At 41.3% G+C, this 288,358-nt stretch overlaps 1 protein-coding gene and 1 non-coding gene across 10 annotated transcripts; one reads left to right on the top strand and one right to left on the bottom strand.

Annotated features, from left to right (window-relative positions):
- Positions 1-136,101: 136,101 nt before the first annotated feature.
- LOC126281953 (myrosinase 1-like) lies at positions 136,102-287,772 on the top strand. 9 transcript variants are annotated; one of them, XM_049981322.1, is made up of 12 exons: positions 136,102-136,303; positions 141,185-141,318; positions 146,528-146,662; positions 149,209-149,331; positions 153,619-153,802; positions 159,851-159,945; positions 160,053-160,153; positions 272,580-272,626; positions 277,582-277,724; positions 281,417-281,554; positions 283,808-283,914; positions 287,556-287,772. In XM_049981322.1, the coding sequence occupies exons 1-12, from the start codon at positions 136,141-136,143 to the stop codon at positions 287,704-287,706; spliced, it is 1,521 nt and encodes a 506-aa protein (XP_049837279.1). In that variant the 5' UTR covers positions 136,102-136,140; the 3' UTR covers positions 287,707-287,772. The 9 variants fall into 9 exon arrangements, with proteins under 9 accessions (XP_049837279.1, XP_049837282.1, XP_049837281.1 ...); XM_049981325.1 differs by lacking the exons at positions 141,185-141,318; positions 146,528-146,662; positions 149,209-149,331; ... (1 more) ...; positions 159,851-159,945; positions 160,053-160,153 and adding exons at positions 250,342-250,475; positions 254,605-254,739; positions 257,044-257,166; positions 266,196-266,379; positions 272,277-272,371 and having other exon boundaries at positions 272,479-272,626; XM_049981324.1 differs by lacking the exon at positions 160,053-160,153 and having other exon boundaries at positions 272,479-272,626.
- On the bottom strand, positions 231,291-231,365 carry Trnal-caa (transfer RNA leucine (anticodon CAA)). Its single transcript has one exon. It is a non-coding gene; the product is annotated as a tRNA-Leu (tRNA).
- Positions 287,773-288,358: the final 586 nt, after the last annotated feature.

Genomic DNA, 288,358 nt, shown 5'->3' with positions numbered 1-288,358 from the left:
TGGCGCTGTGACGCAGTGTAGCCACCTTTCAATATACCATAGAAATATCATATTTATGAAATAAATTTCTTGGGGTGTTTATGTGGGTATAAACCCCTAATTGTATTTGATAGGATGTTTGGTAGTAAGTAGCTTCTTTCATGACGAACGTATAAAATTTTGTACTGGCCTGTATACTTCGGCAGCCACTTCTTGTTCTTCTTTTTCAACAAGGACGGTTTGAAATGAGCTTTTAGTAACACTCTGCCCCCAATTGGGTACGTCTGTACCTTACAAAATATTTTATATTATTTATTTTTTCTGGCCTTGTTCTGACAGGTATTATTATTCATCACTTGTGCATCCAGCATTAACCCCAAACTACCTGCTGAGTGCCTACAGGTAACAAAGAACTGCTATATAGAGATAAGAATGTTTCCACTATTCCCCGTTCTAGCACTTTCTTGATTTCTCTGCTTATGGCCTTTCTCTTGGCCCAGGGAAAACTGTAGGTTGTTTGACAATACGTTTCATTAGACTTAACCTGCATGGGACACACGTATCCTTTTACTATACCTGGTTATTGTGCAAGGACAAGTAGTCATCTATACGAGAGATTGCATAGCTGGTTTCTCTACTGATAACTTAAGTAATCTACGGTCTTGCCTGGTAATATTGTCAGGAGACCTTGCTCGTTGTTGTCAACACTAGCACACTTGGTTACATCAGCTTCAGCGGTTGAACTACCACTTGTCACTGGAGGATCAATACCTACTAACTTGATTTTCACTCGTTGGCAAAATTTGCCACGGTGGGCTTTCATTTTGAACAGATACAGAATTATATATTTTTTTCATCACCTGTAATGTAGCATTTGCCTACCGAGAAATCGATTTTTGCATCCTTCTGATGCAGAAATCCCACACCAATAATACAGCTGACTGACAAATTCTCAGCCACCAGGAACGTGCAGTAAAATGTTCCATTTCTTGTCAGTATTTCCAACCAGTCTACCAACTAATATTATTTGACCTGGTGCCTATCGCACCAATAATTCTACAATCTGGACTGGTAATGGGTGCATCCTTTTCGCATATTTGTTTAAACAAATAATTCGAAACGTTCGCTGATGCACCGCTGTCAATTATTACTACTATAGGTACTTTACCCACTTCAAATGGAGCCTGTACCACTTTTTTGTTTTCCTTTGTGCAGGAATTTTACTGAGAGAACAATTCATCACGTATATCAACATCGTTATTATACCGGATCATATTGATCTGCTTTTGCGTATTGGCCCCTACACTATTCCCGACCACTGTTCGAGAGCTCGATGTGATCGAAATTAGTTTGTTGGCAGTCTATTTGAAGGTTCATTACTTTCAATCATTTCAGATAGCCTCAAGGATTGGTTTTATACCCGTTAGTTTGTTATTCTGATTACTTTGGTTTGGGTTGTTATTGTGCACTGAATACTGTTTCCCACAATTTTGTCGTGCATTATTCGATTAGCAATTTGCTTGTTCGTTATTTGGCCAAGTTTGTGGCATTATATTTTTACCTGTGATTGTCACTCCGATAACTAGGATTAAACCCATTATCATACCTTCTTTTCTTTTGAACGTTCTGTCTGGTGCTACCTCCGTGTGCATGGTTATCCCTATGACCGCGCTGTGGTGCATTTCGGTTACTTCCATTCCCAGTAACGTTACCGTTACTGCTTCATTTTCGGTTGTGGCGCCCGCTGCCACTGTTATTGTGCTACGCATTGCCCTTACTATTAGCACGCCCGTCGTGTCCTCGTGTAACGAGTCTGTCGAGTCGACAACAGACATGAACTGCCAATATAATTTTCAGGAGCATGCGATAGCTTCTCTCCCAAATTTGAAGGTAATTTTGACTTTAAAATTCGTATAACATTCGTATAACATCATTCCAGTATTTAGTCTTATTCATACATTTCTCAAAAGTACTTCCGTAGGGGACTTTGTTTACTGTTGTAAACTTAAGGTGAGTACACTTCATTTCTGAATCTCTCTTGCGGTCCTGGAGACCAGTGCTTTGATAAAAATGCTGTTTCAGATTGTTTTCAAATTCCGTGCACCTTCGGCTTGTACATGTGGGTGTCTGTCCAGGATCTGGGCCGAATCCCTCTGAAACTCTTTATGAAAACAACGGAGTATTGATTCCCTCTCTTCTCTGGCATGCACAGCTGAAACTAGCAATGCTTGAAGGAACACTCTTGCAGCAGCAACATGTTTATCAAAGAATTTGCCGCCGCCGTATTACGTTATTGAAACCTCTCATTCGTGTAAATGTTATACGGTATTTCTTTGTACAACACATCCGACTGTGGAGATGGTAAATGCATATGCGGCCACTGTTGCTGGGCCTCCCCCGGCATTATTGCACGCAGCTGGGAGTTCGTGGTGCAGATAGCCCGCGTGTTCTTCCACGGCATGCTCCCACTTAGGTACTTCACGTTTAGCATTGTCTTAATTTGTTTTAATCCTATTTTTTCATCAATATTCTCCTCGCTGTGCTGAGATAACGCTTCAGCGCTAGAATTTTTAATTACGGTGTGTAATTCAGTCGTCAGCGGTCTCTTAACCTGCGAATCCTGGTGCTAGAGATTCGTGTGACATTGTTCTGGATATCTTGTGCGAAAATTACCTTGATAAGATAGACAGAGAACCAACTCGTGAGCGTAACGTCTTAGACCTCCTGGAAACGATCAGACCTGAACTTACCGAATCAGTTAACGTACAGGAAGGTGTCAGTCATCATAAGGCTCTGACACCATCTATGACGACGGGTCCTACAAGGAAATATTAAGAAAGGTAGCAAGATATATTTGCTCAGCAAGGGTGACAGGATACAAATTTCAGAATATGTCAGCAGTCAGCATCGAATATTCGGTGATGAGGACGAAGGTGTGGAGAACAAACGGAAAAAAAGTTGAAAGGCATCGTCCAATATGCCCTGGACAAGTATGTTCCGAGTAAGGTTTTAAGGGATTTTACAGCTGTGTTAGAAAAGCGCTACGTAAACACAGAGCACATCATCTCAATTCAAGAGAAGTGAAAATTCAGCTGACAAACAAAAATTGAACGAAGCGAAAATGACCGTAAGGAGAGCAACGAGAGAAGCGTTCGGTGGTTTTGAAACTAAGACCTTGTCAACTGACCTGAATAGAAACCCTAAGAGATTTTTGTCGTATGTAAAATCAGTAAGTCGACCAAAATCATCTATTCATTCTCTCAGCGACCACACCGGCACCGAAACGGAAGATAACAGAGAGAAGGCCAATACTGAAATCAGTCTTCCGAAGATGTTTCACCGCGGAAGACAGTGAAAGTGTCCCTCCTCTCATTCGTCGTACGAACGTCGAAATGGCAGATATTGAGATAACTGATCTCGGAATTGAAAAGCAGCTACAATAGCTTAGTAGTGGAAAGGCGTCAGGACCAGATGAGATACATATAAGATTCTATAAAAATTATGCGAAAGAGCTTGCTATCCTTCTAGTAGTAATTTATCGTAGATCGCTTGAGCAACGAAAGGTACCTATCAACTGGAAAAAGTTCAGGTCAATCCCGTTTATAAGAAATGACGTAAGAGAGATCAACACAATTATAGACCTATATTGTTGAAGTCAATATGTTGCGGAATTATTGAACATGTTTTATGCCCAATAACTATGATGTTTTTGGAAAATGAACAGCTCCTCTATAAAAATCAACATGGATTTCGCAAACAGAGATCCCGCGAAACTCAGCTCGCTCTGTTTCGCCATGAGATCCACAGCGCAGCGGACATCGGCGCTCAGGTTGATGCCGTCTTCCTTGATTCCAGTAAGGCATTTGACACCCTCCCGCACTACCGTTTGGTGGAAAAAATACGAGCTTACGGAGTATCGGAGCAGACTTGCTATTGGATTCAAGACTTTCTGGCAGATAGAACTCAACACGTCGCCCTTACCGGAACCAAATCGACAGATGTAAAGTATATCCGGAGTACCACAGGGAAGTGTGCTGGAACCGTTGCTGTTTACAATGTATATAAATGATCTAGTAGAAAGCATCGGATGATGCAGTTGTCTACGCCAAAGTAGTAACGCCAGAAGACAGTAAGAATTTGCAGAACGACCTGGAGAGCATTGAGGAATGATGCAGGCTCTGGCAGCGGATCCTGAACGTAAATAAATGAAACGTATCGCGCATACATAGGAAAAGAAATCCACTACTGTACAGCTACTCTATTATGACAAACAGCTGGAGATAGCGTCTGCCGTAAAACATCTATGCGTAACTATCCAGAGCGACCTTAAGTGGAATGACCACAGAAAACGGATAGTGGGAAAAGCAGATAACAGACTCAGATTCATCGGAAGAATCTTAAGGAAATGTCAGTCATCCACGAAAGAAGTGGCTTATAAGGCGCTTGTTCCCCCGATTCTCGAGTATTGTTCATCTATCTATGATCCCTATCAAGTAGAACTGTTAGAGGAGATAGAGAAGATCCAACGAAGAGCGGCGCGTTTCGTCACGGGAACGTTTAGCTGGCGGGAGAGCGTTAAGGAGATGCTAAACAAACTCCACTGGCAGACGTTACAGGGGAGGCGTTGTGCATTACGGAGAGGTTTACTATTTAAATTTCGGGACAGCACTTTTCAGAAGGAGTCGCACAAATTATTATATCCCCCCACATACATCTCGCGTATTGATCACGAGGAAAAAAATTAGAGAAATTAGAGGCAATACAGAGGCTTACCGACAATCATCTTTCCCACGCACTATTCGCGAGTGGAACAGGGTTGGAGGGATCAGATAGTGGTACCGAAAGTACCCTCCGTCACACACCGTTAGGTGGCTTGCGGAGTATGATGTAGATGCAACCAGCTCACGAAGTCGCTATTAATTCTGTCACTTCGTGCTGTTAAGCACTCGGTAGCCTGTTTGTCTTTTCCATGCAACCAGGTAACAAACTCTTCATTCCGCTGGTCACTTTGCAATGCATTCAACAGCCTTAAAGATTCGGGCATGCTTTTACATGCAAGTTGTAACTCTGCAGAGTTATTAGTAACAGTTTCTATCTTCGAATTTATTTTTGTTATTTCAGCAGACTCTCTTCTGCTACCCACCGAAAATCTCCACTAACTTTTCCTCTAACCGTTCGCTTATTCGCACACAGCCTGCTCATTGTCGATGCGTTCAAAATTAACATTCATCTGGTTTTTCATTTTCGCCACTTATTTGTTCCTTATGTTGATTTGAAAATAGGTTAAAATTTTCATTCATTTTGTCCTGAGTACGCGTACTAGTTTTTGCGGTCTAATCTCGCGCAAGGTGAATGAAATTTTCATCGATTTTCGCGTTTTTTTCACAGGTTGTTCGAAATTTTGCTGTATAATATCTGTTAGTCCCTTATACAGATCGGCAAGATGACAAGATACAGGAGGGGTAACTCAACCTTGCCTTTTAATACATCAGGCATATCAACATTGCTTGCGGCAGAACTTGTAGCAGCTCATTCAACGTCCGGAATTTCCCGATCGTCAGTATTGAATTCTGAATCGTCTACAGTCTCCTCACCCCCTACTGTCTTTCCTGTTTTTCCCATATCCATGAGTTATACAGACAAAAATCGTAAACACAAAAAATACACTTTCTTACAAACATTTATCCTTCACCCGAAAATAACTTTCAGACATAATAATTACCAACGAAGCTAAATAATACAACAACGCGTACCCATTAAGCGAATACACTAATAAATTCCGCCATCTTGTGACGCGTAATTTTCATTCATAAATATCGAAAAGTCTCACGAAGTAATATTATAAGTTCACACAGGAAAGGAGTTTAGTCCCATCTACTTTCTAGCGCAAAGTACAAGATTTGACCTTGAACCGTTTTCCCTTACCGTACAGCTGCGATCTTTTATCGCATTATGGTTTTTATTATTTTTCGTTTCTTGGTTCACTCTCTTGATCTTTCTCTATTGCAGACATTAGTTATGTATTGCCTACATGGAACAGAAAATACTTGTAATTACAATCATGAAACTCTAACAATTGTTACACAATAAAATTTCGTTTATTATTTATTCCTTGGCAGTCTTCGTCTAAGGTCGTCAATTTAACGCCACCTTTTACATCAATTAATATGGAAGGCAGTTTCAGGTTGTGAACTATATTTTATATTAAAATGAAAAGTAATGGCGGCAACGTGAAAGGAAACTGGGGCTTTTTCATTAAATGACTGACTTCATTTAGAAATTTTACGAAACTTGAAGCAATTTCTTCTGAAAGTAGCAACGGTCTACAGTTTTGGTTTGGAGAGCAAATCTTGTGGTAAACTTTTTAGTGACCATGAATTTCAATATGTTTCCTTGCCGATATTAGTAGTAAATTGACTGTAGGAGTTCGTAAAATTAAAATGATTCTAGGTTACGTCGTTATTTCACTAACAAAGGACTACGGTGCATGGAATGTCGCACTCAAAGTGTAATAACCAAAAGAAATGCTTCCATACTTAGGAAAACATATAAAGGAAAGACAGATTTGTAAATGAATATGTTTAAACTTTTACAGTATATTCTAAAAAAAGAGAAATCAACTAACTCTATTCCACGTAGCAAACATTTGATGTCTAATACTTAAAACAAAAGATCCTCTTCATGAAACGCGCGATGCTGAAATGCAAGCACTTGATTTTCTGTTTACTAGTAAGTTCCAGTTGCAGATGATTAGACAGCAGTCCAAGAAGGATCTCCGATGAGCATTTCATCATATCTGCACAATAAATTGCACAACATGAATCAAGCTAACCAAGAGAGAGAAACACAGAGGTAAAAAGAAAAGAGCAAAAGCGAGCGGTGCCCTTGTTTCACTGCTATTTATTTTAATTACGCAATATTATCTTTGTATGATTATCGATGTATTATCCAGAGATGTCTGGCGTAGTTACTTTACTCTGGGCAGATTTCGTATAAGAGCTTGTTACGTTATGCCGGGACAGGGTGGAAATCTTTCACATATCCCGTGCATGAGTGTAACCACTGTCAGTGCTGCACTCTGTTGCTGCTGAATGAATTGTTTCGTCTGCGCGACGCACTTCATTGATTTGGGTCGTAACCTCATTCCGCCATTCTAGAATTTCATCTATTAAACACGTTTTATGGCATCTAATTCTGAACGTTTCCAACCATTTTGTAAATTCGTCGACGATCCTTTCTCCATGTTCGTCTAATCGTTCATTCAAAAGTGCCTCGGGATCTATGGTAAAATTTTCGATCCGTTGGGTTAACTGCTGCACTGTGCCCTCAATATTTTAGTTTTTTTTGTGCAGTCGTCAGGGATAGCACATATTTGGATAATTGTGCAACAGCTTCCGGAATGTCCTTGTACGCCTCTCTCAAGTTTGAAATTTTTGAGACCAATAGTAGACAAACTACTGTTTAGCGTAGTGGTTAATTCCTTGTCCTGGTTTTGCTACGTAGTGTTCTCTTGGGTTGTGATCTCTGTAGCAAATTCTTTGTTCCTCTGAACTAGAGTACTATTTATTTGCGCGGCGAGCTCTTTATCGCGCTTGTTACGTCAGTCAGTTAATTGCTGATCACTCACGCTCCTCATAGAAGAAATTTTACTTAACAACTCAGCAAAAAGATCTACTATCGGAGGAATCTGAGAAACGGTACCGTGAGATGGTGATTGCACGTTCGAATCTATTTCCGAAATAAGTGTGTCAACTTCCGACATTGTCGGATGATCGGTGTTATTGGCGCCATCAACATTTGCCTCAACACCATAATTATTTTCCGAATCGTTGCTTTCCAGTTTTCCTGTCTTGGTCATAACACCTAAGAGAATTATAATTTGAAACTAAGTAATTTTGCAACATAGAAAAAATGACCTATATAATTAAAAGAGAATAGCACCATTGCAACAGGAAGATGATAAGATGGACGCTCAATTTCAAATCAGCACACGAGCACTACGTCCTATCTTGCGTGAACATAGCGCAAAGGCAGCTACATAGCTCCAAATTCTCACAACAATGACTGATACATCTACAAGTCTGCAATCTACGTAAAACTAATAAAACTAAATTTGACCATGAATCAACCAAACTATATTTGCAGATTGTAAAAAGCAGAAACAATAGGTGAAATAATGTTAACCACACCTTCTTTTTCTTTCTGATATCTGCTTTCTCTTGTTAAGGTTGTGGATGAGTTCATAAACAGTTACTGTGAATTGCATAATCAAACACACACCTTTATTTTTCTAAGAACCACTTATTTACACAAAAGATCACAATTAAACAATACGGCTGAAGGCCTAGTTAAAGAAAACTTGAGATGCTTTCTGGGCTGAAGCCCCAAAACCACATAGCAAACACAAGGACTTCTGAAGGCTTGCCTTAGAAATCAAAAGCAATTACAAACAGAAGATAAAAAAAGAAACAAGCAACGAAAACAATTAACGGCCAAAGACCTATACTACACGCCTAAAGGACAACTATAATTAAGGCACATTAATAAACAATTTTTTAAGCAAGAAAATTTCCTTTCAAATTACAACAGAACGGCCGAAACCTGATTAACTGATTGTACGGCTGGAGGCCAGAAACAAATTTGAAACTACAGCTGAAGGCCTGAACAACAAGTCAGATAAATAATTCAGAATAAACCATTTGTTTCTTATTTAAAAAAATTTCCTTTAGAGAATGCACACAGTTGAAGGCCTTGTTAAGGGGTTCACGCAAATCCTCGGCTTTAGCCCACACATAACACGTGGAATAACTAACGGTTTAGGGCCTGGATTACATACAATTTCAGATAAAACAATTTCTAGGAATAAAATTTATTTCTAAAACAATGAATGTTCAAAATTTTAATTTAACATGGCTAAAGGCCTTTATGTAAAATTTAAAAAAACTGAATTAATTCACGGCCAAAGGCCTCGCACAATACTTCAACTAAAATGAAAATCACAAACAGAACAAGTGGTGCTCAGAAGTGTGCCAAGGGTCGGCCTGGGAAGGTAGCTCATAGCGTGAGGTGAGGTGAGACAGGCAGCCAAGAGTTGAAGTTAGCAACCCCAACTAGGGATGGCCGACGGACCTATCAACCATTTAACCAATTTCCATTCATCCGACCAATGGTATGATGATGGAGAATATCAGCTGAGGACGAGAATACGAACAGCACTACGCCTCCAGAAAGTGGTGTCTAAAAACAGTCAGGGGAACAATGACCCCGCCAAGCAAATATAAACCAAACAACTTAAAGGGCTGTCGAACTATGCACCGTGCTGGACAGCAACAACATGACGAGGAAAAGGCACACTGCCTACAAACCACGCTAACGACCAGGGCAGGTAACTGGAGCGTTAACGGCCACATGGCATAAAATACCGCTGGCGCTCTTCACTGATAAGTAACAGTCAAATTAATAGTTAATCACAACATAGGAAGACAGCTGCAAGGTTTCGCCAACCCAACACATGATACAATGCTGCTAGCCCGATGGCCAAGGGGGCAACAACCCGCAAATGAACGTTGAGTTTCCATAGCAGATTAATTGACCAGTCAGCTTCAGCTTCCAGCTCTCGCAGCGATCCAACAGCCTGTGCACACCGCCAGCAGCCCCGGCCTGGCCTCTCGCCGCGAAATCTTGCTTGCTGCTCCATCCCAACTGACACACAGCGTTACAATAACTAGTCAGTCAGAACCACAAGGTACATACGGTTCTGTGGAAACACTTCCACAAACAACTCGAATGATACTAAAACCAGTCACTGAGTAACAACAGGACAAATCACGAGTCGATACACACAGAGAACCCAGAAGCGGTCGGCGACCAAGTACACGTCACCCGATGAGACCACCAACCGAACGACCAACCAACGGTCATCCCCGCTCAAGTCTCCTTCTGTCGGACAGTGCATGTGTGTCCCCAGCGGTCAGGCGAGTTCTCACTGGAGCTCCATCCCGACTCAACTCACCGCACACCACGACGCGGAAATACTAGCGCTCGCTCCAATGATAGTACGACAGTGCTCTTATCGATAGTGCTGCTGCTGCCACTCATGGGCAGGCAAGCCAGCAACTTAGTGACACCAGTAAATTGAATAAGAAACGGGACTGTGGTACCACAAAGACAAGGTGTCAAGTAATAAATGGCACAAACACGAGTCGAGCACGGCTCTCCCACAAACTGCAATTTTTGTCTTACGGTTGGCATTTAGTTTTGTGGTGGCAGGCATGAACTTCCAATTTTACTCCAAAAATGGTGTTGATCCGTGAAACAGAAAAATCCAAAAATTAGTTACAAGCACACAAATTTTGTTCAAGCCACTCCTTGGCTGCGCCGAATATAGGGTCTCTTTTACTGATTTATTACAATTTATATATTTTGAAAATATTAGTATGAATTTGAACTAAAGAAACCTTCACACATGAAGTGAATCGGTTCGACGTGGAACACCATAATTTAATGTAATGCTTCCCTGGAGCCTCTACTTTGGCAGAATAAAACATGAAACAGATAACTTTTCATAACTGTTTTACCCTCTTGTTTATTTGTGATGATTTCTGACTCTATCATTGCATCAGATCAACGAGGCTGTTGCTTGGCGGCATTACTAGGCGGCTAAAGACCGATATGAAACAGTAGGCCTTTCACGCGTAAACATAGCATGGATCGCAAATAGAAAAGATGGGAAAATTGAGCTGAGACGTATGGATTTGAAATAATGGATTAAGCGACAAACTAACACCGATAGGGTTTGTTCATCATGTAGCGGCACCACCGTTTAAGGTGGGAAACTGTTAATTTTGGTGCAATATTTCTGAGTGCAAAAGTTACAGCCAGGTGCAGGCCTGTTGACTGTAAGTTACGCTACCAGCGTCTATGGAGTAAAATGGAGGCCACAGGGCTGAATACCCGCCAAAAAGAGTAAACACAATGGTGTATAAATAGGCGCCGGTTCACCAACAAGGCATTCAAGTGTGACAGCTGTCCTGGATGGCGGGGCATGTCACACCACTGGCTACACGCAGCAGCAGCTAGGGTGCTAGCATTCCAGTCCATGGCAGGTCACTGGTTTCACTCTTTGAGGCTAATGCGGGATTCGAATCCAGCCAGCGGCGGGCCACACCACGGCTCGCTACTGAGGGCAGACTTGCAGACTTGTTGGCTCCCAACACGTGCCGGAGGCATCCCGAGGCGGGGGCCGCAGATTCGGAAGCTGGATCGTCGGCGCCTGCTGTCACCATGAACTTAGCCACACCAGCGAGGAATCACGCCGTGGGCCACCCTGGAACTCCCCGTGACTGACGCTAAGACAACAGGGACGGAGAGCGTGGAGTCGGCTGCTGGCAGCTCCTGACATTGTGACAACTCCGCGGCTGTACAAGGCCGACACACAGCAGAGTGTTGCATGCGTCGCTGAGGCAGCCATTCCGCACCAAGCCATTTCGCAGTCAGGGAAGTGCTCTCCCTAGCATTGTGGGACCCGGTGACGCAGGCAGAGAGGAATGGGGGCAGCAGATAATATGCAGTTGAGAGGTGAATTAACAGCTAGAAGTGAGTGGGAAACTGCATGGGATCAGTCGTTTTTGCCTAGGGTGCTGCAGCAGGAGATTGATCCAGCTGCCACGAGTATGATTATTTTGTTTTCTCAAGGCATCTGAGGATGTACATTCGTTTATGGATTAGATTAACGGGGAAAGCAAAGACATATGTAAGGTGTTCTGAGGCCTTAAGATAGGCGGGGCAGTTTAAGAAGTTGAAGGAGGGGCTTTTACGTAGGTACGAGGAACAGAATAGCGCTCGGTACTTCAGGGAGAGGTTGAGTACAATGACGAAGATGCAGGGAGAGACGGTAGAGAAGTTTGCGGACAGAATAAGAGAAATTAATGAGTACACTTACGAGATGGATGAGAGCGATGAAGCAAATGGTGTTCTGTTGCAGGAGGCCGAGCAGAGGGCACTTGATGCATTTTTGAGTGGTTTACCAGCCCATAGTCACGGAGAGTGCGTGAGAGATTTGTATTTGGCCATTCAGCTGGTAATTCAGCATGAGGAAATAGACGCGGAAATGGGGTACGTGATAGACAAGCAGTGTTTACAGCGGTTATGAAATATTATAAGTGTGGTCATACAAGACACGTGCAGAGGGTATATACCCAGTCACCTAGGAATAGAAGAAGAGGTGGAAATCAGCACCATGGACGATGGGGAATTGGAGTAGTAGATGTGGACAATCGTTAAACGGCAGAGGGGGCCCCAAGACCCACCTAAGGGAACTCTCGTTTAATTTCAGTGCTACAAATACTTATGCAGAGGTGGAATGTTTACTGGTAGGATCCATAGGAACTAAGAAGCTTGAGATTTTGCTGGATACAGGGGCGCAAGTGTCCGTGGCTACAAAGAGATTAATGTGATGAAGGAAGTTAGGCCCACCACGTTATAGGTTGCTTGGAGTGGGGGATAAGGAGGTTACACCTTTGGGGTCAGTCACAGTTGTCTTTCGCGTAGGGAGTGTCCGATTTGATGCATGCGTGGAGGTGGTACCATGGTTAAGCGAGGACTACGACGTGATCCTAGGAGTAGATTTCTTGCATCAACATCATGCCCAAATCGACTTTGGACAACGAACTGTGGAACTTGGTGAAATCTTATTTCCGCTAGGGGAAACTGTTGCCGATGCAGAGCTGTCACGAGGGGCGTTGAACGTAATGAACAAACCAATTGAACCGTGTAAATTAGCATTAAGGCTTAATTCACCTGAGTGTGTCTAGTGCCACCGGGAAGTTGCTTTGGGTATGTGTAGAGTGAAATCTACCTGTGGGTACGGTATGTGTTATTGAACCATTGGAGGATAATGTATTTTTGGATCCATTAGGTTGTTTTGTTATACGTAGTATTGTACGCATACAAGAGGGAAATGAGGGGTGAGTAGTCCCTGTGAACGTGGATAATTTAGCGCTGTAGACGCGAAATTGAGAAAAGGAGTTTTAGTAGCGAATTTGAATGTACCAGATGACGAAGACTGGTGCTCTAGAGGTAGGCGTAGTGATCAACCACTAACTGCTGATACAACTGCATTGCGTAACATAGTTAAGCATTTGAAATGAGGACAAAAAGAACTAGTGGAAGAATTGTTGTGAAAATTTAAGTATTTGCTTTTTCCGCAAGGGCCATTACAAGTGAAACGTCCCCTTAGAAAAATTGTGCAAGACTGTGCTTAAGCTCACACACAACATTTTTTAGCGCAACGCAATCTGACTTTCAATAATCCCTACAAAAGAATGGCCCTATACCTTTCACAAATCACTTACCTCACAAACATCTTCGTTACTCGAACTACTGCTATAAAGCGAGCGCCACTAATGCCAGCTAAATAAAAGATTCAAACTACTGAAGGCACTAACTACTGATAAGCACAGTTAGCAACTGAAAGATTTTAATAGAGGACAAACAATGTATTTACCTCAATAGTGTTCAAAAGTCATATTGTATATAGCAGTTCATGACATCCAGTCTTACAAATTTCGAAACTCCGCCTTCTCTCTACCCACATCCAGCAATGCTGGCGGCTCACCTCCAACTGCGCAACGCTACGTGCTGTTAACAGCCAACTGCCCAACACTACAATTGCAGACAACAATGCAAACCAGCCACAGACTGCACACAGCACAGCCAGTGATTTTCATACAGAGCGCTACGTGGCGGCGGCGTTATCAATATAAGATCCTAAACAGCCTACTTACATAGCCCTCATGCTCCCCACAAAATTTTTTACATATTGTTCTGGGCAGTGGCCAATAATGATACACTTATTGATAATGTTGGTCAAAAGCTAAAATTTTCTTACAGTCCATAAAGACAGTCCTGATCGTTCATCACAGTACAATTGCAGTGTTTTTCCTAAAGTCTGAGCAGCCATCTGTTGCGACTGTGCAGGTGCACAATCACCATCGAAGAGTCTTGCGGACAATATAGCAAGTCCCTAAATCAGCACTTGTGCATTCACAAAGGTTTTGGAATTGTCCTTAGAACCAGCAATGCTGTTAACCAGGCCCTTGCTGAATTATCAGCACATGTGCAAACACTATCAGTCACTACTTCCACATATTGTCCATATACTATGACCAACAGAAACGTGTGCAGTGAAATGTAACTTACAAGTAACTTAATTTGATGAACTGGCGTCAATTAAAATTTTATAACATAAAAATACAATAACAACGGTACAAAATACATCATTAAAGAACATAACAATACAGATAACATTTGTAGTAATTAAGGCTTTACAAAAGAATCGAAATAACATATACATCAGTGTTACAGGAATTATGACATAAGTACATACATAAAAGATCAGAATAACTTTTGAAACATCAACTTCACACATGAGCATTAAAATAAAACAGAATAAATAATGTGTAAGCATCTTTACAAGGTAAATAACATATTATCAGAAAAATTCTACAACATAAATCTTATTATCTAAACACATACAGACAGGAAAAAGACAAATGCACAAGGATACATAAACACATAGCGGAATAATACAAAAGGAAAGACAGGGTTCGTTTTCAGGGTAACATTTGGTACTGCAGTCCAACCCAAAAGTTTATTCTGTAGATCTTTCCTCTTATTTCAACATTTGTTTCCACCAAAAAAATCCTATCCAAGCATGCTTTCTGTATTCTGTTCACATTCTCTTTCAAAAATAGTTTTTCTCCACTGTACACTACATTTTTTTGGCCAAACCATTTTCTTATAGCTTCTCAGTGCATTTCTTTCCATTCATCACAAGTCGTTCTCTTATATAGCCTACCCCATCTTAAGCTAACTTAAATCTACTGAGCTCAGATGCTGAACTAAGGGACGAGGCAATGCAGCAACACAAAACAATTAACACAAACAGCAATGACCAAAAAAATGGAAATTGGCAAAGCAATTGCAATATTACAACTAATACAAGGCACTGTGCAGCAAACAAGAAAAATAAATTCCTGGTAAAACTGCCTGAACAGAGTAATACAAAGTCAAATTCAGTAACACTATGCCTGGCAAACAGCAGAAGGAAATGTAGTAACTTATATCTAAATATGACAAAGGTAAAGCAGAAAAAGTATTACAGTAAAAATGGTCATGTTTAATACCTATATCACATCTTAACACTAGGGTGATGCACCACGAGAACTTACGCTAGCAGATAAGTTATCAAATTGTAAAAAAATTATTTATGCAGTTCCTGTGAAGGGAAATGTCTATTTATGTTCCCTCATTTTCTTGGAAGTAGATTATAAAATTAATTTTTTTACTGGATCTGTAGGCATAAAATAACTATATATCTATTAAATTTTATTTTAACCAATGCTGCAGTGCAAATAGAAACTAGATATTAAACAAAATAGGCAAAGCAAGGCGTGAAACGTCATTCGCTAGCCATAACGCATTTCATAATGCAGTAAACAATCTTCCAACTAACAAGACAATAGACATGAAATTTTTCTCATCATTTCATTTCAGTAAATATCATAAATTAAGAACTCTACAGTGTAATCATGTTTTCAAGTTTGAGGGTGTCGTATTTACGATGCTTTCTACAAAGGAATGTCAATAGCAAGGGGCACACACTAATGGCTTGTTTTTTTGGTGGCTGTCGCGCAGCTGCGTGCCCACGACGAATTACGTGCAGGTGGTCACTTAGCTTTCTTACCGAAATATTTACGACGCCAGTGTCCGCTACTGTGGCAGTCTCATATAAAAAATTTCACAGGTCAGGAATTTGCGTTACCAATATGTAGAAACAAAATCCTAATGATATAACAGTGTCCAAAAACGTTCCGTCGGCATTGTAAAACATTCACGCATTTACATACATTTCATAACTCTTAAAGTGCGATTCTTGGATTCCAACCACCTTCTTCACAAACCAGAGTCCCTAACCACTACGCATTATTCCTTGCTTTATTACACATATACATATTCGTAGACACTTCTTCAATATTTGATCATAATAAATATGTAGCATAATCAAATTCCTCATATAGCATCAGCTTATTGATCATAAACATACCGCAACAGCGTAATACACATCGTCATCATAGCATCATAAAACCTCAGCCGAATCTCAAAAACGTCGTAGCTTTCTGCAATAATTTCAAAACCTACAAAAAATCTCTGCTCATTTAAAAAGTGTCATCTACCTCAAACGTACTTTAAAAATCATGATCCCATACCAAATACATCATTCAAAGCTCTCATAGTATCACAAAGGTTTCGAAAACATATGAACATTTCACAAAGTACAGACAAAATACAATTTCATAAGTGTGAAGTTTTCCAACTGTGTAATTTTGTAAACCTCTGTCACTGATGTAATAAAAAGATGTTTGTTTCTCTGTCAAATAAGCAGATAGCTGTGTAATTCTGTCTTAGAGAAATATGGTACCGATGTGTAAAATTGTATAAGCAAATACAATATTAGCTAAGGCTCCTTGTGCTTGCCAAACACACGATACACAAAATAAGCGTGTACCCCCCTGAGGATTAATGTAATTATACTCTCAGGTGTTACAGATTACAGCAATGGAATGAAATGTATCATGGAAAACCTTTGTATCACTGTACTTCAAATATCTTTAAAAATAAATGTTTTAAGTACAAAATTAATCACTCAAATACATGTACTGTAGCGCTAAACTGTGCGTCTTGTAAGATAATCTCTGTGGAAGTGTTGTAGTTATCGTCCTCCGAAAGCTAAGTTCTGCAGAAGTCAATGTACTTACCTCATGATAAACAAAAGTGAAATGCTTTGCATATAGATATCTCAGTTATTACGCTTATTGCCTTGATGAAGAAAGTACTGTGCTGTAACGTATGTTGTGCTACAGGAAAGGCTGTCTCCTTGTAGCTATACCACAAACGTTACTACTAAAACATGTTTTACGTTCCAGAAGAATTCAGAAAAACTGTGCAGATATAAAATCGATAAACCGCAAAAGCAACATTGTAAATTGTCACTCATTAGTAGCGTCGTGATAAAATTGTGTAGCTGTCACATAAAATAATCACCGTGTCATCTGGTATCTCACAGAAAGTACTTTAAATCTTGAAAGTATTTTCAAGTAAACCAATATTTAGCATTAAAATCTCATTAGCAGTGCTGGTAAATGTTCTAAGTATGTGAGCCTTATAGTCATTACGTAATCGTACAACTAACAAGCAAGAATGTACACACACAATAACACTGTGTCATCTGTTCACAATAACAATGCATTTGTAATTTCTGTTTAAATAAGTTCTCTTGGTTCTTGACTAGGTATTTAACTTCAAACATTGTTGCATGTTAACAGATTCTAAGTCTGACGAAGCATACTAGTAATGTAAAGTGAAAAGTTATATGGCAAAGGCAAAGTTAAAAAGCAGATTATCTTTCAATAAACGGTGTTACATGTGAAATGTGGTGTAAACCTTCTTCCTAGTACGCAGAGTTTCAACTTCAACGCAATTATCATGTGGTATACGTTGGATTCTGTAAGGTCCATTGTAAACTAGAAAGAATTTGTGACTCAAGTGTTTCTTCTTATGTGACAATGAAAGAGCTGTAATGAGAACTTTCTGACCAATATATAATTTCTTTGCATTTGCTTTACCGGGTAATTTTCTCCTTTTGCCTGCAGCAGAATTTATATTTTGAAGAGCCAAATCAATTATGTCTTTGTGTCGAAGTTTACGTGTATTCGGAAAAGGTACAAGCTCTCTGATTCTGTTCGGTGGTTCTTTATTCTTCAGTACAAGAATAGGTGGTAAAGCAGTGGAGTCATGAGGCATTTCATTCAGCACGTTTTGAAATAAGTGTAAATATCTGTCCCAATGCTAATGCTTTCTGTGACAATAAAGTCTGCAAAGCTAATTGATTTCTTACATAATCCGTTCAGACGGGTTACAATGTGGTGAGTACAATGAAATAAAAACAGATTTGATTTTATGGTTACGAAGCATGCGTGACCAAACAGCAAATCTGAATTGCGGTCCGTTATCTGAAATGACTTTACTAATGTGTCCAACTTCACGTAAGAAATTTTTAACAAAGGCGTTGGATACAGACCGTCCAGTGGCTTTATGTAACGGAGTGAAAGAAACAAATTTTGAAGTAAGTTCAACAGCGACTAGAACGTACGAAAATCCATTAGATGTTCTGACAAGCGGTCCCAAAAGATCAACAGCAGCAAATTCTTTTAATTTAGAAGGAATGATAGGAAACAACGGAGCACGATGTGAGACAGTAGATGGTTTCGCCTTTTGACAAAGTTTACAAATAGACAAGACTCTTCGAATTCTCTTTTCCATATTGTTAAAATAACAAGTCGTACGAAGAATATGATAACATTTTCATGGACCGAAATGTGCATGGCTGAAATGCATGTACCAAGTGAGCTTATTAACAAAATCGTCAGGAATGCAAAGTACCCATAGCTTGTCATCATCAGTGGAGCGTTTGAACAGTATGTTGTTTCTAACTAGATAATAATGCCGAATTTGTGTGTGTGTCTTTTCATGCCATTTACTTTTGATGTCTTTCCAAATCGGATCTTTATCTTGTTCATGAGCAATGTCCTTTAAAGATGTGGTGATGAAGTTTTCAAAGGCGACTTTCTGAATGTAAAGAATACTGAAATTTTTCTCGAGGTTGCCTTCTGTGTTACTTTTCTGAAGCCCAGCCGGTGCGCGTGACAGTGTGTCCGCAACAATGTTCTCCTTGCCGGGAATATAGACTATTGTGAAGTGGAATTCTTGCAGAAACAATGCCCAACGTTTTAACCTGTCATGATTTAATTTTGAAGACATAATAAATTGCAATGCACGATGATCACTATATACTTTTACGTGCTTACCAGAAAGAAAGAAACGGAATTTGTTAAATGACCAAACGATAGCTAAGACTTCTAATCCAGTAACGGAATAACTTTTTTCAGATTTTGTTTAGCACTCGGCTAGCAAAAGCAATGGTTTTCTGAACGGTAGTGTCATTTTCTATGGCTTCTTGAAATAAATGGGCACCAAGACCGACTTTAGAAGAATCTGTGCTAAGGCAGAAATCTTGTGACAGATCTGGATGAGCTAGTATTGGCGCGTTAAGTAACGATTCTTTCAAAGGATTGAATTCCAACTGTGCTTGTTCGTCCCAGTTCCAAATAGTATTTTTTCCAGTGAGAGAAGAAATTTTTGGTGTAATTAGAATTTGCATATTCAGAAACCGACGGTAAAAATTTACGAGACCTAGAAAACTACGGATTTGTTTTTTTGTGGATGGACCTGGAATGGCTCTGGTGGCTTCTAACTTTTCAGGATCCGGCTGAATGTCTTCAGAAGAAATAATATGTCCCAAAAACTTCACCTTTGTCCTACCGAATTCAGACTTTTCCAAGTTAACTGTAATTCCAAATTCTGCAAATATATGTAACATGCTGTTGAGAATGCAATTATGTTGTTCCCATGAGGCTTCTGCTATCAGAATATCGTCCCGCGAATGAATGCAGCCAAAGAAATGTTCAAACCAAAAGGAAGTTTCCGAAACTGATAACAAACGCCGAAACAAAGGAAAGCTGTGTATTTTCTACATTCTGGATGAAGTTCGATCTGATAAAAGCTGGATCTGAGATCAATAGAAGACAACACTTTTACACCATTAAAATTTTGGAGAAGTTCTTCCAACGTTTGCGGCCTGTCTGTTTCAGGAATGATGATAGTATTGATTTGTCTTGAATCTAAGACAAGCCTGATCTATCCATTTTGCTTCTCAACAACATGAGCTTACTGCAGGCTCAATAATTCCCTCGTCAAGCATAGATTGAATTTCTCTTCTAACACGGTCCCCATAATGTGCTGGAATTACGTATGGTCTAACACAAAATTTAGTATGCTCACGAACACGAAATTGGTATTGAAATCCCTTGATTGTTCCTGTTTTTTGAGCAAAAACTGTGGAATGTGCTTGTAAAATCTCAAAAAGGTCCTGCCTATCAGTGTCATTACAATTCTCAATTGTTTGAATTTTATTCTGAATTAGCTCATTAGTTTCAAATATGCCGTCGCTATCATCCCTGTCGGTACTTGCAGAGTGATTGTTAGTGTCTAGTTCCGTAGAAAATTCCGAACTGTTGTCTCACAGAAGGTAAAGCCGATTAATTTCCTCGTCATGGTTTGAGAGCCAATCTTCAAATTTTAAAGCTATTGACTTACCTTCTTTCTCTAAACTTATTTCAGCATCGTGAAAGTTTAAGATTGCTTTGTATCCATTCAAAAAGTCTACTCCCAGTATAATTTCCGTCGACAATAATGGAACAATAAGAAAGTTCATAGAGAGGCTGTGGCTTTGACAAAAGAATTCTAAGTTGATTTGTTGGCGTACATCTACATTTTTTCCAAAGACTGCACCTTGTAATTTAATCTTACGTAACGGAAGGGTGGGGCAATCGTTCGATTGTTACATTTGCTAAAAGCTGTTTCACTAATTACTGAAATGGGACTGCCGGAGTCAAGTACTGCCGTAAATTTTACGTCATTTACTGTAATGTGAATCACAGGATATGCAATGTTGTTATGTTTTACGTCGTGTTCCTGGAGTAAGATGTCCCTAATGTCTTCCATTTTTACGTATTTACTAGCTACGGCAGCTCCGTCGTCAGTTTCATAAGTAAGTTTTGTGGCTGCCAGCGGTATGAGTCATTGCCTATTGTGTCTTTGTTGGCGCGCGTCGTTATTGGGATTTGGAGACCTAACTTCTACAAATTCACCTTGTCGAGAGGGCCCTGCTCTGTTTGAATCCCGCCAGTTCTGCTGCAATTCAGGTCTGTCGTTACGATCATATCGTCTGTCGTCATGTCGGTAGATTCCGTAGTTTCTTTCTTGTCGGTCACGTGGTGCAGAATTTCTCCCTGAATCGTAACTGCGCGCTGGACCGTTACGTCTAAAGTTATTCTGTCTCCCTTGATAATTATTATTTTGGTTCCCAAATTGTCTGTTTCTCTGATTGTCTCTGTGATAGTCATTACTGCTTTCCCGGTAATTATTACTACTCTGCCAACGGTTGTCATACGGGTGGTGTCTGTTTTGGTCACGATTTACGTTGTACGAATAGCCTTGTCGTGTATTATTTCTGTCATCGCGGAATTGTGACAGGTGTAATTGTTGTGCTCCTGTTTTCGTGTTCCGCGATTGTCAGTGTCAATTTCCAGTTCTTGTAACAGTCCCTAAAAAGCTTCAATGTCGTCTTTGCATCGTCCTGCTAAAATAATATGTTGTAAATGTTCAGGCAGTTTGCTTAAGCAAATGCGGGTGAGTTCTGAGGGGCTGTATGGGTTTGAAAGATACTGATTCTTATGTAACATGCCTTCAAAATATTTGACAAGACTGGAAAATTCAGATTGTTCGAAATGTTTCATCATTATGATGCCATGTTTTACTCGGTCTTGTGTAGCTTGAGACCAATATGCTGAGAGGAAGGCATGATAAAATTCTCCTTCACTGTGACAGTCGTGAATGACCGATCGCATTCTTACAGCTGGTTTATTCTCCAAGTAGCCACACATAAATTCTAACCTGTGCTCCAATGATCAGTTGGGAAGAAAACACTGAGAGAATTGATGAAGCTGTTCTTGTGGATGAATGTCGTTGTCAGAATTCTTAAATGTTTTGAATTTACGTTTAGTAATGAACAGCTTATAGTCAAAATCATCATGTCGGCGAGTCGCACGTCGGTCATTGTTACTTCGTTTCGGCGGTTCCATCTCAAAATTCAGTGTACCTTGCCAATTTCTTTCATAATTTCCGAAGTCTCCTGTGTTATTATTTTGTGGTTGTTCTGTATTCCTATGTCCCTCTTCCCGTACTGGAGCGCGAGTGTCCTCTGAAATATGTAATTTTTGTATTACCTGCGTCAACTGATCTTGTACTTCCCGGATTTCTCTATTGTACTCTGTATTGATTTGATTTTGTTTGAATTTTCTAATTTGTTCATACTCTTCAGTGTCAGTGAAGGCTACAGGTCTTGGGTCATTCAGATCATCATCTACCTTTGTAGATAAGTTAGTGAACTGATCTGAAAGTTCGTCTACTTTATCCGATAGTGAAATTATTTCCTCTGTGTGTTTTTCTGAACCAAGTTTCAGAGTGTCCATTTGTGTTCAAATCGTATCTACTGTGTCCTTTAAGTTTTCCTGAGTTTTTGCAAGTTGCGTAACCGAATCGGTAGATGCAACTGAGTCAATTTTAGCTTGCAAGGTCTCATGATTTTCATGAACAATAGTTTGCAGTTCTTTTATGGCTGCTTCGTGATTCTGTAATGCATATTCATGCCGGGAAAAAATAGGTTGGAAATGCTCACAAATTTGTGCTTTTACGTCATTACAGACTTTTTGACATTTCGATTCAATGTTATGTAACTCAGTAGTTAAATCTTGACGTGTTTGTTCGAGCGTGGTGTCTAACTTCCGAAGATTTTGTTCTATTGCGTCTAACGTTTGAAGATTTTGTTTCATTGTGTCTAACTTTTGAAGTTTTTGATTTGTTTGTCTCTTATTTTGTTCCATTGTGTCTAACGTTTGAAGATTTTATCCCATTTGTTTCTGATTTTGTTCAAGCGTTGTGTCTAACTTTTGTAGCCTTTGTCCCATTTGTTGCATTAAGTGTAATAACAGAGCACTGGTGTTTGAAACATGTTCCTCAGTGCTATTCGGCAGTGCATTTGAACCGGCAATATTCGCATTTTGAGAAGCAGAAAATGTGTCTTGATTTATTTGAGAAAACGGTGAGGACGCAAAATCTGAATCTACAATATTTGCAAGATTGTGTCCTGTCATTTCGGAATCCTGAGGCGAGCTGTTGCCGACCGATCGATCGATAATGCTTCCCTGTTCACTAATTGTTTCACTGCCTACGCCATTATTTGGAGCCCACTCCATTTCCCTATGTACAATTACCAAATTACTACTTTGAACATTAGTTAATTCACACTGCTTTCGTCTTTACTGTTATTTCTCAGTTTACTTTGGAGCCTAGTATTACGTTTTTCACACGCCATTATTGTCACAATATTTCACACGACAACACAGAAAAACACAATTTGAAGAGCAAAAATAAGAGAACACATTAACATAGCACTGAAAATAATATCTAGTTAATTGCAAGCGCAGTTGCGAAAATACTTGGTGCAAATTTACATGCGTGCGACACCTGTTTTAGTGTACAACAATGAAAGACAGCAACTACAAAGGAGATTCTCTCTGCGATTACGCGCTAGCAATAAACAAAATCTACACTAATTACACAAACTACAAGAAAAAAATCAGAAGATTCCAGTGAGGTATCCTCGGCTAAGGGTCGACATATGAAACTTCCCCTTAGAAAAATTGTGCAAGACTGTGCTTAAGCTCACACACAATATTTTTTAGCGCAACGCAATCTGACTTTCATTAATCCCTACAAAAGAATGGACCTATACCTTTCACAAATCACTTACCTCACAAAAATCTTCGTTACTCGAACTACTGCTATAAAGCGAGCGCCACTACTGCCAGCTAAATAAAAGATTCAAACTACTGAAGGCACTAACTACTGGTAGGCACAGTTAGCAACTGAAAGATTTTAATACAGAACAAACAATGTGTTTACCTCAATAGTGTTCAAAAGTCATAATGTATATAGCAGTTCATGACATCCAGTCTTACAAATTTCGAAACTCCGCCATCTCTCTCCCCATATCCAGCACTGCTGGCGGCTCACCTCCAACTGCGCAACGCTACATGCTGTTAACAGCCAACTGCCCAACACTACAATGGCAGACAACAATGCCAACCAGCCACAGACTGCACACAGCACAGGCAGTGATTTTTATACAGAGCGCTACTTGGCGGCGGCGTTACCAATATAAGATCCCAAACAGCCTACTTACACAAGCAATCCCATTAGTTCAACGTAGGACACCAACATTGAATGAAGCACGTATTTACCGTAAACCATACAGAATACCGAGGTATTTGCGGCCGATTGTGTAGGATTTCATTGATCAGCAGCTTGCGGACGGCATTATAGAGCATATTAATAGTTGCTGCGGAGCGGACATTGTCGTAGTGGCTAAAAAATCTGCGGATGTAACTAAGAAATAGAGGTTCTGTTGTGACTACCAATACATCAATAATAAGACAGTAACAGACGCATATACCATTCCAAACATATCAGGCAGTTCCAGTCCTTTTATGCGATGGATTTGACAAGTTGTTATCATCAGTCAGAGGTGGCTCCGGAGGATGGTCCAAAAGCTGCTTTCTGTACTCAGGGAGGCCATTACCAGTACATCAGAATGCCATTCGGTTTGGAAAACGCTACAGCAACCTATCAGAGGTGCCTAGACAGTGTGTTGAGCGGTTTGAAACGACGGAAGTGTCTTGTCTATTTCGATGACATTATAGTGTTTTCATGTAGTATTGAGAAAGAACCGAGACAGATACATGTACGTTGAGTCACACTACCACACACAGAACAGTTACATTTGTACTTTGTTGTTTCGTAGCTTTTATAGTTGCTGGGGACTTAATTAATTAATAGTGTTAACGGAAATTTCCTTTCATTCTTTGTTGTTATTCTATCAGTCAGATTGCGTACTAATATTATTCAGGGCCAACCGGTTAAGAGACTGCGTAACCTAACAAACAGCGACTAAAATTAAAATTATTTGCATTCTATTTAATTAAGCCCCCATGCACGTGGCGACCGTTGCTCTGGATCGTCCCTTGGAATTCTATTGATAGTAAAAATAGCAGACAGTAGTATTGTTGTAGTAATTTGTAGTTTAGTAATTGTAGTCTGTATTGCATGTGTAGATTTGGTAATTGACCATTTGTAGTTGTCTTGTCTTTCTTCTAATAGTATTTCTGCAGAATTTAATTTTTGATGTCTTGTATACGGGTTTGACAATTTTGTGCAATTGTGAAGGTTTTAATTGTTTGTTAGACGTGTTTGTCAGGAAGCATTTCGTGTGAATGTTATTGTTGGTGATAAAGTGTTGTATTGTGTGTAATTTTCGTATAGTGACGAGTTTTGTATGTTCTGTAAATGATTACGCGATCGACGAGAAGGGCAAGAATGATGGATAGTCAGAATAACGAAATTGTTAACATGGCGATCTCGCCAACACAGGAGAACAGTATGGTGAATAATCAAGCACAAAACAATTTAAAAACTGGGAAAATAGCCCAGAACCAGTTCAAATTTTGTCACAATCGGAAAATTTTCAGAAAACGATGTTGACGATAGAAGATTCTGGAATAGTATCGAACGCAGATAGCTTTAGGTCTACGAAGAAGGAAGCTAGTTTTACAGGAAATTTTAGGGGCCAAAAGAATTTCGAACCAGTTAATAAGGAGCAGTTGATGAGCGCAATATTTAATTTGGGATTACAAATAGGAACAATTAAAACTGATAAGGGAACAATGGAAACACACTTAGGATCTGAACTTATAACAGAGATGGGAACAATGGCAAGACGGTTGGAGTCATGAATAGGGACATGTTTTGAAAACATGAAAGATGAATTAAAGAAAGAAAGTAGAGAAGTACAACCGATTTTGAATGCTCACAATAACAGATTAACTTCAATAGAAAATAGACAAAAAGAACAGCATAGAGAAGAGGAAGAAAGAGATCGTGTGATAGTACAAAAATTTTCAGAGTTAAATTTACAACGTGTACACGATAAGGAAGAAATATTTAAAAGAATCGAGGAATCCGTACCAAATGACAGAAAAAATAAGCAGAAGAGTGCCAAAATATAAATAAACCCTGGTTTTGATGTGGTATCGCTGTTCACCAGGGTCCCACTGAAGGACTCACTAGAACTGATTGCAGAGAAATTTGACGGTGTTCTGTTGGACCTGTTCAGTCATACACTGACATCCACGTATTTCCTGTACAGAAACCAATACTACAAGCAAACTGAAGATGTAGCTATGGGCAGCCCACTGTCCCCTGTGGTTGCCAACATGTTTATGGAGAGTTTTGAGGTGAGGGCACTGGACACAGCCACATTTAAACCCACATGCTTCATTAGGTATGTGGATGACACCTTCGTGATCTGGCCACATGGGATGGACAGGCTCAATGAGTTTCTTGAACATCTTAACTCATGCCACCCTAATATCAAGTTCACCATGGAACTGGAGGAGAATGACCAGCTGCTATTTCTGGATGCACTAGTCCAGAGGAAAGCAGATGGTTCAATTGGCCACAGTGTGTACCGAAAACCAACACACACTGATTTATATCTGCAGGCCAGCAGCTGTCACCACCCTGCACAGAAGAATGGGTTCTGAAGACTTTGGTACACAGATCACGTGCCCTGTCAGACCAAGAGAATCTACCTATAGAGATAGAACATCTCAAAACAGTTTTCTCCAAGAATGGATACACAGACAGACAACCAGCCACTATACCACAGGTTCCTGAAGAAGACCAAGATGGAGCAAAGACGGTGGCATATCTGCCCTATGCTGGCTTTATTTCTGCCAAAATCAGTAGGACTATGTCAGCCATTGCTGAACACTGTCTAGAACTAGATCATGTCATGAAGTATGAGGATACCAAGATTCTAACACAAACACCCAGATTTTGGGACAGTGTTATAAGAGAATCGATAGAAATAAAAATGGCTGACGATCTTATGAACCGTGACACAGGGTACCAACCAAGCAGAGCCTGGGATGCGGCTCTGGAATTATTAAAGGAGCAACGGGGCCAGCTGCAACACTACACAAACAGAAGAAACAGAGACATGGAGATGGAAAACGAGTCCCTGACGGACCGCCAGGCGCACCAGACCGAAGATGGAACACCCAGAAGTGGGACTGGTGGGCGCGGACCGCAGAGGGAACATCCAGAGCCGCAGCGGACGGAAAACGGAGCAGCAACGCTCCAGCAGGTCGCAGGGAATGGGCGCGGAACACAGAGGAAGCGCCTGCAGCCGTTGGTGGAGGGGGAAGGCCAGAGGCATAAATACTGAACCAGGTCCACTCGCGGAGCAGTCTCAGGTCGCACCTGATGAAGGTAACGAGCTACGTGACCGAAATATCGTGCAAGTACGACGCTGATATCCGGCAGAACACCCGACAACCCAAGGTGTCAATAAACATGTTGAAAATCAAGGAAAATTTAATGAGCGCTTTAAAAGGGAATTTGAGGCCTTAAGAAAGCAAGTTAAACAAATTGAAAGCGGAGGACAGTAGAAGGAAGAGACAGTAAAGGAAAAGACAGTAGAAGAAAATAATTTATTTCATTTACGAGAAGCAATAAGAACCATGGACCTTGCCGTTGGTGGGGAGGCTTGTGTGCCTCAGCGATACAGATGGCCGTACCGTAGGTGCAACCACAACGGAAGGGTATCTGTTGAGAGGCCAGACAAACGTGTGGTTCCTGAAGAGGGGCAGCAGCCTTTTCAGTAGTTGCAGGGGCAACAGTCTGGATGATTGACTGATCTGGCCTTGCAACATTAACCAAAACGGCCTTGCTGTGCTGGTACTGCGAACGGCTGAAAGCAAGGGGAAACTACAGCCGTAATTTTTCCCGAGGACATGCAGCTTTACTGTATGATTAAATGATGATGGCATCCTCTTGGGTAAAATATTCCGGAGGTAAAATAGTCCCCCATTCGGATCTCCGGGCGGGGACTACTCAGGAGGATGTCGTTATCAGTAGAAAGAAAACTGGCGTTCTACGGATCGGAGCGTGGAATGTCAGATCCCTTAATCGGGCAGGTAGGTTAGAAAATTTAAAAAGGGAAATGGATAGGTTAAAGTTAGATATAGTGGGAATTAGTGAAGTTCGGTGGCAGGAGGAACAAGACTTCTGGTCAGGTGACTACAGGGTTATAAACACAAAATCAAATAGAGGTAATGCAGGAGTAGGTTTAATAATGAATAGGAAAATAGGAATGCGGGTAAGCTACTACAAACAGCATAGTGAACGCATTATTGTGGCCAAGATAGATACGAAGCCCACACCTACTACAGTAGTACAAGTTTATATGCCAACTAGCTCTGCAGATGATGAAGAAATTGAAGAAATGTACGATGAAATAAAAGAAATTATTCAGATAGTGAAGGGAGAAGAAAATTTAATAGTAATGGGTGACTGGAATTCGAATGTAGGAAAAGGGAGAGAAGGAAACATAGTAGGTGAATATGGATTGGGGCTAAGAAATGAAAGAGGAAGCCGCCTAGTAGAATTTTGCACAGAGCACAACTTAATCATAGCTAACACTTGGTTTAAGAATCATGAAAGAAGGTTGTATACATGGAAGAACCCTGGAGATACTAAAAGGTATCAGATAGATTATATAATGGCAAGACAGAGATTTAGGAACCAGGTTTTAAGTTGTAAGACATTTCCAGAGGCAGATGTGGACTCTGACCACAATCTATTGGTTATGACCTGTAGATTAAAACTGAAGAAACTGCAAAAATGTGGGAAATTAAGGAGATGGGACCTGGATAAACTGAAAGAACCAGAGGTTGTACAGAGTTTCAGAGAGAGCATAAGGGAACAACTGACAGGAATAGGGGAAAGAAATACAGTAGAAGAAGAATGGGTAGCTCTGAGGGATGTAGTAGTGAAGGCAGCAGAGGATAAAGTAGGTACAAAGACGAGGGCTGCTAAAAATCCTTGGGTAACAGAAGAAATATTGAATTTAATTGATGAAAGGAGAAAATATAAAAATGCAGTAAATGAAGCAGGCAAAAAGGAATACAAACGTCTCAAAAATGAGATCGACAGGAAGTGCAAAATGGCTAAACAGGGATGGCTAGAGGACAAATGTAAGGATGTAGAAGCTTATCTCACTAGGGGTAAGATAGATACTGCCTACAGGAAAATTAAAGAGACCTTTGGAGAGAAGAGAACCACGTGTATGAATATCAAGAGCTCAGATGGCAGGCCAGTTCTAAGCAAAGAAGGGAAGGCAGAAAGGTGGAAGGAGTATATAGAAGGTTTATACAAGGGCGATGTACTTGAGGACAATATTATGGAAATAGAAGAGGATGTAGATGAAGACGAAATGGGAGATACGATACTGCGTGAAGAGTTTGACAGAGCACTGAAAGACCTGAGTCGAAACAAGGCCCCCGGAGTAGACAACATTCCATTAGAACTACTGACGGCCTTGGGAGAGCCAGTCATGACAAAACTCTACCAGCTGGTGAGCAAGATGTATGAGACAGGCGAAATACCCTCAGACTTCAAGAAGAATATAATAATTCCAATCCCAAAGAAAGCAGGTGCTGACAGATGTGAAAATTACCGAACTATCAGTTTAATAAGCAACGGCTGCAAAATACTAACGCGAATTCTTTACAGACGAATGGAAAAACTGGTAGATGCAGACCTCGGGGAGGATCAGTTTGGATTCCGTCGAAGTGTTGGAACACGTGAGGCAATACTGACCTTACGACATATCTTAGAAGAAAGATTAAGAAAAGGCAAACCTACGTTTCTAGCATTTGTAGACTTAGAGAAAGCTTTTGACAATGTTGACTGGAATACTCTTTTTCAAATTCTAAAGGTGGCAGGGGTAAAATACAGGGAGCGAAAGGCTATTTATAATTTGTACAGAAACCAGATGGCAGTAATAAGAGTCGACGGGCATGAAAGGGAAGCAATGGTTGGGAAAGGAGTGAGACAGGGTTGTAGCCTCTCCCCGATGTTATTCAATCTGTATATTGAGCAAGCAGTAAAGGAAACAAAAGAAAAATTTGGAGTTGGTATTAAAATTCATGGAGACGAAGTAAAAACTTTGAGGTTCGCCGATGACATTGTAATTCTGTCAGAGACGGCAAAGGACTTGGAAGAGCAGTTGAACGGAATGGACAGTGTCTTGAAAGGAGGATATAAGATGAACGTTAACAAAAGCAAAACGAGGATAATGGAATGTAGTCAAATTAAATCGGGTGATGCTGAGGGAATTAGATTAGGAAATGAGACACTTAAAGTAGTAAAGGAGTTTTGCTATTTAGGAAGTAAAATAACTGATGATGGTCGAAGTAGAGAGGATATAAAATGTAGACTGGCAATGGCAAGGAAAGCGTTTCTGAAGAAGAGAAATTTGTTAACATCGAATATAGATTTATGTATCAGGAAGTCGTTTCTGAAAGTATTTGTTTGGAGTGTAGCCATGTATGGAAGTGAAACATGGACGATAACTAGTTTGGACAAGAAGAGAATAGAAGCTTTCGAAATGTGGTGCTACAGAAGAATACTGAAGATAAGGTGGATAGATCACGTAACTAATGAGGAGGTATTGAATAGGATTGGGGAGAAGAGAAGTTTGTGGCACAACTTGACTAGAAGAAGGGATCGGTTGGTAGGACATGTTTTGAGGCATCAAGGGATCACAAATTTAGCATTGGAGGGCAGCGTGGAGGGTAAAAATCGTAGAGGGAGACCGAGAGATGAGTACACTAAGCAGATTCAGAAGGATGTAGGTTGCAGTAGGTACTGGGAGATGAAGCAGCTTGCACAGGATAGAGTAGCATGGAGAGCTGCATCAAACCAGTCTCAGGACTGAAGACAACAACAACAATAAGAGAGCGCCAGGCGCTGGAACTTGACAATAATCGACATTGGGACTGGGACAGACGCGGTAGGTCTTTGTCGCCACGAGGCGAAAACTTTGACTATAAACACTTCTTAACTGTTCGGAAATTTAAGATCTTCCGCAATTCTAAGAATGGCATACATGCATGTTAATGGTTAGATCAATTTATGTACGCACTTTCGCCAAATTGGCCTTTAATTCACAAACTGGAATTTATGTGTGGATATTTAGAAAACGAACCGGCGACGCGCATGCGCTCACTTATTAGATATTGTAATAATTTGAATGATTTTTATCATGCATTTCTATCGGCATATTGGTCCGAAAACACGCAAGACAGAGTCAAACATAGTCTTATTATGCAGCGTAATTTTAAACAGTCTGAGTTCCGCACTCCGGCAGAATACTTTGAAGACATGATTTGATAGAATCAGTTCCTTTCCAACCCCTATAACCCAACTGAATTAATTCGTGTTTGTTTAACTAAGCTGTCACAATCGATAAGACACATTGCCTTAGCCGGAAGATGTCAAGACGACATTGAAACAATTAAGACTTTGCTACAAGAACTTGAGTATGAGAACGAGGATGGAAATTCTTGTAATTCTTTCAGTAACGGTAATCACAATAGATTTTCAGAGAAAAGGGATAATGACCGGAAGTGACAGACGAAACAGAAAGGACAATAGATACCAGCCTTATGACAATAACAGACATTCTAACTGAATTACACAGACAATTATAATAACAGAAATTCTTACCAGAATGATCAATCATATGGAAACAGTAATCGGTATCATCAAGACAGAAATTATTCATACGATAATAGAAATTATTACTACAGAAATAACCTGGGTAGTTGACCTAACAATAATTTCAGAAGTGACAGTCAAAATTACACAAGAAGTAGTCATGCAGATAGCCATGAAAATAGAAATTTTAATAACAGATACAACCAATAATTTACATCTAACAGACAGGAAGGACCTAACTGGCATCCTCCACGTGACAGAAATTCAGAGAAACAAGTGTAAATCGCAGAAATTGATCCGCGATGTGGCGCGAATAATCAAAGACGTGACGCAAACAATCGACAATGACTTGTAGCTTCAGCTTCTGGCAGCAATACAGACGGTTCAGAAAGTAATGACACTACGACTTTACACTACGCACGCTTGGAAGACATGAGAGATATTTTGCTAGACGAAAATGAACATCCTGTTATTGAAGTATGTGTGAGTAAGAATAAGTTCACTGCGGTTTTAGATTCTGGGAACCCATTCAATGTTATTAGTGAATCAGTTTTTCGTATATGTGTAAGGACTATTGCTTGTCCTGTGTTACCTGTTTCTAAAACCACGATTCGAGGAGCTATTTCTGAAAAAAGTGTGGAAGTCAAACAACAGACCAACTTAAATTTCATTTTTGAAGGATATGAATTTTCTGGTAATTTTATTATTGTTCCATTACTCAGTACACAAATTATATTAGGTACGGAGTTTATTAATACATATAAAACAATTTTAAACTTCAAGGAAGGAAGTGTAAACTTGACTGTTGCCAGAATGCCGAGATGTTTGAAATTTTTCGAGTGTGTAACGAAATCTGAATCAGACACAAATTGTTTAAGGTTTCTTACTTCTGATGTTTATACTGAGTATTATGACGACAATGTGTCCATTCATTGCAACAACAATAGATCCGGAGACGCGATGGATGATATGATTAATAGTGAAGAATTAATTAATGAAAAGATTTATAAAGCTGACGTGACAGATAACGTTACAAGAGAAGAATTATACCAAATTTTGACTTCACATGCTATAGTATCTAGTCATCACACAGGAACTATACAAGGCTTACAATATTTATTTAAAGTAAAAGAACACATACCGTTTTGGGAAATACGTACGCTATTCCTTTGGCTTATAGAGACAAGGTTAAAAACGAACTTCAATCCATGTTAGATCAAGGCAATATTGAGCCAGCAGGCCGTCCTTATACCAGCCCATTACATGTCGTTGTTAATAAGGAAGGGACAATTCGTTTGGTTCTGGATTCCAGACAGATAAATAATATCATCATTCCTGAAATTGACCGCCCACAAAATTTAGATGAACTTCTTCAACATTTCCATGGAATTAAAGTTTTATTCACAATTGATGTCTGCGCAAGTTTTTGGCAAATTGAACTCCACCCTGATTGTAGAAAATACATTGCTTTTTTAACCTTTGGTAACTGTTATCAATTTAGGACATTACCATTAGGACTTACTGTTTCTTCAGCAGCATTTATTCGTGGTTTAAATGAATTTTTTCCTGTTTATCTTCGTAACAATATTACTTCATATGTTGACGATATTCTTATTGCTAAACGTTCTTGGAGTGAACGTAACACAATTTTGGATTCATTATTACGTATTTTTGCAAGAGTCGCCATTACAGTGAACTTGGAAAAATCTGAATTTGGTCGTTCTCAGGTGAATTTTCTTGCTCATATTATTTCTTCTGAAGGTACTCTTCCTGATCCAGAGAAACTAGACGTTATTCGTAATTATGCTGTTCCTACTACAAAACGTGATGTTCTTAGTTTCCATGGTCTCTGTAATTTTCTTAGACACTTTGTTAGATTGGACAATTTGGCCACACTTCGTTTATGTGAACTTTCTGGAAAGAATTCTAATTGGTGTTGGTATAAGGAAGCTCAATTAGAATTTGAACAGCTTTGTGATGCTTTACTTGCTGCTCCACTCCTTTCACACCCAGATTTATCTATAGATTTGTGTTTGGCAGCGGACTCATCATACAAAGTCTATGTGCACACTTATTTCAAGAGACAGAAGAAAACGGCGTTGTAGTACAGAAAACTATTGCACTTGGAAGTCCTGTTCTCTCCAAATCATAAAAGAATTATTGGATCTCAGAAATTGAAGCTTTGGCTGTTGTTTGGGCTTTCACAAAATTTCCCATCATTTTGTATGGCAGACATACTAAGGTTTACACCGATCATCGAGCTCTGGAATTTTTATGTCAACAAAATTAACACATGGAAGATAATCACGATGGACACTGTATCTACAGGAATTTGATTTTAGTATTGTTTACATCCAGGTTTCTTCTAATATTATTGCTGATACTTCATCACGTGCACCTATGGGTTTGAAACAAAAAGCTGAGGAAGACTGCAAAGAAAACAACTATTGCTTGATGTATATTCAAGGTGTTACGTTTGAAAATTTCATTTCGTCTTCGCTCCAAGACATCGCTAAGGAGCAAAACAAGGATCCAATCTGGAATGACATTAAGGAGAAGTGGAGGAGAAAGGAAAGCGTAGCGATTAGACAGTCTCATTTAGTTCGTAATGATATTCCTTCTAAACGAAAATCGGTTGACAACTCTGTTTGGTTAGTTTGCATTCCTGATGGGTGGGTTAATAAATTGATTTGGTATACACATATCAGCTACGCACACTTTGGTCCCAGAAAATGCTTTCATAAATTACGAGAAAATTGCTACTTCAATAATATGGAAAAACGTATTCGATTTGTTCTTGCTAAATGCAAATTATATCAAAAGGCTAAACAATTAGTTCCTACGTCACGCCTATCTACAGCTGATCGAGTGCGAATGCACTGACAGCCATAGGCAAATGCACAGTCTAATTTCTCTGGTTAAATGCAGTATAAAGCTATAGTGACTTGATAACTTATCATGTTATTAATGTTCAGGTTTTCCAGGATACAGTTGTATAAAATCTTTAAGAATCACAGATAAATTCTTTGCATGTCTGACATTAAGAAGACTTGCTATCGAGAAAATTTCAGGAAGAATGTAATTTCGAGAAAGAAAGTAATAAACTGAAAAGATAACTATTAATTGAGCTTATTTTTCAGGTAATATATTTCTACTTAGATATGTACTTTAATTTGCTGCTCGCGATTATGTGATTTATATTTTATGTTAAATTTTATGAATTTACTTGTGAAGCGGCATGCTTGCGTACATTAGCTGATTTTGACAATGTTTTATTAATGAACAGGGTTGTTACTTGTGTATATTATGCATCGCTTGGCTTCAGTGCTTATTCACTGATGTCATATTTCTCATTATGTGCCTGCTGTGCCTATTTATTTATATTATATTTGTGCTGATATGACTATGTATGTAAGTTATACTTTATGATTTATCTGCTTGCGCCTTCATGTTTACTTATTAAGATTACATATGAACATTTATTTGCATATGCTGATATGATGCTAATGACTTATTTATTATGTAAGATATATGCTTGCTGCTTTGTGTATGGATTACATATTTACACATTAACTACTCTTTAATTTAGCATATAGAAATGCTTATATACTGTGTACGAACATAGAGATAGGTTACACTTTGGTATTAATTATAGATTGTTCACTTCTCAGAGCCTCATTGTAGGGAATATGCTGCATCCACTTGCTGACATTCTGTCTCTACTGGTATATTTACTCGCTATTGCATGTTTTACTTACGCTCAGTGCTTTACATTTTAACATAAGAAAATGAACTGCTATAATTCTACGAACTACATGGGCATTTAAACTTTATTGATGTCACATGAACTGGAGGTTTTGTGGAAGCTGTATAAATTCATTATTAAACAAAGGGAGCTGATGACATGAAATACCAACACTAGCTTTAGACTATTGTAATTTATTACACTGCACTCTTCATGAGCAATTGAAATAACAAGTGACAATTGGCACAAAGATATACTCCACATGTTTGCTTCTGTTTTGCCATGATTCTTGAAGTGGTGTACACACTGTGAAATATTACCATTGACTCATTCAGATTCTTATGTGATCATTAACACTGTATACTCAGACCTATTTACTGAAAGTTATTCAAACTGAAGGCTGTTAGAGGTCATGTATGCGTTTCTTTTATTTTATGATGGTCAAGGTAACCAAAATATATTTTATAATTCATAATGTGTAGAATATTTGTCTCAAGTGGATTACACACAGGTTCTGTGTGGACATTGTGCCTTGGGATTGTATGGGACGATGAATTGAAGTTTGCACTAGGGTTTTGTCTGTACTTGTTCGAGGAGACTGACTAGAGGAAAGAGTTATTATGAAAGTGAAATGGTATTGGTGATAAGGTTTATATGTATCGACATATCGAAGAGGTGTTATTGAAGTATTGAGATTGTGTGATGCTGATGATTGTTGGAGTTTTGGTAGATAATAGGTAAGGTAAGTGAGGAGTATATATATTTGTTGGTTTAAATAGAACAAGAAGGATGAAGTTGGCAGACTTGAACACTCCAATGGAAGGAAGACTGTCTACACACACACACACATTGTTAAATCAATAAGCAGTATATATATATATATATATATATATATATATATATATATATATATATATATATATATATATATATGAGAAAGAAAACTGGCGTTCTACGGATCGGAGTGTGGAATGTCAGATCCCTTAATCGGGCAGGTAGGTTAGAAAATTTAAAAAGAGAAATGGATAGGTTAAAGTTAGATATAGTGGGAATTAGTGAAGTTCGGTGGCAGGAGAAACAAGACTTCTGGTCAGGTGACTACAGGGTAATAAACACAAAATCAAATAGGGGTAATGCAGGAGTAGGTTTAATAATGAATAGGAAAATAGGAATGTGGGTAAGCTACTACAAACAGCATAGTGAACGCATTATTGTGGCCAAGATAGATACGAAGCCCACACCTACTACAGTAGTACAAGTTTATATGCCAACTAGCTCTGCAGATGATGAAGAAATTGAAGAAATGTACGATGAAATAAAAGAAATTATTCAGATAGTGAAGGGAGACGAAAATTTAATAGTAATGGGTGACTGGAATTCGAGTGTAGGAAAAGGGAGAGAAGGAAACATAGTAGGTGAATATGGATTGGGGCTACGAAATGAAAGAGGAAGCCGCCTAGTAGAATTTTGCACAGAGCACAACTTAATCATAGCTAACACTTGGTTTAAGAATCATGAAAGAAGGTTGTATACGTGGAAGAACCCTGGAGATACTAAAAGGTATCAGATAGATTATATAATGGTAAGACAGAGATTTAGGAACCAGGTTTTAAGTTGTAAGACATTTCCAGGGGCAGATGTGGACTCTGACCACAATCTATGGTTATGACCTGTAGATTAAAACTGAAGAAACTGCAAAAATGTGAGAAATTAAGGAGATGGGACCTGGATAAACTGAAAGAACCAGAGGTTGTACAGAGTTTCAGAGAGAGCATAAGGGAACAATTGACAGGAATAGGGGAAAGAAATACAGTAGAAGAAGAATGGGTAGCTCTAAGGGATGTGGTAGTGAAGGCAGCAGAGGATAAAGTAGGTACAAAGACGAGGGCTGCTAGAAATCCTTGGGTAACAGAAGAAATATTGAATTTAATTGATGAAAGGAGAAAATATAAAAATGCAGTAAATGAAGCAGGCAAAAAGGAATACAAACGTTTCAAAAATGAGATCGACAGGAAGTGCAAAATGGCTAAACAGGGATGGCTAGAGGACAAATGTAAGGATGTAGAAGCTTATCTCACTAGGGGTAAGATAGATACTGCCTACAGGAAAATTAAAGAGACCTTTGGAGAGAAGAGAACCACGTGTATGAATATCAAGAGCTCAGATGGCAGGCCAGTTCTAAGCAAAGAAGGGAAGGCAGAAAGGTGGAAGGAGTATATAGAAGGTTTATACAAGGGCGATGTACTTGAGGACAATATTATGGGAATAGAAGAGGATGTAGATGAAGACGAAATGGGAGATACGATACTGCGTGAAGAGTTTGACAGAGCACTGAAAGACCTGAGTCGAAACAAGGCCCCCGGAGTAGACAACATTCCATTAGAACTACTGACGGCCTTGGGAGAGCCAGTCATGACAAAACTCTACCAGCTGGTGAGCAAGATGTATGAGACAGACGAAATACCCTCAGACTTCAAGAAGAATATAATAATTCCAATCCCAAAGAAAGCAGGTGCTGACAGATGTGAAAATTACCGAACTATCAGTTTAATAAGCCACGGCTGCAAAATACTAACGCGAATTCTTTACAGACGAATGGAAAAACTGGTAGATGCAGACCTCGGGGAGGATCAGTTTGGATTCCGTCGAAATGTTGGAACACGTGAGGCAATACTGACCTTACGACTTATCTTAGAAGAAAGATTAAGAAAAGGCAAACCTACGTTTCTAGCATTTGTAGACTTAGTGAAAGCTTTTGACAATGTTGACTGGAATACTCTTTTTCAAATTCTAAAGGTGGCAGGGGTAAAATACAGGGAGCGAAAGGCTATTTATAATTTGTACAGAAACCAGATGGCAGTAATAAGAGTCGAGGGGCATGAAAGGGAAGCAGTGGTTGGGAAAGGAGTGAGACAGGGTTGTAGCCTCTCCCCGATGTTATTCAATCTGTATATTGAGCAAGCAGTAAAGGAAACAAAAGAAAAATTTGGAGTTGGTATTAAAATTCATGGAGACGAAGTAAAAACTTTGAGGTTCGCCGATGACATTGTAATTCTGTCAGAGACGGCAAAGGGCTTGGAAGAGCAGTTGAACGGAATGGACAGCGTCTTGAAAGGAGGATATAAGATGAACATTAACAAAAGCAAAACGAGGATAATGGAATGTAGTCAAATTAAATCGGGTGATGCTGAGGGAATTAGATTAGGAAATGAGACACTTAAAGTAGTAAAGGAGTTTTGCTATTTAGGAAGTAAAATAACTGATGATGGTCGAAGTAGAGAGGATATAAAATGTAGACTGGCAATGGCAAGGAAAGCGTTTCTGAAGAAGAGAAATTTGTTAACATCGAATATAGATTTATGTATCAGGAAGTCGTTTCTGAAAGTATTTGTTTGGAGTGTAGCCATGTATGGAAGTGAAACATGGACGATAACTAGTTTGGACAAGAAGAGAATAGAAGCTTTCGAAATGTGGTGCTACAGAAGAATACTGAAGATAAGGTGGATAGATCACGTAACTAATGAGGAGGTATTGAATAGGATTGGGGAGAAGAGAAGTTTGTGGCACAACTTGACTAGAAGAAGGGATCGGTTGGTAGGACATGTTTTGAGGCATCAAGGGATCACAAATTTAGCATTGGAGGGCAGCGTGGAGGGTAAAAATCGTAGAGGGAGACCGAGAGATGAGTACACTAAGCAGATTCAGAAGGATGTAGGTTGCAGTAGGTACTGGGAGATGAAGCAGCTTGCACAGGATAGAGTAGCATGGAGAGCTGCATCAAACCAGTTTCAGGACTGAAGACAACAACAACAACAACATATATATATATATATATATATATATATATATATATATATATATATATATATGTGTGTGTGTGTGTGTGTGTGTGTGTGTGTGTGTGTGTGTGTGTGAAAAAAGTATTTGCATATGTTGGCAAACTGACAGCTATGCAGCAACTGTATATTCTGATGTGGCTTGACATGATGACTATGACATTGACTAACTACTAATGACTATTACACACTGCTGCCAGTACTAATCTTGATGCACATGTTACACAACAAATTTTGACAGAATTTCATTTACATAGTTTATTCAATTACACAATAGTACTTAGTATGTGGATGAACGATGAGTGAGTGTGTTTTGTGTGTTTTTCTTTCCTAATCCCAAATAATTGGTACCAACCTACCTCCTAAATATTATTTTACTTATTTGTTGTGGCTTGCACTGACACCCATAAATACTATAGGTTTACTGATATTTGTGTATTTATAATAATTAATATGATAATTATCTAATATCATTTGTGTGTTTATTATAATTTGTATCTTTAGTGTAACAGCATTGATAATAATTTTATAAAAGCAACTGTGTGTACATTCAAACTGTTGTTTGTGCTTACACCTATTATCATTGCTGTGTGCCATTTGGAAATGTTTAATTTCTGCTGACGAAATGTGATGAACTGTTCAATTTCTGCTGATGAAATGTGATGAACTGTTCAATTTCTGCTGATGAAAAGTGATGGACTGTTTAATTTCTGTCGACGAAATGTGATGAACTGTTGGATTTCTGCTGATGAAATGTGACGAACTGTTTAATTTCTGCTGATGAAATGTGATGAACTGTTTAATTTCTGCTGATGAAATGTGATGGACTGTTTAATTTCTGCTGATGAAATGTGATGGACTGTTTAATTATTGCTGGTGACTATTATGGACTGTTACCTGCACTTCTTCAACATTGGTGGGTGCCACTGTTGGAACTGCAACTATTGATGTGATGTCACTCATTCCTGCCTGCACCTGCTCGCCATTGCTGGGGGCCACTGCTGGAACTGCTACTACTGAGATGACGCAACTTGTTGCTGTCTGCACCTGTTCAACATTGCTGGGTGCCACTGTTGGAACTGCTCAACCACCGATGAGATGTCACTTGTTGCTGATGCACCTGGTCGCCATTGCACTTGTGCTTCGTTGTTTCCTAGCTTTTATAGTTGCAGGGTACTTAATTAATCAATTGTTTTAATGGAAATTCATTGTCATTCTTTATTTTTATTTTATGCAGTCAGATTTTGTGCTAATAATAGCCAGGGGCAACGGATTACGAGACTTCGTAACCGGTCACACAGCTAGTAAAATTATTGCATTTATTCGTCAATACTAGTCTTATCTTTTTAATTAAGCCCCCATGCAATGGTCATGGCGGGTATAGAGTGACAAATAGGAAAGTGGCGGACAGGTATTGGTGGAGAGGTAGGAACGTGGATGTGGATCAGTATTCAAGAATTATATACCATTTACACAGAGAGCAGATTTGAGTCAGAAACAGATACAGCTACAACGACTGCTGAAAGCGACATGTCCATTTCACTAACAAGGCATTCATGTCTGACGGCTCTCCTGGATGGCGGGGCATGTCACACCACCGGCTACATGCAGCAGCAGATGGGGCGGCAGCATTCCAGTCCACGGCAGGTCGCTGCTTCGAACTCTGAGGCCAGCGCAGCGTCTGCAGCCAGCCAGCGCCGGGCCATGCCACAGGTCGCTACTGCGGGCAGTCTTGTTGGCTCCCAATACACGCCGGAGGCATCCCGAGGTAAGGTCCGCAAATTAGGACGCCAGATGGTGGGTGCTTGTTGTCGCCGTGATCTTAGCTACGCCGGCGAGGAAGCACGCTGTGGGCCGCATTGCAGCTCCCCGCAAGAGGTGCTGAGGCAACAGGGACAGAGACTGCTGAGTTAACTGCCAGCGACTTCTGACGTCACAACTCCGTGGCCGTAAAGGCCAACACAAAGCATGGTGTTGCACAGGTCGCTGAGGCAGCCATTCACACCAAGCCGTTTCGCAGACAGCGAAGTGGTGTCCTCAGCATAGTGGGACCAGATGCCGCAGACCAATAGGAACGGGGGCACTGTAGCTGGAAATAATAAATCACTTGGGAAACTCGGACGAATTTTAATACGGCGCATCCTGACAGTTTCCATCCTCGTTCAACATCCCTCCACAGTCGCTTAATCCATCATTTCAAAGCTATCGTTTCATTCGTCGCCACCCAACAATGTTTCTGGAACCTGTCTCCAATAAGGCCTGACACATTGCATCAAAAATCACATAATAAAAATGCAATATGACAATGATGGACTAGGAAGAGGCTTTGAAATAATGACAGGCTATTCAACTCAAATCCACCATAATTGTTCACTTGAAACGCAAAAACATCTGCTACGATGGCTAAGAAGAGAGGGAGCGAGTAACATTCACATTTTACTCAAGATAAGACATGTTCTACCTCTTGTTCGATAGAGAGCAAAAATTAATTACACATCATTGCCTTTCAAAGATGAATCGTTAACATATGATTAAATATTTCGCTTACAGACAGTTTCATATTATTTTACACACTTATTTACAAACAAAAAAAAATATTTATCGTGCCCAAAGAATATTCAGCAAGTTTGAGGTCTATTTTCGTTGCTTGTCCGTACATGAGTAATACTTAACTGTTGCAATCAAATTGTAACAAGGTCAAAGTGGAATATTTGTGAGAATTATGATCGTTTTTGCACACACGTCGAGGCATTGGTGGTCGTATTAGGAGGTTGGCCCATCAACATAAAAGTACAGTGTCTAGGAATTTGTCACTGCAGATGCAGCCTAACAAACTGCAAGACTTCATTGGCCAGAACATCACTGACAATAAACAATTAAAGGCGTGGATGTTCGCTGAATGTCATCGAGACTGGAAAGTGGGAAGTACAGCGTGGACCTACAGGCCACTGTCCATATCGCTTTTTCTATGTAGAACCATCCTCAACATCCATTTTCTACGTAATCTACGTTTTTTGCACTCAGCTGGTGCCCATTCATAGATTATTTTTGGCTTTCGGTTATCATACATAATTCGTACCAAGTTCTATAGCGTCAATAATAGCGCTATTTTGTCCTACAACTTCCTCTGTTTTTTAATTTCGTACATGTTCCAGTATCGTGGTACAACAGCCTCTACACCTGGCTCAATGTTTCTGGGCAGAAAGGGCGTAAGTGCTCCTGCAGTGGGGCTTCTGGAAGTCCATTCACTTGCTCCCACCACAAGTTAAAGATGTATCTGCATATGAGATACATGTATATGTCAACGAGTGTCACCCTGTTTCCGCGTCCAGTTTGTTTGTCAGAAATTCTGGAAATTTTGTTGAACTTTTCGTAGCATTCCCATGGAAAGGGCTGTTGTTGTTGTGGTCTTCAGTCCAGAGACTGGTTTTATGCAGCTCTCTATGCTACTCTAACCTGTGCAAGCATCTTCATCTCCCAGTTCCTACGTCATCCTACATCTTTCTGAATCTGTTTAGTGTACTCATCCCTTGGTCTGCCTCTACGATTTTTACCCTCCACGCTGCCCTCCAATACTACATTGGTGATCCCTTGATGCCTCAGAATATGCCCTACCATCCGATCCCTTCATATAGTCAAGCTGTGCCACAAATTTCTCTTCTCTCCAATTCTATTCAATACCTCCTCATTAGTTACGTGATCTACCGATCTAATCTTCAGCATTCTTCTGTAGCATCACATTTAGAAAGCTTCTATTCTTTTCTTGTCTAAACTATTTATCGTCCATGTTTCACTTCCATACATGGCTACACTCCATACAAATACTTTCAGAAGCGACTTCCTGACATTTAAATCTAAACTTGCTGTTAACAAATTTCTCTTCATCAGAAACACTTTCCTTGCCATTGCCAGTCTACATTTTATACCCCCTCTACTTTGAACATCATCATTTATTTTGCTCCCCAAATAGCAAAACTCATTTACTACTTTAAGTGTCTCATTTCCTAATCTAATTCCGGCAGTATTACCCGATTTAATAAGACTACATTCCATTATCCTCGTTTTGGTTTTGTTGATGATCAAATTATATCCTCCTTTCAAGGCACTGTCCATTCCGTTCAACTGCTCTTCCAGGTCCTTTGCTGTCTCTGAGAGAATTACAATGTCATCCGCGAACCTCAAAGTTTTTATTTCTTCTCCATGGATTTTAATACCTACGCCGTATTTGTCTTTTGTTTCCTTTACTGCTTGCCCAAAATACAGATTGAATAACATCAGAGATAGTTTACAACCCTGTCTCACTCCCTTCCTAACCACTACTTCCCTTTCATGTCCCTCGACTCTTATAACTGCCATCTGGTTTCTGTATAAATTGTAAATTGCCTTTCGCTCCCTGTATTTTACCCCTGCCAACTTCAGAATTTGAAAGGGAGCACTCCACTCAACATTGTCAAATGTTTCTCTAAGTCTACAAATGCTAGAAACTGAGGTTTGCCTTTCCTTAATCTAAGATGAGTCATAGAGTCAGTATTGCCTCACGTGTTCCAACATTTCTGCGGAATCCATACTGATGTTCCCTGAGATCGGCTTTTATCAGTTTTCCATTCGTCTGTAAAGAATTCATGTTAGTATTTTGCAGCCGAGGCTTATTGAACTGATAGTTCGGTAGTTTTCACATCTGTCAACACCTGCTTTCTTTGGGATTGTAATTATTATATTCTTCTTGAAGTCTGAGGGTATTTCGCCTGTCTCATACATCTTGCTCACCAGATGGTAGAGTTTTGTTCTGCCTGGCTCTCCAAAGGCTGTCATTAGTTCTAATGGGATGTCGTCTACTCCCAGGGCCTTGTTTCGACTTAGATCTTTCAGCGCTCTGTCAAACTATTCACGCAGTATCACATCTCCCATTTCATCTTCACCTACATTCTCTTCCATTTCTATAATATTGTCCTCAAGAACATTGCCTTTGTATTTACCCTCTATATACTCCCTCCACCTTTCTGTTTTCCCTTCTTTGCTTAGAACTGGGTTTCCATCCGAGCTCCTGATAGTCATACAAATGGCTCTCTTTTCTCCAAAGGTCTCTTTAATTTTCCTGTAGGCAGTATCTATCTTACCCTTAGTGATATGATACATCCTTACTTTAATCCTCTAGCCATCCCTGCTTAGCCATTTTGCACTTCCTGTCGATCTCATTTTTGAGACGTTTGTACTCCTTTTTGCCTGTTTCATTTACTGCATTTTTATATTTTCTCCTTTCATCAATTTAATTCAATATTTCTTCTGTTACCCAAGGATTTCTACTAGCCCTCGTCTCTTTACCTGCTTGATCCTCCGCTACCTTCACTATTTCATCTCTCAAAGCTACCCATTTTTCTTCTACTGTATTTCTTTCCCCCATCCTGGTCAGTCGTTCCCTAATGCTCTCCCTGAAGCTCTCTACAACCTCTGGTTCTTTCAGTTTATCCAGGTCCCATCTCCTCAATTTCCCACCGTTTTGCAATTTCTTCAGTTTTAATCTACATCTCATAACCAAGAGATTGTGGTCAGAGTCCACATCTGCCCCTGGAAATGCCCTACAATTTAAAACCTGGTTCCTGAATCGCTGTCATACCATTACATAATCTATGTGATACCTTCCAGTATCTTCAGGCTTCTTACACGTATACAACCTTCTTTTATGATTCTTGAACCAAGTGTTAGCTATGATTAAGTTATGCTCTGTGCAAAATTCTACTAGGCGGCTTCCTCTTTCATTCCTTACTCCCAATCCATATTCACCTACTACATTTCCTTCTCTTTCTTTGCCTACTGTCTAGTTCCAGTCACCCATGGCTATTAAATTTTCGTCTTCCTTCACTCTCTGAATATTTTCTTTTATCTCATCATACATTTCATCAATTTCTTCGTCATCTGCGGAGATAGTTGGCATATAAACGTGTACTATTGTGGTAGGTTTAGGCGTCGTATCTATCTTGGCCAGAATAATGCGTTGACTGTGCTGTTTGTAGTAGCTTACCTGTATTCTTATTTTCCTATTCATTATTAAAGCTACTCCTGCATTACCCCTATTTGATTTTGCATTTATAACCCTGTATTTACCTGACCAGAAGTCTTGTTCCTCCTGCCACCAAACTTCACTTATTCCCACTATATCTAACCTATTCACTTCCCAATTTTCTAACCTACCTGCCCGATTTAAGGGATCTGACATTTCACGCTCTGATCTGTAGAACGGCAGTTTTCTTTCTCCTGAGTAGTCCCCTCCCGGAGATCCGAATGGGGGACTATTTTACCTCAGTAATATTTTACCCAAGAGGACGCCATCATCATTCATCCATACAGTAAAGCCGCATGCCCTCGGGAAAAAATTATGGCCGTAGTTTCCCCTTGTTTTCAGGCGTTTGCAGCACCAGCACAGCAAGGCCGTTTTGGTTAGTGTTACAAGGCCAGTTCAGTCAATCATCTAGACTGTTGCCCTTGCAACTACTGAAAAGGCTGCTGCCCCTCTTCAGGAACCATACGTTTCTCTGGCCTCTCAACAGATACCCCTCCGTTGTGGTTGCACCTACGGTACAGCTATCTATATCGCTGAGGCACGCAAGGCTCCCCCCCAACGGCAAGGTCAATGGTTCAAGGGACTAAGATTGAAAGGGTAAGGGTTGGAAATTTGAAGATGCATGAGGGACTGTATGTTCTGTTTGAGGATATTTAGTCTGTAGGTCACAACAGAAGTGGATATCGTCAGGTGGAATTGGTTTTCCTTTCTGCCACACAGGACGCCAGTCTTCTACTCTGCTGCTCATTGTCTGAGGTACCTGAATGCGGTGGGTAACCACTGAAAGGCTAGCCTATGCTCTTCAAGAGCGTGCCAAACGCCCGCCTGTTCTCGGCCCAGCGAAAAGTAGATCCCCTGGTCAAGACGAGACGCACTTAAGGGAAAAACTACTACAGGAATGAAATGTTAGTTTAGGTACAAAGAGGTGAGTTACCTACATTGCTACCAGCTGCGCCATAATCACATATCAGGGTCCAGTACAGGTAAAAAATTGTTAAGTAAGAACCGAATCGGGAAGTGAATGAAGCCAGAGAATCTCATACAAAAATCAGCATGCAAACCTGAATAGGATAAAATATGATGAGGAAGACCTGGAACAGGCTACCGCGTCACACAATTTGTTTTTCTCTGTTCTAATTAGTTTTCATTTTTCAGTGCCATATGTGGTAAAAGTTTCTACGCTGGACTTCTAAAGTAAGAACTTCGTTTTCTTTGTAATTTTCTCACTCCATAGCAAGGATTTATGTTGAGCAATTACTCTTTATCTTCGGTAAATTGTATGGGTAGCAAAATGTACGAAGTCTCAAGGAAGAAATCGTTCATTAGGAATTACAGACCAGCATGTTTAACGACCACTGCAGGCGGAGGGACTTGATAAGGACTCGTGATAAGAGCAAGAAGTGACGACAACAGACAAGAGTTTGCGGAAGAGCAGAGGCAGCTAACTAGTAATAGAAGACAATATTTATGAGTCTCATTGAGTAGGCGGAGTCTCCAACAACATTCGAGGAAAAATAGCTGGTGATGTCTGTGGCGAATATGCTGTCTAGGACGTGCTGTGACACTTAAGAGGTGAGTGTGGGACCACCGATGTGGCAGCAGGATATCTGTTGATATGTGATCGGAGGCTTTCCCGGCGTATGTGTTGTTTCCAGGGCTCTCGGTTGTCCAGCCGGATGGGATCGTTGAAGTCCCACGATATTTCGGCGAATAACCTTTCCGCCATCGTGAGGTGGTTCTGATGGAATGGTCTGTCTGCTCTCTCTCTGTTCCTTTTTTGACTTTCCTCTCTGTGAGGAAGTTCAAATGGAAGTTTGTGGCCTGTTGGCCTTTACTCGCCTAAGAATCTTGATGAAACTTCTTTCTTGGACTTCTTGATAATAACTGGAACTGGCAAGGAGTGCCGATAATTATATCTTGTTCTTGTCGATGTGACGCTTCTTCTTCTTCTTACTGGTGACTGAGGACTGTTCCTCGGGGTTGGTTTGATACGTAGCGTAGTCTGTCTTCAGTTGTTCTTCGTAGTACAGAGAACAGATTAGACCCTTCATATGCAGGATAGTGAAGACAGGGTAGGAATTAATGAGCTGATAATCCTCCATGGAGAGTCCAATATGACCTTCTGGATGGTCAGGTCCATGTTGTGGGCCTGGTGGTTTTGCAAGAGTTGGTGGGAAAAAAGGATAGGGATTTTCGTGGTGAGGGTATGTACCGTTGCGAAGCGAGCTAGCAATCTTCTTCAGTACAGCACTTGCGCTGTACATGTCCGGAAGCGGGAGAAATGGTACTTCTTCCCACAGTTCTTCCTGTCGTGCAGCTGCTTCGGTGTCCTTTTGCTGTGTCGCCTCCAGCAGGCTCGTCGGTTTGCGTGGCCACCATTGCGAACTCCTTCTCTCGAGCAGGAGTCGTCTGGGTGGCCGTGTCTTCTCTGGTGGCGGTCTTCTTCGTCCGTTACGCGAATTTCAATGGCCTCCTTCAAGATGCTCTCCCAGTAGAAAGTGGTAGGGGCCAGATGATTGGTCTCTTCGTATTTCGCGTTGTGTCCAGTTTCGAAGCAGTGTTCTGCCAGTGCCGATTTGGTGGGCTGGCCTGGGCGCGTGTGGCGTTGATGTTCTTTTCAGCGGCCTTTCACTGTTGGGATTGTTTGACCGATGTAAGATTTGCAGCAACCACATGGAGTATTATATACGCCCGATTTCTTGAGGCCAAATCCGTCTTTCACTGTCCCCAGTAGGGCCCGTATCTCGGGTGGTGGTCGGAAGACCGTGTCAATTTTGTGCTGTTTTAGCAGTCTCCCAATTTTTGATGTCGCGTTGCCTGCAAACGGTAGAAGGGCAAGGCTTATTTCCACATCTTTCGACTGTTCTTCATCTGGATTTCTGCAGTGTTTGCGTCGTCTGAGGGCTGTCTGCATCTGTCGTTTGATGTATCCGTTCTTGTGAAACACATTTTCTAGGTGTCAAAAAATCCGAACAGTCGAAGACCGCTGCAAAGAACAACAACGCCACACGCGCCTAGGCCACCCCACAAAATCGGCACTAGCAGAACTCTGCTTGGAAACTGGACACAACGCGAAATACGATGAGGCCAAGACTCTGGCCCCTACCAGTTTCTACTGGGAGAGCATCTCCAAGGAGGCCATTGAAATTCGCGTAACGGACAATATCATAAACCGAGACACAGGTTTTGAACTAAGCGTGGCCACCAGAAAATATTAAATACAGGCTCCCAGGTAGATGCTATTTTCCTTGACTTCCGGAAGGCGTTCGATACAGTTCCGCACTGTCGCCTGATAAACAAAGTAAGAGCCTACGGAATATCAGACCATCTGTATGGCTGGATTGAAGAGTTTTTAGCAAACAGAACACAGCATGTTGTTCTCAATGGGGAGACGTCTACAGACGTTAAAGTAACCTCTGGCGTGCCACAGGGGAGTGTTATGGGACCATTGCTTTTCACAATATATATAAATGACCTAATAGATAGTGTCGGAAGTTCCATGCGCCTTTTCGCGGATGTTGCTGTAGTATACAGAGAAGTTGCAGCATTAAAAAATTGTAGCGAAATGCTGGAAGATCTGCAGCGGATAGGCACTTGGTGCAGGGGGTGGCAACTCACCCTTAACATAGACAAATGTAATGTATTGCGAATACATAGATAGAAGGAACCTTTATTGTATGATTATATGATAGCGGAACAAACACTGGTAGCAGTTACTTCTGTAAAATATCTGGGAGTATGCGTGCGGAACGATTTGAAATGGAATGATCATATAAAATTAATTGTTGGTAGCAGTTACTTCTGTAAAATATCTAGGAGTATGCATACGGAACGATTTGAAGTGGAATGATCATATAAAATTAATTGTTGGTAAGACGGGTGCACAGGTTGAGATTGATTGGGGGAATCCTTAGAAAATGTAGTCCATCAACAAAGGAGGTGGCTTACAAAACACTCGTTCGACCTATACTTGAGTATTGCTCATCAGTGCGGGATCCGTACCAGATCGGGTTGACGGAGGAGATAGAGAAGATCCAAAGAGGAGCTGCGCATTTCGTCACAGGGTTATTTGGTAACCGTGATAGCGTTATGGAGATGTTTCGCAAACTCAAGTGGCAGACTCTGCAAGAGAGGCGCTCAGCATCGCGGTGTAGCTTGCTCGCCAGGTTTCGAGAGGGTGCGTTTCTGGATGAGGTATCGAATATATTGCTTCCCCCTACTTATACCTCCCGAGGAGATCACGATTGTAAAGTTAGAGAGATTCGAGCGCGTACGGAGGCTTTCAGCCAGTCCTTCTTCCCGCGAACCATACGCGACTGGAACAGAAAAGGGAGGTGGCACATTAAGTGCCCTCCGCCAGACACTGTTGGGTGGCTTGCGGAGTATGAATGTAGATGTAGATCTAGCAAGTCATGGGAACCATTACTTAGCTCCATGAAGGAGTCACGCCACAAGCGGACACAAGACCCTTCTACGACGGCCGCAGAGGACACTCCATGGGATTCTGCAACTGGGTCAGCGCCCGCGAACGGATTGTCGGCGGCCGCATTCGAAGCGTCGGCGCTCGCGAAGGAACTGTCGGCGGCCGCAGTCGGACCGTCGGCGCAGGGAATCGAAGCCCGACTGACAGCCTTACACAACACTGACAATGAGCAGACAGACCATTCCATCAGAACCACGTGATGGTGGCCGATAGGGTATTCGCCGAAATATCGTGGGACTTCAACGATCCCATCCGGCTGGACACCCGAGAGCCCTGGAAACAGCACGATATATCTGCCTGTTGTCATCCCACAATCAGAGAAACAAAACCGGGTTCATGCCCCAGAGAGTTGCAATGGACTGGATATTGTAAGATAGTACAGAGAAACGGAAGAATCTCGTCTGTAGTAACGTAGTTTGTAGTACCTACTCACGCTTATAATAATTGTCTAGTTACGTACGAACTGAATACCGAACCCGCAGTAGTTCCTTTAATGCTTGGCCATAATTCCTTCGAAAATACTACGTCTACCTGTAGTTTAGGAAACCTGTTATTTTGTTGCGAGGGATTAAGATGTGAGTTCTTCGCATAGATTATCCCAGCTGTAATAACGGTAAGCCGGTCGGGGTGGCCGAGCGGTTCTAGACGCTACAGTCTGGAACCGCGCGACCGCGACGGTAACAGGTTCGAATTCTGCCTCGGGCATGTATGTGTGTGATGTCCTTAGGTAGGTTAAGTTTAAGTAGTTCTAAGTTCTAGGGGACTGACGGCCTCAGAAGTTAAGTCCCATTGTGCTCAGAGCCATTTTTTTGTAACAAAGGCATTCAGCGTTTGGTAATAGTTACATGAATTTTTTTGGCAATTTAAAAGATAAAACTTTAATGTTTTAGGATATCAATTTGTTTCGTGAAACGGCTTTCGTCATACAAGGCTTTCGTCAGACACGGTCGTCTGTAGAAGTTTATCCATGGGGGAGCAAGATTCAAAATAGTGCCCTTTTTCAGCTTCGATCAGTTTAGAGCGATTCGTACAGCAAGAAATAAATTTGACAGGAAGTGTACAAAGTTACTATATCTTAAATGTTTGAAAATTGTCCGTCCATATTATTTTGAAGTTACCTTGTGTTTACATCTTAATAGAAAGCATAGTTCTTCAGTATATCCAAAATACATATATTTGTAGTATTAATGTGAATGTGGATGGAAGAAGAATTGTAAAACTACCATCTAGTTATTCGGTAGACGCTACTGTCTAAGAGCCTAGGGCTCAATCAAAATGGACGTTGCCTCTATGATTTGACATTTCATTGCGTACCTGTGCAACTCAACAGCATAACTCATACCTCTATGGTTGTAAGTCGCTCTGAGTTGCTCTTCGTTTAGTTTAAGAATGTCCGAACAGATTTTCGACCCTGACATTTCACTATTTTTTCCTCTCTTCTACTCCAGAAAACGCCAGTACTTCTGCCTTTCGGTCCACAGATCATATTTAGGCGATTAGATGTACAGTGTGTTTTCCACACTCAGCTACATCTACATCTACATCCATACTCCGCAAGCCACCAGACGGTGTGTGGAGGAGGGTACCTTGAGTACCTCTATCGGTTCTCCCGTCTATTCCAGTGTCGTATTGCTCATGGGGAGGCAACACAACTACAACAGCTCTAACTTACAAAACGGAATGCAGTCACTTTATCCAAGACAAATCCTAATGAACTGTTGAGATTGTGGTTTAGCTATAGGGTTTGTCTTGTAGAAACTGGGCATGGGTGTTGAACTATTTAATTGTAGCCATGTTTATACTGTATTACGTTTGTAACTACCCCTTTACGTAACTCACTAAATTCTGTATTAGGCAGCAATAGAGAAAAGATCGGGTACTCTATTTCATGTTCGCCACGATTGCATAATAACGTCAGAACCGCCATCACTCTATGAAACTCTCGAATTTATTTCATTTAAGAAAAAAATTATTGAGGTGTTACGTTTTAAACATCATGTTTAGAAAAACCTCAAATTTTATAGTCAATTACCTCAAATTTTACCACAGTTTTTAATAGATTTCGAAAATTCTAGAGTTCCGTTCGCCTTTAAGTATGGTTTGAGCACTGTGCAACAAATGCAGTCAATAATAAGTGAAAAAATGATGAAAATTCACATGTAAAAAATATTTTCTTATGTTTTTGAAATTCCACTGCTATGAGTGTGAATCCTGAGTCCTTACTGGTCATGTGACGAAGTTTTACGAATTTGTTTGTAAAAGTATAGACAGTGGAAACTAAAATGTCCTGTGGTGCCTCTCCTGCTCCAAGTCGGTCCGTTTGACGTCATACTCCCCCTTAAACATTTAGATGCATAGAAATGAAACTGAAGGGAGAAATTCGCTAGACACACTGGCGAAATATGTCTTCAAATGCGCTTGAAATATGTTAAATGTGCGTGAAATATTTCTGACATGTGCGTATGCAAACAAAGCCACTGGCAAGAACCTCGTTCTAACCCCCTGGAACGATTTCAATCAAATTTAATACACATATCTGGAAAGAAATAAAGTAGGGGCAGAAACCACAGGCTTCCACCTGGGGTTAGTGTGATAACGTGGAGAGAGAAGGGGAGACGAGAAGACAGACAGCGATGGGACAAGAGGAGATGGATTAACAGAAGACCGGAATAAATAAATACGCGGGCAACGATGAGTTACTCAGCTAATTAGGTAATAAATAAGTATTTGAAACCTTCCACACGTCTTACAAATTTGCAAATGGAGTTCAGTAATTCCTTGTTCATCCAAAGAGAACGTTATTTAGGGTGTGGAGCTGTAGCTGGAGACATTATTTGTTGAAGTTCTGTGGACATCATGCAGTGAATGCCGTCTGTACAAACGAGAGGTGCTCATTAACTGTGTTCGGTCCATACGTCTCACTTGGCCAGCAGAAGGGAACACGAAAGCGAAATGTTCGCCAGAAGCGTTCCTGTGTGTTGTAGCGCAGCGGCAGAGGCCTCTTATCTCACAAGGAACCCTGACCCTGGGTGGAATGTCTGTTGGGAGCTTATCCTCTGAGATTAGCCGGATATGAATGATATCGACAAAACTCGCTGTGAGCGCGCCGCGGCGCTTTTATCTTCTGACAGACGCCTATCTTGCTGTAAATCTGGAGATAAAGGGCGACAGACGAGGCAAGTGAACAACACAACAGTGCTGAAGTAGTCCTCCAGCTGAACTAAACACGCAGCAATGTTCTCTCGAGTCCTCCAAGCAAATCTCTTCACCGGGATCTACCGTAACTGTCGCGACACAGCGTACTGCTTTTATTAAACACTGCCACAGAAGCGCGCCAAGTGGCCAGCAAGTTACACTTCTAAATACAATATCGGATGGGTGCGAATATGTATCGCATGGTTTATATTATTTTCTGGTTATTACAATAGGGAACTATGTAGTACCATAAAAATCCACAATAATTAAAAAATGACACAATACTTGTCTTTATTTAGCTTCTTAAGAACACTGTGGAAACAGTACGTTACAGAACTGTTTATTTACGATTCTGTTTTTGCTTACAAATATTTATTGAAGAATGTCATTTTCTTTTACAAACAAAAAAAATTGCTAGTAAACACCAGAAGACGTAGCCTTTCGCGAAAAGACATACACTTTCAGTCAAATCAGTGAAGTGGAATGTAGGAAACCTATATAGAATGTAATACCTACATTAATTAACGTATCAAATAAGCCGTCACACCTGTAGCTTAACAGAAAACGACACAGATGCGATAGTAAATTGTCGAGAGCAATAAAATCGTTTCCCAACACAGAAGAAACGAATTCCACAATTGTTGCAACATCCAAGCCACAAACAGCAAGGATCTTCAAGAAGTGCTTTTGAAGCAACAGTAATTACATTTACAAAAATGTTCGGGTATTTTACAGTCGAGTGAAGTGTGAGAACGGGCGAATAATTAGACTAAACAAAATTTGCATTTGTCTAGGAATGTGGCTATCATAATAAGAAAGGAAAACAGAAATACATACTTTTCATGCGTGAATTACGTGTTCATATTCTCTTTCTTGCAGCGGAGTGAGCTGCAATTATGCACGTATTCGAAAGTATTTCTTTATGCATAAACTGTAGCTTATCAGTAGCTTAAATCAGTGAAGTTTCGCTGTTTTTACATCGATCCCAAGATAATTCATGTCTCTTGGTAATTTACCAACGCATAGAAAGCAAAAAATATAATAACAATTTTTAATTAAGTAGAAAATAATAAAAGATAAACATTAACCTTAAAATGCGTGTGTTTGCTTTCTCACCGCTTGCAGCGCAAGTGCCGCTGCAGATGTCAAATGGTAAAAACTTTCCCAGCAGAGTCTGTGGAAACTGTTTGCGTTAGGCTGTGATGACACCGTGAGCTTCAGAGGAGAAACAAATGCCACGTAACTCCGAAAATTTCAGCCACAATCACAGCTCAGAAGCTACGAGAAATAAATTGGGACAAGGTGCATATATGCGGAGCATGTTCTCTATAAAGTAACTTGGATGTCAACTACAGCGATGCCTGAGGCCAGACTAGAGTCAATGTCTTGGGCCCTTGTACTCTTCGGCTCAGCATGCTCTGGTCGGCGAGACTTTTTGCTCTCTACTTTCCGTCTGCCTCAGGCAGCGTTTGCAGTAGCGAGCATGCGGAGCAATATTGTATTTGAGGTTGGAAACTGAAATGTTAACGTCTGTGCACAAAAGCCGGAAATCGACATGTGAAATTTAAGATGGGAAATATTTAAACAGTTACAGAGAGGAGTATCTTGCATGAACTATAAAGGTTATTTGATATATGTGAATTGTAGAATCTTTTGCGTCGCGAAGAGGTATTCATGTGAATGAATGTTCGGTGAGTGTTCGTTAGGGTCAAGGATATCGCCAGGAGAGCCCCAGGGAAGTCTGATAGGACTGGTGTTGTTCTCTATTTACGTAACTGATTTGGCGGACAATATGGGCAGCAATCTTCGATTGTTTGCTGATGATGCTGTGGTGTATGGTAAGGTGGCGGAGTTAAGCGAATGTATAAAAATACAAGATGACTTAGACAAAATTTCCAGTTGGTGTGATGAATGTCAGCTAGCTCTAAGTGTAGAAAAATGTAAGTTAATGCGGGCGAGTAGGAAGATCAAACCTGTTGGGATACAGTATTGCTAGTATCCTTCTGGACACAGCTCATTTAAATATCTTGGCGCAATGTTGCAGACGAGCGTGTGAGAACTGTGGTTGGAAAGGCGAATGGTCGACTTCGGTTTATTGGGAGAGTTTTAGGAAAAGCGGTCCAGGAGACCGCATATAGGACGCTGGTGCGATCTATTCTTGAGCACTGCTCGAGTGTTTGGGATCCGTACCAGGTCGGATTGAAGGAAGATACCGAAGCAGTTCAGAGGCGGACTGCTATATTTGTTGCCGGTTGGTTCGAACAACATGTAAGTTTTATGGAGATGCTTCACGTATTCGAATGGGAATCCCGAGAGGGAAGGCGACGTTCATTTCGAGAAACACTACTGAGAAAATTTAGAGAACCTGCATTTGAAGCTGACGATAAGATGTCTAAGGTGTCAGGCAAATCCAACACCTTCCATGAAAACCCCGACATGATAAGCAAATCCAGTAGTATGTCACATAGCTCCGAATAAATCGTGACATTAAATTAACTAAAGTAATACGAGTAACGAGTGAGCAAATGGAATACCACAGACTAACACAAGAATGCCCAAATGCATGTCGTACCTTCCCACCGTGATGCAGACGCAGTTCCGAGGGGAGAAATGAGAACAGAAGCCGAGAGCAGAACCGTGTTAAGCTAGAAGGCCCTACGATAAGGGAGGGGTTGGACACCCACGCCGCCAGCCTACCTGTACGACTACACAACCCGCACGTTTTAGCGTGAGGCTTTTTCGTGTCTCTGTTACGTAAAGGACCACCCCCCAGCCCATGTTAAAAGATAGAGCCCTCCAGAAGAACAGTATAGATCTAACGATAACGCTAAAAGGACCACACCAGCTGCAGGTTTTAGCGTGAGACTTTTTAGCGTCTCTGTTACGTTTCAAACTTTAAAAACATTGCCCCACCACGAAAAGTATAACGTTTCTCATTGGATAGACAGAATTTTTGAAGGCGGAGCTTAAGGTTAACATTGAGACCCTGATTGGTCAGATGAAAACATAGCCAGATAGTTTTTTTAAACTAACTTCGGTAAATTGTAGTAAGGAGAAGTTAGGAGAGAGTTAGTTCCGAGACGGCGAGCTGGATGGCTGGTGTGCCGGCCGCTGTCGCCCTGAGGCTGCCTAAATACCGACAATGAACGCACGCGATGCAGCATTTTTGAGCGCATAAGGCTTCACTCAGAACTGCAGAAGACTCATCTGTTACACCACCTTTTTGCGTAATACTAGTGTCGATCGTTAATTAAAACTCATGGTGTTCACATTTGCCACTTGAAGAACAGATCTGAAACGCGATGATTTTTCTTTTATATAGTTATTGAGAAGCCACATCAGCCACTGTAATTTACAAGTTAGATAAGTAATTAAAGATAATTGAGGGTCACTGTAGACCATTTTGATAGTTTTCTCTTTTGTGAAACTTAATTTAAACCTAGATTATAGATGTGATATGGCATAGGTCATCCTTCGATCTATTGTAGAACTTGGAAACCCTTTCAGGGAATATTCGTTCACGTTTTTGTTGAACGCAGTTGGTTTTTACCATCCAGTATTAAAACATTTCCTTTTATCAATAGTGCAATTTATAAACGATGCTTTGTGAGTAGAATAAAATTTCCAATGGTAAACTTAACAGCTTTTTCGACGTTATTTTACCAGCTAACTAAAAATAGGAAAGCCTTGAACCCTTTCCACTATATTTAGTTACTATTAAGATTCTTTTACAGGGAGTGCAGTGGAGCTGACGCGGAGATCATTTAGTATTTGGTGATATCATCGCTAGTCTCACTGAACTCGTCTGAATTCTACATGTCATGTGTGGTCTGGCGTCTCCTTACCAGCAACAGGTCCCAGGTTCAAACTAGTCAATTCCCTAAAAAAACATGCTCAGAGCGTCGTTGCGCGAAAGTGGTAGGGAGACACGATATAGAACAAACAGACACCACCGTGAATGTTTAGAGGTGGATATAATTAAATTGGAGTGTTCTGAATCCTGCAGCGTGGGCTGTATATATCGGAGGATGCTGAAACGTTGTAGGTATGTTCATTAATCTATGAGGTCCCGGAGTGTACTGAAAAAAATAACGATCTCACTTTCTGCTTCTAGATGAAAAGTTGGGGTTGGATGTAGTCAAAATGTGAAATGCTTCCTCTTTTGACGTCAAAATTTGTTTGTTGCTTGGAAAAGATTGTTGATTTCTTTTGTGAAGTGACTGTTGGTGTAAAGGGTTAAAAGGTTGAGGTTTTCCGTAAAAAATGCAAGAGCTGTCGAGAAGAAAGACCGTGCACTGCTCGTAAATTTGTCTTATCAAAATGGCAACAATAGCAGTGCTGCAATGCTGGAATGCTGTCGACAGAAACATCAGCGAAGAGGCCTCGTGTCAATTAATGGGCTATAAAACATGTCAGAGAAATTTGAAGAAACAAATGAATTGGTTGGAATATTAGGGGGAAAGGACCAAACTGCGAGATCATCGGTTCCCATACTTTTTCAAAGGAACCACCCCGGCATTCGTTTGCAGCAGTTCAGGGAAATCGCGGAAAACCTAAATTAGGATGACGGGTCGTGGATTCGAACCGTCGTCCTCACGAATGGGTGTCCAGTGTGCTAACCACTGCACCACCTGGCTTGGTCGAAACAAGTGAATTAGGTGGTGAAACACGGAGAGAGAGTCGGTCCATTCCCGTGTCGGGCGTCGAAGCAGTCGCTTCCAGCCGGCAGTGCGACGCATGCCTCACATTCCGCAGACAGCGCTGGAACCTATTTTTTTTTTTTTTTTTCCTCAGTCTACTGACTGGTTTGATGCGGCCCGCCACGAATTCCTTTCCTGTGCCAACCTCTTCATCTCAGAGTAGCACTTGCAACCTACGTCCTCAATTATTTGCTTGACGTATTCCAATCTCTGTCTTCCTCTACAATTTTTGCCCTCTACAGCTCCTTCTAGTACCATGGAAGCCATTCCCTCATGTCTTAGCAGATGTCCTATCATCCTGTCCCTTCTCCTTATCAGTGTTTTCCACATATTCCTTTCCTCTCCGATTCTGCCTAGAACCTCCTCATTCCTTAGCTTATCAGTCCGCCTAATTTTCAACATTCGTCTATAGCACCACATCTCAAATGCTTCGATTCTCTTCTGTTCCGAATTTCCCACAGTCCATGTTTCACTACCATACAATGCTGTACTCCCGACGTACATCCTCAGAAATTTCTTCCTCATATTAAGGCCGGTATTTGATATTAGTAGACTTCTCTTGGCCAGAAATGCCTTTTTTGCCATAGCGAGTCTGCTTTTGATGTCCTCCTTGTTCCGTCCGTCATTGGTTATTTTACTGCCTAGGTAGCACAATTCCTTAACTTCATTGACTTCGTGACCATCAATCCTGATGTTAAGTTTCTCGCTGTTCTCATTTCGATTACTTCTCGTTACCTTCGTCTTTCTCCGATTTACTCTTAAACCATACTGTGTACTCATTAGACTGTTCATTCCGTTCAGCAGATAATTTAATTCTTCTTCACTTTCACTCAGGATAGCAATGTCATCAGCGAATCGTATCATTGATATCCTTTCACCTTGTATTTTAATTCCCCTCCTGAAACTTTCCTTTATTTCCATCATTGCTTCCTCGATGTACAGATTCAAGAGTAGGGGCGACAGGCTACAGCCTTGTCTTACACCCTTCTTAATACGAGCAATTCGTTCTTGATCGTCTATTCTTATTATTCCCTCTTGGTTGCTGTACATATTGTATATGACCCGTCTCTCCCTATAGCTTATCCCTACTTTTTTTCAGAATCTCGAACAGCTTGCACCATTTTATATTGTCGAACGCTTTTTCCAGGTCGACAAATCCTATGAACGTGTCTTTATTTTTCTTTAGCCTTGCTTCCATTATTAGCCGTAACGTCAGAATTGCCTCTCTCGTGCCTTTACTTTTCCTAAAGCCAAACTGTTCGTCACCTAGCGCATTCTCAATTTTCTTTTCCATTCTTCTGTATATTATTCTTGTAAGCAGCTTTGATGCATGAGCTGTTAAGCTGATTGTGCGATAATTCTCGCACTTGTCAGCTCTTGCCGTCTTCGGAATTGTGTGGATGATGCTTTTCCGAAAGTCAGATGGCATGTCGCCAGACTCATATATTCTACACACCGACGTGAATAGTCGTTTTGTTGCCACTTCCCCTAATGATTTTAGAAATTCTGATGGAATGTTATCTATCCCTTCTGTCTTATTTGACCGTAAGTCCTCCAAAGCTCTTTTAAATTCCGATTCTAATACTGGATCTCCAATCTCTTCTAAATCGACTCCTGTTTCTTCTTCTATCACATCAGACAAATCGTCACCCTCATAGAGGCTTTCAATGTATTCTTTCCACCTATCTGCTCTCTCCTCTGCATTTAACAGTGGAATTCTCGTTGCACTCTTAATGTTACCACCGTTGTTTTTAATGTCACCAAAGGTTGTTTTGACTTTCCTGTATGCTGAGTCTGTCCTTCCGACAATCATATATTTTTCGATGTCTTCACATTTTTCCTGCAGCCATTTCGTCTTAGCTTCCCTGCACTTCCTATTTATTTCATTCCTCAGCGACTTGTATTTCTGTATTCCTGATTTTCCCGGAACATGTTTGTACTTCCTCCTTTCATCAATCAACTGAAGTATTTCTTCTGTTACCCATGGTTTCTTCGCAGCTACCTTCTCTGTACCTATGTTTTCCTTCCCAACTTCTGTGATGGCCCTTTTTAGAGATGTCAATTCCTCATCAACTGTGCTGCCTACTGCGCTATTCCTTATTGCTGTATCTATAGCGTTAGAGAACTTCAAACGTATCTCATCATTCCTTAGAACTTCCGTATCCCACTTCTTTGCGTATTGATTCTTCCTGACTAATGTCTTGAACTCCAGCCTACTCTTCATCACTACTATATTGTGATCTGAGTCTGTATCTGCTCCTGGGTACGCCTTACAATCCAGTATCTGATTTCGGAATCTCTGTCTGACCATGATGTAATCTAATTGAAATCTTCCCGTATCTCCCGGCCTTTTCCAAGTATACCTCCTCATCTTGTGATTCTTGAACAGGGTATTTGCTATTACTAGCTGAAACTTGTTACATAACTCAATTAGTCTTTCTCCTCTTTCATTCCTTGTCCCAAGCCCATATTCTCCTGGAACGTTTTCTTCTACTCCTTCCCCTACAACTGCACTCCAGTCGCCCATGACTATTCGATTTTCGTCCCCCTTCACATACTGCATTACCCTTTCAATATCCTCATACACTTTCTCTATCTGTTCATCTTCAGTTTGCGACGTCGGCATGTATACCTGAACTATCGTTGTCGGTGTTGGTCTGCTGTCGATTCTGATTAGAACAACCCGGTCACTGAACTGTTCACAGTAACACACCCTCTGCCCTACCTTCCTATTCATAACGAATCCTACACCTGTTATACCATTTTCTGCTGCTGTTGATATTACCCGATAGTCATCTGACCAGAAATCCTTGTCTTCCTTCCACTTCACTTCACTGACCCCTACTATATCTAGATTGAGCCTTTGCATTTCCCTTTCCAGATTTTCTAGTTTCCCTACCACGTTCGAGCTTCTGACATTCCACGCCCCGTCTCGTAGAACGTTATCCGTTCGTTGATTATTCGATCTTTTTCTCATGGTAACCTCCCCCTTGGCAGTCCCCTCCCGGATATCCGAATGGGGGTCTATTCCGGAATCTTTTGCCAATGGAGAGATCATCATGACACTTCTTCAACTACACGCCACACTTGTCCTGTGGATACACGTTACGTGTCTTTAATGCAGTGGTTTCCATCCTCATGTCGTTGATCATTGCTGATTCGTCCGCCTTTAGGGGCAATTTCCCACCCCTAGGACAAGAGAGTGCCCTGAACCTCTATCCGCTCCTCGGCCCTCTTTGAAAAGGCCGTTGGCAAAATGAGGCCGCCAATGCTGATTATTTATGAAAATTTGGGCTGTGGCGGGGATCGAACCCGGGACCGAAGACGTTTTGATTATGAATCAAAGACGCTACCCCCCCCCCTATTTTTTTCAATCTCATTTTGTTCGCTTTTGATCGTTGCATCTGCTCGGGGCGGACGTCGTAAGACATCCGTTTTAAGTTCGTTGATGATGGATTAACTCAGTTTTTTTATTACAGTAGGCACGTAGCCCTCTGCCCCTAGACCACGGGTTGTGCTGGAACTGTGTCATAGGAATTGTCTCCCCCTGGTCCACAGGGCAAAAGATTTTGCGGCACGTTTTACACTGGTCAGAATGTGCACCAAATGAAACCCCAAGACAGGCTACAACGCCGTGACGTTGCCCTTTGGCAACCGTGGAAATAGATGACATGTGGCTGGGAAATATCCTTCGGACGGAAAATGCACATTTTACTCTGTAAAATGCCGTGAATGCACAGATTTGTCGCATGTTGGTTTCCACTCCGTCACATATTGTTCGGGAACATCCACTCCACTCAGTTTGTGTGTCTATGTGGTGTGATTACATAAGCTCCGCCGCTCTTGGTCCGTTTTCCTTCGAGGAGATAACATCTGGCTGGCCTGTCAGGTGTACAGTGAAATGTGCATGTTATAAGGACCTCCTTGTGCAACATATGAGTCCAGATTTGTAAGATCGCAACCGCGTCCTCACCACTACTTTCATGCAACATGGGGCAGGCGACACCATACTTCGCTAGGCCCCTTAAAGGATTTTGCTTCGAGAATACATCAGTAATTAGCGTCCTATCTAGAGCACTCGATATTTCGATATAAACTAAGTTTCTTTACTGTCTTGACAATTTTATTTTTCTCAAATATGGAATTGTGTATTAGTTTTCCGTTGCTTCGACTTCAAATATTTTTATCTTGTAACTGATTTTTTATAGTAGTTCTTAATTTGACATTGGTATGTAGGAACGTCATCTAGGTTACTAAGTATAGTAATGACCAGATTTTCTGGATTATAAAGCTTTTAATAGCTGATGCTCGTATGACGAACGCTTCCATAACAAAAGGTAGCTGAAGTTTCTCTTGTGTAAAGAGGCAGTAAAACAACACGAAGGAAACTGCATAAGCAGGGAATTCCAGAATGAGCTGGAATTACAAAACCATCAGTGATGAAAATGCCCGTAACAAGAGAACGTTGTGAGGAGGCAGTAAAATCTGGAGTACGGAGCAACTGAAGGAAGTTATTTGGTCGTATGAGTCTTGTTCCACACTCTTTCTATCTTCTGGCCGTGTTTACACCCCAAGGGTAAAATATGGCAGATGTGGGCAGCGATGTCACTGTATTCTTGGTTACTCTGCGAGGTCGCGTAACTGCCAATGTTCATGTGACTGCTTTGGCTGATCATGCCCATCCCACTGTACAATGTTTGCTCCGCAATTGTGATACTTTGTTTCAAGACAAGGCCGCCAATTCGAACAGGACTGGTTTTGTGAGGACGAGAATGGATTGTCACATCTCCCCTGGCACCACAGCCGTCTCATCTCAGTATTATTAAGTCCTTATGGTCTACTAAGAGAGAAGAGTGCGTGATTGCTATACAACTCCATCATAGTTACTTGAACTGTCGATATTTTGCAGGAAGAATAACATAAGATGTCCTTGAAAGCCACACAAAACCTGCATTTATCTATTCAGAGACGATCGGAAGCTTTTCGTCAAAAATTTTTAAGTACACGAACCGTATGCAATAGAACTTTTTAATGTTTTCTGTGGCGGAACCGGTTTATAGTATTTCGTGACTTTAATTACCTATAAGTAATATTTTAGGTAGTAAAAAATATATAAAACCAGTTACCTATTGTCAGCATAACAATTTGTTTGATCTGAAAAATGATTATCGCAGCTAACATTTGTCACTCTGCTAAAGAAATCTCCACTAGACGTTGTGTAGAAACGTTGTCTGTAAAGTCGTGTGAGTGGCACTAAATTCTGTATCATTTACCAGATTTTACACAACTGTTATTTAAGGTGGAAACGCTTTTCTCTAGCAAAAGGAAGATTTAGTCACACAACACTGACGTATGTCTCCTATTAAAATATTTCATGTAACTCCTCCTAAATAATTAGGCTTCATAAATCAGCAAATAAGAAATTGATATTACGTAAAGTACTGTGAGCACTATTTTTAAAGACTCAATCGGAATTGAATTCTGTATTTTCAAGTAGATTCGGGATCACCGGTGCACATTTATTTCCATTCGTTTATATCTAACATTTATGTTTGTTAATATTCTCTATTCAAAACTGCCGCAGAGAAATTTTTGCTAAGATGGTGGCAGACAAACGATAGTCAATTTGTCTATTGTTATACTCGATTCCTAAGTTAATATACTCAGATAAAAGTCTTTAAGCCTTTTATTCTCTATTCTTTAGCTTTTAAAATTATTCTCAATGAAAAATGTTTCATATTTTTTATACTAGGTACTAGTAAACTGCGCTGTAAGTTACTAGCGCTAATGGCTGCGCTCCTAATTGTGGAGCCAAAATTAACACTTAAAAACACTAATTAGATTGGATTAAATAGAAATCCACGTCTAGACAATAGCGACTCTATTTTTCAAATAATAATTAACAATATAGTTACAGGTTTTCTATTTACAGACATCACAAGTCTCACGTCCGAACAGTTCATCGGTTAGCACAGGAAGGACAACTGAACCATAATTATCACAGATAACAAAAAAGATTATAATTTTCGTTGTCCATGAATGTAGTTCTCTGATAACAGTTTTAATTCACACAGAAATTAAATTATTACAGAAGTAATTAAATAATTATCGTCATTTTAACACGAAATTGTCTTTTTTATACGTAGTATCGATAATATTTGTTGAAGTCTACACTTAGTTAATTTTAACATCTTGTGGCTAGAACACAGTATCGTGGCTATTACATTTTGTGGCAGGGAAAGTCGCAACGCCAAGAAGTCGTGGGACTTAAACGAAGGTTGATAGGCTTGTTTCTACATCTGAAGGATGATGTCTATTCAAATTTCGCGCCAGTTCCATAAGAATTCCGTTAGGAACGCAACTATTGGGATACAAATCAGGTTTGTTTTAAATACATGCTGTAACGGTCACGGGTGTTAGTTGCTTTTGAGGTTGGACGTGGTGAGTTGCTGTTAGTCAAGAATGCCTTTAAGGCAACAAGGCGCCACTATCAATGACTCACTGAGTTTCAACGGGGTCGTGTAATAGGACAAAGAGAAGCTGGATGTTCTTTCTGCGATACTGCAGAAGTACTTGGCAGGAACGTAGCCACGGTACATAGTGGCTGGCAGCGGTTGTCATGAGAATGTGCGGTCGCAAAAAGATCGGGCTCCGAACGGCCACGTGGCACTGCCGAGAGGAAAGGTCAAGGTGTTCTCGGTATGGCTCTGGCGCATCGTACTGCAGCTGCCGCAGCCATCTGAGAAGCAGTTGGCACCACAATGACGCAACGAACTGACAGAAATCGATTACTTTAAGGTAGCTCCGAGCCAGACACCCTGTAGCGTGCATTCCACTGACCCCAAACCACCGCCACTGGCGACTTCAATGGAGTCAAGCGAGAGTTCGTTGGAAGGGATGGGGGAGATCTCTAGGGTTTTCTCATGGAAGCTGGTTCTGCTTTGCTGCCAACGATGACCGTGTGCTGGTTAGGAGGCCAGCTGACGGCCTTCAACCAACCTGTCTGCGTACTATACGCTCTGGACCTACACCTGGAGCTATGATCTGGGGTGCGATTTCGCAAGACAGTAGCAGCACTCTCTAGGTTATCCCTCGCACCTTGACAGCAAATTTGTACGTCAAGCTGGCGAATCGACCTGTTGTGCTGTCATGAACAGGGGCCGTTTTCCAACACGACAATGCTCGCCCACATACCGCTGTTGTAACCCAACATGCTCTATAGAGTGTCGACATGTTGGCTTCGCTTGCTCGATCACCAGATCTTCCTCCAGCCGAGCACATATGGGACATCAAAGGATGACAATTCGAGCGTTATCCACAACCAGCAATAATCGTCCCTATACTGACCGACCACGAGCAACAGGCACGGAACTCCATCCCTCAAATTGACATCCGGTTCCTGGACAACACAGTGCACACACGTTTGCACGCTTGTATTCAACGTTGTGACGGTTACACAAGTTATTAATGTATCACTATTTCATATTTGCAGTGGCTTATCTCCCGCTTACATAAGCGTGTGATCTTGCAATGTTCATCACTTAAATATTTTACCTAGACAAATTTAGTATCGAAATTTCATTACTCTACATTAATTATTGTTTGTTGTTGTGATTTTTTTCAGTGTATTTAGTCACTTGTTGTACATATGTAACATAGCGGAGTATATTGTTAATTTTTAGGCAACAGGTTTTACGTCAGACTTCTCACTAAGGCGTTATATGAGGATAATGGGGCTCGATATTCATTTAACTTCGGGACACAGCAAAAGATATGTCACTGAATAAGCACTTCACTGCCTGCCTTGTGCTATTATCCTCATCACTGAACAACAGCGCCTCTGTAAAGATTTACGAGGGGCAGCTTAGCTTCATTCTTTCGTAAGCTATGTATTTAACTGTTACTGAAATGAATTTACGTTAGAGCAATTTATTTTCTTTGTTCTTTTGAATGAAGATGACGTTCAATTTTGCAGTTACGAATTAATGAAAATCAAATAACTGGAAAATTAGTGACATTAAACCTCAAAATGAATGTCAGAAGCAATTCAACCAATATATTTGAGGCGAGTATAGATAAATTTAAAACTGTCTTTCCTGGTAAAATTAATAGTCGTGGCACGAAAATTTTGCATTGTTGTGATTATCGAAATGCTTGAACGATCTTTCGGCCTTTCAGATTGACGCAGTATTATTTAAAAATTGTAACAGGGAAATAGGATATTGTTTATGTTTGTAGCATAATGAACGAACGAGAGAATTTTTAAATACATGACTCTATTTAACAATGACATATTGGAGTTAAGACTGTAACGATCTAGCCTTGTTTATCGCCCATATTGTTGTGCTGTAGATGAAGATTGCAGAATGAAGTTCGCTAGCCTCTTCATGTCTGAGATGGAATTAATTTGTTACTACCATGTTGGGTACGGTAGCCATTTTTCTTGGTGTAGCGCTGGCTCCAAATTTCACTACAGACTGATGGTGGATAATCTAAGTTTCCAAAACCAGCAGCTTCTGGAGACGACTTTATGACATAAATCACGCTGCCACACCAACTTTCACTCAAATATGCACAGTTTTAGCTCTCAAAAAGTATTAACATCACCACATCACGAGACATAACAAAAGTATGTACGCTCTCCATGCTACACTGCCTGCGATTGTCACCTTTTCCTTTCATTCCATCCTTTCCCACTCCAATCAGCACCAAGGTCATCCACAGAACACAGGTTGAAAACCCAAAGTGAATTCCTGTCTTTCTTATTATCTTCGTCATAAGTATTACACATTTTCAAATAATCTCTGAATATTACACTCGCTATAACTCTAATAAACATTTATTACTAGCATTCGTTTCTATAAATGATGTTTATTACTTAACAAATAGTCAAAGACGTTTAACATACTAAGAAAACTTCGATATGTCACTTTTCAGTTTTAATGGCTATAGTTTTGCTGAATATTTTCTAATAAATTCCTTGTCAAACTGAAGGTGTTACGTTACATATGCGTCACATTAAGGTGAATATTCCTGTAAAGAACATGTCAAAAAATTGTATCACCAGTCAATTTAATTCCCAGTGAATCATATTATACTTTCAATTTTATCACATTTTATTACAGGGTAACACACGTAGATAAAAGTTTTACAAGTAACATACATAGATAACAAACTTATTGTTACTGTTTATGAGTGGGGTTCGTGTTGTGATATGTGCGCGATAATGAGTAAAACTATTGGCGTAAAGGTTTTTATCTGTGCTGGGCGGAATTACATAGTTTGTGGCTTCTGGGGTAAGGTTCGTGAATTTCTCTCACGTGACAGGATACGTGAGAGAACTGGGTGGTCTCAGTGATTTTCATAGGGGACAGTGAAACATCCCCTTAGAAAAATTTATAAATGGCAGTGCTGGAAAACCTCTTACGTTATTTGATTTTCGAACAGCTGAGTAAAACTGAACGTGCTCAAACATTTCTCTCTTTACTTATTCTGATCAACACTAAACTGACACACAATATTTTTAGCGCAACGCAATCTGACTTTCAATAATCCCTACAAAAGAATGGCCCTGGCTAACAATAACCTATACCTTTCATGAATCACTTACCTCACAAAAATCTTCGTTACTCGAACTACTGCAATACAGCGAGCGCACTGAAAGGCATAGTTAGCAAATGATATATATATATATATATATATATATATATATATATATATATATATATATATATATATATATATTTGGTTTTTGTTGGTAACACCACATAACGCTCTGTATGAAAATCATTGACTGTGCTGTGTGCAATGTGTGGCTGGTTTGTGGTTTGCATTGTTGGAATATTTGCTATTGTAGTGTTGGATAATTGGATGTGAACATCCAGTCTTACAAATTTCCTTTTTGTGACGGACACACGTGCAGACCGTCAGCTCTAAAAAAAAAAAGAGGTTCAAATGGCTCTGAGCACTATGGGACTCAACTTCTGAGGTCATTACTCCCCTAGAACTTAGAACTACTTAAACCTAACTAACCTAAAGACATCACACACATCGATGGCCGAGGCAGGATTCGAACCTGCGACCGTAGCGGTCTCGCAGTTCCAGACTGCAGCGCCTAGAACCGCACTGCTACTACGGCCGGCGTCCGCTCTCAAAACTCCACCATCTCTCTCCCCACTGGCGGCTCACCTCCAACTGCACAATGCTACGCGCTGTTCACATCCAACTGCCCAACACTACAATAGCAAATATTCCAACAATGGAAACCAGCCACAGACTGCACACAGCACAGTCAGTGATTTTCATACAGAGCGGTACGTGGCGTTAGCGGCATAAAAACCTAAACAGCCTACTTACAACGGTTCAAGATCCCCTACCGGACTGCTGGTTCACAAAAATGCTGGGGTCACAAACTAGCCAGTTTCCAATGTCCGTGGGACAGCTTTGGTCTCACAGTATGACCGCAGGCCCCTGACTATTTCTGGCGTGAGAAATCTGCGTTGCCGGCCGCGGTGGTCTCGCGGTTCTAGGCGCGCAGTCCGCAACCGTGCGACTGCTACTGTCGCAAGTTCGAATCCTGCCTCGGGCATGGATGTGCGTGATGTCCTTAGGTTAGTTAGGTTTAAGTAGTTCTAAGTTCTAGGGGACTGATGACCACAGCAGTTGAGTCCCATAGTGCTCAGAGCCATTTGAACCATTTGAAATCTCCGTTGTTCAGCATTGGAAAGTTCGAGAATCTAACTGCCCGGAAGATGTCAGCCAATGGGAAGGGTCATCAGCATAGGCGCTACAGCGTGAATGTTTGGACCAATCATTGGTGACACAGTGTGTACAGTATATCAGCCTGTGGCCAGTTAACGCTGTGTTCGGACACGGCGATAATCGCGCGGTTACAGAATCGCGGCGTGCCGGCGGGGGCTGTATTTACTGAGTATCGTTGTAACTGTTCACAAGTGCAGTTGTGCTGTGCTGTTCACACGTAACCGCGCGGCTAGTCCAATCGCACGATAGCCTCATTTCAACAGTCGGAAAATAGAATTGCGCGGCACAGCACAGCACAACTGTGGAATCCTATGAGAGCGTTTAGTTTCGTTGCGGGCACAGCGCGGTTCGGACGTGTTAGTGCCACACGCTTCGACACTGAATTATTTATTGATGAAGTGGAGAAATGAACTGCATTATGGGAGCTTCAGAGCTATGAATATTCTAATAAAACTGCCAAAAACCAAGGTTGGCAAGAGTTGGTGGGTATGTTTGGAAATTATGAAGATGCGTTGGAAAAAAAGAATATTTTTTGGTAAGTAGGTGTATATTGAACAAAAATGAACTTACATACAACGTACCTAGAATCATATTTTTGTATCTTGCCACCCACCACGCCCCTCACTCACAAAAAATCAGTGAATTTATCTCTAACTTTCTGAGCTGAAGATTATCCATTGGTGCAGTATGTAAAGTATCTTCATACTTTATACCTTCTCTAGTCTTCACAAAGTTGTGCAGTACACAACAGTCTTTTATTATGTCTCCAACAAGATCTGTTTTTACATTTATAGGCCTACGAAAAATTCACCATTTGTTTGACAGTATGCCGAAAGTGCACTCTGAGATTCTCTGCTATATCCGCAGGACACGACAGATAGTTTAATTTGTGGAAAGGGGTCAAAATGAGTGGCTGTCAGTTGCACTCGAAAATACTACTTTATTCATTTGACAAACATTACAAGAGTAAAGAAAACATTAAAAAGAGAGCAAGGCAAACATTAATTTTAGAACTTAAGTCCTGGCTAAATGAGCCATTAAATCTCACGCCTCAAGGGCAAAAAAACTTTAATTTAAAACTGGGTGAAGGCCAGTCACTTAAGACTCAAAAACAAGAATCTGAATTTTATAAGGCAGAAGGCCTCATCTCAAAACATTTCTCCAAATTTGGCTGAAGGCCCAAACAATCTCACGCCTTAAGGGCAAAACAACGTTAATTTAAAATCGGCTGAAGGCCAATAACTTAAGAATTTGAATTTAATTTGAATTTAAAATGCAGAATGCCTTATCTTAAAACATTTCTCTAAATTTGGCCGAAGGCCCAAACAATCTCACGCCCTAAGGGCAAAACTATTTAACTTAAAATCGGCTGAAGGACAACAACTTAAGGCTCAAAACAGGAATTTGAATTTAAAAAGGCAAAAGGCCTTATCCTAAAATTCCTTTAAATCAGGCTATAAGCTCAAGCAATCTCACGCCTTAAGGGCAAAACAACTTTACTTCAAAATCGGCTAAAAGCCATACGTAAACAAACAACAAGGACAAATAAGAAAAGGTAGCACATCTGTCATTGATTTTCCTACTCGAGTAGTAACGGAAAGCAAACACAATTTACAGACCAAGATAAGTTTAAAAGCATAAATTCTTGTTCTGATGAGAATGGCCTTTCTGAACATGGTGCTCAGCTAGTTACAGTATATGTCATAGCTCCATTCAGTAATTCAAAACTACCCTCCAAAGTTGTGCATTCAGTTAATGACACAACAATTACAAATTTCGGGTAAAATCTTCAGCAATTAGACTGGGTGAGGTGTACAAGGCACCCGATGCTAATTGAAAATATTATTTATTTCATGGTACACTTGTAAGAGAATTTGAAAACTGTTTCCCCAAGAAAATAAAAATATCTTGTAACCACAAAAGGGAACTGTTTCTAACAACAAGGAAGAGGAATGACCCAGAAACAGCCAAATATTATGAAAACTACTGTGCTACATTAAGAAGATTATTAAAAAGTCCAGAAGCATGTGCATCATGTCTGAGATTAATACCTCTGATAAAAATATCAAAATAATTTGGAATATTATTACAAGGGAGACAGGGCAACCAAGAGTACAGGATGACAGCATTACCATCAAAGCAAATAGAAATTGACAAACAGGCTGGAAGTCGAAAACATTTTGAATAATCATTTTTAAATGTTGTAGAGAAAATACGATCTAAATGTTTATTAGAAGAAGCAAGGCAGGTAATGGAAGAGGCCTTACTCACACAATTTGATACAATTGAAATTAGGAAGATAATAAACTCTCTCATGAATAAAAGCTCACATGGCATTGATGGCACTTCCAGCAGGATAATAAAAGCTTGTTCCCAAGACACAAGTGGGATTCTTAGCCACATACGTAATAGCTCCCTGAAGCAGAGTATTTTTCCAGATAGACTGAAGTATGCCATTGTTAAACGACTGCATAAGAAATGGGATACGTCTGATGTCAACAACTACCGCCAAATGTCTCTTCTGAGTGCCTTATCCAAAATTCTTGAAAAAGTAATGTATTGTAGAGTAGCTTCACACCTTTGTAAAAATAAAGTTTAGCAAAATGTCAGTTTGGTTTCCAGAAAGGATTTTCAACGGAAAATGCTATATATACTCTCACTATTGAAATATTAAATGCTCTGAGTAACCGGAAGCCACCCATTTGGATTTTTTATGATCTCTTAATCGCTTTTGATTGTGCAAATCATGCAAGACTTCTAGATAAGCTCAAGTACTGTGGTATGAATGGGACAACGCTCAGATGGTTTAAATCATACCTAACTGGAAGAGTACAGAAAGGCGAAATAAGCAGTTCACATAATATGCAAAAAAATGGTGATTCCTCAAACTGGTGAACAACCAAGACTGGGGTGCCGCAAGGTTCGGTCTTGGGTCCTCTGATGTTCTTAATATATATTAGTTACTTGCCATTCTAAATTCACGAAGATGCGAAGCTGGTACTTTTTGCTGATGATACAAGTATAGCTATCACACCCAACAGACAAGAATTATCTGATTAAATTGTAAACGATGTTTTTCAGAAAATCAATAAGTTGTTCTCTTCAAATGGGCTCTCAATAAACTTTGACAAAACACAGTATATACAGTTCCACACAGTAAATGGAATGACACCATTAATAAATATAGTCTTCGATCTGAAATCGGTAGCTAAGGTAGAATGTTCAACATTTCTAGGTATCTGCATTGATGAGGGGTTGAACTGGAAAAAACGCACTGAAGATCTGCTGAAACGTTTGGGTGCAGTTACTAATGCTATTAGGGTCATTGCTAATTTTGGCGATATACATCTCAGTAAATTAGCTTACCACGCCTATTTTCATTCTCTGAGTAAAAGAGTGATCATTGCACAAAAGCATGTAATCAGAATAATTGCTGGAGCTCATCCAAGATCTTCCTGCAGACACTTACTTAAAAAGCTAGCGATCTTCACTTTAGCCTCACAATATATATATAAAATTTGTTAGTAACAATCCGAACGAATTCAAAAGTAATAAGCAGTGTACATTGCTGCAATACTAGGAGAAAGGATGATCTTCACAACGTAAGCTTAAATCTAACTTTGCCTCAAAAGTGGGTAAATTTTGCCTCCACAAAAGTCTTTGGTCACTTACCCAATAGCATCAAAAGTCTGACAGATTGGCATATTGCATTTGAAAGGAAATTAAATGAATTTCTGAATGTCAATTCCCTCTACTCATTAGACGAATACTTGGATATAGTAAGTGAGTGTGATTCTTGAGTTTCTCCCGGCTTATTTGATAATCAAAATATCCACGGGTGTACTGCCGGTCTACAGTGTCCAACGGGCACAATATTTTCGGCGATCAAACATGTCGCCATCATCAGGTGAACTGACGGACTGAGCTCCTGTGAACGCGCCGGCACGGAGATCCGTACGCTATGGCTGCTCAGGGGGAACTGGGTTCGGTCGCGGCGGCGGCCGATTTAAATACCCTCCGCCCGCGGTGCGCTCCCTCCGCCGTCCGCACCCCGCGCCACGGTGGCGCGGTGGAACAGATTGCGACGGCGTCTGAGATGACGTCGGTGTGATGGCTCTGTCCGCCGTGGTCGTCACAACTATGCGTTTGCTCGATTTACTCTTGATTAACCCAATCGCTGGTTCCCAAGCCTTGCTAAGATTATAGCCACAGTTACGGTTTATGAGGTCGTCATTGGTGCGAATTTCGATGGCCTCTCTAACAACGCTGACCCAGTATCTCGACGTCTGTACCAGAATCCTCGTGCGGTCATACTCCATAGCGTGATTTTCCGACAAACAATGTTCAGCGACCGCCGACTTGCTCGGATACATCAGTCGAGTGTGCCTGTGGTGTTCACGGCATCGATCCTCGACGGTACGCATCGTCTGACCAATATACGACTTGCCACATTGATACGGAATCTGGTACACGCCGGCCTTCCTCAAACCGAGGTCATCTTTGGCGCTCCCAACCAGTGCACGAGTTTTATTCGGAGGACAAAACACAGATCCGACTCGGTGTTTCTTCAGAATGCGGGCGATTTTCCCCGAGAATGCGCCTGTGTATGGAATAAATGCAGTGCCTACCTCCTCCCTCGTGACTTCATCCACCTCAACAGGTTGTGATGCAGTGGTTGGGCGGAGAGCACGTTGGGTCTGCCACTCTGAGTACCCATTTTTTCGAAATACAGTTCTCAGATGTTCCAATTCCTGGGGTACCATTACGCCCCATTGTCAGCAACATCAGGGCACCTACATATTTGTTGGCCAAATACCTGACGAGAATATTGAGTCCTTATGTGGGTAAATGCCCTCATCACATCCGTAATTCCGAGGATTTCGAAACAAGATGATGAGAAACTTTTTCTTGTCATTATACAATGGAGTCAAGAATGTACCAGAAAATAGGCGTTTAGCAACCAAAATTGAATTGCTTCAGACGATACAAGAAGAGCAAGTTTCACCACCCTCTCTTCTCAACAATTCTCAGCAGATTATACCTATCACATCATACTGGCATAATCAACAATATTCAACGGACGGGGTATTTTGCTGAACCTGAATCAGCCTCTACAGTCACAGTGCCAGCATCGCCGTCTCCTGCATCCCAATTCAGCTCTATCTCGCATTCCTCTATTTTTGTTAACAAATGCATATGCTGGTACTGATGAACAGCAGCAAATAAATATCTTACCTCAAAGCTATTACGAGTTTTTCTTCCGGTGACACGATTCGTTTCACATGTGTTTCAGAACTTGAAATATCTTCCCAGACTAATTGAAGTAGCTCGTCAAAAGAATTTAGTGACAGTCTTAATTAGTCAAAGAATTTTTCTCCATACAGTTTTAATGTAGGACACAACGTTACGAACCGATCACTTAGTATAAGATGCACCCAATACTGCCTTTTCTTACTCTTACTCTCTTTTTTTTTTTAGCAGCCAGAGTAAACACAGTATTTGTATTTCGGCTTCCATTTTGACACTGTCAGTTCCCGCTACACTATGCGAACGCCAACCGCTTGCTAAAAGCGGCCGAACAGCACCTGTGTGAACACACAGACCGTCATTTCGCGGTTCAGACGGCTTGTCTTAAACTGCGCGACTCCAGCATGTCTGGACGCAGCGTAATGCCCATGCTGTAAGCGGTAGTGGACAACTTTTGGCAGTTTTCCCTTGTGTTCCATCAAGTTGAGAGTAATTCTTGCTCCATACTAAGGAAAGAGTGGAAAATGCTCCACCCCGCCTTTGGGGCGGAGGAGGAATACAAGGACTATGGGAAGACGGTGTCTGTGACGTCACACGTTGAGGAGGTCATTAGAGACGGAGCGCAAGCTCGGGTGAGGGAAGGATGGGGAAGAAACTCGGCCGTAACCTTTCGAAAGAACCATCCCGGCGTTTGCCTGAAGCGATTTAGGGAAATCACGGAAAACCTAAATCAGGATGGCCGGAGAAGGGATTGAATCGTCGTCCTCCCGAATGCGAGTCCAGTGTGCTAACCACTGCGCCACCTCGCTCGGTAGGTAGAGAGAGACAGAGAGAGAGAGAGAGAGAGAGAGAGAGAGAGAGAGTCATCTGGTGGCAGCCTGGCGTAATCTTCTCTGAATCGGTCGAGGAAGAGCGGCTTTTTAGCCGTAACGCTGTCTTTACTCTGCACTTCTGCTGCCTTTCCAGTATCCACCTTATTTGTATCTTGGATCCGGTTTTAACTTGTGTTTACGAGCTGGACAGATTTTGAAAACCCATTCGCTGTTCCACAGCGATCTTATGCTCAATTAGAGATCTCCACTACTTGTCAGCAGAACAGTCTCCACCAGTGAGCTTCGCTCAAGCAATCATTTACTGTGCTTTTGAGCACATCAGTGTGTGCTGGAAACTGATTCGTCAGATTTTCTCAGCGACAGTCTGTTTCTTATTTGAACATCAATAAGAATTGTTCATTGATTCATTCTGAGGAAACAATTGGAAGAAAATAAACTCGATGCTTAAACGAATAAATTTAATTCGTGTTTCTTTAGTCCTTTAAGAATAAGGTCAGGTTTTAACGCCGGAAATGCATATGCTCCTATTTCCATCTATTGTACTATGAATTTTTTCTCTTATTTTGTTACCTGTAGATATGACATTTCTGCCGGCCGCGGTGGTCTAGCGGTTAAGGCGCTCAGTCCGGAACCGTGCGACTGCTACGGTCGCAGGTTCGAATCCTGCCTCGGGCATGGATGTGTGTGATTTCCTTAGGTTAGTTAGGTTTAAGTAGTTCTAAGTTCTAGGGGACTGATGACCACAGATGTTAAGTCCCATAGTGGTCAGAGGCATTTTTTTATATTTCTGTGTCTTTACATATTGTGATTATATGCTATCGAACGACTACATGGATAGGTCTTGTGGAGAACCAAAGTGTTTACGATCTCTAGTAGTGTTAACCCTGCCGTGTGGAGCGGAGAGCCTGGCTGGAGTAGGGCGGTGGAGCAGGTGTGTTGTGTGGCGCTCCCGCGAGTTGTCGCGCTTCCCGGATTTGGCAGCATGTAGTTGCGCTCGACTTGCTATGATAGTTTCTGACACGGCCTTTCAGATGGGAAGCATTAGCAGGCACACATCAAGAGCCTGGTGACCGTGTCGAGAAGAAGGCGGGCCAACATCCAGCTTCTGCAACAGCGACAGCCAACAATGAATGTCTCTACCTCCCCGATAGACGGCTTCAAACAATCAACCAACAAGGAAGACTAAGAGCACGTAAAGTTTTAGAACTGTGTGGCAGCCCTCAGCTTTTAAAACTGTTGGATTACAAAAATACAGCAACTTAGCATGAACCTTTGTTGCTCATTGTCCCAATTGCATTACCAAGCAGGGTCCTTCATTTTCCGGAATGAACCCGAGTGTCGTTGAAATTCAAACACCAGCATTAAAGTAATATCATTCCATTTCACTGCTTTAATTTCAAAGTTCAGTTAAAGTATTCAGAGCTCGCTACAATATTTAGATTACACAAGCAGAAATTAAGAGTGCGAGTTGTTACCACATTTTAGCTTACCTGTGCCTGCAGCTCAGCTTGGTACGAACTAAATTTTACTATTGTGAATTGTTCAGAATCATTTAATTCAAGTTCAAAGTTAAATCTCTTATTTCTAAATTGCGTAGATTCAAGTAGCTTTTGAAATGATTGTTGAGGTACCCCAAGACTAACCTTATTTTGTTGAATTTCGTAGTGCTTCATAAACAAAATTCACTATTAATTTCAGTCACAAAATAAACTTTCAGTTTTCCGGTTTTATTAATTATTTTGCTAAATTGAGTCAGAGTGTAGCGAAATTTATTACTTCTGACAAACATTCAGATGTCACACAACACGTGTCAACCTTCACTTGCCATGCTTTTAGTGCTAATTATAGGTGCAATAACCTTTCTTTTCCAATTATTATGGTAGTTGTCCATAGGACTGGCGACCATAATTTTCTCCAAATCTCAAATATCTTATTAACGCCAATTAGTCGTTAACGTAACGACCACACATTTACTTTCTTTATTAATTTTGCCCTTTTCCCAAAATTAATTTCCCCCAATTTCATTTCCATTTTTCCTATCATTTAGATGTAACCCTTTCCTCCCTCTTTACCGACAAATTAACTTCGGTGACGATTGCTTTTCCCAAATTTCCATTAGGTGCACACGGTTTAATTTTTCACCGTCATAAAAGACGATAAGTGAGGGGGAGGTTACAAGGTGACCTACAAATAATAAATACGACCAACTGCTTCTACATAACTACATAACTAAATTGTTTACTCCCTACGGTGGAAATGTGTTGTAAAGCAGGAGCCCTACATAGAACAGTATATGTGTGGTGGGAATTTTAATTAATTTTCTTGAGAAACGATTTACGAGTATTCCTCTCATGCATATTTAACACTTTTGGAATCAAATAGCATTGTTAGTTACCATGATTAGCAATTTTCTAGGTTAAGGAAATATACAGGTTGCGAATATGCTCTGCTTCAAGACTGCCTGTGTCGCAGTCATGTGTTATTCGACACTTTCTTTGAATCGTCAAGGCTGCACGCCTGGTTGGTTAGGAGGGAGTTGAAGTTTGTGATGTCTGAAGAAGGGTGTAATCCCGAAACGCGTAACGTGTTTTAATAAAAGAGTCAACTGAACATCTGACGACTTTATTGCAATTGCACAGCATTGGTTGCCAATTATTAATATAAAAATGATAGCAGGTCTCAGACGGATTTTTCGTCCTGTATCTCACAGGTTAAGATATCTCTTTTGCACTGTGTGTCATTTTGTTTATTGCTACAAAAACGCCAATGAAAACTAGAGCATACGTAGGAAAGGACAAGACTGTAGAAGTAGCTCCAAACGAAGTTTTGGCAAATTTGAAGCATAATGTGGAAAATTCTTCCCAGGATAATGAAGATAGCGAACTTTTAGAACAATACTGTGAATAATCAGAACATAGGCTATTATTTGCCGATAATGCGTGCATAAGGGAACAATTGACAGGAATGGGGGAAAGTAGAATACAGTAGAAGAAGAATGGGTAGCTTTGAGGGATGAAGTAGTGAAGGCAGCAGGGGATCAAGTATAGAAATCCTAGGGTAACAGATGAAGTATTGAATTTAATTGATGAAAAGAGAAAATATAAAAATGCAGTAAATGAAGCAGGAAAAAAGGAATACAAACGTATCAAAAATGAAATCGACAGGAAGTACAAAATGGCTAAGCAGGGATGGCTAGAAGACAAATGTAAGGATCTAGAGGCTCATCTCACTAGGGGTAAGATAGATACTGCCTACAGGAAAATTAAAGAGACCTTTGGAGATAAGAGAACCACTTGTTTGAACATCAAGAGCTCAGATGGAAACCCAGTTCTAAGCAAAGAAGGAAAAGCAGAAAGGTGGAAGGAGTATGTAGAGGGTATATAGAAGGGCGATGTACTTGAGGACAATATTATGGAAATGGAAGAGGATGTAGATGAAGATGAAATGGGAGATACGATACTGCGTGAAGAGTTTGACAGAGCACTGAAAGACCTGAGTCGAAACAAGGCCCCGGGAGTAGACAACACTCCATTAGAACTACTGACGGCCTTGGGAGAGCCAGTCCTGACAAAACTCTACCATCTGGTGAGCAAGATGTATGAAACAGGCGAAATACCCTCAGGCTTCAAGAAGAATATAATAATTCCAATCCCAAAGAAAGCAGGTGTTGACAGATATGAAAATTACCGAACAATTAATTTAATAAGCCACAGCTGCAAAATACTAACACGAATTCTTTACAGACGAATGGAAAAACTAGTAGAAGCCGACCTCGGGGAAGATCAGTTTGAATTCCGTAGAAACAGTGGAACACGTGAGGCAATACTGATCTTACGACTTATCTTAGAAGAAAGTTTAAGAAAAGGCAAACCTACGTTTCTAGCATTTGTAGACTTAGAGAAAGCTTTTGACAATGTTGAGTGGAATACTCTCTTTCAAATTCTAAAGGTGGCAGGGGTAAAATACTGGGAGCAATAGGCTATCTACAATTTGTACAGAAACCAGATGGCAGTTATAAGAGTCGAGGGACATGAAAGGGAGGCAGTGTTTGGGAAGAGAGTGAGGGTTGTAACCTCTCCCCGATGTTATTCAATCTGTATATTGAGCAAGCAGTAAAGGAAACAAAACAAAATTTCGGAGTAGGTATCAAAGTCCATGAAGAAGAAATAAAAACTTTGAGGTTCGCCGATGACATTGTAATTCTGTCAGAGACAACAAAGGACTTGGAAGAGCAGTTGAATGGAATGGACAGTGTCTTGAAAGGAGGATATAAGATTAACAGTAACAAAAGCAAAACAACGATAATGGAATGTAGTCGAATTAAGTCGGGTGATGCTGAGGGAATTAGATTAGGAAATGAGAAACTTAAAGTAGTAAAGGAGTTTTGCTATTTGGGGAGCAAAATAACTGATGATGGTCGAAGTAGAGAGGATATAAAATGTAGACTGGCAATGGCAAGGAAAGCGTTTCTGAAGAAGAGAAATTTGTTAACATCGAGTATAAATTTAAGTGTCAGGAAGTCATTTCTGAAAGTATTTGTATGAAGTGTAGCCATGTATGGAAGTGAAACATGAACTATCAATATTTTGGACAAGAAGAGAATAGAAGCTTTCGAAATGTGGTGCCACAGAAGAAAGCTGAAGATTAGATGGGTAGATCACATAACTAATGAGGAGGTATTGAATAGGATTGGGAAGAAGAGGAGCTTGTGGCACAACTTGACTAGAAGAAGAGATCGGTTGGTAGGACATGTTCTGAGGCATCAAGGGATCACCAATTTAGCATTGGAGGGCAGTTGGAGGCCAAAAATCGTAGAGGGAGACCAAGAGATGAATACACTAAGCAGATTCAGAAGGATGTAGGTTGCAGTAGGTACTGGGAGATGGAGAAGCTTGCACAGGATAGAGTAGCATGGAGAGCTGCATCAAACCAGTCTCAGGACTGAAGACCACAACAACAACAATGCGTGATGAACTGCAGGAAACTACACTCAATTCAGGTGATCAAAACACCTTAACACAGTCAGATTTTGTTATGAGAGATTCGGGTTTTGCTTCTATTTCTACAGAACAAAGTAATTTTCTCTTCTCCCCTTTATTAACAATGTTACACAATTAATACTAGCTCAGCTTGGTGAGATTAAAAAATCTAATGTCGAATTTCGTGGCGATATCAAAGAATTTAGTAGCGAACAGAAATAGAACTTCAAATTGTTTCGTGACGAGATAAATGACAAGAATGATCGGGAGAATGAGGACAGGCAAAAGTTAGTAGTGATTCGTGCTGATGTAAAAAGAAGCGATGCGCGAAGCATTCAGCCACTGCCACCGTCATTCCTTAGCAAAAGATCTTGCTGAAAACCCAAGGAAATTCTGGTCTTGCTTAAAATCGGTAAGCTGGTCGAAGGTTTCCACCCAGTCACTCACTGATCAGTCTGGCCTTGCAATGGAAAACAGCAATTTTCAATTTAGGATTTGAGAAATCTTTCACGCAGGAGGATCGTACAAACATACCGCCGTTTGAGTCTCGTACAGATTCCCGTATGGAGGGCATAGTGATAGACAGCCATGGGGTTGTGAAGCAGCTGAATGGGTTGAAAATAAATAAATCGCCATGTCCTGATGGGATTCCATTTCGGTTTTACAGAGAGTACACTACTGCATTGGCTCCTTACTTAGCGTGCATTTATCGCGAATCTCTTGCCCAAAGTAAAGTCCCGAGCGACTGGAGACAAGCGCAGGTGACGCATGTATATAAGAAGGGAAAAAGGACGGATCCTCAAAATTACAGACCAATATCCTTAACATCGGTTTGTTGCAGGATTCTCGAACATATTCTCACTTAGAATATATTGAATTTCCTTGAAACAGAGAAGTTGCTGTCCATGCATCAGCACGACTTTAGAAAGCATCGCACCTGCGAAACGCAGCTCGCCTTTTTTTCACATGATATCTTGCGAACCATGGACGAAGGGTATCAGACGGATGCCATATTCCCTTGACTTCCGGAAAGTGTTTTACACGATGCCCCACTGCATATGGGATTGGTTCCGAAATATGTGAGTGGCTCCAAGACTTCTTAAGAAATAGAACCCAGTACGTTGTCCTCGAAGGTGAGTGTTCATCGGAGGTGAGGGTATCATATGGAGCGCCCCAGGGAAGTGTGTTAGGTCCGCTGTTGTTTTCTATCTACATAAATGATCTTTTGGATTAGATGGATAGCAATGTGCGTCTGTTAGCTGATGATGCTGTGGTGTACGGAATGGTGTCATCGTCGAGTGACTGTAGGAGGATACAAGATGACTTGGACAGGATTTGTGATTGGTGTACAGAATGGCAGTTAACTCTAAATATAGATAAATGTAAATTAATGCAGATGAATAGGAAAAAGAATCCTGTAATGTTTGAATACTTCGTTACTAGTGTAGCGCTTGACATAGTCACGTCGATTAAATATTTGAGCGTAACATTGCACAGCGATATGAAGTGGGACAAGCATGTAATGGCAGTTGTGGGGAAGGCTGATAGTCGTCTTCGGTTCATTGGTAGAATTTTAGGAAGATGTGGTTCATCTGTGAAGGAGACCGCTTATAAAACACTAATACGACCTATTCCTGAACACTGGTCGAACGTTTGGGATCCCTATAAGGTCGGATTGAGGGAGGACACAGAAGCAATTCAGAGGCGGGCTGCTAGATTTGTTACTGGTAGGTTTGATCATCACGCGAGTGTTACGGAAATGCTTTAGGAACTCGGGTGGGAGTCTCTGGAGGAAAGGAGGCGTTCTTTTCGTGAATCGCTACTGAGGAAATTTAAAGAACCAGCATTTGAGGCTGACTGCAGTACAATTTTACTGCCGCCAACTTACATTTCGTGGAAAGACCACAAAGATAAGATAAGAGAGATTAGGGCTAGTACAGAGGCATAGCGATACGAGGAGATTCAATTATATGCAGGAAATCACAATGAACGCACTAATTTTGGTAATGCTAATCAATTCTCTCGTGAATGTGATATGTTTCCAGTACGTAATGACTGGAATGCGAGTTACGGTAAGAGAGAAAACTCATCTGTTCAAGAAAACGATGGTTTTGATTATAAACATTTTCCATTCTTAGGAAATTTAAAATTTTTCGCCGTAGTTATTACGAAATTCACCCAAGGGAGTAGTTGCAATAATCTTATCATTCTGTACTACCAACATGGCTAATTGGCCACAATTTGGAATTAATTTGCAGTTATCTCAAAGAAGAACCTGCGTCAAGAATGTAGTGGAACTAAACTTCTAGTTGCTGTTTTTCATAGGTCCCCTAAGTCCAACTTCAGAGCATTTCTGCTCAAGCTAGAGAGGGTTCCTGATTCACTTTGTAGGAAGTACCAGATAGTAGTTATATGTGGTGACTTCTATACTCATTTTGTATATGATGGTACAAGAGAAAGAATGTTGGTAGAACTTCTAAATTCATATGATCTGATGTAAATTGTGTTTTTTTCCGACAAGGGTGCAGGGGAACGGCAGCACAGTCATAGACAATATTTTTATTCATTCTTCATTACTATATGGGCATTCTGTTAGTAAAAGCGTGAATGGCCTTTCAGACCATGATTCTCAAATTTTAACACTAAAACCCATGTCATATTTAATTACAAACTATGTAGCAAAGTTAATCCAACAGCAATAGAGAGTTTTTCAAAACCTTTCAAGGAACAAGAGTGGCAGTATGTTTATAGTGCCGATAATGTAGATGATAAATACAATGCTTTCCATAATACATTTCTCATGCTCCTTGAGAGTTGCTTTCCATTAGAACAATGTAAACGGGGTACTAGCACTAACAGGGAGCCTGGGTGGCTGACTAGTGGGATAAGGATATCGTGTAGAACAAAGTGGGAATTATATCAAAATGTTAGAAGTAGTCACAATCAAGTTACAGTAGTCTATTACAGACAGTATTGTAAGGTGCTTAAAAATTTTATTAGGAAGGCAAAGAGTATGTGGTATGCAAATAGAATAGCTACTTCACAAGATAAAGTTAAAACCGTATGGTCAGTTGTGAAGGAAGTGTCTGGTAAGCAGCACAAGGTCGATGATATAAAGTCAGTTCGCAGGAAAAATACACTCCTGGAAATTGAAATAAGAACACCGTGAATTCATTGTCCCAGGAAGGGGAAACTTTATTGACACATTCCTGGGGTCAGATACATCACATGATCACACTGACAGAACCACAGGCACATCGACACAGGCAACAGAGCATGCACAATGTCGGCACTAGTACAGTGTATATCCACCTTTCGCAGCAATGCAGGCTGCTATTCTCCCATGGAGACGATCGTAGAGATGCTGGATGTAGTCCTGTGGAACGGCTTGCCATGCCATTTCCACCTGGCGCCTCAGTTGGACCAGCGTTCGTGCTGGACGTGCAGACCGCGTGAGACGACGCTTCATCCAGTCCCAAACATGCTTAATGGGGAACAGATCCGGAGATCTTGCTGGCCAGGGTAGTTGACTTACACCTTCTAGAGTACGTTGGGTGGATCGGGATACATGCCGACGTGCATTGTCCTGTTGGAACAGCAAGTTCCCTTGCCGGTCTAGGAATGGTAGAACGATGGGTTCGATGAAGGTTTGGATGTACCGTGCACTATTCAGTGTCCCCTCGACGATCACCAGAGGTGTACGGCCAGTGTAGGAGATCGCTCCCCACATCATGATGCCGGGTGTTGGCCCTGTGTGCCTCGGTCATATGCAGTCCTGATTGTGGCGCTCACCTGCACGGCGCCAAACACGAATACGACCATCATTGGCACCAAGGCAGAAGCGACTCTCATCGCTGAAGACGACACATCTCCATTCGTCCCTCCAGTCACGCCTGTCGCGACACCACTGGAGGCGGGCTGCACGATGTTGGGGCGTGAGCGGAAGACGGCCTAACGGTGTGCGGGACCGTAGCCCAGCTTCATGGAGACGGTTGCGAATGGTCCTCACCGATACCCCAGGAGCAACAGTGTCCCTAATTTGCTGGGAAGTAGCGGTGCGGTCCCCTACGGCACTGCGTAGGATCCTACGGTCTTGGCGTGCATCCGTGCGTCGCCGCGGTCCGGTCCCAGGTCGACGGGCACGTGCACCTTCCGCCGACCACTGGCGACAACATCGATGTACCGTGGAGACCTCACGCCCCACGTGTTGAGCAATTCGGCGGTAGGTCCACCCGGCCTCCCGCATGCCCACTATACGCCCTCGCTCAAAGTCCGTCAACTGCACATACGGTTCACGTCCACGCTGTCGCGGCATGCTACCAGTGTTAAAGACTGCGATGGAGCTCCGTATGCCACGGCAAACTGGCTGACACTGACGGCGGCGGTGCACAAATGCTGCGCAGCTAGCGCCATTCGACGGCCAACACCGCGGTTCCTGGTGTGTCCGCTGTGCCGTGCGTGTGATCATTGCTTGTACAGCCCTCACGCAGTGTTCGGAGCAAGTATGGTGGGTCTGACACACCGGTGTCAATGTGTTCTTTTTTCCATTTCCAGGAGTGTATTTCTGTTACTGATAAACCAGATATATGTACAATATTTAAGAATCATTTTCTGAGCATTGCTGGTGAATTAAATAAAAATTTAGTTTCTACAGGAAATCATATAACTTTCTTGGCAAATGCCTTTCCAATATCGATGTCTGAAATATTCCTGTGCAATACAGACCAAAGGGAGATTGAGTCAATAATTAAATCACTGAAGACTGAGGACTCTCATGGTTATGATGGAGTGTCTAGCAGAATATTAAAGTACTGTGCTGCACGTGTTAGCCCTGTATTTAGCCATATTTGCAATTTTTCCTTTTGGAATGGTCAGTTTCCTGAGCGATTAAAATACTCAGTAGTAAAGCCGCTTTATAAAAAGGGAGAAAGGGATAATGTAGATAATTTTAGACCTATTTCTATGCCATCAGTGTTTGCAAAAGTTATTGAAAAGACTGTGTATGTAAGGATAATTGATCGTTTTATATCATACGATTTGCCATCAAATGTACAGTTAGGCTTTAGAAGTCGTTTAACAACTCTGTGAGTTACTGGATGGGCTAAACAAAAAGTTTCGAACACTTGGAGTATTTTCTGATTTAACTAAGGCATTTAATTGTGTTGATCACAAAGTATTGCTCTAGACGTTGGACCATTGTGGAATACAGGAAGTAGTTCACAATTGGTTCACGTCTTACTTTAACAACAGACAGCAAAAGGTCATTACTCACAATGCTGATAAAGGCTGTCTTGTGGGATCTGAGTGGTGTACTGTCAAGTGGAGGGTGCCCCAGGGATTAGTGTTGGGTCCTCTCCTGGTCCTTATTTATATAAATGATGTGCCCCCTAGTATTATGGGTAACTCTAAAATATTTCTGTTTGCTGATGACACTAGCTTGGTAGTAGAGGACGTTGTGTGCAACATTGACTCGGTTTCAATCAGTGCAGTACATGACCTCAGTTCATGGCTTGTAGAAAATAAACTAACGATTAAGACTCAGTTTTTACAGTTTCTAACACACAATTCAACAAAACCTGACGTTTTAATTTCACAAAACGGGCATATGATTAGTGAAACTGAACAGTTAAAATTTCTAGGTGTTCATATAGACAGTAAGCTGTCTTGGAAAGCCCACTTTCATGATCTTGTTCAAAAACTTAATACTGCCATTTTTACTATTCTAACGGTATCAAAAGTGAGTGATACTTCGACACGAAAATTAGTCTGCTTTGCTTATTTTCATTCGCTTATGTTGTGTGGTATTATATTTTGGGGTAACACTTCCCATTCTAGAAGGATATTTTTGGCTTAGCAAGGGCGGTTTGGGCAATAGGTGGTGTGAGTTCACGAACCTCTTGTCGACCTCTGTTCACGAGTCTGGGTATTTTGACATTGGCCTCTCAATATGTATATTCCTTATTGTCGTTTCTTGTTACCAATATTAGTTTATTCCCAAGAATAAGCAGCTTTCACTCGGTTAATACTCGGCAGAAATCAAACCTGCATTTGGATCGGACTTCCTTCACTCTTGTGCAAAAAGGTGTGCAGTATACTGTTGCATCCATTTTCAATAAGCTGCCACTCGAATTCAAAAATCTTAGCAGTAATCCATGCGCTTTCAAATCGAAACTGAAGAGTTTCCTCGTGGGTCACTTCTTCTATTCTGTCGAGCAGTTCCTTGAAAAAATTAAGCTGATTCTTATTGTACTGCTGATAGCGTTTACTTAAACTTATGGAGTGACTTTTTTCAGGTTCATGAACATTTATTTTTATGTGTTATTACTTTTACGTTGTAATTTCATGTACACGTTCCATGACCTTGGAGATTTGCTCCTCAATTTGGTCCTACGGAACTTGACGCGTAAATAAAAAAAATAGATCGATTGCACGTGATTGTCACACATACAGTGATTTTTATCACGCGCTGTTGTGTGCTTACTGGCCCCTAACAAAACAAGACCGCATGGAACCTAACATTATCATGATGCAAAATTATGAACTCTCGAATGTTTCAACTCCTGTGCGGTATTTTGAAAACATGATGCCCATGAACAGATGTTTAACCAATTCGTATAGTCCTTCGGAGCTAATCTGCATTTGTCTGACTAAATCACCTATCAGATTACGCCGTATGATTATGCCAAGACGTTGTAAGAATGACTTGGAAGCCTGTCAGGCTCTTTTGTAAGAAGAACTTGAATCTGAGAATAATAATAAAACACAAAGAGACAATATTAATCAGTATTTCCCAATACCGTTAGTAGCTTAACCGAAAACGTAGATGGAATTCGTGTGAGAGATATGAAGAGAGACTCGACGAAAACAGGCATGATACGAGACATCAGCCCTACAGTACAAATTACAGACGCTCGGGAAATTATTCCCGTGACCGTAAGAATTACCAGTACAGGAAAAGAGATCGCGGATCTCGTGAACACACTCGTCATGGCAATGAAGGCAATTGTAGACGCAATATTAAAAAAGAACGAAATGAGTGAGTGGTATTGTTGGCCGGGAGGCCCCTATTCTGGGAAGTTGGGCCGCAAAGTATAAGCCTTATTTCGTTCGAGGCCACATTGGGCGATGAGGATGCAAGTATGATGCGCAGAACACAACATCCAGTACCCGAACGGAGAAAATCTCCAACACGGCCGGGAATCAAACCCGGGCCCGCTTGCATGGGAGGCCAGCACGTTACCACCCAACTAAGCAAGCAGACGACGCAATAGTAATGACAGAGTAAATCGAAATTGGAGTGACCGCACCAACTTTGATTCCGAACGTGGTGCTCAGGTTGTAGAAATCAGAGCATCGAGCCCACGGGACAATATTATCCATTCCAGTATACGCTAGACGAAATAATTATGATGGCAGATCAAACCAAAATTGGCGTGATCGTAGAAATTCAAATTCCGAGCGTGATGCAACTGTAGAAATCAGACCGTCCAACTGCAGGCGAAACGAACTGACACAACAATGGCTAGCGAGCAGCCGCGCTAGCAAATGTTCAGTTTGCAGTTGCCGACAGTCTGCACACGAACCGTATTAATTTGGAAGGTTTTGCTGACATTAGGGACACATTGTTACACGAAAAGGACGGCTGTGAAAATACGCTTGTACATCGTATTCTACAAATTTCCATAGGAAATGTTTCACTTTCTGCTGTACTTGATTATGTTAAGCCTAGTTAATGTGGTAAGTGAGACAGTATTTAATAAATCATCTGTGTGTCCAACTTTGCCTCTACTAAGAATCAAATTGAAGGGAGTGATTCAAAGAAAGAGTGTAAATGTACGTAATCAAACTTGGTTGGTTTTCATGTGTCAGGGATACAAGTTTTCTGCGAATTTTCTGATAGTTCCTCTTTTGTCAACAGAAGCCATTTTGGGTGTAGAGTTTTTACATGTGTATAAAGCGAAATTGCACTTCCGCGATGCTGAAGTAACGTTACAGGTAAATCAGGTATACGTAATACCTCAATTTCGTGCTTCGTTAACAAAGAAAGATGAAGATGTGAACTGCTTGCATTTTCCCTTTTCGCTCGAGGCACAACACTCATTGAATCTGTCTGACAATTGCATGAACGACGTAACAACACTCCATGGTGAAGCTGAACAATCTATTACCACAGAAAGTACTCAGAGGTGAAGTAGATTCCGATGTAGACACACATGAATTATTGGAAATTTTACTGCCACTTTCTGAATTTTTCTCTCACAAGACAGGAACTATACGAAATTTTCTTAACGAGTTGAAGTTTAAGGAAAGTAATAAATTTTTGTACCACCTTAAGTTATTCAGTGGATATACGGAGATACGGTTAAGCGGGAAATACAATCTATGTTAGATCTGAGAATTATGAAGCCTGCTTCGAGTTCATACAACAGCACATTACACGATGTTAAAAAGAAAGACGATTCTATTAGACTTGTTCTAGATTCCAGACAGATCAACACTATAATAAAACCAGAAACAAATCGACCGAGGACACTAGACGAATTATTACAGATATTTCATGGTGTAAAGGTAATATATTCTCTTTATCTACGATCTAGTTTTTAGCAAATCGAATTACATCCTGAATGTAGAAAATATACAGCCTTTCTCTGTTTTGGAAACAGTTACCAATTTCGAAAATTAGCATTTGGTCTCAATGTGTCATGTGCTGAATTAATTCGAGGTCGGAATACTATATTACCTAAGCGTTTAGAAGACAGGATCACCACCTTTGTTGACGACATTTTGGTTGCGGAAAATTCATGGACAGAACACAACCAGGTACTGAGCGAACTATTGCAGACATTTATTGAGCGTGTCATTACAGTCATCTTAGAAAAATCAGAATTTGGTAAAACGCAAATTAAATTTCTTGGCCACTGCCTCTATGAAAGGTATGTCACCGGATCGAGAAAAACTGAAAACAATTGAAAAAATGCCTGTACCTGTGAACTAACGACAACTTAGAGGATTCTTAGGTCTTGTGAATTTTGATCGACGTGTCATGCTTAGAGAACTTATCTACACGTAGACTATGTCACCTCACAGGTAAGAATACAGTATGGGACTGGGATGATGTCGCTCAGACCGAATATGACGATCTGAAAACCGCATTGCTTAATGCACCCATATTATCACACACCGATTTATCACTTGATTTTTGTCTACCGGTGGATAGTTCAAAATCTGGTCTTGGTGTACACTTGCTTCAAGAAATCGTAGAAAATGGAACTCTTACACAAAAAAGGATAGCTTTTGCCGGTCGTGTCTTAACCAGAGTCGAACGTACGTGTTCTGTAACTGATCTCCAAACATGTGCTATACTTTGGGCATTTGACAAATTTCGTTACTTTCTACAAGGTAAACACACTGAGGTATATAATGATCATCGGGCACTGCAGTAACTGAATCATGGGCGTTTATGACGTTGGGCTTATAACACTTCTGTCTGTCACTGCTGTACCATAACCTCAAAGCTCGAAGCAGGTTGTGAAATAAAACAATATTATTAAAGCAATTATGGTATAACGCAACAGAGCAGTGTTACCCTCTGGGAGGAATTTTGTTGTGTTGACCGTGTTGCACCTAACGGAGGTGGCTTATCGGAAATGAAAGTAAGAATTACGGAAATATTTGAACAGTAACAAACAAAATTTTGCCTATCTGCACTGTTTAACATGTAAAGAAAACGGTCGCCAGCCTAACTAGGCAAGAGAATGGTTAACATCCTCATTCAAGAAAATAGTTATGAGTAACTTTAATGGATAAACACAACCTATACTTTGTCACACGTGAGTGCAGTGAACTCTTGACACATACATATGTTTTAAGATTGAAGCTAACAACTGGAGCAGCACAAACTATTTACAAATTTATAAGAGATACCGAAACACACTATTACTTTAAGGGCTTACACAGACTGGATGGTCCTTATAACGTTATTATTACTATTCACTGCAGAATCATTAATTGGATATAGGTTAAGTCTCTCTCAGTTAAATACTTTACTATTTAAAATGAATGTTAATTGGAATCCACTAACAGGTTGTTTCTCACTATCATTTCAATATAGAAATTATGGTTTTCATAATTAATGGTCTTTCCGTTACTTGTTACCGAGCATTAACACAATAGACAAACTGTGGATCCTGGTATACTATTCATATGCATTTCTAATACACAAGAGAGACCAACAATTAGCAAACATGAGTATATAACATTTCATACTGCAGTTTTCCACTCTTACTACATTGAGAGACAAAATTAACATATATGTAAGATACTGACTCACCTTCTGTGATTTACAACAGGCAGTAATGAGATCATTTACGAAGTAAAACTTTATAAGCCTCAGTCTTACGAACTCTTAATTTGAAGTTGGCAACAATACATTAATAAGCAGTTTTATTAGGAAAATTACTTTCATTAACTTTCTTTTTTTCTATTATGTTCAAGAGGCATTAATTAGCAAAAACACTGGTCTTTAATGTTCTTTCAGTAGGGACACTCGGAAATCACTTTAGTTCAAACAGAGAGGAACCTGAGAGGTGTTATGATAAGGAGAAAAATCAAGGTAGGTACATAAACTCAGTTATAAATTACCTTATATTTGAGCACACTAACACATCCATTTAGCTGATCCTTCACTGTACATTGCTATAATGCTCCATTACAGTGATTGCGCAATGTGGTGGCGATTGCATGTCGGTAGTTGGAATTACAGGTAGAATTGCTGGAATCTGTCATTTCTTGGTGGCGATGATAGATGCAAATTCCAGAATAGTTCCAGCTATTTATCCATCCATCCGAGGCATTAGAAAGGAGCAGAAAATTCCTCTCTCGGGGCAGCACAGTATGCAACATTTACATGGCAGTGCACAGTTTGGTAGCTCGTCCCCGACAGGTGGCTCGTCCCCGACTGACTCTTGTTCCACCTTTTCTACCTAGGCCAACCACAATTTGCGCGCGCTACACAGTTCCGTTCCCGAGGGGAATCACAACAACTTTTACATACAGAATAATTAAGAATCCTAAGTGAGGATCAGCAGTTTACACAACAGTAACCAAATACATTAAATAAAACAGAATATTTGCACATATTGACATTGCTACAAAAAAAATTATTCACACAGAAATTACAATTATATACAGTAAGTTTTGTTCCCTCCAAATGGGACAAAGAATTTAAATGACAGATACACTACATTGCATAGAATCATATCATGACATCGAAGTTCTTACAAAGAAATGAGTATACAATTTTATGTTATCGATTCAAACAAACACATTTACAGAAGCTCAGTGATGTAACATTAAATGAAACAAAAACCAAAATAAATCATTGGAGTATTACAGCTATGGTGTCACAGGCTTCGTTCCTGAAGGAATTCAGTTTCATCTGTGATTTAAATTCTGGACTCATAAAACATATTGGTGATGTCCTTTCACGTGCACCTGTTGGTTTAGTCCAAACTAATGACGATGTTTGCAAAGAAAACAATTTTAGTTTGTTATATAAGCAAAAAGTAGCTTTTGGAAACTTTATTTCATCCTTGTTCTCTAATATTGCCCTTGAAAAGGAGAACAATCAAATCTGGAAACAGATAAAGGAGAAATGGCAAAACAAATCAAATACTGCGATAAGACAGTTTTACCTTGTACGTAACAACATTTTATTTAGACATAAATGTCCTGACTGTCCTATTTGGGTATTGTACATTCCAGACGAACTCATCAACAAACTCATTGAGTACACACATCTCTGTTAAGCACACTTTGGTGCTATGAAACATTTTCAGAAATTACGGGATATACAAAAGAGAATTATTACTGTCTTAGTAAAATGGAAACTGAGCCAAAAGGCAAAACCACCTACCGTTACCCACAGAATACCACCGTTTCCTATCATTCCTGTGAAACTAAGAGAATTACCTACTCTTGGCATTTTCGGTCCTGTATGAGATCTAAACATAGTCATTTATTTGTTTTTGTAGCTGTTGAACTAACCTCTAAATTTGAGTCATTTACACATACACGGAAATCTAATGCAAAATCTGTCTCTATACCATTCGCAAAAAAAATTTCTGAAACAAGTAGGATATGTTGACAAAGTAATTTCTGATAATGGCCAACAATTTCGTTCTAATAAACGTATGTCTAAAAGCTTTGAGACATAGAAGAATTAGACCAATATTTCTATCATGTTTTATATCATCTTGTAACTCCTCAGGACGCATTATGAATGAAGTAGGTAAACTTCGCAGATTGTATTGCTGTCGTCGAAACAGAAATTGATATTTACACCCATCAGATTTTCAAAGTGTCATTACCTGACTACTGAATGATTCTATAAATTTTCCTCCATTCCTTGTACTAAAGTGTAAAGCGCCAACAGATAGTATAAAACAGTTAGTAGCCTTCCCGACACAACGACGTTTAAGACACTGTGAAATAATTAATTTTGCGTTGGAGAACATGAATAAAGCCGCAAAGAAATAGAAGAAGCTACAAGATTCACGAGCGAACATCGAGAGTTCACAGGTAAGTCAGAAAGCGTTGCTTGAATCACATCGTGTATCTCATAAATCAAAGTCTTTAAGTAGCAAGTTTTTCTTGGTATATGAAGGTCCTTACGGCGAGTCATATGTGCAAATAATGTGGAACTTGAAACCATAAATCACGAGGTCTGTACTTTGGTAAACTTATGCAGTGGCGAGCATAGGTGCCCCAGTTGTTGTAGTGCATTTTATTGCTTTAGCTTTCAACACTGTTTCATACTCTTCAACTGACCTGTGTATCTGTTAATGTATTTCTTACTGTCAATCTACTTATTACGGAATTTTAAAGTATAGAGAAGGTCTCGAGTTGTTTTCTGTGAAGCAAAGAACTTTGACTTTACTAGGCATAATCCGACAAGCTGATAAAGCAGTGGAGATAGAATTTTTTGCGTCTGTATTGGCACTATGACAATATGGAATAGAAAGCCATCAGTGAACAATATGAATTCATTTGGTATTATTCTGCGTTTACTGGTAAAGTATATGGTTGAAATGTAATACTGTTATCTTATTTCATGAGTTTGGAACTTCTCTTTTGAGACCTTGGTATAGCAGAGTAGACTCCAATAAGAGGTTCTAAGACTCATTATGAGGTTCTAAGACTCATTTCGCTTTATCTTTTCCAGACAGAATACTGTGTTATACACTCCTGGAAATTGAAATAAGAACACCGTGAATTCATTGTCCCAGGAAGGGGAAACTTTATTGACACATTCCTGGGGTCAGATACATCACATGATCACACTGACAGAACCATAGGCACATAGACACAGGCGACAGAGCATGCACTAGTACAGTGTATATCCACCTTTCGCAGCAATGCAGGCTGCTATTCTCCCATGGAGACGATCGTAGAGATGCTGGATGTAGTCCTGTGGAACGGCTTGCCATGCCATTTCCACCTGGCGCCTCAGTTGGACCAGCGTTCGTGCTGGACGTGCAGACCGTGTGAGACGACGCTTCATCCAGTCCCAAACATGCTTAATGGGGAACAGATCCGGAGATCTTGCTGGCCAGGGTAGTTGACTTACACCTTCTAGAGTACGTTGGGTGGATCGGGATACATGCCGACGTGCATTGTCCTGTTGGAACAGCAAGTTCCCTTGCCGGTCTAGGAATGGTAGAACGATGGGTTCGATGAAGGTTTGGATGTACCGTGCACTATTCAGTGTCCCCTCGACGATCACCAGAGGTGTACGGCCAGTGTAGGAGATCGCTCCCCACATCATGATGCCGGGTGTTGGCCCGGTGTGCCTCGGTCATATGCAGTCCTGATTGTGGCGCTCACCTGCACGGCGCCAAACACGCATACGACCATCATTGGCACCAAGGCACAAGCGACTCTCATCGCTGAAGACGACACGTCTCCATTCGTCCCTCCATTCACGCCTGTCGCGACACCACTGGAGGCGGGCTGCACGATGTTGGGGCGTGAGCGGAAGACGGCCTAACGGCGTGCGGGACCGTAGCCCAGCTTCATGGAGACGGTTACGAATGGTCCTCGCCGATACCCCTGGAGCAACAGTGTCCCTAATTTGCTGGGAAGTGGCGGTGCGGTCCCCTACGGCACTGCGTAGGATACTACGGTCTTGGCGTGCATCCGTGCGTCGCTGCGGTCCGGTCCCAGGTCGACGGGTACGTGCACCTTCCGCCGACCACTGGCGACAACATCGATGTACTGTGGAGAACTCACGCCCCACGAGTTGAGCAATTCGGCGGTACGTCCACCCGGCCTCCCGCATGTCCACTATACGCCCTCGCTCAAAGTCTGTCAACTGCCCGTACGGTTCACGTCCATGCTGTCGCGGCATGCTACTAGAGTTAAAGACTGCGATGGAGCTCCGTATGCCACGGCAAACTGGCTGACACTGACGGCGGCGGTGCACAAATGCTGCGCAGCTAGCGCCATTCGACGGCCAACACCGCGGTTCCTGGTGTATCCGCTGTGCCGTGCGTGTGATCATTGCTTGTACAGCCCTCTCGCAGTGTCCGGAGCAAGTATGGTGGGTCTGACACACCGGTGTCAATGTGTTCTTTTTTCCATTTCCAGGAGTGTTGTTTGACTTTCCCATTTTTCAACCTTTCGTGTATTTGACAAAGTTCTCAAACCACGCTACATCCTCCGACTTGTCTTCTAGACTGCATTTATTTGTTACCTTCCACAACAATATGTTCCTCCTCTGGTACTTCCGAAACACCTTCGCTCTGATGTATGACCTCTAGTTTTCTTCGTCTTACTATACTCCGTTCTACTATTTTCAAGTTCACCTGCCTCCTTAATCACCGTTCCTTCTCTAAATTCATGTCTTTGTAACCCGATGTTTACTATTTGATTGTCTCGGTGGAGAAACTTTTTTCCAGCTAGATGCTGCTGCACCTTTGAGATCCTTTCTTCATACTTATGGTATTTTTTCTGTCGTATCTTCCGTGCCTGGGAGACCCGAAATCTGCATGGACGTCAGATTTCCTTTTCCTACAATTACTGAAATTACTACAACCATGGTTAACCACCTCTACCACGTCCTTTCATAAAATTTATTCGATGCCCTTTTCAGCCTCGTCTTTCAGGTACATTCCTGAAAGTACTTTAGTCGCGTGTTTCACGTTACTGATATTCATCTTTCGACCTTCTCTGAGATATCGTCGACTGTTTTATGATTGCTACTGACATATCGTTTCGAATCATGGGGAAATTTCTTCGATAACTGCTACACTATCTCTGACACTGAACGCCTATCTTTTAAATACTCTAATCTCTTAAACCAGGACTCTCATTAGTCATACATGGAATTGCATGTACGATTCTCTGGCGTTTTTGAGATGACGAACTCTTGCCATAACTTATTCTGATTTTTCACAGACCAAAACACCTGTAAAAGCTTCTCTTTGAACTGCGAGAAGGCCATACGAATATTTGACATGTCTATGTCCAAACCCCATATCTTTGAACTGTATGTCATACCGTCGATTGCTTAGTAACTGTATGGTAAGTAATGATAATTAGTTTAGGAGACATTACAGGATTTAAAACGTAGGCTTTTTCTGCTTTCTAACATGAAACCGATTTCTGGCTTATGCGGAACTTGGTGTCGTTATACGGAGCTGTTGCGTATGGCAGATAGATGACTCCAGCTGGATATAGAAAAGATAGGTTACTTACAAAAGCAGGTTAGTGGACAGAAATTTAAATAAAAGCTGATGTCAGTCACGCCTGGTTACATGTAGTTGGACCTTCCCTCCAACTGGAAAGGAAAGGATGAGAAATCTAAGGATGGTTCCCCAGTTTACTGTAGTAAACAGTTGTGCTCTTTTCCGTGCCAGAGCCTTGAAAGAAAGGTGCTGGTCAAAAATTAAATGAATATGTATAACAAGGAAATGATGTAGAAAGGTTGTTAAATGACAACTTCAGGTCATGAGTTTAATGTTAAGATATACAGTCGTATTTCAAAATTACACCAGCAACAGTAAGAAAAGGGAGATAACAAATGTTGTCATGTCTTCGTCTTTCTTCCACTTCATCAGCGTTTTCCCCGCTGTACTCAGGTTTTGGCAGATCTAGTTTATTTAACATTAGGGCTGGCTGCTCTTCCTGCCGCCCCAGTCTTGAATCTCCGATAGAAGGGATAGTCGTGTCCTCTCCCTTCCTTCCGAGGGTGTTGCGTGAGCTTTGTTCCCTGTGCACTCGTACCAAGGTTACCCCGTCCGAATAGTCCTCGGAGGGCCCAAAGGTACCGACCGACGGCCGTGCCCTCCTCAGCTGATAGGCATCACTGGATGCGAATATGGAGGTGCATATGGTCAGCACACCACCCACCCAAGCCACTGTCAGTTTTCGTGACCGGAGCAGCTGCTTCTCAGCCAAGCAGCTCCTCGGCTGGCCTCTGAGGGGCCGAGAGCATCCAGTCTGCCAACAGCACTCGGCAGCCATCCGAGTGCTGACCAAGTCCGACAGCGCTTAACTTCAGGGATCTGATGGGGACCGCTGCCTCCACTGCGGCGAGGCCCTTGGCGTACTTCAGCTGTTAGCGAATCATACAGTCTGAGGCGCAAATCGGAGGCCAGCCTTGTGTTTGCTTAAACGACCGCGGTAGACCGCCATATATCCAATCTCTGTCTAGCTGGAGCACGAGACACTGCCATTAATCCACCATATGGATTCGATCCTCGTCTAGCACACCTCCCAGTCATGCAAGGCAGCGCGCTGTGCGTTAAGCTATACGTGCTTGTAGTGTGGTCATAAACACTTCTTTTAATCTCCAAATGACCCTCTGTGGTTCTTGGTGAAGCCGACTGAGACGTGATGGCATGGTTCTGATTTCTCTTTTCCAGTACAGTTCAATTCTATGACTCCCCGATCCTGGGTGTTATACCTTACCGTCAGTGTAATTTGGAATATTGAACTTAGTTTTTGAATCGGAACAGTTTACACACAGACTCACATTCCCGTTCCAGTCGATACAGCAAGAGAAGTCAACTGGCCAGACAATATAGCACACATCTGAGCATCTGTCCACGTATTCAAAACCTAATAATAATAATAATAATGTTGTACAAAGTTTATCTTATTATTCACTTTAGATTACATGCATCGCAGAATTACACATATAATGACGCAAAACAAAATTAAATACTGTGTCATTTGTGCGTACTGGACGCCATTTAACTCGTATAATACGAATTGTTCATGAGTCCGGCGGTGACACCACAGAGTCCTAGCTAACAGTGTCATGCATATCCATATTGAGGCTGAAACTCACCGTTGGGTTCACGTTCGTTTGCGCAACAGAAATACCCACTGATTTTCACACACTCTTACACACTCACTCACTTACTCATACACACCCACCCACCCACCCAGTCTCTGTGTGTCTCCCTCTCTGTATCTCTCTCTCTCTCTCTCTCTCTCTCTCTCTCTCTCTCACACACACACACACACACACACACACTCTATCGCAGATAATAAAAAAATATGTTAACCATAACATACCCAGCCGCAAATTGTGGATGTAAATAACTCTCTACATTTACCTTAATTTTATCCATTGTTTACCAGTGTTTCGTCCGCGACTGTTTTACTTTCGTAAAATAAAGAACAAACCGCCTTCAGTCACAAGTTGCATTTATTTATTGCACTATGCATTTCGAGCCCTGGAGGCTCATCTTCAGGTGCTTTTTTAGTGATTTACTTCATGTGTTTTAGTTGTTTGCCTGTTGATATTACATTTTTGGTTACAACATGGTATATTGTAAATATAAGTTTAACAGCGTTAATAATATGAAAGTAACTTACAGTTAACATTGTATACTGTCTGCTTCTGTTGTCCAGTTGGTATACACAATACACATCTTTAATTTTACGGTACATACTGGTATATATAGATAGTTACACACTTTTTTGCACATTGTGTTAGCAGAACGTAAACATGCCAAAGATTCTCGTTCATACAGATATTCTACTTCTAAATATAATCGATTTTTTTTTTTCGTCACAGAAGATAATATGATATAGTATTACCAGTACACAGGTAGTATTAAAATAATTATTTGGTACCATGTTGTAGGTTGTCAACTGTTTGTACTATTATAGATTTGATTCCCCAGGAAAAAATAAACTTTTAAAGGTGTAGAAAAAATTGTGGCTGTTAAACTCTGTTTGTTCATTCAACAAGTTTTGAGGATATTTTTCTTTGTGTAGCATTATTTCTAACTGTTCTAGTAGGCTAAGTTTTTTACTGTTGGGTTCTGTGTGAAGTACAGTTAGGCTGTTGTGGATGTTGTCAAGTCTGTGTTTATTAACATACATGTGGTTAGCTATTGTAGATTTTTCAAAATGGTTTAGTCGAAAGGCGTCGGTGTGTTCTTTATACCGTGTGTGGAAGGTTCTTCCAGTTTTTCCTATGTAAAATGCAGGGCAACTGTTACATTGTAATTTATATATTCCACTGTGTTGTGTTATTGGCTTGTTTGTGTTCACTGTGTGAGGTAAGTGGTATCCAAGTTTGCTGTTTGTGGAGAAAGATATTTTAATATTGTTTTTTTTTAATAGGTTAGCTATTTTTTGTGATACTGTGCCTAAGTATGGAATGCTTGTGAAGATTTGTTTTGTGTCGGTAGTTATCTTTTCAGTGTTTTTGTGGATGATGTTGGTCTGAATTTTTTTAGATAGTTTATCAATTGATTTTACAGAGTAACCATTATTTATTGCAATTGTTTTGATAGTATCTATTTCTTGTGTTAGTGCTTTGGGTTTTAAAGGTAATGTATGTGCCCTGTTCAACAATGATCTAAATGCAGCATACTTATGTGTGTTCGGGTGGTGTGAAGATTCATGTATTGTGATGTCAGTGTAGGTTGGTTTTCGGTAAATGTACAAGTTATGTTCTTGTTGTTCATTCACAATTTTGAGGTCTAAGAAATTTATGGATTGATTAGTTTCATGTTCTATTGTGAACTTTATTTTATTGTGGAGTGAGTTGAATGATGTGAGGAGTTCTTCAAGTTCATCTTTAGTGCCATCAAATAAGAGTAGTGTGTCATCTACATATCTCTTGTAATATACAATTTTTTGAACAAGTTTATTTTCTCCTTTGAAGAACTTATTCTCTAAGTGGTTGATGAAAATGTCAGCTAGGAAACTTGACATGCAGTTACCCATAGCTAAGCCTTCTTTCTGTTGATAGATTTTATTATTAAATGAAAAGTAGTTGTGGGACAGTACTAGTTCAAGTAGATCTACCAACTCTGTAATCTCTGGTATGGTTAGTTTTTTGTGTGTGATGAGGTTTTTTCTAATAATTTCAATTGTGTCTTTAACAGGTATATTTGTGAACAGGTTGACAATGTCAAATGAGGCAAATCTAGCTTCTCCGGGGATTTTTATGTCTTTGATGAGTGTTGTTAACTCGTGTGCATTTTTTACTGTGTATGTGGTTTCAAAAGTGTAAAATTCTCTGAGGATATTATTTAACAACTGTGAAAGTTTATATGCAGGTGTGTTCTTGGAGTTAACAATTGGTCTAATTGGAGAGTTCTGTTTATGGATCTTTGGCTGTGCTCTGAGTTTGGGGGCAGTGGGATTCATTAATGTGCAACCTTTTATTTGTTTATCAGACAGCAGGAAGTTACATTGGTTAAGCATTTTCTTCAATTTTTTTCTGAAATTTAGTGGTTGGATCATGGTTCAGTTCAGTAATGTTATTTTCTGCAAAAAAATTAAGGGTTTTAGTAATGTAATCATTTTTATAAAGGATGACTGTGGAATTTCCTTTATCTGATTTCACAACAAGAGCATCATGTTCATTGAGTTTGTGTTTCAGTTGTTTCAGCACTTTGTTTTCTTCAAAAGTTGGGTTGGAGTGTTGTTTTGCTTTCTTTTCTTCTTTCTGGATAATTTCATTAACTTTATGTGCTAAGACAATCTGTTCATTGTGGTTCAGGTTGGCCATATCTGCAGCTTTCTTTGTATCAACAATGAGGTCTTTTAAATTATGATGATTAAATTTTGGTTTAATATTGTGTTTAAGACCTTTGTTCAGTAAAGCTTGTTCTGTGTTTGTGAAGCTAATGTTGGTTTCGTTGACAACTCTTTCATAGAAAGTCTGTGTTTTAGAAGTTACATTATTATGGGCACTGTCATATTTTTCTTTAAGGGATTCAAGTTTTTTTGCATGTTTATCAGTTATAGTAGTTCTAACTTTTGTACACAGGGTTGTAACATATTCATCTACATAATACATTTCTAATGGATGGAGTATGCTAGTTAACTCTAAATGTAGGTGGTAAAGAGCTCTATTAAGTTCTTCTTTTTGCTTGTGCTGTAGTTTGATTTCTGTACGTAACCAGTTGTTCTCGAATTTTTTCGTAGCTATTCTGGCTGCTTGTGAACGCCACTTTCTCGTAATGTTAATGTAGTTTGGAATAAAACCATGAGATACACATTCTTTGTTAAATTTGACACTACAAATCACTTTTGTTAGCTTAAGTTTCGCATTTTTAAATGAGTACACTGTTCTTAGTGCCTGGCTAGGCAAATATAACTTAATTTTATCCATTGTTTACCAGTGTTTCGTCCGCGACTGTTTTACTTTCGTAAAATAAAGAACAAACCGCCTTCAGTCACAAGTTGCATTTATTTATTGCACTATGCATTTCGAGCCCTGGAGGCTCATCTTCAGGTGCTTTTTTAGTGATTTACTTCATGTGTTTTAGTTGTTTGCCTGTTGATATTACATTTTTGGTTACAACATGGTATATTGTAAATATAAGTTTAACAGCGTTAATAATATGAAAGTAACTTACAGTCAACATTGTATACTGTCTGCTTCTGTTGTCCAGTTGGTATACACAATACACATCTTTAATTTTACAGTACATACTGGTATATATAGATAGTTACACACTTTTTTGCACATTGTGTTAGCAGAACGTAAACATGCCAAAGATTCTCGTTCATACAGATATTCTACTCCTAAATATAATGGATATTTTTTTTTTTTCGTCACAGAAGATAATATGATATAGTATTACCAGTACACAGGTAGTATTAAAATAATTATTTGGTACCATGTTGTAGGTTGTCAACTGTTTGTACTATTATAGATTTGATTCCTCAGGAAAAAATAAACTTTTAAAGGTGTAGAAAAAATTGTGGCTGTTAAACTCTGTTTGTTCATTCAACAAGTTTTGAGGATATTTTTCTTTGTGTAGCATTATTTCTAACTGTTCTAGTAGGCTAAGTTTTTTACTGTTGGGTTCTGTGTGAAGTACAGTTAGGCTGTTGTGGATGTTGTCAAGTCTGTGTTTATTAACATACATGTGGTTAGCTATTGTAGATTTTTCAAAATGGTTTAGTCGAAAGGCGTCGGTGTGTTCTTTATACCGTGTGTGGAAGGTTCTTCCAGTTTTTCCTATGTAAAATGCAGGGCAACTGTTACATTGTAATTTATATATTCCACTGTGTTGTGTTATTGGCTTGTTTGTGTTCACTGTGTGAGGTAAGTGGTATCCAAGTTTGCTGTTTGTGGAGAAAGATATTTTAATATTGGTTTTTTTGAATAGGTTAGCTATTTTTTGTGATACTGTGCCTAAGTATGGAATGCTTGTGAAGATTTGTTTTGTGTCGGTAGTTATCTTTTCAGTGTTTTTGTGGATGATGTTGGTCTGAATTTTTTTTAGATAGTTTATCAATTGATTTTACAGAGTAACCATTATTTATTGCAATTGTTTTGATAGTATCTATTTCTTGTGTTAGTGCTTTGGGTTTTAAAGGTAATGTATGTGCCCTGTTCAACAATGATCTAAATGCAGCATACTTATGTGTGTTCGGGTGGTGTGAAGATTCATGTATTGTGATGTCAGTGTAGGTTGGTTTTCGGTAAATGTACAAGTTATGTTCTTGTTGTTCATTCACAATTGTGAGGTCTAAGAAATTTATGGATTGATTAGTTTCATGTTCTATTGTGAACTTTATTTTATTGTGGAGTGAGTTGAATGATGTGAGGAGTTCTTCAAGTTCATCTTTAGTGCCATCAAATAAGAGTAGTGTGTCATCTACATATCTCTTGTAATATACAATTTTTTGAACAAGTTTATTTTCTCCTTTGAAGAACTTATTCTCTAAGTGGTTGATGAAAATGTCAGCTAGGAAACTTGACATGCAGTTACCCATAGCTAAGTCTTCTTTCTGTTGATAGATTTTATTGTTAAATGAAAAGTAGTTGTGGGACAGTACTAGTTCAAGTAGATCTACCAACTCTGTAATCTCTGGTATGGTTAGTTTTTTGTGTGTGATGAGGTTTTTTCTAATAATTTCAATTGTGTCTTTAACAGGTATATTTGTGAACAGGTTGACAATGTCAAATGAGGCAAATCTAGCTTCTCCGGGGATTTTTATGTCTTTGATGAGTGTTGTTAACTCGTGTGCATTTTTTACTGTGTATGTGGTTTCAAAAGTGTAAAATTCTCTGAGGATATTATTTAACAACTGTGAAAGTTTATATGCAGGTGTGTTCTTGGAGTTAACAATTGGTCTAATTGGAGAGTTCTGTTTATGGATCTTTGGCTGTGCTCTGAGTTTGGGGGCAGTGGGATTCATTAATGTGCAACCTTTTATTTGTTTATCAGACAGCAGGAAGTTACATTGGTTAAGCATTTTCTTCAATTTTTTCTGAAATTTAGTGGTTGGATCATGGTTCAGTTCAGTAATGTTATTTTCTGCAAAAAAATTAAGAGTTTTAGTAATGTAATCATTTTTATAAAGGATGACTGTGGAATTTCCTTTATCTGATTTCACAACAAGAGCATCATGTTCATTGAGTTTGTGTTTCAGTTGTTTCAGCACTTTGTTTTCTTCAAAAGTTGGGTTGGAGTGTTGTTTTGCTTTCTTTTCTTCTTTCTGGATAATTTCATTAACTTTATGTGCTAAGACAATCTGTTCATTGTGGTTCAGGTTGGCCATATCTGCAGCTTTCTTTGTATCAACAATGAGGTCTTTTAAATTATGATGATTAAATTTTGGTTTAATATTGTGTTTAAGACCTTTGTTCAGTAAAGCTTGTTCTGTGTTTGTGAAGCTAATGTTGGTTTCGTTGACAACTCTTTCATAGAAAGTCTGTGTTTTAGAAGTTACATTATTATGGGCACTGTCATATTTTTCTTTAAGGGATTCAAGTTTTTTTGCATGTTTATCAGTTATAGTAGTTCTAACTTTTGTACACAGGGTTGTAACATATTCATCTACATAATACATTTCTAATGGATGGAGTATGCTAGTTAACTCTAAATGTAGGTGGTAAAGAGCTCTATTAAGTTCTTCTTTTTGCTTGTGCTGTAGTTTGATTTCTGTACGTAACCAGTTGTTCTCGATTTTTTCGTAGCTATTCTGGCTGCTTGTGAACGCCACTTTCTCGTAATGTTAATGTAGTTTGGAATAAAACCATGAGATACACATTCTTTGTTAAATTTGACACTACAAATCACTTTTGTTAGCTTAAGTTTCGCATTTTTAAATGAGTACACTGTTCTTAGTGCCTGGCTAGACAAATATAACTTAATTTTATCTGTTGTTTACCAGTGTTTCGTCCGCGACTGTTTTACTTTCGTAAAATAAAGAACAAACCGCCTTCAGTCACAAGTTGCATTTATTTATTGCACTATGCATTTCGAGCCCTGGAGGCTCATCTTCAGGTGCTTTTTTAGTGATTTACTTCATGTGTTTTAGTTGTTTGCCTGTTGATATTACATTTTTGGTTACAACATGGTATATTGTAAATATAAGTTTAACAGCGTTAATAATATGAAAGTAACTTACAGTTAACATTGTATACTGTCTGCTTCTGTTGTCCAGTTGGTATACACAATACACATCTTTAATTTTACGGTACATACTGGTATATATAGATAGTTACACACTTTTTTGCACATTGTGTTAGCAGAACGTAAACATGCCAAAGATTCTCGTTCATACAGATATTCTACTTCTAAATATAATCGATTTTTTTTTTCGTCACAGAAGATAATATGATATAGTATTACCAGTACACAGGTAGTATTAAAATAATTATTTGGTACCATGTTGTAGGTTGTCAACTGTTTGTACTATTATAGATTTGATTCCTCAGGAAAAAATAAACTTTTAAAGGTGTAGAAAAAATTGTGGCTGTTAAACTCTGTTTGTTCATTCAACAAGTTTTGAGGATATTTTTCTTTGTGTAGCATTATTTCTAACTGTTCTAGTAGGCTAAGTTTTTTACTGTTGGGTTCTGTGTGAAGTACAGTTAGGCTGTTGTGGATGTTGTCAAGTCTGTGTTTATTAACATACATGTGGTTAGCTATTGTAGATTTTTCAAAATGGTTTAGTCGAAAGGCGTCGGTGTGTTCTTTATACCGTGTGTGGAAGGTTCTTCCAGTTTTTCCTATGTAAAATGCAGGGCAACTGTTACATTGTAATTTATATATTCCACTGTGTTGAGTTATTGGCTTGTTTGTGTTCACTGTGTGAGGTAAGTGGTATCCAAGTTTGCTGTTTGTGGAGAAAGATATTTTAATATTGGTTTTTTTGAATAGGTTAGCTATTTTTTGTGATACTGTGCCTAAGTATGGAATGCTTGTGAAGATTTGTTTTGTGTCAGTAGTTATCTTTTCAGTGTTTTTGTGGATGATGTTGGTCTGAATTTTTTTAGATAGTTTATCAATTGATTTTACAGAGTAACCATTATTTATTGCAATTGTTTTGATAGTATCTATTTCTTGTGTTAGTGCTTTGGGTTTTAAAGGTAATGTATGTGCCCTGTTCAACAATGATCTAAATGCAGCATACTTATGTGTGTTCGGGTGGTGTGAAGATTCATGTATTGTGATGTCAGTGTAGGTTGGTTTTCGGTAAATGTACAAGTTATGTTCTTGTTGTTCATTCACAATTGTGAGGTCTAAGAAATTTATGGATTGATTAGTTTCATGTTCTATTGTGAACTTTATTTTATTGTGGAGTGAGTTGAATGATGTGAGGAGTTCTTCAAGTTCATCTTTAGTGCCATCAAATAAGAGTAGTGTGTCATCTACATATCTCTTGTAATATACAATTTTTTGAACAAGTTTATTTTCTCCTTTGAAGAACTTATTCTCTAAGTGGTTGATGAAAATGTCAGCTAGGAAACTTGACATGCAGTTACCCATAGCTAAGCCTTCTTTCTGTTGATAGATTTTATTATTAAATGAAAAGTAGTTGTGGGACAGTACTAGTTCAAGTAGATCTACCAACTCTGTAATCTCTGGTATGGTTAGTTTTTTGTGTGTGATGAGGTTTTTTCTAATAATTTCAATTGTGTCTTTAACAGGTATATTTGTGAACAGGTTGACAATGTCAAATGAGGCAAATCTAGCTTCTCCGGGGATTTTTATGTCTTTGATGAGTGTTGTTAACTCGTGTGCATTTTTTACTGTGTATGTGGTTTCAAAAGTGTAAAATTCTCTGAGGATATTATTTAACAACTGTGAAAGTTTATATGCAGGTGTGTTCTTGGAGTTAACAATTGGTCTAATTGGAGAGTTCTGTTTATGGATCTTTGGCTGTGCTCTGAGTTTGGGGGCAGTGGGATTCATTAATGTGCAACCTTTTATTTGTTTATCAGACAGCAGGAAGTTACATTGGTTAAGCATTTTCTTCAATTTTTTTCTGAAATTTAGTGGTTGGATCATGGTTCAGTTCAGTAATGTTATTTTCTGCAAAAAAATTAAGAGTTTTAGTAATGTAATCATTTTTATAAAGGATGACTGTGGAATTTCCTTTATCTGATTTCACAACAAGAGCATCATGTTCATTGAGTTTGTGTTTCAGTTGTTTCAGCACTTTGTTTTCTTCAAAAGTTGGGTTGGAGTGTTGTTTTGCTTTCTTTTCTTCTTTCTGGATAATTTCATTAACTTTATGTGCTAAGACAATCTGTTCATTGTGGTTCAGGTTGGCCATATCTGCAGCTTTCTTTGTATCAACAATGAGGTCTTTTAAGTTATGATGATTAAATTTTGGTTTAATATTGTGTTTAAGACCTTTGTTCAGTAAAGCTTGTTCTGTGTTTGTGAAGCTAATGTTGGTTTCGTTGATAACTCTTTCATAGAAAGTCTGTGTTTTAGAAGTTACATTATTATGGGCACTGTCATATTTTTCTTTAAGGGATTCAAGTTTTTTTGCATGTTTATCAGTTATAGTAGTTCTAACTTTTGTACACAGGGTTGTAACATATTCATCTACATAATACATTTCTAATGGATGGAGTATGCTAGTTAACTCTAAATGTAGGTGGTAAAGAGCTCTATTAAGTTCTTCTTTTTGCTTGTGCTGTAGTTTGATTTCTGTACGTAACCAGTTGTTCTCGAATTTTTTCGTAGCTATTCTGGCTGCTTGTGAACGCCACTTTCTCGTAATGTTAATGTAGTTTGGAATAAAACCATGAGATACACATTCTTTGTTAAATTTGACACTACAAATCACTTTTGTTAGCTTAAGTTTCGCATTTTTAAATGAGTACACTGTTCTTAGTGCCTGGCTAGACTAATATAACTTAATTTTATCTATTGTTTACCAGTGTTTCGTCCGCGACTGTTTTACTTTCGTAAAATAAAGAACAAACCGCCTTCAGTCACAAGTTGCATTTATTTATTGCACTATGCATTTCGAGCCCTGGAGGCTCATCTTCAGGTGCTTTTTTAGTGATTTACTTCATGTGTTTTAGTTGTTTGCCTGTTGATATTACATTTTTGGTTACAACATGGTATATTGTAAATATAAGTTTAACAGCGTTAATAATATGAAAGTAACTTACAGTTAACATTGTATACTGTCTGCTTCTGTTGTCCAGTTGGTATACACAATACACATCTTTAATTTTACGGTACATACTGGTATATATAGATAGTTACACACTTTTTTGCACATTGTGTTAGCAGAACGTAAACATGCCAAAGATTCTCGTTCATACAGATATTCTACTTCTAAATATAATCGATATTTTTTTTTTTCGTCACAGAAGATAATATGATATAGTATTACCAGTACACAGGTAGTATTAAAATAATTATTTGGTACCATGTTGTAGGTTGTCAACTGTTTGTACTATTATAGATTTGATTCCTCAGGAAAAAATAAACTTTTAAAGGTGTAGAAAAAATTGTGGCTGTTAAACTCTGTTTGTTCATTCAACAAGTTTTGAGGATATTTTTCTTTGTGTAGCATTATTTCTAACTGTTCTAGTAGGCTAAGTTTTTTACTGTTGGGTTCTGTGTGAAGTACAGTTAGGCTGTTGTGGATGTTGTCAAGTCTGTGTTTATTAACATACATGTGGTTAGCTATTGTAGATTTTTCAAAATGGTTTAGTCGAAAGGCGTCGGTGTGTTCTTTATACCGTGTGTGGAAGGTTCTTCCAGTTTTTCCTATGTAAAATGCAGGGCAACTGTTACATTGTAATTTATATATTCCACTGTGTTGAGTTATTGGCTTGTTTGTGTTCACTGTGTGAGGTAAGTGGTATCCAAGTTTGCTGTTTGTGGAGAAAGATATTTTAATATTGGTTTTTTTGAATAGGTTAGCTATTTTTTGTGATACTGTGCCTAAGTATGGAATGCTTGTGAAGATTTGTTTTGTGTCGGTAGTTATCTTTTCAGTGTTTTTGTGGATGATGTTGGTCTGAATTTTTTTAGATAGTTTATCAATTGATTTTACAGAGTAAACATTATTTATTGCAATTGTTTTGATAGTATCTATTTCTTGTGTTAGTGCTTTGGGTTTTAAAGGTAATGTATGTGCCCTGTTCAACAATGATCTAAATGCAGCATACTTATGTGTGTTCGGGTGGTGTGAAGATTCATGTATTGTGATGTCAGTGTAGGTTGGTTTTCGGTAAATGTACAAGTTATGTTCTTGTTGTTCATTCACAATTGTGAGGTCTAAGAAATTTATGGATTGATTAGTTTCATGTTCTATTGTGAACTTTATTTTATTGTGGAGTGAGTTGAATGATGTGAGGAGTTCTTCAAGTTCATCTTTAGTGCCATCAAATAAGAGTAGTGTGTCATCTACATATCTCTTGTAATATACAATTTTTTGAACAAGTTTATTTTCTCCTTTGAAGAACTTATTCTCTAAGTGGTTGATGAAAATGTCAGCTAGGAAACTTGACATGCAGTTACCCATAGCTAAGCCTTCTTTCTGTTGATAGATTTTATTATTAAATGAAAAGTAGTTGTGGGACAGTACTAGTTCAAGTAGATCTACCAACTCTGTAATCTCTGGTATGGTTAGTTTTTTGTGTGTGATGAGGTTTTTTCTAATAATTTCAATTGTGTCTTTAACAGGTATATTTGTGAACAGGTTGACAATGTCAAATGAGGCAAATCTAGCTTCTCCGGGGATTTTTATGTCTTTGATGAGTGTTGTTAACTCGTGTGCATTTTTTACTGTGTATGTGGTTTCAAAAGTGTAAAATTCTCTGAGGATATTATTTAACAACTGTGAAAGTTTATATGCAGGTGTGTTCTTGGAGTTAACAATTGGTCTAATTGGAGTGTTCTGTTTATGGATCTTTGGCTGTGCTCTGAGTTTGGGGGCAGTGGGATTCATTAATGTGCAACCTTTTATTTGTTTATCAGACAGCAGGAAGTTACATTGGTTAAGCATTTTCTTCAATTTTTTCTGAAATTTAGTGGTTGGATCATGGTTCAGTTCAGTAATGTTATTTTCTGCAAAAAAATTAAGAGTTTTAGTAATGTAATCATTTTTATAAAGGATGACTGTGGAATTTCCTTTATCTGATTTCACAACAAGAGCATCATGTTCATTGAGTTTGTGTTTCAGTTGTTTCAGCACTTTGTTTTCTTCAAAAGTTGGGTTGGAGTGTTGTTTTGCTTTCTTTTCTTCTTTCTGGATAATTTCATTAACTTTATGTGCTAAGACAATCTGTTCATTGTGGTTCAGGTTGGCCATATCTGCAGCTTTCTTTGTATCAACAATGAGGTTTTTTAAATTATGATGATTAAATTTTGGTTTAATATTGTGTTTAAGACCTTTGTTCAGTAAAGCTTGTTCTGTGTTTGTGAAGCTAATGTTGGTTTCGTTGATAACTCTTTCATAGAAAGTCTGTGTTTTAGAAGTTACATTATTATGGGCACTGTCATATTTTTCTTTAAGGGATTCAAGTTTTTTTGCATGTTTATCAGTTATAGTAGTTCTAACTTTTGTACACAGGGTTGTAACATATTCATCTACATAATACATTTCTAATGGATGGAGTATGCTAGTTAACTCTAAATGTAGGTGGTAAAGAGCTCTATTAAGTTCTTCTTTTTGCTTGTGCTGTAGTTTGATTTCTGTACGTAACCAGTTGTTCTCGAATTTTTTTGTAGCTATTCTGGCTGCTTGTGAACGCCCCTTTCTCGTAATGTTAATGTAGTTTGGAATAAAACCATGAGATACACATTCTTTGTTAAATTTGACACTACAAATCACTTTTGTTAGCTTAAGTTTCGCATTTTTAAATGAGTACACTGTTCTTAGTGCCTGGCTAGGCAAATATAACTTAATTTTATCCATTTTTACCAGTGTTTCGTCCGCGACTGTTTTACTTTCGTAAAATAAAGAACAAACCGCCTTCAGTCACAAGTTGCATTTATTTATTGCACTATGCATTTCGAGCCCTGGAGGCTCATCTTCAGGTGCTTTTTTTAGTGATTTACTTCATGTGTTTTAGTTGTTTGCCTGTTGATATTACATTTTTGGTTACAACATGGTATATTGTAAATATAAGTTTAACAGCGTTAATAATATGAAAGTAACTTACAGTTAACATTGTATACTGTCTGCTTCTGTTGTCCAGTTGGTATACACAATACACATCTTTAATTTTACGGTACATACTGGTATATATAGATAGTTACACACTTTTTTGCACATTGTGTTAGCAGAACGTAAACATGCCAAAGATTCTCGTTCATACAGATATTCTACTTCTAAATATAATCGATTTTTTTTTTCGTCACAGAAGATAATATGATATAGTATTACCAGTACACAGGTAGTATTAAAATAATTATTTGGTACCATGTTGTAGGTTGTCAACTGTTTGTACTATTATAGATTTGATTCCTCAGGAAAAAATAAACTTTTAAAGATGTAGAAAAAATTGTGGCTGTTAAACTCTGTTTGTTCATTCAACAAGTTTTGAGGATATTTTTCTTTGTGTAGCATTATTTCTAACTGTTCTAGTAGGCTAAGTTTTTTACTGTTGGGTTCTGTGTGAAGTACAGTTAGGCTGTTGTGGATGTAGTCAAGTCTGTGTTTATTAACATACATGTGGTTAGCTATTGTAGATTTTTCAAAATGGTTTAGTCGAAAGGCGTCGGTGTGTTCTTTATACCGTGTGTGGAAGGTTCTTCCAGTTTTTCCTATGTAAAATGCAGGGCAACTGTTACATTGTAATTTATATATTCCACTGTGTTGTGTTATTGGCTTGTTTGTGTTCACTGTGTGAGGTAAGTGGTATCCAAGTTTGCTGTTTGTGGAGAAAGATATTTTAATATTGGTTTTTTTGAATAGGTTAGCTATTTTTTGTGATACTGTGCCTAAGTATGGAATGCTTGTGAAGATTTGTTTTGTGTCGGTAGTTATCTTTTCAGTGTTTTTGTGGATGATGTTGGTCTGAATTTTTTTAGATAGTTTATCAATTGATTTTACAGAGTAACCATTATTTATTGCAATTGTTTTGATAGTATCTATTTCTTGTGTTAGTGCTTTGGGTTTTAAAGGTAATGTATGTGCCCTGTTCAACAATGATCTAAATGCAGCATACTTATGTGTGTTCGGGTGGTGTGAAGATTCATGTATTGTGATGTCAGTGTAGGTTGGTTTTCGGTAAATGTACAAGTTATGTTCTTGTTGTTCATTCACAATTGTGAGGTCTAAGAAATTAATGGATTGATTAGTTTCATGTTCTATTGTGAACTTTATTTTACTGTGGAGTGAGTTGAATGATGTGAGGAGTTCTTCAAGTTCATCTTTAGTGCCATCAAATAAGAGTAGTGTGTCATCTACATATCTCTTGTAATATACAATTTTTTGAACAAGTTTATTTTCTCCTTTGAAGAACTTATTCTCTAAGTGGTTGATGAAAATGTCAGCTAGGAAACTTGACATGCAGTTACCCGTAGCTAAGCCTTCTTTCTGTTGATAGATTTTATTATTAAATGAAAAGTAGTTGTGGGACAGTACTAGTTCAAGTAGATCTACCAACTCTGTAATCTCTGGTATGGTTAGTTTTTTGTGTGTGATGAGGTTTTTTCTAATAATTTCAATTGTGTCTTTAGCAGGTATATTTGTGAACAGGTTGACAATGTCAAATGAGGCAAATCTAGCTTCTCCGGGGATTTTTATGTCTTTGATGAGTGTTGTTAACTCGTGTGCATTTTTTACTGTGTATGTGGTTTCAAAAGTGTAAAATTCTCTGAGGATATTATTTAACAACTGTGAAAGTTTATATGCAGGTGTGTTCTTGGAGTTAACAATTGGTCTAATTGGAGAGTTCTGTTTATGGATCTTTGGCTGTGCTCTGAGTTTGGGGGCAGTGGGATTCATTAATGTGCAACCTTTTATTTGTTTATCAGACAGCAGGAAGTTACATTGGTTAAGCATTTTCTTCAATTTTTTCTGAAATTTAGTGGTTGGATCATGGTTCAGTTCAGTAATGTTATTTTCTGCAAAAACATTACGAGTTTTAGTAATGTAATCATTTTTATAAAGGATGACTGTGGAATTTCCTTTATCTGATTTCACAACAAGAGCATCATGTTCATTGAGTTTGTGTTTCAGTTGTTTCAGCACTTTGTTTTCTTCAAAAGTTGGGTTGGAGTGTTGTTTTGCTTTCTTTTCTTCTTTCTGGATAATTTCATTAACTTTATGTGCTAAGACAATCTGTTCATTGTGGTTCAGGTTGGCCATATCTGCAGCTTTCTTTGTATCAACAATGAGGTTTTTTAAATTATGATGATTAAATTTTGGTTTAATAATGTGTTTAAGACCTTTGTTCAGTAAAGCTTGTTCTGTGTTTGTGAAGCTAATGTTGGTTTCGTTGATAACTCTTTCATAGAAAGTCTGTGTTTTAGAAGTTACATTATTATGGGCACTGTCATATTTTTCTTTAAGGGATTCAAGTTTTTTTGCATGTTTATCAGTTATAGTAGTTCTAACTTTTGTACACAGGGTTGTAACATATTCATCTACATAATACATTTCTAATGGATGGAGTATGCTAGTTAACTCTAAATGTAGGTGGTAAAGAGCTCTATTAAGTTCTTCTTTTTGGTTGTGCTGTAGTTTGATTTCTGTATGTAACCAGTTGTTCTCGAATTTTTCCGTAGCTATTCTGGCTGCTTGTGAACGCCACTTTCTCGTAATGTTAATGTAGTTTGGAATAAAACCATGAGATACACATTCTTTGTTAAATTTGACACTACAAATCACTTTTGTTAGCTTAAGTTTCGCATTTTTAAATGAGTACACTGTTCTTAGTGCCTGGCTAGGCAAATATAACTTAATTTTATCCATTGTTTACCAGTGTTTCGTCCGCGACTGTTTTACTTTCGTAAAATAAAGAACAAACCGCCTTCAGTCACAAGTTGCATTTATTTATTGCACTATGCATTTCGAGCCCTGGAGGCTCATCTTCAGGTGCTTTTTTAGTGATTTACTTCATGTGTTTTAGTTGTTTGCCTGTTGATATTACATTTTTGGTTACAACATGGTATATTGTAAATATAAGTTTAACAGCGTTAATAATATGAAAGTAACTTACAGTTAACATTGTATACTGTCTGCTTCTGTTGTCCAGTTGGTATACACAATACACATCTTTAATTTTACGGTACATACTGGTATATATAGATAGTTACACACTTTTTTGCACATTGTGTTAGCAGAACGTAAACATGCCAAAGATTCTCGTTCATACAGATATTCTACTTCTAAATATAATCGATTTTTTTTTTTCGTCACAGAAGATAATATGATATAGTATTACCAGTACACAGGTAGTATTAAAATAATTATTTGGTACCATGTTGTAGGTTGTCAACTGTTTGTACTATTATAGATTTGATTCCTCAGGAAAAAATAAACTTTTAAAGGTGTAGAAAAAATTGTGGCTGTTAAACTCTGTTTGTTCATTCAACAAGTTTTGAGGATATTTTTCTTTGTGTAGCATTATTTCTAACTGTTCTAGTAGGCTAAGTTTTTTACTGTTGGGTTCTGTGTGAAGTACAGTTAGGCTGTTGTGGATGTTGTCAAGTCTGTGTTTATTAACATACATGTGGTTAGCTATTGTAGATTTTTCAAAATGGTTTAGTCGAAAGGCGTCGGTGTGTTCTTTATACCGTGTGTGGAAGGTTCTTCCAGTTTTTCCTATGTAAAATGCAGGGCAACTGTTACATTGTAATTTATATATTCCACTGTGTTGTGTTATTGGCTTGTTTGTGTTCACTGTGTGAGGTAAGTGGTATCCAAGTTTGCTGTTTGTGGAGAAAGATATTTTAATATTGGTTTTTTTGAATAGGTTAGCTATTTTTTGTGATGCTGTGCCTAAGTATGGAATGCTTGTGAAGATTTGTTTTGTGTCGGTAGTTATCTTTTCAGTGTTCTTGTGGATGATGTTGGTCTGAATTTTTTTAGATAGTTTATCAATTGATTTTACAGAGTAACCATTATTTATTGCAATTGTTTTGATAGTATCTATTTCTTGTGTTACTGCTTTGGGTTTTAAAGGTAATGTATGTGCCCTGTTCAACAATGATCTAAATGCAGCATACTTATGTGTGTTCGGGTGGTGTGAAGATTCATGTATTGTGATGTCAGTGTAGGTTGGTTTTCGGTAAATGTACAAGTTATGTTCTTGTTGTTCATTCACAATTGTGAGGTCTAAGAAATTTATGGATTGATTAGTTTCATGTTCTATTGTGAACTTTATTTTACTGTGGAGTGAGTTGAATGATGTGAGGAGTTCTTCAAGTTCATCTTTAGTGCCATCAAATAAGAGTAGTGTGTCATCTACATATCTCTTGTAATATACAATTTTTTGAACAAGTTTATTTTCTCCTTTGAAGAACTTATTCTCTAAGTGGTTGATGAAAATGTCAGCTAGGAAACTTGACATGCAGTTACCCATAGCTAAGCCTTCTTTCTGTTGATAGATTTTATTATTAAATGAAAAGTAGTTGTGGGACAGTACTAGTTCAAGTAGATCTACCAACTCTGTAATCTCTGGTATGGTTAGTTTTTTGTGTGTGATGAGGTTTTTTCTAATAATTTCAATTGTGTCTTTAACAGGTATATTTGTGAACAGGTTGACAATGTCAAAAGAGGCAAATCTAGCTTCTCCGGGGATTTTTATGTCTTTGATGAGTGTTGTTAACTCGTGTGCATTTTTTACTGTGTATGTGGTTTCAAAAGTGTAAAATTCTCTGAGGATATTATTTAACAACTGTGAAAGTTTATATGCAGGTGTGTTCTTGGAGTTAACAATTGGTCTAATTGGAGAGTTCTGTTTATGGATCTTTGGCTGTGCTCTGAGTTTGGGGGCAGTGGGATTCATTAATGTGCAACCTTTTATTTGTTTATCAGACAGCAGGAAGTTACATTGATTAAGCATTTTCTTCAATTTTTTCTGAAATTTAGTGGTTGGATCATGGTTCAGTTCAGTAATGTTATTTTCTGCAAAAAAATTACGAGTTTTAGTAATGTAATCATTTTTATAAAGGATGACTGTGGAATTTCCTTTATCTGATTTCACAACAAGAGCATCATGTTCATTGAGTTTGTGTTTCAGTTGTTTCAGCACTTTGTTTTCTTCAAAAGTTGGGTTGGAGTGTTGTTTTGCTTTCTTTTCTTCTTTCTGGATAATTTCATTAACTTTATGTGCTAAGACAATCTGTTCATTGTGGTTCAGGTTGGCCATATCTGCAGCTTTCTTTGTATCAACAATGAGGTTTTTTAAATTATGATGATTAAATTTTGGTTTAATATTGTGTTTAAGACCTTTGTTCAGTAAAGCTTGTTCTGTGTTTGTGAAGCTAATGTTGGTTTCGTTGATAACTCTTTCATAGAAAGTCTGTGTTTTAGAAGTTACATTATTATGGGCACTGTCATATTTTTCTTTAAGGGATTCAAGTTTTTTTGCATGTTTATCAGTTATAGTAGTTCTAACTTTTGTACACAGGGTTGTAACATATTCATCTACATAATACATTTCTAATGGATGGAGTATGCTAGTTAACTCTAAATGTAGGTGGTAAAGAGCTCTATTAAGTTCTTCTTTTTGCTTGTGCTGTAGTTTGATTTCTGTACGTAACCAGTTGTTCTCGAATTTTTTCGTAGCTATTCTGGCTGCTTGTGAACGCCACTTTCTCGTAATGTTAATGTAGTTTGGAATAAAACCATGAGATACACATTCTTTGTTAAATTTGACACTACAAATCACTTTTGTTAGCTTAAGTTTCGCATTTTTAAATGAGTACACTGTTCTTAGTGCCTGGCTAGGCAAATATAACTTAATTTTATCCATTGTTTACCAGTGTTTCGTCCGCGACTGTTTTACTTTCGTAAAATAAAGAACAAACCGCCTTCAGTCACAAGTTGCATTTATTTATTGCACTATGCATTTCGAGCCCTGGAGGCTCATCTTCAGGTGCTTTTTTAGTGATTTACTTCATGTGTTTTAGTTGTTTGCCTGTTGATATTACATTTTTGGTTACAACATGGTATATTGTAAATATAAGTTTAACAGCGTTAATAATATGAAAGTAACTTACAGTTAACATTGTATACTGTCTGCTTCTGTTGTCCAGTTGGTATACACAATACACATCTTTAATTTTACGGTACATACTGGTATATATAGATAGTTACACACTTTTTTGCACATTGTGTTAGCAGAACGTAAACATGCCAAAGATTCTCGTTCATACAGATATTCTACTTCTAAATATAATCGATTTTTTTTTTTTCGTCACAGAAGATAATATGATATAGTATTACCAGTACACAGGTAGTATTAAAATAATTATTTGGTACCATGTTGTAGGTTGTCAACTGTTTGTACTATTATAGATTTGATTCCTCAGGAAAAAATAAACTTTTAAAGGTGTAGAAAAAATTGTGGCTGTTAAACTCTGTTTGTTCATTCAACAAGTTTTGAGGATATTTTTCTTTGTGTAGCATTATTTCTTACTGTTCTAGTAGGCTAAGTTTTTTACTGTTGGGTTCTGTGTGAAGTACAGTTAGGCTGTTGTGGATGTTGTCAAGTCTGTGTTTATTAACATACATGTGGTTAGCTATTGTAGATTTTTCAAAATGGTTTAGTCGAAAGGCGTCGGTGTGTTCTTTATACCGTGTGTGGAAGGTTCTTCCAGTTTTTCCTATGTAAAATGCAGGGCAACTGTTACATTGTAATTTATATAATCCACTGTGTTGTGTTATAGGCTTGTTTGTGTTCACTGTGTGAGGTAAGTGGTATCCAAGTTTGCTGTTTGTGGAGAAAGATATTTTAATATTGTTTTTTTTTAATAGGTTAGCTATTTTTTGTGATACTGTGCCTAAGTATGGAATGCTTGTGAAGATTTGTTTTGTGTCGGTAGTTATCTTTTCAGTGTTTTTGTGGATGATGTTGGTCTGAATTTTTTTAGATAGTTTATCAATTGATTTTACAGAGTAACCATTATTTATTGCAATTGTTTTGATAGTATCTATTTCTTGTGTTAGTGCTTTGGGTTTTAAAGGTAATGTATGTGCCCTGTTCAACAATGATCTAAATGCAGCATACTTATGTGTGTTCGGGTGGTGTGAAGATTCATGTATTGTGATGTCAGTGTAGGTTGGTTTTCGGTAAATGTACAAGTTATGTTCTTGTTGTTCATTCACAATTGTGAGGTCTAAGAAATTTATGGATTGATTAGTTTCATGTTCTATTGTGAACTTTATTTTATTGTGGAGTGAGTTGAATGATGTGAGGAGTTCTTCAAGTTCATCTTTAGTGCCATCAAATAAGAGTAGTGTGTCATCTACATATCTCTTGTAATATACAATTTTTTGAACAAGTTTATTTTCTCCTTTGAAGAACTTATTCTCTAAGTGGTTGATGAAAATGTCAGCTAGGAAACTTGACATGCAGTTACGATAGCTAAGCCTTCTTTCTGTTGATAGATTTTATTATTAAATTAAAAGTAGTTGTGGGACAGTACTAGTTCAAGTAGATCTACCAACTCTGTAATCTCTGGTGTGGTTAGTTTTTTGTGTGTGATGAGGTTTTTTCTAATAATTTCAATTGTGTCTTTAGCAGGTATATTTGTGAACAGGTTGACAATGTCAAATGAGGCAAATCTAGCTTCTCCGGGGATTTTTATGTCTTTGATGATTGTTGTTAACTCGTGTGCATTTTTTACTGTGTATGTGGTTTCAAAAGTGTAAAATTCTCTGAGGATATTATTTAACAACTGTGAAAGTTTATATGCAGGTGTGTTCTTGGAGTTAACAATTGGTCTAATTGGAGAGTTCTGTTTATGGATCTTTGGCTGTGCTCTGAGTTTGGGGGCAGTGGGATTCATTAATGTGCAACCTTTTATTTGTTTATCAGACAGCAGGAAGTTACATTGGTTAAGCATTTTCTTCAATTTTTTCTGAAATTTAGTGGTTGGATCATGGTTCAGTTCAGTAATGTTATTTTCTGCAAAAAAATTAAGAGTTTTAGTAATGTAATCATTTTTATAAAGGATGACTGTGGAATTTCCTTTATCTGATTTCACAACAAGAGCATCATGTTCATTGAGTTTGTGTTTCAGTTGTTTCAGCACTTTGTTTTCTTCAAAAGTTGGGTTGGAGTGTTGTTTTGCTTTCTTTTCTTCTTTCTGGATAATTTCATTAACTTTATGTGCTAAGACAATCTGTTCATTGTGGTTCAGGTTGGCCATATCTGCAGCTTTCTTTGTATCAACAATGAGGTTTTTTAAATTATGATGATTAAATTTTGGTTTAATATTGTGTTTAAGACCTTTGTTCAGTAAAGCTTGTTCTGTGTTTGTGAAGCTAATGTTGGTTTCGTTGATAACTCTTTCATAGAAAGTCTGTGTTTTAGAAGTTACATTATTATGGGCACTGTCATATTTTTCTTTAAGGGATTCAAGTTTTTTTGCATGTTTATCAGTTATAGTAGTTCTAACTTTTGTACACAGGGTTGTAACATATTCATCTACATAATACATTTCTAATGGATGGAGTATGCTAGTTAACTCTAAATGTAGGTGGTAAAGAGCTCTATTAAGTTCTTCTTTTTGCTTGTGCTGTAGTTTGATTTCTGTACGTAACCAGTTGTTCTCGAATTTTTTCGTAGCTATTCTGGCTGCTTGTGAACGCCACTTTCTCGTAATGTTAATGTAGTTTGGAATAAAACCATGAGATACACATTCTTTGTTAAATTTGACACTACAAATCACTTTTGTTAGCTTAAGTTTCGCATTTTTAAATGAGTACACTGTTCTTAGTGCCTGGCTAGGCAAATATAACTTAATTTTATCCATTGTTTACCAGTGTTTCGTCCGCGACTGTTTTACTTTCGTAAAATAAAGAACAAACCGCCTTCAGTCACAAGTTGCATTTATTTATTGCACTATGCATTTCGAGCCCTGGAGGCTCATCTTCAGGTGCTTTTTTAGTGATTTACTTCATGTGTTTTAGTTGTTTGCCTGTTGATATTACATTTTTGGTTACAACATGGTATATTGTAAATATAAGTTTAACAGCGTTAATAATATGAAAGTAACTTACAGTTAACATTGTATACTGTCTGCTTCTGTTGTCCAGTTGGTATACACAATACACATCTTTAATTTTACGGTACATACTGGTATATATAGATAGTTACACACTTTTTTGCACATTGTGTTAGCAGAACGTAAACATGCCAAAGATTCTCGTTCATACAGATATTCTACTTCTAAATATAATCGATTTTTTTTTTTCGTCACAGAAGATAATATGATATAGTATTACCAGTACACAGGTAGTATTAAAATAATTATTTGGTACCATGTTGTAGGTTGTCAACTGTTTGTACTATTATAGATTTGATTCCTCAGGAAAAAATAAACTCTTAAAGGTGTAGAAAAAATTGTGGCTGTTAAACTCTGTTTGTTCATTCAACAAGTTTTGAGGATATTTTTCTTTGTGTAGCATTATTTCTAACTGTTCTAGTAGGCTAAGTTTTTTACTGTTGGGTTCTGTGTGAAGTACAGTTAGGCTGTTGTGGATGTTGTCAAGTCTGTGTTTATTAACATACATGTGGTTAGCTATTGTAGATTTTTCAAAATGGTTTAGTCGAAAGGCGTCGGTGTGTTCTTTATACCGTGTGTGGAAGGTTCTTCCAGTTTTTCCTATGTAAAATGCAGGGCAACTGTTACATTGTAATTTATATATTCCACTGTGTTGAGTTATTGGCTTGTTTGTGTTCACTGTGTGAGGTAAGTGGTATCCAAGTTTGCTGTTTGTGGAGAAAGATATTTTAATATTGGTTTTTTTGAATAGGTTAGCTATTTTTTGTGATACTGTGCCTAAGTATGGAATGCTTGTGAAGATTTGTTTTGTGTCGGTAGTTATCTTTTCAGTGTTTTTGTGGATGATGTTGGTCTGAATTTTTTTAGATAGTTTATCAATTGATTTTACAGAGTAAACATTATTTATTGCAATTGTTTTGATAGTATCTATTTCTTGTGTTAGTGCTTTGGGTTTTAAAGGTAATGTATGTGCCCTGTTCAACAATGATCTAAATGCAGCATACTTATGTGTGTTCGGGTGGTGTGAAGATTCATGTATTGTGATGTCAGTGTAGGTTGGTTTTCGGTAAATGTACAAGTTATGTTCTTGTTGTTCATTCACAATTGTGAGGTCTAAGAAATTTATGGATTGATTAGTTTCATGTTCTATTGTGAACTTTATTTTATTGTGGAGTGAGTTGAATGATGTGAGGAGTTCTTCAAGTTCATCTTTAGTGCCATCAAATAAGAGTAGTGTGTCATCTACATATCTCTTGTAATATACAATTTTTTGAACAAGTTTATTTTCTCCTTTGAAGAACTTATTCTCTAAGTGGTTGATGAAAATGTCAGCTAGGAAACTTGACATGCAGTTACCCATAGCTAAGCCTTCTTTCTGTTGATAGATTTTATTATTAAATGAAAAGTAGTTGTGGGACAGTACTAGTTCAAGTAGATCTACCAACTCTGTAATCTCTGGTATGGTTAGTTTTTTGTGTGTGATGAGGTTTTTTCTAATAATTTCAATTGTGTCTTTAACAGGTATATTTGTGAACAGGTTGACAATGTCAAATGAGGCAAATCTAGCTTCTCCGGGGATTTTTATGTCTTTGATGAGTGTTGTTAACTCGTGTGCATTTTTTACTGTGTATGTGTTTTCAAAAGTGTAAAATTCTCTGAGGATATTATTTAACAACTGTGAAAGTTTATATGCAGGTGTGTTCTTGGAGTTAACAATTGGTCTAATTGGAGAGTTCTGTTTATGGATCTTTGGCTGTGCTCTGAAAAAAAAAATCTATTATATTTAGAAGTAGAATATCTGTATGAACGAGAATCTTTGGCATGTTTATGTTCTGCTAACACAATGTGCAAAAAAGTGTGTAACTATCTATATATACCAGTATGTACCGTAAAATTAAAGATGTGTATTGTGTATACCAACTGGACAACAGAAGCAGACAGTATACAATGTTAACTGTAAGTTACTTTCTTATTATTAACGCTGTTAAACTTATATTTACAATATACCATGTTGTAACCAAAAATGTAATATCAACAGGCAAACAACTAAAACACATGAAGTAAATCACTAAAAAAGCACCTGAAGATGAGCCTCCAGGGCTCGAAATGCATAGTGCAATAAATAAATGCAACTTGTGACTGAAGGCGGTTTGTTCTTTCTCTACATTTAGTTATATATCGTTGCAGATAACATAATGTGAAAGAAAAGCAACTGTAAACCAAAATACAGAAAACCACAGAAACCAAATAAGTGGTAATAAGTTGTACAGGGTTTCCGTTGAGGAATGATCAGTATTCTGGGATATGACAGGAATGATCACTCGAAGCAAAAAGGTCGAGTAAACACAGTCGCTAACACGAATATCTTAAGGACTGTGAGCACTTCATCAGAGATAGAGTGAAACAAATCTCTTCTACTGCAAGCTCTTTGCTTTCCTTATATTGAGAGACAGCAATGAGAGTCAATTGAGGAGAAATATGTCCAGTAAACATACGCTCTAAAGCACGAACCCAAAGACCTGTGAGCACATGTTCATCTTCGTCACAGTGAAACACATCTCTTGGACTGGACAAGTGCTCATGGTCTTAACTATGAGTTTCAGAGCCTATGCTAATTAGACTTTTTGCTTCCAGTGATAGTTTCTGTTGTAACCTTGAATATTGACCATTCATCCTGGGACGAGCTGTAGGGAGAAAAATATTTTTGTCTATTTTCAGATTTGTGAACCCTTTCCTTAAAAGTCTACCTTAACAATTGGTTCTATCATTCTTCCACTGATATGCACATGTTCATCAGACCAATATCCTTAACATCGGTTTGTTGCAGGATTCTCGAAAATATTCTCACTTCGAATATAATGAATTTCCTCGAGACAGAGAAGTTGCTGTCCATGCATCAGCACGGCTTTAGAAAGCATCGGTCCTGCGAAACGCAACTCGCCCTTTTTTCACATGATATCTTGCGAACCATGGACGAAGGGTATCAGACGGATTCCATATTCCCTTGATTTCCGGAAAGTGTTTTACACGATGCCCCACTGCATATGGGATTGGTTCCGAAATATGTGAGTGGCTCCAAGACTTCTTAAGAAACAGAACCCAGTACGTTGTCCTCGATGGTGAGTGTTCATCGGAGGTGAGGGTATCGTCTGGAGCGCCCCAGGCAAGTGTGGTAGGTCCGATGTTCTTTTCTATCTACATAAATGATATTTTGGATAAGGTGGATAGCAATGTGCGGCTGTTTGCTGACGATGCTGTGATGTACGGGAAGGTGTCATCGTCGAGTGACTGTAGGAGGATACAAGATGATTTGGACACGATTTGTGATTGGTGTAATGAATCGCAGCTAACTCTAAATATAGATAAATGTAAATTAATGCAGATGAATAGGAAAAAGAATCCTGTAATGTTTAAATACTCCATTAGTAGTGTAGCGCTTGACACAGTCATGTCGATTAAATATCTGGGCGTAACACTGCACAGCGATATGAAGTGGGACAAGTATGTAATGGCAGTTCTGGGGATGGCGGATAGTCGTCTTCGGTTCATTGGTAGAATTTTGGGAAGATGTGGTTCATCTGTGAAGGAGAGCGCTTAGAAAACACTAATACGACATATTCTTGAATACTGGTCGAGCGTTTGGGATCCCTATCAGGTCGGATTGAGGGAGGACACAGAAGCAATTCATAGGCGGGCTGCTAGATTCGTTACTGGTAGGTTTGATCGTCATGCGAGTGTTACGGAAATGCTTCAGGAACTCGGTTGGGAGCCTCTAGAGGATAGGAGGCGTTCTTTTCGTGAATCGCTACTGAGGAAATTTAGACAACCAGCATTTGAGGCTGATTGCAGTACAATTTTACTGCCTCCAACTTATTTTTCGCGGAAAGACCACAAAGATAAGATAAGAGAGATTAGGGCTAGTACAGAGGCACATAGGCAGTCAATTTTTCCCTCGTTATGCTTGGGAGTGGAGCAGGGAGAGAAGATGCTAGTTGTGGTACGAAGTACCCTCCGCAACGCACCGTATGTTGGATTGCGCAGTATGTATGTAGATGTAGATGTAGACATAATTTCGTCAGTAACGTTCCTCAAAACATATTATTACAAAATCCCTTTTTTAACTACTGCTGCCTTCACTATGCAGCAGATCAGCTTCCATCCTTTTCCAGCCAAGTAGATTATTGCCGGACTGTCCAACACACATTGCAGTTCTCTTCAAAAGAAGTAATCACTCTGACCAAAGAATTACAGTGGTTGCGTATATTTCCCAGATTTGCAACTTCATTCACATTTACAGCTAAATGAAAATCTTATGAAGACAAGTGAATATACTTGTTAGTTCAAATAAAGCAAGAAAATTCCGCACATTTACTGTTGGTTACAAAAAGGCTTGTAAATGTCTGTTCAAAATTATTGAGAAAACCTGCAAGGACAACGTCATGCAATGTGAGGAAGAAAATCGCAGCAGAATGTCACACACACCAACGTTTTGTCACACACACGCTTATCACAGTTGCATCGGCATTGTAGCTTGAACACGTTCCTGAGCAGATTCAGGGAGCATAGTACTTTGCCTTCAGTTTCTCCACTGACATCCCACAGACCTCAAAATAAGTGTGTTATCGAGGCAGACTCAGGGAGGATGAAGTATCTTGTCTCACGATCCACTGAAAACCCAGAATTTGAAGAGCTACAGTCATTCTCCAGAATGGCCATAATGAGCAATGTAGCCATTCTCCCATCTTTCATTAGCTGAGACTTAGTGTGACACTCGGTGCCACAGCGATTTATAAAGTCATCCTGTATCAGTGCTTGCATTAGGTTTTATGTGTGCATGTTAACCAAGATCATTTTCCATGTGTGTCCAGAATACATGAAACAAATTACAAAGGAATTCGATAAGTAGTTACAACCACCTTAATACCACAATTAATTTTCATGAAAAACATGCAGTTCCACACACAAGTGCCTTATTAAAAAATCCTTATCTGGTATACAGTAGAAATCGTTATCTCGTAACATATAAGGCTTGTCGGTAAATTTCTGGTGTAATTGCAACCAATTTGCTTAGACAAGTAAACAGTTTATAATCGATCTGGTATCAAACGTCAATTTTGGATACGCATCTCTGTTTTTAAAGAATGTCACATACATGAAAAAGAGTTGGATCCAGTTTCTTAAGTTACATACATTTATCTAGCTGGTTCAGAACAACCACATTTCTCATGTACAATAACATCAGTAATTAGTATGGTGATTATCAAAATAGCTAATTAATGTATGTACACTCTTTGAACAGAAAACCTTATTAGAGTACACTTAATGTCAGTCACGCATCAATCGACATGTTATTTATTGCAGCAGAAGTATTAGGTATAACACCATCTCGGCACTTGTCAAATTCAGTGGTACATCATTACGATTACAATATCGTTGTCATTCCTGATGATAAAAGAGTAACATGTTACCAATGTTTTCATTAACAGGTTGCAAGTATATATTTTCATTAATAAGTTGTAGTTTCTTGAAAGTTCAATGATCAGGTGTCAACCACAAAATACCTCTATTATCTGTTGAGTGAATTCCTCATAAACACATACACACAGAGCACAGTTTTTTTTAAAAGTTCATGTAGAATGTATTTTGGTTCTTGCTTCCACTGCTACACTGTGTACCTGTAAAGTTAATATAAAACCACACACAATATCATTACCGAGACAAAAATCTCTCTTTACACCTTATTGTCTACCTGAAATAAAAATCTGTAAAAATATCCACATACATCATCATCACTGAAATAACACCATGCTCTACTCCTTATTTGCTTCTTAAAATATTTATTCTTAATGAACTCTCTTCATCGAGATTCACATCAATACATATTACTCCTTCATTACTACTCAGCATGAGCACCAGTTACATTATTGCATAATATCAACATCGTATTTCATCACACAAACACAGGTATGACATAAGCACATTATCTACTATTTTTTGATCTCACAACTTCTGTTAACAAATGTCGCACTTTGCCTTTTCTTTATCATTTTTACACTGTGTCCAGTTTCTGCCAATATTCAGATTCAGTTGGAATTACCAATTAATATATCTCTGTTATGAACAGTTAATAGCTGGGGATTGTTAGTCTACGTAACTATTTTCAAACATTTCAAAATGGCATCAGTACACTAGACGTCTGAAACATCTTTCACAAATTGCCGAAAGTTCGTAATAAATTACATTTATCAACAGTTAGGAAGATAATTTCTTGTAGTGAAACGTCAACCATTCCCAAAACTTACTTCACTAGATTTACACTGGTATAGTAGGAGAGACTTATTTACACTTATAACCTAAATAGAGCAGTAGAAGAAGTCGAATGCACTGTAAATTATAAGACGAAATCGTAACACCCAGCTCTTGGAGGCATCAGTCGCCAGCTGATGTATACATCATAGAGAGCTGGATCTTCTACCTATATTACTCATTAAATACTTTGACGTTTGATATACATGATGAACTCCCCGGGATTTATCTGTCCTCAACGTTTCTACTTCGACAACATTTTGGTGAAGACTGCGATGTACGTGAAACGGTCCATTGTATGGAAGAAAGTGCCTGTGATTGAGTGACTTTCCCTTGTGAGAAAGGTGGTGACATTTCATCAAGACCTTCCACCCTCAATACAACTGTTTGACACTCTCACGTCGTTGCAACCTCTTCCTGTTTCCAGCTGCTCTCTTAATGTTGGCTAAGGCTAAATCAATCACTACACAATGATGTAGGCGTCTCTGGTTGTGTAATAGTAGAGTTTCTCTAACTCGAACAGGTGGCTGCTTATTCTTTAACACCAGAGTAGGGGGCAAAGGTGTAGAATCATTTGGTAACTCATTCAGTACATTCTGAAAAAAATGAAGATGTCTATCCCAAGTGTTGTGTTTGCGCCAACAATATAATCTGCAGAATTTTACTAGGTATCATACAGAAAAATTCGTATGGTACCACGTCTGTTGGCAAAGACTTCTGAATGTGTCTGTATGATATCGAATGATTCTTGCCCACCTACCAGAAGCATCCTCTGCACTGTGTACTTTATCATGTATAATTTCAGAGATATCAAAAGACTGTTCTATTTCCTGAGAAGTGGTTGATTTATGGCCCATAATTTCAGTGGAAGATTGTGATTTTGTCGAAGATAAAAATTTCAACTACTTGATGTCTTCTTCCTCCTTTGAAATCCCGTCCTGAAACTGCAAACGGACTAGCTTCCCATCGACTTCATCTTTGGCCTTGGTACCATTAAAATTTAGAATAGTCTTATATTCCGTCAAGAAATTAACATTAACATCATTTGTGTAGTAAGAAAGGGCACAACTAAGAAGTTGGCAGAGAATTGATGACCTTGCCAAATGAAATCTAAACGTGTTTGGTTAATGACCTCTGCAGTTTTTTAGTCATCACATCCTTAATTTTGGTTCATTGCAATGGAAATGCTGAACAAATAGTTAATTCCTCGCATATACTGAAAGCTGCCTCACTGATAACCGAAATAAGACTACCCGAGTCTTATACCGCTAATAAGAAACATTTCCAATAGAAACTGATCTATAGGATGGATTAAAATGTTCTGATTGTCTATCTTCTCTACCAACAAGGGTCTCTAATTTTATCAAACTGACAAGATTTATTCGTCTCGCCTCTGAACCTATGTCACAAAATATTTTTCCTAGGAAAGTGTCACAAAAATTCAGTACCATATCATTATTTATGTTCCCTACTGCTTGTGGTTGTACCTTTGTGGCACATTCACTTGTTATCATCTGACCAAGACATGTAATTAGTTACCCAGACAAAAACACTATTTTCCCTCAAGTTTAGTGCTTGGTCCTCAACAGTCTCTATGTTAAGAGGATTAGGATAGGTTTCAACCAACACCTGTTACTCATTTTCATAACTAATATGCTCGCATTCTTCATTTTGTTTACTAGTGGATTCACAATGCATAATTTTTAAGGTATGAATAGAGGAATTCTATGTATCGCCAAACCAGTCGTTTGCCACATGAGCCATCAGTCTTGACCCATCACGTCTAACATTATCACGAGGATTAGGTGGTCTTACCGCAATTACTTCAGCACGTCGTTCAGGACTAAAGTTTCCACAATAGCGCCTCTCCTGACTATTTTTTTTCGTAACGACTGTTACGATCAGGTGAACTATCTCCTGTTTTGTTGTGATGATAGTCATGTGATCTGAAATCATTGTTCTCAGTTCCTCGATTTGAATAAAAGTTTCGTCTTTCACGCCAGTCACTGTTTTTCCTTTGATTATACTGATATCCGATGGACTCTCCATTGTGGCCATAGCTTGTCCGGTTCCTGAAACCGTGACATCTGTTTTGCCTCTAAAACTGCCCCGATTGTACGACTGACCTCACTAATGCCAGTTTTTTGAATATTCATGATCACGACTATTAGAGCATTGATTATTCTGTTCACAATTGTCGTTCCAACTCTCAGAAAATCCATCGTCAGCTAATCTGTTTCTTTTTGACTGGAAATTTTGTCTCTTGCCATCTCCCTATTTATACGCATCAAAAAAAGTTTTGCCATCATCCCGATTCCCAGAACTCCTGAAGATAGACGTTGACTGTGGATGTTGTATGACACACACAGTCCCTTTGACTGTTCAGATATGTCACTAAACATGCTTAAGATGTAAACAACCATGCATGAACAGCCACAGGCAGTCGTGTCACGACTCAAACTGTGCGCAATAGGCTGCATGATGCGCAACTTCACATCCGTCGTCCATGAGGAGGTCCATTTTGCAACCACGACACCATGAAGCGCGGTACAGATGGTCCCAAAAATATGCCGACTGGGCCGCTCAGGACTGGCTGGCATCACGTTATCTTTACCGATGGGTGTCAAATATGTCCTCAACCAGAAAATCGTAGGAGATGTGTTTGGAGACAACCCGGTCAGGCTGAACGCCTTAGACACCTTGTCCAGAGAGTGCAGCAAGGTGGAGGCTCTCTGCTGTTTTGGGGTGGCATTATGTGGGACCGACGTACGCCGCTGGTGGTCATGGAAGATGACGTAATGCCTGTACGATACGTGAATGCCACCCTCCGACAGATAGTGCAACCATATGGGCAGCACATTGGCGAGGCATTCGTTTTCAAGGAGTGGCTTGCGGAGTATGGATGTAGGTATGGACTATTCGCGGCCCCATCGTGCACATCGCGTAAATCACTTCCCTTAGGTTAACGTCAGCGCTCGGCTAGAGTGTCCAGCATGTTCTCCAGACATGAACCCTACCGACATGCCTGGGATACAGTGAAATGGGCTGTTTATGGACGACGTGATGCACCAACCACTCTGAGGGATCTACGCCGAATCGCCGTTAAGGACTGCGACAATCTGGACCAACAGTGCCTTGATGAACGTGTGGATAGTATGCCACGACGAATAGAGGCATGTATCAATGCAAGAGGACGTGTTCCTGGGTGTTAGACGTACCGGTGTGTACAGCATTCTGAACCACCACCTTTGAAGGTGTTACAATCTGCATGTGTGGTTTTCATCAGCAATAAAAGGGCGGAAATGATGTTTATGTTTATATCTATTCCAGTTTTCTGTATAGGTTCAAGAACTCTCGGACCCGAGCTTACCAGAACTTTTTTTGATGTGTGAATTTCGCGAGTAAAATTACTCACTGTCAACTTCGAGTTCTTGTAATAAATTTTGGAAAGCCTCAGTATAATCTTTCCAGCGGCCTGCCAAACAAATGTGTCGCAAGCGTGTCGGTAGTTTGGTCAAACACATTCTTGTTAATTAAGTGGGATTACACGGATCGGATTAGAAGCGATTCTTGCATATCCTGGGCTGAAAATAGCCTGCCGGTCTGGAAAAGTCTGATTGTTCAAAATTCTTGAGCATAATGACATTGCCGTTTACTCTGTCTTGTGTTGCATCAGACCAGTATACAGAGAAGAAAGTGTGATGACATTCACTATCCGTTTGGCATTCTTGGGCGATTGCTGTCATTCTTGTTCCTAGCTCAGATTCTAATTAGCTACACGTATATTCAAGTTTATAACCAATTGGTTATGGGAGAATTTCGAAAAACTTTAAGTTTTCGAAAAGTGAGGATAAGTTGGCAATAAAATGAATCATTATGGTGAGAGCGCAAATTATCTTCCGCGGTATGTGAGGAATCCGTGCTGTCTTGCTTGCGTACCACACTGCGTTTGCGTATCAGTTCACCAGCATGCTACGAATGAGAAATTTCGTCAGGAGTATTAAAACACAAAGTATGACTATTGGCATCTCTATGTCCGTGATTGATTTTCTGTTCAATACGACATAATCGATCATCAAGTTCTTAAACGTCAGACTCCCCTCTTTAAAACGATTAAGAAAAACGTATTCTTCCGAAGGAAACAGGCTATGTAACATAATTATTTCCTGCATTGCTAGTCAGTTTGGTGACAGTTACAGGAAGTTCGTCTGCCTCTCTGGTAACTGCATTTAACTGCTCTTGGGTAGACATTCTGTCTCTTTAGCCTTACGCGATCCACACTCTCTTCAGGACATTGTCTCTGGGTTTCAAACTGACTGTCCTGCTGTTCTGACTGTGAAATTTCGGCCGTTTAATTTTTTTCACCTTCTTGATTATTTATTACAGGGTTGAACTTATACAGCTTGCTTAATGTGCTTGATCTAATCCTTGAGGCGCTTAATCTCTTCCCTAACTCTTTCTTTAATCTTTTCTTTGAAACTTTTATTGGCTTCCTTAACCTCTGATAACAGGATCTGCAAAAGACCGTTGTCCATGTCTTTGGCGCTACTACTGGAAGGAGTAGAGACTGGCTCAGTTAGGTCAACAGTTGTGGATCCAGAACCAGGATCCTCGCCTGCAGAACCTGATTGATGTGAGAAGTTACATTCTACCGACTCAAGTTTCCAAAGCAGAATCCCAGACTGCGCCTTCTTGTTCCATGTCTGATACAGAAAAATTATTCCGGTCAATGCTGCCAGGCAGTGTGCTATGTGTCTCACTATGAGATCCCTGGTCAGCCGACACCTTCTCTGTCTGCAGAAGTAACGAAAGTTACATCAGCTGCAGCTCTTGCATTTTACCTAGCTCTGGTAGCTTTAGACATTTTAATGCAATTATAGTAAAGCAGCAAACAAAAAAGAAAACCCTCACACGTAGATCAGCACTACACAGGAAACTACCAAAAATTAATATTTAAATCACCACTGACAGAATTCATTGAATAATGGCAAATATAAGCTTTTCGTAATATCATTGTGCAGATGAAGTACCGACACTTCAGTAAAGGATACAAAGTACCATGTACTATAAAAAAAATCACTGTCTCTCTAACCATGTAATTCTTCAAGACTGAGGAAAAAAGAATATTTTTAACTTGGAGGATATCGTTAACAGTAGTAATGATCAGTTGCAAAATAACTTATTCTAAGCACAATACTGTACTTCGACCATCATCAATTTTGCTTCCTAAATAGCAAAACTCATCTATTACTTTCAGAGTCTCATTCCCTAATCTAATTACCTAAGTATCACCTGATTTAATTAGACTACATTCCATTGTCCTTATGTTGCTTTCGTTGATGCTCATCTTTTTCTTTGAAGACACTGTCCATTCCGTTCAACTGCTTTCCACGTCCTTTGCTGTCTCTGACAAAATTACATTGTCATCGACAAACCACTTTCCATTACTGCTTGCTCAATAAATAGATTGAATAACATCGGGGTAGACTACTGCCCTGTCACACTCCCTTCCCAACCACTGCTTCCCTTTCATGCCCTCGACTCTTATATAACTGCCATCTGGTTTCTGTACAAATTGTAAATAGCCTTTCGCTCCCTTTATTTTACCCCTACCACCTTTAGAATTTGAAAGAGAGTATTCCAGTCAACATTCTCAAAATCTTTCTCTAAATCTACAAATGCTAGAAACGTTGGTTTGCCTTTCCTTAATCTATCTTCTAAGATAATTTGTAGGGTCAGTATTGCCTCACATATTCTAACATTTCTACGGAATCCAAACTGATCTTCCCCAAGGTCGGCTTCTACCAGTTTTTCCTTTTCGTCTGTAAAGAATTCGTGTCATTATTTTGCAGCCTTGACTTATTAAACTGATAGTTCGGTAATTAACACACCTGTCAACACCTGATTTCCTTGGGATTGGAATTATTATATTCTTTTTGAAATCTCAGTTAATTTCACCTGTCTCATATATCTTGCTCACCAGATGGTAGAAGTTTGTCAGGGCTACCTCTCTCAAGGCTATCAGTAGTTCTAATGCAATGTTGTCTACTCCCGGGGCCTTGTTTCGACTTAGGTCTTTCAGTGCTCTGTCAAACTCTTCACGCAGTATCTTATCTCCCATTTCATCTTGATCTACATTCTCTTCTTTTCCATAATATTGTCCTCAAGTACATCGCCCTTGTATTGACCCTCTATATAGTCCTTCCACCTTTCTGCTTTCCCTTCTTTGGTTAGAACTGGGTTTCCATCTGAGCTCTTGATATTCATACAAGTGGTTCTCTTTTCTCCAAAGGTCTCTTTAATTTTCCTGTAGGCAGTATCTATCTTACCCCTAGTGAGATAAGCCTCTACATCCTTACATTTGTCCTCTAGCCATCCCTGCTTAGCCATTGTACTCTTCTTGTCGATCTCATTTTTGAGATGTTTGTATTCCTTTTTGCCTGCTTCATTTAATGCATTTTCATATTTTCTCCTTTCATCAATTAAATTCAATATCTCTTCTGTTACCCAAAGATTTCTACTAGCCCTCGTCTTTTTACCTACTTGATCCTCTGCTGTCTTCACTATTTCGTCTCTCAAAGCCTCCCATTCTTCTTCTTCTGTATGTCTTTCCCCCTTTCTTGTCAATCGTTCCCTAATGCTCTCTCTGAAACTCTCTAGAACCTCTGGTTTTTTCAGGTTATCCAGGTCCCATCTCCTTCAATTTCCACCGTTTTGCAGTTTCTCCAGTTTTAATCTACAGTTCATAACCAATAGATTGTGGTCAGAGTCCACATATGCCCCAAAAAATGTCTTACAATTTAAAACCTGGTTCCTAAATCTCTGTCTTAGCATTATATAATCTATCTGAAACCTTCGAGTGTCTTCAAGCCTATGCAACGAATACAACCTTCTTTCATTATCATTAAACCAAGTGTTAGCTATGATTAAGTTATTCTCTGTGGAAAATTCTTCCTCCTTTATTCATTACCCCCATTCCATATTCACCTACTACTTTTCCTTCACTTCCTTTTCCTGCTGTCTAGTTCCAGTCCCCCTTGACAATAAATTTTCGTCTCTCTTCACAGTCTGAACAATTTCCTTTATCTCATCGTACATTTCTTGAATCTCTTCGTCATCTGCGTAGCGAGTGCGCTTATGAAATTGTACTTCTGTGGCTGGCGTGGGCTTCGTGTCTGTCTTGGGTACAATAATGCGTTCACTAAGCTGTTCACAGCAGCTTACCCGCACCCCTATTTTTTAATTAATTATTGAACCTACTCCTACGTTACCCCTATTTCATTTTGCATTTTTAACCTTGTATTCGCCTGACCAGAAGTCTTGTTCCTCCTGCCATCCAACTACACTAATTCTCACTATATCTAACTTTAACCTATCCATTTCCCTTTTTCAGTTTTCTAACCTATGTGCCCGAATAAGGGATCTGACATTCCACGCTCCGATCCGTACAATGCCAGTTTTGTTTCTCCTGAAAACGACGTCAATCTGTTTAGTCCCCACTCGGAGATCCGAATAGGGGCCTATTTTATCTCCGGAATATTTTACCCAAGAGGACGCCATAATCATTTAACCATACAGTAAAGCTGCATGCCTTCGGAAAAACTTACGGCTGTCGTTTCCCCTTGCTTTAAGCCGCTCGCAGTACCAACACAGCAAGCCCTTTTTGGTTATTGTTACAAGGCCAGATCAGTCAATCATCCAGACTGTTGCCCCTGCAACTACTGAAAAGGCTGCTGCCCCTCTTCAGGAACCACAAGTTTTTCTGGCCTCTCAACAGATAGCCCTCCATTGTGGTTGCACTTACGGTACGGCCATCTGTATCGCTGAGGCACGCAAGCGTCCCCACCAAGGGCAAGCTCCATGGTTCACTACAAAAGCATAAAATGAATCTCACTTGCGCTACACCCTGCAATATTTCAAAAGTGCAGAATTGAAAATAAAATAGTTTTCACAAAATCGGTGTTCAGAGTCGCAGAAAATACATAAAACTTTATCCCTGCTCAAACAACACTTAACTGTTGTTCTTAAGACGTGTTCACTGTGTAGCCTGTTAATAAATATGCAAAACTAACTGTGTTGCTGTAGTGGCACACAGTGTATAAATGCTTTAATTTTTGTTTCGAAGATCTTGAAAGTAATTCCTAAGTCAATGCTTGTAATTGAAATTTAAATTGTGGTTGCGGAACAAATCTTTATCTGACTGCAAAAATCAGCAGAGTGCCTTATAACTACGTATCCTGGAAGCAAAGGTCGACAGGTGGAAATTTCTTGTAATACTTCAACTCATGTGTGTAAGTGTCAAGCTGCTACCTGACAAATGTATAAAAAATTAGATGTCGAAACATGTATATCTCAGTGCAGGGCAACAGAACTGTATGAAAATTGTATGTTGAACGGAAATGTATGGAGTTCACGCTGCACGATGCGAAATCCGGAATACCCGGTACATCAAACAATTTGCCTGCAAGAAAGCAATCCGTTTCAGTCAGATACACATATGCCATCTGACTGCAAAGCAAATGACTCACATTAAAATGTTGGCACTGAACACTGTCAATCTTTATCTCAATCTTGTAGACAACAACTGATCAGAACGACTATTACAATTTCACAGCAAATGAACGTAAAAATTAACACAGCTGACTTTCTCGTCAGACTGCTTGAAAGTTCACAAGACAACACTTTACTGAAATCTTTTATTGGTATCAATCCTCAGAACTGATACTGGTATTTACACAAAAAACGCTGTGACAATTATTGTGCCTTACAACCTTACAATGGACATGAGATTTGATGGTAATTAAACTTTTGACATACCTGTGTGCATGGAACATTCTTGTGTTCTGACAAACTGTTGCTATTAGGAATCATGTAACTGTAGACACTCAACTTTCATTTGCAATACTTGCGATGTACAATGCTACAAATTTTCATAAAAATGCTTCTCATCACAAAACTCTAACGTACAGTGTGAGTGAATTATGAATGTAAGTGAAAATAGGGAATTAATCTTAACGACTAGTAAAAGAGACAAAGTGTTGACGTTTAACTACGCTTCATTAAGCCATGACAACACTACACCTCTGCTTGAAGTTCTCACCCCTAGACAAATTAGCAAAATATTTATTAATAACTCTCTTGTGTATAACTGCCTTCCTTGACATTTGTTTCAACTATTAGACAAGACCATATGTTACATTATAAAATTCCTAAACCATACGAAATGTTCCTACGATAAGAATTTACTCCATTATAAATAAAACTGGATTACCTTGACAGCTGGTTTTATAATTTTTCCACTGATATAGTCTCATCAATATCTTTCCTCAAACTATCTTACTAAAAAATCTCTTTTCAAATACTGATGCTTGCACTATAAGGCAGGTCAGCTTCCATCCTTTGCGGGCTAAGTAATTGTCAGACTGCCCAACACACACTGCTACTCTGTTCAAGAGAAATAACTTTTCCGACCAAAGAATATAATATTACAGAGTTGAGCACATTTATCAAATATGCACTGTCATTAATATTTATGGCCAAAACTACCTGAAAGTTGTCATGGCAAATAGAACAGCCCCCTTTCACTTCAATAAACTGTAACATTTTCATTATATTTTCCCCACTGGCAAAAGATTCCCAGGTGGTTGTCCATTCGTTACCTCTCGGAGGCGACTACGAATGCACAGGGGACAATGTGAAACAGACTTAGAAACGAAAGAAAGGGTACATACTTCGAATCGGAGTGTACAAAATCTAGTGAACAGAACGGGTAATCCAACGTTTCTTAATTCAGATCCTTTACTGTTAGCTTTTACTCTCTTAACGAAAGATGCTCTTATCTTTTTTCAACCCAGATTGCCTTACGTGCATGTTATCATCCAGCTGCACTACAAGACAAGTGCATAATATTCACTACTGACACTTTAAAAAGTGCCGAAAATAATTCATTCTGGATTGTTATTAACAGTCATTACGTGTGGGACTGAAACTTCTAGGTTAGGGATTATTTATTTTCTGATTGCTCTTCAAGCGGAAATTTGATATGTTTACTTTCATATAGAGTGACATAATAATCATGTCGTCTCTCTCCCTTTCTCCCTCTCCCTCTCCCTCTCCCTCTCCCTCTCCCTCTCCCTCTCCCTCTCCCTCTCCCTTCCCAATTCAACCTCCAGGACGTACTCACTGCCGCTTTGCAGGCAATTTCATTTGTGTACAATTACAGTAATGTAAAGTTACAGACACAAAAAGTACAAATTACATATTTGGCAGTAGTAAACTGCAATGATTATTATGTCCCTCTGTGTGTAAATAAGGATGTCAAAATTCGTCTCAAAGATGCAAGCATGACAAAATAGGATTGTTAACTTTCCTACCTTAATTATTTTTTTGATATCTTATTTTGTTTCGCTTATTATATAAACGCAACTAAAACATCGTACTCTACCATATCACTGTAACATAGGTTAATATGAATCATTTGAGTCATTTAGTACATGTTAAATAGTTTCAAAATGTAAGTACAAATGTGAAAGTTATCACCAATGCAGAAGACGAAAGTCTTGTGATCAAACGCACGTAATAGGTTCCAAGGCTTTATATCTTTCATTTCTTTCGCTTTACCTCATTATTCGCGCCTGAGGTATAGCTTGTCTCGTTAAATCTAACAACTGTTTCCTTCTGTCACCGTTACGTAAGAAACGTAAGAAGATGTAGCACCAAGTACCTCCATACAGTCCTTGAAAATGAATTTGTAGCTTCTAAACGCACTAGACAGCCGTCAGAAAATAAAAAAATATATATATCTGACAACATAATATTGTTACTTAATAATCCATGACGTTGAATTATTTACAGCATATTTATTTGCACCTGTAAGCAGATAACCTCTTCTGGGACAGCAAATAGTGTCGTAACACTAGTGGCCTAAGTCAAGAGCGACAGGCAGGCAGCTGGCGTTAGCCGAGTAGAGAAAGGCCGCTGCACTGTTAGAATGTATCTAATGTGGAAATGAAAAACACAGCTGAGTGATTCACTCCACTTTTTGTAAGAAGCAGGTGTCCAGTTACTCTTAAATCATACGACAGCTCCATTAGGACCTGTCATCTATGGCACCGATGAGGTACTGTCACTGCTAGGCAAAAGCAAAGAAATTACTATTATTTACGTGATTCACTCAACCTTTCGCACCGCACGGTATTTACCGATACTGCACTTGACTGACAAAACAAATAAATTATCCACTCATTAGGGATTAACAGAGATTATGACCGATATGTCCGACTTATGGCTTATCTAAGGATTAACTGAGCCGTTGTCTTCCTTACGTATGCAAGCAGTTATCTGCATCGTATTGAGACACACCCATTCCAAACAGCTTTAGAAATCGTATGAAAGTCTTAAGATATGTTTCTTGTTCCTTTGACGTGGGGTACTGTTTTTCTCAAACGAGGAGCTGAAAACATACTAGTTATCTAGAACAATAAATTTAAATCGTCTGTTGGCTAATCCCCTTAAGATTTGCATTGAAGAGATAAGCAGGGAGATTTTCAGTTAGACCACGGTGTCTGTTATCACTTGAGCTCACGCAAGTATATAAACACGCGTACTGTGTAGAACTCTTATCGCAGTCATCCAGGTGAAGAGACCTGAAGATGAGGCGAACTCTGGTACCTGTGGTGGTGTCGGCGCTTCTCTGCCTGGCGCAGGGGGTGCCCCTGAAGTCATCTGGCAGACCTGCCAACCAGTTCCCAGACGGTTTCTACCTGGGCGCTGCCACCGCTGCATACCAGATAGAGGGCGCTTGGAACGAGGATGGTGAGTACCAGCCACTGTAGCACCTATCGTGGCGCCGTGTTACGTCCATCGCTTCGTCCCACAAGAAATCACGTACCTGACTGCAGTTCGGCCGGCCGGAGTGGCCGAGCGGTTCTAGGCGCTTCAGTCTAGAACCGCGCGACCGCTACGGTCGCAGGTTCGAATCCTGCCTCGGCCATGGATGTGTGTGATGTCCTTAGGTTAGTTAGGTTTAAGTAGTTCTAAGTTCTAGGGGAGTCCCATAGTGCTCAGAGCCATTTGAACCATTTTTGACTGCACTTCGTCAAGACACGCTGACCAGAAAGATTGATTCCGTGATGATGCTACAAACTTCCAGTGATGATGAAGGGTAAATGTAGCAATTTGAGGTAAGGCAAGCTAGACAGGAAACGACCGAGTGGAAAAGTATAAGCGCGAAAATCTACTCACACTCCTCCTTAGCCTCGAGCATAACATACACTGAGAGCGCTAACTTCCAAACTCTGATCACGACGTATTCTCGCTTAGTACCGCCCACTACCTTCAAATAATTTCCCCCATTGAATCATCGCACAAAGTTCTCTTGTACTGCAGTAACCCTGCTATAGTTAGAACAGTGTCACAGACAGTGAGAGTTCTTGAGATTCCTTGCTAACAGATCCTCTTTGGAGGGCGCCTCGTACCCAGCACCTCACATATGAATCCTCGAGAAGAAATCTCCTGGGATGAGATCAGGCCTGACCGCGACAAAAACTTGCTCTGCATACCCGCTTTTCCAGCAGGCGAACTACTTTCGTTCGGCCCCAACTGGTGATTCTTTGTTTCTCTCTGAAGGTGGCACATCAAACTAGATCACATGAAGTAAGAGTGAACTTCATTACATAAATGAGTAAAATATTTACTTAGCTTTGACATACTTCTACTGAGCAATTTACGACTGTCATGGACTAGTAAAAATCACTTGATGTACTTACTAACAAACTGTTCTCCCAATGTACAAGTGTACACCGATATGAAACTTCACGAACACTATCGTACTAGATGTTGATGACTGTTGAAGCTGACGTCTCGACCTGGGGAGACCTTTTGATAGCATGAGACTGATCTCAGAAGGACAGCGGTGCAGCACTTGTGGGGGTGGTGAGGTCTTTTGAAGTGCCTCCCATACGGTGCTACGTATTGCAGCAAGCCGTCGCTAGGGTCTATGGTATTGACTCGTGTTGCTGACTCTGGTGCGGCAATGCGATGTCTATACGATACCGTGGGAACGAAACCCATTGACGAATAATAAGAGGGATACGTTCCAGGAACCTGGGTAGAATGTCTCTGATAAACACTGTATACAGTTGTACATTTCAGCATAAGGGAAGAAGAAATGGTCTTAGTACGCAATCACTGCCTGTGTGTGCTGTCAGTTTAACTGATAATGTGTGCTGGTGCCTCTTCACAGCAGTAGCGTGGGCATTCTCGTCGACCAAAACGTTACTATTTGCAACTATTTGACGTTCTGTCTACGGTGAAACAGGCTTCAGCCGTGAAAAGTCCAGGAAGTTCGACGTAGGGCACTGCGAGAACTATTGGCTGAACACAACACGTGGCAAGCACCTCGGCACCTAAGTACTCTTCGAGAGTGTCTACCCTACAACTTAGCCGGAGTTTTGATGCTTGATCTGTATTCAATTTAAGATGGGCTACCCACTGGGCCATTTTATCACTAAATCTGAGGGAGGGGGGGGGCTGCTATGGGGAGTAGTATCGATATATGTGTTACACCGTCAGAGGTATAAGAACGATTTTCGCTTATAAATTTCAAGTCGGTCGTTTCAGGACCAGGGTTCCTTAGGTCAATTTGATACATTTGTCCTTCTGCATCATCGTTAAAAGTTAGTAACATCAAAGAATCTCCCTAAGTACAACCTTGGGCTACCTAAACATAATAAGTTTAGCCTCAAAGTTTTAATTTATCCTGCACAAATGTTCAATGTGGCCTTCACTGGACGTAAGACAACATCCAGAGGCCAGTGAAATTTTCTCACACTTTTACGAGTGTGTTTGGAGTTCCACTATTCAGCGCTGTTGATGTGCGGCATCGCAATTTATCCAAGTTGTTTGAAGGGGATGCACATGAATGGAATCTTTGGCAAATTCCCACAAAAAGTCACTTACCGTGAGATCAACGACTTTGGAGACTAATGGTGCAATGCTAGATCCGTGCGCTCTTTACGGTCGATACCTAGTCGATGTAGCATCGTGATGAACTGCTCTTTTCCAGTTTTTAAAATATTGTGCTTTATTATGCCATGGTGCAATTCGTTTTTTCGTGGAAAATACCAACGCTTCGTCCTCATCTGCGAAGGACATCTTCAGGGGGAAGTGGGGGAAGGGGACGCGCTCTGGTTCCCTACTCACTGTAGCAGCAGTTTCCACTTGCTGCCGCACAGAGGCGTGACGTCTTTGCAAAAGTGGAGCGCCATTGGCCGTTATTGCAGTCGTTCCACAGTATAAGAGAGATGCATGTCTTCTTCAGCATCGAATTACAGATACCATTCCGTTTTACACTTTCTTTCCCTGCATACCTTGCTGAATTAGCACTCTGGGAAGGACAGATATAGCAGAGAAATGGATTATCCATAGTCTAGGGGATGTTCGCACAGTGAATTTTACTACGTGGAGATGAATGCGAAGTTTTTTTTTAAAGCATCCTGATGGAAGAAAATTGGGTGCTGGACTGGGACTTGAAACCAAGTCCTTGCTCAGAGGCCAGTTCGAATACAGGTTCAGTAAATTTTTTACTTTCATGAAAGTTTTCCATTAACGGTGCTGTCCTATTCCTATACAGAAAGACCTTCAGCTTTGATTAATTTCCTTAGACACAGTTTCTAAAGATCAGAGCTGTCTGCAGCATTCGGAAGAGTGGGAGGAGGTATTGGCAGACACAAACTTTCAGCTGAGTTGTGAGGATGCAGAACGAGTTGCTGGGTTGCCAGAATTGTGTCACCAAAGGTAGAGGATTCGTGTCCCAGTCGGGCAGATAGACTATCTGATCAGAATTGTCTGCACGCCCCTGTGTGATGCGGAATTGCCTGAAACCAATTGCCTGCTAGATGTCACGAGAGCGGATCTGTCAGTATAAAAGTTGGCGAGTGGTACTGTGTCGCCGGCCGGGGTGGCCGAGCGGTTCTAGGCGCCAGAGTCTGGAGCCGCGAGATAGCTAATGTCGCACGTTCGAATCCTGCATCGGGCATGGATGTGTGTGATGTCCTTAGGTTAGTTAGGTTTAAGTAGTTTAAGTTCTAGGGGACTGATGACCTCAGATGTTAAGTCCCATGGTGTTCAGAGCCATTTGAACAATTTTTGCATCAGCATGGAAATGCACGCAGTTATAAAGCAGCACCAGTGAGGGAATGGCCTGTGGACAATAACATTACTGAAATGGACTAGCCTGGCCAGATGACTCAGAATGTCGACTTCGCTCCAGACCACAGCTTCCATTAGCACTCTTGCTTGGATTCTTGAGGAAAAATACGCTGCCATTCCTCGACAGGAATGCAGACACTTCGTTGAAAGTGTCCGCAACATAGGAGGAGCGATACTGATGAGGGGTTGCTACTGAGGTGGGCATTTACTGTTATGGAAACTGATCAACCCTTGCAACTTGACTGGAAGAGGTGTCATTGTTGTTCACACCTAGCGTCTTGGGTATTCGATCCTCTGTGCTATCACAGATTATACCCACCTATCCAAATTTGTACTCTTAAAGGCAGAGCGGGCGATGGGTCACAGTTGTTCACTACCGTGCCAATGTAGGAGACACAGAAGTTATCAGTGTCCAACAACCTGGTGTCTTGATGACGATGATTTCCGAATGCAGAAGCGGCACGTTGGGTATAGTGTCCGTTTCTCTTGAGTTAGTTAGCTGCATTTTCCATACATCATTTGAACTCTTTTTTTATCTACATGATGTGGAACGAGTCAGTTGATAGAATACGTATATTTGATTATCATTAACAATAATGATGTGAGGCTGTAATGAATGTTATTTACGACTTGGCTAACGCTCCCAGAGTATCGAATGAGAAATACAGTTTAAAGTCCAGAGATGTGAACAAGTTGAATCAAACCTTCCATATTCGACTCCAACCATCACAATCCGAAACATTTAATTCGACTCTCAATGTTGGCGCGCCAGAGACACATGAAGTGCTTCGTCTGTATTTCATCACTATATGACTGATATATAAATAAAGTGATGTGAAGAATTTGAATACTGGGTGTGATATCTTACTACTGAGAGTCGCAGTGATGGTTGTCAATCAGATTAGAATCTAGATAGGAGAGAATCTTAATAAATGAAAGTCGTCCATATCCCACTCCATCACTTACGTCTTATGAGCTACAAATAACCTTTCTAATTACTAAGCCAGCTATGAGAGTGAACACTATGGCTCACAGAGCCGGTAACGTCACAGATTCAACCTGTCTTAAACCAAAGGGTGGACACACCCCATGTTAGTGTCTGCTGGTAGGTGCCCTGATACTTTTGATCAGATAGTGTAGTTACGATCTGTCAGAAACGGATGGTGCAATACGTTCTCCCATGCAGATCGAAACGCACACTAGACACTTGCCTATGTTATTTTCCAGGTCACTGAATAACATCAAGCATCTTCTAGAGTTGTGTTACTATCATAACAATGAAGAATCACTTGGGCTATTGTATCTACCCCATTGTGCCCTAAATCATGCTTAGATACAGACAACAGTGAGTTAGCGTTTTGGGACTGTAGATACAGTAAAGGCAGAGAGAGCTGGTGGAAACTGGTATACGGATGGGGCAAGAGAGGTATTTTCAAAGTGCAAGGGTCATGCTGGTTGATTGATGGTAGACGTGTTGTGTTTCAGGCAAGGGAGAGAGCATCTGGGACCACATGCTGCACGCACAGCCCAACCTTACAGTAGATGGCCAGAACGGCGACGTGGCGGCCGACTCGTACCACAGGTACAAGGAGGACGTGCAGCTGCTCGTCGGAATCAACGTGAGTGCCGAGGCTGGCAACACCGCTGACTGCTCTACATCTGGCACCTAACACACGTTCGGTGACAGGTTGTTTGTGACGAGCCTTTGATGCGACGGTTCCTATCCAAACATATCTCAAAACTACGAAACATGAAACCCGCATTGCTTTATTAGCTGATGTGGTCATGTTGCTGTTTCTTTTTATTTTCTTTTTCTATGACTTTCGACCAAAACGAATCGAAAATCATTTTCAGAACTAGTTGGTTGTACGTGTTCAGCTAAACACCGTGTAGCAATGCCACGTAGACAAACTTTGAGGGACAGCAGAGCTTCTTTTGACGAAAAATTTCAGGATCATAGTCGAAGTCCGGAAACGTGATTCAGCGAGACCACGCAGCGTCCAAATTGCACCCAGCGTTAAGTTTGTGCCTCTAGACCATTCCTTCGGGAGCAGAGTGTAAGGAGTAGTGGTATCTACGATGTTATTGTCCTCCTTACTTATCGCTGGCTTCTGGAAATTTCGAAGCTGAGCGCGCCTTCCTTTCTGTTGTATGGCAAAAATAGTCCGCCTCCGTAGCTTTACTGTCTACCACGCAGAGGGCGCAGATGTGGTGTGACCTTCATCATGATTTTCATCATCATTGCCCCGCAAGTCGCCGAAGTAGCGTCAACTAAAAAGGAATTGCAATACAGTGGCCGAACTCCCCCGAATGGGGTCTCCCGGCCAACAATGCCATACGACCATTTCCATTTCCATGGCAACAATACCCCTGCAGTAGTGGCCACACGCCATCTGCAAGACAGTTGGTGCTGGGCTTCAGTAGGGAGCAGTAAGCGCATCGGCGTCTCGTATAAACAGTATGAAGATACTGATAGTCAGTACAATTAAGAGTTGAAAGTGTTACGTCAGTCCATAGGAGAAAAGTGTTTGAGGTATTCACTTGTTTCGTGGAAAGGCACGCTGGATTATATATGAGTTTTGTATCTGAAAGAGTGTCGTGTTGTGAATCAGTAATTTTCATGGAGGAACATACTGACAGTAAAACGTATGTGAAAAAGCTTCCACGATCCGTGATCAACTGTTTATTTACTGCGGGAACGCAAGGCAGCAATGGCTACTTCAGAATGAATGCGAAACGAGCTTAACTGTTAACACAATCCGAGCTAACCTGACTTGCAGTGTTTTTTTTTTTTATTGACATTTTCCATTTCTTTATTGAATCACTTTAATATTTGAAATATATAAGAGAGACGCATTCGAAATAGGCACATGGTCAGGTTTATTTCCTAACGTAACGAGATCTTATGTAAAGCTACTATACTCGAGTGCAATAGTGCAGTAGCCGCAAAGATTACTATAAAATAGATGAAACGACTTTAAAAAAATTAAAAAAAATATTTGTTTGCACTAGGGCTGGTCAATATTTAATGCAAGTGTTGAAAGCCTCACCTATTAAGCAAATAATACACTCCACATTGTACCATATTAAAATTTTATGAAGTTAAGACTGACAATCAGAAATGCGTGTTTCTGGTTAACAATGAGGAAACTTAGGTTATTAATAGCATTGAATAGGAAAACACTTCATAATGTCATGCAAAATTATATTTATTTGGTCACAAGCTGGCTTCCACTCCTTAGATAATCGACAGGAGTCAGCTAAATGTCGCGAAAACAAACAAATCATGTGCAACATACGCACATATTACTCATACAACCATTCAAAAATGATGAAATGTAGGGTGCTTACACAGGAATATATTCTGTTTTTATGTCTCGCGGAAGTGGTTGAATTAACTATTTGATGTCTAATTTTCCACCTCCGAATAGGTGCATACTAGGCTGATGTCCATGTCCACCTTCAGTTACACTATTTACAAACCTTTGCAAATGTTCCGAGCCCGTGTAAATAAGCGATAAAGGTATGAGATTAATATCGACATCGTTTTAGTTAATGTTCGTTTACGAAAAATTATGAATATATTTTACACTTTATTAAATAAAGCCACTGTTGCATAATTCGCTAAAGCCGTTAGAAATTTTGCTGTAACCCACAACAAGAACAGGAGAAATTTAGATTGCGGTTTAATTTTTTAATTAATCAGAGAACGCTGTGGAGGATACACTTGGCTCCGTGAGCAACACGAGGGACTGTCTAATGTTACGTGTTGGCAGACACAAAGAAAAACGATTTAATTTTGAAACACTAAGCACGATACTCATTGGAAACGTTAAAGAACATCATTTAATAAATTGAAATGAAAGAGGAAACACGGTGGGTTGGTCTAAAACAGTAGTCTCTTATGAAGATTGTTAGTTATAGTACTACTGAGGTACCAAAAGAAACCAGGACAGGAATAAGAACTTTTACAATAAAATCACGCATTTGTTTATTGTCTATAAGCTCACATCTTTGGTAAACACGAAATGAGTTCTAATTAAATCTTTTTTTTTTTTAACAATCAAATAATGAATCGGTATGGTGTCTTAGTTGCTGCTTTATTCTTGAGTGATGATTTTAAAAAGCTTATTGTTGAGCATTAAGTTTGGATTTTAGACGCCATACCTCTTCTTCCCTTGGAGCAGATTCCAGCAGGAAATCCTTTTAAATCCCCGAGTGAACTATTCTGAAGTGACCGTTCGACGTTCCTTTTCATCCCAACCGATAAACTTGCATAACACACAAAACACACATATTTGTTCCTTACATGAGTAAAGAAGCAATTGGTTTCCCATTCCCAAGGCAAATGAGAAGATTTTTGCTTCTTGCGTGAACATGACATCATCGGAGTGAACCTAGCTTACTATCAATGCATAAATCAAAATGTCACAAATGTCACAAGTACACACACGTAAATATAACGTGCACAGCCTCACACGTTTACAATGAACTGTGAGGCTGACAATATAGCACTCCTGACAAAGACAACTGCTCGCGAGAAACAAGCTGTTGTTGTCGTTAACGTCAGTGGAGCAGTCCAGGTTAGCCAATCTGAAACCACGATCTACTGAAAAAGTACCTGCGAGCTACTGGTAGCTCGTGTATGACAGTCTGGCGATCACTGGTTTAACGCGTGGAATTGCACGAGACACTGATTATCAGCACAAGGAAACAATACATAAAGAAAGATTGGTTAAAATGGAAAACTCAGGATCACGAACTATCGTAAATCTTACAGAGACCTAATTCAAACGCATATGCTGAAAGAAAAGTATTGCACGAGCACGACTGATGTTACTAAACGTAAAAAAAGTCCAGCTAATCGCAACTGGTGGCGATCACAAAGACTCATCATATTATTCACCAAATTAAATACCGTAAGGTGCCAAAAATATCTTAATAACACTGTTTGAACAGTGTTCAGTCTGGGAAGACTAGGAAATCCTTAGCAGCACCTACCTAGCCTCACGTCTTCATACCCTGAGTTCATAGCACCCACCCTTTGAAGCCGGCACCGCCATGTTGGCTACCCCAAAATGTTACCAGACTACTGGTTACGACTCCTGTCCTTTGTCTGGTCGCAGACCCACACGTGATGCAGTAGATCGAAGCTTTTCGCCCCGTTAAAGTACTTTCTTTTTATTACACGTTCCGAATAACCATTAAGAGAAGTGTCTAATGTAATAAAAAGACTGCATTTGTAATCCAGCACTTGTCTTAATATGGACAGACGAAACTGATATTTGGTCTATGTCCACTTCCCGAAAACGCTTAAAACATATTTTGTTACGTTTGGGCGGTTTCCAATCTTTATTTTCACAGCGTTGATTCAGAGAGCTTTGAGCGTTAGTCTGATGAGAAATATAAGGTCAAATGGCAGAAATAAAACCACTGCAATAAAAGTGAAGAGCACAACCAAAATTCTTGTATATAAAAGAAAACATCTCTTGAACTAGTCCACATACGAATAAAATGTTACTCCTTTACACTTTAGCCTATAATTACAATGGCAAGTACACTCATAAATGACGCTATGTGGCATATTTGATAAGAACACTTGCCCGAGAAGCTAATATTTACGGCAACTAACATAGAGGATATCGGCTTAAAGTCTGTGACGCATGCCGACTAATCTTATTTTACTTCCTTGCCTGTTCAACTAATAACGTTCGACTTCTACGTGGAGATGAAAACAGGTTTCGGTTTCGACAAAACATAACAGCCTATTGTGAACTAGTCATTCTGATTGTAGTCTAGAGTGTAGATGAGTCACATTTTATTCGTAAGCAGACTCGCTCAAGCGATATTTTCTTTTATATATTTGAATTTTGGTTCCACCGTTTTCCTTACCTGTAGCGATCCTATTTCAGAAATTTGATTTAGATTTTCTGTCACTTCACTCAAAGAGTTCTATTGTTGAATGTTACGGGAAGGAAGTACTGCAAACCGTCCAAGCAAAGCAAATTACTTTCTCAGGGAAGAGGACATAGATGGAACACCAGTTCCGTAAATTCCGTATGGAAATGATGAACTACGAAACAAGTCTTTTCATATCACATACTTCACGTCTTGGTTGTGCAAAACATGTAACAAAGGAGAGTTACTTCATTGAGGGGAAATGCTTCGTATAACTGGATCAAATATGCTTTTAAGACTAGAAAAATGTCTAAAAATACCTTTCTGAGAGAGCGTTATTCACAAAAGCACTGTAATATTTAGTATTTAAAATAACTGTTAGGTGGACAGGACAGAAATTAAGAACAATAAGTAATTGTTAGCAGTAGACTACTAATGTTGAGGGGCTACTAATATGGCGACGCCAGTTTCAAAGCAACATATAACGTAAGACTGTAGCGCCTCCTCTCCTTACTCCGGTATACCTCAATGGACTTCTCTGGCCAACGACCTCTCTGCCTACCCACGGAACCAAAGATGTTCCACTTTTGAAGTCCAGCATAAAGAGGAGGGAATCTGAAGGCCGTTAACTGACTGATATAATACTGCTACTTATTAAAGGCATAAAAGTGCGGGATAAACGTGTTTAGAGAAACCAAAAAATTCTTCTGTTCATACAAACTTTTATAAACAACTGGAGAGTTAATGTTTCATCTTATGAAACGAGTCTGCCCAAATCATGCCAGACGCGTTTCAACTCTACCAAAAGGGACAGATCTTCTTCTTTTCGTTTGGTATCTTTTACTTTCTTTGATTTCGCCTCCATTTCGCTCAATGCCTGACGTAAGCAACTAGCTGTGTACTACAGCTGTGATTTCTTTGTACCTGCAGGCCAACTGCTACCGGTTCTCCCTGAGCTGGCCTCGTATTCTCCCCACTGGAGACACTAACGTCATCAACCAGGCGGGTATCGACTACTACAACAACCTCATCAACGAGCTGCTGGCCAACGGCATCGAACCTATGGTGAGTACGCTACCAGATACACCGGCGAACACCTCTTTGCAAACTCATGTGGTAACTTACGTACATTATATCTCGTACTCTCGCCTTTGAACTAACAGCGTTTAATCAAGAGACGTCAGCGTCCTTCTTCGTTCAGTAAATACCGAAGGAAAAGTCCATTGTAAGTGCTACACGCCGGCGACCACTATTTTTCAAGTACAAATAGTGATCACGAACGTCTGCGTCGATATCTCGCCTCCTCATCCAACAGCGTGTAATCAGCAGATATCAACAGCGTGCTGCTTCAAGGGCTTCGCATCAGAACACTGCTACATTCTTTTGTCTGTCAGCGAATCCAAAAAGAAAAATTGAAACTGATCGTACCTGCACCAGAGACGGACGAACTACATTAATTGATCTACTTTGCTGGTCGGAGACCGCCTACATTGTGGATCATTTTAAAGAAACACAACAACCAGCAATTTATTAATACGCGTGTTGCAGATGCCTTGTGCTTAATAACTTTGTGAGGTGGATATTTTATTTATTTCGTATAGTTGTATATTTTCTTTATCCGCTACACTTCGCGAATTTTTTGTCTACAATCTCAAAGTGCACTAATTAAACAAAATTGTTATTTTTATCTACAATATACAACTCACGAAGTGTACTAGATAAACAAAATTGCTACAGTCTTGAAGAAGGGGGAACCAGGTGAGTTCTTACATTTTGGAAGCCTGATTGTGGAGCTACTAACCATTTACAAATGTAATATATGTGTACAGATCGATAACTGTTCAGAAAATATGAAGAATAGAATGATCCAATTTTTATACGTTTCTCTTGTCGCTAATGGTGCCTTTAAGGCCGTGGTACAAGTTTCTGTTGTCAGGAAACAGTTTCGCTGCATCAGGTCGCAATTATGCCCCAATTGAGAAACGTTGGTCTTAAATAATCTTGATGTTACGAGCTCTTAGCTATGGCAGGACAAAGCCTTTCCGTTTTTTATATTAGTTCTACATCTTTCCTTCTGCCAATTTTTCTTGAAGCTTTTTGTACAAAACACACTAAGAATTTGCGAGTCAAAGTATTTGCCATCGCTGGGCACTACTCTCTACCATCTTTCGGGCAGCAAATGAACCCCGCGCGGAAGAACCGGGCATCTTTTCAAGAGATGCATGAATCGATTCAATTTTGAACTTGTCCATATGATCGGAACTGCTGGTCAGCTAGGTCGTGAGGACTGGTGGGAAAAAGAGGTAATGAGGGGGAGCAAAGTCTGGAGAATACGATGCGTTGGGTAGGATGTATCGGTTAAACATTTTTGACATGGTATCCAGCATTGTCAAGCTGAAAATCTCCTTTTCATGTCTATCGCTGTATTGTGGCAGTTTGTGTTTCAGTGCTCGGCCGAAATGCTTTCGATCACCTCCTGTGATAGTTGCCGTCGGCTTCATTAGCTTAGAAAACCCTTTCTCTTCCGCCACTATGCCGGTATTCGACGTCAAAATCACCTTTCCTGAACCTTTGAAACCATTCTGTGAATGTTCTTTCACTAGTAAATGCCTCGCCTTAGGTCTTACTAAGCATGTTATCAGGCTCAACCGCAAATTTTTTCATGATAAAGCAGAAAATTAAAACTTCCCGCAAATGACGAGACTTAAGCTGATATGTTGACATATTCAATCGATGATAACTTTATGATGGAATTACAAATAGACTAATATTTTATGGCGTTGTATTTACAAAAGTCTAAGCGTATAGTATGACACTTACGACCTACCACTGTACCACCACTTGCCGTTACTGCCATCTATTTCAAAACAGAGGAAGCAAAGTTGTAAACGTGATAGTTTCTCAAGAAAACAACATAGACTCTTAGAGGCTTGCAGTCAGCAGGCGTCTTTGCGATCATAAAATACGTTACACCAGTCGATTGTTAAAAGAAAGGCTACTTTAGTGACCTCCTTGACTGAGAGAAGCAGTTTATTCCGAAAAGAGTAATAACCGTCCACAGCTTGAGATCAGCAAATTTCTTCCTACTTGCCTTCTCAACTATCACTGACTCAGTCAGAGGAATAGAACATCCGTAGGTGCTGGAATTTTTGTAGTGAATAAACAAAGAATTTTAAATGCTTAATGGCTCATGTAAGAACTGGCTTGCATCATACAGAACAACTGAAGGTGGGGCATAGGTCTTTTACTCGTTTAAAAAATACTGAAAAATCCGTTTGATCTGGTTTCCTCGAAACTGGTGCCGTACCTGAACATTTTCATCATTGCGAACTGTTAACGAAAGAATAAATAAAGAATTTCTTTAAATTACTACCGCTACACTGTTTTCTCGGTCTCCTGAAGAAAAAAGAAATGTTTCTGGGACTTAGCTCAATTATCGTTTCCTCTCTACAAATGTTAGCCAGGATTTGGTGCAACATATCTCCCTCGGACCCCACTCTGTGTTGACGACATGCCCTGCATCAGCTGCGGCAGTGGTTCCCGCTCGTCTTGTGTATTTTTTGTCCCCAACTTTACTATTGGACATTAAAGGTGGCCGCATCTGCCCACAGGTGACGCTGTACCACTGGGACCTCCCGCAGGAGCTGCAGAAGCTGGGCGGCTGGCCCAACATCGAGCTGGCGGACTACTTTGTCGAGTACGCCCGCATCGCCTTCGAGAACTTCGGAGACCGGGTGAGTTGCTTTCCCTCCCTTTCTAGATCGGTTACAGAACTACTGTTATCTGAAAACTCCTCCGTCAAAAATTTTCTTAGCACGAGGTAAACTGCCACGGAGAATATTTTTGTCGTCTTATGCAGTCTCGTGTTTGCATCCGTTTCGGCAGCAACTTCGCAAGACAGTAACTGTCATTGTGGAATATTACGTATTAATTAGATTTCTTGATACGACGATCAATTAAGCGTACCGAGTGCATTCACGCTTAGCTGAGACGGTGCACTTTTTCTTCCGCTGGTGGGTATCTTTGAGCCGCGACACGTCTAGCGTTGGTGTGGGCATTGAGGTCTGCAACGACACTTTGCGAAACTCAGCTCGTTCTTTCCCTTCATGAGATACAGAGCACTGTAAACAACGAGGCTAGGTTGATGCCGCGTCCCTCAACTTCAGGAAGGTATTTGGCGTCCCGCACTGCCGTTTAGAGAGGGAGAAAAAAAGAAAACGAAAACACCTGGTATTGGACCAGACTTGCGATTGGGTACAAGACTTCCTTGCTGGCTGAACTCAGCACGCCGTCTTAATGGAACGAAATCGACTGATATGCGGGTAATTTGCGGAGTACCCCAAGGAAGTGTGACAGGATCGCTACAGTTTCCAAGTTTCCACATGAGTAGGTAGAAAACGTCGAAAGGTCTTTAAGATTGTTCATAGGTGATACAGGTGCCTGTAGGAAAGTAACAACGCCAGAAGACAGTATCGTCTTCCTAACAACCTGCAGAAGGTTGATGAATGATACATGGACTGGCAATTGACCCTGGACATAAATAAATGTAATACATTGCTCATACTTAGCTAAAGAAATCCACGATTGGACTATTGATGACAAATTGTTGGAAACAGTCTCTACTGTAAAGTGTCTAGCGGACCTTAAGCGGAATGACAATATAAAACATATAGTAGAAGAAAACAGATGTCACACCCAGATTCAAAGGAAGAATCTTAAGGAAACATAAAACATCCATGAAGGAAATGGCTTATAAGGCGCTTGTTCTATCGATTACTGAATACTGTTCATCAGTAGGGGATCCTTAACACGTAGAACTGATGGAAGAGATGGAGAAACTCCAACGAAGAGTGGCGCGTTTCGTCACGTGATCGTTTGGTTGTTGACAAAGCTTTTCCGAGATGCTCAACAAAGTCCATAACAGATGCGTTGTGCATTACGGAAGGTTTACTATTGAAATTTCGTGAGAGCACTTCCCACGAGAGTCGGGCAGCATGTTGTTCACTCTCACAGACATCTCGTGAAATGACCACAATGAGAACATTCGAAAAATTAGAACTCATACAGTGGCTTACCGATAAGCATTCTTCCCACGCGCCATTTGCGAGTGGAACAAGGAAGGGAGGGTCAGTTAGTGGTACCAGAAGTACCCTCCGCCACACATCGTTATCTGTTTGCAGAGTATGATTAAAATACAGATGTAGATGGTTTGGAGTGGGAGGTTTGTGCTAACATGAAGGGCACAGAGTGATTTCATAGAGAATGACGGATGTATAGAGGGTTTAAAATTCTGTACATCAAACATCTAGATATGACAAATCATGTTCTGCAGAACAACGCTTGTTAGGTACAAAATGTTAGCTTATGCTTCCCGGTGACACCAAGCGTCTTTTATAATTGGTTATGCCCCTTGAGAGAGCAGAGCATAGGCATCCTGTGTATACCGTCTTCCATTCTATGTGAAACGGGGAAGGCCGAGCTTTTGAGCTGCACAGCAAGTTTAAAGGATCACGTTTTAAAAACCCTGTAATTGCCTTCTATTGCAACGCATGTTTTACAGTTGGCTCAAAGGTGCCTGCAGCCTTCCTCTGTAATGGCGCAAAAGCGTGTCGCCCTGCGATATCACCCTCGGGTTAGGCGACGCTTCAAACAGCCAGGTGCCGACACGTGCGAAAAAAGACAACTTTACAGAAATTCATGTGAGATTAAAGTGGATTAATGGTGCCACATTGGCAGAAAATTTCACCACAATTGTGCCCAACGCAATCGTCGTGTTACACGAGCTTCTCTCATCCACATTTCAACCTTCTTTTGATTCTCTACGATGGAGGTCAGAACTGTGCCACATAGCATTGAAATCCTAAGGTTTGCTTATGGGTGGCTGAGGAAACACTTCAAACGCACCGCTGCTCAGAATCGGCATAAAAAACCCTCAGGAGGTCACATAGAGGGCGTCAATGAAAGCGTCCCTTTCCCTGGGGCATTGATTCTCATATATTTTGGGATTGAAAACGATAGCTTGCAGTAAGATGAGCAACAGGACAACATTTTTGAGAATCTTAGACACTGTTGACACCGTCAGACGTTTCAACTCTTCTTTATAGACATGTAGGGGGGTGGGGGGGGGTGGATCTACATTGAACGTGATTGCACCCCCTTTGATGTGCAGCACGTTTTGCTCTTGTGTTCTGTTTGGAGCCACTAGGGACCATTCATAACCATTCAGCGAAATTGTAACGTGACCTGAAACAGCAAAGGGTAGTTATGCTTTTTCAGCCCTTCTGTTTAGCGCTCTCTTGTGGCGTGATCACACGGCAGTGTAACATTAAAATGTGCGTGAATAAAACGAGAAAAGGGCTCCTCTAACACCTCCAAGTTCGACGACATTCTCGGTGGCACCCATGAAACTTTTTTGCGCACGTAACAAATGTATCTTCTAAAAAACGTAACACCACTTCAGTCTCCCAGCTGCTCTGCCGTCTGAAGGTAGGTAAACCGCAGCCACGGAGTGTCGAAAGGGTTGTCTATCTCCCATGCGCTATAGGAGTCACTAATCTGATTTGGTGTCGAAATTTCTGAAGATATGTTTATAACGTGTTAGATGAAGGTCGTGGGGGGGGGGGGGGGCACTGTGGGGTCTTAAGTGGACTGTTTGCTCTTTTGTTCACGCACGTGTTGATGTTGAACAAAGGAGGACGGACAACGGAAGGGGGTATATTCGCAGATTCTAGTCTATGGTTACAGCGACAAACTGCACAGGGAACTGTGACTCCAGCGTATCAGGTCTAATGGAAACACATGAAGCTACGATTTGTCTACATAGCTCGTTTATTGTAGCGTGTTTTTGTCGATTCGCTTCATCCCTGACGGTCCTCCATAGGTACCCGTCCTTAAGTGTTAAATAAGGAGAGCGACCACACAGGGAGTAGGATCTCCTTGACCTATACGCTTTCCAGGTGGCGCCATTCATGTACAGTATGATATGCCGATAGTAGTAGAAGATCTACCTAATTGCATGTAAAACATTTTATCTCAATTTAGGATTTGGGTGGCAGGTAAAGTCATTGTCTGAAGTATATCGAGGTACGCCTGACCAGTTGTCGTACCCTCGAAGAAGAGGAATCCCATGAAACCACCCAGTGACAAACCACACCGCAAATTGTGCCCTGGTGGATTCACTACCTTCTCCACATCAACGTTAGGAATTCAAGGAGCCCAGTAGACACAATTGTGCCTCTTCACAGCACCGTTAAATCTGAACTGCGCCTCGTCAGGCTTCACTACTTTCCCTGTATTCTGTACCTCACTCTTAGTCGTCTTCGTTCATCATTTGCAGCAGTCGCGGAATATACTCCGTCTATTTTGCACCCTTCAGAATGCATCTTAGCACTTGACTGGTTTACCCCACTTTCGCATGTTCCCCGATTCACAGATTTTTGTGATGATCGGACGAAATGTTCGACAGCAATGGACGCTTGAGTTGTTCTTGTTTACGGTCGGCCAAATCTTGTCCTCTGAACGTATTTAACAGTTCCATTGGCTTCGAACTTGTCACAAACGTAGCTCCTGAATGTTCTGCTATTTTCAGTACCGCTTTAATACAGTCTTTAATTTCACTAATGACAGCAAACTCATCCCATGATATCTACTCGATCGTCTTCCGCTGTACTGGTTCGCCGTGGCACCTTATCATTCTCACATGCACGACGCGATATTCCAGTTGCACACCCAATTCAGTAGTTTCACTGCAAGAGGCGAGTAACTAAGTCATTCTGTTTCGAAACTATTGCACTACAAACAGTGTGAACGTATTTTGACCCCTATATATGGTCCTACAATACTCCCTTGGGACGCTTCTAAAGTTTCTTTCATATCTATAAGTTTAGCCCTTCGTTGTGGGCTCTCTACACCCTACATGGAAGTCTCGAATCCAGTTTGGTTGGTCAGTGGCAAGCCAGTACATCTTTTGTTTGGCGAACGACAATGTGGAAGTGTATTGAGTGATGTTGCTTCTTCCACAGGTGAAGTTGTGGCTGACCTTCAACGAGCCCAACATGTTCTCCAGGGGCTACTCCACAGCCACGTCGTTCGCTCCCGGCGCCAACTCCTCGGGCATCGCAGACTACATGATGGCCAAGACGATCCTGCTGGCGCACGCGCGCGTCTACCGACTCTACGACCTGAGCTTCCGCCTCAAGCAGAGGGGTGAGGCCCACAGCCAGTCTGCCTCAGTTACTGGCTTCTCTTCCGTAAATCAACATCTTTCAACAATCTTAGTTACAGAAGCACTTTGAAAAACTTTTTTGAGGAAGGAGAGTGGTAGAGATTCCTCTATCATAAAAAAGAAAAAGTCCACATAAATGTACACACGATATCCTTCTAGTCTCAGTTGTTAATGAAAGATTATGTTCAGTGTGCTCAGAGGTAAACTGCAACAACTGGGCTCTGAAAGCGTGTTAGGACGTCAACTGACTGAGAAAGGACTAAGACAAGAGTTGCATGTCCCATATTAGCGAAGCTGTTCTTTGCGCAGGGTGAGGAAGTTGAGAAGATATTCTAAGTACGGAATTACAGTTAACGAAGAAAAAATATAAAATTTTAAGGTTAGCCGTGACACTGTAATTCTGTCAGAGATAGTAAGGACCTTGGAAAATGGGTTGAACGGAGTGGCTTGTGTGTTGGAAGGACATCACAGACAAATTCTGCCGCGAGCTGTGGTGCTCCAAGTGCGCCGTACTGGCCAGCATCTGCCTCTGGCTTGCAAATTCAAACCTGACCATCAGCAGTTATCCGTTATTCATTATTCATCATTTCTGAAAGGTTCTTGAAATATCTTATGTGTGCAATGTTTGTGAATTCTAGAATATTCGATGTCTGTATAAATAACTGCACTCTCTCTCCTGGAGTTCAGTTGTGTTCTGGCTGCTCGTTGGTGTTCCTACCGGGCTTTCAGTGCTAAGTGTTGTATTCCGTTGACGATTTTGCATTCGGATTTGGACTTGAGGGTGGTCACAGCGTGACAATGTTTGGTGGAGACGCCAGGTATTTCATAGCATCTACATCACTGTGGTTCCATTTCTGCAAAGTAAAAGCCATTGGGACATAGGAACCGGACTTTAAGCAGTACGTCATTCCCGTCGACCATATACTAAAGAGATCAGTGGATTCCAAGACAACAGAAAGTCAGTTGCACATCAACCATCCATCAGTGTTCTCTGGAGGTTTTGCTCAGGAAATGATGAGATGCCTGAAAGGATTCGATCGAGTCGCCTAATACAAAATACGGGAAGACATGATGAATCTCACAAAAGTGTACTTTTTCTAGGACAGTACAGGCTATTTTTGCGTCGACTGTGGACTGAACAAAATGACGAAGAAATATGGCTATCCACTGCCTCACACTGATGACCAAGCTAGGACATAGAGTCATGCTACTGGCAAATCACGATTGATTGGGAGAAGACTGTCTTCATAACTCCTGACGGCCTCTATGCCGTTTGGACTGTGTAAAACTTCAACCACTTTCGGAAGTTTGATGGACAAACTGTACAACTCGAGTGGGCGACGTGTCTTTGCTATCCGGATGACACTGTGGTTTTCTTGGAGACATTTGAACAACGTTTAAGCCACCTGACAACATTACTGAACTATGTAGAAACTGCAGGTCTCTGCCTTCTGAATTCGAAAAAGTGCTTCTTCGCTGCCCAAGAAATGAGAAATCTTGGGACTTCTAGTGAATGGCTATGGAGTCCATTCCAGTCCAAAAAAATAAGAGAGGTCACAGATTTTGCGACGAAAGTGTATCGAAGATAATGGAATGTACACAAATCAGACAATACTCTGGGAATTGAGTGTATAATGAGACATTAAAAGTAGTGGATGAGTTATGCAAATTTGACAGTAAAATAAATGACGATGGCTGAAACAGACACGATACAAAATGCCGGCTGTCAGTAGCAAGAAAGTGTCTCTGGAAAACAGAAACTTGTTAACACCAGATACAGATTTAAGTGTTAGGAAATTTCTTCTAAAGCTGTTTGTACGGAGTGTAGCCTTGTAGCGAAATGGAACGTGAACGATAAATAGTCCGGCAAGGACAGATTGAAAGCTCTGAAAATATGGTGCTCTGTGAGAATACTGAGAATGGATTGATTGGATAATTCATGAGGGTGCGATGAACCAAATTGGGGAGAAAAAGAAATTTATGGGTCAGCCTGACTAAAAGAAGGGAGCAGTGGACAGAACATGTCGAACTACCACGGAATCGTTCGTTTGACTGTAGAAGGAAGAGTGGAAGATAAAAATTAGAGGGAGATCAAGCCTCTCTACAGTAAGCAGATTGGAATGCATGAAGGCTGCAATGGCTACACAGAGGTTTAGCGGCTTGGGCAGCCTAGAGTAGGGTGGAGAAGTGCATCAAACCACTATCTGCACTGAAGATTACATCACCACCATGTTTGGTGAAATGTATTTCGTATGCAGGCATTCTTACGCAATCTCAACAGTCCTTATATGTCTCATTCATCTGACCCATAATAAAAATAATATTTTTATTAAAAATGGTTGTGTATGCCATCTCATTTAAATATGCTGATTTTATTTTTCGTATCAGAAATATACATACTATGCACAAATATTACTATTGCCCAAAACTAGGCCACTTCTAACGCATTTTATGTTCCTTGATGAAGTTCAGCTTCTGTGCAGGAGACTCGACAAAGTCAGCACTGAATCATTTGGTGAACAGTCTGATCTTCTCTGCAATTGCCCTGAGTATCAACAGTGTAGCCCCATCTTGCCAAATTAATATTTGATCTGACAACGCCAGATCTCAGTCTATTCGAGGACTTCCAAGCCCTACATTCCTCATCATAGCAAGTAGCTAAAGTTCGAGAAACTCTTCTCCAGCCACAGGAAAGGTACATCGTAGCCCTCCATAGCTGCAATCTAAATTTTTAGCTATGGATCTCAGTTTCATAGATGTTCAAAGGAAACTGCTCCTTGAGCTCAGTCGTTGCAGGAGCGGTTCGAGTCCATACAGAATATGGGTTCTCTCCTGCTCCACTGTCTTTCTGTCATCTTTCGCATGTGGTAAGTCCATTAAATTGGAAAGGATTTCAAGCAACCTGTTATGATTGTGCAGGTGCCACAGAGGACATTGTCCACCTCTTTGGCGTGTTCTGAATGATACCAAACGTGATAGGCATGCTCTTCTGCAGAATAGCATAGTGCCCCTGCATTAATTCATTCAGTTTCAGGTTGACTACCCCACTGTAACCCAGCCAGTTTCTGTAGAACATTGTTTCTGGTGGAAACATTGGACCTGCAGCGCTTCTTGAAAGTAAGACATCTATCAAATATCACCTCTAGGTACCTTGGAGTCTCACAGTTTTCAAGTTCGACTCCTGACCATGCTACAGAGAGAACATTAATAAAACGAACAAACTCCAGGAACGTATCTTGACTGGAAATGAGAAAAGGTTCTATGAGCATGTGTCCTCACAGAACACAGTATAGAGCTGCATCGCATCCATATCATAACAATGTTCGTGGCCTCCATGAGGTGAGAGGGATAGCAGCGGTTGTCAAACAGGACACACATAATCGTTCTTTGGCATAATCATGTTAGCGGGCCACTTAACTGGAGCTTGCAATAAGGTTTGTCTCAGTATCCTGTAGAACTGGGTCCTCCAAATCTAATGTAGGCACAGTCCACCACCTCCTCTAATGTAGGCACATTCCACCAGCTCCCTGCACGTTCGTCTATCTGGAAGGAGCCATGATTATACAGATGCCCAAGAAGGACTTCAGATGTTGAGTGATGTTGGCGCTGTGATGGTAATTGTTTTGGTACAGCCATGTTGCCTCATGACGGCATCCATCCGCTTCGCATACACAAACACCATCTCGGCTTGTTCCCGACATGAATACCGGACCATTCTGCTGCTTACAGTACGTTGCGTCAATCACATAGCCTGCAACACACAAAGCATGTGGTCAGACAACTGTCACTCGTCAGTGCCACCTGCCATGGGAACGATACATTTCTGGACACACGGTCATAGGACCTCCTTTCCTCCATTTCCAGTCATGAACCCATCCCCCAGCTTGTCAGTTCTATAAATGTTCACTCTGTGTAATTTGTGACTAGATTTCCTGTTTTTAAAATGAAAATCACACACTTGTTTATTCGAGGAGCTTGTTATATTTGGACAGTTATTTAAGGGCATTTGTGAGGGTGTTCTCTGTTGTTTCCAAATCTGTGCTCATGGTGGCTAGAGAAAGGGCATTGGCATACAAAAAGCTCCAGCTGTTGTGTGCTATGTGTTGATCATCCGTGCATATATTGAACAAAACTGGAGCCAGCACACTTCGCTGCAGGATGCCTTGTTTATATAGTCTTCATTGGATACTCTGTTCTTGGAAGATGACGAAGAACCTGCGATTCTACAAAAGAGTAGCGATGAGCCTATTTAGGGCCTGACTAACAGTAGCTGGCGATAGTGTCATACACTGCTGCTAAGTCTCCAAGTACCATTCCTGTCACCGTACGAGCGTCAAACCAGTACAACTTTTGCCAGGTCGAAATCCAGATTTCTGTGGTATAAATAAGGGGTCAGTTACGGGTGCTAGGATATTTAAAATCAATATTTACAGCAATTTGTAAAATTGATATAGTAGTGGACTGGTACAAGATGTTCTCGATTATTTTCGTCTTCGCTAGCGGTCTGCAGATGGACACCTGTTAACAACCTGTAACTGTGTTATGTCCACACTGCGAATGTGACAAGTACATGTGGCTGTTAACATTAATGTTCAAATGTGTGTGAATTCCTAAGGGACCTAACTGCTAAGGTCACCTGTCCCTAGACTTCCACACTACTTAAACCAACTTATACTAAGAGCAACACACACACCCGTGCCCGAGGGAGGACTCGAACCTCCGGCGAGAGGAGCTGCGCTGTTAACATTAGTTCATAATAAATGATAATTAGTTTTCCACTAGAGAAGGCATTTCAATAGCAGGTGTTATGAACCATTACTCCAACTACATTAGAAAATAACCGCAACAGACTCTGAGACATATCACGACAGACCACGAAGAAATTACAGGAATCAGACGGAAATCGGTAGAGACGAAGAAACGATTACAGTTTCAGAAGAATTTGATTATTTATTCAAGAGAAAGAAGTTCACAAATAGAGCAAGTCAGTAACGGAGTGGCCCACATTTGGCCCTTATGCAAGTAATTATTCGCCTTGGGATTGATGGGCAGAGTTGTTGAATGTCCTGCTGAAGGAATCGAGTCAAATTCTGCCTGATGAGCGCGTTAGATAGTAGATAGTGAAATCTCGAGTGGTTGAAGGGTCCTGCCCACAGTGCTCCCAATGTTCTCAGTTGGGGAGAGATCTGGCGACCGTGCTGGCCAGTGTAGAGTGGTGTGCGGCAGCCAAGTTGGTACCTCAACATCGTCTGGGATGTCACCGGTATTCGAAGTGGGGCTCATCACTGAAGACAATTCAACTCCAGTGAATGAGACTCTAGCGCGAAGACTTGTACGGAGACGCCCTGGACAGTGGCAGACTACCAACGTGAACGTCGCCTGCCATACAGTCCCACAACTGGGAGTAAAGGTCAGGCATGCCATTTCTTGTCACAGCAGGACCCCTTCGGTTGTCATCCACGGAATCCTTACAGTACGGCGATACGTCGACAATATTCTACGCCCCCTTTTGGTGCCCCTCATGGCAGGCCATTGTGGGCACAGACTTCAGCAAGATAACGTCTGCCGGCACACGACGAGACATTCTACTGCTTGTCTGGATGCCTTCGAAACCCAACTTTGGTCCAAGGTCGCCGGATCCCTCCCCAATTGAGAACGTATGAAACATTATGGATAGGACCCACCAACCAACTTGGGATGTCTACGATCTAAAGCACAAACTGGACTGAACTTGGAACGATATCTCTCAGGAAGACATCCAACAGTTCTGTCAGTCAATGCCAGAATAATTGCTTGCATAAGACCCAGGGGTGGTCCTACCTGATACTGACTTACTCAATTTGTGAAGTACTTTCAGTTGAATAAACGAACTACCGATTTCCACCCCATTCTATGTGTAACATCTTTTTTTTTTGTCTTGTAGTGTATTTAAAAACCAAGCAATGACTTCTATTTGCAGCCCTGAAAGTCACAACATAACAAAATGGTTGTACTATAGTGACAGCCAGTGATCGAGACTGTCGTTTTAGGCAAGGTTGGCATCACGCTGGACGGAGGCTGGTACGAGCCGCTGACCAACAGCGCGGAGGACGCCGACGCTTCGGAACGTCAGCTGCAGTTTGAGGTGAGCAGTGCCAGCATAAACTGTCTATGTTTCCTTCCACGTCCAGTCTCTTATTGTCCTGTCACTAGTTTTCTAGACTTTCCAATAACACAACCCCTTGCTCGCAGATCGGGCTCTGGGCGAACCCCATCTTCTCGCTGCTGGGCAACTTCCCCAAGGTGGTGCGCCAGCGCATAGCAGCCAACAGCAAGCAGGAGGGGCGAGCCAGGTCTCGCCTGCCCTCGCTCTCCTTGTCCGAGATTCTCCTCATCAAGGGTGAGTAGGCGACGGACAGAGACACAGGACACTAGTCAAGGCTTCTGTCTACACTAGCACGTCATGCAGATCACTTGTATTTTTCACGTCTCAACCTTACCAAACGCAGTTTCAGAAGTTGAGTGATCGATTTTGCTACCTAGAAGAAAAACATCAATATGGGAGAAACTGCCACAGAATCGCTGAAGATGTTAGCATTATAACTATCACATGAAATTAAATAAGAAAATGTCGCAAGTAAGGATGGCCTACACGGTTAACTTCGAGTATTAGCTTACAATGCTGCTGTTGAAACCAAATAACAAGTTCAAAAATATTAATTACTCACCTTGCCAAAAAAGGTGAAGTATCCAGAGGACATGATTAGATGTCATTGTAACTTCTTACACCTACACACCGTTCGTGCCATGTAAATTATTAGAGCGGACAGCTTAGTGCCTTATTCCGGTCCACATTTAGAGTTACAGTCAGGCCTGATAGAGTATACAAGGGACGTGAACCACATTAGATGTTAAATGACCACAGTGCCTTATACTCGTCTGAGATATCGTTGTCAGCACCTGACGGAAACTGAAAGAACTCTCATTGTGGGTCTCCATTTGGTCAGTTGGTCGAATAGTGCAGTATCCTAATTTCTGGAGCGTCTGAATGTGACAGTGGCGGGATGTTGGACTGCATGAAAACATGGAGGCAGGTATACCCATCGTCACGGATCCGGTGGGCCATGCTCGACCACTACGCTGTGTTGTGCACAAAAAAAAGCACTCCGTCTTCAGGTCACGAGTGGCCTACCGGGACCATCCGACCGCCGTGTCATCCTCCGTGGAGGATGCGGATAGGAGGGGCGTGATGTCAGCACACCGTTCTCCCAGTCGTTATGTGGTATTCTTGACTGAAGCCGCTACTATTCGGTCGAGTAGCTCCTCAATTGGCATCACGAGGCTGAGTGCACCCCGAAAAATGGCAACAGCGCATGGCAGCCTGGATGGTCACCCATCCAAGTGCCGGCCACGCCCGACGCGCTTAACTTCGGTGATCTAACGGGAACCAGTGTAAGCACTGAGGCAAGACCGTTGCCGTGTTGTGCATAAAGCACACTGGAATCCCTTCACATCTGCCCCCGCAATCCGACAGCAAGTAACGCACTCCCAACAACACACCGAGTCATCCCCCACCACTGATCAGAGACTCACAGTAGCCAGACCAGAGAGGTGCCGTCGCATCTCAGCACAAACAAGTGTGTTTGGAGTGGAGCAGTGACTGTGAAGTGCTTGACTGCTGATGAATGTCGTCACATTATATTCGATGATGAAATGCGGTTGTGCACTACCCTCGCTGACTATCGTCAGTAAGTATGGTGGCGACCTCAGGAGAAGTCACATTCTTAGTTTTCGAGAGTCATAGCACTCCTGCTGTCATGGTATTGGGAGCCATCTGGTATGACCCTGTGTCGTGACTGATGGAACTCTGAAGACAAATCGCTACGTGATAGACACCCTGCGTCCTTATGTGGTATGTCTCAGGCGACAATATCGGAGTACCATTTCTCGACGTCACACATGGCATGCGTGTGTGAACTTTCTCCATGAAGTTGATGTAATCATTTGGCCAGTCTGATCACCACGTTGATTCCCAACAGAACATGTGCGGGACCAGCTCGGTCATCATGTCAGTCACAGTACCAGTGTCCATGACATCAAGGACCGGTTACAACAGTAGTGGCAGTTAACCTCAAGAGAGGATATAGCCGCTGTGTGACCCTCTTCCCAACGCACTTAGTGGATGCATTTGGACCAGAGGGGATCGAATGTCATACTGATAAGTATATACTTCCAGTATCTTTGTAATTTTGACTACATATTCTAATCACTGAAATTCCCGCCAAGACAGCCGAGCGCGCTAACGCGCTGCTTCCTGGACTCGGGTGGGCACGCCGGTCCCGGATCGAATCCGCCAGGCGGAGTAACGACGAGGGCCGGTGTGCCGGCCAGCCTGGGTGTGGTTTTTAGGCGGTTTTCCACATCCCGCTAGGTGTTTACCGGGCTGGTCCCCACGTCCAGCCTCAGTTACACGACTCACAGGCAGTTGAAACACATTCACACTATTTCACGATTTACACTAGACGCAGACTGCTGGGGTTCACTAATTCCGTCCCAGTGGGGTATGCGGAGGCGGCAGGAAGTGCATCCAGCCACCCCTTATCCTTAACCATGCCAAATCCGTACTTAACCCTGACAATCTTGCACATAATGCGGGATAAAGGCAGTAACAAAAGAAAGCAGAAGAATTCTAATCACAGAAATCGCATCACACACCCCCTCATCTCGTAAGCTTCCATTACGTTTCCTCCATCCGTTCTAGGGCTTCACTTTTTTGTCACGCAGTACAGTTGTTTTAAATGACGCCCATCCATAGACCTATCAGGACAAGATATTTTCGCTGAAAAGAGTTGCACCCTATGACAGCGTGCCTGACCCAATAAGAAATGCGACTGAAACGTTAAAAAATAAAGGACAGCCCTACATACTGAGGAGCTTTAATCACCTGCATACCTTTATTGTCCATAGGTACGTCCGACTTCTTCGGACTCAACCACTACACAACGAATCTGATAACATCTGGAAGAAGCGGCGAAGTGCCTTCCAAGCTCTACGACGCCGGTGTCGTCATCTCCACCATTCAAGGCTACAATACCAACTACTGGATCTCGGTGAGTACCATATCTCAGGGTTTCTCGCAACCCATCAAGTAGGTGTTTCCATTATCTAGATAATGGCTGGTGACGTACATAAATTTTCTATACAGTGATCGATCCAGTATAAAATTTAAGCGCATCCTTTTTTCTTCAAACCTCTCGCTGTTTCAACTTGCTCCTACTCATCATACGAGCAGTAGTCACACTCTGATAGACATATAGGCACAGGATATAGGGTTAAAACTCAGGCTAGGCAAAATCCAAGCGGTACTGGTTTGTAGTTTTAGGCTCATTATACCGAAATATCGGGAATCCCCACTATATTTATCGCTAAATGTGACAAGTACAACCCTCTTTCCTCCATCAAAGAGTCGAGAAGCAATAATAGATGAAAATCTAAACTGGAATCACCAAGTAACTGCAGTGTGGAAGAAGGCCTCAGCATCTCTCCATGTCCTAGAAAAATATGAAAAGCTCTCCTCTCATCTTCTGAAAAAGAAACGTGTTCAAAGACTTGTACTTTCCGTTGTCGATTACAGCGATGTTATCCTGTGATGTCATTTTCAGAACGTTCGTGGGGCCTGAAACGGCTTATGAACAGCTGCATTCGTTACATTTGTAATGTTCTATACTTTGAACAGATTTCACCGTCATATGCAGAGATATCCTGGCTGCATGCAGACAACTCCATTCCCTCCGTCTTCTTTACTATCTTATCAATGAATAATTTCCGTTATATATCTCCTTGATTTTAGCACTCTTGTCTGAACAACACGGCACCTCCCATCAGCGCAAAACCCTTTCTGCCCTCTGCGCCGTTTAGCCGTCTTCTCGGAGCGCTTCTCAGTAGCAGGAAGACGTCGCTGGCATTACATTAGAAAAATAAATTTCAGAAGGCAGCGAATGATATATCTACTAGAATTACAAGAAGGATTACCATTGTTGCTATACGCATTCGTTACGCTTGTGCATCGATCTTTCCAGCCTCATCTTCCTCATTTTCCAGTACTCTTAGCGATCCAGTCTCTTTGAATTTACTTTTCCCAACTTGCTATATCTGAAAATATCTATTTTGTACGCCTATAAATTCTTCTTATATCTAACACTACCACTATTGTTATTAATTTCATTATTATTATCATTATTGTTGTTGTTATTATTACCATTATTAGTGGCAGCAGCTACAGTAGTACAAGTGCTGGCAGTGATGCTTTCATTAGTTCCTAGTCAGTAAATCACTCACACTGCCACTATACAATGCCACTATACAATGCCACTACACTATTTCTTCATATGTAAACGTGATGTAATAGATAATATACATATGGGAAACCGTGGTCCGATGTAACGGGAGGGCCCGATGACCGTAATCGGATCAAGTTAAGCAAATAAATAAATAAATGTTCTTTCAGTTGTCATTCGTTCGTAACCTGTATGTAGGCCCTGTATGTGAGTGGTGCCTCCATTGTTTCAGGACGTTCCATGGGGGCTCCGTAAGCTCCTCAACTGGGTGCACGACACCTACCCCGGTTACCCCATCTTCGTGACGGAGAACGGCTGGGTGGACCCTCCCGGCGTACTCAACGACACTGGCCGCGTCCACTACCTCAGGGTGAGTGTGCATGCTCTCCACAGGAGTCAGCCTACAGTCTCGTCCTATTCCCAACGTCAGTTTCAGGCCAGGCAGCGAAGTCAAATAAAGGAATGGAAAGAAGTGGGAAATACAGAGTCAACCAAACTACAAAGACAGATCAGATACGATACCTTGGAGAATCACGTCGTGACCGCTGACATTAATTTGTCTTGTGCGGCAGTTGTTTATGAAGAAGTACTAAAAGAAGTAATAATGCTATGAAACTAAATTTGAAAGGCCCACAGAGTCCCTGGCAACAGTGATGTCCAGAACTGAAACGAAAGAAAGGACTAGGAAATCTGGTACTCATGCTGTTGTTGTTGTGGTCTTCAGGATTGGTTTGATGCAGCTCTCCATGTTACTCTATCCTGTGCAAGCTTCTTCATCTCCCAATATCTACTGCAACCTACATCCTTCTGAATCTGCTTAGTGTATTCATCTCTTGGACTCCCTCTACAATTTTTACCCTCCACGCTGCCCTGCAACACTAAATTGGTGATCCCTTGATGCCTCAGAACATGTCCTACCAACCGATCCCTTCTTCTAGTCAAGTTGTGCCACAAACTCTTCTTCTCTCCAATTCTGTTCAATATCTCCTCATTAGTTATGTGATCTACCCATCTAATCTTCAGCATTCTTCTGTGGCACCACATTTCGAAAGCTTCTATTCTCTTCTTATCCAAACTATTTATCGTCCATTTTTCATCTCCATACTGGCCACACTCCATACAGATACTTTCAGAAACGACTTCCTGGCACTTAAATCTACATTAGATGTTAACAAATTTCTCTTCTTCAGAAACGCTTTCCTTGCCATTGCCAGTCTACATTTTGTATCCTCTCTACTTCGACCATCATCAGTTATTTTGCTCCCCAAATAGCAAAACTCCTTTACTACTTTAAGTATCTCGTTTCCTTATCTGATTCCCTCAGCATCACCAGACTTAATTTGACTACATTCCATTATCCTCGTTTTGCTTTTGTTGATGTTCGTCTTATATCCTCTTCTGAAGACACTGTCCATTCCGTTCAACTGCTCTTCCAGGTCCTTTACTGTCTCTGACAGAATTTCAATGTCATTGGCAAACCTCAAAGTTTTTATTTCTTCTCCATGGATTTTAATTCCTACTCCAAATTTTTCTTTTGTTTCCTTTACTGCTTATTCAATATATAGATTGAATAACATCGGCGTAGGCTACAACCCTGCCTGACTCCCTTCCCAACCACTGCTTTCCCTTCATGCCCTTCGACTCTTATAACTGCTATCTGGTTTCTGTACAAATTGTAAGTAGCCTTTCGCTCCCTGTAGAATTTGAAAGAGAGTATTCCAGTCAACTGGTACTCATAGAACAAGTAATATTATGTCAAATATGGCAAAGAAATCTTAAGGGGATGAATGGAGAAGGAGACTGGGAGACAGAATCTAGTTTATGAATGATGTAGCTTGTCTTGTGAAAAAACAGAGGGACAAGAAATGCGATAGGAATGACACGGACCTTAAAAGAGACACAGGTGTTGGACAAAAACACAGAAACAACGCGAGAATCTCATGTTTCAAGCTAGATGTCAATGCTGGTCAAGCCTGCAGGTTGCCCTGTTGTATTCAACCACGAGCGGACCTGAGGGGTTTCAGAATTCCAGCTAGGTCATCTGTTCCCTGCTTATGGAGCTCCCGTCATGTTGTTTTGGTGCTGACAGGCTTCGCAAGAGCGAGATTAATAACTGCAGAGATTTTTACAGCTGACGTTCACTTATTTTTCGTCACACTCGTCTTCATGATCGTCTGTGATCAATATTTAATTGTAGAATAGGTACTGACATATTTTAAATGACATTATAATGAAACTGTTATTTGTTGCAGGGCTACGTGTCAGCTATCTTGCGCGCCATCAACGAAGATGGTGTTCCAATGATTGGCTACACGCACTGGAGTCTGATCGACAACCTGGAGTGGATGAATGGATACTCGTGAGTATCGTCGGTACTAGTGACCTAAGAATGCAGAGCAACATGACACCGCATAGCAGATATGTGCAACATTTCGGGTGTTTCGATCACTGTATGGCCCTGACATGTGTCTCGTAAAGTTTTCCCGGAATTCTCTTTTTCGTTCCCACCAGCCAGTTCTGCTGGATACACTAACACCGGTGCGTTTCCTCGCCATCATCCCATCGTTACTATCCCTGTACTGCCTGTTCCCATATGCAGCTTGTAGGATTATCTCTGGCCTGATATGTATCATCACTGGTCTCGAATTTCCCTCGGGTTAATGAGATAACCGTTGGTATATTGTTCCATTTCTTAAGCTCTTATTACCCGTACAACCCTCCGAGGAAATTTCAGCTATTCTTTCCATGCTATTGTCCTAAAATATTACTACGATTTTCCCCAGAAATCGGTAAGTGTTCTGTGCTGCCCTTTTAACACCCACAGCTAGACAAAGGCCATTTTTCTGTGCCTTACCGTAGGGAGCCATGATGCTGCCTCATACAGAGCTGTCCCAGAAAGTATGTACGTTTGCTGTTCTCTCGCGTACATCTGACTGCACGATACTCGCGTGTGCACAGTTACATCCTTAAACTCGAGAACGAAGTAGCTTAGCCATTTTCTATCATTGCTTTAACATCTACAGTCATAGATTATTGGTGATCATGCTTAAAACAATGTATCGGTCAGTCAGCTGTGAAAGTACAGCCTTCAACAAGTTTTTGAATGCGAGAAATATTTGATGATGTGAAATTTAAAGCCAGATAAGTGAAACATTCGAGCACAACGCGAAGAAAGAAGGTATGGCGTGAAAGTGGTTTAGCATGTTAAACGAAAGAAGGGAAAATGTTCACGGTAAGGAACGCAGTCGATGCCGGTTGTTGATCATTGAAGAACTGGTGCGCCGTATCGACAAACAAGTTCTGTCCAGCAGGCAGGTAATGAATTCCGATTTGTCAACGCATTTTCAAAACATGTAGCTTTTTTTATTAGACTTGAATGTGGCTCAATATTTGCATTGCAAAAACTGTGTGCACGATGGGTACGAAAAACTGACGTTCAAAAACGGAAACGCGCAGGAGCAACCTTGGAGTTTTTGCAGCGTTATCCGACAGACGGAAGTGACTTTTTGGAAAGAATTGTCACAGATGATGAGACACGGATTTGTCAAAAGACGTCGGAATTAAAACGACAGCCTCTTTGACGGCAGTGTGCTGGTTCCTTTACAAAGAGAAAAGCATAGCCACGTCTTCTTTCAAGAAAAATGATGTGCACTAGGTTTTGGAACTACCAAGGAATTTCATTAGTAGGCTGGATGCGACGAGACACAACAATCAAATCTACAGCTAAGGATGAACATTGCCATGCGCTAAAGAAATAAATAAAAGCTACAGCTAATCGTGAGCTATTCAAAAAGTTACGGTGCGTGACAGAACATGGAATACTGACTTGTGATGTTGTGTTCATGGATGACAACGCACGACCGTTCATCCCACGCGTAACGATGACGCTGCTTGATTTCTTTTGCTGGGAACAATTCTATCACCCTTTTGACAGCCCAGAGCTAGCTCCGTATGACTTCAGCTTGTTTTCTCAACTCGAGGTTTCTTGGCGTCCAGCACTTTGGAAATCATAGTACGATTAAGGTAAACGTCCAAAATCTGTACGAATGCATGCTATCGCGGTGATATTCATTAATAAAATGATCTCGGGTTTCAAACCGAGTCGAATGCTTAACTGCCCACGAGCCTTCTGCAGAGATCTCCTCTGCCACTGTCAAGTGTGTTCTTGCCGCATGCAGCTAAATTCTCCAAACCGCGTATGTTGCGATTACTGCCAAGATATGGTTCAAATGGCTCTGAGCACTATGGGACTTAACATCTGAGGTCATCAGTCCCCCATAACTTAGAACTACTTAAACCTAACTGACATAAGGACATCTCACACATCCAAGCTCGAGGCAGGATTCGAACCTGCGATCGTAGCGGTCGCGCGGTTCCAGACTGTAGCGCCTAGAACCGCTCGACCATAGCGGCCGGCTGCCAAGACATGACACCCATCTTAATCCGCATGGTGACTTTGTTGAAAAGTACTTCAAGGTGTGTAGATAGTTCTGTCGTAAACCAAAAATGAAAACAAACAGATAAAGTTTTTGAAATTCCAAATGGTTCTTAACTTTATGGATCAGCTTTGTATTTCCTCTTGTCATGCACCCACTTTTTTGACTTCAGTGTCTCTGTATTTTTTTGTCTCTTGGGATCTGTTACCTATAATCACGTACCATCCGAGAAAATCTGCACAAATCGTCAAACGTATAGTCGTAAAATTTCAAAATGGTGCGAAGGTCTATAGCTGTCTTTAAATTTTCAGAAATATAAAATAGTGTATTTCTAAAAAGCAAAAAACGTATAGTGTCCTATGACAGAAATATCAGTGAGCTACATTTGGAATCAGTGAACTGATACAAATATTGGGGTGTAATGATTTTTAGATATGAATCAGGTTGGTCACATAGGCTCAATCGTAGGAAAAGCAGGTGTCAGACTTCAGTTCATTCCCAAAGCAGTGGCGCAATGAGTCTACAAAGAAAGTTTGCTTCTAACACTTGTACGACCATTCCTAGAATGTTGCTCAGGTATGCGGGACTTGTGACTAATAACAGTAACAGGGGATATCGAACGCTGTAGAAAAGCGAATGACCGAATGTTTGTGTGAGAGAGAGCTTCACCGAGCGGCTGGAGAACCTGAGCTGGAAGGCTCTTGTACGTACACGCCAGCTAGTCTGCGAAAGCCACAAGTTTCAAGCAATATTATCAAGTGAGGAATCTAGGAATACACTACAAATCCCTATGTATTACTCGCGTAGGGACACCGAAGACATGGTCAGGACAATTATAGCGGGCGGTATACATGCAGATGCTGATATAGATATAGATGAAGTAGATTCAGAATTCTGTACAGAACTTGTGTGGTGTGTCTATCACACTTTCGCCAAACTACGTCTTCCATTTACCTCCATTTAACTTTCATTTCAACAATAAGTATGTCTTCACCTGTAGTTTGTAATTCCAAACATGTGTAACGCACAGTTTTCTCACGGTTACCACTTTAAAAGTACTTTATTCGCTCCCACCCTCTTTGTAGGGGTAAGCATAACGCGTAGCGCTTTTCCACAGACTGAAGTTCGGGCTGCACTCCGTGGACTACGACGATCCAGAGAGACCCAGGACGCAGAAGGCTTCGGCGAAAGTCATCGCAGACATCTACAAGAACATGGCCGTGCCGTGGGAGGATTTTGAGAACGCCGACACCACGCCGCCATCTTAATTTGAACATATATGTATGTAATCAGTGGAGCACAAGTGCCGAATAAATTTTTCATTTTGAAAGACACCATGCTAAGTAGTGTGTTGCCCCATAACCTGTTCACACTCAGTCACAACACCATGTACTAAGCACTAACACTAATCCCTCTACAAGGTTATTTATAATTACTTTGCAACCTACAACACTCCCACTTGCAGCAAACTGATAAATTGCATTAAAGCAGTTGAATATTCTTTCACACTAAACTTAAACATGGTGTGTATACATAACGTTCCTGATGCGCATTGCAAATACAGAGTGACGATTATGGATCTATATGAAAAAAATGCAAACTAAGGCATACACACACTTTATTCAACATATAAATGCCACTACAGACATGCGGATTTAGATTACGGCATATTCGATATGGCTGCCAACATTGTGTCTCAGACGAATAGCGAAATTGTGCATGACCCACTGAAGCGTCAGAAAATCGATGCTGTCGATGACCTCCCGAACGGCTGTTTCCTGCTCACTAACGGTTTTGGGGTTGTTGCTCTGCACTTTGTCTTTAACACAGCCCCACAAGAAGGAGTCGCAGATCCGGAGAATATGGCGGCCAATCGAGGACCATGCCAGTGCCCCTAGACACCCCAGAGCCAGAATGTGGTTGCCAAAAGTGCTCCTTCAGGACGACAAACGCTGTACTGCTTCGATGGGGTCGAGATCAGTCTTGCATGAACCATGCATGTCTCGTCGAGATGAAGGCAGAGCTCACCATCTGCAGCATCGTTGACAGAACCGACTACGGACCTTTGGTGCAGAGCCGGGTGGAGGGTCTGAAACAGAGGCTCAGACGGTTTTGCGACCGTATTGGCTGCAGATTCCTTGACTTGCGCCATAGGGTGGTGGGGTTTCGGGTTCCGCTGAATAGGTCAGGAGTTCACTACACTCAGCTGGCGGCTACACGGGTAGCGGAGGCTGTGTGGCGTGGACTGGGCGGTTTTTTTAGGTTAGAAGGCCTCGGGAAAGTGCGGGATGGGCTGCAATGTCAAAGGGTGTTTGGCAATTACAGGACGTGCTTGGATCAAGGAACAGTCGGAATTATAGTTGTAAATTGTTATAGTTGCGCTGGAAAAGTCCCTGAGCTTCAAGCGCTAATAGAAAGCAAAGAAGCTGATATCGTTATAGGTACAGAAAGCTGGCTAAAGCCTGAAATACGTTCTGCAGAAATTTTTACGAAGTCTCAGACGGTGTTCAGGAAAGACAGATTAGGCAGAATTGGTGGTGGAGTGTTTGTGTCTGTCAGTAGTGGTTTATCTTGTAGTGAAGTCGAAGTAGGTACTCCGTGCGAATTGGTATGGGTGGAGGTTATACTTAACAGCCGAATTAAGTTAATAATTGGCTCCTTCTACCGACCCCCAGACTCCGATGATACAGTTGCGGAACAGTTCAGAGAAAGTTTGAGTCTCGTAACAAATAAATACCCCACTCATACGGTTATAGTTGGTGGGGACTTCAACCTACCCTCGGTATGTTGGCCACTGGAATCCAGAGAGAATTTCCTCAGATCCAAAGCGACACACGACATTAGTGCCGACATGTGCCACCACCTGCAGCTGGCTGCACCCTGTGCTCTTCATGGCATCCGGAAGGACCCTTTCCACATCAGGAATGACTCCTCCCGGAATGCACACGGAGTGCACACTGGATTTCTTCCCCTCCTTAGCCGCCGTATCCCTAAGGGGCCCCATTACGCGCCTAAAATTGGAGCTCCCAACTACCAGCAAGCCCACCCTCTGCGATTGCCCGGACCTTGAAGGCTGAGAATGATCCTCTGAAACAGGACAGGCAGCTGCATCTGGCTCAGCCAGAGACAGGGCCTGAAACCAGTTTGTCAGACGCACCGGGGAGGCTTTCTGATCAGCCTACGGGGACGCCTTTAGCTGCCTGCCACGCCTTGGAACGACCTCCCAATCAACCACAGGCGAGGGCTCAGCCCGACTGCGGGCAGCAACCGGGGCAACCACAGCGGCAGACCGATCTGGGGACAGACGGGACGAGGTTGACATCCCCGTGATACCCGAGTCCGGCTCCCCACAGTGGTGCCCATTGGCAACAGCCTCAAGCTTCGCGACCGAAGTCAGCGCCGATTGCAGCTGTGAGCGAAGGGATGCCAAGTCAGCCCTCATCCGAACACAGCAATCGCAGTCCCTGTCCATTCTAATCGATTTTTAACAACAGTTACCCAAACACGAGTCCGTGCCTAGATAACGCAAGCGGAACACGAAAACAATGTATCAACTAACCTGTACAAATGCCTAACGACTGCGCTACAATCTGTTGAATTTACGATTACAGTAACTAAACCTCGAAATTGCACCTCCTATACGAAACTCACACGCAATCTCAAGTTGATTCCGTATTTCTAGATTTCCGGAAAGCTTTTGACACCGTTCCTCATAACCGACTTCTAATCAAGCTGCGGAGCTATGGGGTATCGTCTCAGTTGTGTCACTGGATTCGTGATTTCCTGTCAGGAAGGTCGCAGTTCGTAGTAATAGACGGCAAATCATCGAGTAAAACTGAAGTGATATCAGGTGTTCCCCAGGGAAGCGTCCTGGGACCTCTACTGTTCCTGATCTATATAAATGACCTGGGTGACAATCTGAGCAGTTCTCTTAGACTGTTCGCAGATGATGATGTAATTTACCGTGTAGTAAGGTCATCCGAAGACCAGTATCAGCTGCAAAGCGATTTAGAAAAGATTGCTGTATGGTGTGTCAGGTGGCAGTTGACGCTAAATATCGAAAAGTGTGAGATGATCCACATGAGTTCCAAAAGAAATCCGTTGGAATTTGATTACTCGATAAATAGTACAATTCTCAAGGCTGTCAATTCAACTAAGTACCTGCGTGTTAAAATTACGAACAACTTCAGTTGGAAGGACCACATAGATAATATTGTCGGGAAGGCGGGCCAAAGGTTGCGTTTCATTGGCAGGTCACTTAGAAGATGCAACAAGTCCACTAAAGAGACAGCTTACACTACACTCGTTCGTCCTCTGTTAGAATATTGCTGCACAGTGTGGGATCCTTACCAGGTGGGATTGACGGAGGACATCGAAAGGGTGCAAAAAAGGGCAGCTCGTTTTGTATTATCACGTTATAGGGGAGAGAGTGTGGCAGATATGATACACGAGTTGGGATGGAAGTCATTAAAGCATAGACGTTTTTCGTCGCGGCGAGACCTTTTTACGAAATTTCAGTCACCAACTTTCTCTTCCGAATGCGAAAATATTTTTTGAGCCCAACCTACATAGGTAGGAATGATCATCAAAATAAAATAAGAGAAATCAGAGCTCAAACAGAAAGGTTTAGGTGTTCGTTTTTCCGCGTGCTGTTAGGGAGTGGAATAGTAGAGAGATAGTATGATTGTGGTTCGATGAACCCTCTGCCAAGCACTTAAATGTGAATTGCAGAGTAGTCATGTAGATGTCGAAATCAGGGTCATTTTGGATAATGGTGATGAAATCATCTTCCAAAATCTTCACATAACGTTAGCTAGTCACTGTATAATCAAGGAATATGGCACCGATTATTCTGTGACTGAACATCTCTCATGACACAGCCACCTGTTGAGGCTGAAGAGACTTCTCGATCGCGAAATGCGGATTCTCAGCCGTAGTAGTACACATTACATTGTAACACCCCGCCCGTCACTTATCTGGTTTTGGCGTGTGTTCGCCCCAGCTAATTGACTAACAGATCAACAGAGAGTGCAAAACTGCTGCAATATCGGGTAACGCAAAAAAAGTAATAGGGCCCTGTGACTCCTGATTGATTTGCCATGGCAGTATTGACATTAATTGATTCAGAATTGATCACTTTTAATTAAAAAATGGTGCACATTGATGTTATATTCAGCTATTGAACACCAGATGCAAATGTTGAACATAAAATTAATTAAGAAAGTGACTTGGGATTTCAGCTACTTGATTGAAAACAGATGCAGTCGATTAGCACAAATTTATTTTATCTCTCGACCTTCAATCATCACATTACAAGACTCTCCTATCAGGCAGTGGTAATAAATTGCGTTTATGTGGAGTAAAGTGCGTTAATTCAAAAGTAATTCCTATCTACTGACCCAGGCGTAATGGGAAGTGCGAGAAGAATTCTACAATACACGGTCAATGAAACCCTCGTGGATACTTTGCCGACGTGATCCAACAAATTAATCAGTGGGTGGAGTGGGCGGAATATCACCGAATACAGCGTGGCGGAGCGGCGTCATTGTGCGGACATCGGGCGACCTTCTGGTGCAACAGGGCTGCACTTGTCTATTCACTCCTAGCTATTTTGCTCAGTACATAGCTGAACCAAAACTTCCTATCTCCAAGCTCAATCGTTCCATTTGCTAAGTCCTAAACTGCAGAGATGCTCACTCTTTCTCAGGCAAGCTGAGTAAAGAACGCTATTACAGGGAAGACCACTACGGGGACTTCTCCCAGTCCGCTCTTCACCTCAGTTTCCCCTCCAGCAAAATCGCTTACTCCAATTGCAGTGCAAGTCACATTAATTATGTGTCGCTTCCCAGCGCCGACCAATGCCTGCTTTGGGAAGTAAACAAATTCCCCAAAATTTCCCTTCCCCTCAACTTCTGCTATTTAGGTCCTCCCAGGCCACTCATCAAGGTTAGCGTCTGCACAAAACACCAATTTTCCGAGCTTCTGACTCCCAGGAGGGTACTTCAAATTCCTTGGTCCTATGTTCCCATCAGAGGCCAGCGTATTTCATTCTGTCGCTCTTCACCTGATTTACTTCAGAGTCTACGGACCACGAATTCAGCGTGAAGTTGCTATAGTCACGAACACGCATATTTTGGCCTCAGTTGACCGCTCCACAGTAGCTCTGCGTGGTTTTCTCGCATGTTTCTCTGAAAATGGGACGTCAGACATTTATCGACAGGCATACAAGTTCTCCATCTGCTTCCCGGTACACCAACATGGAGTCAACCACCCACTCACTGTCACTCATCTTAAGGCAGCTGGAGGCCGGACCCTGTTACCGCTTTCTCAGAGCTTGAGCCGCCCCAAGCTGCCTATTGTCACTTCCCTTCGCCGCTCCCCAGCTGGCCACGGTCAACTCTGAGTACTTCCCTGGGATAAGCTAGCCTCCAGTAAATCGACGCGTTTCCACAAAGTTTTCATGTCAGTCATTTTTGTTCAGCCCTAATGTTTGCTCAACGTGAGTTAGGTAATCTTTAATGACATCATGTAAGGGGCATAGATCTTGCCATCTTACAACATAGCAATGACACAACATATTGCTGTCACTCACCATGCACCACTGAACGTACAGACCACATACAAAAGTATGAGAATCAACTACAAACCGTCTGCAACTATGGAAAATGAAGCCTTATGCACCTGAAACACAAATAACATTTCAGACACTGTTACTTGCACACTCTGGGCGCAAACATGACAGTAACAGACAAGTCAAAATATCTTGGATAAATGTTATGTAAGCCCATGTCCTGGAAAGCCCACACATACAACATTACTTCAGAAGCAAGAGGCAGACTTAATGTGCTCGGATACATACGAGCAAAGGTGGGTGAAGACAGAAACGACACCTACTACTATTGGACACCTACAAGGCGTTCATCCTACCAGTTCTTGAGGTCGGCTGCGCATGAAACGAAAAGCTAGAAACACTTTCACCTGAAGGGAGGGTGCTGAGGGTAGCTCGGCTGCTCGTGGCTCCACTAACAGCTGAAGTCGGCTGAAACCATCAGAAACCTCCAAACTTAACAACTGCGCCTCTGAAAGAGTGCACTATCGTGCTTAATAATCCTGCTTACGAATATCTTACACCAGAAAATATTGCCAAGAAAGATACACAAAAAAAGTCAATCATTCCAGACAAACCAAAAGCGAGTTGTGTCTTCTACGACTCCTGTTATACGCATTACATTCCGATGACACAGCATACCGCTGTCACTCACCATGCACCACCGAACTTACCGACCACATGCAAGACTAGACCAATAGCAAAAAATGCAAGCTACAATTCGCAGAGTGTAGAAAAAGATTATTCAAATATGAGTTTAGACTGCCTCAAGTTTTAGGTATGTTCACTCCAGTCTATGGCTGAATAAAACCGTCGACGCCTAATCTCCTCCGTAGCTATGGAGCTGCTAATAGTGTTGTACATCATAAATACAAAGAGAATGTCAGCAGAAAATGTCAGTTACAAACGTGCACGGTTTGGGTTAAAGAAAGCATTACCGTAGCTGGTAACTTCTTGGTTCGCACATGTACGCAACGATCAACTCAGGAGAGGAACTGAAATTCTGGATAGCAAAGCAAAAAGCAAAACAGCCTAACTTCGTTTTCAAAGTTTCTTTTGAGAGGAAATCCCGGGAGTGTTGTCCCAATTTAACTTCCGTGCCACTGAAAAGGTGAGGGAGATAGATATTGGTGTGATTGGTGTTGACAAAAAACTGAAGTTGTTAAAACTGGACAACGCTCCAGGAACCGCCGTAGTCCCTGTGAGATTCTATACTCATCCTGTGGCTCAGCTAGCCCTTCTTCTAAGTGTAATCTGTGGTTTATCTTTCGAACAAAAACCGACACCCAGTAGTAGGAAGAAAGCACAGACCACACTTGTCTACAAGAAGGGAAGCACAAGTGATCAACAATTTAAAGAATCTCAAAACATATTCTGATCTGAAAGTAATAAGATGTCTCCAACAGAATTACCTATTTCATGCCGGCCAGCATGGATTCCGAAAACAGAGATCGTGTGAAACTAAACAAGGCCCGACCTAATTTTACTACGGGGAACTGAGAAAGTAGCAACCTAAAGAAGTTTTGCGAAAGCAAGACTAAATCCCTTTCATTATTAAGTATTTCTCTTCCTACATTCAATAACGGAAATTTGCAGCGGCAATACATCCTTTAAGTAAAGTGAAAATATCGTGATGTTAGAAATGACTGTTTTGAGGTTATACATACATTTTACTGCTACGAATAATTATCCCTGGTATCGATATTAAATACTTTTCTTTCTGACTGGTAATAAACTGAAAATTTGTTTAATTCTTGAATATTATTCGTCAGGCTCAAGACAAAATTATTGAAAACTTCTGGCAGTCTGGTTTTACGTTGAGATAAGTTTTCAGCAATCAAAGTTAAACATGCTGACTTAACTGAAAGTCGGACTTCATAAATAACTTCAAAATGCTGGCAGTGGCGGATTTAAAAATGTTCTGAAGGATGCGAAAGCGATATAGTCGCACTCAGTCAAAATTTATGATGGTTCCTGAAGCGTACTTGGTGTATGGCAGCAGATAAAACAAACTTAAAATTGCACTGTGTTAACACATTCTTCTATCGAAAGACAACAGAAATGAACACAAGGAAAATAACTTTTCTTTCATGGGCTAAGAATTCAGCAGAGCGTGTAGGAGACATTGGAGTTTTGTTATACATTCACTTTTCACATGTTCTTTTTACACGAAGCCGTTGAAAACGAAAGAAAAAAGTTGTGTTACGATCTAACAATTGAAGCGAAATTATAAATTAGAAATTAATACGTACTTTAACTAATAAAAATAAAATAAAATAATAATATAATAATTTGTAATAATAATAATTATTGTTGTTTGGATAAGTAATTGAGAGATTAAAGTTTGTTTCTCCTTTGAGATTGTAATTGAATTTCTTAATGTTCCATAAAAATCTTATGTAGCATTGTTCATTGAGGTCACACAATAAAGTAAATCCAATTTACGCCGTGAATTTATCGAGCTTCGCTTTTAAACAGCACGCTGATGCACAAAACTGAAGTAAACTTCCACAAAGAAAAAATTTCGTGCCCAAACAATTTATCGAACTGTTACTAAGAGGAGAATTTCAAAGCGACTAGTTATCAATAAATATTTCCATATCCTGTCCAGAGAAGAACCAAGAAGCAAGTAAGAAGCAGAGGAAAAGCAGGAAGAACAGAAGTTGAAGATTCGCAAGATTGAAACCAAGAAAGAAGATGGGTGAAGAATAGATGACATACCTTCCCAAATCACTATCCTATTGTAAACTAGTCACCTGCGAAGTATTACAACGAAAAACTACCGCTTTCAGCGACACATAACGATGACTTTCACGCATGCAAAGCTAGTAAACCACGAGATTCTGCACTCACAGCCCCATTCCATTATGGGACCTCCACAACAGCAACACACACTTGCAAAGCCAACAAGGAATGACGAACGAAGCTGTACATCAAATACTTGCCCACATCCATCTCGCTCAAGTCCATCACCTTCATGCAAAAACATTCGCCAACCTCATGCTTAAACATTCATAGGATTGTGTGAATGTGTGAAATCAAATTATGTGATTTAGGAATGGTGCAAGAGAAACTTGTGAAAAACCAAATAAGTTAAGCACGCCAGACAGCTAATAAACTAAAAAATAACAGTCATTGACTATGGGCTCAAGTAAAAAACAGACTATGGATAAAAATAAGTCATTAGTTCTGAAATGGACAGTATATAAAGAAACAATATGCCACTTATTTTCTCCTCATAAAGATAAAAGAATAACTTTATTTTACTTATTTTCTCCTTATAAAAACAAAGAATAAAAAAAATATCTACTTGGATGTTTTCCCTTTTTTTAACATTTGTACCATTTGTTAGGATAATATCTCAATACTTGTGTATGTATATTTCTTTGTCAAAGCAATTCTTGGAAATAATTCTTATTTGTTAGTGTAACAATGTTGAAATGAGTGTCTAGAAACAAAAACATTTTACTTGTACATGATATTTAGAAAATATGTTAGAAATAGATTTTACTTAATTACTACATTTATAAAAACAATATTTCTAAGAAAATCGATGTGAAAGACTCCTCACTTTCGGTAACAGACTTCTTAAAAAACAAACTTCACACTTAAATAAAGAAAGAAAGTAATTAAAAATTAATAAAAGCATAAAAAATATTCTTCTCTTGTCATTTTTAATTATAATGTGGAAGAATATAAAAACATAAATTAGTAATACAAACTAGCATAGAACAGAATAACGTGGCTGAACAGTAGGCAACAAAATTTAGACAACGGAATAATTTTTGACTGACTTAGACAACGATTCAATCATTGCCTAACTTCAATGCAAAAATTAAGTTCGAAGGGTGGTGATACGTAAGGTGTCAGGCAAATCCAACACCTTCCATGGAAACCCTGACATGATATGCAAATCCAATAGTATGTCACATAGCTCTGAATAAATCGTGACATTAAATTAACCAAAGTAATACGAGTAATGAGTGAGCAAATGGAATACCACAGATTAACACAAGAATGCCTAAATGCATGTCATTCCTTCCCACCACGAGACAGATGCAGTTTCGAGGGGAGAAACGAGAACAGAAGCCGAGAGCAGAACCGTGTTTAGTTAGAAGGCCCTACAATAAGGGACGCACACCCACGTCGTCAGCTAATCGTTAGGACCACCCGCCAGCTAATGGTAAAAGCTAGAGCCTTAGTGTGAGACTTTTGCGCGTCTGTGTTACGTCAGGACCACCGCCCAGCCCATGTTAAAAACTAGAGCCCTCCAGAAGAACAGTATAGATCTTACGATAACGCTAAAAGGACCACACCAGCTGCAAGTTTTAGCGTGAGACTTTTTCGCGTCTCTGTTATGTTGCAAACCTTAAAAACATTGCCCCACCATGAAAAGTATAACGTTTCTCATTGGATAGACAGAATTGTTGTAGTCGGAGCTTAAGGTTAACATTGAGACCCTGATTGGTCAGATGAAAACACAGCCAGATAGTTTTTTTTAAACCACCTTCGGTAAATTGTAGTAAGGAGAAGTTAGGAGAGGAGTTGCTTCCGAGACAGCGAGGTGAGCGGAGCTGTGCTTTCCACTGCCCCCTGACGAACACCGACAAGGTAATGAACGCACACGATGCCGCATAACAGTGCATAAAGCTTCACACAGAACTGCAGAAGTCTCATCTGTTACACCCCCTTTTTTTGCGTAGTACTAGTGTCGATCGTAAATTAAAGCTCATGGTGTTCACATTTCCAACTTGAAGCAAAAATCTAAAACGCGATGACTTTTCTGTGATATAGTTGTTCAGAAGCCACACCAGCCACTGTAATTTACGACAAGTTAGATAAGTAATTAAACATAATTGAGGGTCACTGTAGACCATTTTGATAGTTTTCTCTTTTGTGAAACTTAATTTAAACCTAGATTATAGATGTGATATGACATAGGTCATCCTTTGATCCATTGTAGAACTTGGAAACCCATTCAGGGAATATTCGTTCACATTTTTGTTGAACGCTGTTGGTTTTTACCATCCTGTATTAAAACATTTCCTTTTATCAATAGTGCAATTTATAAACAATGTTTTGTGAATAGATTAAAATTTCCAATGGTAAACTTAACAGCTTTTTCGACGTTGTTTTACCAGCTAACTAAAAATAGGAAAGCCTTGAACCCCTTCCATTAAATTTACTTAGTATTAAGATTCTTTTACAGGGAGTGCAGTGGAGCTGACGCTGAAATCATTAAGTATTTGGTTATATCATCGCTAGTCTCACTGAACTCTTCTGAATTCTACATGTCATGTGTGGTCTGACGTCTCCTTACCAGCAACAGGTCCCAGGTTCAAACTAGTCAATTCCCTAAAAAACACGCTCAGAGCGTCGTTGCGTGAAAGTGGTAGGGAGACACGTTATAGAACAAACAGACCACACGCAGAATGTTAGAAGTTTCGTCTGGAAAGTCGAGATGTAAATCGTAACCGATATTGAGAACAGCACAAAAAATTTGGAGGCGTTACTTCTCAGCAGGATCTCATATATTTAGCTGTTTTCCGCCACTTTAAGTTTCAGTAATTTACGAAAGTTCTTTGTTATTCACTTTTGGAATCAAAAATTCACATCATTAAGGTTAATAAGAAAGTTTGCCTATAAAGTTTCTGACAATGACTTTCCTTGGCAGACCACATCATGCGCACATCAGAATTCTTTCTACTGTTAAACTACAGTCAACAATATACATACACTGAGAGTTCACATAAGAAAAAATGCGGTTTGTAAATTTATGAGCTTCAAAGACACTGTAACACACATTTTAAAAGAACACTGCAGGCAGAGGTCCATACTGTTTCAGTGTTACCTTACGGAACTGAAACTTTGAACCATTACTCCAGCGACAAGAGCAGCCCCTACTCTTCAGCCTATAAATCGAATAAGCAATGAGAGAAGTAAAAGAAAGGTTCAAGTGTTGGATTAAAATTTAGGCTGAAACGATATCAAAGATAAGATTAACTGATGACATCGCTAAGCTAAGTGAAGGTGAGGAAGAATTACAGGATTTATTGAATGGTAGGAACAGTCTAATGAGTAATGAATATGGAATGAATATAGACTGAGAGTCTAATGACTAATGAATATGGAGTGAATATAGACTGAGAGTAAATCGAAGAAAGACGAAAATAATGAGAAGTTTTTGGAAAAAACGACATTTTGTCTATGGAGTGCGTGATCGATTCTTTTGTAATTTTTGTTTGTTTATTTATAGACGCGTTTACTAGCTTATGACACAGTCCTAACCGGTTTGGGTCATACAATGACCATCTTCAGATTCTAAAGGCGGCATACACTGCACACAGTTTCATGCGTTGTTATGACTCTGTCATAATCATGTGATTAATCTATAAATAAACAAAAAAAATTACATAATGACAAGTATCAGAAATGGGAATACTGAGGAACTTAACATCAGAATTGGTGATCAAGAGATACATGAAATTGGAGAATCCTGATACGTAGGCATCAAAATAACCCATGATGGAAGGAGTAAGGAAGACATAAAGAGAAGACTAGCGCTGGCAGAAAGGGCATTACTGGCAAAGAGAAGTCTCAGGTAGCACCTGAAGAAGACAGCGAGGCACGCTGTTGAAATATCGTGCGAGAACGACGCGAACATCCGGCTGGATTCCCGAATATCCAAGATGTCAGAAGTCTACTAGTTTCACACACAGGCCTTAATTCGAGAGAAAAATTTCTGATTAAGTATGTAGTGAAATATGGACTATGGGAAAATCGGAAGAGAACACAATGGAAGCATCAGAGATTTGGTGCTACAGAAGAAGGTTGAAAATTAGGTGGACTGACAAGATAAGGAATGAGGAGGATCTCCACAGAATCTGCCAAGAAAGGAATGTATGGAAAACATTGACAAGAAGAAGGACAGGAAGATTGGATACGTGTTGAGATAGCAGGGAATAGCTTCCGTGGTTCTTTGGGGAGCTGTAGAGGGTAAAAACTGTAGAGGAAGACAGAGCCTCGAATACATCAAGCAAGTAACTGAGGACGTAAGTTTCAGCTGCTCAACGACAGTGGCAGTTTTACAAGATGGTAGGGTTGCCTCACATTATGTACTACCACGGACAGAAGCCAGCTTTACTTCTCGTACCAATACCGCTGTAACGTATATGTGGTAAATGAGCTAACCCTTCAAAGGGTGCAGGTGTTCTCTAGTGGGGGTGATTGGGCAGGATAATTGAAAGGCAGCTTGGAGACGGTTTATTTATTTATTTATTTATTTGTAAACAGTTTGTAATAGTGCATTTGTGGCAAAGTCACTCAGGTGCAGGGCGGTCGGCTCAGTGTGCGATGGGAGGATGTCAAGTAGCTGGCAGTCTCTGTGTCCAGCCCAGCACTGCTCGAATTCGACTGTGGTGGCTCATCTACGGGCAAGGCGGCTCTACTTGGCTAGGCCGCATGCAAGACAGGTTGGTCGATGGCCGCAGCGCTTGGTGGGACAAACATCTGGGTGCGAACCCTGTACCCGCATCTTGCTGACAGTGTCTGGCGCTCCGTGGCTCGGTTACTGCGAGCGCCTCAGTTCGAATCTCAGCTACCAGTGCGGCGGCTGGAGCCGCAGGCAGAGGATACTTTCACGATAATGACTGAGTGATGGTGGTCACAACGGAGAGGCCTACACTGTGGCGGACGCCGTCTCAATGACTCGCCAATCTTATGCCCCTACCTGGTCAGACAGCCAGAGCTTGTGTGCAACAATACGGGTTCGTTGTTGAACGTCGCTGCAGCGTGTCACATACAGTCCATACTGTAGCACCAGCGAGCAATTCCAGTTTCAGGTACAAGGGGCGATCAAATAGTTTCTGTTCAAAGTCTGTACAGCTCAGAATCGGTATGCCAATCAGGCATTAAGACAATCACCCCACCGACGGACCAGGTTGAGGATGCATCTGACGTGGAAACGAGAAGCACATCTGAGTAATTCACTCCATTTTTCTCAAAATCAGGCATCTGCTACTCTTACATAACACGAGAGCCCGATTATTAACCATCGTCCATGGCACTGATCTGGCCGCGCTCATCAAGTTGCGTGACTTTTTCGATAGTCAAGATGATATGCAAAAACAAAGAAATTCCTGCGAATCATGTGATTCATTTAATCTTCGCATGACTCGGCATTTACCGATACTGTACCTGACTAACAAAACAGATAAACTGCCATCTCATCAGGGATTTACAGAGATTATGGCGGATCTGTTCAACGTATGGCTTATCTGAAGATTAACTGAGACGTGCCTTCGTTACGTATGCAACCAGTTTTCTGCGTAATACTGGGACACACCGTTCCAAAAAGCCTTAGTAATCGTATCAGCGTCTCAACATCTCTTTCTTGTTGCTTTGAAATGGGTTACCGTTTTCTCAAATTAGGTGCTGAGAGCAAATTGGTCATCTGGAACAACAAATTTAAATCCTCCTTTGGCTGACTCCCCTAAAATTTACATTGAAGGGCAATGGACGTAGATTTTCAGTTAGGCCCTTGTTTCATTTCAGTTCACGCAAATATATAAAAACGGGTGCTGGGGAGAAACGTCATTGCAGTTATCCAGGTGAAGAGACCTGAAGATGATTTTGTTGACACCCACCTACGTAGGGAGAAATGATCATCATAATAAAATAAGAGAAATCAGAGCTCTAACGGAAAAATTTAGGTGTTCCTTTTTCCCACGCGCCATTCGAGGGTGGAATGGTAGAGAAGTAGTATGAAAATAGTTCGATGATTCCTCTGCCAGGCACTAAAGTGTGAACTGCAGAGTAACCATGAAGATGTAAATGTAGATGTAGATGAGTACAATTCTTGTACCTGTGGTGGTGGCAACTCTTCTCTGCCTGGCACAGGCGCTGCCAGTGAAATCGTCCGCCAGACCTGCCAACCGGTTCCCAGACGGTTTCCATCTGGGTGCTGCCACCGCTGCATACCAGATAGAGGGCGCATGGAATGACGATGGTGAGTAGCTGTCACTGGAGCACGTATTGCGACGACGTGTAATGTCCATCAGTGCTGTCTCAGAAGAGATCAGTTACCTGACTGCTGTTCGTCAAGACACGCTGAACAGAGGGGATGATTCCGTGATGACGTTTCAGAATTTAAGCGATGATGAACTGTAAATGCAGCAATTTGAGGTAAGGGGCACTACACCAAAAACGACAGACAAGTATAAACGCAAACTACTCATGTTCCACCTTAACCTCGTGCAGCGCCTAAACGAAAAGGCGGCCCAACTTCTGAACTCTGTTCATGGCTTAACGAATTTGCGCTTAATGCTGCCCAATGCCTTCAGATGCCTTGATGTACTAGTAACAGTACACGTCACTCGACATCAGAGAGACCTAAAATCTTATGTCTACAGTACAAAAAAAAAAAAAAAAACAAAAAAACAAAAAAAAAAACGAGCTTCATTTATCTGTACAAGTTTAGAAAACTGCTACACTTACACAGTTGTTCAAGATAGCGTCCCCCGCCCTCAATGCAGGTATGGAATCGTCGCACAAAGTTCTTTTGTATCCATTCTACTACCCACGGTATGGTTTGCACAGTGTCGCAGGCAATAGGAATTCTTGAGAATTCTTGTCGGGAGATCCTCTTCAGGCTTGAAAGTCGTCTTGTACACAGAAATGGTCACATGATCCCACTAGAAGAAATCTAATGTGAGATCAGGCTTGGCCGCGACATTAAACTTCCCCTGCATATCCACTTTCCAGGGTATGTTTGATCAAAGTGTTCACAAGCCCTACATCCAAAGTGAAGTGGGGTTCCATCACGTTCGAACTGTTGTGAGCAGGCGAAACTACTCTCGTTTGGCCCCAGTTGTTGATTCTCTGATTGCTCTGTGAGGTGGCCATCAAACTAGAACACATGGTATGTTACTTGACTTTGTTACATAAATGAGAAAAAGATTTCTTAACTTTGACACACTTCTTTGACACACGAGTACTGAAAAATTTACGACTGTCATGGACTAGCAAAGCATCACTTCATGCACTAACTAACAAACTGTTCTCCCGAAGTACAATTTATGATATAGAGAAAAGTATGTTTCATCTGAAAGTTCACTTGATGTTGTGGTGCTGAGGTTGCGAACTGGGGAGATCTCTTGCTGATTCGACACTATACTGACCTCAGAACGAGGGCGCTGCAGAGCTGATAGGAGAGGCATGATCTTGAGGAGTGTCTCCCGTACGTCGTCGCGGATTTCAGCGATGCCTCGCTATGTCCGTGGTATCGATTCTCGTTGCCGACTTTGGTGTGGCAACGCGATGTCTATAGGATACCGCAGAAACCACATCGATTGACGAATAATAAGTCTCTGATAAACACTGTGTACACTGGTCCCTGTACGTAATCATCGACTACGTCTGCCCACATATTGACTGATAATCTGAGCCGATTCCTCTTCACTGCTGTAGCCTGTGCATTCCTATCGACACACGACTGTTCGGTTTTACACCCTCTTTTCCTGCATATCTTGCTGCATTAGGACTCTGGGAAGGACAGATACACTAGAGAAATGGTTTATCATTAGTGTAGGTTATGAAAGTCTCTTATAGCTTGTTTGTTAAGCTGATTAGTTTTCATGTAAGAAGTATTTCCCTTTAATATATGCGGACGCAGTGCTACATGGTTCCCATTTCTACCGCTATGTGTCTAATTCTTTCAGTTACGCCAAATAAATTGAGATATGTGTAATCAAACCCGCTAGAAAAGATAGTATTCTAATTTAAAAATGAAGCAACGGATAACGCAACATCGGTGAATTGCCATGGAACAATACTTGCACTTTAGGGACGGCAAGACTTTCTTTTTCTGATACTATGAATTCAGCTAGTCTCATGAAGTGCATAATGCATACAGTGGATATGCCTGGATTGAAAATTCATAGAATATAGTCATTATCTCAGTGGTATGGATGAAGGACACTAAATAACGCTAAGAAAGAATTTCAGTTATCATTCTGATTTATTTCGATAATATTTAAGAAAACTATTAATCTCTGTGACAAAACATTTAAGGAAACTATTACTCCTTGTGACAAAACATACATGAAATCTACTATATTTAAGAAAATTACCACTCTCAGTGACAAAACCTACATGAAGCACTCACTATCTCTTGCATCTCATCATACCGGAAACATGATTAAAGCGGGTAAAAATGAATTTTACTTAATGGTGGCCTCTTAACACCATTTAGTTATTGCCACACCTATTTAACGCTCGGAGTAGGGAAGGATATTACCTTCCACTCTCTCAATCAGTTCTTTTGTTACTACACATGCAGTACCATGCGGATAAGTTCATGTTGAAACCACGTATTATGCAACCGCAATGCAACGTGAGCAAACCAGCCCAGGCTTCATGACTCCACATTGTTCATGCTACGATTAACGAATGGCAAATCCAGTTACTACCGTTATGAATGCTGGCAACACGTGGTCAGGTTCGACAACAAAGAAACGAGTAAATCAATCCGCTGAATCATGAAAAATTTATATTGCTTATATCCGGAACGAAACTACGCAACAAATGAAACATTAATGAAGCTATGCGTTACTGACCTAAGAACAAGAACCGTTGGTTCATGCCGTCAATCACCTCGCGCCTATGTCTGCTAGTTGAAACACATTAATATGAAAAATTTCTACAAATAAAACATCGCTGGACGTTTCCCGGTACTAATTCACACCCGAACATGCTTCATAATCAATGTTACCCCAAAAAATATACATTATGAATACCTTTTCTCACCATCAATGAGGAGCGCCTCACCCCTGCGTTCGTCTCGTACAATCGGCGGCCCCAGAGTGTCCTAACATGGCAAGTTCCAGGACCAACCGCCAATCGTTCAGAAAAACTGGTGGTGGGGGTAGATACTCAGTGAGAACCAACCTCACAAACTCTGCCCTGCTCATCCCCACTATCTTTGGAATCACGAACTCTCTGCCGAATCCGCTCACGTTGTTATGTTGGTGCTAAACTACCCTAAAGCTACCATCTTTGACTAACTCAGATTATTATATATTCCATACATAATTACGTGTATTCATCCACATACATCATGGGATCAAAGGATGAGAGAGGAGGCGTGACACCAACAGAAGAAAAAATATACACGGAAGCATTCTTGAATCCAGAGGTTAATTAGCTAGACGAAACATTGAAAGGACGCTCTCGGCGTAAAATGAATTATTAAGCATGTAGAAATTAATCAGTCAGTTAAATGAAGCGCAAAACCTGTGACGTTTCAGTAATGTTCGCACAGTGAATCACAAAGTATTGCTTATAGGCCAGTTCGAATGCCGGTTCAGTGCATTTTTCACTTTCCTGGAAGTTTCACATTAGTGGTGCTCTCATATATCCATACAGCAATCCCCTTTGCCACTGACGAAATTCCCTATTTGAGAATTTCAGTGCGTCACTAGCAGCCCTTCAGCTTTGATTAATTCTCTTGATAAATTTTCTAAATAGAAGGGCATCGTCTGGAGAGTTTGGAAGAGTGGGAAGAGGTATTGGAAGATTGAAACTTCTAGTTTCGTCGTGAGGATGGAAAATGAGTTGCTCGGTTGCTAGAACTGTGTCACCTATGGTAGGGGATTCGAGTTACAGTCGGTCAGATACACTGCAGGATCAAAATTACCTGCAGTTTCCTATGTTATGCAGAACTGACCACTAGATGCAACGAGAGAGAGGTCCTGTCAGTATAAATGGAGGCGAGCAGTGGCGTGTTGTTAATAGAGAAGCAGAAACAGCATCACAGCTGAACCAAGACCAGGTAGGCATCATGCCCTGGACGACAGGCGCTGTCGAGCATTGCAGAGGATTGTTGTGAAAAGTCAGTGGGAAGATCACTAGCGAGGTTCAAGGAGATGACAGCGGTCCAGGTGGCCCAATGACTGTGGAGGAGCTCCGCACCACCCACACATTTCTGTAATCACTACTAAATGATTCTCCAAGTATTGTACAGACCGACGACACTGGCCAGTGGATGATTGGAATCGAGTGTTATGGAGCGGGGTATCAAACTCTGCACTGTGGCAGTCTGATTAAAGGTGCTTCAAGTGCTACAGTGTATAGTGTCAACAGTGATGTACAACAGGTGGTGGTTCGGTATGGGGATGTTTTCATGGTTAGCAGAGGAACAGTTCGACAATGGTCACTGTATCAGCATGGCAATGCACGCAATTATAAAGCAGCACCAGTAAGCAAATTATTTGTGGGCATTAACATTCCTGACCCGAGTGGCCGTGTGGTTCTAGGCGCTACAGTCTGAAACCGTCTGACCGCTACCGTCGCAGGTTCGAATCCTGCCTCAGGCATGGATGTTTGTGCTGTCCTTAGATTAGTTAGGTTCAAGTAGTTCTAACTTCTAGGGGACTGATGACCTCAGAAGTTAAGTCCCATAGTGCTCAGAGCCATTTGAACCATTTTTGAACATTCCTGAATTGGTCTGGCCTGTCCAGATGAGGTAGAAAGTCGGCTTCATTCCAGACCCCAGCGTCCAACATCACTATCTTGTCTGGCTTGGGCTGTAGAGGAACAATACACTGCCATTCCTTCACAGCCATTCAGACACTTCGTTGAAAGTGTCACCAGCAGAGTTTACAGTGGACCAATACTGAGAAGAAGTAGCTATTGTGGTGTGCATTAATTGTTTTGGAAACTGAATAATCTTTTTATTCTGCCCGAAACAAGTGTCACAGGTCTTCACAAGTAGCGTCCTAGCGTCCTCCGCATTTGTGCCTCTCCAGATTTGCACTTTGAATGCAGGCGCCTGTCCAGATTTGTGCTTTGAATACACAGCGAGCGAGAGGCCATAGTTGTATCCAACCGTGCCATGAAGGACACAGGAGGGTTCTATGTACGTGATGCCTTGATGATGATGATGTCCCAGTGCAGAAGCAGCGAGTGGGATGAGGGGTCTGGCTTTCTTGAGATATTGGTTAGTTACATGTACCATAGATCATTTAAAGAATTTTTTTGTTGAGATGACGTGGAACGAGTCAGTTTATACGATGTGAATAAATGATTATTTATAGTTTGAGGCTGTAATAAAAGTTACCAAAGATTGGGCAAGGTTATATAGCTATCGAATGAGAAGAATAGATTAAAGTTTGGGGATGCCAAAAGGTTTAATAAAAGGGAATGAATTAGCGGAAAAAGCTGCTGACCACTTACAAACGATGTAATAAATGGTCGACTACTGTTTGTATACACTCATCAGCCAGAACCTACCGGTCCTGGCGATAGCAGCGTCACCTGGCGACGTATAAATGCTGGTCAGACACACTCACAGTGCTTTCAGCATCAGTGGGTGTGCTGTCTGTGTATGCAAACGAGAAACCTCGCCATCTATCTGATTTTGACCGAGGGAAGATTATTTCATGAGCATTTCGGAAACTGCAAGACTTGTCGGGTCTTCGAGGAGTGCTGTAGTGTTTGAACACCTGGTGAAACCAAGCTGAAACCACGTCCAGGCGTCGAGGGGTTGGGCACCAGCATCCGTTACTGACGTCGGACATCGTAGGCTCAGCAGACTGGCGGCGAACTGTGTCGGCCAGTGTACAAGTGTGTCGGCACACTCAGTGCACCCAACACTCGAAACGATAGATCTCTGCAGCCAAGGACGCATGCATGTACCAATGTTGACAGCACGACATCGGCAACCACGACTGAAGCGGGCACGCGACCACCGGCACCGGAAGTTGGAGCTGTGGCAGAGCGCAGCATGGTCTGATGAACCCCGGTACCTTCTTCATCATGCCCGCGGAAGAGCACGAAACCTTAGTGGAGGGAACAGCACCTTGACACTTGTACTGGCCTCTGGGGAATAACCACGTGCGCATCCATGGTTGCCGTGGAGCTTGTGCAAGCCACCCTGACGGCCAAGGAGTGGTTGCAGCCCACGTACCGCCCTTCACGACGAACATGTTTTCCGACGGCAGTGTCATTTTTCAGCTAGATAACGCGCCGTGTCATAAGGCCAGGAGTGTGATGGAGTGGTTCGAGGAACTCAGTGGCGAGTTCCAGTTGACGTGCTGGCCCTCCAACTCGCCAGATCTGAACCCGATCGAACACATCTGGGATGTGATTGAGCGTGGCGTCAGAATTAATCGCCGGCTCCCCGGAATTTACGGGAGTTAGGTGACTTGCTTGTACAGATGTAGTGCTAACTCCCTCCAGTGACCTACCAAGGTCCCATTGTTTCCATGTCATGATCCGTCGCCACCGTTATTCGTGCAATAGGTGGATGTACCGGCTGTCAGGTAGGTGCTCATAATGTTCTGGCTGATGAGTGTAGTTAACAATGCTCTTGCAGCTCGCGAAACTTTATTTACAGCACATCACAAAATTTACTCCTATACAGTCTATCTGCTCTGCATTGGGTGCAGATATGTGGAACACACTTGGTGACCAAATAGTATCTAATGCATGCGGCATTGCCTACACCGAAACCCATATCCGCTGGTAAGCACTCGCTCATCCGTTCATATCACCAGCTCGACTCCCCAACTATCACAGCCTGGAACACTTCGTTTGGCTCTCAGTGTTGGTGTGCAGAAGGCGCGAGAATCGCTTCATCTGTATCGAATATCACTGTTATTATAAGATTCAAATGAAAAGATTTAGAATACTGTGTATGATATCTTGCTATTGACTGTTACGATGGTGGTTGTCAGTCCATAAATATTGTAAAATATCGATGTTTGTATGTGGGTATGCAAGTCCCATATCTGCTCCTAAATCACTGGACCGATTACAATCAAACATGGTGCACATGTCCCTTACTTCAAATGGTTCAAATGTCTCTGAGCACTATGGGACGTAACATCGGAGCTCATCAGTCCCCTAGAACTTAGCCCTACTTACACCTAACTAACCTAAGGACATCACACACATCCATGCCCGAGGCACGATTCGAACCTGCGACCGTAGCAGTCGCGCGGTTCCGGACTGAAGTGCCTAGAACCGCTCGGGCACCCTTACTTTCAGACAACAATTGTTGTGGTGGTAAAAAGCATCTACCTATCATACTTTAGGAGATAAGACGTCATAAACAATGAGATGTGTGAAAAACTGTCGCTTTATGTATGACCTTTAAATGTATTACTTCTGAGCTAACTGTACTCGCAACAAATCTCGCATGCACTATGCATGTATGCCGCTAAATGCACCTACGACGTTATATCTTAGTACCACCCATAGTTCAGGAGATATCATAAACGCTGAGATACGTGAAAAAATGCCACATGGTGCATGATGTTGAAATGTATTACTTCTTTGCTACTAACTCTATTCGCAACACATTTTGCAGACAGTATCCACAAATGTACGTACAAAATTATATCACTGTATGACACATCAGGAGACATGACGCCATAAACACTGAGGTACGTGAAAAGTTGCCGCATCAGGTATGAAGTTTTAATATATTTTTTCTTTACTGCTAACACACTCCTACAGTCGGTCAGCTTAAGGAAATCGCTGACACCTGGCAGCAATTTTGATAGCTTCGAACTGCAACTCGCAAATGGCTGTAGGCAAAAACAATAGCCGTCTATAAAGCAATGAAGAGGCTTTGCGATAGAGACGTTTGCAAAATATCGTTTTAGACTCGCGAAGCAGCTGCCCCCATCTTCCAGAAACTCTCTGGGATCATGTTTCTTAATCTGGACACTGTACTTACTCATTTATACGTTATGCGTCTTTGTTTGTACGACTTTTTTTTATCATTTCAGATGTGTCTACACGGTGTTGGTTGGTTGATTTGGGGATCTTATGGGCGCCCAACGGTGAGGGTGTCTACACGCATACACAGAAATGAAATTTTTACGATAGTACACAACAAACACATTTTTTTCCTTTTCGTTTGTAATAGATATTGACAAAATGTATACCCAGAAAACGCTGGGTTTGTCACCTAGTTTAGAAATAAAAGAATGATAGTAAATAGAAGTTGTCCTCCCCCAAACCGTCACTTACATAATATCAGTCAACTCAACCTCTCCAATTACTAAGCGAGGTGTGAGAGTGAATGCTATGGCTCCCTGAGCCAGCAATGTCACAATATCGAGCATTCGTAAAGTCGAAGAGTGCAAATGTTCGATAGTCGGTTTCCAGATACTTCAGATCACATAGTATAGTCATATCTCAGAAACTTTGGAACCACTACGTTCACCGCCACAGAGCGAGATAGAGACTAGACACTTGCGTACATCATTTGCGAGGACACGTTGAAAACACCATGTCGGTTCTAAAGGTGCTAGATTGTGATTATGTTACTATCGTAATGATCGTGATGCATCCTTGGGCTATGGCGTCTTCCCAATTTAGCCAAGCCATACATAGATGTATGAGTAGACGATTGGGAAATCGGGGTTTGGTTGGTTGGTTTGGGGCATTAAAGGGACCAGACTGCTTCGGTCATCGGTCGCGATCGAGGTTTGTGATGTGGATACAGTAAAGGCCGAGGTAGCTGGTGGAAACTGGTCGAGTATATGGTATACGGATGGGGCAAGAGAGGTATTTTTAAAGTGCAAGGGTCATGCTGGTTGATCGATGGTAGACGTATCGTGTTTCAGGTAAGGGAGAGAGCATCTGGGACCACATGCTGCACGCACAGCCCAACCTGACAGCAGACGGGCAGAACGGCGACGTGGCGGCCGACTCGTACCACAAGTACAAGGAGGACGTGCAGCTGCTCGTCGGGATCAACGTGAGTGCCGAGGCTGGCAACACCGCTGACTCACGTTCGGTGACAGGTGGTTTCGGACGTGCCTTCAATGGGACGCAGACGAACTAAGCATTTCTCAAAGCTATGAAACAGGAACGACACTTTGCTCTGTTCGTTGATATTGTCGCGTTACTGTTTCCTGTTTCTGATCTTTTCCTCTAACTTTCGACAAAAAGAAATTCGACAGTTATTTTTAGAACTACTTGATTCTACATGTTCAGCCATATAACGTGTAACAAAACGATGTAGATAAAGATGGAGGGACTCCAGAGCGTGTCTTGATCAACAATTTCAGGATGGTAAGCCCACGTCCAGAAGCGTCATACAGTGACTCCATGCAGCGTCCAAGTAACAGCGGCCGACGTCTGTCGCTAGGCCATTACTTCTGTTCCTATGTTTGATGTTGTGATGTATCGGTACTGTACGTATCGCTGGCTTCCGGAACTTCCAAAGACGAGCGCGTCTTTTCTCCGATACAGCATTGTCTGGCTGTACAATGAAACAGTATCCCAGTAGTGGCGAAGCGCCAGCCTTGACAGTCGGCGCTCGGCTTCCGTGCGGACCGCTCGGCCGTATCGGGGCCGCTAATAAATAGTTTGAAGGTACAGTTAAGACTTGGAAGTGTTGCATTTGTTCGTAGGAGAATAGTCTTTGAGTATAGCGATATCTAGAGGAAAGGCTCGCAGGATCAGATATGAGTTTCGTTTCTGAAACACTGTTGTGTTGTGACATAGCGTTCTGATAGTAAAACGTAAATGCAAGGCCTTCCATGATTTTCAATGACCTGTGTAATTAACGTGGAAACGAAATGTAGCAATGGTTACTTCAGAATGAATGTGAACCGAGTGTAACTTTTAACACAAGACTGTATGAATTTAGGCATTGTAAGGGGCAATAAAACAAAGGAATTTGACTTGCACTGTTATTTTGAAGTGACATTGTCTATTTTTTAATGGTACAATATAATATTTTAAAAGTATAAAAGGCAGGTGTTTGTATTAGGCACATGGTCAGTTTTATTTCATAAAAGTGTGATCGCTTTGTAAGGCTCCGGTACTGGAATGCAATAGTCCGATAGCCACAGAAATTAGCATAAAATACATGAAAAGACGTTAGGAGTTTTACAATATGTTTTTTGTAGCAGGGATGGACGATGTTTAGCGCAGCTGGTAAGATAACACTTTTACTAAGTCGCATCTATCAAGCAGATAGCACTCTCCACACTGTAAACTATTAAATATTGGATAGGTTGGGACTGACCATCAGAAAAGCGTGTTCTCGCGTTACACCTTGTTTCTGGTTAACATAGGGAAAACTATGGAAAATTGAATACCAAACGCTTCCTAATGTTCCTTGTGCAAATTTATGTTTATTTTCTCATGATTCATGTTTTAGCTTCTGAAGCCAACGTCAGGAGAAAATGTCTCAAACACAGATAAAATGATTTGTGACTTAAGATTTATTCGTACAAAAGACGCAAAAATAATATAATGTAGAGTGTTTGCCGCATCATTTTAGCTGACGTTGTTTACGAAAAATTATGAGTCTATTTTGTACTTCATTAGAATCAAGTGACGGTTGTCTACTTTTTTTAAAGTCGATAAAGATTTAGATGTAGACCACAAAAAGAACGGGAACAATTTAGATCGCGGTTTGCTTGTTTAATTAATCAGAGAAAACTGTGCAGCATATACTCGGGACCATAAGGAACATTCGACACTGTCTAATGTCACGTGTTGGTAGCCACAAATAAAAACGATTTAAATGCGAAAATTTAACCACGTAACTCATTGGAAACGGTAAAGAACTTCATTGACATAATTAATATGAAAGGGAAACACGGTAGGTTGGTTTGAGACAGTAGTCACCAGACTTACGAAGCTTCTGACCTATCGTACCAGTGAGGTACTAAAAGAATCTAAGACAATAATAACCTGTTCAATAATTGTTTATTGTTTATAAGCTTGTATTTTCAGTAAATATGAAAAGAGTATTAATTACATTTTATTTCTGAAATAGTCAAATAATGAATCTGCGGCTTCCAAAAATCCAGTTTTGATTAATTTACCGTCTTGGCATTGTTTCTAATTCTGTGCATTAAATTTTGAAGATCGGAAAGACACATCAGTTGCTGTTTTATTCTCATCTAATGGTTTTAAAAAGGTTCATTGTTGAGCATTAAGTTTGGATTTTAGACGCCTTAATTCTTCTTTCCTGGCAGCAGAATTCAGCAGGAAATCCTTTTAAATCCCCGAGTGAACTGTTTTGAAATGTTGTTCGACGTTGCCTTTCATCCCAACCGATACTCTTGCATAGCACATTAAACAGACACATTCGTTCTTTACCTGGGTAAAGAAGTAATCATTTTCCCATTCCGAATTCAGCTGACAAGTTATTTACTTCTTTTTCGAACACGCTATCATTAGAAAGAACGTAGCTTAGTATCAATGAATAATTCAAACTATCCTCGTTAGAAACATCTGATACGTACTCGAAAACAACGTGTACATCCTCAAGCTTATACAATGAACTATGAGGCTGCCAACATTGTATTCCTGATAATGGAAATTTGCGCAGGAGAAACAAGCAATGGTTGCCGTTAGCGCAGTCTGACCTCAATGGAGGAATCCACGTTAGCCAGCCTGGACGCAATGGCGATGTACCGAAAAACTACCTGCCAACTACTAGTAGTTCAATATTGCCGCTATAGCGATGACTGGCTTAAAACCTGGAATTTCAAGAAACACTGATTATCACCATAAAGAAGCAATCGGAAATGCGATGTTGGTTAAAATGCAAGACAGAAGACCGCGGACTATCGAAACTGTTACATAAACGTTATTGAGACGAGTAAGCTGAAAAAAAAAATGGACGAGCGCGACTGGTGGCAATCACAGAGACTCACTGTACTAATCAACAAGTTAAAAATCGATTGATGACAAAAGGAACTTAATATGACAGTCTGAATAATCTTCAGTGGGGTAAGACTAGGAAATCTTGTTGCACCTACCTAGCCTCACATCTGAGTACAATCCGCAGCATCCATCCTCTGAAGCCACTGCCGCCAAAACGTTACCACACCAGTGACTGCGATTGCTTCTTTAAGTTGTGTCGTGTGCACGCAACAGTTTTTTAAACAGCAAATGCTACAGGGCTTTCGTGAATAACATTCTGGTCCCAAATGGAGACTTGATCCAGTAATATGACGCATTTCGTGCCATTAAAGTACTTTGTTTTTGTTACGCGTTTCGAATTACAAAGAGCAGAAGTATATGACATGAAAAGGCTGTTTTTGTAATGTAGAAATTTTCTTAGTACAGACTGACGAAACTGATATTCTGTCGATGTCCTTATTCTGAAAACGTTAAGAACATATTTTGCCATCTTTCCGTCTCACAACATTCACCCAGAGAACTTTACGAGTTGTACTGACAGAAAATATGAGGTCTAATTACCGAATTAAAACCACTACAGTAAAAGAAAACAGTGGAGCCAAAGTTGAAAATATCTCTTCAGCGAGTCCACTTACGAATAAAATGTGATTACTTTGCAGTTTAGCTTATAATTAGAATTATAACTACAGCAGTAAATGACGCGATCAGGCATTTATGATCGAAACACTTCTGCAAGTGACGAATGATTGCAGCAACTAACAAACAGAACGTCAGCTTCAAGTTTGCGACGCCATTACAACTAATATTATTTTATCTCCATGCCTATTCAACTAAAAACGTTCGACTTGTCCATGGAGGTATAGCCCCAGACAGCTTCTAGTGGAAATGTTTTGGTACAAATAACAGCTTGCATTATTTAGCGGTGAATTAGTGCTTTTGTTTACAGTAGAAAGTATAAAGGAATCACATTACATTCGTAAGTGGACTCGTTCAAGAGATATTTTCTATTATATACTTAATTTTGGTTTCCATTTTTTCTTTCAGTGTAGTGGTTTCATTTCTGTTATTTTTCTTTGTATACACTGTCAATACAACTCAAATGGGGCTCTGGTTGAACGCTGTGAGAAGGAAATATTGCGAACTGTCCAGGCATAGCAAAATACGTTCTCAGCATTTTCGGGAAGGAGACACAGACGGAACATCAGTTTCGTCTTTCCGTATTAAAGCAAATGCTGTAGTTCTAAAGTAGCCTTTTCATTTCACACACTTCGCTGCTTGTTTATTTGAAACATGTGACAAAAGGAAGTTACATTAACGAGGAGAAATGTGTCATACGCCTTTAAAACCAGATAATGTCTGAAAAAGCCTTCGTGACACTTTATGATTCACGAAAGCATTGTGATATTTACTGTTTTAAACAACTGTAATGTGAACAAGACAAAAATTAAGAATATTAAGCAGTTGTAAACAGTAGTCTGCTTGTGTTTAGGACCTCCTAATATGGCAGCGCTGCTTTCAAAGCAACGTACAGAGTGTGACGGTACAAACCCCCGTTACTGGATGAATATTTCTAGCATGCAAGGATTGCTTTGTGGAGAGCGAGCGAGCTACATGGTGCGCGATTCGCGGAAGCGTGTGGCGCGCCCACGCGAGATTTGCAACGGTCGGTGGGGTGAGATGGTCTCCGTTGCCGGGCGGCCACGTGGCCTGCAGCTTGGGGCATTGTTTGGTTTTTCGCGCATAACGCGAAAACTATGTAACTTACGGAGAAGAGAGATGTAGCAGTGGATTGTGTTCAGCAATATGCACCTTCTGAAAGATGGATCTTTATTTCAAGTCACGAGACGCAACAGTTTTAGTAACCCCAAAATCGGTTAATATCACGAATACTGAAAGATTGAGAAAAATAGTAAATAACAACTTACAGGGATGAGCGAGCACTCATTAAAAACGTTTCGTCATAGCGGATCGAGTGCCGTAGTCATATGTTAAGATTCATAAATAATTAAGCCCGTAAAGGGCAATAAGCAAAGTTTGAGGGAAAAATGTTTATAAAATTCAATAGAAAATTTATTACGTAAGGAGCGGCACTATATAAATCTTTGGTTGGCATCACACGTATTTTAAACTAGTTAAGTTATACTATACACTTAGCTTGCAATAGTTTTCATTGTTTGCAAATTATTATCAACATTTATAGAGAATTATGAATTAATTATTATAGATATGACGATTTAGAGCAGCGCAATGTGTAGATCGCTATAGATTACGTCTAAAAACAATGCTACATGCAGTTCCATGTTAAAACTGCAGGACAGATGTAAACAAACAAATTTTGGCTGAGTGTCGAAATTTTCCAAAAACTAAAACTTGTTTTACGGACGCTAGAATAATCCTAGAAGTTAATGTAACGTAGTAAATGAGATGTGCTTTTAGCGCGGTTCCAATGGTGTACTTATTTCTGTCGAGGGATGTTTGTATCAAAATATGTAACCTTAACTAGTGATGGTTAAGGCTTTCGTGGCCGCTTGCTGACAATCTGCCTATTGGTTTCTGTCTCGGGTTCTTCGGCCGACGTCCATCTAATGATTTTTCTGACGTTTCGCCAGCACGAGTGGCTGGCATTGTCAAAGCCTCACCCTCCATTGCCGGTGGTGAACTGGAGCCGAGATCGCGGCCGCAGACTATATGTACCTGAGGCGCCAACGTCCGAAGGCTTCTCCGCGGTCATTTCCGGTGCGGTTCTCCTCTTGCTACCTGCGATGGCCGTTCGCTGCAGTACGGGAAACCAGGATCCGTTTACCTTAAGGCTTTCCTCTTTCTTGTTGAAGCTGTTTGCGTGTTTTTGTATTTCTACAGCTTCTCTGAACAAGCGCGTGTGATAGTGCTTCTCTACAGCCAGAGCTTCCGTGTCGGCGAATTTTATTATTACGTGGTCGGTCTCACTCAGTGCGTGCTCTGCCACGGCCGGTTTTTCCACCTGCCCCAACCTGCAATGTCGCTCATGCTCTTTGATCCTGGTGTTAATTGATCGTCGAGTCATTCCGACATAAACTTTTCCTCATGTGCATGCTATGAGGTATATTCCCGACATTGCAAGTGGCTCTCTTTTCCCTCAGAACAGTTTCCAGGTGTTGCGTTTCTCGTTTGAGGTGTCGCGGCTCACATATTCGTCCTGCTGGTGGAATTCCGTGCGTGGTGGGGCATCACGTGACCATGTGCAGCCCTGCGGCATGCTGTTGAGACGACATGCAGAGTTGTACTTAGAACAATTGTTTTATTGTATCCCGCCCACATAAAGGATGCAAATAAGGAAGCAGTTCTTGGCAAAATATCATTTCAAAATTAGACTCCAAGGCGCGCAGTACCATGACATTTTGCTATGGGGTGAATTTGGCAGATTTTTTTAAAATTCGTACTCTGCAATGTTGCTATAGCATTTCCAACAGGTTTACATCTACACAACACTGCAAAACGCTAGTAGGATGGAATACAAATATCTTGAAAAAAGAGAAAGAAACGGTTCCTTGTGTAGCTTACACTGGAGTAAAGGACAATAAATTTCATGACTATTTCAAAATGTGCAAAAAATTAAAAAGGTTGTCTGTGAGGCAAAGAAACTGTACAACTGATAGTTTCTATTCTACTCGAGGATTAAATCTGAAGCCACGTGCGGAGTTAAAACGATAAAACACGGTGTTCTGCCAGTCTGCAATTTACCATAGAATGGCATTCTATAAATTTAAGACGTAAACACAAATTAAGAAATAACTTCAGACCTAGAGGAAGCACTAGACAAGTGCCTTGTGATCGAAAAACACTTTCACAGAAGGCAGATTTGTAAAATTCTGCTACAGCTGTCATTATACTTGAAACAAAATATTTAGTTCAAAACTACTGACCAAATATGCATACTTGGTGAACTTCAAGTAAATGTTTACATATGTTTGTACGTATATAGCATTAAGAGATCTTACAGTGTCATAAAAGGAACAGGACAGCAGAGACTACTCCAGCCAGCATTGGAATTTCATAAACCAAACTAAAATGCTTCATTCTGCTCTAATTGGACATTTCTACATCCAGTTGCACTCTGTAGTACCTGATACTCAGCTTTTCATGTGGTTATCGTGATATCAATTTTTTCGGAGGTCCAGTAGTGTATTCTCGTGTTTGGTTCTTTATTATGGTACAATGTCATTCGTCCCAGAAAATGATAATTTGCACTTGAAAAATTGAACGAAATTAATAGTAGCCAATAGTGCGGAATGAAACACTTCGTTTCAAATAAACTAACTGCCTCAGCAGAAAATATTAATAGAAGCAAATTTCTCTACAAAACAGACAGAAATAGCTTCATTAAGACATTAATGGTTGATTGCTAATAACGTGGAAATAATATAAAATCAGAAAATTGCAATTCCTAAGTTATTTTGGTCTGTCATTTCTATGAGAATGTTTGTTAATTCAATTGATGGCTCATGGCCACAAAAAACTGTTTTGATTTCATTTGACGTGGGAGCTGTGAACGAAGAGACCAGTAATATTACAAAGACTCGAAACATATACATGGGTCACGTGGAGAAGGATCCCCCCCTCCCCTCCCCCACATACACACACTATAACTCGGCTTGCTCTGCGCATGCGCGAATCTGGCAGCTTGGGCGGGCCAGAAAAAAATTTTCCGGGTAGCATGTGGCTCCTTGCTGCTACTGCTCATGCAGCAAACAGCCACGCTTCAAGTAGCCAGAAGCGGGAGGAAGGCACTGCTCATACGCGAATTCAGCTCTGCGCATGCGCACGAGCCCAACACAACTGCCCATACGTACCTCATATAAGCGAGCGGTCATCTTGGCCGGGGATCAGTAGTTTTGGAGGGTGGGTGGCAAGCGAGCCCCACTTGAGGGTGGCCCATGTGGTCGTTTGAGAATTTCTTCTCACGCCAATTTATTTCGACAAAGAGTATTGTTTAATAGTGCAACTGTGCTGGCATATATTTGGTGAACTGGAAGTGCTACGATAGTTTGTAAGTGCGAATTACGAGGTGTACATCGGCGTAAGTGAACGTATGGCGATCTGTGATTTCGCGCAAAAACTGCTAGAACAAAGACGACAGTGAGACTTGTGGTTCTGTTCGAATTATTTGAATAACTTTCGTTTATAGCTAGTGGGGGCTCGGAGTCAAATTATTATTAAAGTAATACTGTGAAACGTCTCACCAGTGCTAATTTCATTGTGTGAAAGAAAAGGACAATGCCAATAAATAGTGATTGAACGGTGTCGTGAAAAACTGGTTTTGCTATAATAATCGCATAATTTTTGTTTCCTAGAATGAACTGTACTTATGTCTGAGTGAATAATTATTTCAAAAAGTATAACAAATGCGCGGGTGTGGAAGTGTACTGATGCTCCAAGTGTGGAAATTATCCTCTGAGACTTACGTGAGAGCCAAAATTTGCAATAACATTTTGTAACCAACATTTGTAATGCACAATCGCGTGAGAACTGCATGAACCGCATTTCTTCTTTATTTTAACCGCCCCGTCGCAAGAGTTAGTCCGTAGTGCCACATCTCCTCATAACAAATATACCGCCATGGCCATCTGTGGCCAACGACGTATCCGCCTACCCACAGAACCAAAGATCTTCCTTTTTCAAGCTTAGGGCGAAGTGGTGGGAATTTGAAGGCTATTAATTAAGTGTTATAATACTGCCACTTCCTAAGGGCATAAAAGGGCGGAATAATCAAGCCATATACTTACATACACTCCTGGAAATTGAAATAAGAATTCATTGTCTCAGGAAGGGGAAACTTTATTGACACATTCCTGGGGTCAGATACATCACATGATCACACTGACAGAACCACAGGCACATAGACACAGGCAACAGAGCATGCACAATGTCGGCACTAGTACAGTGTATATCCACCTTTCGCAGCAATGCAGGCTGCTATTCTCCCATGGAGACGATTGTAGAGATGCTGGATGTAGTCCTGTGGAATGGCGTGCCATGCCATTTCCACCTGGCGCCTCAGTTGGACCAGCGTTCGTGCTGGACGTGCAGACTGCGTGAGACGATGCTTCATCCAGTCCCAAACATGCTCAATGGGGGACAGATCCGGAGATCTTGCTGGCCAGGGTAGTTGACTTACACCTTCTAGAGCACATTGGGTGGCACGGGATACGTGCGGACGTGCATTGTCCTGTTGGAACAGCAAGTTCCCTTGCCGGTCTAGGAATGGTAGAACCATGGGTTCGATGACGGTTTGGATGTACCGTGCACTATTCAGTGTCCCCTCGATGATCACCAGAGGTGTACGGCCAGTGTAGGAGATCGCTCCCCACACCATGATGCCAGGTGTTGGCCCTGTGTGCCTCAGTCGTATGCAGTCCTGATTGTGGCGCTCACCTGCACGGTGCCAAACACGCATACTACCATCATTGGCACCAAGGCAGAAGCGACTCTCATCGCTGAAGACGACACGTCTCCATTCGTCCCTCCATTCACGCCTGTCGCGATACCACTGGAGGCGGGCTGCACAATGTTGGGGCGTGAGCGGAAGACAGCCTAACGGTGTGCGGGACCGTAGCTCAGCTTCATGGAGACTGTTGCGAATGGTCCTCGCCAATACCCCAGGAGCAACCGTGTCCCTAATTTGCTGGGAAGTGGCGGTGCGGTCCCCTACGGCACTGCGTAGGATCCTACGGTCTTGACGTGCATCCGTGCGTCGCTGCGGTCCGGTCCCAGGTCGACGGGCACGTGCACCTTCCGCCGACCACTGGCAACAACATCGATGTACTGTGGAGACCTCACGCCCCACATGTTGAGCAATTCGGCGGTACGTCCACCCGGCCTCCCGCATGCCCACTATACGCCCTCGCTCAAAGTCCCTCAACTGCACATACGGTTCACGTCCACGCTGTCGCGGCATGCTACCAGTGTTAAAGACTGCGATGGAGCTCCGTATGCCACGGCAAACTGGCTGACACTGACGGCGGCGGTGCACAAATGCTGCGCAGCTAGCGCCATTCGACGGCCAACACCGCGGTTCCTGGTGTGTCCGCTGTGCCGTGTGTGTGATCATTGCTTGTACAGCCCTCTCGCAGTGTCTGGAGCAAGTATGGTGGGTCTGACACACCGGTGTCAATGTGTTCTTTTTTCCATTTCTAGGAGGGTATATCATCCGTTCCTTCTATTCATACAAACTTCTAGTCTTCAGGAAACAGCTGGAGGATTAATCTTCCATCTAATGAAACGACTCTGCCCAAATCTTGGCAGGCACGTCTCATTCCTATCAACAGGAACCCTAATTACGTAAATAACACATAAATGCACTTTGATATTTTTCTTCTTTTAATTTTGTCTCTTGTTTTCTTTGACGTCAGCTGCATGCCACGTTGGCTGCATGCCACTGTTAATAAACACTGAAGGTGCCCTGGGCTAGATACAAAATTTGTTTATCTATTACACATCATGAGGTGTATATTTTGTTTCTTTTGTATTTCTGTAAATCCTGTTTATCTACTACACTTCGAAAATTGTGCATTTACAATATACAACTCACGGTGTGAACTAAATAAAGGAAATTGTTACAGTCTGAAAGAGGTGGGAACCTGACTGCTTCTTGCATTTTGGAAGCCCTGAATGTGGAGGTAGCACCACTTACAAACGTAACCTTTGTATATGGAGCAATAACGGTTCAGACAAGACAAACAATAGGATGACTTAGTTTTTATACAATTATCTTGTCGCTAATGCTACCTTTAGAGCCGTGGTAGGCGTTTCTGTCGTCTGGACACAGATTCCCTGCCTCAGGTCGCGATTATGACCAGATAGAGAAATGTGCGGAATGTTCAAAAATGCCTTAAATGTTCTTATGGAGTCTTGATGTTACAAGGTTTTATATACGGCAGAACAAAGGTTTTTTGTTTGTGATTTTAGGTCTGAAACTTTTTTCTCCTACTTTTTCCTGAAGTTCAAGGCTTTATTGTGAAAAACACGCATACGAATTTACGATTAAAAGTACTGGCCATCACTGGTCACTACTTTCTACCGTCTTACGGTCAATGTATGAATCCCGCAGCGAAATAGTTGGGCATTATTTCAAGAGATCCATGAACAGATCAGTTTTGCACTTGTTCACGTGACAGAGTGCTGGCCAGTCAGTCAGTCCCATTGAATGAAAAAGTAGGCAGTCAGTAGGAGCAGTGTCTGAACAATAGAGTGGGTGGTGTAGGTCTTCCCACTTCAACATATCCAAGTAAGTTTCGAGATGTGGTCGAGCACTGTCAAGCTGAGAGACCACCTTCTCATGTCTATCGCTGTAGTGTGGCCTTTTGTCTTTCGGTGCTAGGCTCCTTTGATTGTTTCCGACGATAACAGTAAGTTCGAAAACCCAATACACCGCCATGTCAGTATTCGTCGTAGAATATCACTTTTCTTGAAGCGTTGAAACCATTCATTGCACGTTCTTTCACTAATAGGTGACTCAACACAGGTCTTAGACATCATTCTATGACCCTCAGTCACCGATTTCCTCATGCAGCACAAGAAAGTTAAACCTTCCCACAAACAACAAGAACTGAGTTCATATGTTGACATGTTCTATCGAGAATAAGTTTTATGATGCAAATATGAATCGCGTAATATTTTATGTTATGTTTACAAATACCTAACCTTAGTATGTGACCTTTACAACCTACCACCTGCACACCAATTGCCGTTACGGCGATCTATTGCAAGCCTATTTGGAAGCCAAATTAAGGTCGTAACAGTTTCTCAAGAAAACAACAGACATTCGGAGACTTCTTGTTATGTAGGTTTCATTGTTGCGGATCGCAATAGAAGATCAAACAGCCAAATACTAAGCGAGAAGCTACTATAGACCTCCTTGACAACGAGAAGCGGTTAATTCGGAAACGAGGAACGAGTGCGGGAAATGAACAGAATTTTTCCGTTCTTGCCTTCTGGACTAGCTTCGAATGAATCATAGGAAAAGAAATTCGAATATTCCTGAATTGTTTAGTGAATAAAATAATTTTATGACCATATTTGAAGTGTCTATACGATTTCCACTTCCCCCTTATTAAATTAACTTGTCGTTACAAATACTAGATTCAAACTGTAAATTCAACTGACTTCTCTTCATCTGTTGAATATATCTCCACAGAAAAGCCCTGTGTACCCCATTTTTGAGTTAACGTAATTATTGTAAAGTTTTCCTATGAAACCACTTTCCCATTTTTTATCTTATGTACACACAATATCTCTGTAAGTCGCACATCATTTTTATCTGTGTTTGCGACACTCAGTTGTCACGTCAAGATGGCCTGAGAATCTGAAAGCCATTTTGTGACCCAATAAATATAATTTTGCATAACATTAGGAAGAGTTTTCCTTTTTAATATTAATTTTATATTGTGCCAAGCACCTATTGAAGATTCAGCTGATGCAATAAAGAAATTCCTTACATTATTACCGCTACACAGCTTTTTCGATCTCTTAAAAAATGTTTTTGAATTTATATCAAATACCTCATCTGCTCTATAAATATTAACCAGAATTTAGTGTAGCACATCCCTCTGACCTTGTACTCTGAGTTGACAACATGCACTCCACCAGCTGCTACAGTGTCTCTTACGTTTTTGGTCTCCAAGTCCACCACTGCACATTAAACACGGCCGCAACTATCCACCAATCAAGCTATACCACTTCGACCTGTCGCAGGAGCTGCAGAAGCTGGGCGGCTGGCCCAACATGGAACTGGCTGACTACTTTGTCGAGTACACTCGCATCGCCTTTGGGTTCGGGTGAGTTCCTTTCTCTCCCTTTCTACTTCAGCCGCAGAAGTACTGTTATTTTAAGAACTCCTCCTTCCCACATAAATCTGTGGAATAAAGAAAGAAAAAGAAAGTCACCAATGGATATACTTGGCACTCTGTAACTTGACATGAATAATTTCGTTGTGTTATTAATTTCTGTGCTATCATACTCTTAACTGTTTTGGCAGCAACTTTGCAAGACAAAAGCTTTCTTGTTGGACAATTATCTTTTATTTATATCTCACAAGTGTCGTTAGTCTGCATGTCGTCGCCTCCGCAGGCATTCAGAGGAACTCAGCTCGCTCTGTTCCTCCATGAGATCAACAGCGCTGTAGGCGACGGCGCTGCAACCTGATGCTGTGTACCTTGACCTCAGGAAGGCAGTTGACGCTGTCCCGCACTGCCGTTTAGTAAAACAACACCAACTTACCGAGTATTGGGCCAGATCGGCTACTGGATACAAGACGTTCTCGCAGTCAGAACTCAACACGTCGCTCTTAACAAAACAAAAGGTAAATACCACAACACCCAATGAGAGTGTAATAGAATCGTTACAGTTATCAGCGCAGATGATGTGGCTGTCACTATAATGTAGCGACGTCCGAAAACAGTGCCGATGTGCAGAACGACATGTGGAGGATTGAGGAATGGTGAATGGACTGGCAGTTCACGCTGAAAGTAAATAAGTGTAACGTGTCGTGTATCCGTACGAAAAGAAAGAAACGACTGTAAAACAAGACTGTTGATGAGATACTCCTGGAAACAGTATCTACTGTAAAATATCTAGGAGTAATTTTCCAGAACGTCCTTAAATGGAATGATCACATAATATAAATAGTAGGAACAGGAAATACTAGGTAGGTTGTAAGTAGGCTGTTTAGGTTTTCTTATTGGTAACGCCACGTAGCGCTCTGTATGAAAAATCACTGGCTGTGCCGTGTGCAGTCTGTGTTTAGTCTGCATTGTTGTCTGCCATTGTAGTGTCGGGCAGCGGCAGCTGGATGCTAACAGCGCGTAGCGTTGCGCAGTTGGAGGTGAGCCGCCAGCAGTGGTGGACGTGGAGAGAGATGGCGGAGTTTTGAAATTTGTAAGAATTGGTGTCATGAACTGCTATATATATTATGACTGTTAAGGTAAATACATTGTTTGTTCTCTATTAAAATCTTTCATTGGCTAACTATCCCTGTCAGTAGTTAGTGCCTTCCGTAGTTAGAATCTTTTATTTAGCTGGCAGTAGTGGTGCTCGCTGTATTGCAGTAGTTCGAGTAACGAAGATTTTTTGTGAGGTAAGTGATTTGTGAAAGGTATAGGTTAATGTTAGTCAGGGCCATTATTTCGTAGGGATTTTTGGAAGTCAGATTGCGTTGCGCTAAAAACTATTGTGTGTCAGTTTAAGCACAGGCTTGTATAAATTGTTCTAAGGGGACGTTTCATATGTCGACCCTTAGCCAAGGATACCTCACTGGAATCTTCTGATTTTTTTCTTGTAGTTTGTGTAATTAGTGTAGCTTTTGTTTATTGCTAGCGCGTAATCATAGAATTTCCTTTGTAGTTGCAGTCTTTCATTGTTGTACAGTAAAACAGTTGTGGCATGCATGTAGTTTTGCACAAAGTATTTCGCAGCTGCGCTTGAAATTAACTAGATATTATTTTCAGTGATATGTTAATGTGTTCTCTTATTTTTGCTTTTCAGATTGTGCTTTTTTTGTGTTCTCGTGTGAAATATTGTGACAATAATGGCGTGTGAAAAACGTAATACTAGGCTCCAAAGTAAACTGAGAAATGACAGTGAAGACGAAAGCAGTGTGTTAGCGCCACCATGTAATGAATTAACTAATGTTCAAAGTAGTAATTTGGTAATTGTGCATAGGGAAATGGAGAGAGTTGCAAATAATGGTGTAGGCAGTGAAACAATTAGTGAACAGGAAAGCGTTATCGATCGATCGGTCGGCAACTGTTCGCCTCAGGATTCCGAAATGACAGGACACAATATTGCAAATACTGTACATTCAGGTTTTGATTCCTCACCGTTTTCTCAAATAAGTCAAGACACATTTTCTGTTTTTCAAACTGCGAATATTGCCGGTGCAAATGCATTGCCAAATAGGACTAAGGAACATGTTTCAGACACCAGTGCATTGTTATTACAATTAATGCAACAAATGGGACAAAAGCTTCAAAAGTTAGACACAATGGAACAAAATCAGAGACAAACACACCAAAAGCTTCAAAAGTTAGACACAATGGAACAAAAGCTTCAAAAGTTAGACACCACACTTGAACAAACACGTGAAGATTTAACTAATGAGTTACATAACATTGAATCGAAATGTCAAAAAGTCTGTAATGACGTAAAAACACAAATTTGTGAGCATTTCCAACCTATTTTTTCGCGGCATGAAAATGCATTACAGAATCACGAAGCAGCCATAAAAGAACTGCAAACTATTGTTCATGAAAATCATGAGACCTTGCAAGCTAAAATTGACTCAGTTGCATCTACCGATTCGGTTACGCAACTTGCAAAAACTCAAGCGAACTTAAAGGACACAGTAGATACTCTGAAAATTGGTTCAGAAAGACACACAGCGGAAATAATTTCACTGTCGGATAAAGTAGCCGAACTTTCAGATCAGTTCACTAACTTATCTACGAAGGTAGATGATGATCTGAATGACACAAAACCTGTAGCCTTCACTGACACTGAAGAGTATGAACAAATTAGGAAATTCAAACAGAATCAAAATCAAATCAACACACAGTACAAAAGAGAAATGCGGGAAGTACAAGATCAGTTGGCTCAAGTAATACAAGAATTACATATTTCAGAGGACACTCGCGCCCCAGTATGGGAAGAGGGACATATCAATACAGAACAACCACAAAATAATAACACAGGGCATTTCGGAAATCATGAAAATAATTGGCAAAGTACACCGAATTTTGAGATGGAACCGCCGAAACGACTTAACAATGACCGATATGCGACCCGCCGTCACGATGATTTTGACTATAAGCTGTTCATTACTACACGTAAATTCAAAACATTCAAGAATTCTGGCAACGACATTCATCCACAAGCGTGGCTCCATCAATTCTCTCATTGTTTTCCTCCCAACTGGTCACTAGAGCACAGATTAGAATTTATGTGTGGCTATTTAGAGAATGAACCAGCTGTAAGAATGCGATCGGTCATTCACGATTGCCACAGTGAAGGAGAATTTTACCATGCCTTCCTCTCAGCATATTGGTCCCAAGCCACACAAGACCGAGTAAAACATAGCATCATAATGATGAAACATTTCGAACAATCTGAATTTTCCAGTCTTGTGAAATATTTTGAAGACATGTTGCATAAGAATCAATATCTTTCAAACCCATATAGCCCTTCAGAACTCATCCGCATTTGCATAATGAAATTGCCTGAACATTTAAGGAATATTATTTTGGCAGGACGCTGCAAAGATGACATTGAAGCTTTTCAGGGACTGTTACAAGAATTGGAAATTGTCACTGAAAATCGCGGAACGCGAAAACAGGGACACTACAATTACAGGTCACATCTGTCACAATTCCGCGATGACAGAAATAATAACTGGACACGACAAGGCTATTCTTACAACGCAAACCGTGAACAAAACAGACACCACCCATATGACAACCACTGGCAGAGTAATAGTTACAGAGACAGACCGCATTTCCATAGTAATGACTATCACAGAGACAACCATAGAAGCAGACAATATGGTAACCAGAACTATTATTATCAAGGGGGACAGAATAAATTCAGACGCAACAGTTCAGCGCGCAGTTACGATTCAGGGAGAAATTCTCCACCACGTGACCGACAAGAAAGAAACTATGGAATCTACCGACATGACGGCACACGATATGATCGTAACGACAGACCTGAATTGAATCAGAACTGGCGGTATTCAAACAGAGCAGGGCCCTCTTGGCAAGGTGAATTTGTAGAAGTTAGATCTCCTAATCCCAATAACGGCGCGCGGCAACAAAGAGACAGACAAAGACTCGCACCGCAGGCAGCCGCGTGCGCCGGCTGGCTCAGAGAAAAATAACATAGACGCTAACCTTGAGAAAAGTTCCAGTATTCTTTACCGACGGATACCACATGATAATTGAGTTGAAGCTGAAACTTTGAGTACTATGAAGAGTAAAGTTTACACCACATTTCATATGTAAAACCGTTTATTGAAATATAATATGCTTTTTAATATTGGTCTTTGCCATAAAACATTTCACTTTTCCGTGATACATTTCATTCCATTGCTGTAATCTGTAACACCTGAGGATATAATTACATTAATCCTCAGGGGGGTACACGCTTACTTTGTGTACCATGTGTTTGGCAAGCACAAGGAGCCCTAGCTAATATGGTATTTGTTTATACAACTTTACACATCGGTACCATATTTCTCTAACACATAAATTACACAGCTATCTGATCATTTAACTGAGAGAGACAAACATTTACTTTACTACATCAGTGACAGATGTTTACGTAATTACACCACTGGATAACTTCACACTTACGAAGTTGTATTTTGTGAACTGTTCATATTTTTTCGGAACCATTGTGATACTATGAGAGCTTTGAATGACATATTTGGTATGGGATCACGATTTTTAAAGTACGTTTGAGACAGATGACACTTTTGACATGAGCAGAGAATTTTTTTTAGGTTTTGAAATTATTGGAGGAAGCTACGGAGATTTTGAGAATTTGACTGTGGTGTTATGATGTTATTATTACGTCGACGATGTGAATTATGCTGCTGAAGTATGCTTAAGCTGATGCTATATGAGTTATTTGGTTATGCTACGTATCTGTTATGATGACATATTGAAGAAGTGTCGACGAATATACATATGTGTAATAAGGTAAGGAATAATGAGTAGTGGTTAGGGACTCTGGTTTGTGAAAAAGGATGTTGGAAACCAAGAATCGTACTTTAAGAGTTATGAAATGTGTGTATACGCGTGAATGTATCACAAGGCCGCCAAAAAATTTTTGGACACTGTTATATTAATAGAATTTTGTTTCTACAGATGTGTAACGCAAATTCTTGATCTGTGAAATTTTTTACATGAGACTGCCACTGTAGCGGAAACTGGTGTCGTAAATATTTCGTTGAGACAGTTAAGTGACCACCTGCACGTAATGCGTCGTGGGCACCCAGCTGCGCGACAACAACCTGACAAAAGAAAGCCATTAGTGTGTGCCTTTCAGAGGCACAGGTAAAAAAAAAAGGGCCATTATCCTCTCTATTGACATTCCTTTGTAGAAAGCACCACAAATACGACACGCTCATTACTGAGAAAGATACTTACATCTGACACCTGATTATAACAAACGTCTTTCTACAAGAGTTGAGAGAATTCTACTAACTTATGAAATGACACATGACTATTGAATGATATTTTTATGCTTTGTCCATAGTTGCTTATTTCATTTGATATCTGTTTTCCAGCTGTGTTGCATCATTGATTTTATAAAATAAAAGTAAATGCATTTGCTAATGTGAAAACTTTCTGTCAACAGATCTGTTAAATAATAATTTTATGATCCACATTCTTAAAAAAAAAGGAGCACTTGGAAAGGAAAGAACAATAAGAAGGGACTAGTAACAGGAACTGCATACATAATTTTCTTTTCAAGTACTTGGTAATTTATTTAATAGAATAAGTTGTGGTGCACCACTTTAATTACATAGTCATTAAGATGTGATTATAACTTTCCCTTATCTGCATTGTTGTCTTTAGTGTACTATTTTTTCTGCTTGTGGGTTTGTCATGTTTAGGTATAAGTTATTACATTTATTGCTGCTTGCTATGCTTACTTGCATTTTTTATTCATTGCTGTTTGTGTTAATCGTTTTGTGCTGCTGCATTGCGTCGTCCCTTAGTTTAGCATCTGAGCTCAGTAGATTTTAAGTTAGCTTAAGAGGGGGTAGACTATATAAGAAACTAACTATGATGAATTGGAAGAGAAGCATTGAGAAGCTATATGAAAATGATTTGGCCAAAAAAAGTAGTGTATAGTGGAGAAAAACTATTTTTGAAAGAGGATGAGAAAAGTACAGAAAGCAGGTATCGATAGGACTTTTTGGAAATAATGAAGAACGAAGGGAGATCTCCGAGAAGTAAAGAAAGTTTTGTTTGCAAAATACTGCAGTAAAACAAACCCTGCCCTTTCCTTGTGTTATCCCACTATGTGTTTGTGTACCCTTGTGTATTTATGTTCTTCCTGTCTTTATATGTTTATCTGATAAGACTTATGTTGCAGAATTTTTCTAATACTAAGCTACATTCACTATGATGAGGAATACTGTTATCCTCAAATATAATTTGCATTAATAACATGTTATTTACTGTGTAAAGATGTTGACACATTATTTATTCTGTTTTGTTCTAATGCTCATGTGTGAAGTTGATGTTTCAAAAGTTATTCTGATTTTTTATGTATGTACTTATGTCGTAATTTTCGTAACACTGATGTATTTGCTATTTCGATTCTTTTGTAAAGCCTGTACTACTGCAAATGTTATCTGTAGTGTTATGTTCTTTAAAGATGTATTTTGTACCTTTGTTATTGCATTCTTATGTTATAAAATTGTAATTGACACCAGTTCAACAAATTAAGTAACTTGTAAATTACATTTCACTGCACACGTTTCTGTTGGTCATAGTATATGGACAATATGTGAGAAGTAGGGACTGATAGTGTTTGCACATGTGTTAATAACTCAGCAAGGGACTGGTTAACAGCATTGCTGGTTCTAAGGACAATTCCAAAAACTTTGTGAGTGGACAGGTGGTGGGTTATGGACTTGCTATGTTATCCGCAAGACTCTTCAATGGTGATTGTGCGCCTGCACAGTCAAACAGATGGCTGCTGGCCATCTCTACAAGGACTACAGTGGGTCTACACCTTTGACGACCCACCGGTACCATTATTTCTACAAGGACTGCAATGGGTCTGCACCTCTGGTGGCCCACCAATACCGTAATCTCTACCAGGACTACAAGGGGTCTACTCTGTGATGACCTACCTACCAATATTCTTCATAACTTCGACTGACTCTGTTGTGGGTTTGCTCTGTTGTGGCCCATTACCTGTCTGCATGTCAAGAGTCAGCACTGTCTTTCGTTGGAAGGACAACACTACTTCTTCAAGACTGCATGGAAATCCACTACTTCCATGTGCATTTTCTTTTATTGCTCAGTCTTTGAGAAAAACACTACCATTTTACTGTGATGAATGATCAGGACTGTCTATATGGACTGCGAGAAAATTTTAGCTTTTGACAAACATTGTATCAATAAGTGTGTGCATTTGATATCTTTGTTATAGTAATTATGAAAAATTTTATCAAATCATTATTGGCCACTGCCCAAAACAATTTGTAAAAATTTTTTGTGGGGAGCATGGGGGCTATGTAAGTAGGCTGTTTAGGTTTTATTGTTGGTAACGCCACGTAGCGCTCGGTATGATAAAATCACTGGCTGTGCCGTGTGGAGTCTGTGTTTAGTGTGCATTGTAGTGTTGGGCAGCGGCAGCTGGATGTTAACAGCGCGTAGCGTTGCGCAGTTGGAGGTGAGCCGCCAGCAGTGGTGGACGTGGGGAGAGAGATGGCGGAGTTTTGTAATTTGTAAGACTGGATGTCATGAACTATCATATATATTTTGACTATTAAGGTAAATATACTGTTTGTTCTCTATTAAAATCTTTCATTTGCTAACTATACCTATCAGTAGTTAGTGCCTTCCGTAGTTAGAATCTTTTATTTAGCTGGCAGAGTGGTGCTCGCTGTATTGCAGTAGTTCGAGTAACGAAGATTTTTTGTGAGGTAAGTGATTTGTGAAAGGTATAGGTTAATGTTAGTCAGAGCCATTATTTCGTAGGGATTTTTGGAAGTCAGATTGCGTTGCGCTAAAAACTATTGTGTGTCAGTTTAAGCACAGGCTTGTATAAATTGTTCTAAGGGGACGTTTCAAGGTTCATAGGAAGAATCTTCAAAAAATACAACTCATCCTTGAAGGAAGTGGCCTATAAGGCACTTGTTCGACTGATTATTGAGTATTGTTCATCAATAAGGGATCCTTAACAGCTAGGACGTATAGAAGAGGTAGAGAAGATCCAACAAAGAGCAGCGAATTTTGTCAGGGGGTCCTTTGGTCGGCGCTAGAGTGTTATCGAGATTCTCAACAAACTCCATTGGCAGACGTTACAAGAGAGGCGTGGTGCGCCACGGAGAGGTTTACTATTGAAATTTCGAGAGAGCGCTTCCCATAAGAGTCGGACAGCATATTATTTATTCCTACGTACATCTCGCGAAATGAGAGAATTCGTTAAATTGGGAATAATACAGAGGCTTACAGACAATCACTTTTCCCCTGCGCCATTCGCGAATGGAACAGGTAGAGGGCGATCACTTAGGGGTAACAGAAATATTCTCTGTCACGCACCATTAGGGGACTTTTCGAGTGTGATGTAGATGCAGATGGCTTTGGACTGTGACGTTCGTATTAGCATGTGGAAGAGGAGTCCGCCGGCCGGTGTGGCCGTGTGGTTCTAGGTGCTTCAGTCTGGAAGCGCATGACCGCTACGGTCGCAGGTTCGAATCCTGCCTCGGGCATGGATGTGTGTGATATCCTTAGGTGAGTTAGGTTTAAGTAGTTCTAAGTTCTAGGGGACTGATGACCACAGATGTTAAATCCCATAGGGCTCAGAGCCATTTTGAAGAGGAGTCCACGAAGTGGCTTCATACAGAATGGGCGATATCAGAGTGTTTCAAATTCTGTGTATTAAACGTTTAGGGGTGATAACTCATGTCCTCGAGAGCAACATTTCCTAGACACACCCTGCAGCTTTCCTATGAAGTGTGTCTTGCCTGCCATCCAGTCTTCTCCTCTGTGTGAAGCGAGGAAGGCCGAGTGACACGTCAGTGGACGCCTGAGGATAAGGGAACAACTAAAGTGGCACTGGAAGGTGCAGACGATTTATGACAAGTCATCTGTTACTTCACAGAAGCTCAACAATATTTTTTTGCACAGATAAATCTTGTAAATCAGCTGATTGACAAAACAGAATCCCACTGAATCCTCTTTTCGATCTCACCACCATAAATATAGAGCATTGTTCAAACATATGCTAGAAATGGTAACTCTTCAATTCAGATTTACAGTAAACAGAACACCAATATGTTCAGTATAAATAAATAAAAAATGAATTTGTTAATAAGACTGGCCAAAGCTAAATCAGAGTTCTAAAAATATGTTTGATCAATGAGCGAAGAATGTTTGGCACATTCGAGACACTAACATGGAAAAATAATAAAATACCTTGTAACAAATGAGCATTATATCAATATTAAAACTATTAAGTTAAAAAAAAACTTCAGAGAGGAAAACCACAGAAGGGCAGTGCGGCAGGCAGATCTGAATAAGATGGAAAAATAACGGACACTTCTGGGTAAATTAGCTCCCGATTGCTACGTGACAGAAACTCAGATTGTGAGGATGCCGTAGCAAACCAGGAGGCCGCAATGCCTCAGAGGCTACAGTGAGGCTTAACTGTAATCACCGGCAGCTTTACCATCTTCTTCTTTTGTGTGGATGCACAAACAGTGCCCGAACTCTTACGGGAATCGGCAACGCTCCGCGAGTAATGAGTATAGTGGGCGGGGGCACTACGAATGTAGTGCGGGACGATACGGTGAGAATGTGGGTCTCACGGGAGGCGTGCCAGAGGTAAATCCCTGCAGCCGCGCTATCCTCTGTCTTCACAGTGGCTCAGATGGATAGAGCGTTTGGCATGTAAGCAGGAGATCCTGTGTTCGAGTCCCGGTCGGAGCATACATTTTCAACTGTCCCCGTTGACTTACATCAACGCCTGTATGCAGCTAGGGGTACTCATTTCACTGTAATTTCAAATTAAAATGTGGTAGGAAGTCGACTAATTGAGAAAGGAGTAATAGAGGATTGCAACTTCCATGTTATCGAAGCTGTGCACTGAGAAAATTCTAAAGGTAGGTAAGAAGAGACTTACAGTTAACTAGGAAGAAATATAAAATTTGAAAGTTATTCGATGACAGTGTATTTACTTTAGGGACAACAATGGACTTGGATGATCAATTATACGGAATGGATAGTACGTTGAAAGGACGTCATAAGACGAATTCTGCCGCGAGCTGTGGTACACACAGTGTGGCGTTGTGACTGGTGTCAGCCGCTAGCGTGCTGCGTGTTGTCAATTCAAACCCGACCATCAGAGATTACTTGTCATTCAGTATTCATCATTTGTGAAAGAACTGTGAAATACCGTATGTTTGTATGTTATAGAATATTCGATGTTTGTATAAATACAAGCATTCTGCCATATTCGATGTCTGTATAAATAGCTGAAGTCTCCATCCAGGATAGTAGTTTTGTTCTGTGTCTACGTTGTGGTATTCGTAATTATGGCGCTTTCCTGCTAAGTATTGCTTTCACATTAGAAATCGAGTGTGGTTTCGATGTGGCATTGTTTGCTGGAGACGCAGAAAACTTAAAAATTTCTACAGCACTTGGTTTCAGTTAGGCAACGTAAAAGCCGTTGGATGCAGAGACGGGATCCGGAATACAGGCAGAACTCGTTCCCGCAGTCCTTATGTAAGTCAGCTGCACATCAGGCACCCATCAGAGTTCTCTAGAGGTGCTGCTCACAACACGACAAAGTGGCTGAAACTGGCCGATAGATTCGACAAATACAACAGGTGGAATGACATGGTAGTTTGGTAAATACGTACTTTTAGTAGGACGGCGTATGGTGCTTCTGCATCGACTACCGAAAGCTGAACAAAATTATGAAGGAAGATGGCTATCCATTGCTGCACACTGAAGACCTCCCTAGATCGCTTGAAAAGAGCAAAACACTGTTCCGATTACATCTTAAAAAGCAGAATTTCACGGAATAATGTACAAACTCACACACACGCTTGAAATGACGTGGAGTTTACTGAAACTAAAAAAGGTGTACACAATGACCTATAGATGGCGTTTCTTATGATACAACAGCAATAATTAGCACAAGAAATGGTTCTTAGCACAGACTATGTTCGTTATAACAAATGCTCAACATGTCGGTCGTCATTCATAAGCAATAATTGTACTCGGAAGACAATGTTGTGAACAGCATTGTACAGCATATCAGTAGATATAGTGACAAATTGCAGTCGGATGCTGTCTTTCAGCATCGCTAATAAGGTCAGACTATCGTGGTAGACTTGCGACTTCAGGTAACCTCACAACCAATAATAACACGGACTGAGGTCTGGGGACCTGGTACGCCAAGCGTGACAGAAGTGGCGGCTCAGCACTTGATCCTGAGCAAACGATGTGCACAAGAGATCTTTCACACTTAGCAATATGGAACAGAGTGGCATCCTGCATAACAGCCGTATCTTCCAGCAGATGTTTTTCTGCTAGACTAGGTATAATGCAATTCTGTAACCTCGCACCTGCCACGAGTCTCATGTGGCGTCGCTGACGTGTTACTGTCCATCGCCATCTGTTGGCGATTAAAACTGTGTGCCCGACCGAGACTCGAACTCGGGACCTTTGCCTTCCGCGGGCAAGTGCTCTACCATCTGAGCTACCGAAGCACGACTCACGCCCGGTACTAATCTCATTCTGTAAACATCCCCCAGGCTGTATCTAAGCCATGTCTCCGCAATATCCTTTCTTTCAGGAGTGCTAGTTCTGGAAGGTTCGCAGGAGAGCTTCTGTAAAGTTTGGAAGGTAGGAGACGGATACTGGCAGAAGTAAAGCTGTGAGTACCGGGCGTGAGTCGTGCTTCGGTAGCTCAGATGGTAGAGTACTTGCCCGCGAAAGGCAAAGGTCCTGAGTTCGAGTCCCGGTCCGGCACACAGTTTTAATCTGCCAGGAAGTTTCATATCAGCGCACACTCCGCTGCAGAGTGAAAATCTCATTCTGGAAACATCCCCCTGGCTGTGGCTAAGCCAAGTCTCCGCAATATCCTTTCTTTCAGGAGTGCTAGTTCTGCAAGGTTCGCAGGAGAGCTTCTGTAAAGTTTGGAAGGTTGGAGACGGATACTGGCAGAAGTAAAGCTGTGAGTACCGGGCGTGAGTCGTGCTTCGGTAGCTCAGATGGTAGAGCACTTGCCCGCGAAAGGCAAAGGTCCCGAGTTCGAGTCTCGGTCGGGCACACAGCGTTAATCTGCCAGGAAGTTTCACATTTAAGTGCTTGGCAGAGCGTTCATCGAACCACAATCATACTATTCTCTACCATTCCACTCCCTAACAGCGCGCGGGAAAAACGAACACCTAAACCTTTCTGTTCGAGCTCTGATTTCTCTTATTTTATTTTGATGATCATTCCTACCTATGTAGGTTGGGCTCAACAAAGTATTTTTGCATTCAGAAGAGAAAGTTGATCACTGAAATTTCGTAAATAGATCTCGTCGCGACAAAAAACGTCTTTGCTTTAATGACTTCCATCCCAACTCGCGTATCATATCTGCCACACTCTCTCCCCTATTGCGTGATAATACAAAACGAGCTGCCCTTTTTTGCACCCTTTCGATGTCCCCAGTCAATCACACCTGATAAGGTCCCACACCGCGCAGCAATATTCTAACAGAGGACGAACGAGTGTAATGTAAGCTGTCTCTTTAGTGGACTTGTTGCATCTGCTAAGTGTCCTGCCAATGAAACTCAACCCTTGTCTCGCCTTCCCCACAATATTATCTATGTGGTCTTTCCAACTGAAGTTGTTCGTAATTTTAACACCCAGGTACTTAGTTGAATTGATAGCCTTGAGAACTGTACTGTTTATCAAGTAATCGAATTCCAACGGATTTCTTTTGGAACTCATGTGGATCACCTCACACGTTTCGTTATTTAGCGTCAGCTGCTACCTGCCACACCATACATCAATCTTTTCTAAATCGCTTTGCAACTGATACGGGTCTTCGGTTGACCTTACTAGACGGTAAATTACAGCATCATCTGCGAACAACCTAAGAGAAGTGCTCAGATTGTCACCCAGCTCATTTATATAGATCAGGAACAGCAGAGGTCCCAGAACGCTTCCCTGGGGAACACCTGATATCACTTCAGTTTTACTCAATGATTTCCCGTCTATTACTACGAACTGCGACCTTCCTGACAGGAAATCACGAATCTAGTCGCACAACTGAGACGATACCCCATAGGCCCGCAGCTTGATTAGAAGTCGCTTGTGAGGAACGGTGTCAAAAGCATTCCGGAAATCCAGAAATCCGGAATCAACCTGAGATCCCCTCTTGATAGCGGTCATTACTTCGTTCGAATAAAGAGCTAGCTGCGTTTCACAAGAACGATGTTTTCTGAAACCATGCTGATTACGTATCAATAGATCGTTCCCTTCGAGGTGATTCATAATGTTTGAATACAGTATATGCTCCAAAACCCTACTGCAAACCGACGTCAATGATATACTATCAAACGAGATTAACCTGGAAAAGAGTGCCATCATAACTTTTGGTGGTCTCTACGCAATTTGGACTGTATAACGCTTCAGCCACATTCGAATGTTTGCCTGAACACTTCAAATGGACGCCGAGTTTTTGATACCTTGATGACACTGTCGTTTTTCCAAGATTTTCCAAGACGTTTCAAGAACATCTAAGGTGCCTGAAGATACTGTTGAAGGGTGTTCAAACTGCAGGCCTCCCCATGAACCCGAAAAAGTGACTCTTTCCCGTCGAATAAATAAAAACATCTTGGGACATCTAGCGAATGGCGACCGAGTCCGTCCTGGTCGAAAGAAAATAAGAGAAATCACAGATTTTCCGATAAAAGTGAAATAAAGATAATGGAATGTAATGGAACTAAAACATGCATTGCTGAAGGAATGAGGATAGATAACGATACACTAAAAGTGCTACATGAGTTATGTAACTCTAGTAGCAAAGTAAATGACTATGACTGAAATAGAGAGAACATAAAATGTTGACTGTCAATAGCAGGAAAACGTCTCTGGAAAAGAGGAATTGGTAACATCGGATGTAAATCTAAGTTTTCGGAAGTCTTTTCTGGTGATATTTATGTGGTACCGAAGTGAAATGTGTACGATAAACAGTCCAGACAAGAGCACATTAGAAGCTTTCGAAATGTGGTGCTTTAGCAGAATACAGAGATCGGTTACAGAATCAAACTGGGGAGAAAATAAATGTATGCCACAACTTGACTAAAAGACGGAATCGGTTGATAAGACACATCCAAACGTATCACGGAATCGTCAGTTTGATTGTGTGAGGAAGTTTGGCGCATAAAATTGTAGAGGGAGACCAAAGCTTGACTGCAGTAGGCAGGATGGAGTGGTTGTAGGTTGAAATGGTTATGTGGAGCTTTAGAGGTTTGGGCAGGCTAGCCTAGTGCGGAGAGCTGCATCAAACCACTCTCTTCACCGAAGACTAAAAAATTCTCAAGTTAAGTATGTTCTAGGCAGTTATTGTTACTTAACCTCAGAATCCCTCAGATGTCTCTCTCACATAGCTCATAATAAAAACAATATTTTCATTAAAAGTGATTGTGAATGGCAGCTCCTTCAAGTGCGCAGATTTTAATTCTCGTATCAGGAACATACATATTATACACAGTTGTAACTATATTTCTTTTGCCCCAAAACGTGGCCACATCCAGTGCATTTTATGTTCCTTGATGAAGTTCATCTTCGGAGCATCAGGCTTGAGACAATCGGCATTAAGCATGTCATAAACAGTCTGTTCTCCTCCACTGTCGCACTGAATATCGTCTTGATCAGTGTAGTCCCATCTTGCCAAATAAACCTTTGATCTGCCAACTCTAGGCCTCAGTCTACTCAGGGATTTCGATGTCCTAAATTCCTCGTCATAGCCAGGAGGTAAAGTTTTAGGAACTCTTTCCCAGATATGGGGAAGGTAGGTTGTAAATCTCCATAGCTGCAACCCACTGTTAAAAACAGTGGATCTGAGTGCCATCGATGTTCAAAGGAAACTCCTCCTTGCCTTCAGTCGTTACACATGTAGTTTGGTGGTGGTGGTGGTTATTAGTATTTAACGTCCCATCGACAACGAGGTCATTAGAGACGGAGCGCAAGCATTTGCCTGAAACGATTTAGGGAAATCACGGAAAACCTAAATCAGGATGGCCGGAGACGGGATTGAACCGTCGTCCTCCCGAATGCGAGTCCAGAGTGCTAACCACTGCGCCACCTCGCTCGGTGCACGTGTAGTTGGTGCCCATACAGCAGATGAGTTCTCTCCTGCTGCACTCTCTTTCTGTCTTCAGTCGCAGCTATTTCTCTTCGAACAAGAGGTAGGGCTATTCCTGTGATATAAAGCGCACCCGAGTGCAGTGGATTTCAAGCAAGCTGTTACGATTCTACAAGTTTCATTGAGAACTATGTCCACTTATATGGCGAGTGCTGCATTATACCAAACAGGACATTTATACTCAGCCGAAGAGTAACAAAATGCAATTCCGGAAGGTCGTAGAGTTTGAGTGGAAGATTGTTTCTGTTGGAAACTTTTGATTTGCAGTGCTTCCTGAAGCTAAGAGATCTGTCAAATGTCACTCATAGATATTTTGTGCTCTCACAATGTTCAAGTTCGAACGCTGAACAGACAATCTCAAATGGCCGGCCGGGATGGCCGAGCGGTTCTAGGCGCTACAGTCTGGAATCATGCGACCGTAACGGTTGCAGGTTCGAATCCTGCCTCGGGCATGGATGTGTGTGATGTCCTTTAGTTGGGTTTCAGTAGTTCTAAGTTCTAGGGGACTTATGACCTAAGAAGTTAAGTCCCATAGTGCTGAGAACCATTTGTACCATTTGAACCATCTCTAATCTGCAACTAGCTTTTCTGTTTCTCAAGTGACAATCACACATTTGTGTCTTCGAGCGAAATGGTTTAAGTTGGTTTGTGTTGTATATGGAAAGTTGTGTAAGAGCATTCGAGAGGGTATTCTCCACTGTTTCAGAATCTGTGATCTAGGTTGTTGGCATACAAGAAGCCCCTGCTATTGGGTGCTATGAGTTGGTCATTCGTGTATGTATTGAACGCTTTGTAGCCGGCACACTTCCATGCGGGGTGCCGTTTTTCTGTAGTCTCCAACGGCTACACCATTCTTGGAAGTTGCCGAAGAACCTCAAGTTCTGCAGAAGAGTGGTGATGAGCGAAGTTAGGCTAAAAGTCTTGGTCAGTTGGTAGACCCTGACTGATAGTACCTTGCGATGGACAGCACCATGCGCTGCTGAGAAGTCGGCAAATACCAGTCTTTTCATCTTACGAGCTTCAAACCCCTTACAGCTTTTGCCAAGTCGAAATCAATATTGCTGATGTACAAATAAACGCTCAGTTACAGGTGACGGTTTCCAGCCATTTGTAAATTTGAGGTAGTAGTGCAACTGTTCTTAATTTCTTTGGATTATTTCGTTCTTCGCCAGGTTTCACCAAATGCGGTCTGCTGACGGGCACCTGTTACCAGCCTATAGCTGTATAACGTTCCCGCTGAGACTGTGGGAAGTACATGTGACTCTTAATATTAATAGTGTATTGTTAGTACTAAATGATAGTAGTTTTTTCAGCAGAGGTGTTTCATCAACGGATGGCACCATTTATACAAAAAACGACGCACCACGAAGGAAATATCGCAATGAGACGGAAATCAGTAAAAGTGATGTACGTGTATAGATAAACAAATGATTACAGATTCAGAAAATTGGATAATTTATTCAAAAGAAAGAATTTCATAAACAAGTCCTTAATGCGTTGGGCCACTTCTGGACTTTCATGCAAACATTCATCGCCACTTGGTTGTGGTGCAGACAATGATTCTTTATGACATTATAATGATGCTCTTGTTTGTTACAGGGTACTTGTCAGCTGTCTTGCGCGCCATCAACGAGGATGGTGTACCAATGATTGGCTACACACACTGGAGTCTCATCGACAACCTGGAGAGGACGAGTGGCTACTCTTGAGTATCGCCGTTAAGAATAATCTAAGAATGCAGAGCAAGATGAAACTTCACACCAGATAACTGCAACATTTTGGGTATTTCGATCTCAGTGCAGCACTGTTCTTGTAAACGTTTCGCGGAATTATCTCCTTAATTTCCCCTTGCCAGATGTGCTGGACACACTAATCACCAGTTCACAGTCACACCGCCACTCCACTGTAACTGTCACTGAACTACCTGTTTCGAAGCGCAACATCTAGGAGCATCTCTCCTGAAAGCTCTTGAAGTGATGTGCATCATCTTCGAGAAGATGGAAATTGTTTCTGCGATATTGCTGAAAGACTTCGCATGATGACACGATTGCTGGCGGCGGTGGCCACGAGAATGTATGGTCACCGGAAGGTCGGGCCGCAGACAGCTAGAGAAGGCCATCGGGTTCGGGGTATGGATCTGGCACATCAGACTGCGTCTGCAGCAGCAGTGTGAGCAGCAGTTGGCAACATTGTGACGCAACTCACTGTTACAAATCGGTTACTTCAAGGACAACTCAAATCCCCTGTAGCATGCAAATCACTGTCCACAAACTGCCGCCTTTTGGCACTCCTGTGGCGTCAAGCGAGAGCTCATTGGAGGTAATCTTGTGTTTTATGATGAAAGCTGGTTCTGCCTCGGTGCCAATGACCACCGTGTGTTGGTTAGAGGGAGACCAGTTGAGTCCACGCAGCCATCCTGTCTGCAGGCTAAAATGGTTCAAATGGCTCTGAGCCCTATGGGACTTACGTTCTGAAGTCATCAGTCCCCTAGAACTTAGAACTACTTAAACCTAACTAACCTAAGGACATCACACATATCCATGCCCGAGGCAGGATTCGAAACGCGGTTGTGGTCTCCCTTTTGCAATACTCACCATTATCGAGGAGAAACAGAAATAAAAAAGACTGTATGTGACACAAAATGAACTGCAAACATCGATTTATCTGCGAAAGGTAATGACACTTACTGTAAAAATTTACAATATAGTTCGATAGATGCAGAAAAGACATTATTTTTATTGTATGAGATTATAATGTGTAAGTAATTAAAATAAGTATTATTATCTCTGTAAGAGTATAAAACACAATGCAATGCTCATTCTTCTGTCTAGTCTGTTTTGTTCTGTTCGTTCTGGTGTTAGCTGGAATAAGGTACGCAAGCTATTGTGCTGCGCTAGCATTTGTTTCTATCGTAACGTAATTGCAAATATTTGATGGTGTAAACTGTGTCCTAGTAAGAATATACTAGTATAAAATGATCTCCGTGTGTTATTTCAAGAACCTACGCCACATTTATCTTATGAAAAGAATATTTAATGAAAATAATTTAGCATGTTTCCAGCTGCTGCGGAGCGGGTAACAGTGATCTCTGACTGTTAACAATTAGCCACCATTACGTGGTACGTTTAAAAATATTTTTTCACAGCACAATGTCTGATAGCCGGAGCGGAAGAAATTATGCAAAAATATTCAGTGGGATTAATTGAAGGAATCCAGTGAATTAATTTTATTAAAGCTTTCCTATTTTCTGTGATAGTAATAATTTCAGATCAGTGAACTGGAGCTGAGTAATACCACGCTATTGCATTTACAGTAATTTGTAGGGAGCCTGGCGCTCGATAAAACCAGATATAATACGTAATTGGCAACCTACGAAATTCATTATTTTGCTTATTATATCTCTTTTGTATTTTTTTGAAAGCTAAACGTAAAAACTAACTTCACTAAAAATCAGTAACAGATCACCATAAATCAAAGGACAAACAAATTTACTAGGAGAGTGTTTCCTCTAAAAATATATTAGTTACACATCATGGTTCAAATGGCTCTGAGCACTATGAGACTTAACTTCTGAGGTCATCAGTCCCCTAGAACTCAGAATTACTGAAACCTAGCTAACCTAAGGACATCACACATATCCATGCCCGAGGCAGGATTCGAAGCGCGGTTCCAAACTGTAGCGCCTAGAACCGCTCGGTCACCCCGGCCGGCTGTCTGCTTGCTATACACAGTGGACCTGCACCTGGAGTTATGGTCTGACAGCAGGAGCACTCTCTTTGTTATCCCACGCAGCCTGACAACAAATTTGTACGTCAGTCTTGTGACTCGACTTCTTGTAGGGCCGAACACCACTCCAGAGGGTGCTTTCCAACAGGATAACATTCTCCCACATGCCACTGTTGTAATTCAATGTGCTCTACAGCGACCCGACGTGTTGTCTTGCCCTTAGCGGTCATCAGATCTATCTCCAGTCGAGCACATATGGGATACCATCGGGCGACAACTCTGGCGTCATTCACCAACAGCACTAACTGTCCATTTATTGACCGACCAAGTGGAACAGGCATGGAACACCATCCCACAATCTCACACCCATCACCTGTAAAACACAATGCAAGCATGTTTGTATGCCTGCAGTCAATATTCTGGCGGTTAAAGTGGTTGTTAACGTACCAGCATTTCACATTTGCAGTGGTATATCTCACGGTTACATTAACCTGTCAACTTGCATTGTTAATCACTTAAATACTTTACCTAGAACAAACGTATTCCCGATATTTCATTGCTCAATACTGATTATTTATTGGTGGTGCGATTTTTTCCATCAGTGAATATTACTACGATTTTTCTGAGATTGGTTGGTTGGTTGTTTTGGGGAAGGAGACCAGACAGCGTGGTCATCGGTCTCATCGGATTAGGGAAGGATGGGGAAGGAGGTCAGCCGTGCCCTTTCAGAGGAACCATCCCAGCACTTGCCTGGAGCGATTTAGGGAAATCACGGAAAACCTAAATGAGGATGGCCGGACGCGGTATTGAACTGTCGTCCTCCCGAATGCGAGTCCAGTGTCTAACCACTGCGCCGCCTCGCTCAGTTGTTTTCTCAGAAGTAAGTGCCTATTCTGTGTTGCCCTATCTCTTACACCATGACCCATTTAGCACCAATTATTGAAAAGACATTTTTTTCTGTGCTTTACAGCTGGCAGTGGTAGGCGACCATGATGCTACCACATATGAAGCTGATCGAGAAAGTAGGTAACACTTGCGAAAATGTCTCGCGCAACTTACTGCACGACGGCTGCACATGCGAAGTTCCATCCTTGAACTCGACAACGCAGTAGCTTAGCTGCTTTACTGCCATATTTTAACGTCTCAAGTCGTTGTTTTCGGTGTTCGTATTTAAAACAATGGATTGACGCCCAGCTCAGAAATAAGAGTCGCTATCAAGTTTTGGAAAGTGAAAATGTTCGATCTCGTGAAATTTATCTTGTGGCAAGTGAAACTTACGAAGAGAACGCGGGAAGTGAAGCTGTGGAGCGAATGCGGTTGACGAAGGAAGGGAAAACGCCCAGCTGAGGAGCGCACCGTATGCCTGTCGCATTTCGCCGAATAACTGATGCTCCGCGTCGACAAACAAGGCCGTTCCAGTAGGGGGTAGCGAATTCCGATTTGTTAATGCATTTCAAAACATGTCGCTGTCTTTATTACACGGGGCTCCGACTAAAAGTTTGTAGTACAAAAATTGTGTGCATAATGGGGACGAAAAGCTGACGTTCAAAAATGAAAACACAAGTCTTCGAGTTTTTGGAGTGCTACGCGACAGATGGTAATGATTTTTTCAGAAGAGTTGTCACACCTGATTAGACATTGATTTGTCTTAAAACACCGAAAACGAAGCGACAGCCACTGGAATGACAGCATACTGGTTTCCCGAAACCCAACAAAGCAAAACCACGTCTTTCTTCATGAAAAATCATGTACACTGTGTTTTGGGACATCCAAGGAATTTCATTAGCGAACTGGATGGAACGAGACACAACAGTCAATGCTACGGCTAACCGCGATACACTGAAAAACTTACTGCGCGTGACAGAACAAAAGACATGTACTAATGACTTGTGGTATTGAGGTCGTGGATGAAAACGCACGACAGCATATCTCACACGTAACGATGACGCTGCTTGATTTCCTTCGCTGGTAACAGTTCTGTCATTGTTTTCACAGTCAGAACCTAGCTGCGTACGACCTTGCCAGCCAGCACTTTTGAAGTGATAATAAGATAAAGATAAACGTTCAAAACTTGTTCTTGTCGCATGCATCCAAATTCTAGAAAACGGGTGCGTTCCGGTTGCTGCCAAAATATGAGACACACCTAAATTCACGTGGTGAATAAGCTGAGAAGTAGTTTGAGATGAATAGATTTTTCTGCAGTACAACAAAGATGAAAACGAGCTGCTAAACCTTTTTAAATTCCAAATGGTACTTGCATTCTAGATCAGCTTTGCATTTTTCCTTGTCATGCACTTACTTTCTCTGAAGTCGGTGCCTTTGTATTTCCTCATATCTTGGATTCAGTTATCTGAAAAGGACTGAACAAATAATCAGATCGCTATTGATCAAATTTCAAAATGGTGCGAAGGTCTGTTGCTGTTTTTAAATGTTCAAAATTGTTAAATTGTGGATTTTATAAAACACAAAATCGTATAGTATCCTCTGACAAAAATATCAGTGAGCTATGTTTGGAATCAGTCAACTCTTAAAAAATAATAATTTGCAGGTATATGAAATGGAATGGTCACATAGCCTCAGTGATAGGCAAAGCAGGTGGCAGACAAATTCATTTGCATGGTAGTGGGACAATGCAATGTGTCCACAAAGAATGTTGGTTGCCAACACTTGTACCACCCATCCTAGAATATTGCTGAGATATGTAGCACTTGTGCCAAATAAGACTAATAGGGGATACTGAATGTATGCAAAAAAGCGAATGACAGAATATTTGTCTGAGAGACTGCTTCACCGAGATGCTGAAGAACGTGAGATGGAAGATGCTTATAGCTACATGCCAGCTAGCCTGCAAAAGCCAATTTACAAAGTTTCAAGTATGTTATTAAGTGAGGAATACACTACAAACCCCTGTAATCCAACCCTCCCACACATCACCAGTAATGCTTCCAGTGTCTTCATTCATTTCAAAAGCGTCGAGAGGGGTAAGGTGTACAAATAATTTTGTTACTTATCTTCATTTTCTCGTTGTTGGCTGCAGTTCGTTGCGTCTAGGGGTAGATTCCTTAGGCTGAAATTTTGACTTTGTGAGTTCCAGTTGATACGATAACTGGTGGGGTAATTTATTTTTCTATGACTTCGTTATTTTATACCATTCTTCTATATCACACTGACTTGACAATCTCCACTTTAGAACAGAAATTCACATTGTTATTGCCAAACATAAAAATACGTCCGATTCCATTAGAGGCAAGCCCACAACCCTCTACATTCTGCGGTACTAACAATATCCAAAGAGTTTCCAAAAGAATTTACAAACTTTCTTTACAAAAGAAGAAATTCACCAATCTATATCATTATTTTGTAAATGAATCCCGAAATAAATTTAATAATTAGCACTATATTGTGCAATTGATAATATGAATTTTAAGTATGCAGATATTTCGTAATATCAAATACTTCTCAAAGAAGAGTACTTTTAACTGCACACCGAGTTAATACATATCGATTGTAACAAATTAATTTCTTTTTATACATTTTAGCTGAAATATAATACATCGTATACAAAATCATATCAAATTCATTTAGTTAAACAGCGGAGATGATGTTCAGCTATGCAAGATTCGAAAATATTCCTGGTATCAGCTATTTCTTTAAAAAGAGGTAATGTTAGAGGAGGGTATCCCATTACACCCCTATGTATCATTCGGACAGGGGCAGCAAAGACGTCGGCAGGGTAATTACAGCGGGCAGTATAAACGCAGATTAAGATGGAACTGTAGGTGAATTAGAGTCAGAATTCTGTACAGAACGTCTTCTGTCTATCACTCATTCGCCCTCGCTACTTCTCCCATCTGCCTCCATTAAATTTTTATTCCCATTTAGTTTGTGATTTCCAACATCTGTAAAGCGCAGTTTTTTCACGGTTACCGCTTTTAAACTACGTCATTCGGTGCCACGCTCTCCGTAGGGGCACGCAATAAGCACCGCATAACGCGCAGCACTTTTCCACAGACTGAAGTTGGGGCTGCACTCCGTGGACTACGACGACTCAGAGAGACCCAGGACGCACAAGCCTTCGGAGAAAGTCATCGCAGACTCTACAAGAACACGGCCGTGCCGTGGAGGCGTTTCGAGAACGTCGACATCACGCTACCATCTTAGTTTCAACGTACATATGTAATGAGAGGAGCAAAAGCGCCGAATAAAGTTTGCACTCTGAAACGCACCATGCTCTGTAGTTTTATACACCACAACCTGTACACACTCAGTCACAACGACAGGTACTAAACACTAACACTACTTCCGCTAAAGATTATTTATGATTATTTTGCAACCTACAACACTCCCACTTGCAGTTGAATATTGTGCCATGCTGGTTTTAGATATGGATGTGTACATAATTTTCTTGATCCGCGTGCAATGTGTATCTGTCATATAGGACTGAGTTAGAATCCTGACGACAAATTTTCTTTAATTTTTTGAACATTACACATGCACTAGCTGGTTCCCAGTCCGTACTTAAGATCTCACGACATTCTTCACACTTCCCATGTGCAACAGCTAACCTGTATCCTTCAGTATGGCACTTTATCAAGCAGACACAAGGTATTTCTGACATATTCATGTCCTCCAAGTAGATCACGAGTGCTTCATTACATCATCCTGTCACATTTGAGCTCCAGGATTTTACTGCTAAATACTATATCTACAAGTCTGCTAAGGAGTGTGGGAGCTGTAACTCAGGAGAATAAGTTTAATTGTCCATCTACGTCTTTACACGATGACTTCAGTACGGCACACGAGGCTATAGTACAAGTTGCTCGAGAAGATCCACAATCTCAGTTTACCTCATTAATTTCGAGCATCTTCGAGTATAAACCTATTCGTATATTTCTTAACGATGTAGCATTTGACATGTTCCAGCATGAAGTAGGAGTGGCAAGCAGAGCCATCATTTCTCCTTCACTATGCACCTGGTATGCAGACGATGTTGTGCACCTAAATAGATGGAACGAAAGACTGCCGTTTGTAGTGGAACAACTCTCAAACAACGTTTAAATCAGGGCCTATTGCACCAATTAATTTTCAAACTTCCGCCGAAACGATCAGGTAGCGTACCAAAAGAGCGAGCGGTTAAAGTAACACTAATCTACCACGAAAATTAATATCAAGTGTTGTGTGTAGAAATTGACTATTAATGCTGTGCAGCGACACGCATTTGTTCCAGTTTCTCTCTAGGTGACTAATGACCTCAGATGTTAAGTCCCATAGTGCTTAGTGCTTAGGGCCATTTGAACAATTTTTTCCCCTGTCTTTCTCCACTAATTTTGAAACTTCAGCCGAAACGATCAGGTAGTGTACCTAAAGAATGACTGTGTTAAAGTAATGGCAATCTACGACGAAAATTTAGTATCAAGTGCTGTGTGTAGAAATGTGACAACGAGACACAAGACACGAGACAGTCATATGAAATTATCCCCTCCAAAATATTTCACACATAAATTTATAAAAACGAAGCAAAAAAGTTTGTGAAACCCTTTTCATAAAAATATTATTTAAGTGGACACAAGTCTTTACAACGACTACCCACAACGCCGAATTATTCTCAGCGGAGTAATTGAACACCAAACGTAATGCAGCTATAAGACTAAAATAATAAAAACGCATTCACTTTTAGGTTCATATCAACTCAATTACCGTGGATTCGTATGCTCCGACACATTCAACATTGAATATAATAAATTAAAGATATTCCGTCTATGTAAGTGCAATTTAGAGGCAGAAACTATATTCTTATTTCACCGTGCAAGATGCTAGGTGCAACGGAAAAGTATTTTTTATATAACTTTTAGCCAATCGATACTTAAATAGATGTCTGAGTAATTCGACACAATGTTAATTACAGTAGCAGCAATAGTTCATTGCTTATGACCGTAATTTAGGACAGAGGAACAGATTTATGTCCGCATGGATAAAACAGAGTTAAGTGTCATTTAAAGCGCTGTAGTATCGATTAAAATCTGTCTGAAGTTACTGAGACGTGAATCTACAGAACTGGTGGGGTGTAAGTGAGGCACGTTACGGTAGAAGTGTAAGATCATTGGCTTTAGGGCCAAGCGTGGAAGTATTTCCCAAGCGCCCAAATTCGTAAACTGTTCCCGTCACGTTGTGGTTAAACTACGCCCTGCACCTAAAAATGGCGCTATCCACAATTGGCGCGGAGACAACTTGGTGCACCAGGGGCCATAAATGACACGTTAGCGTAGGAAAATGTTACCAACAAGTCCACTTCATCAACGAGCAATGTCATACCTGTTTATTCGTAATACTTCTCCACGACTTCTGGCACGGGCATTTTCTCCACACTCATATAATTCTCTTGTTATTATGCATTTGAAAATACTCAACATACTGCCATTCGTCCACTCGAATTCCTTTCTAGCCACATTCAAACTCTCGCGTTCTCGCCGCGCAGCAAACAGTTACTTCAACAGTGCTTCAGTGCCCTACTAGTAACTTGCAAAATAAGTGTTGAAACTTCCTGGCAGATTAAAACTGTGTGCCCCACCGAGACTCGAACTCGGGACCTTTGCCTTTTGAGGGCAAGTGCTCTACCAACTGAGCTACCGAAGCACGACTCACGAGCGGTACTCACAGCTTCACTTCTGCCAGTATCCGTCTCCTACCATCCAAACTTTACAGAAGCTCTTCTGCGAAACATGCAGAACTAGCACTCCTGAAAGAAAGGATACTGTGGAGACATGGCTTAGCCACAGCCTGGGGGATGTTTCCAGAATGAAATTTTCACTCTGCAGCGGAGTGTGCGCTGATATGAAACTTCCTGGCAGATTAAAACTGTGTGCCCGACCGAGACTCGAACTCGGGACCTTTGCCTTTCGCGGGCAAGTGCTCTACCAACTGAGCTACCGAAGCACGACTCACGACCGGTACTCACAGCTTCACTTCTGCCAGTATCCGTCTCCTACCTCTTCGCAGAAGAGCTTCTGTAAAGTTTGGAAGGTAGGAGACGGATACTGGTAGAAGTGAAGCTGTGAGTAACGGTCGTGAGTCGTGCTTCGGTAGCTCAGTTGGTAGAGCACTTGCCCGCGAAAGGCAAAGGTCCCGAGTTCGAGTCTCGGTCGGGCACACAGTTTTAATCTGCCAGGAAGTTTCATATCAGCGCACACACCGCTGCAGAGTGAAAATCTCATTCTGAAAATAAGTGTTGTTTACTAATATTTTCCAGTATAAACGTTTCCATTACTTTACTACATTTCCATGACAAATAATTTAACATATATACATATTAAACAAAGTCTAAATATGACAATTTACAATACCACGTGCTTACTTATAGAAAGTGGTCTAAGTTACATAAACGATTAACAGATGGCATCATGGAGCCGCCAACTTGCGTGTAAGCACAGCTGAAGTAAAAGACTTAGTTGGGAAGAAACTAAAAATAACATCAACATGTATAGCCTTAGTATTACGCATTACATGCCGATACCACTGCGTATTGCTGTCACTCACCGTGCACCATCGAACGTACCGACCACATGCAAAAATATAAGAATCAACTACAAATCGTCTGAAACTATGGAAAATGAAACCTTATGCATCTCAAACGCAAGTAAACATATTTCAAACACCGTCTCTTGGATACTTCGGCGCGCAAACACGACAGTAATGGGCAAAGAGGAGTCGATGCCAATGTCCTGGGACGCCCACACAAACGAAACTGCTTCAGAAGCAAGAAACGGACTTAATATGCTCAGATTAATACGAGGAAAGGTGGATGGAGCCAGCAACAGCACAGTATTGCACAACTACAAGGAGTTCATCCGACCAGTTCTTGAGTATACGGTGTCTGGATTGCATATAAAACAAAACCCTAGAAGTACTCTCAGCTGAAAGGAGGATCCTGAGGTCTCAGAACTAAAAATAACACCGTCTAAAGCTACTACAAACATCAAGCGTCTATTGAATGGACGGCTCCTACTAACAGCCGAAGTCGGCTAAAACCGATAGAAACCAACAGCCAGTCGTATCTCCTACAACTTCTGTCAGACTTCGACAATTCGGGAGAAGTAGTACAAGACTAGACCAATAGAAAAATGCAAATTAATAAATCACAAAGTAGTAGAAAAAGAATATTGGAATAGGAATGAAGTTTTAGGGAGGTTCACGTCAGTTTTGGCTAAATGCAATGGCCGACACCTAATCTCCTCCCGCCACTATGAAGCTACTAATAGTATCTGTGTTGGACATGAGAAGCACACTAAGAATGTAAATAGAAAATGTCAGTTACAAAAGTGTACGGTTTGGGTTACAGACAGTATTACCGTATCTGTAACATCTCGGTTCGTAACTGTACGCAACTCTCGACACCGGAGACGAAGTGAAATTCTGGATAGCAAAGCAAAAAGCAAAACTCCTTAACTCCTTTTTCAAATGTTCCTTTTGAGAGGAGCGGGAGTATTGTCCCAATTTAATTTTCGAACCACTGAAAAGGCGGGTAAAGAGATATTAGTGTGATTGGTCTTCAGAAAAAACTGAAGTCGTTAAAACTGAACAAAGTTCCAGGGACCGCCGTAGTCCTTATTAAATTCTATACTGATCCTGTGGCTCAGCTAGCCCCTCTTCCAAGTGAAATCTACAGTAGATCTGTCGAACAAAAACCGATACCCTGTAGTTGGAAGAAAGCACATGCCACTCCTGTCTACAAGAGTGGTAACAGAATTCATCCACAATTTATGGAACCTCAAAGCATATTCTGATCTCAGACTAATAAGATACTTCGAACAGAATAGCCTCCTTCATGCCAGCCAGCATGGGTTCCGAAAACAGAGATTGTGTGAAACTAAACTAGGCCCTACCTGATTTTTATCACGGGAAACTGAGACAGCAGCAAACTAAACAATTAATGGGGAAGTAAGACTAAATCCCTTCTATTATTAAGTACTTATCTCCCTACATTTCATAATGAAAATTTGCAGTGCAAATACATCCTTTAAGTAAAGTGAAAATATCCTTATGTTAGAAATATTATTTTGAGATCATACATACATTTTACTGCTACGAAAAGTTATCCCTGATATGGATATTAAATATTTTTCTTTCTGATCAGTACAAAATTTGAAAATGTGTTTGGTTCTGAAACATTTCGTAAAGTTCATGGCAAAATTAACGCAAACTTCTGATGCTGTGGTTTTACGTTAAGATAAATTTTCAACAATTAAAGTTAAATGTGCTATCTTAACTGTTACTCGGACTTTGTAAATAACTTAAAAATGCAGGTTGTCAGAATGCAGTGTGTGACAAATGAAAGAAAACTAGTTTTAAACTACTGTGGAGTTAAATTAAAATACTACACAAGCATCCACTTGTGCGAAACATTGGCCACATTTACTTAAAGGGTGCGTAGGAGAGGACAGTGTTTCAGCGTCATAGGAAAAACAAATTTTTAAAATTCAACACTGATAATTATTGTTTAACCCTAATTCAACTTACATGAATAGGCAGCAAGCCTCTATACATCGAACTGCATACAGAGCCGCGAGCACAAGACAAGAGCTAAGCAACGAGATCAAAAACAATGCATAAGAATCCCTTTATATAGCACTTGATGGAGCCGTTATATCTCGCACAGAAATCTAAAGTTTCAATACACTACTTGTGATAAATATTGTTTGTTAATTGTATAACACTGTAATTAGTTTTACAACTACACTCCTGGAAATGGAAAAAAGAACACATTGACACCGATGTGTCAGACCCACCACACTTGCTCCGGACACTGCGAGAGGGCTGTACAAGCAATGATCACACACACGGCACAGCGGACACACCAGGAACCGCGGTGTTGGCCGTCGAATGGCGCTAGCTGCGCAGCATTTGTGCACCGCCGCCGTCAGTGTCAGCCAGTTTGCCGTGGCATACGGAGCTCCATCGCAGTCTTTAACACTGGTAGCATGCCGCGACAGCGTGGACGTGAACCGTATGTGCAGTTGACGGACTTTGAGCGAGGGCGTATAGTGGGCAAGCGGGAGGCCAGGTGGACGTACCGCCAAATTGCTCAACACGTGGGGCGTGAGGTCTCCACAGTACATCGATGTTGTCGCCAGTGGTCGGCGGAAGGTGCACGTGCCTGTCGACCTGGGACCGGACCGCAGCGACGCACGGATGCGCGCCAAGACCGTAGGATCCTACGCAGTGCCGTAGGGGACCGCACCGCCACTTCCCAGCAAATTATTGACACTGTTGCTCCTGGGGTATCGGCGAGGACCATTCGCAACCGTCTCCATGAAGCTGGGCTACGGTCCCGCACACCGTTAGGCCGTCTTCCGCTCACGCCCCAACGTCGTGCAGCCCGCCTCCAGTGGTGTCGCGACAGGCGTGAATGGAGGGACGAATGGAGACTTGTCGTCTTCAGCGATGAGAGTCGCTTCTGCCTTGGTGCCAATGATGGTCGTATGCGTGTTTGGCGCCGTGCAGGTGAGCGCCACAATCAGGACTGCATACGACCGAGGCACACAGGGCCAACACCCGGCATCATGGTGTGGGCAGCGATCTCCTACACTGGCCGTACACCTCTGGTGATCGTCGAGGGGACACTGAATAGTGCACGGTACGTCCAAACCGTCATCGAACCCATCGTTCTACCATTCCTAGACTGGCAAGGGAACTTGCTGTGCCAACAGGACAATGCACGTCCGCATGTATCCCGTGCCACCCAACGTGCTCTAGAAGGAGTAAGTCAACTACCCTGGCCAGCAAGATCTCCGGATCTGTCCCCCATTGAGCATGTTTGGGACTGGATGAAGCGTCGTCTCACGCGGTCTGCACGTCCAGCACGAACGCTGGTCCAACTGAGGCGCCAGGTGGAAATGGCATGGCAAGCCGTTCCACAGGACTACATCCAGCATCTCTACGATCGTCTCCATGGGAGAATAGCAGCCTGCATTGCTGCGAAAGGTGGATATACACTGTACTAGTGCCAACATTGTGCATGCTCTGTTGCCTGTGTCTATGTGCCTGTGGTTCTGTCAGTGTGATCATGTGATGTATCTGACCCCAGGAATGTGTCAATAAAGTTTCCCCTTCCTGGGACAATGAATTCACGGTGTTCTTATTTCAATTTCCAGGAGTGTAATTAGAGGCGTCTTTCAGCCCCATAGAAGGCTCAAGACACGCGTGGAGTCATCTTGCCTTGAGGTTTCCACTAACAACAAGCTCTTGTTAATACAGACTGCGATAAGTCTTTTCTTTCCCAAAGTAATTCTGTCCACTCTGGCTATATCAAATATCATTTTCTTTATATTTTCTTTATACGAGAGTATTATTTCGTCTTCAGTATATTACAGTTTTTAAAACCACTTTTACATATTTGCACAGCAAGTGTGCCGATAAAGTATTTTGAAGTATTATCATTTTACTTCATTGCTTTTTTTAATACACATTCTCACTATGTTCATTTAATTCAGTTATTATCTGTTTGAGTGCCAACTATTTGGAATTACTTTGACTAATACGAGAAAAGTTTGAAATCGCCTGAAGTTACATGCTACCTGTGTGACACTTAGTGCTACTGCACTGGAAGGAGAATGTCAACAAGATTTATTGTTAACTAACCCAGGAAATTAAAGCTTCAGCTCTTCCATTTGGGTATGTCCAAAGAAAAGCTGAGAATAATCCGGTCGAGCTGTCAACGTTATCCTTAACATTTAATTACAAGCTCTTTCATACAATTTGCTTTGCTAAACAACAATGAATTAATTTAGCCTTCGCTTGGTAGTTTTTACATTAAACAGGATTGCAAATAGGTTGACAGCAGTTAAGTGTTTGCATAGATAAAAGTTCACGAATATATGTATAGTTTTCGGTTCAAGTTGTAGCAGTTGCAGTTTATGTTTTTTGAATAAATTTCGAACCTACACAACGCAAATTCTTCTCCGTCGGATTGGTGCCGTTGGTCGTCGAACTGGGGTGACGTCGTGACGTCACCGGCGCGTGTGATGACGAACGGTGAGCGATCCGCTGATGCCGACAGCGGATCCCTTCTCGGCTGCTGTTGGCTCAAAGTTATGTGCAGTCAGAACCTGGTTGACATCAAGCTCGTCCCAATGCAAGATGAAATCAAAACGGCAGTATCAGTTCTCCTTTTTCCCATCTCATTGTACAGAAAAAATGTTAATGTCATGAAAGAATAACTATGTTATTGCATTTGTTATTTTTATCCGTGTATGCGTCTTTTATTGTGTTCGTACTTCACATGTATACACAATGAAAAATAAATTTTCGTAAATTCGTTTATTTTTATTGTAAGTTACCCTGTCGTCTGCATGTTCGGGTTTCATACATTTCCATTTCAGTTACACGCACGTTTCAGTGTCGAAACATTCTGCTTTTCCCACAATAGCTTATATTCAGCTTTCGTCCGTTGGCTAACGTGCGCCGCATGCCGAAGTAACAGCTGATTCCGTGTCACTTGCATTGTTGCGCCGAAATGCTTGGTGTGCTACGCTTAAAGCGTGATGCCAACATAAAATTTGGCAAACACCGGTGTTTCGTGCGTTATCAAGAGGCTTACTCGAGAGTTCTCAAGTTCGCAATGGATTACATCTTTTTTTCTCAAAATAGTTCAGCCACACTTTTAAACAGTCAGTAAATTTGTTATTATTACTCCCTTTGTGATGGAAATACCGTATGCACTCTTCGGAGCGTCCATAAAAGTTTACACTCGAACGAGCGCCCACTAATTTAAATTACACAATCGGAAGCACAAACTTTTTGTTATTCTTTGGTTCGTTAGTTACTTCACTGTGATATTATACACATCTGTCTACTCGTATGCATAATTTTATCACAGTTTTTACATCTCAGTTATTCTAGAGACAAATACGGCACTTACTACCGCACATGGATGGTACAAACAGTGGTTTTACTCATGACTGTAACTTTTCTTTTGACTCTGTGGCCATATATTTATTTATTAACCTTGGCTTGAGCTTGGAGACTTTACGATACGTGCAGTTCATTAATTTGCCTGTTTGTTTTCTATGATACACTAACCATGAGTGGAGATCGAAGCTGGAATATTACTCTATTGAAAACTTCGCGAATTTTACCTAGTTCAGTATTACAGCAGCCCAAGAAACATGCAGATTCAAATCCCCGAAAGCAGAAAACAAAAGCCTTCAGACGAAACTATACGTCAAAGTGAGTTTGCTGACAGATAATCCTTTCATTTCTGTCTGCTACATGGGAGTTATACTTTCATGAGTTACAGGAATACGTTTCTCTTTCATTTATTCTTTTACACAGATTATTCTTTTATTCTTTTACTAGTGCCCTTCACGTTGAATGAGCCTACCTAAACAAGTATAGAAAAAAATAGGAAGAAATACTTACACTTAAAATTCCTTTTTTAACTTTTAAAAATTAGCATACAGAATATTTTTTAAATCAAACTTGTTTCTCACAATGGCTTCAACGTCAGGTAATGTAGGTGGAATAGCATAATAATGTGGTTCAAATACACTTGGGGATGTATTTCGTCATTATAATTACGAAATGTTTAAATTTGCGTCTTAGCGCGCCGAAATTTTCACTCCGCCAAGCGCTACCGTCACCGCGTCGCTGAGGCGTATTGTTTGATTAACTGCTGTTCCCCAAGACGCCAGAGATGGTGATACTTTTATTATTCTCGATTGCTAAACTAGTGAAAGGAGAAATTTCCTGTTCACGATCATTTCCTTTCAATCTGCCTTTCATGCGTCTGTTGAAGCCGCCTTTTGTCATCTTCCAGCTGTACTCTAACCTTATCTTACTCTTCTTTCAAGTGTTGCAGTGAACGATATTCTGCCATTTCCGAAAAATGCTCTGGTGTCGCGAATCTTTGTCAGAGCTGGTGGACAAAATTTGCCATTTTATTGCTAATCTCTTCTATTTGCTCTGTTATTTCGATATAATGTTTAGTGTGCATATGTGTCAAGGTTACCTGACTTTCTACTTAAGCAGTTACCGAGCCTATCTACTCCTGTAACTGTATGATGTGTTGTTGTACTTGTTTTACCATTTCATGAGGTACAACGCTTGTAACTTGCCACGAATCTCATGGTATTCGACCTGTTGCCTGTTTTTAATTTGCTCGACTTCCGTCTCTAATATCTGCGCGCAATCGATTACTTGTTTCTTACTTCTTTGGGGATTGTTTCAACTGTTCAAGTAATGTTTCGAACCGTGTGTTAGCTACCATCTGGTGAGGAAGATGTATGAGACAGGCGAAATACCCTCAGAGTTCAAGAAGAATATAATAATTCCAATCGCAAAGAAAGCAGGTGTTGACAAATGTGAAAATTACCGAACTATCAGTTAAATAAGTCACAGCTGCAAAATAATAACGCGAATTATTTACAGACGAATGGAAAAACTGGTCTAAGCAGACCTCGGGGAAGATCAGTTTGGATTCCGTAGAAATGTTGAAACACTACATTCTGACACTACCGCTAATCTTAGAAGCTATATTAAGAAAAGGTAAACCTACGTTACTAGCATTTGTAGATTTAGAGAAAGCTTTTGACAATGTTGACTGGAATACTCTCTTTCAAATTCTGAAGATGGCAGGGGTAAAATACAGGGAGCGAAAGGCTATTTACAATTTGTATAGAAACGAGATGGCAGCTATAGGAGTTGAGGGACATTAAAGGGAAGCAGTGGTTGGGAAGGGAGTGAGACAGGGTTGTAGCCTATCCCCGATGTTATTCAATCTATATATTGAGCAAGCAGTAAAGGAAACAAAAGAAAAATTCAGAGTAGGTATTAAATTGCATGGAGAAGAAATAAAAACTTTAAGGTTCGCCGATGACATTGTAATTCTGTCAGAGACTGCAAAGGACTTGGAAGAGCAGTTGAACGGAATGGAAAGTGCCTTGAAAGGAGGATATAAGATGAATATCAACAAAAGCGAAACGAGGATAATGGAATGTAGTCGATTTAACTCGGGTGGTGCTGAGGGAATTAGATTAGGAAATGAGACACTTAAAGTAGTAAAGGAGTTTTGCTATTTGGGGAGCAAAATAACTGATCATGGTCGTAGTAGCGAGGATATAAAATGTAGACTGCCAATGGCAAAGAAAGCGTTTCTGAAGAAGAGAAATTTGTTAACATCGGGTATAGATTTAAGTGTCAGGAAGTCGTTTCTGAAAGTATTTGTATGGAGTGTAGCCATGTATGGAAGTGAAACATGGACGATAAATAGTTTGGACAAGAAGTTAATAGAAGCTTCCGAAATGTGGTGCTACAGAATAATGGTGAAGCTTAGATGGGTACATCACATAAATAATGAGGAGGTATTGAATAGAATTGGGTAGAAGAGGAGTTCGTGGCACATCTTCACTAGAAAAAGGTATCGGTTGGCAGAAAATGTTCTGAGGCATCAAGGGATCACCAATTTATTATTGGAGGGCAGCATGGAGGGTAAAAATCGTAGAGGGAGGCCAAGAGATGAATGCACTAAGCGGATTCAGAAGGATGTAGGCTGCAGTACGTACTGGGAGATGAAGCAGCTTGCACAGGATAGAGTATGATGGAGAGCTGCATCAAACCAGTCTCAAGACTGAAGGCTACAACAACAACAGCAATGTGTTACTGAGCTCAAAGCCAGCTCACGAAACTGAAAAGAATCCTGTGTATGTGAAAAACCGATCTAATTCATAAGCAAATAAATAAGCAAGTCAATAATTTCACGCTCAATAGACTTGGTCAGCGCGAACTATTTGAAGAAAACGTAACTTTATAGGATGTACTGGCAGAAACAGCAACACGGCAAGACTTCGTAATGGCTAAAAAAGTACTTTTAAAGACTAATTGGTTTGATAATCGCGACGTAGAATGCCAATGAAACACATGACTCAACATTTAAGTACTGAAATTTTAGTTATGAAGGAACTTATCAAAGAGAACTTTTATACCCTCTAATATGAAAATTCATTTAATCTAATAACTTGCATGGTACAGTAAATTAACTCAGATCCATCAATTGAATAATTATCAAAACCTTTAGTGTGTGAAGGGTGAAGGAATGAACAATATAATGAGAAACGAATATACATTGAAAATAAATCGAAGAAAGACGAAAATAACGAGAAGTAGCAGCAATAAGAATACCGAGAAACAACATCAGAATTGTGCTCAAGAAATGAAAGGTATTCTGCTGCCCAGGCATCAAAATAACACATGACGGATGGAGCAAGGAGAACATCAAAAGCAGACTAATACTGGCGGAAAGAGCATTGCTGGCCAAGTCTGCTAGTATCAAACGTAGGGCTTAATTTGAGGAAGGAATTTCTGAGAATGTACATAGCGAAACACGGGCTGAGGCAAAACTGGTAGAGATAAGAATCAAAGCATTTGATGTCTGGTGCTAGAGTCGAACTTGAAAATTAGGTGGACTGACAAAGAAAGAATTTAGGTTCTCCTCAGAATCAGTGAGGAAAAGCCGTATATGGAAAACACTGACAAGAAGAAGGGACATGAAGGTAGGACATCAGTGAAAACATCAGGGAATCACTTGCGTGGGGAGCTGTAGAGCAAGAAAGAGACTGGAATACATCGAGAAAATAATTGAGTACTTATTTTGCAGCAGCTACACTGAGATGGGAAGGTTGACATACGAACCACATGTAACCAGTCGAATGACTGATGACTGAAAAAGAAACTTTCCAGAACGTCTTCGGAAGGGCAAGGGCAGAGATGGTAGTAGTTTTCGTACATTACATACCACCACAGACAGTACTAATATATTACAGTCTCATTAGGGATTAACACAGATTATGGCAGATCTGTCTGACTTACGAATTATCTGAAGATTAACTGAGCCGTGCCTTCCTTATGTATGCACGCAGTTATCATCATACTGGGACACACCCATTCCAAACAGGTTTAGATATCTTATCAAAGTCTTAATTTTTATTGTTGCTTTCCTGTGGGGTACTGTTTTTCTCAAACAAGGTGCTGAAAACATACTAGTCATCTAGAGTAATAAATTTTAATCCTCTGTTGGATATTTTCCTTGAGAATCGCATTGAAGGGATAAACAGGGAGATCTTCAGTTAGGTCCTGGTGTCTGTTATCACTTGAGCTCACGCATGTATATAAACACGCATGCTGTGTAGAACTGTTATCGCAGTCATCCAGGTGAACAGACCTGAAGATGAGGCGAACTCTGGTACCTGTGGTGGTGGCAACCCTGCTCTGCCTGACGCAGGGGGTGCCCCTGAAGTCATCTGGCAGACCTGCCAACCGGTTCCCAGACGGTTTCTACCTGGGCGCCGCCACCGCTGCATACCAGATAGAGGGCGCTTGGAACGAGGATGGTGAGTAGGTGCAATTGGACCACGTATCGTGACGCCATATTATGTCCATCGGTGTTCCAGAGAATAAGTCACGTACCTGACTGTAGATCCTCATGAAATGCTGAACAGAGAGGTTGATTCCGTGAAAGTTTTTCAAACTTTCACGATTGATGAAATGTTAATGTAGCAATTTCAGGTATGGGATGCTAGTCCGGAAACGACCGAGTGGAAACGTACAAGCGAAAATCTACTCATGTTCCATCTTAGCCTCTCGCAGTGCTGTAACTGTGGCTGGCTCAACTTCCGAACTCTGAATATGACTTACAGAATTCTCGCTCAGTACTGCCAATACCTTCAGATAATTTCCCCTGTTGAGGGGCTAGTAACGATTCACGCAACTTGATGTCACAGAGACCGAAATCCTAAGTCTATGGTTCAGTAACAATGAATTTCATTTACCTGCACAAGTTTATTAAGTTGCTGCAATTGTTGTTCGAAATAGGGTCCCCCAGCGTCAATGCAGGTGTGGAATCGTCACACGAAGTTCTGTTGTAGCCCTTCTAATACTGCCAGTATAGTCTGGACAGTGTCACAGGCAGAGAGAATTCTTGAGACTTCTTCTCGGTAGATACTCTTCGGTCTCGACGGGTGTCTCATATACAGCACTTCTCCCATGATAGCACAAGAAGAAATCTTATGGGTGAGATGCGGCCTACCCACAATACAGAACTTCCTCTGCATATCTACTTTTCGTGGAAGGTCTAATCTATGTGTTCACAAACTCTGAAAGTGATGTGGGGCACAATCATTTTGGAACTGTTGTGACCAGGCGAAACTACTTTCGTTTGGCCACAACTATTGATTCTTTGACTGCTCGGCGAGGGGCCCCATCAAACTAGAACATATGAAATATTGGTTAACTTTGTTACATAAATGAGCAAAAGATTTACTTAACTTTGCCACACTTCTTTGCCACACGAGTACTGAATAGCTTACGACCGCCACAGTCTAGCAGAGCGTCACTTGATGCACTAATTAACAAAACTGTTTTCCTGGAATATAATGTATAATCTTGAGAAAAGTGAATGTCCATCTGAATCTTCACAAATACTGTCCTAATCAACGTTGATGACTGTTGATGCTGAGGTCTCGAACTGGGTGGCTTCTTGCTAGCCCGACACTATATTGACATCGTAGGAGGGACCGCAGATCTGATAGCTGAGGCATGATCTTCTGAAGTGCCTCCCATATCTCGGTGCGAATTGCAGCGAACTCTCGGTAATGTCTATGGTATCGATTCCCATGGGATCTCTATACAATGCCACAGGAACCACATCCATTGACGAATAATAAGTATGTCCCACGAACCTGGGTGGTATGTCTCTGATAAAGATTGTGTACGCTGGAAAATTTAAACATAGAAGGATAAATGATCTTAGTATGTAATCATTGACTGCGTGAGCCCACACGTTAACTGATACACAACATTTAGTAAGGTCCTCTTCACCTAAGTAATCGTCGAGATTGTCTGCCCGGTTCTAGGCACTTCAGTCTGGAACCGCGCGACCGTTACGGTCGCAGGTTCGAATCTTGCCTCGGGCATGGATGTCTGTGATGTCCTTTGGTTAGTTAGGTTTAAGCAGTTCTAAGTTCTAGGGGACTGATGACCTCAGATGTTAAGTCCCATAGCGCTCAGAGACATTTGAATCATTTTTGATTGTCTGCCCCTCAATCTTACAAGGGCACTCCCTCAGCTTTAGTGGTAAGATAGCCCAGTGGATAACTCGTCAAAAACTGAACACAGGTCAGGCATGAAAAGGGAAGAAGGTGTACTGAAATGTGAAAAAAGAAGCAAAATCGAAACAGTGATCGATCTAAGCTCAAGATGTCCAACATCAAACGTAGCTCAGTAGGGACTTCGTCGCAGTTATGTGGTGATAGAAGGTGTACTGAAATGTGAAAAAAGAAGCTGAAATGTGAAAAAAGAAGCAAAATCGAAACAGTGATCGATCTAAGCTCAAGATGTCCAACATCAAACGTAGCTCAGTAGGGACTTCGTCGTAGTTATGTGGTGATTGTGTCGGGCGGCGAAGGGGGACCTGTGTTCAAATCCCCCCATTTGCCTCGTAATTTATTTTCCAAAATTTTAAACTATCTTCCGGTCACTGACGTCCCCGTTCGCTGTATTCAGATCTTTGTCTGTGTCGTGGTGTAAAGTCCGTTTGCAACATCGAGGTGTAAGGGAGGGATCTCCAGAAGTATTTTTCTACACAAGTACAGCAAGTTATGATCCCTGCGTTCCAGCTTTGAAGTGTCGACTCTTGAATTCCTTTGTTGTAACGTAGTCACGCACATATATTTGGTGTTTTCACTTCTGTGGGAAATCTATGCTGCATCTCGCCGGCTGTTTCTATTCATCTCATTTACTAGCGATGAAAATATGTTCTTACAGCCCGTCCGGTTGGCCGTGCGGTCTAACGCACAGCTTTCCGGGCGGGAAGGAGCGCCTGGTCCCCGGCACGAATCCGCCCGCGGATTTGTGTCGAGGTCCGGTGAGCCGGCCAGTCTGTGGATGGTTTTTAGGAGGTTTTCCATCCGCCTTGGCGAATTTTGGCTGGTTCCCCTTATTCCGTCTCAGTTACACTACGTCAGCGATTGCTGCGCAAACAAATTCTCCGTGTACGCGTACAACTTCATTACTCTACCACGCAAACATAGCGGTTACACTCGTCTGGTGTGAGACGTTCCCTGGGGGGTCCACCGGGGTCCGAACCACACAATAACCCTGGGTTCGGTTTGGGGCGGCGGAGGGGTGAAGTGGACTGCGGTAGTCGTCGTGGGGTTGTGGACCACTGCGGCTGTGGCGGGGACGGAGACTCTCAGTCGTTTCTAGGTCCCCGGTTACTACACAAAACAATACAATATATTCTTACTGCATGACTCATAATCAAAACCAGTGTATAGTATTGGAGTCACGAAGGCTACGGAAGGAAAACACACACGTCAATGAGCGGACAGAAAGTTAATAATTTTGTGAAGAAGAATATGTATGTGCGGTGCAAGTGAGATTTGAACACGAACTTCCCGCTTTGCAATCCAACATCGTGACAACACAACCACGATGCTGTGTTTCTGGAAATGGCTAGATGTTTCACATCTTGGACAGGTGACTGCTTGCTCTGTATTCTGTCTACTGGACTGTTTTGTCACTAAATCTGGCGGGGGAACGATGGGCGCCTTAGCTGAAATCGCTTCTCCATCATCGCTAAAACTCTGTAACATCGAGAAGTCACCCTAGTACTACCTTGGGGTATATAAACATAATAACGTTTAGTATCAGTATTTTAATTTACCATCCACAAATGTTCAATGTGGCCTTCACTGGACGTAGGACAGGACAACATCCAGAGTACAATCAGGTTCTTTGTGAGTGTGTCTGGAGCAACACCATTCACCGCTGCTGCTATGCTTTATCGCAATTAATCCAGGTTGTTTGAAGCGGGTGTACATGGACATGCATGGAATCTTTCGCAAGTCCCTCAAAAAAGAGAGAGAGAGAGACAGACAGAACACATATGGCAACATAAGAAGACTTTGGTGGCTAGTGGTACAGTGCGAGATTCCGTACACTCTGTAAGATGGATCCCTGGTCGAGGAAGCTCATCGTGAGGAACTGCTCTTACATGCACGTGCCACTGCAGTGGTTGGAAAACCTCAGCATCGCAGTTGTCAAAATATTGCGTGCCATTATTGCCGTGGTGCGATATATTTCTTGCAGAATCGGCGGACATCTTCATGTGAGGGGGGTTGTAGCTTCCATGAATGTCTGGTTCACGGCCTGGCTCGCTGTTGTCTGTAGTAACAGACATAGGCGTGACATGTTTACAAACCTCGAGCTGTATTGCCCAGAGGCGGTTGCTATCTTGTTTTATTGCTATAGTCCCTATAGTCCACAGAGGAAGACGGTGCACCATTCGGTATTACACACTCCTTTCCTGTATGCCTTGCTGAATTAGCACTCCTGGAAGGACGGATACTGTAGAGAAATGGCTTATCAGTAGCATAGAGGATGTTGGCACAGTGAATTTTTTACTATGTAGTACGTGTGGACTTCCCTTGAAACAACCTGACGAAATAAAATTGTATGGCAGACTGGGACTCGAAATCAAGTCCTTGCTTAGGAGTCAGTTAGAATACTGGTTCTATACAGTTTTCACTGCCATGGAAGTTTCACATTAACGGTGCTGTCATATTTCCATATTGCAAAGCCTTCAGCTTTGATTAATTTCCTTAAACACACTTTCTAAATAGCAGAGCGTTGTCTGTAGATTTTTGAAGAGTGGAAAGGGATATTGGAAGATTGAAACTTTAGTTGAGTTGTGAGGATGGATAAGCAGTTGCTGGGTTGATACTATTGTATCAGCAAACGTAGGGTATTCGAAGCCCAGCCGGACAGATAGACAATCTGATTAAAATTACACTACTGCCCATTTAAATTGCTACAACACGAAAATGACGTACTACAGACGCGAAATTTAACCGACAGGAAGAAGATACTGTAATATGCAAATGATTAGCTTTTCAGAGCATTCACACAAGGTTGGCGGCGCGTGTGCCGACACCTACAACGTGCTGACATGAGGAAAGTTTCCAACCGATTTCTCATACACAAACAGCAGTTGACCGGCGTTGCCTGGTCAAACGTTGTTGAGATGCCTCGTGTAAGGAGGAGAAATGCGTACCATCACGTTTCCGACTTTGATAAAGGTCGGCTACTAGCCTATCGCGATTACGGTTTATCATATCGCGACATTGCTACTCGCGTTGGTCGAGATCCAATGACTGTTAGCAGAATATGGAATCAGTGGGTTCAGCAGGGTAATGCGGAACGGCGTGCTGGATCCCAACGGCCTCGTATCACTAGCAGTCGAGATTACGGGCATCTTATCCGCATGGCTGTAACGGGTCGTGCAGCCACGTCTCGATCCCTGAGTCAACAGATGGGGACGTTTGCAAGACAACAACGATCTGCACGAACAGTTCGATGACGTTTGCAGCAGCATGGACTATCAGCTCGGAGACCATGGTTGCGGTTACCCACGACACTGCATCACAGACAGGAGCGCCTGCGATGGTGTTCTCAACGACGAACCTGGGTGCACGAATTGCAAAACGTCATGTTTTCGGATGAATCCAGGTTATGTTTACAGTATCATGATGGTCGGATCCGTGTTTGACGAATTTACGGTGAGCGCACATTGGAAGCGTGTATTCCTCATCGCCATACTGGCGTATCATCGGGCGTGATGCTATGGGTGCCATTGGTTACACGTCTCGGTCACCTCTTGTTGGCATTGGCGACAGTTTGAACAGTCGACGTTACATTTCAGATGTGTTACTACCTGTGGCTCTACCCTTCAATCGATCCCTGTTAAACCCTACATTTCAGCAGGATAATGTACGACGCATATTGCAGATCCTGTACGGCCCTTTCTGGATACAGAAAATGTTCGACTGCTGCCCTGGCCAGCACATTCTCCAGATCTCTCACCAATTGAAACAATTGAAAACGTCTGGTCAATGGTGGCCGAGCGACTGGCTCGTCACAATACGCCAGTCACTGCTCTTTATGAACTGTGGTATCGTGTTAAAGGTGCATGGGCAGCTGTACCTGTACACGCCATCCAAGTTCTGTTTGACTCAATGCCCAGGCGTATCAAGGCCGTTATTACGGCGAGAGGTGGTTGTTCTGGGTACTGATTTCTCAGGATCTATGCACCCAAATTGCGTGAAAATGTAATCACATGTCAGTTCTAGTATGATATATTTGTCTAATGAATACCCGTTTATCATCAGCATTTCTTAGTGGTGTAGTAATTTTAAAGGCCAGATGTGTACTTCTGCGGCGCTATGTAGTTTGAAATTGATCAGTAAATGTCACGAGAAGGGATCCATCAGTATAACATGTAGTGAGCAGTGTTGTGTTGTCAGTAGAGGAGCAGTAACAGCACTGGATGTCACCTAAGCAACAAATCCATCAACCCTTCTGAATTTGCCTACGTCGGCTCTTTGTGATGTGATTGAAGTGAAAACGCGCAAAAGAACAGCTGCAGCTAAACCGAGACCAGGCTCTCATTATGTACCTAAGAACGGGGACTGTCGAGAGTTGTGGGGGGATGTTCGTGAAAAATCTTGGGGAGGGATCAGTAGTGAGTCCCAAAGAACTAGCGGCAGTCCAGCTCGCCCAATGACTGTGCATAAGCGGTTGGAAGTGATGGGGTAAATTGTCTGCGCAGCTCCTCGTCAGCCACACATTTCTGTAATAAGTGCTTGAAGTGGTGTAAGGAGAGACGCCACTGGGCAGTGGACGACTGGAAACAAGTGGTGTGCAGTGGTGTGTCACACTGTGAACTGTGTGTTCTGGTCAATGCCTGAAGTACACGTGCAATCTCATGTAGAGACAACAGTGAAGCACACAATTGGTGGGGTTTCAGTATGGGGTTATTTTTCTTGGTTAGGGTGGGGTTGCCGCTAGCATGCAAGGAAATTCGGATGGAAATAAACACATTTTATGACACTCGTTACTGTATACAGTAGAGGTACATGTCGGCGTTGATGATTGTTTGCATCAGCATGGAAATGGAGGCAGTTATAAAGCAGCACTAGTGACGTAATGATTTGCGGACAATAATATTCCTGAAATGGACAGACCTGCCCTATGAGTTAGAATGTCGACTTTGCTCCAGTCCCCAGCGTCCATCATTACCACCTACTCTTGCTCGGATTCTTGCGGAAAAATACGCTGCCGTTCCTCGACAGACATTCAGACACTTCATTGAAAGGGTCACCAATAGTGTTTACGGTAGAGCAATACTGACAAGGGGTTGCCGCTGTAGTGGGAATTAACTGGTGTAGAAACTGATTAACCTTTGCAACCTGTCGAATGAAGTGTTTCGGGATGTGATAGTTGGAATCGAGTGTGGGGAGTTTAATTAAACTTGTTCTCGTCTCTGGACACCTTTGTGTCATTGTTATTTACACGTGTCGTCCAAGTGTCCTGCGTATTCGATCCTCTACGTTGTCACAGATTTCAGCCCTTATCCAGATTTGTACTCTGAATGCAGAGCGAACGAGAGGCCACAGTATTATCCTACCGTGCCAATGCAGGATGCACAAAAGTTCTCAGTATCCAACAACTTGGTTTCTTGATGATGATGATTTCCCAGTGTAGAAGCAGCACTTTGGGTATATTGTCCGCCTCTCTTGAGTTAGTTATTTAGTTAGCTAGTTAGTTAGTTGCATGTTCAATACATCAATTGAACTCTTCTTTTATCTAAATGATATGGAACGAATCAGTTGATGGAAAACGTGTACATGATTATCATTAACGTTTTGGATGTGAGCCTGCAATGAAAACTACTAGCTATCGGGATACGACTCCCTGACAATCGAATGAGAAGTCGAGCTTAAACTCCAGAGACGAGAACAATTTTAATTAAACTTCCCACGCTCGATTGCAACTATCACATCCCGAAACACTTCATTCGACTCTCGATGTTCGCAGGCCAGAGGCGCACGAAGTGCTTCGTCTGTATTCCATCACGATCTAGTGGTGTTAAAATAATGTGATGAACAGAATTTGAATATTTTGTATGATCTCGTAACACTGAGTGTCGCTGTGATGGTTGTCATTCAGATTAGAATTTAGCTGTGAAAGAATGTTAATAAATGAACGTCGTCCATACCTCATACCTCACTTCATCGCTTACCTCATATCAGCTAAAAATAACCTTTATAATTATGAGAGTGAACGATATGGCTCACAGAGCCGGTAACACAAGTTCGAGCTGTCTTAAAGGTGAAGAGTGGACACACATTCCACATTAGTGTGCGCTAGTATGTGCCCGGATAGGGCCACCACTGCAGAGCGAAATGCAGACTAGACACTTGCCAAAGTTATTTGTGGGACACACTGAAAAGAACACGCCGCTTCTAAAGTTGGTATATTGTGACTGTATTACTATCATAATAAAATGATGAATCGCTTGGGCTATTGTATCTACCCAATTGTGCCCTAAATCGTGCAAAGGTAAAGACAACAGTGAGTTAGTGGTTTGGGACTATGGATACAGTAAAGGCAGAGAGAGCTGGTGGAAACTGGTCGATTATATGGTATACGGATGTGACAAGAGAGGTATTTTTAAAGTGCAAGGGTCATGCTGGTCGATTGATGGTAGACGTGTTGTGTTTCAGGTAAGGGAGAGAGCATCTGGGACCACATGCTACACGCACAGCCCAACCTGACAGCAGACGGGCAGAACGGCGACGTGGCGGCCGACTCGTACCACAAGTACAAGGAGGACGTGCAGCTGCTCGTCGGAATCAACGTGAGTACCGAGGCTGGCAACGCCGCTGACTGGTGTACGTGTGGCACCTAACTCATGTTCGATGACAGGTGGTTTGTGATGGGCCCTTTGATGGGACGGTGCATAACTAAACATTTCTCAGAACTAAGAGACGTAAAACATCATTGCTCTGTGAGCTGATATCGTCACGTTGCTGTTCCATTTTTCTTCTCTTATCCTCCAGCTTTCGATAAACGAAATAGGACAGTTATTTTCAATACTAACTGGCTGCACGTGTTCAGTTATACAGTGTGTAACAAAACGATGTAGAAAACTTGCAGAGCATGTCTTGATGAACAGTTTCAGGATCGTAGCCCATGCACGCTAACGTGATTAAGCGGCCAAACGCAACGTTCAAGTCGCAGGGGCGAACGTCTGCTGGTAGGCCATTCCTTCTGCAGCAAACTGTATTGAACACTGCTATGTTTGATGTTCTAATATATCATTATTGTACTCGTAACTTGTAGCTGGCTTCTTGAACTTTCGAAGCAGAGCCTACCTTTTCTCTGAGGGAGCATTATTGTCTTGCTGATGTATGGCAACAAATCCCTGGTGCTGGTGGCCACACGCCATCGTTGTGTGTGCAACAAAGTCGTCGCTGGGCATCCCCACCTCAGATAAACAGGGTGAATATACTGATAGAAAGTATAGTTATGAGTTCAAAGTAGTACGTCGCTTCGTAGGAGAAAAGTGACTAATTCAGTTATTTCGTGGAAAGGCGCGCGGGATTAATTACGAGCTTTGTACTTGAAAGGGTGTCGTTTTGTGAATCAGTAATTTTCGTTGAGGAACATATTGATAGTAGAAAGTTTGTGGAAAAGCTTCCGTGATCACTGATCAACTGTTTAACTACTGTGGAAACACAACGTAACAATGGCTACTTCAGAATGAACGCGGAACCTACTTAACTGTTAACACAAGACAGGATGAGTTTAGGCATTTTTGGGAAAAACGAAAGTAATTTGGCTTGTACTATTATTGTTTTATAGTGATATTTTCCATAGTTTACTGAATAACTTTAATATTTGGAACGTATAAGAGAGATGGGTTTGAAACAGGCGCAAGGTTTATTTCATAACTTAACGTGATGTTATGTAAAGCTACCATACTCTAGTACAATAGTCCGATAGCTGCGAAGATTACTGTAAAATATATTAAAAGACTTTAGGAGTTTTAAAAAATGTTTGTTTGCACTGGGGTTGGACAGTTTTTAACGCAGGTGTTGCAAGTCGTTTATATTAAACAAATAATGCGCTCAACACAGTGCCTTGTTAAAATTTTGGTAGGTTAGGACTGACCATCAGAAATGTGGGTTTCTGGTTAATAACGTAAAACTATTAAATTTTTAATAGCATTAAATAGAGAAACACTTCCTAATGTTATTTATTTTGTCATGAGGTGGCTTTCGGCTCTTTAGGTCATCCTCATGAAACAATGGAATGTTGCACACACAGATAAATGACGTGCGACTTACGCAGATATCATTTACGCAATACATGCAAAAATGAGGACACGTAGAGCGTTTACATAGGCATGTATTCTGTTTTGTATGTCACGCAGAAGTGGTTACATTAACTATTTGAGGACTAATTTTTCACAGCCAAATAGACGAATACTAGGCTGATGTCCACATCCACCTTCAGTTACGCTACTTACAATCGTTTGGAAACGTTCACTCATTTTTACATGGATAGCACTAGCTGCAGACAGCTGAGGTACACAAATTCCGTTCAGAGGAATTAAAAGGGTGGTGACAGGAAAGGATTATGTCCAAACATTTAAAAATGCCTGATGGGCTAATTAACATGCCAACCCCATGCAAATATGCGATAAACGCAAAAGACTAATATCTACATCGTTTAACCTAACGTTCGTTTACAAAAAATTTTGATTTTATTTGGCATTTCATTAGAATAAAGTCACGGTTATATAATTTTCTAAAGTCGATAGCGATTTAGCTATAATGCACAACAAGAATGGGAGCAATTTATATTGCTTTTTGATTTTTTAATTAATCAGAGAACACTGTGGAGCATATACTAAGAACTGTGACCAATGCGAGAAATTTTCTAATGTTATGTCTTGTCAGTCACAAAGAAAAACCATTTTTTTATGAAAAACTAAACATGTGACCCATTGGAAACGATAAAGAACTTCATTGAAATAATTAACGTGAAAGAGGAAACACAGTGAGTTGGTTTAAAACAGAAGTCACAAAAATTATGAAGCTCCTGAGCTAGCGTACCGGTGTGATACTAAAACAATCTTGGATAGAAATAAGAACTTTTTCAATAAAATCACATATTTGTTTATTGCGTTCTTATTAAATCTTATTTCTGAAAGAATCAAACAATGAATCTACAGCTACCAAAAACGGAGTTTTCATTAATTCACCTTCTTCGCATTGATTATTATCCTTAGCAATCATTTTTTAAACCCGGAGTGACGCCTTAGTTGGTGCTTTATTCTTGTGTTATGGTTTTAAAAAAAGAGCTGATCGTTGAGCATTAAGTTCTTAATTTAGACGCCTTAGCTCTTCTTTCCTTGGGGCAGAATCCGGATGGAAATCCTTTTAAATTCCTGAGTGAACTTTTCTGAGGTGAATTTCGACGTTCCCCTCCATCCCAACCGATATACTTCCGTAGCACAGCAAACACACATTTATTCTTTAGCTGTGCAAAAGTCGGTTTCCCATTCTGAATGTAGTTGGGAAAACTTTTGCTTCTTGTTTGAACATGTCATCTTTACAATGAACATGGCTTACTTTCAACGCATAACTCAAACTATTCTCTTTACAAATGTCTCATATACACACGAAAATATAACGTGCACAACCTCACACGTATACGATGAACTATGATGTTGACAATGTCGTACTCCTGACAAAGGCAACTGTTTAGGAGAAACAAGCTCTGTCGCCGTTAGCGCGGTCTGACGTCAGTGGAACAATTTTGGTTAGCCAACCTGAAAGTTGTGATCTAGCGAAAAAGTACCTGCGGGATACTAGTAGCTCGTGACTGCCGGGTTGGCGATCACTCATTCAAGCCTGGAGTTGCACGGAGCACTGATTATCACCGCAAGGAAACAGTCGACAAAGAAAAAGGTTGGTTAAAATGCGGAGCTCAGGATCATGACTTATCGTAAATGTTACATAAACCTAATTAAAACGAATGTGCTGAAAAAAATACTGTACAAGCACGACTGATATTGTAAATATAAAAAAAATCCCAGCTAAGCACAAGTGGTAGGAATGACAAGGCATATTTAGACGTTTCTCTGGTCGCAAATGCAAACTTGTTCCAGTAATACGACCCTTTTCGCCCCATTAAAGTACCGTCAATTTGTTGTACGTTTCGAATAACCAAGAAGAGAAGTATGTGATGTGAAAAGTCTGCTATTGAAATCAAGAATTTTTCTTAATTTGGACAGAAGAAACTGATATTCTGTCTATGTCCTCTTAATGAAAACGCTTAGAACATGTTTTGAGCGGTTTCCACTCTTTCCTTCCCAAAGCGTTCATCCAGAAAGCTCTTCATGTTAGACTGATAGAAAATATAACGTCAAATGGCACAAATAAAACCACTGCAATTAAAGGTGAAGAGAAAAACCGAAATTAATGTACATCAAGAAAAGTATATTTTGAACAAGTCCACTTAAGAGTGATTTGTGAGTCCTTTACACTTTAGCCTGTAATTAAAATACTAAGTACACCAGTAAATGGCCAACGACCTCTCTGCGTGCCCACCGAACGAAGAATCTCCCATTTTTCAAGCGCAGCGCAAAGTGGAGGGAATCTGGATGTTAATTGATTGATATACTACTGCTACGTATTTAAGGCATAAAAGGGAGGGGTAAAAGTGTTTACAGATATCAAATATTTCTTCTGTCCTAGAAGCAATCATTCATCTTTTGAAACGAGTCTGCCCATATCTAGGCAGACGCGTTTCAGTCCTACCAAAAGGGGCCCTAATTGCGTATAACAACACATAAGCGTACATTCGTCTTTTTCGTCTTTTGACTTTTGCTTTCTTCGACTTCGTCTCCATTTCACTTTGTGCTTGACATAAGCGGCTTGCTGCGTACTACAGCTGTGATTTCTCTGTACCTGCAGGCCAACTGCTACCGGTTCTCTCTGAGCTGGCCTCGCATTCTCCCCACTGGAGACACTAACGTCATCAACCAGGCGGGCATAGACTACTACAACAACCTCATCAACGAGCTGCTGGCCAACGGGATCGAACCAATGGTGAGTAGTTTTCAAACACAGATGGTAATCACGTAACGTCTGCGTCGATCTCTCGCCTCCTCATCCAACAGAGTCGAATCAGCAGATATCAACAATATGCTATTTCAAGAGCTTCGTGTCAGAACACTTCTACATTCTTTTGTTCGTCGGCGAATCCCTAAAGAAAAATTGAAACAGTTCGTACCAACAAGAGAGACGGACGAACTACAATAATTTATCCATATTACTGGTCGGAGACCTCCATCATTGTGGATTATATTAAAGAAACACAACAACGAGCAATTTCTTGTAAATTAATGCGCGTGTTGCAGATGCCTTGTGCTAAATAACTTTCTGAGGTGAATATTTTGTTTATTTTGTATATTTGTATATTTTGTTTATCTACTATCTATATTTTGTGAGTTTACAATCGCAAATTGTACTAGGTAAACAAACTCATGATGTGTACAAGATAGACAAAACTGGCTTCTTGCATTTTGGGATCCTGAATTTGGAGCTAGTCACCACTTAGAAACGTAACCTGTGTATACGGAGTGACAACTATTCAGAAGAGATGAAGAACAGGATGATCCAGATTTTATACGTTTATCTCCTCACTAATGGCACCTTTGACGTGGTACACGTTTCTATTGTCTTGAATCTGCTTCCCTGCACCAGGTCGCGATTATGAACTGATCCGGAAACGTGCAGAATGTTTAAAAGTACTTCAATTATTCTTAGGGTATCTCGATCTCGCAAGGTCTTAGATATGGCAGGACAAAGCTTTTTAGTTTTTGATACTAGGTCTTCAACTTTCCTACTGTCATTCTTTCTCAAAGTTCGAAACATTTTTGTACAAAACGCACAACGAATTTACTATTCAAAGTATTGGCCATCGCTGGGTACTACTTTCCCCCATCTGTCGGGCACCATGTGAACCCTGTGGCTCAAGAACAGGGCTTCTTTTCGGGAGATCCATGAATCGATTCACTTTTGAACTTGTCCATATGACTGAACCTGCTGCTCAGTTGGGCAGTGTGCATTGATCAAAAGAGGTAATGAATGAGAGCAATGTCTGGAGAATACGATGTTATTGAGACATGGTGTCCGGTATTGTCAAGCTTTAAAACCACCTTTCATGTCCATCGGTGTATTGTGGCCGTCTGTCTTTCAGTGCTCGGCTCAAACGCTTTCGATAACGATCTCCTGTGATTGTTTCCGTCGGTTCAGTAGCTTCGAAAACCCTCTCTCTTCCGATGCCACACCGATATTCGACTTCAAAACCACTGTTCTTGTAGCTTAGAAGTCATTCTCTGCACGTTCTTTCAATAACAGGTCCTTACCATCGATCTAACACAGCACTTTATGAGCCTCAGAGTTCCTCATGTTGCTGCAGAAATGAAGACAATTAAGCTCGTTTGTTGATATATTCAATCGAGAATAACTTTCTGATACAATCACAAATAGACTAATATTAAGATGGCGTTTAATTTACAAATGACAAAGCTTATTATACGAGACTTACGACCTACCCCCTACAACACCACTTGACGCTACTGCCATCTATTGTGAAACGGAGGAATCAAAACTGTAGACGTAACAGTTTCTCACAAAAAATATCATAGACTCTTAGAGGCTTGCTGTCACCTAGGCATCGTTGTGGATCGCGAACGAAGTTCAGGCAGCCGCTTATTAAAAGAAAAGCTACTGTAGCTACCATCTTGACTGAGAGAAGCAGCTTTATACGAAACGAGGAACAACTGTCCAGAGTGTGGGATAAGTAGAACTTATTTCGCGCTTAACTTGTGAACTACCACTGGCTTCATCAGAGGAAAAGAACATCCGTGGATGCTTGAATTTTTTAGTGCATAAAACAGAGAATCTTATAGCAGTCTTTTCAGTGACTAATTACTTATGTAAAGACTGACTTGGATCATACAGAACAATTCAACCTGGGAAGAGGTCTTTTATTTATTTAAAAAATTCTGAAAAATCTGTTTGATATGTTTTTCTCGAAACTGTTGATGTACCTGACCAGTTTCATAATTGCGAACTGGTAACCAAAAAATAAATAAAAATTTTCGTTAAATTATTACCACTACACAATGTCTCCGCTCTTTTGAAGGAAAAAAGGAATGTTTTTGGCACTTAACACGCTCTACAAGTGGTAATCAGAATTTGGTGTAGCATCTCTCGCTCTCTGACCCCACTCTGTGTTGATGACACGCACTGCGTCAGCTACGGCAGTGGTTTCCACGCGTCTGTTGTATTTTTTGGCCTCCAACTTTACTATTTGACATTAAACGTGGCCGCATCTGTCCACAGATCACGCTGTACCACTGGGACCTCCCGCAGGAGCTGCAGAAGCTGGGCGGCTGGCCCAACATCGAGCTGGCTGACTACTTTGTCGAGTACGCCCGCATCGCCTTCGAGAACTTCGGAGACCGGGTGAGTTACGTTCACATCCGTCTCTGCTTCAGCCACAGAAGTACTGTTATCTGACAACTCCTCCTCCCGCCTATGCCTGAGAAACAGAAAAAAAGTAAATCATCAACAATACCACTTAGCACTAGTTACACTGCCAAGCAGAACGTTTCTGTCGTCTTATGCAGTTTTCTGTTGGCATACTCTTACTCCTTTCGGCAGCAAATTCGCAAGACAATGACTATCATGGTGGAAAACAACGTCTGATTTGCATTTCTGGGAACAATAATTACTTAAACCTATCGAGTACATTTATGCTTAGCCGGGACGGTGCACTTTTTCTTCGGCTGGTGGTTATCTTTGAGCCGTCACACGTCTAGCGCTGGTCTGCGCACTGACGTCCCCGGAGACATTTTGCAAAAAGCCAGCTCGCTCCGTTCATCCCTAAGATACATATCTATGTACACAACGAGGCTCGGGGAAGACATTTGACACCGTCCTGCACTGCCGCTTAGCGAAGAAAAACGAAATTACCGAGTATCGGACCAGATTTGTGAGTGGGTACAATACTCCATTGTAGACAGAACTCATCACGTCGCTCTTAACGAAACAAAATCTACAGATGTAATTTCCGGAGTGTTTCAAGCAAGGGTGACACGACCTCGCAGTTTACAAAGTATGTAAATGATTTAGTAGAAAGCGTCGAAAGTTGTTCAAGATTGTTCACAGATGACGCGGCCATCTCGAAGAAAGTAGCAACACCAGAAGACGGTATCGAGTTGCAAAACGACAAAAAAAAGTTGATGAATGGTACATAGACTGGCTGTTGACCCTGAACGGAAATAAACGTTGTAAACTGATTATACTTAGGAAAAAATGCCACTACTGTACAGTAATACTATTGATGAGAGATTGTTGGAAGCAGTATCTACTGTAAAATATCTAGGAGTAACTATCCACAGCGACATAAGTGGAATGACAAAACAAATAGTAGGAAAAAACAGGTGTCACACAGAGATTCAAAGAAAGAATCTTAGGCGGTCCTTAGCAGGTAGAACTGACAGTAGATCCAACGAAGAGCGGGCCGTTTGGTCACGTGATCGTTTGGTTGGAGAGAAAGTGTTACCGAGATTCGCGACAAACTCGATTAGTACACGTTATGAGAGAGGCGTTGTGCATCACCACGAGAAGGAGGAGATTAGTGTTTGACGTCCCGTCGACAACGAGGTCATTAGAGGCTGAGCACAAGCTCGGATTATGGAAGGATTGGGAGGGAAATCGGCCGTGTCCTTTCAAAGGAACCATCCCGGCATTTGCCTGAAACGATTTAGGGAAAGCACGGAAAACCTAAATCAGGATGGCCGGAGATGATTCTGAACCGTCGTCCTCCCGAATGCGAGTCCAGTGAACATTACTGAGAGGTTTACTATTGACATTTCGAGAGAGCACTTTCCGAGAGAGTCGGACAGCATATCTTTTTTTCCACATAGATCTCGTGAGACGACCACGACGAGAACATTAGAGATATCAGCGCTAATACAGAGACTTACCGACAAGCATTCTTCTCACGCGCGAATCGTTTTCTGGACTACAACATTTGCTACATACAAAGTGTTCGCTTATGCATCCCAATGACACTAAACGTCTTTTATAATTAGTTATGCCGTTGGAAGCAGCAGAGCTTAGGCATCCTGCCACTTTCCTATGTAATGTGTGTTGCCTACCATTCAGTCTTCTGCTCTGTACGAAACGGTGAAGGCCGAGCTTCTACACTGCACAACAAAGGATCACTCTCTCGAAACCCTGTAATTGCTTTCACTGCGTTGCATTAGTTTCTCAGACTGGCTCAAAAGTGCCTACAACATTCCTCTCGAATGGTGTAAAAGCGTGGCGGCCTGTGATATCACCCTCGGGTTCGGCGACACTTCAAACAGCCAGGTGTCGACACCACATTTCGCCCTTCTTTTGATTCTCTACAATGGAGGGCAGAAACATGACACACAGCATGGAAATCGCTCGGTTTTCTTATACGTGGCCGAGGAAACAGTTCAAACACACCGCTGCTCAGATTCAGCACAAAAATCTCTCAGGAGCTCGCATAGAGGGCGTCAATGAAACCACCCCTTTCCCTTGGCCATTGATTCCCACCTGTTTGGCTGTTGAAAACGACAGTGAGCAGTATGACGAGAAACAGGACGATATTCGTGACAACCTCGGACATCGTTCACACCCTCACATGTTTCAACCCTTCTCTACGGACACTTTGGGGCCGCATCCACATTGAGCGTGATTTGGAGTACAGCGCGTCAGCACGTTTTGCTCCCATGTACGGTTTGGAACACCAGGGACCGTTGACAACTGTTCAACGAAATTATAACGTGATCAGAAACATTAACGAGTATTTAAGCTTTCTCAGGGCTTCTGTTCAGCGCTCTCTTGTGGCAAGATCACGCCAGAGTGCAACATCGATTAGTGCATAAAAAAAACGGCAAAAGGAACCTCTAAGATAACAAAGTTCGGCAACACCTTCGGTGACACTTACGCACATTTTTTGTGCACGTTACAAAAGTATCTGTCAAAAGTCTTGACATAACTTTAGCCTAGAGGCTACTCTGACGTCTAAATCTAGGACCCTAGGCCAACCACACCCAATGAGTGTCGAGAGGGTTGCCTATCTCTCAAGCTCCAGAGCAACCGTCAGGCTGTTCCGGTGACGAAATTTCTAAAGATAGATTTATAAAGCGTTCAGCAACCGAACTGGAAAGTATTAGGTGGACTGTTTGCCATTTTATCCACGCAAACGTTCATGTTGGACTCCCACGTGATCACGTGGGCGGAAAACGGGAAGAGTGAAAAAGCATAAATACCCTTTACTGTTTCGGGTTAACTCCAGATTTCGTCGAATGGTTATGAACGGTCCCAAGTGGCTCCAATCAGTACACGAGAGTAAAATTTGCGGTCGCGCTGCAGACCAAATGGGTGCGATCACTCCAATGGGAATACAGCTCCACAATGCCCTCACTGCGGAGTTGAAACGTCCAGGTGTGTCAGGAGTGTCAATCGCTGGAAAGAACATCTTCCTCACACCACTACCGACTGTCGTTTTAGACAGATAAATGTATCGGAATCAACACAACAAGGAAAGGGGAAGTTTCACTGACGCTTTTTATGCGACCTTCCTATCACTAGGTTTATGAGGTCGTTCCACTATGGATCGCTTTAGAGGCACACTTTTACGATACATACTTTTCCAGTTTACTTACACTGAAGATCAACTTTCAGTGCCTGTAGCAATCCTCGACCTGTTGCAGATTTTCTTGCACTTCGCTACAAACGTCCAGCGTTGTAACTCTGCTACAGACAACTGCTCCATCTGCCAACGGCCTCATTAGGCTTCTGGAGCTGAATCATTTATATACAGCGGGTCCAAAAATATTTTCACTCTTTGATATTTTATTCATTGTAGTAAGAATCTGATTTACAATTTTTAGCATTGAGGGAGTTATAATATATCTTCAAAATGACCACCAGTTGTTTCTAACTATGGCTACGGCGACAAAGTGCATATCGAACTGTGACACTTCACCGTATATGGCGCAATGGCAAGACATGATGCTATGGTTTGTCCACAAGCTCGTTGATTGTCGGGTGTTTTTGTTGACACACGTCATCTCTGACGGTCCTCCACAGCAAGATCACAGTGAATAGAATGTCATCTATACGCCTTATACAGGGTGTTTCAAAAATGACCGGTATATTTGAAACGGCAATACAAACTAAACGAGCAGCGATAGAAATACACCGTTTGTTGCAATATGCTTGGGACAACAGTACTTTTTCAGGCAGACAAACTTTCGAAATTACAGTAGTTACAATTGTCAACAACAGATGGCGCTGCGGTCTGGGAAACTCTATAGTACGATATTTTCCACATATCCACCATACGTAGCAATAATATGGCGTAGTCTCTGAATGAAATTACCCGAAACCTTTGACAACGTGTCTGGCGGAATGGCTACACATGCAAATGAGATGTACTGCTTCAGCTGTTCAATTGTTTCTGGATTCTGGGGGTACACCTAGTCTTTCAAGTGTCCCCACAGAAAGAAGTCACAGGGGTTCATGTCTGGCGAATAGGGAGGCCAATCCACGCCGCCTCATGTATGTTTCGGATAGCCCAAAGCAATCACACGATCATCGAAATATTCATTCAGTTAATTAAAGACGTCGGCCGTGCGCTGTGGCCGGGCACCATCTTGCATAAACCACAAGGTGTCAGCAGTGTTGTCTAAGGTAGTTTGTACCGCCACAAATTCACGAAGAATGTCCAGATAGCGTGATGCAGTAATCGTTTCGGATCTGAAAAATGGGCCAATGATTCCTTTGGAAGAAACGGCGGCCCAGACCAGTACTTTTTGAGGATGCAGGGACGATGGGACTGCAACATGAGGCTTTTCGGTTCCCCATATGCGCCAGTTCTGTTTATTGACTAAGCCGTCCAGGTAAAAATAAGCTTCGTCAGTAAACCAAATGCTGCCCACATGCTTATCGCCCTCATCAATCCTGTGCACTATATCGTTAGCGAATGTCTGTCGTGCAGCAATGGTAGCAGCGCTGAGGGGTTGCCGCATTTGAATTTTGTATGGATAGAGGTGTAAACTCTGGCGCATGAGACGATACGTGGACGTTGGCGTCATTTGGACCACAGCTGCAACACGGCGAACGGAAACCCGAGGCCGCTGTTGGATCACCTGCTGCACTAGCTGCGCGTTGCCCTCTGTGGTTGCTGTACGCGGTCGCCCTACCTTTCCAGCACGTTCATCCGTCACGTTCCCAGTCCGTTGAAATTTTTCAAACAGATCCTTTATTGTATCGCTTTTCGGTCCTTTGGTTACATTAAACCTCCGTTGCAAACTTCGTCTTGTTGCAACAACACTGTGTTCTGTTGTTGTTGTTGTCATCAGTCCTGAGACTGGTTTGATGGAGTGTGTTCTAGGCGGTGGAATTCCAACACCAGAAAAATCCTCTGTTCTAAGGAATAGACTATGTTGTCCACAGCACACTTGCACGTTGTGAACAGCACACGCTTACAGCAGAAAGACGACGTACAGAATGGCGCACCCACAGACTGCGTTGTCTTCTATATCTTTCACATCACTTGCAGCGCCATCTGTTGCTGAAAATTGTAACTACTGTAATTTCGAAAGTTTGTCCGCCTGAAAATGTACTGTTGTCCAAAGCATATTGCAACAAACGGTGTATTTCTATCGCTGCTCGTTTAGTTTTTATTGCCGTTTCAAATATACCGGTCATTTTTGAAACACCCTGTATGTAGTCCCATGCTGGTACAACCAGACATGGCGAAGATAGTGAGTCGAACCTCCATCTTGTTCCATGTAAAACATATCTCCTGAAGTATCTGTGCTAGCAGAATAGAAATGCGGGAAACACAAGCTCGAAAACAATTTATTGGACTCATCAAAACGAAACAATAATACAACCTTCAAAAGAACAACAGACTCGATCCCATCTGCGCATCGTAACAAATATACACTAGTGGCCACTGAAATTGCTACACCACGAAGATGACGTGCTACAGACGCGAAATTTAACCGACTGGAAGAAGATGCTGTGATATGCACTGATTAGCTTTTCAGAGCATTCACACAAGGTTGGCGCCGGTGGCGACACCTACAACGTGCTGACATGAGGGAAAGTTTACAACCGATTTCTCCTACACAAACAACAGTTGACCGGCGTTGCCTGGTGAAACGCTGTTGTGATGAATCGTGTAAGGAGGGGAAATGCGTACCATCACGTTTCCGACTTTGATGAAGGTCGGATTGTAGCTTATCGCGATTGCGTTTTATCGTATCGCGACATTGCTGCTCGCGTTGGTCGAAATCCAATAACTGTTAGCAGAATATGGACTCGGTGGGTTCAGGAGGGTAATACGGAACGCCGTGCTGGATCCCAACGGCCTCGTATCACTAGCAGTTGAGAACACAGGCACCTTATCCGCATTGCTGTAACGGATCGTGCAGCCACGTCTCGATCCCTGAGTCAACAGATAGGGACGTTTGCAAGAAAAAAAAACCATCTGCACGAACAGTTCGACTACTATTGCAGGAGCATGCACTATCAAGTCGGAGACCATGGCTGCGATTACCCTTGACGCTGCATCACAGACAGGAGCTGTTTACAGCACCATGATGGTCGCATCCGTGTTTGGAGACAGCGAGGTGAACGCACATTGGAAGCGTGTATTCGTCGTCGCCATACTGGCGTATCACCCGGCGTGATGGTATGGGGTACCGTTGGTTAAACGTCTCACCTGTTGTTCGCACTGACGGCACTTTGAACAGTGCACGTGGCATTTCAAATGTGTTACGACCAGTGGCTCTACCCTTCATTCGATCCCTGCAAAACCCTACATTTCAGCAGGATAATGCACTACCACATGTAGCAGTTCCTGTACGGGCCTTTCTGGATACAGAAAATGGTCGACTGCTGCCCTGGCCAGCACATTCTCCAGATCTCTCACTAATTGAAAACGTCTAGTCAATGGTGGCCGAGCAACTGGCTCGTCACAATACGCCAATCACTGCTCTTTATGAATTGCGGTATCTCGTTCAAGCTGCATGGTCAGCTGTACCTGTACACGTCCTCCAAGCTCTGTTTGACTCAATGCCCAGGCGTATCAAGGCCGTTATTACGGCGAGAGGTGGTTGTTCTGGGTACTGATTTCTCAGGATCTATGCACCCAAACTGCGTGAAAATGTAGTCACATGTCAGTTATAGTATGATATATTTATCCAATGAATACCCGTTTATCGTCTGCATTTCTTCTTGGTGTAGCAATTTTAATGGCCAGTAGTGTAAAAAAGTAAGTAGAAAAGACCCGACCCTGCACGGGGAGAGATCACAATAGAACAATTCTCCAATGTCAAGATGTTCGGCGGTCCATCTGCAAAAGATCGGCCAATCAGAAAAGGCATCTGGCCGTGGCTGCCGGAGTGGCAGATCTGTGTACTCGCAAGCGGTGCGTCGAACTGTCCTTTGCCGGCAGTGCGCCGGTCTAAAATGCCCGTTTGGCGGAGGTGTCTACCGGAACTATTTGCGACAGCGCGCCTCGCGTATCAAAATTAGTTCCTGGCTGGCTGCGACCTCTATTGGAGCTGTTCCGCAGGCTCCGCGAACGGGTAATGGTTCGTGGCGGCCGTTGGTGGAGACCTGGTGTTGTGTCGTGTTGTGTTGTGGCCGCCGGTACATACTTGTGTTGACAACACGGACGACGTAGCTTTTGCTCGTGAATATAAGCCCTGCGATGCAGGCATCCCGTGTTGGTTGGAGGTGCCGATGCGAATGCAGTGTGAAGTGGCCGGCTGCAGCGCCTCCGTACAGGACTCTGGTCGCAGGTAGAGTCCTCGCCTAAGTATTTCCAGACATGCGTGACCAGTCATCGTGCCCTCGAAGCAGGAGAACCGCATCAAACCACGCAGGTAGATACACTGCCTCGTTCACATCAGCGTTAAGACTTACAAGAGCCCAATAAAGGGTTACATCACCAGTTACAGTTACATTCTCAGCAAGTACACCAAGTCCTTTCAGCCATACATGTATTTTTATCATTACTAACTTTACGACAAGAGCCGGTATACAGTGTAAAAGGTATATTACTATAAACATAACTAGGTCTAGATTGGGTCTTAGCATCTATTCCACAATGCCAGGTCTTGTAAGCGATGACATCTCGGTCGGCGAATGATTCCAGTCCAGGTAGATAGGTTTTTCACATCGGACGATGGCGAGAGTACACCATCCACTTCCAGTACTCCCTGTGGAAATTAACTCGACATCCACGGGAAAAAATAGGTCCATTCAATATCACATTTTGTGCAGTTCGATTTGTGCCAAATTTATTCTCCAGGCCTATTATGTGTTTGTAGACTGGCATGCGATGGCAACGTTGACGATAAACAATTCGACGAGGCATGGTGCCTCAACGCTGTTGCAGATATAGCCCACAGCAGAATGCTTCCGCTGGTGTGCGTTGGCCGCTTTTATACCGACCGCACGACCTTGACTACATAGGAGCGCTGATGACGGACTTAGCCGCTGCGAGGACCGGCGACCGAGCGTTATCCCGCACGCGTGCTGCAGTCTCTCTAGCCGACGTCGCCATCGCATGCCAGTCTACAAAGCATAAGAGGCCTGGAGAATACACCTGGCACAGATGGAATTGTGGCTGTTCACAGTACCGTTAAATCTGAATTGAGCCTCTGCACAACTTTCTCTGCAGATTCTTCGTCCTCAAACCATTCGCTGTATTCAGTACTTGAGTCTAAGTCGTCTTCATTCATCGCTTATAGCAGACCTGGAATGCACTTTTCCTACTTTGCAGACTTCAGAACCCATCTTAACACTTGAGTGGTTTACCTCACTTTCACATTTTCCGGGATTCACAGATTTTTGTGGTCATCCGGCGAAATGTTATAACACCACATCGTTGGACGCTCGAATTGTCCCTGTTTGTGATCGGCCCTCTGCAGACCTTTAATAATTCCATTATCTTCGCACTTATTACAAACGTAGTTCCTGAATATTCTGGTGCTTCCAGCGCCAGTTTTATACAGCCTTGAATTTCACTAATAACAGCCCACTCAGCTGATGATATCTACTCGATTTTCTTCCAGTTTACTGGTTCACCTTACCTTATCCCACGAGCGATTTTCCAGTTCCACAACGAATTTAGTACTTACGCAATGATGAGGTGAGTAACTAAGTCATTTTGTTTCGAAGCTGTTGAACTACAAACAGTGAGAACATGTTTTGACCCCTGTATATTGTAAACAATAATGGTCCTACAACTCTCCCTTGGGACCCTTCTAAATTTTCTTTCGTACCTACACGTTTTGTCCCGTGTTGAGGTCTCTCTACCACCTACATGGAAGTCTCGAATCCAGTCCGGTCTGTCAGGGGCAAGCTCGTATACATTTTGTTGGGCAGACGACAATGCGGAACTGTACGGAATGGTGTCCTTTCGTCCACAGGTGAAGCTGTGGCTGACCTTCAACGAGCCCAACATGTTCTCCCACGGTTACTCGTCCGCTACATCGTTCGCTCCCGGCGCCAACTCCTCGGGAATCGCAGACTACCTGATGGCCAAGACGATCCTGCTGGCGCACGCGCGCGTCTACCGGCTGTACGACCTGAGCTTCCGTCTCAAGCAGAGGGGTGAGACCGACAGCTATTGTCTACATCAATTGCTGGCTTCTCTTATGTGCCTCGAAATCTTTCAACACTCTTAGCTACAGAAGTACTTTGAAAAATTGTTTTGAGGGGAGGATTGGGGCGGAGATTCCTTTACCATAAAAATTGTCCACATGTATATACATAGGAGTATCCTTCGTGTCTGGATTATCAATGAAAGATTACATTCAGTGCGCTCAGACGTAACCTCCAACGACTGGGCTCTGAAAGAATGTTAGGAAGTCAACTAATTGAGAAAGGAGTAAGACAGGTGTATGTGTCCCATGTTATCGATCTTTGCAAAGGTCCCGAGTTCATCTCGGCCCGGCACACAGTTTTAATCTGCCAGGAAGTTTCACATAAACAACTGATGGTAGAATATTTATTTCCTTATGAATAACTGAACTCTCTGTCCAGGAGCTCATTTCTGTTCTGGCTGCATTTTGTTTTCCTAACAAACGTGCATTCCGCGCTAAGGATTGTATTTCGTTGACAATGCTACTTTCGGATTTGGACTTGAGTGTGGTTTCAACGTAACAATGTTTGGTGGAGGCGCCGGGTATTTCAGAGCATCTACATCACTGTGGTTCCAATTAGGTAAAGCAAAAGGAACAGAACTACAAGCAATACTTCATTTCTATGGTCCATATATTCAAGATGTCAGTGGATTCCAGGCCAACAGTAAATCAGCTGTACATCAGCAATCCATCAGTGTTCTCTGGAGATGTTGGTCAGGGTACGGTGAAATGATTGAAAGTATTCGTTAGAGTCATCCAATAAAAAAGGTGGGAAGACATGATGAGACTGGGAAAAGTGTGCTTTTACTAAGGCGGTACAGCATATTTCTGCGTCGACTCCTGACGACTGACCAAATTACGAAGGAGGATGGTTTTCCATTGCCGTACATTGATGATCACTCTACATTACCTGAAAGGGAAAAAGTAATTCTCATCTAAGGACATGCAGACATGCTACTTGCAAATAATGGTTTACCAGGAAAAGATTGCCTTCATAACAACTCCTGACCTCCGTGCCTTTAAACCTATGCCGCTTGGACTGTGGAACACTTCAGCCACTGTCGAGATCCTGCCTGGACGACTCGAGTGGAAGACGTTCTTTGCTATTCAATGATACTGTCGTCTTTCCGAAGACATTTGAAGAACATCCAAGCTACCTGATAACAGTGCTGAAGTGTGTTCAAATTGCAGGCCTCCACCTCCTGAATTCGAAAAGTGCCTCTTCGCTGCGCAAGAAATAAGAAATCTTGGGGCATCTAGCAAATGACTGTGGAGTTTTTCCCAGTCAAAATGAGACACTTAAGGTAGTAGATGAGTTAAGCAATTTTGGCAGTGAAATAAGGGACGGCAAATGGAGTAGGCACGATAAAAGAATGAAGATTGCCAATAGTAAGAAAGCGTTCTGGAAAACTCAAATTTGTTAACATCGTATGTAGCGTTAAGTTTCAGGAAATCTTTTTTAAAGTTATTAATAAGGAGTGTAGCCTTGCACGGAAAAAGAGTGTGTACGATAAACAATCCAGACAAGGACAGATCAGCAGCTCCCAAAATGTGGTGCTCTGTGAAAATATTGAGGGTGCATTGACTGGATAACTGTTGAGGATGTACTGAAACAAATTATAGAGAAAAAGAAATTGACGAGGCAACTTGAGTAAAAGAAGGGATCAGCGGACAGGGCACATCCTGAGGTACTACAGAATGGTCAGTTTGATTATAGAAGGAAGTGTGGGACACAAAAATTGTAGATGGATACCAAAACTTCAAATGGTTCAAATGGCTCTGAGCACTGTGGGACTTAACATCTGAGGTCATCACTCCCCTAGAACTTAGAACTACTTAAACCTATCTAAACTAAGGACATCACACACATCCATGTCCAAGGCAGGATTCGAACCTTCGACAGTAGCGGTCGCGCGGTTCCAGACTGAAGCGCCTAGAACCGCACGGCCACACCGGCCGGCACTTGACGTCAGTAAGCAAGTTGTATGGATGTAGGTTGCAATGGTTACAGAGAGGTTTAGAGGCTTGAGCAAGTTCGACTAGGTTGGAAAACTGCATCAAACCACTCCTTGCATTAAAGACTACAACACCATCACCTTTAATAAAACGTACTTCGTGTGCAGTAACTCTCACTCAATCTCAACAGTCCTTTGATGTCTCATTCACATAACCCACAATCAAAATAATGTTTTTATTAAAAGTGATTGTGTATACCAAGTTATTTAAATATGCTAATTTTGTTTTTCATTTCATGAACATACTTATTATACACAGTTATGACTGCATTACCTTTTCCTAAAAGTATGTCACTCGCAGTGCATTTTCTGCTCGTTGGTCAGGTTGAGACTCGACACAGTCGGCAACAAAGGCTTTATCATGAAGTCTCCTCCACAGTCTCATTGCATATCATCTTGATCAGTGTAGCCCCATCTAGCCAAACTAACATTCGATCTACCAACTCCAGGCCTCAGTCTCTTCAAGGACACCTTAAGTCCTCCATTCCTCACCACAGCCAGGAGGCGAAGTTTCTCAAATTGTTCTCTAGCCTGGGGAAAGGTACGTCGTAGCTCTCCAAAGCTGAAACCTACTTGTTTTGGCAGTAGATCTGAGTGCAATCGATGTTCAAAGGAAACTCTTGCTTGAGTTCAGTCGTTGCAGGGGCAGTTCATGTCAATACAGAGAATGGGTTCTCTTCTGATCCAAGTCTTTCTGTCATCACTTGCAGCTGTTTCTCTTGGAACAGGAGGTTGTGCTATTCCTACGATATGGTAAAACCATTCGATTGGAGTGGATTTAAAGCAATCTCTTATGATTATGTAGGTGTCATTGACAACTATGTCTGCCTCTTTGGCCTCTGCTGAATTATACCAAACATGACATGTATATTCGTCCGCAGAATAGCGTTCTGTACTTGCATAAGTTCATATAGCTTGAGTTTGACTACCCCACAGTAACCGACCAGTTTCTGTAGAACATTGTTTTAGGTGGAAACTTTTGACCTGCAGTGTTTCTTGCAACTAAGAAATTTATCAGGTGTGACACCTACATATTTTGGGGTCTCACAGTGTTCAAGTTGGAGCATTAATAAAACTAGCAAAGTGCAGAAAAGGATTAGTGACTGGAAATGACAGAGAAAAGGTCCTATGAACATGTGTCTGGAAATGGACTGTGTGCCTGCAACGACAGGAAAAATCATCCCAGAACACGGTACAGAGCTGCATTGCATCCACATCACAGCGGTGTTCAGTGGCCTACATCAGGTGAGAGGGATAGTTGCGGTAGCCAACAAGGTACACGTAACCGTTCTTTGGCCTACACAATGTTGCCACGCTACTTCACTGGAGTTTGTACTAGGGTTTGTCTTAATAGACTGTAGAATCGGATCCTTCGAATCTGCTGGACAAACAGTCCGCAACCTCCCAACACGTTCGTCTGTGTGGAAGGAGCCATGATTATACAAACGTCCAAAAAGGTCTTCAACTGTTCTGCGATGAAGTTAATGTCTATGATGGTACTTGCTTTGGCATAGCCATAGTGCTTCTCGGCTGTTTCCACCTGCTTGGCCACACACAAACATCATCTCGGCTTGTTTCCGACTATTTCGCTGCTTACAGTACGCTGCGTCAATTACACAGCCTGCACCACACAAGGAACACATGAGACATGGTCAGATGACTTGCCATTCGGCAGTGCCGTCTACCCTGGCAACGACGCATATCCGGACACATGTTCATCGGAACTTCTCTCCCCCATTTTCAGTCTGGAACCAGTCCCTTCAGTTTGTCGGTCTTATTAATGTTCACCCTGTGTAATTTGCTACTAGCTTCAATGAAAAGCGCACACTTGTATATTCGACGGGCTGGCTGTAGTATCTGGATATTTATTTAAGGGCATTCGTGAGGGTCTTCTCTATTGTTTCCTAATATGTGCTCTGGTGGTTAGAGAAGGGGCTTTAGCATAGAAGAAGCTCCAGCTTTTGGGCGCTATGGGTTGGTCGTATGTGTATATATTGGACAGACTAAAAGCCAGAACACTTCGTTGCGTGGCGCCATTTCTCTGTAGTCTTCATGGGCTAATCTTTCCCTGGAAGATCAGGAAGAACCTACTGTTCTGCAGAAGAGTGGCGATGAGTGCAGTTAGGCTTAAATCCGTGGTCGGTTGCAGACCTTGACTAACGGTAGCTGGTGATGGACAATGTCATGCGCTGCTGGTCAGTCTGCAAATACCACTCCTGTCACCTTGCGAGTGTGAAGTCTGTATAGCTTTTGGCTGGTCGAAATCCAGATTACTGAGGTTAAATAAGGGGTCAATTACAGGTATATACGACCTATAATCAATAAATTCAGCAATCTGTAAACTTGACATGATAGTGCAACTGGACTAAAATTCTTTGGATTATTTAATTCTTCGGCAGATTTCACCAAAACGGTTAGCTGATGGGCAGCTATCAATACGCTGTAACTGTGTTCCTCCCTCGATTGCGACAGTGGAAGATACTTGCGACTCTTTAACATTAGTAGCGTGTTGTCGGTAATAAGCGACAAATACTTTTTCAAGAAAGACGTGTCATTTCAACAAGCATATGGCCCCATACATCAATTCTGTTGTAAATAAACTGGAAAATAGTTGAAATATACACTATAAAACATAAAACAACGAAGCACGATGAAGGAATTATCGGAAAGATAAGGAAATAAATAGATGCGATGCACATGTACAGAAAAAATTAGTTACAGAAAAATTGGATGATTTATTCAAGAAAAGCAACTACACAAATAGAGCATGTTAGTAACGTGTTGGTCCACGTGTGGCCCTTCCGCAAGCAATTATTCCACTTGGCACTGATGAATAGAGTTGTTGGATGAACTCCTGAGGGGTGTCGAGCCAAATTCTGCCCAATTAGTGCCACAGACAGTGGAATCCCGAGCTGGATGTAGGGCGCTGCACGCTATGTTCCAAATGTTCTCACTTGGGGAGAGATATGAGGACCCTGCAGACGAGCGTAGGGTGGTGGGTGACAGTCAGTTTACTATCTCAGCACTGTCTGGGGTGTCACCGGGCCTCAGATCCAGGCAGGACTCACCACTGAAGACAATTATACTGCAGTCAATGAGATTCCAGCGCGAAAACTTATTTCGAGACGCTTTGGACAGTGGTGGCCTACCAACCTCTCGTCCACAATACAGTCCCCTTGTCGGAAGTGCTCGTCTGGTGTGCCATTTTTTCTTCACAGCAAAACCCATTCACTTGACATCCACGGCATCCTTATAGCATAGTGGTACGTCGACGATATTCTACGCCCCATATTGTTTTTCCTTCGCGGCTGGCCATCCTTAAAATTCAGCAAAATAACGCCCGCTCGCACACGGCGACAGATCCTGCTGCTTGTCTTCCTGCTCGTCAAGCCCTATTTTGGGCTGCAAAGTCGCCGTATCTCTCCTCAACTGAGAATGTTTGGAGAACTTTGGGCAAGACCCTCCAACTAGCTCGGGATTTTGACGATGTAAAGCACGAATTGTACTGAATTTGGCATAATATCCATCAGGAGGAAATACAACATTTCTGTCAGTCAGTGCCAGAATAACGGTTTACATAAGGTTCAGAGGTGGACCAACTCAACATTACTTGCTCTATTTGCGAAGTTTTTTCTATTGAATAAACGATCCAATTTTTTTGTAAAAGTTAAGCGTTTGCTTGTCTTTACATCTGTATCACAACTACCCCTTCGAAGAATTCCTTCATGGTGAGTCGATTTTTTTGTCTTGGAGAACATAGCAATGAAATCTATTTTGTATTCATGAAATTCACTATAAATGAAAATACTAGTAGTACAAAGACACCCAGTAATCTAGGTTGTCATTACAGGAAAGGTTGGCATCACGCTGGACGGAGGCTGGTACGAGCCGCTGACCAACAGCGCGGAGGACGCCGATGCTTCGGAACGTCAGCTGCAGTTTGAGGTAAGCAGTACCATCATAAACTATCTGTGTTTGCTTCCATGTCCAGTCTGTTATTGTCCTATCACGAATTTTCTAGACTTTCCAATAACGCAATGCCTTGCTCGCAGATCGGGCTCTGGGCGAATCCCATCTTCTCGCTGCTGGGCAACTTCCCCAAGGTGGTGCGGGAGCGCATAGCAGCCAACAGCAAGCAGGAGGGGCGCACCAGGTCTCGCCTGCCATCGCTCTCCTTGTCTGAGATTCTCCTCATCAAGGGTGAGTAAGCAACGGACAGACACAGGGGACACCTCTCAAGGGTTCTTTCTACTCTAGCACGTCCTGTACAGTATTGGTATTTTCCACGTGTCAACCTTACCAAAATGCAGTTGCAGAAGTTGAGTGACGGACATTGCTCCCTACCAGAGAAACAGCATTACAGGAGCAACTGCGAGAGAATCGGTGAAGATGTTAGCAGTATAACTGTCACATGAAGTCAAAAAAAGTGTCGCAATTATGGATGAACTACGTGGCTAACTGTCGAGTACAATGTTTCTGTTCCAACCAAATAATGAGTTCCCAAAAAATATTAATAATTGTTGGTGCAATCAGTTCGCCTACCTACAGACTTGCTAAACATCTGGCAGGATTATTAGCACCAAAATTGGGACATTGCGAACACCAAGTTGTCAACTCGCAGAAATTTCTTGAAACACTCAAGAGAATGTATGTAGGCCCAAGCGACCTAATGGTTAGCCTGGATGTTGTGTCACTTTTTACGAGGGTGCCAGTACAAGATACGTTGGATCTTCTGACCCCACATTTTCCATCTGGGATCATTAAGTTGTTCCATCACGTCCTAACGACAACGTACTTTTTGTAATGCGATGAATATTATGAGATGACTGACGGCACAGCCATGAGATCACCACTGTCTCCAGCAGTCGCAAATATCTCATGGAGCACTTTTAGGAGCAGGCTCTGCAAACTGCGGCATTACGGCCACCTTGCTTTCTACGATACGTTGACGACACCTTCCTGATATGGTCTCATGGTGAAGATACACTACAGCAGTTCGTCGATCATATGAATAGTGTCCATCCCAACATTAAATTTACTGTCGAGATGGAGAAGCACGGCAAGCTACCATTCTTGGATGTTTTGGTTGAGCGGAAGGCAGGAGGCCACTTGGTCGCTCATCGGCACTTGAACGCCAATAGTTTCCACCACCCTGTACACAAGAAAGCTGTCCTTAACACGTTGGTTCATAGAGCCAAGATTATCACTGACGGCGACCACCTACAGTCTGAATCGCAGAACTTAAAACGTGTTTTCGGGGAAAATGGATATAGCAAAAAAGACATCGCAAACGCTTTCAAGGGCCGCCGACGAAAGACAGCTGGTGAATCAGGAGGAGAGGCCAAACGAACTGTATTCCTGTCATACTGTGGAGCAACTAGCATTAAGTTAGGACGTCTGCTGCAGAAACATGGGCTAAGACCAGTGTCCCGGCCAGCCCCCAAAATACGAGATACGTTGCGCCCTGTTAAGGACGACATTGCTCTTCGAGTGTCCGGTGTGTATGGTGTACCCTGTGAGTGTGGCAGCATGTACGTCGGACAGACAATTCACACGGTTGCGGAGCGTTGTACTGAGCACAAGCGCCATACAAAACAAAGGTAGCTTGACGGGGCGGCCATAGCGGAGCATTGCCTAGAAAGCGGACATAAGATACAATTCGAAAAAACAAAAGTGTTGGCTCATGCGTCTAGATATTGGGACTACGTTATAAAGGAAGCGGCCGAGATTCGCCTAAACAACAACAATTTCAACAGAGACCAGGGGTACACACTCAGCAGGGCACGGGGACGGGCGTTGGACATCGAAAGAAAGCAGAGACAGATGCGCGGCGCGGCAGCGGCAGTTTCAAACGTGGCGCCTCCCCCTGCCTCCCCCTGGCTCCCCCTGCCTCCCCCTGCCTCCCCCTGCCACCCCCTGCCTCCCCCTGGCGCCTCTTGACTTCACCGGTGCTGCCACGAGCTGCCCGGGTCTACTTACGCGCGCGCGCCACATTGGATCGATCTGATTGGCTGCTGATGATGTCATCATACCTATATGAGAGAGAGACCGTAACAAGCCCGGCAGTCAGTGAACTCCTGACGACGATGGTGGAGATGGCCATCGAAAGCTCGAGCATTTTATTTGAATTGACGCGGCTGGAAAACCGAGAACGTTTTATTCATTTATTAATTACACTGCTTGATAAAAAAATTATAGAAGCCAGAGGGTGTCAGTGTAACTTCTTACGTGTATACACCAATGGTGCCTTATTAATTACTAGGGTTGAAAGTATCTGTGACAGGTAGAAAGGCCACATGAGTGCCGTAGTGTGGATCACGTCAAGTGTTGACAATGCCTAGTTGGGTATACAGGTGACGTGAACTGCGTTAGATGTTGACTGGTCACAGTGAAGGATAACGAATTGGTTTATACTCTTGTTAGATAGCGTTGTCAGCACCTGACAGAGTGTGAAAGACCTCTCCTCGTGGGTCTCCATTTGGTCAGTTGATCTAATAGTGAAGTATTCTAATTTATGGGGCATTGGGGTGTGACAGTGACCGGACGTTGCGCTGCATGGGATCATGAGGACAGACACACGCATCGTCAAGGATCTGGTGGACCATGCTTCACCACTACAAGGGACGATCGCTGCGTTGTGCACAAAGCTAGCTGTAACTCCTTCACATCTGCGTCCGCCGTCAGACAGCAAGTAATGTACTGCCTGCAGCATTCTGAGTCGCACCGGAGACTCATAGCGGCCAGACTAGGGAGTTATTGTCGCATTCGTAGGCTGCCGTTAGAACTCCAACACTAACGGCCGCATGTGGAGTGATGCCGTGACGAGGAAGCGCCGACTGCCGGCGGTTGGCGTCACCCTGTGTTCAGCAGTGGAGTGTGACAGCCCAGCTCACTGTCGTCAGGAACTACGGCGGCGACCTCGAGGCAGGTCCTCCCATTCTTCCAATATTTTGGAGAGTCACAGTCTAGTTACTCCTGGTGTTATGGTATGGGTAGCCATCGGTTATCACAGGGGTCACGTCTGGTTGCGATTTATGAAACTCCGAAGGCACAGCGCTACGTCACGGGCTTCTTGCTTCATTACGTGGTACGTATCAGGTGACTATATCGGCGTACCATTTCTAGACATCACACATGACATGTGTCTGTATACTTTCTGCTTGAAGTTTAGGGACCGTGCGGCCAGCGAAATCACCAGATATTCTCCCAATGGAACGTCTGTGGAACCAGCACGGACATCATGTCTGTCCCTGTGTCAGCGTCCAGGATATCAAGGACTGTTTACAACCTCAGGAGAGGATACAGCCGCTGTATGAGACCCTTCACAACCCACTTAGAGGATGAATTAGGGTGTGAGGGGATGCAAAGTTATACTAATAAGATCGCTGCCAAGATCTTTGTAATTTTGACTAGATATTAAGGCCCCCGGAGTAGACAACATTCCATTAGAACTACTGACGGCCTTGGGAGAGCCAGTCATGACAAAACTCTACCAGCTGGTGAGCAAGATGTATGAGACAGGTGAAATACCCTCAGACTTCAAGAAGAATATAATAATTCCAATCCCAAAGAAAGCAGGTGCTGACAGATGTGAAAATTACCAAACTATCAGTTTAATAAGTCACAGCTGCAAAATACTAACGCGAATTCTTTACAGACGAATGGAAAAACTTGTAGATGCGTACCTCGGGGAGGATCAGTTTGGATTCCGTCGAAATGTTGGAACACGTGAGGCAATACTGTCCGTACGACTTATCTTAGAAGAAAGATTAAGAAAAGGCAAACCTACGTTTCTAGCATTTGTAGACTTTGAGAAAGCTTTTGACAATGTTGACTTGAATACTCTCTTTCAAATTCTGAAGGTGGCAGGGGTAAAATACAGGGAGCGAAAGGCTATTTACAATTTTTACAGAAACCAGATGGCAGTCATAAGAGTCGAGAGGCATGAAAGGGAAGCAGTGGTTGGGAATGGAGTGAGACAGGGTTGTAGCCTCTCCCAGATGTTATTCAATCTGTATATTGAGCAAGCAGTAAAGGAAACAAAAGAAAAATTTGGAGTAGGTATTAAAATTCATGGAGAAGAAATAAAAACTTTGAGGTTCGCCGATGACATTGTAATTCTGTCAGAGACAGCAAAGGACTTGGAAGAGCAGTTGAACGGAATGGACAGTGTCTTGAAAGGAGGATATAAGATGAACATCAACAAAAGCAAAACGAGGATAATGGAATGTGGTCAAATTAAATCGGGTGATGCTGAGGGAATTAGATTAGGAAATGAGACACTTAAAGTAGTAAAGGAGTTTTGCTATTTAGGAAGTAAAATAACTGATGATGGTCGAAGTAGAGAGGATATAAAATGTAGACTGGCAATGGCCAGGAAAGCGTTTCTGAAGACGAGAAATTTGTTAACATCGAATATAGATTTATGTACCAGGAAGTCGTTTCTGAAAGTATTTGTTTGGAGTGTAGCCATGTATGGAAGTGAAACATGGACGATAACTAGTTTGGACAAGAAGAGAATAGAAGCTTTCGAAATGTGGTGCTACAGAAGAATGCTGAAGATTAGATGGGTAGATCACGTAACTAATGAGGAGGTATTGAATAGGATTGGGGAGAAGAGAAGTTTGTGGCACGACTAGAAGAAGGGATCGGTTGGTAGGACATGTTTTGAGGCATCAAGGGATCACAAATTTAGCATTGGAGGGCAGCGTGGAGGGTAAAAATCGTAGAGGGAGACCAAGAGATGAATACACTAAGCAGATTCAGAAGGATGTAGGTTGCAGTAGGTACTGGGAGATGAAGCAGCTTGCACAGGATAGAGTAGCATGGAGAGCTGCATCAAACCAGTCTCAGGACTGAAGACAACAACAACAATTAATCACTAAAATAACATCATACACTCCCTCATCTCACAAACTTCCGTTACATTTGGTCCATCCGTTCTAGTTGCTTCAGTATTCTTGTCACACAGGATAGTTGTTTTAAATGACGCCCATTTCTAGTCCTAGAAGGACAAGGTATTCTCGTTGAAGAGAGTTTCACTCTACGACAGTGTGCCTGCCCCAATAAGAAAAGTGACCGAAAGGTTAAAAGAATAAAGGACCGCCCTACCGGCCGCACATCTTTAATCAGGTGCATACCTCTACTGCCCACAGGTACGTCCGACTTCTTCGGACTCAACCACTACACGACGTCTCTGATAACTTCTGGACGCAGCGGCCAGGTGCCTTCCAAGCTCTATGACGCCGGTGTCGTCACCTCCACCATTCAAGGTTACAATACCAACTACTGGATCTCGGTGAGTACCATATCTCAGGGTTTCTCGCAACCCACCAAGCAGGTGTTTCTATTATCAAGTTAATGGTCGAAGACAAGCATAAACGTTTTGCACAGTAATCTACCTAGTATGAAATTCAAGCCGAACCTTTTTTCTTCAAACGTGTCACTACTTCATCTTGCTCCTACTCGTCATACGTACATACTCTCATAGAGATATTTGTAAGGAAATCCCCAAACTGTACTTCTCAAATATCTGTAGTTGGCATGTCTGCCCATGCAATAATTTTCATCGCGTACTAGCTAAAATGTTCCAGAAAGAAACAGCCGCTGACTACAAACCAAGGCTTCAAAGGCATTAACTTAACCTGAAATTGTAACTGAGACGTAGAAATAGCTTAGAGGACGCTTTCTGTTCCTTTCTCGCACATAAACCAAAAAATTCATGTGTTTGCTAACAGACTTATTCAACTTTATGACAAGTGTGCCGTCTTGAAGATGAGAAAAGTAAGAAGGAAACCTCCAACTTTTCTAACCTAAGGACTAAAACAGCTCATGAATCTCAGAGACGCTACATACCTGGCACATAAAAAGCGCCACACGCCTGAAAATCATATTACGTACAAGCAGAAGTCGAGCAGTGTCAGTGAAGCTGTGAGAAATGTAAAACTCAGGCGTACCCACGCATTAACCTAGAACGGATATAGACCAGCAGTGCTATGGAAAAACCTGTTCTGTCTTGGTGTAGGCAAAGTAAAAGCTGCGCAGATCCCACTGTCCCAGCAGACGAACTACCGAACTGACACTTCACTTTATCTTCAAAGCCAGCTGAACCACAAAGGAAACAGAGACTCATTCATTGCACCACCGGAATGAACGACCATAACCACGAAGAATTCTGTCTAAAGCATGTTGCGAGCTACACCATCAGAAAGCCATTATGCGTATCAGACCAGCATCTACTTTAAACGATGGTATCACATTGCAAATGATAGAGCTTATTATTGTCCTATTACTGCCTACTGCAATAGCTGTCTTCAATTACTCGTTAACCACGAGTGTTTCCCCTGAAGCCTGGAAACAGGGACTAGTTAAGCCTTTACCTAAAAAGGATACCGCCACAGCAGCCTGTGTTTACCACTTTATTGGGAACCTGCACCGTCCAAGACCTTAGAATATACAGGGTGATCCAGCGGCATATGGGTGTTATGCAACCCACAGCACCTTCAGATTCCAGCGGCGAGAATGTCATATTCTCTCGCTCACTGCGAGGACACCATTAGTTCTACAGAAAAATGAATAGGACATTTTTGTTGGAAATTTAACATAGTTAAATTTTGTCGTGGTATATGTTCTTGCTGGAAGCCGAGTGTTTGAAGTTATACAAGTAAAACGAATTGAAGGTCTCTTTTGTTCGTGTTTATTGAATAATTCGAACATTAGAGCGTCTAGTTAAAACGTATCCCAGCACACTATTTCCTGCAGAGAGGACCTGTTCAGTTCTCCTGCAGGGCATGTTTGTACATAGCAAGAGAATGTGAAAATATCGCGCGTGGTATTTGAAGGGGTTGCGAGCTGCATGAAGCACTAAGTAGGTGCAGCTGAATACTTATAATAGCCCAAGACCAGCTAACAGACTACCTAACGACAAACAGCCTACTAGAGTAATAAATATCAGGCTTCCACAAACATCGCAGCACAACGTTTGCCTTAAGAGAGGTAATCACATGACCCCAAGTTTTGCCATGGATGCACAAGAGACAACTATGACGTGCTTCTTAGACTTCGGCAAAGCCGACTATGACGTTTTATTCGCCAAACTTAGCAGACGAAATCTGTCGCCAAGGGCAGTGCAATGGATAGTTCGTACCTGACATCTCACCAGCCGTCCTCATGTCCAGCTCCATAAAATCTTAATGGACGTAGGTAGCATCAGGCTTCCCCCAGCGTTCGGTATTAAGTCATATACTCTATTCATTGTATGAAAAAATGTGTCATCAGCTTTGTCCTATTGCAAATACCACATGTATTCAGATGATCTCCAGTTGTATTTCAGTGCAAAAACAATAAACCTGAAGATATCTGTCGAGAATCTCAGCACCGACCTATGTGCACTATCAAAATGAGCACAGGCTATAGGGCTAAATCTCAGCCCATGCAAAAACCGAGCAGTACTGGTTGGTAATTCGCCTCCTGAAACGCCGAAAGTCCCTGTCATCTTTAACCCTAAATGGGACAAACATCATCTTATTTCCTTCAACGAGGAGTCTAGAAGCAATAATAGACGAAAATTTAAATTGGGTGATCAAAATCCTTTCTGTCCGCCTCCGTCGTTCAGCCACCTTCTCGAAGTCGTCCTCAATAGTAGGAAACCGACTCTGCAAAAACTTCCGGCATTATGTTAGTGAAATAAATAAAGTCTCCAGAATACAGCGAATGACATATCTACCAAAGCAACAATAAGGATTATCGTTGTCCCGGTGTGTACTCTTTACCATTGTACATCGCTCTTTCCATCCCGATATTCCTCATTTCCCAGAACTTGCTATTTTTAAAAACAAACATCGATTTTGTACACCTATAAATTTTTCTTATATATTAACACTATCGTTTTTGTTATTATTGTCATCATTACTAGGTCTATAACTTTGCCTCCGCCGTTTTTTCTCGAAGTTCAGGGCTTTATTGTGAAAAACGTACAAAAAAATTATGATTCATAGTATTGCCCATCGCTGTCCACTACATTCTCCCATATTTCGGATAGCATACGAATCCCGTGGTGAAAGAACGGGGCGTCTTTTGTGGGGATCCATGAATCGATTCAGTTTTGCACTTGTTCATGTGATCGGAAGTGTTGGTCAGCCAGACTGTATGCCACTGACCGAAAAAGGTGGCAGTCAGAGAGAGATACGTATGGAGAATACGGCGGGATGGATAAGACTTCTCATTTCAACGTTTCCATGTACATTTTGACGGGTTTTGCGACAAAACGTTCTGTCTTCCCTCGCCCCGCCGGTCTTCGACATCAACATCACCGTTCTTAAGGCGTTGAAAACATTCTCTGCATATTCTTCCACTAATAATTCCCTCACCATTGCTGTTACCCAGCATTTTAAGAGCCACAGCAGCAGATTTCTTCATGTTAAAGCAGAAAATGGTGAGAAATGGGTACATAAGTTGACGCACTTAATCGGGAATAACCTTATGATGCAATCACAAATCGACTAATACTTTTAGGGCATTTGTTTACAGATGCCTAAGCTTATTGTATTACACCTATGATCAACCACCTGAACCCCACTTGCTGCTACTACCGTCTATTGCAAAACGGCGGAAGCAAAGTTGTAGACCTGTTATTATTATTATTATTATTATTATTATTATTATTATTATTACCGCCACTACTAGTGGCAGCAACTGCGACAGTTTAAGTATTGGCAGTAAAAGTCATTAGTTCGTAGGCAGTATAATTTACTCAAACTTCAGTCACTCAAATGATTTTAATATTCTTTGTCATATTCAAATTGTTATTTCTTAGGTAATTGTACTTTAATAGATACTGCACGCGTGAAACCGTGGTCTGATGTAAGAGAGGGCCCGATGACCGTAATCGGATCAAGTTAAGCAAATAAATAAATAAATGTTCTTTCAGTTGTCATTCGTTCGTAACCTGTATGTAGGCCCTGTATGTGAGTGGTGCCTCCATTGTTTCAGGACGTTCCATGGGGGCTCCGTAAGCTCCTCAACTGGGTGCACGACACCTACCCCGGTTACCCCATCTTCGTCACGGAGAACGGCTGGGTGGACCCTCCCGGCGTACTCAACGACACTGGCCGCGTCCACTACCTCAGGGTGAGTGTGGATGCTCTCCACAGGAGTCAGCCTACAGTCTCGTCCTATTCCCAACGTCAGTTTCAGGCCAGGCAGCGAAGTCAAATAAAAGAATGGAACGAAGTGGGAAATACAGAGTCAACCAAACTACAAAAACAGATCAGATACGATACCTTGGAGAATAATGTCGTGGCCACTGACATTAATTTGTCTTGTGCGGCAGGTGTTATATGAAGAAGTACTAAAAGAAGTAATAATGCTATGAAATTAAATCTGACACAGATGAAAGGCCCACAAAATACCTGGGAACAGTAATGTTCAATACTCAATTAAAAGAAAGGACTAGGAAACCTGGTACCCATAGCACAAGTAACATTATGTCGAATACGGGAAAGGAATAATAAGCAAAGGAATGGAGAAGAAGGCAGAATCTAGTTTCTGAATCATGTAACTTGTCTTGAGAATAAACAGAGGGACAAGAGATGCGATAGGAATATCATGCCCCTAAAGAGAGACACAGGCGTTGGACAAAAACTTGGGAACACGGGGACAATCACATGTTTGAACATAGATGCCGATTCTGAGCAAGCCTGCAGTTTGCGCTTTTGTATTTAACCACGGACAGAACCTCAGTGACTTTAAAGTTCCAGCTCGCTCAGATGTTCCCTTCTTATGCAGCTCCCTTCACGTTGTTTTGGTGTTGACAGGGTTCGCGAGTGCGACATTCATTTCTGCGGTGACTTTTACGCTTATAGTGCTCTTATTTTTCCTCGCACTCCTCTTCAATGATCGCCTGTCACGATCACTCAGCAGACATTTTAGTCCACGTTGTGACTCTCCTTTTTCCATGTATGTGATGTAACTCTCCAATACGGATCCTCCTGAAACACTAAACACTTTGTCTCCCTTGTTTATGAAGCGAGTACCAGATGGGCACCGACAATCTGCCCACATTCGAATTCACTTAGCTCCGACATACTGCACTGAAAACTACAATGATGGAAATGCCCACACAAGGAAAACATGGTGCCGAAGCCATAAAACCTGTACTGTGGAGCAAAAGCAAGAAAGTCAATTGGTCGGGTGAGAGTTGTTTCATACGGTTCCCAAGTTCAAGGCCGAGTTTGTGTCCCAAGAGTGAAACATGTCGGGGCGGTGATGGTTTGGGCGATCATGGGCCCCATGATTACTCTCCAACGTAGAATTACAGCCAAGGAATATGTGGCCATTTTGTCTGATCAGGTTCAGTCGAGGTAAAATGCTTGTTTCCCAGTTGTGGTGTGATGTTCCGAGATAACAGGGTACCTGTTGATACTCTTCGCGTCGTCCATGACTGGTTTCCTAAGCATATCCCTTCGCGTATTCCCTGGCCACCACAATCACCAGAAATTAGTCTCACCGCTTAACTACGCAGTGGTGAATGCTCATGGGGACCGTTAAAAGAAAAACTTCCTCCACGTTGTAATTTCTGCTACAACCCAAACGAAAGGCCAGTGTTATGAAAACCACCCCGATTTCCGCACCACACGACAATTTAAGCAAAATCAATATTTAACTGTAGAATGGGTAGTGATGCGCGGGCTGTCCAGAAAGTAAGTTCCGATCGGTCGATAATGAAAACCATAGTGAAAATCAGAAACATTTTATTTGCAAGAGTTAGCTACACTTTACAGATACTTCTCTAGATAGTCGCCGCTCCGACTTAGACAGTGGTTAGAGCGTTATATCAACTTTTCAACACCATCGTCATAGAAGGCTGCCGCCTGTGCTTTCCGATAATTCTCTTCGCTGGACTATAACGCGTAACCTGCGCCCAAGTGTTGCCTTCGTATCCAGCGTTTCGTGTGAATAGAGGTGATAGGATGAGCCAATTAGGGCTGTGTTGTGGGTGATCGAACACTTCCCATCAAAAGGCTGCAGGAGCTTCTTCACTGCCCCTGCAGAGTGCAACTGAAAACTGCCATGAAGAAGGAAGTGCGTAGCAGTTGTGTTAGGTGGGCTGCATTCATTAAGGTGAAGCCTCTCATCAGGCCCTCCTACTTGGCGGGAAACATCGTTGTTCTAGGCACCTTTACTCGCTCACAGTGCGCTCACAACTGAAAAGAGCGTCTTGATGCGATCGACAATCATACTAGAGACACTACCCAACACACCTGTGCTGAGCTTCATCTGGTTTTCACTGTGGTGTCCATTTCGGGACCGATTGGAACTTACTTTCTGGACAGCCCTCGTATATTTTTAATGGTACTATAATGATACTGTTATTTGTTGCAGGGCTACGTGTCAGCTATCTTGCGCGCCATCAACGAAGATGGTGTACCAATGATTGGCTACACACACTGGAGTCTCATCGACAACCTGGAGTGGATGAATGGATACTCGTGAGTATCGCCGGCAATAGTGAAACCACATAGCAGATATGTGCAACACTTCGGGTATTTCGACCACTGTGTCTTGTCAATTTTTCCTGGAATTATCTCTTTTATTCCCCCAAGCCAGATGTGATGGATACACTAATACCAGTGCACTGTCTCACCATCAGTCCACCGTTGATAGCCCTGTGCTACCTGTTTCCAGCTACAGCTTGCAGGAGCATCTCTGCGCTGATATGTATCATCTTTGTTCTCGAATTTCTGTCAGGGTGATGAGATAACAGAGCTCTTCCTATCGACTGCTGTATTGTGTCCATTTCTTAGGCTCTTATTATCTGCAGAACCCTCAGAGGAAATTTCAGCTATACTTTCCATGCTGATGTTCTAATATATTACTAAAATTTTTCTCAGAACTCAGTGAGTGTTCTGTGTTGCCCTGCCTACATACACCGTCACCCATTTAACAGCAATAGCTAGACAAAGGTCATTTTTCTGTACCCTATCGTAGGCAACCATGATGCTGCCTCATACAGAGCTGATACAGAAAGCATGTAACGTTTGGACGTATCTCACGTACATCTGACTGCATCATAGTCACACATGCGCCGTTACATCCTTAAACTGGAGAAAGAGGTAGCTTAGCTATTTTATTTCATTATGTTAACGTCTGCACGCATTATTTGTCGGTGATTATGCTTAAAACAATGGTCCGGGCTGCCGGCCGTGAACTTAGAGACGTTATCAAGTTTTTGAGTGCGTAAGTTTTTGAATGCAATAAATGTACAATCTTGTGAAATTTATAGTCAGATAAGTGAAAATTTCGAGGGCACGGCGAGAAGTGAAGCTATGGCGCAAAAGTGGCTTAGGATGGTTGACGAAGGAAGGGAGATGTCCACGCGGAGGAACGCACAGGATGCCCGCCGTTGGTCACCGCATGAGTGGTGCGCTGCAACGACAAACAAGTTCGTTCCAGTAGGCGGGTAGCTAATTCCGATTTGTCAATGCATTTTCAATACGTTTCGCTGTCTTTATTAAAGGTGACTGTGGCTCAACATTTGCACCACCAAACTGTGTGCACGATGGGTACGAAAAACTACTGAAGTTCTAAAACAGAAACGCATTGGAGCAGCCTTGGAGTTTTTGCAGTGTTATGTTCCAGTACCTAAGAAAGGTAAGAGATCGGACCCGCAAAATTACAGACCAATATCCCTAACTTCTGTTTGCTGCAGAATCCTTGAACATACTCTCAAAATATGTTCAAATGTGTGTGAAATCTTATGCGACTTACCTGCTAAGGTCATAATTCCCTAAATCCTAAGGACAAACACACACACCCATGCCCGAGGGAGTACTCGAACCTCCGCCGGGACCAGCCGCACAGTCCATGACTGCAGCGCCTTAGACCGCTCGGCTAATCGCGGGCGGCGAACATACTCTCAGTTCGAATATAGTAATCAGCATGGTCTTAGAACGCATCGCTCATGCGAAACTAAGCGTGTGCTTTTCTCACATGATATGCTGTGAACTATGGATGAAGGGCAACAGGCAGATTACATATTTCTAGATTTCCGGGAAACATTTGACACGGTACTGCATTGCAGGCGGTTAACGAAGGTACGAGCATATGGAATAACTGCACAGATATGTGTCTCGAAGACTTCTTAAATAATGTCGTCCTCGACGGTGAGTGTTCATCAGAGACAAGGGTCTCGTCGGGAGAGCCCCATGGAAGGGTGACAGAACCGCTCTTGTTCTGTCTATATATAAATGAGTTCACTGATGGGGTGAGCAGCAATCTGCGGTTGTTTGCTGATGATGCCTTGGTGTACGGTAAGGTGTCGAAATTGAGTGGCTGTAGGGAGATACAAGACGGCATAGATAAAATCTTCAGTTGGTGCGATGAATGGCAGCTACGCCTAAATGTGGAAAACTATAAGTTAATGCGGATGAGTAGGAAGATCAAAAATGTACTGGTCGGATAAAGTATTGCTAGTGTCCTGCTTGACACAGTGAAGTCGTTCAAATATATGGGCACAACGTTGTGAAGCGGTAAGAGATGGAACGAATGTGAGACCTGTGGTGGGGAGGGTGAATGGTCGACTTCGGTTTATTCGGAGAATTTTGGGAAAAGAGTGGTTCACCTGTATGGGAAACCACATATAGCACGCTGGTGCGATCTGTTCTAGAGTACTCCTGGAGTGTTTGGGATCCGCACCAGGTCGGACTGAAGCAAGACATCGAAGTAGTTCAGAGGCGGGCTGCTAGATTTGTTACCGGCAGTTTCGAGTAATACGTAAGTGTTACAGACGTGGTAGGGGAACTCAAATGGTAATTCCTGGAGGGTAGGCGTCGTTCTTTCCGAGAAACACTACTGAGATAATGTAGAGAATCGGCGTTTGAAGCTGACTGCCGAAAGATTCTACTGTCGACAACATACATTGTGCTTAAGGACCAGAAAGATAAGATACGGGAAATTAAGGATCATGCAGGGGCATAAAGACGGTCGTTTTTCCGTCGCTCTCTTTGGGAGTGGAACAGGAAAAGAAATGACAAGAAGCGATACAGTGGACTATCCGCCACGCAGCGTATGGTTGCTTGCGGACTATCTGTGTAGATGTAGATGTAGAATTGGGTTTCCAATAAAGACTGTCACAGATGTTGAAACAGGGATCTGTTACAAGGCACGCGGAAAGAAAAGGACAAACACTGCAATTGAGGCATACTGGCTCCCTAACATCCAAGAAAGCAAAGCCACGTCTTTCTTCAAGTAAAATCATGTGCACTGTGTTTCGTGCCTTTCGAGGAATTTAATTAGTAGACTGGATGGAACGAGATACAACAATAAACGCTACAGCTAACCGTGAACCGCTGAAAAACTTGCGGCACGTGACATGCACTACTGAGTTTTGGTATTGTGTTCGCGCATGACAACGTACGACCGCTCACCTCACGCGCAACAATGACGCTTCCTGATTCCTTTTGCTGGGAACAATTCTACCAGCATTTCCACAGTCCGCACCTACTGCAGCTCCATATGACTTTACCTTGTTTTCACATCACAAGAAGTTTTTTGCCGGGTAGCGCTTTGTAAGTGATGATAGGATGAAAGTAAATGTCCACATTTTGTACGAATGCGTACTCTCACGGCGAATTTCATTAATAACACATTTTTGGGTTTGAAGCCGCGCCACCTGGCTTCACCGAGTGGCTGGAGAACCTGAACTGGAAGAGGCTTCCAGGTACACGCCAGCTAGCCTGCAAAAGCCAACAACTTTCAAATAATATTATCAAGAGAGGAATCTAGCAATACACTACAAACCCCTACGTATAATTCGTGCACGGACAGCGAAGACATGATCACGATAATGGCAGTAGTGTAGGTGCAGATGAATGTAGATGTAGTAGGTTCAGAATTCTTTAAAGAACCTCTGTGGTCCATCTATCACACTTTCAATCCGCTACTGCTCCCATCCACCTCCATTTAATTTTTATTCCAGCAATAATTATGTCTTTTCCTGTAATTTGTAATTCCCAAAGGCGTAACCCACAGCTTTTGGATGGTTACCTTTTTTAAATTCCGTGTTTCACTCCGCATGCTCTTTGTAGGGGTAAGAAATGAGCACTGCATGATGCACAGCATTTTTCCACAGACTGAAGTTCGGGCTGCACTCCGTGGACTACGACGACCCAGAGAGACCCAGGACGCAGAAGGCTTCGGCGAAAGTCATCGCAGACATCTACAAGAATATGGCCGTGCCGTGGGAGGATTTCGAGAAAGCCGAAACCACACCACCATCGTAATTTGAACATATATGTATGTAATCAGTGGAACACAAGTACCTAATAAATTTTGCATTCTGAAAGACACCATGTTGAGTAGTTTGTTGCACCACAACCGGTCCACACTCAGTCGTAACACCAGGTACTGAACACTAACACTACTTTCTCTACAAGATTATTTACAATTACTTTACAACATACAACACTCCCACTTGCAGTAAAATGATGAAATGCCTTAAAGCAGTTGAATATTCTGCCACGCTTGTCTTAAACATGGAATGTATACATAATTTTCCTGATCCACGTGGAAGTACAGCGAGACAGTTATTGAGGTATATGAGAAAAAAAACCTAAATTAGTTACAAACTACGGATGCACACACTTCATCCAGCATGTGAGGTAACGGGCGAGTTGTGGCGCTCTGAAAATATTCCAAGTTCGGAGTTCGCGTGGCCTCGCGGGGGCCATGAAGCAATCACAGTTGCACGAAAAAGCGGCAGCAGCATGCTTGTAAATATATTTTTCCGTTTATGTCTTTGTTTATATCCGATATACACTATTCATGAAGAAATTGGTTAAACATTTACTCTGTTTTAGCAAACACAGAGACATTACGCTACTGGCATACCTTTTGTTTCTATTCTTTGATATAGGTTTATTTGATTTGTTTATG

This window comes from Schistocerca gregaria, chromosome 7 (assembly GCF_023897955.1).
Source record: "Schistocerca gregaria isolate iqSchGreg1 chromosome 7, iqSchGreg1.2, whole genome shotgun sequence".
Classification (NCBI taxonomy): domain Eukaryota; kingdom Metazoa; phylum Arthropoda; class Insecta; order Orthoptera; family Acrididae; genus Schistocerca; species Schistocerca gregaria.
The sequence above is the reverse complement of the archived record's forward strand: the minus strand, read 5'-3'. Positions and strand labels throughout refer to the sequence as shown.

What these genes read in the sequence shown, in the direction of transcription:
- LOC126281953 (XM_049981325.1), top strand. Translation starts at nt 136,141, where the DNA reads ATGAGGCGAACTCTGGTACCTGTGGTGGTGTCGGCGCTTCTCTGCCTG. An exon ending in CCAACGGGATCGAACCAATG is followed by an intron (nt 254,740 to 257,043) that starts GTGAGTAGTTTT and finishes ATCTGTCCACAG; the next exon opens with ATCACGCTGTACCACTGGGA. An exon ending in CTTCCGTCTCAAGCAGAGGG is followed by an intron (nt 266,380 to 272,276) that starts GTGAGACCGACA and finishes TTGTCATTACAG; the next exon opens with GAAAGGTTGGCATCACGCTG.